Source organism: Anopheles moucheti, chromosome 3, assembly GCF_943734755.1.
Source record: "Anopheles moucheti chromosome 3, idAnoMoucSN_F20_07, whole genome shotgun sequence".
NCBI lineage: Eukaryota > Metazoa > Arthropoda > Insecta > Diptera > Culicidae > Anopheles > Anopheles moucheti.
This window is the reverse complement of record NC_069141.1, coordinates 7,069,627-7,351,421: the sequence shown is the minus strand read 5'-3', so window position 1 is coordinate 7,351,421 and position 281,795 is coordinate 7,069,627. Positions and strand designations below refer to the sequence as shown.

General features: G+C 45.5%; 25 protein-coding genes across 37 annotated transcripts in view; 11 read left to right on the top strand and 14 right to left on the bottom strand.

Annotated features, from left to right (window-relative positions):
* Nucleotides 1-6,224, top strand: part of LOC128305914 (extracellular matrix protein A-like) — an 8,624-nt gene extending 2,400 nt beyond the window's left edge. Inside the window, exons 5-11 of the mRNA XM_053043550.1 lie at nt 1-244; nt 460-987; nt 1,051-2,532; nt 2,908-3,156; nt 3,227-3,949; nt 4,012-4,968; nt 5,032-6,224. The exon at nt 1-244 is cut by the window's left edge and continues 665 nt beyond it. Coding sequence (XP_052899510.1) covers nt 1-244; nt 460-987; nt 1,051-2,532; nt 2,908-3,156; nt 3,227-3,949; nt 4,012-4,968; nt 5,032-6,224 — 5,376 coding nt within the window. The remainder of the gene's footprint in view (nt 245-459; nt 988-1,050; nt 2,533-2,907; nt 3,157-3,226; nt 3,950-4,011; nt 4,969-5,031) is intronic.
* Nucleotides 6,225-6,288: 64 nt separating this feature from the next.
* Nucleotides 6,289-26,123, bottom strand: LOC128301431 (serine/threonine-protein kinase grp). Of its 2 annotated transcripts, none has more exons than XM_053037906.1 (7): nt 25,884-26,123; nt 13,913-15,918; nt 13,594-13,817; nt 13,354-13,531; nt 13,058-13,200; nt 10,682-10,888; nt 6,289-8,506 (listed from the first exon to the last, which is right to left on the bottom strand). In XM_053037906.1, the coding sequence occupies exons 2-7, from the start codon at nt 14,008-14,010 to the stop codon at nt 7,824-7,826; spliced, it is 1,533 nt and encodes a 510-aa protein (XP_052893866.1). In that variant the 5' UTR covers nt 14,011-15,918; nt 25,884-26,123; the 3' UTR covers nt 6,289-7,823. The 2 variants fall into 2 exon arrangements, with proteins under 2 accessions (XP_052893866.1, XP_052893865.1); XM_053037905.1 differs by lacking the exon at nt 25,884-26,123 and adding an exon at nt 23,615-24,535.
* A 426-nt stretch (nt 26,124-26,549) lies between these two features.
* Nucleotides 26,550-27,924, top strand: LOC128301951 (U6 snRNA-associated Sm-like protein LSm7). The gene is made up of 2 exons (XM_053038636.1): nt 26,550-26,665; nt 26,738-27,924. The coding sequence occupies exons 1-2, from the start codon at nt 26,651-26,653 to the stop codon at nt 27,092-27,094; spliced, it is 372 nt and encodes a 123-aa protein (XP_052894596.1). The 5' UTR covers nt 26,550-26,650; the 3' UTR covers nt 27,095-27,924.
* Nucleotides 27,925-27,949: 25 nt separating this feature from the next.
* Nucleotides 27,950-34,220, bottom strand: LOC128301950 (chitin deacetylase 1). Its single transcript, XM_053038635.1, has 5 exons — nt 34,160-34,220; nt 29,907-29,979; nt 29,490-29,662; nt 28,305-29,299; nt 27,950-28,228 (listed from the first exon to the last, which is right to left on the bottom strand). Exons 1-5 carry the CDS (start codon nt 34,215-34,217, stop codon nt 27,950-27,952), a joined length of 1,578 nt encoding a protein of 525 aa, XP_052894595.1. The 5' UTR covers nt 34,218-34,220.
* A 2,126-nt stretch (nt 34,221-36,346) lies between these two features.
* LOC128301289 (chitinase domain-containing protein 1) lies at nt 36,347-39,160 on the top strand. The gene is made up of 4 exons (XM_053037687.1): nt 36,347-36,868; nt 36,958-37,138; nt 37,205-37,808; nt 37,886-39,160. Exons 1-4 carry the CDS (start codon nt 36,599-36,601, stop codon nt 38,025-38,027), a joined length of 1,197 nt encoding a protein of 398 aa, XP_052893647.1. The 5' UTR covers nt 36,347-36,598; the 3' UTR covers nt 38,028-39,160.
* LOC128301290 (short-chain dehydrogenase/reductase family 16C member 6) lies at nt 38,377-49,403 on the bottom strand. The gene is made up of 6 exons (XM_053037689.1): nt 49,376-49,403; nt 48,785-49,133; nt 42,837-42,954; nt 39,041-39,276; nt 38,794-38,955; nt 38,377-38,730 (listed from the first exon to the last, which is right to left on the bottom strand). Exons 2-6 carry the CDS (start codon nt 48,941-48,943, stop codon nt 38,428-38,430), a joined length of 978 nt encoding a protein of 325 aa, XP_052893649.1. The 5' UTR covers nt 48,944-49,133; nt 49,376-49,403; the 3' UTR covers nt 38,377-38,427.
* A 5,275-nt stretch (nt 49,404-54,678) lies between these two features.
* Nucleotides 54,679-76,325, bottom strand: LOC128300360 (receptor-type tyrosine-protein phosphatase-like N). The gene is made up of 6 exons (XM_053036388.1): nt 76,097-76,325; nt 70,450-70,743; nt 61,675-61,728; nt 59,985-61,314; nt 58,592-59,884; nt 54,679-58,489 (listed from the first exon to the last, which is right to left on the bottom strand). Exons 2-6 carry the CDS (start codon nt 70,586-70,588, stop codon nt 58,183-58,185), a joined length of 3,123 nt encoding a protein of 1,040 aa, XP_052892348.1. The 5' UTR covers nt 70,589-70,743; nt 76,097-76,325; the 3' UTR covers nt 54,679-58,182.
* A 7,438-nt stretch (nt 76,326-83,763) lies between these two features.
* On the bottom strand, nt 83,764-110,527 carry LOC128300945 (protein Star). Of its 2 annotated transcripts, none has more exons than XM_053037208.1 (5): nt 109,976-110,527; nt 94,851-95,275; nt 86,895-87,328; nt 86,635-86,808; nt 83,764-86,332 (listed from the first exon to the last, which is right to left on the bottom strand). In XM_053037208.1, exons 2-5 carry the CDS (start codon nt 95,266-95,268, stop codon nt 85,523-85,525), a joined length of 1,836 nt encoding a protein of 611 aa, XP_052893168.1. In that variant the 5' UTR covers nt 95,269-95,275; nt 109,976-110,527; the 3' UTR covers nt 83,764-85,522. The 2 variants fall into 2 exon arrangements, with proteins under 2 accessions (XP_052893168.1, XP_052893167.1); XM_053037207.1 differs by lacking the exon at nt 109,976-110,527 and adding an exon at nt 105,237-105,284.
* Nucleotides 110,528-111,141: 614 nt separating this feature from the next.
* Nucleotides 111,142-112,149, bottom strand: LOC128304478 (WD repeat domain-containing protein 83). The gene is made up of 2 exons (XM_053041673.1): nt 112,070-112,149; nt 111,142-112,009 (listed from the first exon to the last, which is right to left on the bottom strand). The coding sequence occupies exons 1-2, from the start codon at nt 112,134-112,136 to the stop codon at nt 111,165-111,167; spliced, it is 912 nt and encodes a 303-aa protein (XP_052897633.1). The 5' UTR covers nt 112,137-112,149; the 3' UTR covers nt 111,142-111,164.
* A 529-nt stretch (nt 112,150-112,678) lies between these two features.
* On the top strand, nt 112,679-120,967 carry LOC128301467 (menin). The gene is made up of 2 exons (XM_053037968.1): nt 112,679-114,247; nt 114,378-120,967. Exons 1-2 carry the CDS (start codon nt 113,166-113,168, stop codon nt 115,366-115,368), a joined length of 2,073 nt encoding a protein of 690 aa, XP_052893928.1. The 5' UTR covers nt 112,679-113,165; the 3' UTR covers nt 115,369-120,967.
* Nucleotides 120,968-121,026: 59 nt separating this feature from the next.
* LOC128300981 (UDP-N-acetylglucosamine--dolichyl-phosphate N-acetylglucosaminephosphotransferase) lies at nt 121,027-127,224 on the bottom strand. The gene is made up of 4 exons (XM_053037260.1): nt 126,918-127,224; nt 126,714-126,834; nt 126,207-126,655; nt 121,027-121,702 (listed from the first exon to the last, which is right to left on the bottom strand). The coding sequence occupies exons 1-4, from the start codon at nt 127,109-127,111 to the stop codon at nt 121,207-121,209; spliced, it is 1,260 nt and encodes a 419-aa protein (XP_052893220.1). The 5' UTR covers nt 127,112-127,224; the 3' UTR covers nt 121,027-121,206.
* Nucleotides 122,389-125,433, top strand: LOC128300980 (beta-1,4-mannosyl-glycoprotein 4-beta-N-acetylglucosaminyltransferase). The gene is made up of 2 exons (XM_053037259.1): nt 122,389-123,116; nt 123,735-125,433. The coding sequence occupies exons 1-2, from the start codon at nt 122,641-122,643 to the stop codon at nt 125,035-125,037; spliced, it is 1,779 nt and encodes a 592-aa protein (XP_052893219.1). The 5' UTR covers nt 122,389-122,640; the 3' UTR covers nt 125,038-125,433.
* A 12,489-nt stretch (nt 127,225-139,713) lies between the features above and the next one.
* On the top strand, nt 139,714-141,486 carry LOC128301945 (clavesin-2-like). Its single transcript, XM_053038630.1, has 2 exons — nt 139,714-140,457; nt 140,605-141,486. The coding sequence occupies exons 1-2, from the start codon at nt 139,858-139,860 to the stop codon at nt 141,145-141,147; spliced, it is 1,143 nt and encodes a 380-aa protein (XP_052894590.1). The 5' UTR covers nt 139,714-139,857; the 3' UTR covers nt 141,148-141,486.
* Nucleotides 141,487-152,286: 10,800 nt separating this feature from the next.
* On the top strand, nt 152,287-154,834 carry LOC128301691 (putative uncharacterized protein DDB_G0268364). The gene is made up of 3 exons (XM_053038283.1): nt 152,287-152,691; nt 152,754-154,367; nt 154,438-154,834. The coding sequence occupies exons 1-2, from the start codon at nt 152,369-152,371 to the stop codon at nt 154,348-154,350; spliced, it is 1,920 nt and encodes a 639-aa protein (XP_052894243.1). The 5' UTR covers nt 152,287-152,368; the 3' UTR covers nt 154,351-154,367; nt 154,438-154,834.
* On the bottom strand, nt 154,813-156,993 carry LOC128301693 (zinc finger protein 425-like). 2 transcript variants are annotated; one of them, XM_053038285.1, is made up of 2 exons: nt 156,878-156,993; nt 154,813-156,817 (listed from the first exon to the last, which is right to left on the bottom strand). In XM_053038285.1, the coding sequence occupies exon 2, from the start codon at nt 156,806-156,808 to the stop codon at nt 155,192-155,194; it is 1,617 nt and encodes a 538-aa protein (XP_052894245.1). In that variant the 5' UTR covers nt 156,809-156,817; nt 156,878-156,993; the 3' UTR covers nt 154,813-155,191. The 2 variants fall into 2 exon arrangements, with proteins under 2 accessions (XP_052894245.1, XP_052894244.1); XM_053038284.1 differs by having other exon boundaries at nt 154,813-156,820; nt 156,878-156,965.
* A 35-nt stretch (nt 156,994-157,028) lies between these two features.
* On the top strand, nt 157,029-159,425 carry LOC128302517 (peptidyl-prolyl cis-trans isomerase sig-7). Its single transcript, XM_053039355.1, has 2 exons — nt 157,029-157,157; nt 157,215-159,425. Exon 2 carries the CDS (start codon nt 157,228-157,230, stop codon nt 159,283-159,285), a length of 2,058 nt encoding a protein of 685 aa, XP_052895315.1. The 5' UTR covers nt 157,029-157,157; nt 157,215-157,227; the 3' UTR covers nt 159,286-159,425.
* A 282-nt stretch (nt 159,426-159,707) lies between these two features.
* On the top strand, nt 159,708-195,056 carry LOC128305351 (NPC intracellular cholesterol transporter 1). Of its 8 annotated transcripts, XM_053042746.1 has the most exons (12): nt 159,730-159,852; nt 160,325-160,654; nt 178,377-178,595; nt 180,362-180,871; nt 180,943-181,159; nt 183,462-183,602; nt 184,306-184,488; nt 184,564-186,411; nt 186,483-187,358; nt 188,667-188,749; nt 190,653-190,707; nt 192,140-195,056. In XM_053042746.1, exons 2-12 carry the CDS (start codon nt 160,532-160,534, stop codon nt 193,078-193,080), a joined length of 5,196 nt encoding a protein of 1,731 aa, XP_052898706.1. In that variant the 5' UTR covers nt 159,730-159,852; nt 160,325-160,531; the 3' UTR covers nt 193,081-195,056. The 8 variants fall into 8 exon arrangements, 7 of the variants coding, with proteins under 7 accessions (XP_052898704.1, XP_052898706.1, XP_052898701.1 ...); XM_053042744.1 differs by lacking the exon at nt 190,653-190,707 and having other exon boundaries at nt 159,708-159,730; nt 188,667-189,425; XR_008287458.1 differs by lacking the exon at nt 190,653-190,707 and having other exon boundaries at nt 188,667-189,549; nt 192,140-192,253.
* A 2,546-nt stretch (nt 195,057-197,602) lies between these two features.
* LOC128305912 (uncharacterized) lies at nt 197,603-199,308 on the bottom strand. Its single transcript, XM_053043549.1, has 3 exons — nt 199,258-199,308; nt 197,899-199,173; nt 197,603-197,806 (listed from the first exon to the last, which is right to left on the bottom strand). Exons 1-3 carry the CDS (start codon nt 199,306-199,308, stop codon nt 197,603-197,605), a joined length of 1,530 nt encoding a protein of 509 aa, XP_052899509.1.
* A 1,821-nt stretch (nt 199,309-201,129) lies between these two features.
* LOC128305038 (uncharacterized) lies at nt 201,130-202,801 on the bottom strand. The gene is made up of 3 exons (XM_053042316.1): nt 202,754-202,801; nt 201,419-202,681; nt 201,130-201,330 (listed from the first exon to the last, which is right to left on the bottom strand). The coding sequence occupies exons 1-3, from the start codon at nt 202,799-202,801 to the stop codon at nt 201,130-201,132; spliced, it is 1,512 nt and encodes a 503-aa protein (XP_052898276.1).
* Nucleotides 202,802-238,613: 35,812 nt separating this feature from the next.
* On the bottom strand, nt 238,614-240,274 carry LOC128304689 (uncharacterized). Its single transcript, XM_053041897.1, has 3 exons — nt 240,227-240,274; nt 238,924-240,153; nt 238,614-238,846 (listed from the first exon to the last, which is right to left on the bottom strand). Exons 1-3 carry the CDS (start codon nt 240,272-240,274, stop codon nt 238,643-238,645), a joined length of 1,482 nt encoding a protein of 493 aa, XP_052897857.1. The 3' UTR covers nt 238,614-238,642.
* Nucleotides 240,275-242,251: 1,977 nt separating this feature from the next.
* LOC128304564 (uncharacterized) lies at nt 242,252-244,033 on the bottom strand. Its single transcript, XM_053041762.1, has 3 exons — nt 243,981-244,033; nt 242,646-243,908; nt 242,252-242,568 (listed from the first exon to the last, which is right to left on the bottom strand). The coding sequence occupies exons 1-3, from the start codon at nt 244,023-244,025 to the stop codon at nt 242,368-242,370; spliced, it is 1,509 nt and encodes a 502-aa protein (XP_052897722.1). The 5' UTR covers nt 244,026-244,033; the 3' UTR covers nt 242,252-242,367.
* Nucleotides 244,034-246,704: 2,671 nt separating this feature from the next.
* LOC128302585 (argininosuccinate lyase) lies at nt 246,705-248,642 on the top strand. Its single transcript, XM_053039434.1, has 2 exons — nt 246,705-247,922; nt 248,021-248,642. The coding sequence occupies exons 1-2, from the start codon at nt 246,762-246,764 to the stop codon at nt 248,294-248,296; spliced, it is 1,437 nt and encodes a 478-aa protein (XP_052895394.1). The 5' UTR covers nt 246,705-246,761; the 3' UTR covers nt 248,297-248,642.
* A 2,840-nt stretch (nt 248,643-251,482) lies between these two features.
* LOC128301154 (serine-rich adhesin for platelets) lies at nt 251,483-278,204 on the bottom strand. Of its 2 annotated transcripts, XM_053037489.1 has the most exons (11): nt 278,034-278,204; nt 273,145-273,465; nt 272,052-272,281; nt 268,500-268,670; nt 265,914-267,568; nt 263,689-264,663; nt 263,304-263,432; nt 262,436-263,232; nt 262,041-262,257; nt 261,544-261,975; nt 261,114-261,469 (listed from the first exon to the last, which is right to left on the bottom strand). In XM_053037489.1, the coding sequence occupies exons 1-11, from the start codon at nt 278,202-278,204 to the stop codon at nt 261,114-261,116; spliced, it is 5,454 nt and encodes a 1,817-aa protein (XP_052893449.1). The 2 variants fall into 2 exon arrangements, with proteins under 2 accessions (XP_052893450.1, XP_052893449.1); XM_053037490.1 differs by lacking the exons at nt 268,500-268,670; nt 272,052-272,281; nt 273,145-273,465; nt 278,034-278,204 and adding exons at nt 251,483-252,962; nt 267,640-267,687 and having other exon boundaries at nt 261,310-261,469.
* Nucleotides 255,596-258,450, top strand: LOC128301155 (carotenoid isomerooxygenase). Of its 2 annotated transcripts, none has more exons than XM_053037493.1 (4): nt 255,596-256,092; nt 256,271-256,560; nt 256,635-256,781; nt 256,861-258,450. In XM_053037493.1, the coding sequence occupies exons 1-4, from the start codon at nt 255,670-255,672 to the stop codon at nt 258,212-258,214; spliced, it is 2,214 nt and encodes a 737-aa protein (XP_052893453.1). In that variant the 5' UTR covers nt 255,596-255,669; the 3' UTR covers nt 258,215-258,450. The 2 variants fall into 2 exon arrangements, with proteins under 2 accessions (XP_052893453.1, XP_052893451.1); XM_053037491.1 differs by having other exon boundaries at nt 256,232-256,560.
* Nucleotides 278,205-279,405: 1,201 nt separating the features above from the next.
* LOC128304922 (uncharacterized) lies at nt 279,406-280,919 on the bottom strand. The gene is made up of 2 exons (XM_053042165.1): nt 279,666-280,919; nt 279,406-279,600 (listed from the first exon to the last, which is right to left on the bottom strand). The coding sequence occupies exons 1-2, from the start codon at nt 280,917-280,919 to the stop codon at nt 279,406-279,408; spliced, it is 1,449 nt and encodes a 482-aa protein (XP_052898125.1).
* Nucleotides 280,920-281,795: the final 876 nt, after the last annotated feature.

The following is a 281,795-nucleotide window of genomic DNA, read 5'->3' as shown; positions in this document are numbered from 1 at the left end:
CGGGTGGAGATCGACTCCGAAGGTCATACAGTTCGGGGTTGTTTGGAAGACTTCCTGAAACCCTGTGCAGCGGGTAGTTGTCGGGAAACGCTATTGGCCGGATCGAATGGAGGCCTATTCCCGGCAAACCGTCGGCAATGTTTCCAGTGTGAGGGTGATGATTGCTGGATGGGACAGCAAGCCGAAGATGGGCAATACTGTCAGCTGTATCGTGGATCCGAGGATGGTTGTTACATCTACAATGGTAAGTAAGTACACCTGTTGCAGCCTACGTTCGACCTCGCGTGCCATCTTGTTCGAATGCGTGCCATTACGTTTGAATAGTGTGTCGCTACCATTGCCATCTCAATTGCACGCGATTCGAAGCCAGCAGCACGAGATTCGAACGTAGGTGGGAAGAGGAGTAAATGTTAAAGTATTCTTTAGATTTGATTAATGTGATTTTTTTACCTCTGACAGACGGCACTACTATTGTGCGCGGTTGTACCACCGATCTCGGTGCGAAATGTGTCACAGGAAGCGATGATCCGCACTGTGTAGTATCGTTCGAAGATCTTAAAAACGATATTGCTCAGCAACAGGCACCAATCACCTGTTATCAAGACTGTTCCGAGAATGTGTTGTCGTGTGTTCCGGTCACCTGTCCGGCGCCGAGCGATCGTTGCTTCTTGAGCGTATCCTACAGTGGGGTAGTCACGCGTGGCTGTACATCTTCCAATTGTCCGTCCGATTCCAAAGATTGTTTCACGTGCAAGGAACCGAATTGCAATGGCGTCTACAGTGTGTGTTCCAGCTGCGACACAATGGCTGATATCGAGTGTACCGTAGGCGAAGAGCATGGAGAGATTTGCGAACAGTCGATTGGTTGCTTTCAGTATCAGAGCGTCGATCGTGCATTGTATGGTTGTGCCGAAAAGGCACCAGAGTTTTGTCTAAACGAAGAGGAACATTGCAAGTTTTGCGATCAATCATTTTGTAACAGCAAAGGTAAGGATCCATAGGAGCATAGAGCAGTGGCCCTGTTGTAATACTTGCCTTTATCTCGCTTAGCTTTAAGCTTGTGCTACTCCTGCACAGACTGTCGGAACGTTTTGACACCCATCGCACAGAAGACGCAGCTGTGCGCTACTGAGAGCGATCATTGCATCACCGGCCTCGTCGGGGATCGAATCGATCGTGGCTGTCGATCCGATATGCCGCAACCGATCGAGGACTACATCGTAATTGAGGACTGTACCGATCCGACCTGCAATCGTGCGCCGATTACGGATTGGGCCAGCTGTTACGCATGTACCGACTGTGCCGAAGTAACGACCGAAACCGCAGTGCTCTGTCTAAATCCTGCAACAAACCAATGTTACACGCTGCGGTCTGCGAACGGTGTGATCAGTAGAGGATGCGCTACCGAGACGGCACTGTTCGACTGTGACGACGGGATAAACTGTGCCGTGTGTGATTATGACAACTGCAACAATCTTGTCGTGCCGCGTGAATTTAGCTGCGTGCAGTGTGGTCGCATTGAAAGCTGTGCCGATTACAACGTACTGAGCAATTGTCCAAACCAACTGGGATTGGTTGTCGATGCGTGCGTCACACACAAGGCGGATACGGGCATCATGAAGGGATGCATGAGCAGTATAGAGTTGTTTGTACTGTGTTACGGCACTACGAACAACGGCCGTTGCAACGTGACGCTGGAATCGCAAAGCAATGCACGACCTGTCCAGTGTGTCGACTGTAAGGCAGATGCCGAATGTGTTCGTGGAGATTTAAACGAGCTGCAAACCGCGACCTATTTCCATGGGTCTTGTGTGTCGTTTCTCGACGAGAGTGGTGATGTAGTGCGCGGGAATGTGGTGGAGTACCCCGAATGTCGAGATTCATCGCATTGTGTAGAGTGTTTCCACGATGGCTGCAATGTGGGTCTCTTCCCCCAGGATCGTCTGTTGTGTTACCAGTGCAGTGGCGTGGAGTGTGCTCAGCTAGCGAACTCTGCGCTAACGCCCGAACCATGTTTGCGGTACGATGCGGCTAATGCCAAGTGTTACACGTGGTACGGATCGGCTTCCAGTGCCCAACGTGGTTGCTTGCTGGATGATGATTCCATCTGCCAAATGGAAGGTGTATCGTGTCAGAGCTGTACCGAGAGTGGCTGTAACGATGTCCAGTACGATAGCTTCAGCGATACGAAGATGTGTGTAAAGTGTAGCACGAACCGGGTATGTGATGAAAATCCTACAGAAGAAAGTTGCTCCACTGGCGGTGGATGCTATACGTTTTACAGTGAGCTATTGGTTACCGCCAAAGGATGCGTGTCGGAACTCCGCGAGAGTATGGCATGGTACGATGAATGTACTGCCGGTACCGCAAGCGAACGGTGTGAACGGTGCTTTGGTGATTTGTGTAATCGCAACAAGTGTTATGTGTGTAACTCGAGGGATGGACCAGCGTCCAACTGTATCCAACCCAACCTGGAAAACACCGTCTCCTCTACTTGTATCGAAAGTGAGGAGTGTGTGGCGTTCATAGATGGTAAGGATAGCTTAAGTTAAAGATGTATTTTAAAGGTACGATAGACTTTCTAAATACCCTACTGTGCTTGCCAAACTCGCCAAACTGGGTGTCGGTGCGGACACTTTGCGATGCATTGGGTCATATCTCTTCTGTCACAGTTAGCGTCTTAGGTCCAAGTCGTGTCTGTCTAAAGAGTTCTTCAGCATGTCCGGAATTCCCCTCTCTCCCAGTGCGGGTCTTCTTCAATCCGTCCTAGATTCCTAGCTTTTCTGGCCCCTATTGTCGTTTAGTCTCCACATGGGGATCTGTTTGTCTTAAATTAGTAATTATGTATTTAATCTATGCTCGGACACTGTAAATAAAAAAAAATCCAACAAATGTATCCTTACCTAGATAATGGTCACACGGTACGGGGATGTAGTGACTCTTTCGAACAGGACCAGATTGCCAAATGTTCAGGATCGAGCGGTACGTGCCTGCGGTGTATGGGTGATCACTGTAACGGTGGCGCTTTGCCGAAGGATCGCATCAAATGTTATCAATGCTCTGGAACGATCGAATGCCTTAATCCGTCAAAGAACAGTGAACGGTATTGCGATGTCTACCTGGAAGGAGAAAACAGTTGTTACACATATTTCCAAGGTATTGGGCGAAGTTTATCTTACCAGGATGTGCATGATCGTACTCACGCTTTCTTTGCTATTGTCAACAGATGAGACGACTGTAGAACGTGGATGTACTCTGCAGCGTGCAGAACCATGTGATCAACACTGTCAGAAGTGCAACATAACTGGATGCAACGATCAGCCCGCTTTCGTCCAGAATTCCCTCACCTGTGCCCAATGTTTGGGTGATGATTGTCCAGCAATTGATGCTAGCGAAGCGGCTATTGCAAAACCATGTCCGGCAGAGATTTTGTTTGGTCGTACCGAACAATGCTATTCCTACTTCCATCCGAACGGAACACTCGAAAGAGGATGTCTTAGTGAGCTAACGAAAAATAGACCTCCTATTGCAGCGCAGTGTTTGGACGAGTCAGATGTCAGATGTAAATTCTGCTCAGACAGTGGTTGTAATGTGCGCAACGTTAAATGTTTCGTTTGCAATACGAACACGTACGCGGGTTGTGCCGATAACCTGGAGGAGGCGAAACATAATGCATTGCTTCAGACATGCGGCACAGGACAGTGCGTTTCTTTGGTGGAAGAAACAACGACACGGAAAGGTTGTGCTGAAGACTTCAAAGTGAAGTGTGATTCGGGCAATATCTGTCATACATTCGAGGGTCCCAAGTCAAACAGTGCCGTTTATCCAACAAGTAGACTACAGTGCTTTAAATGCCAAGGAAGCACCTGTGATGAGGTTCAAAGTTCTGCACGAACAGCCGCGTGCCAGCAGTACAATCTAAACGATGAGTGTTACACGTATGTTTCTGGTGAGTAGTGCGACTCTTCCCACTCTTTGAGCATATCTTATCTCTTCAAACGGATCTTTCAGACGGTGGGGAAACCTTCCGGGGATGCGTGTCGGACCCATTGGAGACTAACCCGTGTATTGTACACCCAGATCATTGCGTCCGATGCGATTCCAAATCTGGCTGCAATACGGAACCTAGTAGACGGTCCAATGGGCTCATATGCGCCCAATGTTCCCGTGCGATCGACTGTGAGCAGTCGACGCGGTTCGCACAATGCACCCAGCCACTACTGCTTGGGCGACAGGATTCCTGCTACGTGCATTCCTTTGCCGGTGAAATCCTTGCACGTGGGTGCCTTAGCGATGCTGCTGTGTCCTTACGTGACAAGTGTGCTAATGCTGGGAACAGTGAATGTTCACTCTGCCGTTGTGATCGTTGCAATGGACCACCGGTCCGGTGCGTTGCCTGCGAGGGTGAGACGGGATGTGGTGATACGCTTAAAACTTCCGAGAACGAACTCGTACCATGTCAGACAGCGAGCTGTGTGTCGTTTGTTGAACATTTCGCCAACGGTTCGTCACTTATCGTTAAAGGATGCTCGGAACTGTATGAGAGCGACACTTGTAGCAAGGGACATGCAACTGATGGAACCTATCAACTTTGTCATTCGTCCGGCTGTAACGATGTGCTGTTCCCAGTGTCACGTTTGAAGTGTTATCAATGTGAAGGAGAATCTTGTTCCGATCTATCGCTCGAGCCAACCATCTGTGAGCCTTACAGAGAGGGTGAGATGTGCTACAGCTATATGAATCGTCCAAAGAAGGGATGTGTTGGACAGTTGCGGGATGGTGACGAATGTGAGCAGGATGCAGGACGGTGTGGTGTTTGTGATTCTACCGATGGGTGTAATGTGGAACCTCGAGCCCTGGAGTGTATCTCCTGCTCCTCAAAGACTAATCCAAGCTGCGTAGATCCAATGACGAGAGTGCTCGACAAGAAGATATGCCCCATTGGTGGATGTGCTACAATAATCGACGGTAAGTCGTTAGAGTGATGCGAAGGGAGTATTATTTTTGTCTACATTTGACTTCGTTTCCCAGATGACGGTTATACCGTGAGAGACTGTGCGGCCGAGTTCGATGCTTCTTCAGAATTATGCAGCGGACCAGATGGTACCTGTGAGGTGTGCACCGAAGGGGATTCCTGCAACGGCGCTCTGTTCCCTTCCAATCGGTTGCAGTGTTATCAGTGTTCCGGTGCCAACTGTTTGGATGTGACGCAACAAACACCGTCTGTCTGTCAGCTATACAACAGTACGAACGATGCGTGCTATACGTACGCCGTCAGCCCAACTAATATTCGACGTGGATGTCTATCAGATGCCATTTCCGAATGTCCCGATAAGTGCGTTACGTGTGCCAGTGGAGACGGTTGTAATGATCTTCCACCGATCGTTGCAAACACACTCACCTGCCTTCATTGCGAAGGATCGGATTGTGCGAAGCTACAACACACAGACCAAGGCACTGTGTGTCCGGATATTCTGCTGGGACATATCGATGCTTGTTACACTTTTGTAGAGCAGTATACCGTCCGCAGAGGTTGCCTTTCGGAGGACACTGCCTGCAATCCAGCAGATGCCAACTGTCACGTCTGTGCCGATGAAAACGATTGCAATGTGGACGAATACGCCGTAACACTGCATGAATGTGTCCTTTGTGATGAGAGTGTTCTTGGTGAACGATGCAAATGGGGCTACGAACAATCCACTGCACAACGATGCCATCCATCGGATGCGTCTTTTGTTCAAGTTGGTTGCTACACTTGCTATGCCACGCTTGAGCAGACCATCGGTAACAATACGCTGCTTACATCCGTTTTCCATCGTGGTTGTGTCGGAGAAGAACGGCAAGTAGAATGCCAACCGGACACAGTCCAGGTGTGTCTTGGGGCCGGCTGTAATCAGCGAAATGAGCAGTTACAGATATGTGCTAAGTGTATGGAAAATGGCTGTGATGGCGATCAGTGGTCAGTGGAAGAGTGTCGTGGTATTGTACCGTACGATCGACGTGGTTGCTACGTCATGCGTGATGTGCGGAACCGCATTTACGCACGAGGCTGTTTGGCGGAATTGAGCGCAGACACTAGGAAACTTTGTTCCAGCGCGAAAGACGCGTCCTGTCGCACGTGCTTCGGAAACGAATGCAACCATGCTGCTGTTGGATTGGAAAGAGTGCCTTTCCTGTGGACACTACTGCTAGCGTTACTATTGGCCCTCTGTAGTACACGATAGTGGTTTGAAAAAGATAATTTCTCAAATGGATGAGGCTTATCAATAACGATAGCAGCTATTTACCATAACAATTTCCTTCTTTATTTAATAAACTGTAGTAGAAAAGATTCTTGCAGATAGAGATAGTAAGGTGCATAATTTCAATTAAGGTAAAATGGTAAATGTGAAGAAGCTAAATCGTACAAGTGTACTACTGCTCCTCTCTGTTTAGATGCTTTCACATATTCGGCAGCAGTCACGGATGAGCCTTCGAGGGGAGTAGATACACTAATATCGAAAAATAAAGATACTTCGTTATTTGTATATTGGAACAGAATAGCATTTAAGCATTGATTAATTAACAGTTAAACCATCAATATAGTATCCTTCATTTCCCAGGATTCCAAGACAGCACAATCAGTAACGTAGAAAGTAAAACAAAATTAAACACAAATAGAGCGCAAAACAAATGGATTAATAAAAGAAAATCCAGTGAATAGCTTGTACTAGTCAAACCAGTCCGTAAGGGGAAAAAACTTCTTTAACCCTGAATCTTGACCCCAATAGTAAGGTTCCACAGCACAATTAAAGGTTCAACTGTGTTGCGCACATCGACCCTGTGTCTTGCTGTTTAGTGATGAGGATGCACTATTCATCAAGTTCCTAATTCCCAACGTACTCCCTCCCTCTCCTCTCTCTTTTCCCTCTTCTATTTAGCACCTGTCTTTATCGAGAACACTCGTGTGGTTTTTTATGCATAAACCTTTCCTGTGTAACTATTTGTTTCGTCTTCATTTACTTTTCATAATTCTTGATTTGCTGTTTGCAAAATTTGTGCTCTGTAGCTTTGTTCCGTAATTTTGTGCCCGCCCGTCTAGCTGGGTGTACCTTAGTAAAGGTTTAGTGAATTGATGCCAACTTGTTTTTGCTACTTATTTCGTGTGTAAAAACTGGAAGGAAGCTCTAGGAGATATAAAAATTTACCAATTATTTTCAACACGATCAGGATGCGCAAGGAATGAAATTGATCTTCCCTGCTTTTTTCTGTGTTTGGAGTCGTGTAAAATAAGAAGTATAAAAAGGCGATACTTTTTGTATGCGTATATATGCACTACGATACACCGTGCCGCTGCTACTCTCTTTCGCTGTCATGTAACGTGAAATACTATTTAACATCTTAACGATCCGTAAGAGGGCCCATAATTTGATTAGTTGATGAGCCAAAATCTTACATTAGTAAGAGAGGCTATACACAACATGATGTTTTCCTCCCCCGCCGATCGGTTGTTTCATCTGGTCTCTCCTTACGTAAATAATATCCCACTTTCTTTCCAAATCTACGACGTTTGGCACAAACGCAGGAGGACGCTATATATTCGTGCGCTCACAGAGCGTATCTTTTAAAGTATTTTGAACACTTTTGTTCGAACGCGGCAATTCCACAAATTCTGTGCGAGATTCTTTCGCAAGTATAATACAACAATTAAAAACAACTTTCTTCAAGAAATTTTAACGATAAAGTACCATACCACGGCGTTGCTCGCCCCTTCTGCTAATTAATTTACATAACGCAAGCAAAATTCCAGCCACGAGGAGATTTCTTCAAAAAATACGTTCCTTTTAAGGCACAGAGTTGGTCGCGATCGCAATCGGCCAGGTGACCGGTCCCTTCATCACGATATCCGCCAAGCTTTGCTTTATCTTGATGAACCGTCGTTTGAACTCTAACCCGCAGCCCTTCGACAGCCGGAAATCGCACAAAATTTTGCCATCCATTTCCACGATGTTGGCTTTAAAGATGAGTTGCAGCTTCCGTCGATCAATCGTCGATATCGTGATGACGCCCTCGTCGTTAGACTTCCAGTTGTAGCCGAGCTTTTCCAACGCGGACGACAGACGCTTCAGTGTTTCATCACACCGCGTCGATACGAAAAAACGCGTCATACGCCGCACCAGCCGCTGGAAGGGATTTTGCTGTTGCTGCTGTGTGCCGACGCTCTGCGTTGGATTAAGCTGTGTGCACAGGATTAGGTCGTCCAGCATGGTCGGCTGCGAGAAGCAGAAACCGTTCCGGGCCTCAATTGCTTCCTCGACGCCATTTACCTCGGTATGTACGATGACCGGTACCGGTTGTGATTGGCACATGCGAGAGGTGGAATCATCGAGCGGGCTCGAAATGTCCTGATTCGAACAGAGCCGTTTCGCACGAGGTGATGGCCGTCCATCAATCACATCGCAACCTCCAGCACCGATACCACCACCGCCTAGACCACCGCCATTGTTCACTCCAATATCGGCAATGCCTGGAATGGGAAATAAAATTATACCACGATCAAGTACTGTCCGGTTGTGCATGGTGTATCATAAAATGTAAGTGAAAGTGTTGCATTGTAATTAATTGTAACTTTAATTAAAGTAGATCCACAAATTACCGATCCACAGTCGAATGATCCACAATCCGTATTTGGATGAACCCCGTATCTTATTACACTTAGAAATTATGTTTAATACAACGAAGTTGAAAAACTTATTATAAACACAGGTAAAATCAAACGATAGAAAACGAACTTATCATAACAATAGTGCTTGAGGGTGCTGTTTAATCGGCTAATATAAAATAATAAAATCATAACAAACTCAAAACGTACACACACATTAGGTTTTTGGTGATAAAGCTGTATGTGGTTAGATTGCATTCAAACATACAGCTAAATCACCAAAGTCCCAATAAGTGGCAACAAACGATAGCAGCAGGTGTGAGAAAAAAAAACAGAGCGGCGGCATGGCGAGATTAAAGGATTAATTTAAATAATGCAAAACAGAGGTGCTGAGAAGGAAGAGCGGCAGGCAAAATACGTTTAGAACAAAATAATATAACAAACAGAAGACAATATTAAAAAAAAAAAAACAGAATAATAAATTCACTGAATACATGCACAGAAAATATTGCAATTATTTAGTAATTGATTAGGAGAAATTTTTTTTTTGGCCTTATTTCTTGATTAATATTAAATATACTATTTTTATGTTTTATTTTGCATTTCAACGCGACACAAACATCGAACGATTACAACCGATACACACAATAATGTAGCAATGCCACATGTCGTCCATGCTTTGGTAATCTAGCTTTATGAAATAGCTTAAATTCTATCATACAGCTAAAGCGCCAAAGCGCAGAAAACAGGGCGCGAAAAATGTCGATTACTGCTTCGTATTGAATGATCTTCTCCGCTCACCGCCCAATACATACGACGACATAACACATAACACTACTTCACAGTACTTATAGTCATTAGTTAAGCAGGTAATGCACTTACAATAATCATCAAGTCTCTTCAAAAATCTTCCCCATTTCACTAGTTGACTCCCAGTTACCTTTTTGGATACTCTTTTTGTAGTCTGCCTGTTAAGTTAGTACTCCATTTTGGTTACTCTTCTTATAGTCTGTCTGTTACCTAATCTTGGGGACAATCTGATTCATGCTACCTATCATCAAGAGATTCTATCATCACACGCCCATACATAAGATGAATGGCGTACACACTGGGGTAGGCACTGAATGCTCCTCAGAATTTTTACACTACTGAGAGTCATCCAGTACCTGACCATGTGCAATGAACGCTGAATGTATGTTTACGTAGCTACGTTAAATCTATGTACCTTACCCTCAACCCCGTTCTTTTTGGTGCAATATAGGTTTAATTTATAAAAGCTCAAACTTTTCTTCTATTGCAGACACACCTACGTACGGATATAGCTAAATTAGGAAATAGACATTTCGCCAACCGAGAGCCTTTTTCTTGGACCACTGCCAAAAGCAAACAGAATTTTGCTGTGACTCGACGAAATGAGACAAAACACGACCCAAAACCCCAATTCTTGCTGAAAACCTAAGATAAATAGATATAGGTCTTTGCTTCCTTGTGATACGGTATTCTCGTATCATAGCGGCTAGTTTTGCGGTTAGGCAATGCGATAGGATTCCCCATTTTTAAACCCCCTTTAAATTCCCACCCAAAGCATGCTCCGTGCTTCACGATGTACGGTCTGGCTGTCTTTCCCCGCTAATAAAAAAAATAGTATGATCGTTTGAAATTCTTCTGCCTCACAAAACATTCCGAATGGCCATTTCAGGCTTAACATGAAATGTTATTTCAGTTACGGTAACACGATTGTTTGAACGGTAACACGGGTTTGAAATGACAATTTGAACGACGATTTCGTAGAAAATTATTTTTGAGATAAATGAAGGTACGAGGAGATGGAGGATTTTTCCTAAATATGTGTTTGCTTAAGCAGCACACAACGACCTGCTAATTATTTCGAATTTTATGTCACTATTCTTTTCATGATTCAACTTCGATAACATTTTCGCCCCGTATTTTTTATTTCTTCTAGAATATCCACTAAAAAATGCAACACCTAAAATGTTAGACCTATGAAAAACACGATCAACCACAAACAATTATACGTACCTTGAAGATGGAACTGGGTCTGACACCACTTGTGGTCTTGCAGCTTGTCCAGCGTTAACCTTTGGGCTGGATTTGCAACCAGAATCTTTCGTAACAGCGAAAGGGTGAGTGTATCCAGCTTGCACCAAGGCGTAGAGGTAGTGTATTTGTTCTCCTTCCAGCAGAGATACTCCGCACATCCGGACGACGGTTGATCCCAGGGCAGCTCTTTTAGTACAAGAAATTGACATTTTTCAACAGGAGAGCAAAAAGAGAGCAAGAAAACACATATATTATACATTTGCAACATGCTGTTAACCATGAATTGCCATATGACATAAGATTTTGTTTATTGATTTCATTTACTCGGCCTTTAATTCTAGCACCGTTTCAATTAGCTCAATCAAAGGCAGTAATAGTCATCAAAATCACACCGTTTAGAATGAACGAATATTAAATTGTGCATTAAAAAAAACCATTGCCACGTTAAATGTAATATTTGTTCCTTTTCTTATGAATCAAAATGGAGTATTGGTTTATGGTATAGCTGTTTGCTGTCGTGTGCATTTTGTGTATTCATCCTCGATGGGAAATATTCAATTGCAATAATAAACCGTGCAATACAACACAAATGGAATCACATTAATGCAGGATAGTGCAGCACACTAAATATAAATATACAACACTCGCGAATAAGTAGTGCCAAAACAAAGCCATACACAGAGAAATAGAGCGGGGGCAATGGATAAGAGACGTGCGAAGAAGAACGAAACAGGCATATCCAAAAGATCACTTTTCTTTATTTGATTTTCATATATACACTCTGGTTTACACACACGCACACTTGTCACACAGAAAGCTTAACGCGACATATCGGTAGCTGATAGCTGATACGCGGCAAATAAACACACGCGGATTCTTGATGGCGACGATATAATAGTGAAACATGAACATATCTTTATAGCATACCCACAAAACACAAGGTAATCAAACATTCACGCATATGTGTACTTTCTTTTTTATCGATGAAGCCTTTCATCACATTCGCAGCATTAATTATTAACAGAATGAATGATAAATATATAATGGAGCAATTAGGAATATAAGGATTCATAAAGAATTTCATCGGCATTATCATTTTATAGACGAAAACATTAATTGAATTAAAACAGACCAAATGCAATCTAATTACGAGAAGAGATTGTTGAAATTGATTGACGGAATAAAATTTGCAAGCATTTGCAATAAGGCTGAAGGGAGCAGCTCGCATTCATAGATAATGGATATTTTCTTTGATAACAGCAATGTTAAAGGAACATTTAATAAAGGCACACAAGATAACAAAAGAAAGTAGCGTGAGATAGAAACAAAATAACGAAACAAAAACAAGGATTTATGTAATATATACTTTCACATCAGCACACTGAGAAACATAAACGCACAACACGCACAACATCTTGGCCGCGGCCAGCAGCAATCGCAAATATAAATAGACAACTCCAGAAGAAACGGAAAATAACATTGTACCGAAATGATAACTTAAAAAATAAACACAACAGTGCAGTGCAGCAGCAAGCAATTCCCAGTTGGACCTCTGGTACTAAAGCTTTAGAGATATTACAATCAAAACAACAGTCTACAGCTAGAATACCAAAGATACAGCCGGAAATTAAAAAATGGGAATTAGAAAAAAAGACAGTTATACGTTTGATCATTATTGTTTTGAGGGTGGCTTGGTGGCGTATTCATTCGGGGAGGCATTTGTTTGGCGAACGAACGAAATGGAAAACTAAATCAATAAGGAAGTAGAATGGAAACCAACAGAAAAGAAAAAGGATAAAACACTCACACAACACAACACATGACCGATAAAACTGTTAAAATTATAAAGAATTCAATAAATGACAAACGGAAAGTGCTTATTGGTGGCTGAACTGAACATTTATATTTCGTAGGATTATGCTTGTCTAATTTTATATTGTAGTTATGCATTTCATGAAACTAACATAATCCAACATTTTAATACAGGGAAAACAATGTACATAGAAAACAAAACATCGAGCAATAATAGAATTATCACAATTAGGGCACACGGAAAATGCTTCAAACATATTCTCTGTTATAAACAGCAGTACAATGTGCACAATAATCTTAGACAATGAACAGAAAAAGAAAAAGACGTGAATGAGATGATGTTGTGTAAAGCGAATACTCGAATTGGTAGTAAAAGTGTCACTTTAGGTAAAGTGTTAGCTTCGAAGGAACACGCGGACACAATCACAGGTTATGTCACGGGAGCAAATTGCAAGAATAAATATTTTATATATGCATTCTTATTTGAGAGAAGCAGCAAAAGCATATTATTTTAGCACGAAATATACGTAAAGACAAACTTACCTCCGGCAAGCATTGTAACTAGGATGATCCCGCATGACCACAGATCGGCCGGTGTAGCACGGTATGGTTTTACCAACACTTCCGGAGCGACGTATGGAAGTGTTCCGCATTTTTTATCCAACAACCGTTCGCGGCCTTTCATTCTGCTCTTGACAATTACACCCAGAAAGGATAGATGGGACACAAATATGGAAATAAAGAAACATTTTTAGTAAATGGTCTTAACACCACTCTCAATAGCTTCAAAAACAAGGGTCCGAACCAATAAGTCCGGGGCATCGTTTTGTACCTAATACCTAAACATGGTGGCCATCCCGAAGTCCGATATTTTTACGTTGTCATGCTCGTCCAAGAGCAAGTTTTCTGGTTTCAGGTCACGGTGTGCTACACCCCGTGTGTGCAGATAATCGACACCGGCCAGCAGTTGATTGAAGTACCGCTGCGCTTCCGGCAGAGGCATCCCAACGTCGGGTTCTGCAAACAGAGACATGATTATCAATAGAGAGTATATGAGCATGGGCTCTCAATTATCTTACCTATCCGATCGAACAATTCACCGCCGGCAGCATACTCGAGGAATATGTACTCAATGTCACCCTGCGTTCGTTTACCGAAAAACTTAAGGATGTTTTGGTGCTGAAGAATTTTCTGTATACACACTTCCTTCTTGACCGAGCTCTCGGCATCCGGATGCTTCTTCAGGTCAACCATCTTCATCGCTACAGCCTCACCCGATTGCCGATTTATGAGCAATTTTACCCTTTTAGAATTCAAACACAATTGATAGAAAAAGCGTAATTAGTACTGGAGAGGTACTTAAAGAAAGAAAACAAACAAAATAATAGATAAACTTACTCTCCATAGGCTCCTTCTCCGAGCGTTTGTGCCAATGTCCATCCTTCGACAAACTCTCGCATCAATCCAGTCTGTGTTCCTGTCTGTGATGATGCCATTTTCGTCTTTTACTCGTCTCTGCTGCTACCACCACTACTACACTTCTACTATCCACCAATTTCCGGCGGTTGGACAGTTAAAGATCGATGCTGTACTTTCACACTTTCCCCAACCGTCACTTCTCCTTTCGTTGGCTTTTCCATACACCGTGTGGTTTTGTTGGTTGGTCTGCAATGGTTTTGTTCTGGCAACGATTCTTATATTATCGTCACCCAGCTGGCCAAAAATAAAACTGACGGTGTGGTGGTTCGGTTATACCACCCTTTCTTATCGTCTGTAGCCAAACGGATTCGATTTGCCAAAGCTGGCTGCTAATTTAGGACATCACCAATCAGCAGCTCCTGGGTTGAACTATCCACTACTGGAGAAAGCCAGCTTTTAATTGGGTTCCGATGTTCAATTCGCAGGGAATGTTTTTGATAGTCGTTTGGCATCGAGCCATGAATGATAATGGTGGTAAGAATCGTTTCACCAGATCCTGAATCAAATTTCATCGAATGCTGGACAACACTATCATACGATAATAAAAAAGACTCATTCTACACTTATGCACTTTTTTGTTTCTGGATAAATCCAATGTTCTATCGTTACCGTAGTATTTGTGCGTCATATCAAATGGGGAACCGGACAAGTATATCCCTTCTGCGCGGTTGATAGTGAATTTTAATATTAATTTTCGCTGTTTCCTGCGCCTACAACGCCCGCTTTGCGATGATAAATCACTTCATTTCACACGTACCATTTATTTTAGATTTTTCACGTGTTCTCGTGCCTTTCATGACAGGAGAGCGTCACACACAGACTCTTTGACCTTCGGTAGGCAAACTGATGCGATAGAACATTCAAATCCAGACTCTTTTAGTGCGGGTGCGCATATACCTCCTCGCACAGCCACAATCCTTTCCTTCGTCGATTTGCTAGAACAATCTGTTCGTGTCGGATTCGAATCGTAGCACTGTGGACACGCACGTTGAATGTGTCCTTTAACCAACTCTAAATAGCTACTCCGGGGATTAATTAAATTCAGACGACATACCTATGATAAGGAAGCCAATGGTGACTGTACAACCGCGTCTGGGGTTTTTGCAACCTTGCTACACAATCGAAACGCGATTCTTTTATCTCTCCGATTTCTGTCCACTCTCCTTCTCTCGCGATTTTAGTGGGCGTGTGAATAATTTGCTGTCAAACGCAGGATATCCCGCTGGGTCCTCGATGTTCGCAGAGAAGACTGGAAGCGTATCGAGGCACCAGAGAAGCTCGATCGCTCTCTCACTGACACAGCAGCGCCAGCCTATCTTGGGTTTAATGGACGGGAGATGGTGGTTCCGCTCGTAACCAGCATCTGCTTGTTCTCGACACACGCTTTTATGCTGATTTATGGTACATGCTTACGAAAAGTCAAATTTACTGCGAACAATTTCGCATCGACAGAAATCGTTGCCCTTACCAGCCAACACGACACTTTTCTCTCCTTATTTAGTTGTCCAGAAACAGATGTTGTTTGCCAGAAGCCAGCTAGTGTGCAGTAATATAGAATTGCCAATTCTCGCTCTCGCTCTCTACAATTTAACTCCCACGTACACGCGAATGTTTAGTCCAGCAGCTTTCTTGCGTACGAATTCTCTTCCAGATTACACGACGTTTGGTGAAAATTTCTCGACACAATGACACAAAGAGATGGTTGGGGGTTAGTTGCGACAGATGGGAGGTCCTCTTCCGCTATTTGGTATCCTCCTCCTCGTGCGTCGTTGAACAATTCTATCCGGGTTGGCAAGGGTAATGATCTGCAGAAAAATCGACCGATAAGGACACCGTCTTCCCTTCTCGTTACATTGACTAGCGGAGTAGGCAAGTCTCGTTTTCTTATCGTGCGTAATACATCATTTCAATGAGCTGATGATGTTCTGTAAAAAAAATACAAAAAAAAACTTTATTGCATCGTATATTTAATATAAAATTTCACTAGCCAAGGTCATAAGAAAACGTTTGATATTCTTTTCTTCACAATTGGAGACAAACACCATTTCACCTGATTTTCTGATTCCTGCTAATACGAATTCATACTGTTTTCTGTAACTTCGACAGTTGGATACCCATCTGTGATATGGAGTGGTAACCTAATCGTCGACTCTCCGGGTTTTGTGAAATTTGCTTCGACTGGCGCTTTTCTTCCGATCATAAATCAGCGAATAGTCCGGGAATGACACAACGGAGGGACGCGTGGCAAACAAAAAAACAGGAGCACACACATGTCACATACTAAAGTTTGCTTATATAGCATGTAATAAGATATGGAACACACCAAGAGTTTTACACAGCAATAGACCCCGAATGCATACATGAAGGCGGGAAGAATTGGGTTTGAAATTTTTTGCAACGTTCACGAAAAACATTCTTGATGGCTGGAGGTGTTTGAAGATTTGTGCCGCGAAGCATTTTTGCCCTATTCCCGGTAAGTCTACCTGGAATCAGGGTTAAGGCCAAGAGAGAGGGATAACACCATTTTTATAACACTTCTCGTTTTCTAAACGTTCTCACAACGTGACAAGAGGTGAGAAATAAAATCAGAAACATGCAATTTTTTATGACAAGAAAAGACCGTCCATGTTAAGGCAACCAAATCACTTAAACCCCTATTCACGGACAAAACGTCGTATCAATTTTCACACCTTCACCGGCACCGGTACACCCAAAACTACACCCGACAACACCAAACTGATATGTTTGTCCGGGGGGCCCTACACCAACTCCGGAACACATGGCCGACTGCGGTGAAAAGCAGTGTGTGTTTTGTCATGCGGATAAATTTGCTCACCAATGCGATGCAGATATTCCACACATAGCAGGCGTTTTTTTATCGCTAACATACGCACCTGAAGCTGAGGGTGTCTGTTCTTCTGCTTTCCGATTTTTTGGCTTCCCCGTTTCCGTATCACAAACAAGATCTTGCAGCATCCGCCATTACGTTTTTAGTAATCGCCTTCAATTTTTTCACATTCCCGCATTTGCATTGGTGTAGACGCAACTACTACGAAAAAATCCCATCAAAACCATCACAGGACACTCCATAGCAGGAATAAAACGGTGTACAAACGTCCAGATAACACACAGAACATGCAACTGGCGGTTTTCTCTCCCCTGCCAGACACGAATTTGCAGGCCATCAAATACAGAAAGGACGCAACACGAGGTATGCCAACACCATTACCATCACACGCAACACAGTGCAGCAGTTGTTGTCTAGTAATCATATCGAATCTTTTTTCCTATACCTAGCAACCCGCCATTTGTTGCCGGACAGTGTTGTTCAGCCATAAAAAAGCAAAGGCGCGCACACCACTGTGTTTGGTATGAAACGCGCGTGCACAACACGCAGTAGTAGTTGGACTTGCAAAAATGTGCGAACGCGTCATGGAAACAGCTCTTCTGCACAGACATACACACGCGCAAATGCGACAGGGAACGACATTTTCCCCTGTTCTAGACGATGAAAACAGCAGCCAAGCAAGTGAGTGCAACTGTTAGCTCAAAAAAGCTTGTTAATGTACGCTGCTGGCTGTTGTGGAATATCCTATGCATGTGAATCCTTTTGATACAGCGCGCACAAGCTTCATTCAACCATTACCAAGAGCGAGACACGGAAGTGCAATAATCAAGGTCTTGCTCTACCTATGAAATTGCGCCTATGTCTTTACATCATACGTCGCTTATCTTTGGATAGAGACAACTGGTTGTGTGTGTTTTGCTGAAAATTAAACAATGCATCAAAAATCAAGAAAAACCCTGCCAATTGTTATCTATTTCTTCCAGCAAGAATGAAAAACGAATACGGCAGTTGGTGTCCTATATACGTGCTTCCCGCAGCACATTCCTGAACCAGAGATTAGTATCGAAAGAACCGTCAGTATCGTTCTTCACACAAACACGCTTGGTGCATTCCTGGTTTATGAATCATTCTTCCGTGTATTTGTAATGATGCACTCGTTTTAAGTGTGATATTAATTCACATTTAACTAAGCGATTCCTTTTTAACGAACATACTTTGCAAGCTCAAGTTCAAGGCCTTGAAGTGCTCAACCGCTTATGTTACCCTTGCACATATCCCACCCGGATCAGATCACCAGTCAGTCAATCACCACCAGTTTTTTTATGATTTAAACAAAAACTGCATTTCAATATAAAATATCGTAGTCCAAAATTCTATACTAAGAATTCCTTACTTACAGTATTGGACAAAACATGTGCAACCATTCAATCCCTATCATGAAATACTACATTGAAGGTTGTTAATAAGTCGATTGTGAGAAACATGTTTGTTTAGTTTATAGAAACAGCACTTTTCGTGTTTATTATAACAAAAAACACATTATTCATACATAACAATTCATGAAAAAATAGTCAACGTTTTCCTTTTGGACAAAACAAGTGCACCTTCCTGTGTTGTTAACCAAATTTTATTCGGCTTTAATATTTTGTTGCAAATCCTTTGTTTTCAATTACGGTCTTGCATCTGCGAGGCATAGACTCGATCAGATAGTCAATCAAGTTTTGTGGAATCGCTGACACCTTCATGATCAATTCGCTGATTCACGATCTCCCATTGGTTTTCTATAGGGTTCAGATCCGGAGATTGGGGCAGCAAGTCCATCACCATTACTTCGTTTCCCTTAAACCACTGTTTGACCACTTTGGCGATGTGCTTGGGGTCGTAATCTTGTTAGAACATCCATTTTAATGGCATATTCCATTCTGCATAAGGCAGCATAACATATTTAAGGATGTTATTGTACATGAAACGGTCCATTATTCCATCGATTTGATGAATTGGACCAAGACCGTTCGCAGAAAAACATCCCCAGACCATATCATTGCCTCCGCCATGCTTGACCGTCTTCTGACAATAACGTGAATCTAAACGTTTTCCAGTCGGTCGCCGTACACGGCAAATACCATCGCTTCCGAAAATGTTGAACTTCGACTCATCACTGAGTAGAACCGTCCGCCATTTCTGCACATTCCAGCCAATATGAGATTGAGCAAACATTAGGCTTTTCTTTCGGTTCCTAAGTGAAATCAGAGGTTTCTTTGCAGGACGTCTCGAGAGCAACCCGGCTTCAACGGCACGTCGTCTGATTGTCCGGTCCGAAATAGATGAAAATAGATAGAAATAGAAATAGAAATTTTGAGCACAATCCCGAAACGGTCCATTTTTTCACTTGGTATTCATCACAAATCGTGTTTAGTGACATTCCACTCTGGTAATCATCGATAATTTTTTGTCGTAGTTCCAATCCAAGGCTGTCCGCAGCCATTTTAGTGTCTAGTAACATAATAATAAAGAAAACATCAGTACTGACCTTTCGCAATTTTTATCAATGAGTTTTTACCTTATTATGCGACAATAATGCAATTAAGAACACTTTTGTCAGCAAATTACCTCATTACTTTATTTACCTTATAACAAGCTTCTTAAACAATGTTTCTAAAGGTAACAGCGAGAAAAAGTAAGAAGTTGCACTTGTTTTGACCAGTACAAAATGGTTCTTGCCAACTAAACACTGGCGTTGATCTGTAATCTGACAGCTGACAGGTGCAATAAACATTTAGTAAACATCTAGACTCGTAAACTGTCAACTGCAGTAAGTGGTTCGATTTCGATTTAGAAAAATTGAAATTTGCTGATGTTTTTTTTATGATTGCTCTATTTGAGTTGCACATGTTTTGTCCAATACTGTATGTCTACATCGGGATTTTGACTAACTGCATTTATGTAATTAATACATTGTTTGAAAATCGCTCTTTTCTTGGTGGTATCAGGGAAAACTAGTTCTTCCCAGCTTTGAGTTTTTGTGAAAATGGATTGATTGGTTAATTTTAGAAAAAAATTTCATTTTTGTTTCATCATTTGACAGGTTGCGTACTTGTGTTATAGCGATTCTATTTCATTGCATTTTTCACATAATAAACATATCCCACCCATATCCCATAAAATGTATTACGCTATGGTGAGACTAAATGTTGGACGATATCCTTTTATCAAATAGCCGCATCACCACCGCTATATAGGAGATAAAGTGCAGGTCCAAGTACAGGTACAGAATAAAGTAATGATCCTCGAAATACACGGGACTAGATAAATGAGGATTAACGAGCCGATACGCGACTTTAACGCAGAAATTAGAGAAACGCGAACCGGAGTGTCAGTACTTCCAATTTTGAAGATGCCAAAGATGCCTGCCTTAGAGACGACCAAAACAACCATAACTTAACTCTCGCAACTATGTAATTAACACACACAACTATGAGATTAAGTGTATGTTGCGCTGTTTTCTTTTGAAGGATTTGCCAATTAAAATTCACACAACCACAACGATTCTCTCATCCGCGAGACGCTTTCTCTCTTAACTCATTTGCATTCAACCCAGTTTTGAGGAACGCGTATGACAATGCAAACTTTCTTTTCTGTGTGCGTACAGCCACATCATCCTCATCCAACTACCATTTCCGCAAGGATGGTGGACGACTTCATCACGAACGATGAAAACCCCGAACTATTGGATCATTTTCATCCTACAGAAGGTCCCCCTATCGTCTCACTCTTATGCTGCCCAAAACGACAGCAGCAGTTGGTTGGATTTTTCGTCCGCATGCGCCGTGACATCGTACCTAACCGTGGCAGCACAGGAGGACACACCACAACCGTATATCCTGTTAGGTCCGGTCGGGAGTCCACCATTCGGAATTCGGCTTACCCATCAGCTTTCGCAATTATTTCTGTCGTGTATGCATTACGACACAAGTATGTGCTGATCGCGTTCTTATGCGTTTTCCCCTCATCCATTATGAACGCGGACGCGCTTTTTTATCGGCACAGCAACCTCAAGAAACCCGAGACCTGTCATTTGTTCTTTTCTTTGAAAGTTAGATAGCCCGAAGTTAGATAGTCAGTCCTGCGAACGGGGATTTGGTCCGGATGGGATTTTGTAACAGTTCTGTCGTATGAAGAACGGCGCCGCTAGCAATACATACATTACCGGGACCGTCCAACTGTCGTAACGTTCTGTTTTAAATTGTGAAACCGTCATGTACGCCTACGTTCGAATAAGTAAATTCTAGGAATAATTATTCTAATTTATTCGTTTATTCAAATATGACCAATAGGAATAATTAGTTGATAATTCTTTGACAAAACTGCATCAAATTTGTGGTGTGTATAAAAATTCAAGGTTATTCAACCGGGGCCTCCTTCGATCGGTGCGTGAATGTAGAGTCATCTCTTTCGCTCGCTTGATCTCACCACCGCTCATCATCATCTTCATTGTTTCTTATTTTCAGTGCTATGTAATAAAACATTTTACTCGATTATTACAGCGGAAAATTCATGTCGAATATATTAAAACTTGATCATAGCTCATGGAAAACGTTGGCCCAACATAAATGATTTTCAATACTTGAAACAGAATCCCACCACAGCATCCAATCGTTCCCATTTGTGTACTCGTCGCCAAAGCTATTGTACATCCCTCCCCCCACTGTTGCTTCTATTCGTTCTCTCCATTCGTCGTTCTCGCTCTCTCGTATAAAGCATACACACAGAAACATTCACCAATTTCAAAACTTCTTTCGCCATCAGAGCACCCTCTTCTTACTTGGCGTTGAAAAAAGAAACCTGTTTCCGAGTTTTTCTTTCTGCCACTTTCTTCCAACACGTTCTTCAATTAATCTCCCCCACGAAATGGTGACCGAAGGGGATCGGTGCGTGGTTTCAGGAGGAGCTGGGAGGTTTGGTTTAACGCGTATGTTAAAAAAGGGTCACAAAATAATCGCTTGTTCGCTATGCCATCGCATTTCGCAGTCAACTTCATCATCTCCCACTAGCGAGCGCGACTTCACCAACAAGGGAGAGACATTTTCTGCATTCAGTGCAGGCACTAGAGCTTTAGCAACAAAATTGTTCATGTGAAACATGAATATGCTAACAATACATTTTTAAATTTTAAAATAAAATTTAATATATCACCCTACGGTAGGGAGCTATCGGTAGAACAATCCTTCTTCCTCTTTTTCGCCACCCACGGGGGCCATGTTTGGGTGGAAAGATCATGGGATGTTGCAAGCGAACCAAACTCGTTTTCGCGGATTCTAGCGTCAAAATCGCGTTTTGCGTTCATTGCTCCGTTTTGTTATGTTCCCTCGTTTTTTGCTTAGCGAACACGCGAGTGATGTCTATTGCCCTTGTTATTTCACTCTTTTTTCATAACAATGTTCGTACCAAAGCAAGGGGAGGAGGTACACATTTCTCAATATAGACGAACATTTATTGGACATTGCTTTCATGCAGAAGGAGAATAACGAGACACATTTAACGTTATTAACTATCGAAGAAATGCTTACAGTACCGGCGAAATGCAAAGCCAAAACAACAAATCAACTAATATACCAATAATGCGCTTATACTTCTAAAATTTAACTAAAGTTACCACTTAGCATAGGGTGTGGACACCATGTTTTGATCAGCTGATCATTTTCTTACAGTATACAAAAGAAATCAATAAATTTGCAGTATAAATATAAATTGAAGATGAAATGACCATACTCTGCGAACAACTCCTTTAGACAACCTCAAACCTTTCTCCTACGTTGTGATGCACCGAAGAACGCATTTGGAGACTCCCCTGACATGCAGAAGAAGTCTGTTGACGTTACTAACTAGAATGCATAACACCACCCAAGCCCAACAACATTTTCGTAACCTTAAAGTCCAAATGCGAAGTCTAACTCCATTGAAGAAAAGTCTGTCCAGAAGGGCAATTTAGAGATGAAAAAGAAAGGCCTTAACACTCCAAATCACATGATTTCTTCATGCGCTCCTGTATAGCTTTCGTTCGAAAATCTCGGATTGCTTTGCTTAGCAACACACACACACGCGGGGTTGAGTGTGAACGAAAAACTCCAAAATGGATTCACGCGGATGTGGAGGAAACCCCATTCTTCTCCATTACTGTGCGCTTAAATACACGGTTAGAAGAAAATGAGTGAAAGGGGGAAAAATAAGAACGTGCGAGTGTCCAGCGGAGATAGCGTGAGAGACAGAGAGCGAACGGATAACTGAGAATGAGCCAGGAAGCCTAAAAGAACAAGAGAACGGGGATGGTTCTCACACGCACTATTTCTGCCGGGATGGAGATGATGATGGCGAAATGATGGTGAACGACACACACATACACAGCTATACTGCTTTGTTCTGCAGAAGGATAATTAAAATTGCGATTTTAAAAACGAATGTGCTGTTGCGCAGAGCAAGAATGTCCAATATTCCTGGCGAAATATTCAAAGGTGCCTTCCAATATAGTGGACGATCTACAGTACAGTGTAATCGTTAACAAGGAAGAGGAGGGGTTTTGATGGGACTCACGCGATCTATGTTGCATTGAAAAGGACGAACACACGCCAAAAGCAGCTGACTTGCATTTCTTTTCATGTACTAACAAAATATTTGGAAAGATAACTTATAGAACATAACATCCAAAGATAGGATAGTTTCTCGATAATAGCTTGCAAAAACCTTTTGAAAATGATGCAGGCACGCAGAATACTCACCTGGAGAATTGAAGCCTCAAACATTCATGATGAAAATCTCATGGCAAACAAATTCGTCGCAGATTGATGGTGCAATCGCAACAGACGCCATTATTGAAAATTCTCGCAGTGGAGAGCATGTGAAACCCAGTATGAACTCCACACTGTTGCTCCTATATAGGCACGCGCTCCTTTCGTCGATGGATGAATTGCCCGGCGATTATCTAGATGAAAACTGCATCACAACCACAAAAGTCTCTTCAGAAATTCAAACGATTCCCCCAAAGTTTTTTGGAACTTGCAAACAACTCTATTCCCACTCACGCACGCATCTCATAATAAGATGGGAAAAGGTCCAAAGAATTCGCTAAAAATCATCAGCTGAAGAAACCTTTTCACGCGGTTGATGTGTGTTCTTGAGCGTACGACTCCATATTCCGTTTTTCCACACAACACGCTCTTAATACGCATTCACATTAGCAGGCTTTGAGATTTAAGCACTACCGGCTTCCATCATCACACCACTCTCGCACGCCATTATGTTTTTTTACTGGAGTTTCTTCTTCCTTGCCCAACCTGAGTCCGGCCTGCATGCGGGGCTTAGCAAGATTAATCGACCCATCAGAGAATTCTAATCAGAGGCAGATAGCTGACGAGAGTTAACTCTATTTAATGTCGGGAAGCATCCATTTTCCGTGGCAACAATGTCTTGCATAGAACCATCTGCAGCCACCATCACTGTGGACAACTACACACTCGCGATTTTTACACGCTGCCATCTTAGCGAAATAGTTCATCGGAAGTTTGCTAACGCACAGCTTCGATTTTGGAGGTGAAAAACTGTTCAGATGTTGCCTTATTTTTCTTTTTTACACAGAAGCACACCGAGAATCAAAGGGCGAGCAGACGCACGCGCGCGCTCACACTGGACCGTCGACTACACTGCACGGGAGAAGAATGAAAAGTAAACCGAGGCCAACGGGCGTTTTTTGACAAATGGCTGGTCCGATGAAATCAAGAGAGAACGCGCGTTTGTCATTATCTCCTGAAGTCTGAACCACAATGTTGCTAGGGAGTGTGCGTGCGTGCGTTTGAGAGAGATAACATCATCTTTCTTTCTCCACACACACACACACGCGGAAAATTTCAAAGAAAGCGATACGAACAAAAGAGTGCGCACACAGTTGAACAAACCAACAAGAGAGCAAAAAGAAGTTTTCGACCTTTCAATGTAGGGTGCGTGCACACATCCTTTTGTCTTACCGAAACGTTTGGTAGATAAAAGCCTTCTTCTTCAGAAAAGGAATAAGAACAAGACCCAAGCACACACACATACAACGATTATTTCGACCGGCCGTAACAACAATCTCACACTCTCTCATCACTCTCACAGCACGGAACAAATTGTTGCTCAGAAGGTTCGTTCCCTTTCGCTCTTCCAAGCGTGTTATCTCGCACTCACACCTTTAGTATGGCGCTGATTCTTCTTCGCCTTTTGCCGGTGTTTCTTGGATGCGTTTCGTTTTGCTACCGGTCATTTTTTTTGGGATCTGATTTTGCGTCGTCGACGAAAAACTGGATTGTCGTCGACGAGAGTGTGTGTGTTTCGCTAATGAGTGAACGAGATAGCTTCATGGATGAAAGAATTGTACTATGTGCGGGGGATATACGAGAATGCGCGCGCGCGCATTCGTGCCCGGCAAATAATATGTATGTGTGCGAACAATGGCTACTTCGGAGTTACCATGGCGCGCACACACAAGAAGGAAGCAACGAAAAGGCACAGCACACACATCAAGAAAATGCAGTACAACTGATTTCAACGATGCGAAACAATGATTGATTTTCTAGCGAGTTCTGCATCCAAATGCGGTTGAATTTAGGGAAATTTTTGAGGGAAATGTCTCCTTTGGGGCCCGTCCGTTCCGACCGCCCCCGCAGGCACGTGAGATTCTTCTGCTGGACACATGGAACAGAATCCCTAAATTGATGCTTTTCAGCCGTTCTTTTGTCGCTTTCCGTAAGGGCGAGGGAAAATTCCAGGAGCATTTTGTCCAATGTGCGCGCGCGCGCTCTTTTGGCTGCTCAGCAACAATGTCAACTAAAAAGGCTTGCTTTATCTCTATGCAACTGTGGGTTCCAGAAGGCCGAACTCTCCTACCCTATCTAGAGAATGACGACTTAATTCCTCCTCTAAATATATCCGGTTTCAACAAATCTCCAGGCGTCTGGGACTATACCGAGTCCCACACAAGAAGATCTAAATTCATGGTTAATTTATTTTGCTTACCTTTGTTCCACGACGTGAGTTTATGCTAACAAGCAGAAACGAAGTACAACTTCATCAAAGTACTTATCGTTCGGAGGTTCCGCTACGCCGCCGTTGTCTTCAACGTCATCTAGCACTTTGTTCAGAGCAGTAACAATAATAACAATGCACACAAAGGATATAACTTTGTCGCCAATTTGAACACTAATTATGCGCACGGTACATACACACCCGAGTTAGAAACGTTCCATGTGCCTAGACTCGACCTCCAGTTAGCTAAGTTTCTGTACAAAGCATAATACGAACAGATTCTCCGCGCGCAGACCGTGTGCGTCTTGTGCCGGTGAAAAATCAATTTTCTTCTTCTTGCGATACTCTTTTGAATTTGATCAATTCAGAACTGTCAAACGAAGCACCGCGCGTGACAGTTGTGTATTGACGGTTGTCGGGTTGTTTGTGCCTAGTGAGTGAGGGACAACGAAATTATTTTTATAGTAAAAGTTGTAGATACGGGGTATTATTTTGCTTAAATAATTTCGAAACTACTCCTAAGAATACTGTTCGATTTACTACTATAGAAATAGCAAACGGATAATACAACGATATAATCGTTACATCGCTAGGCACCCTTTTTAGGGACAATACTCTGACAGCTGCTGTCACCTAACCCCAACCGGGCAAACAATACAGAAACCGCTCATCGCGTACGCCTGTTGTAAACAAATTCAACGACTCGTTGCATCTTTAGTGCTTCTCGGCATCGCAGTGCTTTATTTTCCTTTGGAATCATGTCGGAAAAGAAGGTAAGCTAGATTCAACGTAGGCTTCAATGTACTTACATAAAGCTTCAATGTACTTACACTTTATCATTGTAGTCAGCGGCATCCGGCAACTCTGCCGGTGGCGGCGGTGGTGGTAGCGGTGGCGGTGATAATAAGGAAAAGCGACGAAAGGAATCCATTCTCGATCTTAGCAAATATTTGGAGAAAACGATACGCGTAAAGTTCTCCGGTGGACGGGAAGCGGCCGGTGTGCTAAAAGGATATGATCCGCTGCTAAACTTGGTGCTGGACAATACAATCGAATTTCTACGCGATCCGGATGATTATAAGCTGGCGGACGATACTCGGCATTTGGGGCTGGTCGTGTGCCGTGGTACATCGGTAGTCCTAATCTGCCCACAGGATGGCATGGAATCGATACAGAATCCTTTCGTCGCACAGGAAGGCTAGCGAGACAAGATCAGTTACTACACGGGGTGTTGTTTCGCTATACGGAGCGTTCTATCTGTCTGATAGAACTTCCGTTGTATGCCAAACGACACACTACTATTTTGTGATCGTATTAACTCTCTCCCGGTGGTAAAAATGAAGCATCATCGGAATTGTTTTCATCCATCAGTTTGCTTCAGTTTCCAAATTTTACGACCTTCTTTTTGTGTTTTGGTTCTATACGCTGTTTCCGGCTAATAATTCAATGCTTCATTCAATTCCAGCTTCATTCTTCTTAATTATTCCTTGTTTCGTTAAGTTTTTTTTCTTTTATTATCGTTCTCTTACCATTCATTCTCATGTTGTGTATCAACGTATATCGGTTAACCATAGCCACACACCCAGTGCTGGGAAGAACAGTCGTTGGAAATGTGGTAAAAAAGTGGAAAAGACAGGAACGAATCGAATTATATTTACGGAAGATCGGTAAATCGATCAATTTATTAACTGTTCTTAAGTAATCTACTTATACCAATTTTGCTAGAATCTGCCTGAACACACCTCTTTCTGTCATCTTTGATTCTGTTCCTGTTCTACACCGATAGCACAAATTCCACGGTGGCCTTTTCCACGCTGGGCTTACAAACAAATAGTTGTTAAATTGTAATGCAAATGAAATAGGACAGGTTAAGAGAGGCAGATATTCAACAAAACTTACAACAACCAAGACGTGTAGGAACAAACGTTGCGGACCGGCGTTGAGCTGGGCTCGTGATCGTAGCAAATCATTCGCGTCTACCTAAATTTTAGTCGGTGTTGAGTTAGTCTTGTAAATAAATTCCAACCATCTCAAAACGAAGCCCCCTCCAGTCCCGGTTAGTCCAATCCGAACTCGTTCCGTATCCAAGGGTACTGAGCCGGACACTCGTTGCAGGTGGAAAGATAGCGGTCCTGTTGTAGGACGCGACTGTGCAGCTTGCAGGTACGCGGGAGATTGCAGGCATGTTCCTGTGGATCGAGTTGTTTCGGCCGGCACTGCCATGGTTCGAAGTGACCGAGCTGATTCGAGGTGGTCGGATTGCGCATCCACTCGATTGCCTGATAGTTGGTGACGAAATATACATCCGGATACTTGGCCATGTCGTCGAGGAATCTCTGTACAAAGGGGAAACATACGTTAGTTTAATATCCTGCTAAAACCCAACCCGTTAACCGAGTGGGCGCTACTCACCAGGAAAGCATCCAGGTATTCCTGTTTGCGGAACCACGTGGAGTGAAAGTACAGCCCTAACGGTGCTCGGTTCGAGTGATAGTGGCGCTTAAAGTTGTGAACAAACATCCGATACACGTCCTCCCCGTTCATGTGCGGCGGGCAGGTGTCCACCATGCCGCACGTATACTCGCCCGCCTCTAGTTGATTCATCACCAGCTCCCAAATCCCCGGATAACTTCGAGATGGGCAGTACTGATTATTGCCGTTGCACGCGTGCGGCATCTTGTAGTCGAGCGTGTACGGCCAAAGTGGTGGGTTCGAGAATGGTGCCACCATCGACGAATCGTACACAAAGCCAAACTCCTTCATCATGAGAAACTGTCGATTCCAGCCGACGCGCAAAAATGGTACGCGCATCCCACGCAACTCCTCCATGCGCACGTTCGAGAAGCGATTGATAATGTTCGCCTGTCCGACCATCTCGTCGAACCAGTCCTCGATCGTGGCATTGCGCGACCACCACTCTTCTGGTCCACGGTGTGTGATCGAGTGTACCGCAATCTCGTGCCCATCGTTCCACATCCGTTGCACCTGGGCATAATTCGTGTACTGGTGCGATATGAAAAACGTCGCCCGAACCGGACATCCGTTCGGGTTTTTGCGAGCGGGGGTGAAAATTTTCTCCGTGTACAATTCCCAGTTTTCAAAGTTGATCGCATCGTCGAACGTGAGCAGTATCATCTGGGGTGTGTGGTAACGTTCCAACCGTCCTGGGATAATGGTGCCATCCTTCGAGCAGAAACAGTCCGGTAGCTCACACACCGACAGATCACACGGGTCGGCCGCGTTGGGGTCGTTCTCCACATCGCACCAACCCTCATCCGAACCGTCCTCACAGTCGACCGATCCGTCACAGAAATATTCGTTCGGCAGGCAGGTTCCGTCACCACATCCGAGCTGCGACCTTTCTTCACATTTTGCATTTTCCAGCAATGGTTTCGGGACACGAGCCTCTGAAAAAAAGGAACGACGCAGGTTAAGTACACGAAACTAACTACCATTGTGCAATTGGCTATGTTTACATCAAGTTACCAATCGAAGCAAGCTTTGAAAACGATTCTCCATTTGAAGTATTCGTCTACTGCTCCGCTATTATAAATTCCAAATCCTTACAACCAACTGTTGGATCAGAGAACAACATACCTGCGGTGACGTCACAGTTATCAACGTTTTGCTTAAAGTCGCATATCTGCCGGGAAACATCGAACAGCAGTCCAACGGAACATTTGAACTCGAACACTTCCCCGTCAAGGCAGAGATAGTATTTGGCACATTCCGCATTGGTCCACATTTTCTGCTCGGGTCGGTCGGGATTTCTGCGCATCAAACAGGGGGAAAAAATTCACGTAAAATTTAGAGCCCACGGTTACCTTTTTTACAAAATGCTATCAAGAAGCTATTTGCTGCACGCTGGCGTAGCCTCAAATGGACAACGCACGTTAAATCGTCCAAAAGATGGAGATAATCGCGTTTTGAAAGGCATCAAAGCCACTTGCCCAGCGAAACTTGCTGAAATTCGATATAAAGAGGAAAAGGGTCTGACTATGCACCGACACTGACCTGTAAAACCGTCCATCCTCAAAGCAGGGAACTGTGTTTTTGAGACTCCGTTTCACCAAATTGCCTCCGTACGCTGAAAGTAAAGAAGATGAGTTAAACCTCCGTAAATACCTCCAGTGCCAACAGACAATAGTAAACAAATATCAAAAACGTGCCACATAATTCGAAATCTTCATGCCGGAATAGAGACGCGAACCAAATACACCACACTGATGAGCCAGTCAGTCGTTGCCAAGCATTTGATAAGGAAATTCGTACAATAACCCAAACACGTACTTTATGGCGACGAAGCTCTTTTGCCAGCGCGTGTGGAAATGAACAATATACAATCAACAGCTTCTCAAAAAAACAGGTTAACGTGCTGCTGGTCTCGGAGGAAAATAAAGATTTTCCCTCCCGGGCGGGTTTGCACAACTCGCGATTAACGCGCTGAATAGTAATGAAGGAAAGGGTGAAAATGGCGTTTAACGAGCCATTTATGCTCGAAATCCTTCTGCTTTATTGAGGACCAATAAAGGGTAGCGCATTTGTTATCTTCACTATTGTTTTCGCAATTCGTTTACTGCTTTTCGTGTGTGTGTGTGCGCTTGCAAAAGAATACATTTCGTTCGGTTCACTTTCATTTTTATAAGCCACAACAAAACTCTCCGCGTCCGGCAATGCTAATTAGATGTACGGTAATAATCTCTTTTTCCGGCGATGTGGTTACAAGTGCAGGGTTTGTTGTTGCAGGTTTGTTTAAAAAAACGCATGCATGGTGGTAATTTAATCATTTCAACATCCCGCGCGTTTGCATGCGTGCGATGTGTGTCGTTAGTGGGGATGTTGCGTGAATCTTGCCAACCGTGAACTGTTGCCGTTAAAGCCGAGAAGGGAACCGTCCCATCGTGATGCACCAGCTGACTGACGTTCTGTGTCACATCCGGCCCAATATTCGTACATTTCCAGCCACGTTCCAACTGTGTAGGTTTGACAAGGGTGTTTTGTAACATTCTTTGTTATGAAACAATTCATTATAATAATAAAAACTACTATTCCAGGTACCTTATTCTAGGCAAGATGTACTGAACAAATGCATTCCCTTAGCTTTCCATCATCGAATGAGAATAAAGGTACCGTATTTAGTGATTAGTGAAATTGTGCATTGTACGGAGTCTTAATCTTCTCCCATTTACTATTCCAGCCTCACAACGCATCCAGGTGTTCGGGAGATGTTTGTATCATCGCGATTAGATAACCACATCCATAGATGGCGGTCAACGAGTCTTCAATCATCGGTGCGATGTTCAAGTATCTGTGCGGTGTAATTACGACAGGTCAGTAAGGTGTGTTCCCCCTCCGATATAGCCATCCAACACTTGTGCTCAAAACCTTTGTCTGTATATTATCCCCACCAAGGTAGCTACCAAGCAGTAATTTAACTATAAACATGGTAGTATTTAAACATCAATTTTCACATTTCATGTAACATTAGTAAACGTGCCTTGGAAATCCATTCAATTTCAGGTAGGTTGCAGTTATCACAGATTCCAGGGCATTGTTATTCCAATGTAGTAGCTTACAGCAATAATGTCCCGGTCACCAAAGCTACTCTTACGAGGAGGACTCTTCAAGCTGCCATCTTCAAACCCCAACCCGCATATGAAGTGGCTTGATCTTGGTGCATAAGCCCGTGGGAAAAAAAAGATTCATACGACTGGCTCTGGTTCGCGAACTTCAAGACGTGACGCGGCATACGAGGCTCTGGACCCTTCACCAAAACGGTGGATGATGTCGGGCTGCCAACAATCATACGGGAGGAAAATCGCAAAACATCAAACAACAAAACCGGTGGACCTTTACTATCACTTTGCTTGATCTTGTACCAACCACAAAACTGCATCCACTCCCGGAGACAAATGGAGAGTGAGCGTGCTGTTTTTGTTTCGCGCTGTATATGATTAAAACAGGAAATGGATAGTGTCACAGTAAGAGTTTCCGCCCACGGTTGGAAAATTGAACCTGACTTCTTTCCTTCCATACCAACATGCACCCTGCAACGACAGTGTAACAGTTGTTGGACTACGTACCCTCCAGGGGTTCACCATTGAGACACATTTTGTTGTCAAGGAACGACAATTTTTTCCAGATCCACTTTTAAAAAGCTAACAGTGAGGCTGAAAGATTATGACAGTGGGGTGACCGGGGGGCGGCAACCGGTCGTATTGGGGCAGGGAAATGCATTTGTAATTCAATTTTCCATGTCACCATTTGCTGGTTTCAGGTTCGTTTTCCTCTCTGCTTTACCGTCTCTTCTTCGTTACACCGGCTGAGTCGATTCGAACGCATCGGTTGGTTGGTTTGGAACCGTTGGAACCCGGTCATAAATACCGTTGATCGGGAAAAAGCACTGTGCTAGAGATGAAGAAAAACAAAGTGCGGAACGGGCGCTGGTTCCAGTCTGATTTACATTCATATTCCCTTCTCCTGCTTTCCCTGCCCGTGGTACCGTTTCCCTGGCTTATTTTCTCTTTTTCTCGCAAAATTGCGATACTCTTGGGCAAAATTTTCCTCACCAGTGTCATTTTCCAACTTCTTCTATATGTATGTGTGTGCGCTCTTTTTTGTTGTTTTACATTTCTCGTCTGCTTTTTTTCGTTGGAGCACGCTGCGCGATCGTTTACTTTAACGATTCATTAATTAATTATGGTCACGACCAGCAACGGTGGCCGGTTCTTGTGTTGTGCTATGCCTTCTCCGTCCCCGCTCCAGGCTGCTAAACCTATCACAGGGTTTAGCTGCCACCAATGATTTTCCAAGTTTGTTTTTCTCGTTCGTTTTAACACTTTAAGCGGTGGCACAAGCCGAACAGCAGCAACAGAAGGTTGTTTTTCCTTTTTGATGTATCAGCCAGTTTTTTCTTCATCAACCGGTGTGTAATATGACGAGTGGAGTGGATGTTTCATACGGCTACAAGGGCATGCAATGCTGCTGAAAGATGTAGAACTATCCATTTGGGGCGGTTTAAGGAATGAAATTGATCCATAAGGCAAAGAAAAGCACCTTCCCTATGCAATCCTCGTGTTTATTTGATGTGATAGAAATGCTTGTACCGAGGTTGATCCCACCAAGAACATAGAATTAATTAATAACAAATTAAAATAAAAGAACTTATGAAGACCTGGTTGATTTAGGCCTGATTTGTAATCCCGGCTCATCCCACAACAGTGCACAACGAATTATATTTATTATTGAACAATGAACTTTCGAAAACCTGGCCTATCTATTGTATAACTGACTCACATCAATTTTCAATTAAATTTAATTTTAATTTAATTTTCAATTAAAAGAAAACTTGCGACCTGATATGTGGCCTATTTAGTGTAAGCCTGAAGATGTGCTTGGCTGTTCCTCTCATTTCAACCAGTGCTTCCAAAAGCATGTTCTGCTTATACAATTGCGACGTGTATAAACAAATATCTAACCAGCTTCCTGTTGCTTGGGACCTGTTGTTTATCATCCCCATAATACGGAAATGTATAAACAAACCTATCCATGTGGCCTACAAAGTAAGTGCACTCGAGGAGTGTTGCCTACATTCACTCCTTTCCCTTTCTCCTCTAGTCAACACTTTTCCTATCGTCTACGTTCGACGTTTTTTTGTTGCTTTAAATGCAATGCATTGCATTACAGAAGACGCATTTTCTCACCCCAAGTTTCCTGGCTACAGTGCAGCAAAATGGGGAGGTTAAATTTCTCTTCCTGCAGCACCGGTACAGGTGTATTTATTTCTTTTCTGCTGCTCCGGTTCCCATCCAGTGCCGGTGCTGAAATCGAAATCCCACGATGCTTCTGTTCGGCGAGGGATCCGCAGCGAACTGCAGTCGTTGTCGTTGCACTTTTTACCCCGGTAACATTAACCAAGCGGGGGTTTCAGGGTGAGTTTTCTAAATTCCTTCCCCAACGCATAGAGCATCCAATCATCCCGGATGCGGGGGGACAAGTAGGTTTAAATGCTGTCCCGTGTGCACTGAATATTACGCGTACGAGGATGAAAAATGCAACCCCCACTCACTTCGAGTGTAGCAAATTGACACAGATTAACCTCTCGGTTCGGTTACGGTTCCAACATCATTACTTCGAAGTAATTTTTGACGGTTGATGCAGTTTTCTGCCGCATCGAATCTCTGCTACCTGTATACGGTTTATGCAAAGATAATCCGATGCAACCCAACCACCGCGCACTCCCTCCCCAGAGTCGTTTTCAGACGTACCGTTTCCAGTGAAAGTGACCGCGAGCGTCAGCAGCGTGTAGCATAAAAATAGACCCATTCCGGTTGACTTTTTTTCGTGTGTACGTTGTGTGTCTCGCGACGTCCGAACGGCTAACTTCCTTTGGGGTGTATCCAGGCACTGACTGTGTGATGGTTGAGGTGGTTTGCTTCAGGATGAATGCTGTAACCGCTAATAAATTATGTACGATTCAAACTGTAACCGTATCATGGCCACTTTGCTGGCGGCTATTCAGCACGTTTTGTGTGGGTTTCTTGTTTGAACTCCTACTCAGTTACATCGCGTGCGAAACCGTCGCAAAACCGTTCTGGAAGCTTTCAAAATTCACTTTTCATTTGCAATCCAGCACTTCTGGAATAAACCGCCTCGCAGATGCTAACCGGACGGATCTCTCGTAAACAACGGCTAAAACCGTAGGCACAAACACGCGTATCACTCACGCCGAATCAGTTTCGCAGTGCGCGACTTTTCCACTTTTACTTTCACCAGCCACACGCCAAGAAGAGCACGTTTCGGTGGTTCGATAGATATTGCGGGAGTGTGTGCACGGTTGTATCACTTCTGCTGAGCCTACCCTCTGCCAGGGCTTCGTGTAATCGCCTCGCTGCTACTAATCCTGCTGCCACTCCTTTCACTTAGCGTTTGACAGCGATGCACGCACCAGCCAAGAACTGGTTTCAAGTTTAAACTTATGTCCAGGACAGGACCTTCGACTTTCTTTTCTGTCTCCGCTAAGAATTGGTAACTCGCTGTAGCACTTAGTTTCATCGCACGTTCACTTCATGCGAATATTGTTTCCGTTCCGACTGTTACCTAAAACACAGCCCACAAAACCGCGCAAACACAAACCACAGCACGCGTATACTGAGACGATCGCGCACGATCGCGGAGCTCTGTGTAGCACGTGCGCACACTCCGATCTCTCGCCGGTAACTGGGGGAGCATTTCAATTAAACCGTTAGCTTTATAACATCATTCACCGTGACGCATGCTGGGACGCTCCGGGAGCATAAAGCGCGAAGAAAGTCGATCGATGCGATGCTGCGAGAGCGTAGAGTTGGCGAGCTACTACTTTCTTTCTATTGGAGCGCGCATTGGTTCCGGTGCCGCGTGTGTTCCGTACAGTAGTTGTGTGCGTGCGTGTTTTCTTTGTTGCTGTTTTTTGGGTTTTGTTGTGTAGCATTTTCTGGTTAGCATTACCTGTAAGAGTATGATAAATAAAACTGTTTCATAGATTTGAACAGAATCAATTTTAAACAAAAGTCAATACACTTCATACCTTGTTCACTTCACTCTTTCATCCCACGGCCCAATTTAAATTTATCTCTTTAGATTGCTTCTGATGCTCGCGAATGCATTGGTAGCTCTAATCCGCGGGAAAGAAACGCATTGCGGATTCGGGTTGTCGTAGGTCAGGAAATGACTTTGGTTGCGTCGTGACGCGTCAGAAAGTGGTTTAATTGCTTGATGCGTTTTCCTCCATGTTTCTGATCTCAACCGTATCATTTCACTTTTCATTTCGTTCCAAAAAAATAAACAGACCAGGTGGTGTGGGGATTTGTGGATGCTGTCTAGAGCACTTTGCCAGAGGTTTAGTTTTATACCTACGGTTTCAATCGAGTCTTACCTTTGAATAGAAGGGATTACTTTATTTGAACAGCATTCTCCAATGCTGATTTGTACTAGATCTTAAATGATGGATTTCTTCCCGGACTCGGATTGGTTTAATATCTTCTAGAACATCTGCTACAGTAGTTGCTTGAAAAACTAGGGCTGCAATTTCTAAGTTCTTGTCCAATGGTCCCGATGGAATTGGGATAGACGACATTTTGTGTTCATAAGATTGCAACTCCTTTTTAGAGCGATTCTTGGACCAGGAGATTTCCGTTATTGTAGGCAAATCAAATGACAGCTGGTGCTCAAATTCCGCCCTAATATTCAGCACAATAAAGATTTGTCAAATTGATATTTACAATATGTTGTGTCCACTATATGCTACTGCATTTGTCAACAGTTTATTCAGTATTTAGTATTTTCAGTATTCAGTATTTCAACACAAAAATGTCCCAGCGATTTTGTTTTGTCAAACGGAGGAACCACCGTGCAATAAACAGATGTCACTTTGACAGTTTATTTACAAACAAACAGTTGCCCAGGTCGCCCGGCACGTACAAAAATGGAAGGGAAATTAATAAAATCAATGCTCTGAATAAGTATTCTTCCGCAGTCAGTAAATCGCTGAAGATTTTTCTGCGTCGTTCTGCCAAAAGTGTGCTAATTATCAGCATTGTTTGTGGAAAATTACAACGTGTCTCTGTGCTTCATGCTGGTGTGGATTTGAGACAAAAACTGGGTAGAAAATTCCGTCCGAATCGTTCTGTTTGTTGCTATTTTTCTTATCAAATATTGGTGCATTAAACATGCTACTCCAAAAATCAGTGCAGTTCATTTTCATTATCGTGCTGATACACCGCGAGGCCTTCGGTACCCTTTCTCCGTCCGATAAGAACAAAAACAAGAAAGTAAAGGAACTGAAAGTAAAGGTTGGCCCACAACCGACAAATGTGTACGACAGAGACCTGGTACAGGGGGAACCGTCTGCAAAGGACATTATTGTGGAAAATGCGGCATACTTTCAGGATACTTCGCTGAAACTTTTCGAGGGCAAGGTGCTCGGGTTTGTTACGCCGGTATGTGAGCGAACGAGGCCCACCACGCGTTGCGACGCTCTTATCTAGAATGCTTTGTTCACTGACATCCGTTGTTTCTTTAATTGTAGTGGAACAACCATGGGTACGACGTGGCTAAAACTTGGGGACCAAAGTTTGATTACGTGTCTCCGGTGTGGCTTCAAATCTTACGGAAGGGCCCTAAAAAGTACGAAGTGGCCGGTGTGCACGATATCGACGATGGGTGGGTGAAGGATGTGAAGAAAGCGGGTTCATCCATCAACAACCGAGGTATGATAAAATTGCAACTGCCATCCAAATACAATAATTAATGTGTATCTTATCGCTTGTCACTAGTTGTGCCACGTGTCCTTTTTGACAAATTCACCGATCGGGATTTTTCTCAGCTGCTGACTTATCCGGAGGAGCGTACCATTGTCGCTAAGCTACTGTTAGCAACTGCCCGCAAACATAAGTTTGATGGCATCGTGCTCGAAGTCTGGTCACAGTTGTCCGCCCGTGTTGAGGATAACTATCTAATCGGACTGGTAGAAGAAATTTGTAACACACTGACTACCGCATCATATGACTGCATTCTTGTGATACCACCGGCACGCAAAGAAACGTATGATCTCTTCTCGCGCAAGCATTTTGAAACACTCGTTCCATCGGTAACGGCCTTCTCGCTGATGACGTACGACTATTCGAGCGTACAGCGACCGGGAGCGAATGCACCACTTTACTGGGTGCGAAATGCGGTCCAGCATATCTGTCCGGATGGTACGGATGGTATGAGGGAGAAGCGAGCCAAAATTCTGGTTGGTCTGAACATGTACGGTAGCGATTTTACACCGAACGGTGGTCAACCGATAGTGGCGCACGAGTATTTGGCCCTGTTGAAACACCTGAAGGGTCATTTGACGTACGATGAGCATGATGTGGAGAACTTTTTTGAAGTGAAGTAGGTTACAAAAGCGGGATTACATTTCCCCATTTTTTCAAGCAAATATGTTCTCATACTGTATTTTTCTATTTCAGGACCTCCAATGGGCGCCATATGGTATTCTATCCCACACTATTCTCCATTGACGAAAGGCTCAAGCTGGCCCGAGAGCTTGGGACCGGCATTTCCATATGGGAGCTTGGACAAGGATTGGATTATTTCTATGACCTTTTCTAAATACATACAGACACAATTTACAATTTAGCTAATTACAAATGCTTCATGCTGCCCCATCACTTGAAAACACGATGTGTGCCTCTGCATTTCGGATATTAATCAGCCTTAAAAAGCACACAGTCTCTGGTGAGCGGCTAGATTGGACGAAACAATTTCGTTATTCTCTCTTACCACTAGTAGTGTACGGCCTAAAGTAATGTTCGGTTCGTTTCTGTTTTTATGATACATTATTCAATCGATATCTTAAACGAAATAAGAAGAATAATGTCGAAAGACTTCGCCGGTTCTTATTTTGGTGTTCTTATGTGATACGCTTATTAAAAAAACAGATGACGATTAGAAATGAGGGAATTAGGTTAAAATGATGAAAAACACACCGACATTTGAAGCCCGTCGTACTCTATCCAGCCGTCGCCTTGCCCCGTCCACGGAAGCCCATCATCGTTTCCGGACCCTTCATCACGCGGTACATCAGCTCCCAGCATGTTTTCGCTGGCAGCAAACACTTGAGTGGCAGGAACATGCGCACGTGGTCCGGTAGCGTACAGTTTACTTCGTTCTTCAGTATCGACCGTACCATGCTGTCGGCGACGTGCTTCGGTTCAAGCATGGGCAACAGGCGTGGTTTGCATCCAGCAAACATGCCCGTGTTGATGTAGTACGGACACACCAGCGTCATATAGATGTTATCATAACCGTGCGTCTACAATGGGATAAAGGACAACATTTTAGAACTGTATATGTAGAGCGGTTTGTTATTACGTACCTTCAATTCCGTAAAGAGTGCCTCGTGAAAACCAACGCAAGCAAACTTCGTCGCACTATAATCGGTACAACCGTACGTACCGAGCAGACCGGCCACCGATCCAACCGTTACGATGTGGCCACTGTTCGCATTCATCATTTCTGGTAGAAAGGCGCGCGTAGTCTGAGAAGAATCAAGAACAATTAGTGGTTAAGTTCGGTAGTTTTTAAGTTACAAGCATCCTCAATATAGCTCCTCAAAAACATACCCAGTAGTGCGACAGAATGTTGACGGCGTACGTACTCTCGATAGCTTTATCGGTCAGATCCCACAGTGTTCGGCAGGCGACGATACCAGCGTTATTGATCAACACCTCCACATTGCCAACTTCCTGCTTCACCTTCTTTGCCGCTTCATACACCCGTTCACGCTCGGAGATGTCCACCAGGTAGGCCCGGCAGCGGTAGCCTTCCGCTTCCAGTGCGTCCACCGTGCCCTGCAGTGCTATTGGTGGTGAGAAAGATCCGGTTAAACATTGGCATCATTGAACAAACAGCCACGCAGTTTTTTTACGCTTGTCGCGTGATAAATGGATGATCCGCGGTGGCGATCAATCAACCGGTAGGGAATTTACGGGTGTAGGTATTTTGCACACATAAACGATCATGTTCCAATCACTGTTGGGAGGGGTAGGACATGAAAAATTATATCATCCGCATCGTTGAACATTTATGATGCGCTAGAGAAATAGCGCCCATTTAATGCTGAAGGTCACAGTGAGCAAAACCGATCTTGCGGGCACTCACTAAATGATCGATAAAGAGAGGTACATATTATGCTTTACTCCATGCTGTCTGCTTTTTTGCTATTTGGTTAACGAAGTCACCGGCAACCCCATCGACGTGAGGTTAACTGTCTCATTCGCCCCGATTCGCGCCGTACCTGGAATGGAGTCATCGGTCTAATGGAGCATTGTTGGCTGTAATTATTTGCCTCGCGTCATAACCAATATCCATTAAAGCCCGGCTTGATCTCTTCATCTACATCGGCCAAGCGTTGCCATTTCGAACTCTGCGGGGCGAGTGTATGCAAATTTTTATGCGTCCTCTCCCCTTTCCGAGACACGCAACGTGAGACACTAGACAAACAAAACCGCGCCTCGTGTCCCCGCGAGACGAGAGCATACATTTGGTGTGTGCGTTGTTTACCCAATCGACCCGAGTGTTCGGAGTGGTCTAGACTTTATTGCATCCTGCCTCTGGTGATGGTTGCCTTCCGCAAACCGTTGACCTGTTTGATTAGGTGAGAGCAATGGTTTTGCGCCCGCACATGTACACCCTTCTCTGCGGCCGCCCTTTCTTCGAGGGCACCGTCTCCGTTGCATCCGGGCCGTGATTGGCGTAACCGGCAGAACCGTTTTCGGTTCAGTAGGTCCCATGCATATTATCAGCGGCCGAGTTGCGAAGGCCTTATGGTTGGATTTTGTTTTAAATTGATTAATTTTACGATTTGTATTGATTTCGATTGCTATCGGGTTGCTAAATCGGATGTCTTTCCGACAACAACATGGGTTGTCCAAAGGAAGATTGAATGTTGTGCCTTTTACGTCATTGAAACGTTTCCAAATCAGCGTCTGGTTGATATTATTCAGATTCACGAATATGAAATTTGAATTTAAGGCATACCCTGAAACTTTATTATGAAAATTCATGACTTTCTGAAGAATCTCTTTAGACTCTTGAATCTTTGGAGATTCTATTTCTGAACAATAGCTAAACAATCAAAAATCTCTGGAGATTCAATTTCTGAAAAATCTCCAAAGATTCAAGGATCGCTGGAGATTCAATATCAGGAAAATTACTAAAGAGTAAAAGAGAAATGCATTATTCCTCATAGATTTACAAATTTTCATAAGCATACTAATGGAAGCATAAAAGATTCACGAACTTCCAATAATTCATGAATTTTCAAAATTAATGAATCTGGAAACATGATTGTAAGACTTTTTTTTTAAATGTTTATTCTTTTTACGTTGAAAATAGCATTCTTTATATAGATGAAAAAATGAATTCTCGCTAGTACTTGGAATGCTTCATGTGATGTGTGTGCTTTATAATTAAAGTTTTGTAAATTCATTATTCTTTTTAAGTACATGAATCTTTCCTGATAGTCGACTCATAGTTCGAATGATTCTTCACTAAAGTTTCATAGAAATCGCATCGATCAAACACACCAATGTTGAAAACAACCCGCACTAGGGAAAGAGTTTCATATCACTCCTCGTTCATTTCAACGTTGTTTAGCATCGTTAATTTAATAACAAATCGCATCATTCAACAGTCGCATCAAATGATCCATTGAGCGATCTTCTCTATTTTTTTATTTCAATTTCTAACCATTTCTATGCCCTCCCCTCATATAAATGGGTGGTAACGATCGTTAAAAACGTATTAAAAGTCACCTGTGGCTCCGTTTCGGTGATCAGATGGTGTAGTAGAATATTTATAGACCATCAGCTGACGGTCAATGTGAGCGGTGTAAGAGGTGCGAAAAAAAAGGACCCGTTTTGAACAAAAAAAGGCGAAGAAAACAGAAGAAATTGTCATTGATCTAGTAATAAAAGATTGGAGGCGAAAAAACACGCCGTTGAATGCGATGTTTTGCTATCGGTTTAGACAAGTTTGAGATCCTCACCCTGGTTTTTGTCCGTTTTTTGTGAATCTTTTCTGTTCATGCATTGCAAATGGCGTGTGAAAATCGGGCCTCATATCTGTTGCTGCGCGATAAGCCAATATGCGCTTCAAGCGTGTGCTTTTTACGTATATTCAAAGGACGTGGCAAGATACGCGATAGTTTAACGAAAGACGTAGGTGTATCACTCAGTATCTTTCATCTTGGAAAATATTAACAATGGGAATAGTAAATTACGATCTGCTCTTTAAAGATAAATGTGTAAGCTAGATTCCAAATATCGATGATCCAGTTGTGTATTTAATCTAACATTTCGCCGAGGCCATGAAGAATCTAATAATTTAAACCAATGGTCCTAATCTGACTGTTTTATACCACGGGGAGAGGTTGGTTTTTTGACACAGTTTCACAAAACTCACACGATCTGATTAGCATAAGTTTGTCGATTATATTATCCTTCCCCGGCGACTGGAGGCCACCCAACAAATCTTCCGTTTCCGTACATTTTTTGGATGCGTGTGCTTACCAAAACCAATTTCATCAAATAGAAAGCTTTGCAGCTTTTTGGTTTCTTTCTTTTTGTAACGCGTGAAACCTACCGCGCATTGGTATGACATGGGTTCGGTGCGCTATCATGGACCGGGTTTGCAACAGGTGTCCTGCCGAAACACGCAGTAAATGTTGCGTAAAGCAGTCGGTCACCATCAGACGAACATCTCCACTAGTACGACAGTTGCTGTAGGACGAATAGTTTTGCCGCGTTGAGGGTGACATTTTAGTTCGTTCGATGTTTTTGGCAGGCAATAAAGTGGTTGTATGTATTTGACTGTGCTGTCTGTGCCTTTTTTAACAATCAATAACATACGAGATAATGACAGTCATTCTTTTGAACATTTCTGCTATTTCGCTAATAGAACGGCCACCAGGAAGTGTCTGCTTCTCGATTGCTCGCTAAACAATAGCTTGCGGTGAGGGTTGTAAGATCCCAAGTCTATTATACCGATCATAAAATACTACCCTGTCGGTAAATGCTGCGGAACTTCCCAAATGCACGACGCCCATTATCGCAAAACTCGCTCTTCCGTGCAAATTATGCTTCGTGTTCCGTTTTGCCACCTTCACGCATGCCGTCACATTTGTCACCTTCTAGCGCTTTAATCGGAGGTATGATGATTACCATTAATCAACCCAAAACCCAACTGTCATAAGCTTCCGTCCATTGCAATCGATCAAAGAAGCGCGCGAAGGTACCAAAACAAAAAAAACGGCTCATCGAACGCACCCGACAGGTTGAATACAAGCTTATGCTCATCGATCCCCACAGCTATTTATGCGACACCGTTTTATGGACCCACATACACACATAGGCTTACCATCCTTATTAATGTCCCAGATGACTACACGGGCTCGTAGGCGCGCAAAGTTCAGTGCCAGCTGTCGTCCGACACCACCGCCACCGCCCGTAATCAACACCACCTGTCCGGAGACGTCCTGTCGAGTAAGAGAGAAAGAGAGAGAGAGAGAGAGAGAGAGAGAGAGAGAGAAAAAAAACCCATATTAACAAACGAACATAAATAATCATACATCAATAAGATGAGAAAGTGAACGAGAGGAGGGAACGGAAATCAATCAACGATCACCGAGTGATGGGATCGATCGATGCGATCGGCTTAGCTGTGTTTGTTGATCGGTTTTTGTGAGCTTGGAGTTTCCCATGTGTTATGTGGCTATGTGTTTTTCACTGCAGTAAGGGTGTGGTGATTCGGAGAGAAACTGTTGCCGAACACTGTACAACCCTTTTTATCTGTTATTTGTTTGTCTCCTTCAGCAAAGCGGACAATGTGCGAGGGGGCGGGGGCTTTAAAGTAAACGACCTTAAAAAGAATAACAAATAGACATGTGTCAACATAGCGCACTTCAGGAAAAAAGGGTGGATGGGCTTAGGGTGAATCTTCGGACAAAGATCTCCTGTGTTTCGGTTGACCTTTTTGCAACAGTATTGATTGAATCGGTGAAATCATTTGCTTAACATTATTTAATAGTCGTTTTTTCGTTCGTAAAACTATAGATAGCAATTTTTGCCACTAGCAATGAAGTTTGTAAGGTATAGTAAAGGAAAACCATTTAAAGAAGAGAAACTTTTGCTTTAATTTTAATTTCCTTCAGGTTGGCTGTGTTGTTGCTGCAGAATTAGAAAGGTTTTTGGACCTTATGAGTCTCTTTCGCCTCTCACCGTGTTGGTGCTTTACAAATATACTAAAATAGACTCTCTCTATCGATGACTTGCGACTATCTTTTGGCTGCATTTTAAGCAATGTAGTTTGCTCATGTGAAATCATGTCTTATGTGACATGAAATGGATTGATCAACCATTGAATGACCTTTTTGTTAGGTTCAAGTGTTTGGTAACGGAGTATATGAGTGATTTGAAAGTCTCTGAGCCGATGCTTATACGGAACGATCGTCATTGGGACTTCACCAGTAAGTCACCGTGTTTTGATAGAGTGCTCAAGATAAACCTTCTTTGGAAAAGAACCCTCAATTGTTCTATGAACGTGTCACTATCATCGTGCTCGGTGTACAATAGAGCTCATTACCACCGAACGCTAAAAGCGAGGAACCCTGTTCCACCTCAAGCTCTTTTATGACTTCTTTCCTTACCGCATCTTAATAGCCTGTCAAACAAACCCCTTTCGGTTGAAACGAACGACGGTGGTTCACGGTGCAGAAGTGACTAGCTTCTTTAGCGCCCATTCGTGGTCGGTGCGAGGATAAACATTGACACGTTGCGACAGGGCCCGAAGGATAAACAGAAATGGTAAAATAGTTGAGGGGCGCGTACTGGTACTGTTTGCGAATTTGTCAACCCTCTCTGTGTGTCCGTCCGTCAAGGGAGATGACGTGATGCGTGATGCGACACGAGTGGCTTCAGAGTGTCGTTTGTTTTGTTTGCATAGTGCAGCGGCTACGTATGTGGGCAGCCGTGGAACAGAGAAGAATCAATTGCACTGTACCGGTTGTCATTTGTTTTTGGCGAAGAGAAAATTTTGCCAAATTTACAACTTTGCTGCGAAAAAAAGTATCTCCCAGCGCATAGCCTTTGACTACGACGTAAGCAAAATACGAACGCAATAGATAATTCGATTTTAATGAGTGCCTCCCGGACTGGCCGGCTGCCGGTAAACTGTCAACGGCCACACGGCCCGGGATTGTATGTCGTGGCGTCGCGCGTAATTGCCTATTAGCGGTGGCACGGCAGGAGAAAGCAGCGTTACCTTGCATTTAAGCGCGGAACGGAAACTGTGCGACGTAATTTTAGAGGGTCCCCAGATCATTCACCGATCATTCGGTCGACGTGTTTCGCTGGTGGATTTTTCGGGTGGGTTCGTCGCTTGAAATCACCCATCCACTCGTTGAAGTCTTTCGTTCATTTGTGCGAGCGTATTTGGGCGGAACATAAGTAAAACGTTTTTTGGGGTTTTTTTGAGCACAAGTTGGATCAGCTCAAGATGTGGGTTACCTTCGTAAAGGCACTTTCTTGCACTGTTGAATACTTTCGCCTACCCGTGTGCAATTGACATTTGGTGGGCAAACAATAACCCGTGGCAATGGAGCAGCAAGTACAACCGGTTCCATTTACGGTGCGTTTCACCGGTTTCCTCCTGGTGATGTCATTCTGAGTGGAAGGAAAGGGAATTTGCCTGGAATTAAACCCTAGGGCGCTGAAGTAATTGTCTTCGGCAGGCGATCTTGTTGCGATCTTCAAGGTGATCGGTTGAAAAAAGCTGGAAGCAGCGAAACTACGAAACAACCGGAGCACCAGCATGTAAGCACCTGCGTATGGCTGAAATGGTTTTTTTGTTTTTGTTTGTGGGGTTTTCACACACTCTCGCCGATGATAGTATTGTTGATTCGGCATTCGGTGTCGCAGCATGTCTTCCAGGCATTTATGTAAGACATGGAAACGTTGTTGTAATGATGGAGCGTTTAATGCTGCCAAACTTTTCGAAAGGGGCTTTTAATCCTTGCTATGGTTCTCTTTTTGCTTTAGTTACCTACGATTGCATAAATTATACATTAGAGTGAGTTAAATTTGAATGAAAAACTTTTGCATGCTCCAACAACTCTATTAAAGCGTAGTACTTAAGCGTCACCATTTTGTTTACTGTTAAGTAACACACACCTTACAAGACAGCCAGCCAGGTATTTACTAAAAATATCATCCGCTCCATTTCCCGTCATCATGGCGCCATAACTGCTTTCCCGACCGTGTTATCACTCGAATCGCAAAGGATCTTGATCTAATCAACGCAAATCAACGATCACTTAATAATTGCTCACCGTTTAGTGTCGCCCATGCTGGAGTGTCACATAAGGCGAAAGGGTTGTTTTTTTTTTATAAGACCAAGCCCCCCGAAGTTGGCAAGAAAAGGAAAGCATTTCTCGCTCGATCTGTCAAACCGTCGATGGTGGCGGTACAAGTGTTTGCGATTTTTAAAACCTCGCAAGGTCCGATGAACTATGTTGACGTTTTATGCAACATCTAAAAATGGGAATCACATCGGCAGACCATGACGACAATGAAAATGTTAGTTAAACTCGCCCAAGCGCAAACGATGCGGTAATGGAACAAAACTTTTAAATTGCAAAACTATACCAGTCAGTAAGTTTATTTTAAATGCAGTTTTCTTACATTAAAACCAACTCCAACTTTCTCCGAACCGTTTGATGCTATTTCACCACCTGGCACAATGTCAAATGCGGGGAACGGCAAGTTAGTTTCACCAAAATATTCAATTTAAAACAACAAAGTTTGCATCATAACGACCATCAAAAACAAAAAGATGAGAGTTTTCTTTTTTGTAGCCCCAACCGGTTCGTTAGCGAATCAAAGATACAAAACAGTTAATTACGTGCAGTTAATGTGCTACTGCTAGACTATAACCTTCATGGTAATTATTTTATGATGGATGCGGATGTTGTTATTTAGCTCAACAAAAAGTTACAGAGTTCTTGCACTAAGTTTAGCAAAAACATTCATTTCTTCTTGCTGTTGCAATATTTCCGAGAAGAAAGGATCACATACATACAGCCGGTGCCATTAGTAATTATGGTGATGAGTTAGGCAAATGTGTGACGAATTCGCTAATTTGTTACCCCGTTTGTTCGTTGACCCTTGTCGCACTTGGTTCGGAGAAAATCTGGCCCGGTGCTGCCCCCCGGCATGCTGGGGGAGCAATGACACGACCCAAATTTGTTTTCGGCAAGTGAAAAGCAGAAACGTCAACAGTTGGGTGAAGTGCGATGTACTGTGGAAACGAGCAGTTCATTTTTGTTCACACCTTTCATCTTATTTCCTTTGCTTGACATCCATTAGTACATCAGGTTAGCAGCTGTTGTATAACAACTTTTTAATCATCCTCAAGCAAAGGGTGTGAACTACTGATGAGAATTTCGTTCCGAACCTGCTAGGTTCGTTCCGTTCCTGCTGTGGAACATACGATCCTTTTTGCACATTAACGTTTACTGTTGTTGCTCTTGCTCAAAACTCTTGTGGAATGTAAGTAACCCTCAAAGTAACGATGTTGTATTTCAGTGTTGTATTTCAATCTCATGGATGATAGGTGTCCGTGTGTCATGAAACGACGGAATAGATTATGTCACATGGGATTATTTTAAATTTTCTTGTGAAAGTTGGTTCAAAAGAGCCTGGTTCCGTTCCGAAAAACTGGAACTTTCCCATCACTAGTAACCCATAGGAAATGCATTACACGGTGAAATAAACTAAAAGCAAAGAGTTTTAATGCTCAATTGTTACAAAAAATTATAGCATAAATTATGCTGCACAGCCTTCGGTTTAGATACCACAATCCAAAATGCAAAATTTTAAAGATGAAGAAAAGCAGCTCCTTCACGCACGGATGAATTTTGGGAAAGGGAAGAGATTGAAACAAAAGGAAAAATCAGACCAAAAGGTGGGACAGTTTGTAACCGCAACGCAAGTCTTCCATTATTCATGCCGAACCGGTCCACGATGGTGGTGGTCGCGTAAAAAAAAAGATAACTAAACAAGAAAGACAGTCGTCGAAAGAAAAAAAAAACAGATACAGATCGATGAATGAAGACTTCGGAGGTGGGGGATAGGAAAGCATCTCTGGTATGGTTCCTAGGTGTGCCGATCACTCGACTGAAGTAAGAATACATTTTCACTTTCTACTGACCCGCATTCGGACCCGGTTCACTGTCATGCGCCACTGATGATGATGATTACAACCCTTCAGAATAATGATCGGTCAACGAATGACGTGGCAGCAAAATTCAGCCAGCTTTATGCGTGAACCCATTTATTTATTTCAAGGATGGTCGGTATGTTGTGTCGCTGTTTCTGTCCTTAATGTAATGCTAATGGTATCCAAAAGCATACCTCGACTTTAAGCTACTTATTAGCGCATTGCTGTGCAACAGCGAGATGCCAACGAAAATGCCTCAATAAAACGATCTTTTGGCTCCGAAAGCTCTCCACCATTTTCGACGATCGCATCGAATCGCAACGAGACTAAATTCACGACTGGAGAAAGCTGCAACTTGCGTTGCAACGTTGCATTTTCAATTGTGCAGCATAACACTCACTGAAAGGGATTGGTAATGGAGAATTATTTTATATCAAATCATAAAATATTTTACAGTGAAATTCATGATCGTTCGTAAGGCATGGCAATAAACTGACAGTATGTGCTTTGAATATGAAGGCCTACACCTCTCAATCGTCAAGTTATGAATGCAAATCTACACATTACAACGTTCGCTAAGGAATAAATTATCGCGTCTGGAGTGTGAAGCGTAAAATAATTGTTCTGGCGTGAGGTGTCTTGTAATCCTCTGGCAAGGTCGTTGAATTACGCACAAGTGTGAAAAGCCTTTTGAGTAATATATTTTCGAAAAGTTTATATTTTGGGGAGCTCTAACGAACTGACGGCAGCCTTACACGTCTCGATGCTTCCCAAAAGTACCTCTTAATGGACGGTTCCTTTCAAGTGCTGCATAAAAGCAACCTTAATTGCACATGGAACAGGCGGTACATGTTTATGTTTGAGATTCACACGAAATAAGCACACGTTCTTGAGCACAATGTTGTCCATACAGGAACGCACCGCCGTGTAGTTGATGCGCCCCCTCTTCGAACAAGGTCAGTCCAGTGATGCATGATTAATGATGCCCGTCGCTTCAATTGCACCCCCAACGAGGCTCGCACACATTTCTTTACACTTATTTCAAATCGAATTCGCGATACGCGATACGCGCGAGTGTGGAAGGCACCTACCTTTAGCTTCCGAAATTGGTACGGTGTGAGCGTAAGCACGATCGTTTCGAGCGTGTAGTAGATGGATTTCACGAAGAAGATCAGCAGATCGATCAGCAGCGAAAGAAAGTGATCGAGCGGATTCTCGTACAGCATGTCGCGCATTCGTAGCACCATCATGGATTGTTTTGGGAAAACTATTTTGCTTGAGAGATGAAAACTGCTCGGTGTTCAAGGCGGGTTTAGCAGTGCACTATTTGGATGCGTCGTAAATCATGCCCATTAAAGGCGTACGGGGAGCGTACATTCACTTCACTGTGTATGTTGTACACAAAGTGCGTTGCTTTCTTCTCACCACAATTCACTGTCACTAAACAAACGAAGAAGAAAAAATAAAACGTTGTTAAACTTTTGCTCGGAGAAGTACTTTAAGATATTCAAGTAACTAAAACTTGACACAACCCCCCTTAACAAAAGAGCCAGAAATCTTCGTTCCCGGTTCTTGCACGGTCTACTTCGAATCGGGTCAAACTCCCCGCGAGAAAGCACCAACAATGCCGGAGCTTTCTTTTTTTCCTTCCTTCACCGATTCCACTTTTGAAACACGTTTACCCGTGGTTGCCAATGCGGTGCGGTCCGAACCGATCCGAACGATCGCAAGTACCGAACGTGAATGCGCGGTTGAAGTGTTCGCGGACGCGGGTTAGGCTTGTTCCAACGCCAAGTCTCACGCTCGCACCGATCTGCTCATCTTCGGCGATTGTCTGGTGAAGATTATGTTTGCACCGGTGAGCAGTGAGATGGGTGAGATGAGATGCATAGAAACGAGGCATTTCACCGTGTGGAGGCTCAGTAACAATAACTTTTCTTCGCGATCGCGATGAATTGGGTTGCCTTATTGGGGAAGGCGATGAAAGATGTGCGTCGGAGAAAAGCCACTACCACACGCAACTTTACATGGCGTTTTGGTGTGCGTTGCTACGAAAGACCGTTACTCTGCATGCTATCAATGCAAGGTGATCGTGTGTTTTTGTTTTGTTTTGAAATGAATATTGATCGGTTTGTGAAGAGATGAGCATAGACATTCATTTGTTAAATTTAGAACAAATAATGTATTTTTTTTCTGTACCATGGAATTGTTCTGATCCAGATGATGTACGTATCAAATCGTTTTTACGTTCAGTGCCAACACACTCAAGGTTATTTCATACTTGAAAAGAAAAGAAAAACCGCTTCATAATTTACATTTTTTTAAACGCATACCATCACACTACAATGGAAGAAGCTTGGAAGTGTGAAGATGCTGTGCAGAAACTACAAACTGGCTCATTATGACAGCAAAAACACCGATGCCACCGATCACTACCAAACTGACGCGCTTTGTAACCCCAGCATGGTTCACCAACACGTTGGTTTTATGGCATTACACCAAAGACGGTAGCGAACGCCCCGATGGTGGAAGATGATTCCACCGTCAGGGCAAGGGGATGGGCACACATTTTTATTCCAATGGCGTCTCCCTTGAGATGTGGTCGGGATGGCGTTATGCAAGCTGCGATCAGGTCCGGTGGTGTCCTACGAATGGCTCTACCGCATTGTATTGCATACCGAAAACGGAATCTCGACCCATCCCGAAACCGCGTACCTAAAAGTGGACCGGTTTTATGCTGGTGGAAGCTATGCTAATGAAGACGCACTGTTGAAAGCTATATTACGACTACAACGTTACAAATATTAGATAGTATGTGATAACTAATGATGTACTTTTTGGTTTGGTTGATGAATGAGCTCCGTTTTCAAACCGTTTACCTTCTTTGCAACTGAGCTACAAATCATATTACAAGTCCGGTGCCACCCAGACATCGCACACATGCAGTTTGTTTGCGTTTCGTAATGTCTCATTGCGCCAACCCACAAAGGTTATGCAGCTGTGGGGCGCCATTGTGGTGTGAAAATCCTTCACATTTAGTTCCCGGCCAGATGACCACGCTAGTTCACGTAGGTCAGGCGCACCTAATGAAACGTAGGCAGCAAAGCAGCCGAAACATACAGACGACGAGATTCACATTAGACTATTAATTTATTATTAGTTGACTTGCACATCCTCTTAACACGTACCATTGTGGATTGTTGGAGGTGTTGTGGTTACGGTTTGCTGATAAAGTTGTCACGTAAGATTTTCAATTCCTACGATGGGTTAAGTGTTATTATTTGATTATTATTTCAAATTGGAAGTCGTCCGAAAAATTTGTATGACGTTGAGTGAATAGTTGGTAATGCTTAGAATAGTTTTAATAATGCATTACTATTTGTGTTAGAAGTTGAGTTAGACATTGCATGGACTATCCTAACAACATGCAGACCATGTTAAATCTCTCAAATTTCGATCATCTCCGGTCTTGTTCTCGTTAAAAATTATAATAAAAAATAACCCGACACCGTAATGCCGAAACTCTATTTTCCCGAAAGTGAATCATCATTATTATGACGATTGCGTACCTTCAGGCGTTGCAAGTTAAGGTGGTAGTTGTGAGTTGTAAAAATATTTGCATACATTAAGGTGTTTACAATTTTCACATTAAATATACTTACCCACGTAACATGTTCTTAAATATACTTTCTTTCTTTATTGCTTCGGAAAATTCTCGAATAAAGGAAAATTAAAATCAACCTCAAGTGTCCTCTATCGTTAGGAAAAAGAGAAACATAAGAACAAACAAATGTTTATATTTTGAATCTCATTCTGAGCTTAAGAGTGTTTGGGTACGGCAGTAAACAGAACGAGAAAGCTATAACACAATCCTTACATTATTTGACATTAGATTGGTATGTTGCATACCCTTTTGTGCGATGTTTTTTTAACAACATAAAATCTAGAAATTATCTATTTAAAGAGTGATTTTGCATTGCAACTATTCATTTAACATACCCTGTTATTTTTAATTAAATGGTCACACAAGAATTTAACTTCGCATTACATCGTACCGTTGATTGACTTTAGTTTCATCATTGCATTGCAACAATTGTTGTAATTTGTTGTAATGTTTACAGGAAAGAAAACATACACCACATACACGTAACACATTCATACAGCTAGCGCATTGATGTTTCACCAGTCAGCACGAAAGCATACGGCGCTTTGTAAAGATAGTTCAATAAGTTGCCCCTACTGTTATGCCTATTATTCCGGCAGTTCTTCACTTTTGCTTCACGTTGCCCACCAGAATTATGTTTCTCACCATAAGTTTCACCTGAAAGATCGTTAAACTTCCTGTCCATAGCTACATCTAGGCTGAAGTTGATATTTGATTCGTGAAATGTGAACTAACCTTAGCCGTAGATCGTAGAACGTGATTGTTTTGCATAAAATTTCCCATTTACATAATCAAAGTTGTTTTGTTTTTAAACAATTTCCCACCATACATGCAAGCGTTAACGTCCTTAATATGCAACAATAAACATAGACATACTCGGGGAAAATAACATGCAGTTTCCTTTACGTAAGTACAACCCAACAACACCGTTCCTTTCTGGTTTACTCATCAGACAAAACAAGACAAAACGACAGTAAATAGTTGACAGCGCTTTGGTTTTGATGCTCTTGCAAATAAACATACGTTATTTATTCTTCACTATGCAATTGATGGTGTGTATGAGTATGTGTTTGTGTTTGCATTATAAGTGTCTTTGTGTGAGCGTGTGTGTGTTTATTTTTATTTCAAAGTGTTTTCCATCGGTTCTGCTTTGCAATTTTTTGAAATGTACGTAATGGGGACTTTTGGACATTTAGTTGTTACATAAAGATAAATATGAATATGCATCTCTCGTCTGCGTTTGCTGCTGCTAAATTGTGTGCCATTTTTCCAGCCACCGTTTCGTCTCTTATCCTTTTTTGGAAAGATATCTTGCAGGATTGGTTTATCGCGTTTGTAGCCGTGCACGTGCACGCTATCCCTCGCTCGCTACATATAGTTTGACTGGAAACTTTGGTATCAAGTATGGTGGTAATAAATATATTTGTATGTATAACAATCAATTCAATACTAAGTTTAGCAGTTTTAAATGCTCCTGTTCTAGCTGCCAGCGCAGGTCACTCTTTTTTTTTTATTCAGGCCCGAATCATAATTGCCCTATATTCCAACGGTCCCATCCCGCCAAAAAGGAGAAGGAGGAGAAGCATGGTAAACAAACTTCTCGTTGTATCCTGGTTAACCTACATAATCGCTGTTGTTGTTCCATCCGGTTTAAAAATGTTTACATTTACACACCGTTATTAGCAACACACACAACCACACATAAAGTTTTCCTTAGCGTATGTTTGTATGCTAAACAGATATTGTTCATTTTGTATTGCGTTTTGCATACCTGCACTGCATTATGCCCACAAGGTATGCAATACGCACGACAAAAAGGTTGGTACTAAATTCTGCTCACCAAACACCGTATTCGCTCACCATGGTTACCCTGGTGAGAAAACGGCCACGAACCGCTGTACAAAGCGTTCTCACCACCGTACCGCTGTAACGGTTGCCTCAAAGTAGGTGCCGGTTTCAGTGTCCCGGTCCCGGTATCGGTTGCTGCTGTTTAACGTGCACGCCCGTAGTCGCTACACGGCAAGAAAACACGACAAGCCACAAAACTTTAAGTTTAATCGTGTGTCGAAGATTGCGTTTCTGTGGTGGGTGGCACATAGAAGGGTGTGCAGGCTGGTGATTATCATTAAGATTGTATATTAAACGTGTGGTTTTTATTCTTTGGGAAGAAGGAGGGATGCTATTGACATTTGTATATGTATATAATGTATATAATGCATGTATATATATCTATATAGTATATCTCTATAGTGGGATGCATCCTTAGCCGACGGTTTTCCATTGCATAATGTTATTCCCGCTTGATCCTTTCGCAAATCCCAGTTAAAAGTCGTGCGAGTCCTACACTGTTCATATGTGGTTTGTTTGTTTGGTTTTTCGCTTCTCGTGTGTCTAATTTGCCCCTTTTAAATGTATATGTCTATATAATTTATGTGAAATAGCTCAAAAAGTATCATATATATATATATTAATCCATTACAGATTTAGTTGTTGTGTGAGCTTCTCCTCTTTTGTGTATGTATGTATGTATGTGTTTTTTTCTTTATTTTATGTTTATATTCTCGTTTGTCCGTTTAATCGTTGGCCATTATCCTTGCGGTGTATTTGTCGGGTTCCGTTTTGTTCCGCTCGATTCGTTTAGTGTTTTACATAGATATAGGAAAAGTATTTGTTTGTGTGTGTGTGTGTGTGTGTGTGTGTGTGTGTGTGTGTGTGTGTGTGTGTGTGTGTGTGTGTGTGTGTGTGTGTGGGTGTCTGTGTACAAAATTATCAACTTTCTTGTTTTTATTCAAAAAGTAAGTTTCAAAAGCTAAAGGAAACAGCAAAAAAAATGGCTACCACCGATATTAAAAAACGTTTCGGTTAGAAACGTCGAAAGGTCGAGCGTTACTCAACTACTAGCAACTACGTGTGAAAAATATACTAAGAAACAAAGCGCTGCAAAGTTGGGTTTGAAGTAGAGTTTGTATGAAACATAATCCGGTTTATTATTCATCTTTACTTACTTAGATAAAGCGCGTGTTTCGCGTTTTGCTTCAACAAGGTTAGGTAACAGTATTCAAAATAAGTTCTCGAAACGTGCAGTTCCTTGTTCTGGGTAGTGTGTAATTGTAGTTTGTTTTGTTTTACTTTTGTTTTACTCAGTCTCTGATTAATTCGTTTTTGTTTTAAATCTCCCACGCCTTCCTCACATGCCCCGTTTTTTGCTTGTTGTTGCAAGTTTCTTGTTATGATTCATATATGTTATGTCCATTGTTTCCGATTTGCCCGTTTTCGTTCTTGTAAAGTGTAAACAAATCACCACCACCATCTTGCGCCCAATTAATTCGTAGAGTTTTGTTTTTTTTTCCTTGTTCTGTTGTCGCTTTTTAGTACATTGGGTTTGGGTTTTATTTATTGGTTAACATAGTTATATTTCTCGCTCTTAAAACGCAACATGGCGCCGCCACATCGTTGTCATAGGTTCGTTTTCCCGAGATGGCCCGTTTGGTGGTGCGGTGTAATATGTATTTGCTTTTCATTTTCCCCTCTAAATACATCTATATAAAGTGTGCGAGAAAAAGATGCTCGTGAACAGTGAAAGATTTAGCGTTTTGTTTGCTAAAGGAATTGACGCGCGCAGAGGAATATCGCTACACATCGAGTTTTACGATGCGTACGATTCTTCTGTTACACGTGTGTTCCCTTATCGAAAATTTTCACCCATCCAGTCCCAGTCAGTCAGTATCCGTATCAGTTAGCATTAGTTGATTAGAATTGTTCTTTGCCCTTTTGCCATTCATTTTGTATGTATGTTTTAGTTTCTTTTTTTGGCGATGTGGATTGGAAATTGAATGCCCCCAAAACCAAAAAGCAGCCGAAAGGTAGTGTGTACGGCCGAAATATAGCTTCATCTGTGTAGGTTTACTCATCTAAACACTCTCCATACCGATCCAAACGAAGTCAAACGAGCCCACCGAAAACGGTCACCCTTATCGAACGTGTGCGCCATGTTGGTTTTGTTGATCGGCTGGCTCCAAGGCGTCCCATGATGTCCTCACACAATTCGCCCCGAACAGCCGCAAAACCCTCAACAGGCTGGAGTTCAGGGTTTCAAGCTGTCCTGTGCACGATCTTGGATGGCAAAGGGTGTGTGCGTATGTGTGAGTGACGGGAAACGCTTGGCCGAGCCCTGGTTATCCTTCGCTGCGAGCACGAAAGATCGCTTGTTGTAGCGCTGTTGAGCTGTACGGTAAGGTTAACACTTAACCTGGTGCGGCTAAAGTACAATATCTGCTCATCTGCACGCCTGTCGAGGCGCGTAAGTGAACCACGCACACTCCCGGATAGTTGCCGCTTAAGATAGATTTGAGGGTGTGTGTCTGTTTATGATTTGTTTGTTTGTTTGTTTGGGTTAGCTTTAGTAACATGCATACGTTGAATCACACATTAAATCACTAATTTGGGTAAAATTGGAATAAGCAGTAACGGGTTTTGTTTCGTTTACTTTCATAAAGTACACATTTTCATCGAACAATTACAATCGCCCAGTTGCTTTCTCGCTTAGTTTTTTGGGGAAAGGAGTGATGGGATTTTAAACACTAAAATGCATTTTTTTTCACGTGTAGTGTAGGTGTTGTTTTCTTCCTCACTGTGTCAGGGTTTGCTGCTTTCTATATATGCGTGAGTATGTATACTAAATGGTTGACAGCGCGCACACACGCGTGTCTACTACTGTAAACGGAGACGCGCGCGACACTACACAATTGCTCCATCAACGAGAATAAGTGACATCTGTCAAACGTCACCAACGAACGTACCGCTGTAAACGTTTTCTTCGCGTACCGCTCTCTAACTGTCCCGGATTTGTTCGCAGACGCAACGCTTCTGACGGTTGCAGTAGTGGCACCGTGGGCGGTTGTTTCCTACAATAAGGAATCAAAAAATATATATTTTCTTTCCTTCCTTGTTGGCCTTTCCAAGTCACCCTTCTTGATTTACCCTTTTCCGATAGTATCCTTTGTTGTTTTTCCCCCTGTAAAATGCGGTTCATTCGCTTTGCGGTGAGTTACTTTCCCTCCGGAAATCTTCTCACTACTGTGAGATGTGTGGCTGTGGTGTGAATTTGTCTGTCCCTTTTCTATGCTGTCTGTAGATGATGGTTGTTCTGTCTGCTATCAATGCACATTAGATGTGCTGAGCCCGTATCTATCCTAGGTATTGATAAATTTACTCCTACCTAATAGCTGCACTGGTAAAGACTGCTTGCTGATCGCTGTGTGCCGTTCTGTATTTTTTTGTGCTATGAATTCCGCGTTGGGATATGTGGTGATGTTATATCGCCACCTTTGTACGAAACGAACTCCTCTATCCTCACTTCAACTAGCCACCTGCAGTAACTAGCCACCACACCAAAATATATACTTTTCAATTCGCTAATTTGGTTCACCCATATAATCATAATCATCATTATCAGCTCCAGTGGTTTAGAAGCTTAAAATAGTTACTGGGGAGATATCTCTTCGACTCTCCCACATATGCTCTCTATCTCTTGTTTTTGTTTTTAATATAATGTAATGTATATAATATATGTATATATTAATATATAATAATGTGTATGTATAGATATATGTATGACGTTTGTATCTCCATTTGTTTGTATGCGTTTTGTAATGGGGTAGAAGTGGTAGGATAAATATCCATTCTGGCCATGCCGTCAACGATACCCGTCCGCAGCTACGCGCAGACACGCTAAGCTTAGTAAGGAGGGGGAATGATTCAGTTTGGTTTTGCTGTACGTTTTTCCATGCTACTATAGGAGGTACATAGGTGATTTGTTTCTTGGGCCGTGGGGTTACGCATGGGGTCACCCCGCGCAGTAAGTAACATGATTGATGTGATTAGGTGAATGATAAGTATTCCATTTGCTTTCACAAGGTATTCCTAGAGGTTGCCCTGTTGTCTCCTTGCCGTTTTGTGCCGTTCCGCTCGCCGAGCGTTTTACCCGGGCAAGTGGAGCACTGCCATTGTGCAAGGACGATATTCAAAAGAAGGTGTTGATTTCGGTTTACTGCCGGTTTAGCGTTTTAAGTGCAACGGTACAGCGTGCGTTCCACCCTTCTCACTTCCGGATCGGTCCCCTTTGCAGGCTGGTGGGCAAAGTGGATCGATCGGGAAAACGGGACCGATTACTGTACGTGTCGTCTGATTGGGTATCCAAATTGACAGTACACCGTTACCCCGGTACAGGTGGTCGCAGAACGGGTTCGCTTGTTTTCCACTACCGTGCGTTTGTGTTGTGCCGGATTGTTGTGTTTGTGTGGTTTTTTTTTTCTTACATTAATCTTTTGTTTTGTAGAGTAGAGTTGCCTTGTTCGGTTCATTTTGTTGCCGTCTTCCGTTTGAGTGCGTGCATCCGGTATCGCTTCACGTAGGTTTAGTTAATCGAATCTTCCGTAAACGCCGATAGCTTGTTTCGTCGCCATATGATCAATGTTTCGCTTGTAGCTATCAATATTCCCTAACAGGGGAGAATTTCTAAGCTTGGAAACTGGTTATAAATTCGTCTATTAAAAACAAAAACACTCTTCATCAAAGTTGATTAGATAAAATACGACATCACAACGGAACCTGGATGATCTTGTCAATAGCTTTGGATCAGACAAAGATGTGCAAATAAAATTAAGTCCTGAGGCTGTCTCCAATCACTAGTCATCTTAAAACTTGATTTAAAATCAGATCTGAACTATAAGAAAGGGATCACTTTCACTGAAATGAATCTCTCCTGTCTCCAACTCCAACTTCAACTTGAATGAAACGTATCGTTCCTTTCCTCAACGAACAGATTTACTTGTCCACTGGCTTGTCGCCGGTCTTTGCCGATTCCGGTGCCGCTGCATTGCCATCCTTTTCCTGATCCTGCGAACCCTTGTTACTGCCGGTGGATTGTGGCAGCGCCTTCAGGATGGCGTGAACCTCTTCCGCAACGGCCATCAGCACGAACTCGAACTGTTGCCTGGTGGCGACCAGCCCGGCACGCTGATCGCGCAAATGTTCCAGCGTCGCCGCAATGTCGATCTCACGGGCGCCCTTGTTCATGCGACCCAGCACCAGATCGAGCAGGATGTACGCACCGGTACGGCCGGATCCATTGCTACAAATGGAGCGACAATAATAACATTAAAAATAACCATATAGCCAATTAACTCGAGAATGTATTGAACATTGCCTATATTTAGGCGCACTCTCCACTCACCTGCTGTGGACCACGATCGGGCACGATCGGCCGCGGTACGATTTGTTCACCTTGCGCCTAAAGTCAAGCAGCGCCTTGGCGGACGTCGGTACACCACCCTGCGGCCAGGACAGGAAGTGGAACTGCGTTACGGTGCGCGTTTCTCCGGTGCGCAGGTTCTTCAGGTAGAACGAACGCACGAGATAGTCATCGCACCAGATGTGTTCGCTCACCAGATGTACCTCATAAATGTGGTACACTTCGGCACCTTCCTCGGGCCAGTAGCGAGCACACGCCGGTTCACCGTTCTCCTGCAGTCGGCACAAGGCAACCAGCACGACCGCACCCTGTTCCCACACCATCTGCCAGAAGTGGGCCAATGTCGACTGCATCGGACCCTGGGCGGCCACATATGCGGGCGCACGTGGATCGTGGTCGGTGATGGTGGATGCGTTGATGTAGTCCATGCCCTCCGCGTTCGCCAGATGATTCAGCACGACACGCGAATGATCGTACGGTAAAGGTGCACCGGGGCGGTTCAGTGGTGCACACTGCGACTGCAGTGCCGCATCCCGTGCGCTAGGTTCCGCCTCGTACCGGCAGAGGGCTTCCCATTCGCGCTGCAAACGTCCCTTGTTGCGCAGATGGTCCTCCATGTACGACAGCACCATGTGTCCGGTTGAGATGTCCATGTTCGTTAGTGCCGGTTCTTCGCTCCAGGAAGAAGTACTCGACCGGGACGACGGGGGTCTAGCTTCGGCCTCCTTCGTCAGCGCTGTGATGCGCCCTCCAGGAGAATCGGAACCGGTCGGTCCGGTCTTTCCACCGGCCATACGCGCCCGACAAAGATCCTGATAGTCCTTGCTCGAACTATCGCCGCCACCAAGCCCCGACTGCAGTCCACCCAGTTTGTCCTTTTTCTTATCGTGCTTACGGATGAGGAACAGTGTCATCGCAACGACGATGACTGCTGCTGCGCCCGCCCCCGCAAACATATACGCCATCACGTGCGTTACATTCGGGCCGTCTTCGACACGCTTCAAACGCTGCGATGAAACGGCATCCATTTCCTTCGTCTTGTCACCAACACCGGCCTGAATGACGAGCACTCCCAACCGGCGGGACAGATTGTTCTTGAAGCGACTGTCATTAATCTGCTTGGCAACATCGGCGGCCGTTTTGCGGTCCGGGTTCGCCTCGACACGGAACGATACCTCGTGCCGGTCGACTCGTGGATGCGTGAAATAGCCCTGCATGTTAAGCAACTCCGCTAGAGCGGCCACGATACGCGATCCATCCTTCCAGTTGTCGATGCTATCGAAAATGAAATAGGTCAAGTTAAATGAAGAATTTCTACACGATACCCTTAAAGGTAGGCAATGCGAGTTAAAAAAAGACTATCAACAGCACTTACGGGTTCTTCAGGATAACGTGCGCGTACTCCGTGTCGACCGAGTGCGGTGCGTGATCATCGTCCGTGTGGGCAAACAATTCCTTTTTCGACTTTGGCCGCTTGTCTTCACCGCCTTCGGCAGCATGAGGCTTTTCCTCCGCCGGTGCCTTCTCCTTCGGTGGTTCATTCGGGCTCTGGCCAGATGGTGGTGGTGCTGCCGGAGGTCCCGGTTTCTTCACGTCTAGCCGTTCACGTCTCGTAAAGCCAAGAATGTTATCCAGCAGGGTGCGTGCTTCGTCCTTGCCCGGTCTACCACCCGACTTCGGTACATACACGAATCCTCCCTCGGTGTACAGACCGCCCGCTTCCGGACCCGGTGCATACGCGGCCACAGCCGACTCGCGGAAGTTTCCCGTCGCCGGTATCTCATTGCGGGCATGGGAGACCGCCTTGTGCGGGTGCGTATAGAACTTGTCCACGTTCGGGTCGTTCGCTTTAGCCGCTCCGGCTTCCTGCTGCAGTCGATTTACGTTCTCCGGTGCAAAATTGGAAATCTTCGGAATGTGATGCTCCTTCGCATACTCCCGGAAGGATGACGTCTTCGGATAGATGTACTCAAACTCCGGATCGACATCGGCCGGTGTTAAGCGCTCAACCAGCTCCTTGAGGGCACGCTCCTCATCGTTCCCGGTGTGCTGATCGCGAAAGATGCCCGATCCACGCTTGCTCGTACCGTACGCCCACTCACGCTCGCCTTCCGGTGCCTTGAACGGTAACAGCTGGCTGTCTTCAATCTCGTTCAGATCCACCCCCGTATCCAGATAGTCCGTCACGTCCGGCGGATGCTGCTGTTGGTCGGCATCGTACTGCTTCAGCATGCGTCCAAGCGCAATTCGTCGCTGCAGCTCCTGCAGACGCGCACGCTCGAAATCCATCGGTGGACCGCGTGGATCCAACGGAATCACTTCCGGCAGGATGTCCAACTCTACCGGGGACTCCAGCTGCTGTTTCGCGAATGCCTTCTTCGGCGGTGGATAGTACACCTCGTCGGCGTACTCCTCGTTCGGCGGTGTGAACCGTACGAAGGCAAGCGGACTCTGAGGGCCCAGGATCTCCGGGTCCGGTGCTAGATTAGCGCACAGCGTCTGCGGGATCTCCGAGTTGGTGCGGATGGCAAACAGTGCGCCCTGGATGCGGCACTGGGTGAACGGGTGCTCCCAGCCAAGGCCGGCCCCCTGGAGCTCCTCGAGCATACGCGCCAGGATGCGGCTCTGGTCCTCCTCCAGCGGCTTCCGGAAGAGTTCCTCCGGTTCCAGCCCATACTGCGGTAGACACTTTCCAAAGGCGAAGTCTGGGGGAAACGATTAAAGCGTGGATCAATTAAGGACATCGAAATGGGAGATCAATTACAGGACGGCTGAAGATCGTTAGGGGAGTAAAACTAATTAGAAAACTTATACTCGGTTGAATATCCTGTCGGAAGTAGTCATTTCGAAAAGGGAGAACGAAGCTTAATTGGATTCGCGTTATTCCGATCGACGACTGGCGATTTCCCCCCCCCCCCCCATTGAGGGTTTTGATTGATAGCAATCAAGAAACTGCGTTCGGAACGGAATGTACGAATGGTGCAAAAAAAACCTCCCCAACCGATGGATGAAATATTCATCCGTAATAAGAGCACTGGCGGAAGGTCTGGTGTTGTGATACTTACCATCGTAGCACCATTCCAGGTGTTCCAGGCAGAGTGTTTCCGCAAAGAGGCAACCTGAAAGTGAACAGAAAGAGCAAACACCGTTAATACGTTAGTGTGAGTGAGTGAGTGATTAGTCGAGAGCGTACTCCAACGTAATCAGGCATTCGGTTGAAGTATAACGTTCGCCCCCGTGAATAATTATCCTACGCCAAGTTGAGTTGCTCTACAAAGCCCTCGCACTTGCACTCAAACCGCTACAGAAACAGATAAATCATCGTGATAACTTTAATAGCGTATTGAAGGAAGAACTTTTCCGGTACAACGAGATCGGTTTGAAGTAGGCTCACCGGTGCTTATCCACCACTTTAAGATGCCTTTTATCCCTGGATCGGGACGGGTGTATTTCGCCTTTGCTGGGCGTAAAGAGCAACCCACTCGCACCGTCTTACGATCAGCACCATTTTGCCAATGTGAAAAACCGCAGGAGTATTATCAAAAGTATCTCTGTAACACGCTGTGGGAGTTATGTCTATCTCGGTATCTCTTCTAATCTTTGAAGCGCTTGACAGGGCTAAGACTTAGACATGAAGATGAAAGCCTTTGATGAATCTCACTGCGTTAATAAATAAAGTCAAGCGACAAAAGCAGCCAAGAAGCGTAGAAGAAACAGCTAGCTGATCTCTTTTCAATCGTGAAAATAGATTACCAAAGAGAATGGGAATGATAAGCGCGCTAAACACAATGACTGACTCAATCTTAATCATTTGCCAGTGTAAGAGATGGGTTAGAAGAGCGATGAGGATCCTGGGATATGGTCGATTCAAACACCCACGGCTGATGAGTGCGCTCTCGGGATTGCCATGGTACACAACAATTCCCATCGGTTGCATCACAGATGATGACTTCAAGGACATACGGAGGCTGAAAAACAGAACGAAAGATAACTCATCATGGGGCATCTTGGGAGATACGGACAATTTTTTTTTCTTCATTGCCCACAATACACAGCGAGCAGACATCAACAAGCAAACGTTGCCCATTGTGCCACCTACAATCCTCATGTGGTCTATCTTTACCCCGATATTGTGCCATGGAAGCATTATTTTCGCAGAATCTTGCAAACCGAATCGCGCCGGTGTGGTTATTTGCTGCAAGCTCATCTCCCCCTGTCCAACCTCATTAGCGAACCCGACGGAACATCCTTCGCATATCATTCCATTCGTCCTTCGCGTCTGTTCGGGACCAGGCCAACCGGCCTGGCGAAGGATGTGACAGGATTATCTGACATTTAGGTGAGTGGTTTATTTCTTTCGTTGGCGACATGAAAAGTGCTTCAGCGTAGTGGCGTTGGTTAGCACTCCTAGGCGGAGAGTTTCATTCGCTCTGTTCTGTTTTGTTGCTTTTGCGTGAAATATTGATTTGGCTGATGTGCTGTTCTACTAGAAAATACGTCCCAGACCCAGAGGGACGAATTGCGTAAAGGGTCCGAGGAAACATTCAATGATTAATGGTGATTATTTGGTGATTATGTTTAGCTTAGATCATGTCATCTGTCAGTTAAAAAAGTGGATTCCGGAAAAAATGAGACGGGAGCGTCCAGAGTATGGACCATAACGTAATGAAATTTATACCGAAAGTTATTTTCAAAGATGAATGATCAAATTTATTGAATTTGTTGGCTTTAAGGTTGTATAAACAATTACGGGTGTGTTTAGCATCGCCTAAAAGTATGCACTACGTAGCGACAAATTAGTGTGTAACACGTTTTGCATATCTTTAGGCGCACATTTTATTTTTCGAGCGCAGAGATGTCTATTTGAAACTTATACTTAGAGTGATAACGTATCACGGTACCGAAAGAAGCAACTTTCAAAATACTTTTCACGATAACAACCATTCATTTTCCCTTCCGAATTCCGAACAGTCGCACAGAAGTTCTAGCAAAACGATACTTACATACCAGATCGATATCGGTCCGTCGATTGACTCGTGACGTTTCAATTTGATTCAGAGCTTCAGGGTGTCTATAAATAGATTGACCGCTTGTTGACGGCTTACCACCGGCACTCGACCTACTCGGGAAGACCTTCCCCCGGGTTTTTGGTAAACATATGCTCCTCTTCCGGAAAGACTCAAAGAAGTGAAGGTTGGGTTGGTTGCGATGGAATACATTCCTGGTTCGCTTTCTAGAGGGTTCGTCAGGAAAAATGGTGGGGGGTAAACATACCATTCCTCTGACGCTAGATGTCCTGGGTTAGATACTCGGCCGTATGTGTCTTTGCTAGCGTCCCTCAATCGAACTGGTGTAAAACTGTCGCCATTGGTTGGCCTCTTCTGTGTTCCTTCCCAGCTGTGAATCTGTGCCTATACCGCGTACGTAAACCCTTGGAAGGGACGCATACTCGCACACACACACACCCATACACACACATGCCATTCCACATCCTCCTGCTGGGAGGAATATTAAACAACATTTCAATAAAATAAAAACCTGTTAACCAGCAGGCACCAGCAGATGGTACGGTGGTGGGTACTAAAAATAAACTTCGGAACCGTTTTCGGAATACCCGAGAGCGATGAAATTATACCGCACCGTTGCTCTGGCTTCTTCCACCAAGCGACCGTTTTCCGGCAAAACGGTTCGTCCTCCATCAGTGCAATTCATGTGCATCTCTCGTAGGACGGCTTTTTTATGTTATTACTTGCGTTCGAAGCTTCCGAACCGTCGCAAAAGCTCGCCTGTTACCATCCCACCATAAGAGAAGTACGGGTTATAAGGTGATAAGGGAGCAAAAAAAACCGTGTAAGAACATGTTGAACATCTTCTGGCGCGCATACTGTATAGCGTTCGCTACTGTTCGTGACACATGCTTACCGACGTTAGTGCAAGAATTTTGCCTCTTTGTCGCTTGTCTGGTTGGTTCGCAACGGTTTTTTATGCTCTCCTTCCTTTGCGTGGGAAAAAGTAATTAGGAGCACAACATTTTGACGCAAAATGACGTCAAACGAATGTTGGTTTTGTTTAACTTACATTTAATAGTGGACCATATATTGTATTAGAAAGAGCCGAAAATACCACGATGCCATTCGAGCGAAATTAAAGCAAAATCCATTTAATTGATGTCCGGAGGGTTCACGCTCATTCCAACACACTCGCCGTAGTTGTATGTGTGTCCGCCTGGTAAAATGGCGTATCATAGCCGGGTGGCTATTATTGGAACAGGAATCGTCTGGAAACGCCAACAGAACAATGTGCACCTGTCCGTTCTGTGATTTACATTGTTGAAATTTAATCCTGCATTCCAATAAAAGCTTTTGCATTCCCGCCATTTCCAACCCCTCACAGGGGGTAGGAGGGAGGGGAGGCGTGAGTTTTCTGGGTGGCCCTTGGAATGGCATCGTACTCCCACACAAGCTCAGTCGCTCGGTAGATAAGCATCATGCTGCTATGGAAGCAACACAATGAATTAGTAGCATAGCGAAACGCTGTTTCCGCCAGCGTTTTCCACCAAGCGCCATTTCATACCATTTCTTGTTTTGCGCATTTCGTTGGCGACGACTAACAAACAAACAAAAAAACACAACAACACTAACTAAATCGAGTGATAAGCTGTCAAATTGACGCAGTCAACCGATGATGGTGAGCACCGTTTTCAGCCGGATCGCTCAGTGTGAGTGAGAGCTTTTCCTTCACGCTTCACCACAGCACAAAAAAACGCGCGAGAGCAGAAAGGAGAAGTATAAACGCTCTCACATTTCTCACCGAAAAACCGCTAAAGGGCGAATGACGTCAAACCGACTGGAAAAGCGATGGTGAAGCGGAAGGGGCATTAGGGGTGAGGAAACTTTCTATAGAACCGGTGTTTCCACTGGCCCGCACCGTACCAGTACGATGGTATAATTTCCATCAAGTTTGTTTTGCTTTAGCACGACAATATTTTATGGCCAACAGTTTTTTTCTTCTTTTTCGTTACCCTCTTTCGGACCCATTTTCCTCGACCGGAGATAGAATCGTGCGTGGGTTGTTTTAGAGTTGCGGCACTGTTGTTTTTTTTTTTTGCTTTTATTCGACCCACATCGGTTTAACCTTTGCCATTCGAAAGAGGGCGAGAGGCATACGCACGCAACGGCACTGAATGTTGCCAAAGTTGCAACGTCAATGGTAGGCCGGTTTTAATGTGTGGTGCTTCCGGTTTTGACTTTATCTGTGTGTGTGTGTTTTGACATCCATTTTTCCAAACCCAATTCAATGGTGAGGGCTTCTTCGCGAATTCTGTTGAGCCTATTGTACTGTAAGCAGGTGTTGTAAGTACGCGAAATGATAAGCTTGAATTGAACTGTTACCACGGAATGAATGAATAAATGAATGGTTTATTTTTGTCATACCAATCGCATAAGTGCTACGCACCTGCGTACCGATTGATACGACTGAGGCGCAAAATTTAAATGTAGATCACGTGGTGTTATATACCAGGAAATCCTTGGCGGGTCAATTATCAACAAGCGCGAATAATCGAAGGTTGAATGTTACACTACTTATTTCCAAATTGAAGATATTTCGACAAGAAATCGCCTAAATGCACGATGAAAGCATCCCGTTACGCTTATTTTGTCGTCCGGATTGCATACTTTTGGGCGCCATTTTTAAATTTCTTAATGTGAAGTAAATGCATTCTAGGAAATTGGTTTTTCACATCTATGCCATCAATTCCAGTGTGAATTAAGGTGCCTTTCAAGCATTGAGATTAATAGCTAGCATTCCCCGTTGGTAACAAGCGCATAAACACGAAAGCGTCACGCTGTGTCGCTCCAACGCACAACAGGTAATTTTGGCCACATCTTGGCGGGTTTTATTTACAACCTTAATCACGTACGCTCCACTTTATCGCACCCGTGAGGGGTGATTATGGAGGCGAGTTATCTGGTACTTCAAATGTGCCGGAGCATAGGTTTGGAATAAATTATCATTTGCTACACCTGTACGGAGCATAATGTAACTACGAAGTGGCGGCTGTGGAGTCTCCTGGGTGTCACTCAGGTATGTCATGTCGGGCAAGATCTTAGCTGCAAAATTGAACCATTGAGCTAGAGGATATTTTGTATAACGTCATAATATTGTACAATAATGTATAAATATTCCATAGCTTGTATCAAAATAGTATACCACAAGTCAGAAGATAGTGAAACTGATTAAAAGTTTACATTAAGGCGAACTATACATGAAGAGGAATCTTACTTAAGCAGCTTACGTACGAATTACACTTGACCTTTTTCTGTGTACCCCGTGCAAAGCTGTAAATAATCGTGAGAGTTAGAAAATTCAACAAGTTTTCCGCCGTCATTGCTTGAGTTTTTATGCTCCCCAGGAACGAGCATTAAGTGGACGGTACTCAAGCACAAAATTGAACAGACCGTATGGTTTCCGGTACACGCTACTTTGAATTTTATCCTGATTGTAGTGTGATTGTTGTGTAACAAAAAAATCATTATCCTTGTCTTTTCTCGACGAAGATTCACAGCAAACGGTTTATAGACTGTCAATGTCATTCCGACATTTTCCAACATCCTGCTTTGGGATGGGTAAGTTGTCCAATGTTAGTGCTCCCTCTCCATAATCTCTGTCAAATACAAAATAAAGGATCACTAAATATGGTCAACTCATCCCCGGTAGATGGGTATCGATAGCCCCTTATCCACCTTTCAATAAACAGCTTCTCGTTACTGCATCAAAATCATTATGCTCGAACAAAAGCAACGATCCCGGAATCAACCCTCACTGCACCTGGTCCTCGTGAACCCAGGATTCGCCATTCGCATGCCCTTGCCTAGTATCATCTTCCCTTAACGATGGATAGAAAATGGATACCAACAAAAAAAAGATGGCGCTATCTTGCATCTTCTAGTTACCAAGCAAGGCGCTTGGTACCTTGATGGTGTGTAGATTATGTTACAAATTAATACTGCCTTCCATTTTGTGTACCGTTTAGGTAGGTAGATTCCGCCCGACTGGTCACACCTTGCTGCAGTGACGCAGCAGTGATGGAGGAAAATGTATATTTATCTCTGTCCACGCTCACAACAGGTGGAAAATACATTTATTTAATTATCACCATCGTCAGCCTTGCACACGGCGGAGGAAGGAATAGGTTACAAGGTCAAACAAGGACAGGTTCATCAATTATTCAGTGCTGCTTTTTTTTCTATTGTAGTCGTACGAAGGCCATCGGATGGTAGTCGTTGTGCAGCAAAAGGCCCATTAGTTGACATAATCGTCGAAGGATGCTTTATGCGAACGAATTGTCACCGATATCATAATGCGAAAGAATTAATCTCTATTTGGGAAATATTTAACGAAACTTCATCCGCTGGTCACCAACAAATCCTCTCACAGGCTCGACAATCCTGCCTGTAGTCAACGTAGTGCCGTGCTAAAGCGAAATGTGTACCAGTGAGGGTATTATTTCTAAAAATCCCTTCGCACTTAATCCGCTTTCCGAATGGGACGACCCGAGGTCCTTTTTTTCATTTTCCCTCAGTAGCATAATAACCCACCTGCAGCATTAATCCAATCTTCAACGCAACCGAGCACGAGACGGCCTTCCATCACGGCCCGAACGCTGATGGAAAGGGAAGAAAACGTTCGCTTCGTCCACATTGATTATGATTTTAATCCTGTCAAGCCACCGAGCCACAACCCTTTGCCTGTCGCAAACCGTCCATAACCGGATGGAGCTAGAAGACTCATTTTTCCACCTCATCAAGGCCAGTTTCTCCACCAACGATCCCCCAACATGCGATGGGATGTTGCGGTGCAGAAGCAATAAAAATGTTCATAGACATATTTATACAGCAAGCGCCGTCACTTGCGTTCATCCCGCTTCGGGGACAAAGATGCTGCCCGGCACGTTTTTCTCACTGCCCCGGGCGCAGGCACGATCAGACAGTCTGCCGACTGGAATGTGAATGCGAAATGAATGTAACCGGGGTGCAAAAGCGTGTCTGCTTCAGCTGACAGAGTCCGGTAACGAGAATGTTTGTGCCTGACTTGCCTGACTTGAAAAGCAACTTGTGTGCAGCAATGATGCAATGATGCAATTCCATTCGCCCATCCCATTCCGTCCGGGACCGGGTCCGTTTGTGTGCGTTGCAAAACGAAGCTAATGCACACCGGCGTTGCGCGTATCCTGCTCGGTGGAATATTATTGCATTGACCGAAATTGAATCATACTGCAAGAATGATCTCATTAGCAGGAACTATCTCGATCGTCGGTTGGCTTCCGCTACGCTTTCTTCATAAGTGTATGTGTGTGTGTGAAACGTATTAGCATAAACTGCTGCAAATATTAATAGAAACTTTTACCATGAGAGAAACCCAATCACGTGCTGCACACAAATGAACTTATTCCCTTCCGCAGTTACAGGACGAAAATGTGGGTAAGAAACAAAAAATCCAATTAACTCTTTAATTCCCGCAATCCGGAGTGCTCACCGAGCAGCAAAACTAGCCCCATTTGCTACGCAAATAAGCTACGGAGCGTCAAGGAATCCCGTGCATCCCGTGCCCGTTCCCGGTGGTCGGCAATTCAAGGTCATTCGGGAAAGCTGGGGCATCGTTGCACTTGCACGGCTGGCTAGGCTTGCCGTACGTGAGTGGGAGTATATTAATGCGCCGGCAGTTGCATTGCGCATCACCACGTACACCGGGCCAGGTGTTTGGCAAAAACCTCCCACACTCATCATACACACACACTTCACGTCGAGCAATCTCGGCGCAACACGTACATCAATAGTGCACAGAAAAGGGGAATCTTTATGCAACAGTCAGTAAATCATAGCACGAGGGGTGCGTTTTTTGTTCTGCATGTTCGTCTATCGACGTGACGTAATTTTGCATGTCTGATAAGGGTTGGTAGAAGGTTCCTTACTCGACCGAACCATGGTGGTAATGTTTTATGTTGTTCAAGGAAAATATATTGCCCGTCGTACGTCATGAGCAAAGTTTTTGAAGGAAGCAATGGTAATTTACTTTTCGATCTGTTTTAGCTTTTCTTCGAGCAAGCAAGTCATAAGGAACAACAGTGCCGGTCGAATATTCGTTAGAGTTAGTTTTCAAAAATGTTATGTTTGGCAAATTGCATACTTATTGAAATTACATAAATATCGCTTATTAGTAAATTTCATATATCAAATATGTCCATAAAAATACCATCTGTTCCCAAATTCTGACATGTGGGAATACAAATGTTTCATTAAATGAAATAATTAAAAAGTATAAAATAAACATCCGTCACATTGAATTACGTAAACAACTCAACCATTGGCTGATAAAAAACGTCCCCTCTGAAGCCTGGCATAGTTTCACACATCGTACGTGAGTATGTGTTTTTTTTCCATTATGCCAAGCACCGAAACGGGAACAGATAAGAAACGCACAAACATCTTACAAAACCCTCTCATTACAGCTTAATCGAGGCACAAGCACGCTTTCAACGGCGTATCGACGATGATACGCAACGGGACGTAAAAGGACATCTAAAATTCAGCTCACATTCCGGTACGGTTTCATCGCTTCCCTGGAAGCCGAACCAGATTGAGTGACATGAAAATGTACGAGGGGCCGAGATAAATGCCGAGCTTTGCAGAGCTTTATCGATCGAGAAAAACCTTTCTCTCTTTTATCCATTTCCTGCTTGTTTTGTTCATTTTTTATTGGGGGGAGTCAATGCGATGTTTAAAACCTTGACAGCCTCCGGAGAAGCGAAACGGAACCTTCAAAAACCAATCGCCACTTACCAATGTTGCCCTCGGCCGAGACGAGGATGTTAGTGCCACCGCCGGACAGTAGCAGCGCCAGCAGACCGGCGGCCAGCATCAAGTGTTGCCAAGTGTTTGTCCATGCTGCCACTGTCGTCGATGTGTCAGTATTTGACATATTTGCGCTCTAGATCATCACTTTAAAGTGTTCCGGTGATTGCGCGTATTCCCGGTTGTTGTTGATGTAGCCTTTTTCTAGTCTCCTTTGCAGCTGCTCGCCTATTTATCGTTCTGTTACACGTGCGTGTTCGGCCCGTGCGTGCAGCAGTATTTCTGTGGAGTAAATGTGACAAAACGAATTATTTGATTAGATCCGTCGAAGTCGATCGAATAATTTCACTCATTTAATTCGGCCGCCTCGGGCATACATCCTAACGCCAGACACGCCATCACAACTGCGGTCGGAAAACTAAGTGGAAAACGATAGGAAAATTAGCCCAGCGCATGTGCCCTACAGCTCGAGCCAGGTGTGGATATGAAACGGTCATCAGTTATTCCATCCATAGCACCATTTGGCCGATGGCAAGCCAAACCGTTGAAAGTGTGTAGGCTTTATTGGATCGGAAAAGTCGGCCGCCCTTAATAGTCCATCAAACAGCTCTCTGTACCGCTCTGCCAAGATCTCTGGGCGCTGCCGGTCGATTCCATTTCGCACACGAACAACATACAACAGGCTTCCGGGGGTTGATCGAACGTGACTTTCATTTCTGCTTCGTGCTCGGCGATGTCTTTCCAGCGGGTGATGTCTTTTTGCTCGATGATGTTCACTTGAACATGCGCTGCTCTCGTGTCGATAGAAACGTTCGTTTTAGCAACCTCCTGGTACCGTGCACCGTTCATCCTTTTCGATGGACTGTCTAATTCCCTAGCGATCTGTCAAACTCTTCCACAAGATGTCGTCCGGAGCAGCGCCACGTTTATGGCTGTAAAATGGCTTCCCCACATCTTCGGCATCTGTTTGAGTTTGGGACCGATACCATCCGCTGAAGATGAATACCCCGAAGTTAGCCCACACTCAAACAACCTTCGGGGCGTTTCGTGGGCGTACGGTCTGTATCTAATCTTCAATATTGCAACACGATAGTAGCATATCGGAAGGCCTCGAAAGATAATCTCAATACAAGGAAGTATATTGGAAAACTTTTCAAATGCCACTTTGTGCCTCGAGTGCGCCAAGATAAATGAACACTTTCCACCGTTGCCGTTGCGTAAATAGATAAAAATGTAATTAGGAACAACTGAAAACCGCGCTCTACACCGCGCACCAGGCGCCTCCATCGTCATCTCTGAACAAACGCAACGGTTTTTGTTCACAACGTTCTGGAACTGTTACGTTACGCGCCAGTCACTAATGAATGGTGCGTAGCGCTAAATTTTCACCGTGACAAATTTCGTTGAACCTTTCGCTTCAATGTGTCAGCTAGTGTCAGTTACGGTCTGGGCGCATAATGGCCTGCACATGTAAATAAGGCAGTTCAGAGCGACGTTCATTGCAACCCGCTTTTAACGCAAACTAATACAGCAAAACAGAACAATAAATAGGTACACAAACGTTTGGTGAAATAGTTGAAGGTCAAACTCGTTACCAGCTGTTAGTTCCGTTCCCAGGGCGACTCTCGCCGCGGAAAAACCAAGGAGGGATACAATACCAAGGAGGGACTTCATAATTGCTAGCCAATTCATCAAAGCGTAAGGATAATGGTACACTACGGGTTGCAGTACCACGCTACACCACCGTGGACATACCATTCCCAAAGGTTAAACTTGTCAACCATTAAAATAAAGTAAAAGTTTGTCTGTATTGGCAGTGTTACCTTTTTCCATTGTGTCGATATACCGTCCCACGAAACCTCCATTTAATGGGTACAATGATTGTGTTACTGTCAGCGTACCGAACCACACCGGATGCTTGCTAGTGTAAAGTTTCGCATGCTACAAAGTAGGTAAATTAACTTAAGCGCCAGTCCCGGGACTCTTCAGCACCAATCAAAGTTTTGACAAGCGTGCAGGCGTACATTGATTGCATTAACAATAATTTCAAGGAGGAAAACATTACTACGGTAGTGATTTAAGACTGATAATAATTGTTTTTGTAAGTGTCGCAAACTTTCAAATAATGAATATTAGCATTAGGGTAAATAACAACAACGAAGATTAGTATAATTTTTTTTGTATATTAAACATTTACATTCGTCGTATTTCAAGCACAAAGTCCTATTTACAAAGCTTAATTTTGTTGTTTAATTTTTTGTCCTAAAAATAAGCACCAAATTGCATAACTTTAGGCGTTTACGTTCAAGTATAATCCGAATAATTTGCCTAAAAGTGTGCAATTTGCAGCGCATATAATTAACAACGTATCTACCATAGCCCCTTAAAGGACACCTTAAAACGGAAAATTGTTTTACCACCCAGCATAAAGGACATTGAAGGTATTCATTTGCTGGGGGAATAAAAAATAAATAACAGCCGTGATTTTATCTTTGTGCTCCAATGGGGATGTTTAAATAAAAGCTTTTGTTTCGTTTTATGCTTGCCCTAACGATGTGCTGTGCGACCACACAAACCCCTGGCAAAACACACTGTCCACGTAAGGTCAACAAGCGCTTTCCTGTTGTTGACAATAAAGAAGCTCCCCTGGAGCATTGATGGAAAATGGAAACAAAACGCAAGTCGTTAAAACTGTTTTTTGTGTTTGTTTTAATTCACAGCACAGTTCATACTTTGCACTAACTATTGCAGTAAAATGAAAAGAAACTAAAAAGTAACTTTAAAAACTACCTACACTAAAGGGGTTTTGTTTGTTCAATCAAAAGACATCACTACCTATACCATTCCGACAATGGCGATTGTTTTGTTGCGTTCGTTTGCGCACTATGGCTGTTCCTCGTTACGTACTTGGAATGCCACGCAAAATAATCATCAAGCAACGTGTAACAACAAATCACCTGTATGATGCGACAGGAAGAGCACATAAACACAAAAAACCTCGTCCGAACCGCTACAGGAACTGCTCTGAATCGTTATGGAATATTTGCACGCACCGTTACGCTACATTTTCCATTTATACACACGCGAAAAGCTCCGTTGGCTTTGCGGTTGGATTTCGAACTGGCACCATTTACCGGATTGCCGCTTACGATAAGCCACCCGTCTCTTGGCCAGTTTAGGGCGACTCATAGCGCTTTTGCATATTTTCAGCAAGGCTTACAGAGGCAAGTCAACAGGTACCGGAGGATCGAGCGTGGCGAAGGGAAAACGGTTACGGGGAAAGGTTTTCTGTTTGGTGGTATTTGTGATAGCACATTCCGAAGCATAAATCTACCAACACGAAGCCTTACGAAGAAGAGAGTCAGCCGTGTTGGTGGGTATTTCTCCCTTGCCGTATTATTTGCTATCTGTTTAGTGAGTGTAGCAGGAGCTTCTTCCGCTTTTTTTAATCTTTTTGTTGCGATTCGTTAAGCTCACACAAAAAGCCGTTAGCAAATGGGTTCGACGTGAGTGCCACGAGGGTGCTCGAACAAGGATCTCTTTTTTGCAAAAAAAAACCCTTACACACAACAGCTCAATGTACGTGCTGCTTTCGACGGACACAACACCCACACAAACATACAAACACAAACGCTCGGTTCGATCTGGTGGTAGCATCGTTTATTTTGTGATGAGACACCAGGCGTCTCCACCTTTACGACGCTGTAAGTGCTTTTGGTAGTGCTAGGCAAGAAAAGCTTTTACACCCGCACGAACGCACGGAATGCTTGGATGTATCTTTATCTATGTAAATGTAGCAGTTTTTGGTGTGCTATCTATTTTCTTTTCGCTCTACTCCCTAATAGGTACGTTTGCAGTAGAAAAAAAACCAATAGAGATATTTCGCAACTATTACCAAATGAAATAATATTTCTCAATTGGTAGAAAATCAATTTTGTATGATTAAATAGTTCCTTTTTTAGGTAGTAGAACTGGTTTTTAAAATGAAATTTTGTAGAATCTTTAAATAAACCTTGTTTGCATATGAAAATGTTATTAATTTATTTAATTAAACTCCAATGTCGATCATTTACCTCTCTGTGTTGTCAATCTTCACAGGTATTGCTCTGTTTTCCTTAACAGTGATTCAATATGGAACCACCGCTGCAGCTTAGGAGAACTTTCCTCACCACAACGGGAAAATGGATCGCTCAGCGCACACAAAATATTACCAAACAAATGGTAGAGATAAAGGATGGCATTGAACTCACACAAATTAAACAGAACTAACAGAGTTTAACAACGCAACCAGATGAACACAACTCAGATCGAACGAAACGAAAAAAAAATGAAACTAAAAATACAGCAATCACTATCAGTTGGGTGGTTTTTTTTCGCTCCTGTCCGTTTGCTGGTGACTGCTACTGCGTGACCCGAAAACCGGGAACTGCTCGCAACAGCACACGAGCGCCCGTAGATACGATGGTTCTAAACGGTCCCGTCCACCACGGACACGACCTTCACGGCACGGGTCGTTACAAAACACACGAAAAATTCCACTGGATGCACCCCCCCACAGCGGTGGGGCCACTGCGGTTTAGGCTGCACTGCCCCGTAGCAAAGCACTAGAAACGCCTTGCACGCAGCAGTGCCTACTTGCCGAGCGCAAAACAAACGCAACCGTTCGCCAGGCGAACACACGGCACAATATGGTAGCGTATCGTGGCGACCGTTTGCCCGAGGGCAACCCCCGGCTACTGAGCGAATCGGGTGACCTGGGCCACTCCGTGGCACTCCGCACTCAAACGTTGCCAAAACACACACACACGCACACCCACAAAGTGCACTTCCTTACGCAGGCAGACTGGTTTTCGCCACCTGTTTTGTGTGGTTCTGGCCCGGGAACGTTACATTGATTGCGCGTGTGTGTGTGTGTGTGTGCGTGCTACGAAGCTTTCCGTGGCAAACGAACTCAAAAGCTTCGGCTCATCCGGAACACAGAAGGATGGTGGAGAAACGGAAAAATAAAACGAAGAGAGCGCAGTACGCTATCCGATAGTGAGTGCATTTCCTTTTTCATTATTGGAGATACATTTAATTTTCATTAACTAGTTATTGGTTGTTTGAAAGTCTCCAACTTCACGATAGCTTGAAGCGGAGTTTTTAATCCCAGATATGAATGACTCTTTGGTGGGTATCTTACATCCACATCAGCTGTCCATGTCGCAGAGTTAATTTGGTTTACGAGCAATTAATTCGACTGCCTATGAAGATGACGAACATAACAAAACATACCAACGAATATGGTTACAACCCGGTCAAAACTTCCGAAACTTTACCAACATAAATACCTAATGCCCATACGTGTAAAGCACATGAAATGTTTCTTGGCGAGCGTCCGCATTATTTGACGCCTAGTTCACGACAAACCTCCGCACCAGCCCAAATGTATGCACATCAGCTAAAAAAACACCGAAAGCGATTGGAACCCACAATATCAATCATAGTAATCGATGTACAAACATCATAATATTTAAATGTATCAAACCATCATATAGTGATTGGGGAGACCCAAAAAAACCCCACATCCACACACAAAGATACATGAAAGATACACGAGATACGGTTATCATTTTGTCCTTCGCATCAAACATACCATTAATCTTGTTGTTCCGTTTCTGTTGCCTTGTCTGCTTTTTTTCCTCGGCCCAGCTATCCCTGTGTGTTTTTTTTTCTTTTCCACCCAATCGCAGCAATCGTTCGTTTCCGCGTTGTCGTCACTCACTAGCGACAGGGGGGAGGGGTTGTTGTTTTTGGCTGCTGTTTTTCTTGCTCGCCTTGCTGATGATAGTATTTCTAGGCGCTTTGGAGCAAAACAAAGTTAAAGGAAAAAACCGCCCCCAAAATAGCTGTCACTTCTTTTCCACGGCACTACTGTTATCTGATATGACACTCGGCTTTGCTGCGTACAGGTTTCTCACGGCCCCCCACACCAGAAAAATGGGATTTTGTGGGTCCGTTTCGTAATGGTGCTGTTCTTATGTTTTCGAAAACACAAACACGCTAGGCACTTTATTTAGCACGATGTTGATAACAGTGTAAAATTCACCCAGTGTTGGCTGCATCGCTTTGGAAGCGGTATTGTTTATTTACCACAAAAGGGATGTGTGCGCCTGTGTGTTGGGAAGAAAACAAGTACCATTGACGAAGATTGGAATAAATCAATACATTTATCCAACGTTTTGCTGCCGTTTGTTAAACGCCTTCTTCCTTTTGGACGTTTTGTAGAAAGTTGCACCTTTATAGCCAAGCGCTCTGCAGAACCGTTTTCGGATCCCGGAGAGCAGCAGTGTCCTTTACTACGCGGCCCGTACCGTCCTTCGTCGGTGCGTATTTTGTTGGCAAATGACACTTTGCGACTGTCCGTTGAAGGCAAAGCTGACGGAACGCGCTCGACTCGGAGTGCCGAACCAGTGGTGGGTTCCGGATCGGTCGGTCACACACCAGCGTCACCACATGCTGGGAGCCAAACACACTGTTGCGCTTTTCGCACGTACGCGAGTGCTTCACAAACGCATACTCATAAACGTGCGCTTCATATGCGATCGATAGTGTGTAATGTGTTCGGTTTGGAAAAATTGCGCAAGGCGCAGACTCCGCCAACAAGATACGGCCTGCTGTGTTTCGTACCACACCGGTGTATGTGTGGGTGGGTGAGTGTATTGTTAATATTTTCTCTCTGTTTTCCTTTTTTCTTACCCCGCCTGCACACCATATTAACCATATTTCAAACTGTTGACGTAGATGCGCTCTTGGCGCTGCTCATTGATAAAATTCATACTTCACGCGCGAAAGGTGACCATTCCCACGCGTTGCTGACCATACTGCACAACCCCTGATGGTTGAGGGATCCAGATGGACGAAGATTTGTGATAAAAAGCATCATAGGCAAAGCGTTTATGTTTTGCCTTATTTCTTTAATCGTGCTTTGAAGTTTACATTAACTTGATTTGAACCACTCCGATGGTATCTTCTTAAAAGTGGAAGATTTCTCGTCCTTTGTAGAAATAGATTGACCTAATACTTTGAAGAACTAATGTTTAATGTTGCTTAAAGACCCACACATCCTTAGGGACGATACAAGGTTGTCAGGTGTAATTGTCCGGACATGCCTGAAGCATCGGAGTCAACCAGAGAGTGCTTATTTGGAAGTCAAACTGTAATTGTTTAAATTCTCTACCTATACCAAAACAAAACTCTTCTTCTTCTTCCTTATAAGGTACAACAACCTCTAGAGGTCTAGAAAGTCCTTCCATTTCTGGCGATCTTTAACTTTATTTACCCGTAGTAGCTAGATAGTCAGTCCTGCGTAGGGAGGATTAACCTGGATAGAATTTTCGACCGGTCCTGCCATGTGAAAACCGAAGCCACGGTTAGCAATATACCACGGTACCACTCAAAAAAGCTCTAATATTAACAAATTACTAACCGAGCATGCCCAGAATAAGGCCAAGACAAGGACGAATTTCTGATTATTTATAACTAAGTAAACTATAAGAAGAAGTTTCTAAAATAGTACACTATAAGAGCAGTCGCCTGAAGGGATTCAGTTAAAATATGTTATCCATGTTACACATGTAAGATCTCCCACAGCGCTATTTACACTACACATACACACACATTCACCTAGGAAATGGATTCCCGAAGGACGTTCGGTGATGCTGTAATCTCCATCCTCAATTTTGTTCACATTAACACGCTTCCGTCCTTGCTTCCTGACGCATTACTAAAAGAAAGCGTAAAAAAACCTTCCACGATGATAAAGCATCAAAGCATAGTGTGAACATCCTTGAAACAAGTGTTGCGCAGTATCAATCGGAAACTCATTCCAGTCAACCGTATATGGGGATTTCTGCCGATGGATTTGCTCTCCGTCCTGGTGTGCTGCCTGGGCCTGGGTATGGCCTTGATTGCATGCTTCGTCGGGTGCGTGTGTGCCCTTCATCCGTGCAATTCATTAGATGTAGTGCGTGAGAAAGCAAATTCCAAGAGCCGATGCCATTAACCCAACACATGTTGCGGGAGGGTATGTAATACGGAACGCAGGATGTAACTGCTAAACTAGCTGGATGTAAACTTAATGTAATAGTTTGATGTACAGTTAAATAACGATTCTAGATTGCGAATTACCGACAGTGGCGATCGTATTCATTATCTTCTTCTCGGTTGCTATTTTTGGGGTTGCCTATTAAGTCTAATGTAAGATCGATTTCAAAACATTCTCTTCATGATGTTTTCTCAACGTACTCTAAAATAAAGTATATCACAAAAAAGTAAAGTAAAAGAAATGTTTCGTTCGTCTTTATTACATTGTCCCGAGATTGTTCGTTTGCTTCCTATCAAGGCTCATCGCGAGCACCAACCTCAAATGGTCAGTAATAGTATAAGGTGTACCGCGGAGCGGCTCTGTTGTTCTGCGACTTTCTTACGCGCTAATTGCTTACCGATAGAGGGATCCCGGTTTAGTGTGGGAAATGCTAACGGGCTAAAACGGAGATGATATCGTTCCGCGGCTACGAATGTATAAAACTACATTACTTCTCATCTTTTGTCACACTCGTTTCATCTCGTGATCATTTCACCGTTGTGTTTCCGTTACAGTATGGTTGAGATACTACGCCGAACATTCGTTCAATTAAGATAGCTAAAGCACATATGTAAAATCCTTATCCACAGTCTTACCCCGTTGACTGGGGAGCCTTGTTCGAGACGATTTTGTTAGTAGAACGTTGTTGATATTAGAGTTTTGTTTTCGTACTGAGCAAAATGTGTTTTAAAATAGGAATCATCCAGCGTTCTGATATGGTAGATCACGTGTATTGAGCTTTGAATGACTTCCTACCGTAAGAAAGCCCGGAAAAGAAAGTTACGGAACATTAGTGTAATCTATCGTTACGGGAGAGATACACTCCTTCGTCTAACATCTAACAACGTGAGAGAAAAAAACTATTTAAGAGAGCATAGTCTTTAACGGTAGTAATGTATATAAATATATGTATAGATATATAAAGATAGACCGATCGCCGCGAATTACCCAACTTCATTTGTTATTCACCAATATTTAGCGTCGAAAGATTAACATACCGTCTCGCGAGATAAATTCTACTCTTTTCTCCAATAGTAACTATCTGTAAATACGCTTCAAACGAGTGCACAGGTAATAAATGTTGTAAAGGAATCGTTATTTCATTGGATGTGTTCATCATCCTTCTTTTGCCTCTCCAAACTTTCCAAACGAAAAAGAGATATTCAAATTGTAGCTAGGACGCATTGTAGAAAAGTGTTTAAAATTTTATAACGTATTTAACGCGTTTGCACCTACTACCTTACACTAAACGGTATCTCTATATTTTACGGTACTCGATTAAGTAGGACAGAAATGTATCGGTATTGCTTTCCTTTCACGATTCAAAGATGTTTTCCCCATATAAAAACTTTCCCATTCTTACACATCAAAATAGATTACTATCTCACTTCAATTTGCCGTTATTCTAATTTTACAGGAAATGGTAAATAATTAATTCGGGAAATGATTTAAAAAAATGCTTGAAATGATAAAAAATTCTTCAACAGCAATCCGGGACGACCGGAAAACGATTTCATTGTAAGTTAAATGCATGTTTTCATCCGTCCACTTTCCCCCTCTACCCCCGGCTACTGAGCGAATCGGGTGACCTGGGCCACTCCGTGGCACTCCGCACTCAAACGTTGCCAAAACACACACACACGCACACCCACAAAGTGCACTTCCTTACGCAGGCAGACTGGTTTTCGCCACCTGTTTTGTGTGGTTCTGGCCCGGGAACGTTACATTGATTGCGCGTGTGTGTGTGTGTGTGTGCGTGCTACGAAGCTTTCCGTGGCAAACGAACTCAAAAGCTTCGGCTCATCCGGAACACAGAAGGATGGTGGAGAAACGGAAAAATAAAACGAAGAGAGCGCAGTACGCTATCCGATAGTGAGTGCATTTCCTTTTTCATTATTGGAGATACATTTAATTTTCATTAACTAGTTATTGGTTGTTTGAAAGTCTCCAACTTCACGATAGCTTGAAGCGGAGTTTTTAATCCCAGATATGAATGACTCTTTGGTGGGTATCTTACATCCACATCAGCTGTCCATGTCGCAGAGTTAATTTGGTTTACGAGCAATTAATTCGACTGCCTATGAAGATGACGAACATAACAAAACATACCAACGAATATGGTTACAACCCGGTCAAAACTTCCGAAACTTTACCAACATAAATACCTAATGCCCATACGTGTAAAGCACATGAAATGTTTCTTGGCGAGCGTCCGCATTATTTGACGCCTAGTTCACGACAAACCTCCGCACCAGCCCAAATGTATGCACATCAGCTAAAAAAACACCGAAAGCGATTGGAACCCACAATATCAATCATAGTAATCGATGTACAAACATCATAATATTTAAATGTATCAAACCATCATATAGTGATTGGGGAGACCCAAAAAAACCCCACATCCACACACAAAGATACATGAAAGATACACGAGATACGGTTATCATTTTGTCCTTCGCATCAAACATACCATTAATCTTGTTGTTCCGTTTCTGTTGCCTTGTCTGCTTTTTTTCCTCGGCCCAGCTATCCCTGTGTGTTTTTTTTTCTTTTCCACCCAATCGCAGCAATCGTTCGTTTCCGCGTTGTCGTCACTCACTAGCGACAGGGGGGAGGGGTTGTTGTTTTTGGCTGCTGTTTTTCTTGCTCGCCTTGCTGATGATAGTATTTCTAGGCGCTTTGGAGCAAAACAAAGTTAAAGGAAAAAACCGCCCCCAAAATAGCTGTCACTTCTTTTCCACGGCACTACTGTTATCTGATATGACACTCGGCTTTGCTGCGTACAGGTTTCTCACGGCCCCCCACACCAGAAAAATGGGATTTTGTGGGTCCGTTTCGTAATGGTGCTGTTCTTATGTTTTCGAAAACACAAACACGCTAGGCACTTTATTTAGCACGATGTTGATAACAGTGTAAAATTCACCCAGTGTTGGCTGCATCGCTTTGGAAGCGGTATTGTTTATTTACCACAAAAGGGATGTGTGCGCCTGTGTGTTGGGAAGAAAACAAGTACCATTGACGAAGATTGGAATAAATCAATACATTTATCCAACGTTTTGCTGCCGTTTGTTAAACGCCTTCTTCCTTTTGGACGTTTTGTAGAAAGTTGCACCTTTATAGCCAAGCGCTCTGCAGAACCGTTTTCGGATCCCGGAGAGCAGCAGTGTCCTTTACTACGCGGCCCGTACCGTCCTTCGTCGGTGCGTATTTTGTTGGCAAATGACACTTTGCGACTGTCCGTTGAAGGCAAAGCTGACGGAACGCGCTCGACTCGGAGTGCCGAACCAGTGGTGGGTTCCGGATCGGTCGGTCACACACCAGCGTCACCACATGCTGGGAGCCAAACACACTGTTGCGCTTTTCGCACGTACGCGAGTGCTTCACAAACGCATACTCATAAACGTGCGCTTCATATGCGATCGATAGTGTGTAATGTGTTCGGTTTGGAAAAATTGCGCAAGGCGCAGACTCCGCCAACAAGATACGGCCTGCTGTGTTTCGTACCACACCGGTGTATGTGTGGGTGGGTGAGTGTATTGTTAATATTTTCTCTCTGTTTTCCTTTTTTCTTACCCCGCCTGCACACCATATTAACCATATTTCAAACTGTTGACGTAGATGCGCTCTTGGCGCTGCTCATTGATAAAATTCATACTTCACGCGCGAAAGGTGACCATTCCCACGCGTTGCTGACCATACTGCACAACCCCTGATGGTTGAGGGATCCAGATGGACGAAGATTTGTGATAAAAAGCATCATAGGCAAAGCGTTTATGTTTTGCCTTATTTCTTTAATCGTGCTTTGAAGTTTACATTAACTTGATTTGAACCACTCCGATGGTATCTTCTTAAAAGTGGAAGATTTCTCGTCCTTTGTAGAAATAGATTGACCTAATACTTTGAAGAACTAATGTTTAATGTTGCTTAAAGACCCACACATCCTTAGGGACGATACAAGGTTGTCAGGTGTAATTGTCCGGACATGCCTGAAGCATCGGAGTCAACCAGAGAGTGCTTATTTGGAAGTCAAACTGTAATTGTTTAAATTCTCTACCTATACCAAAACAAAACTCTTCTTCTTCTTCCTTATAAGGTACAACAACCTCTAGAGGTCTAGAAAGTCCTTCCATTTCTGGCGATCTTTAACTTTATTTACCCGTAGTAGCTAGATAGTCAGTCCTGCGTAGGGAGGATTAACCTGGATAGAATTTTCGACCGGTCCTGCCATGTGAAAACCGAAGCCACGGTTAGCAATATACCACGGTACCACTCAAAAAAGCTCTAATATTAACAAATTACTAACCGAGCATGCCCAGAATAAGGCCAAGACAAGGACGAATTTCTGATTATTTATAACTAAGTAAACTATAAGAAGAAGTTTCTAAAATAGTACACTATAAGAGCAGTCGCCTGAAGGGATTCAGTTAAAATATGTTATCCATGTTACACATGTAAGATCTCCCACAGCGCTATTTACACTACACATACACACACATTCACCTAGGAAATGGATTCCCGAAGGACGTTCGGTGATGCTGTAATCTCCATCCTCAATTTTGTTCACATTAACACGCTTCCGTCCTTGCTTCCTGACGCATTACTAAAAGAAAGCGTAAAAAAACCTTCCACGATGATAAAGCATCAAAGCATAGTGTGAACATCCTTGAAACAAGTGTTGCGCAGTATCAATCGGAAACTCATTCCAGTCAACCGTATATGGGGATTTCTGCCGATGGATTTGCTCTCCGTCCTGGTGTGCTGCCTGGGCCTGGGTATGGCCTTGATTGCATGCTTCGTCGGGTGCGTGTGTGCCCTTCATCCGTGCAATTCATTAGATGTAGTGCGTGAGAAAGCAAATTCCAAGAGCCGATGCCATTAACCCAACACATGTTGCGGGAGGGTATGTAATACGGAACGCAGGATGTAACTGCTAAACTAGCTGGATGTAAACTTAATGTAATAGTTTGATGTACAGTTAAATAACGATTCTAGATTGCGAATTACCGACAGTGGCGATCGTATTCATTATCTTCTTCTCGGTTGCTATTTTTGGGGTTGCCTATTAAGTCTAATGTAAGATCGATTTCAAAACATTCTCTTCATGATGTTTTCTCAACGTACTCTAAAATAAAGTATATCACAAAAAAGTAAAGTAAAAGAAATGTTTCGTTCGTCTTTATTACATTGTCCCGAGATTGTTCGTTTGCTTCCTATCAAGGCTCATCGCGAGCACCAACCTCAAATGGTCAGTAATAGTATAAGGTGTACCGCGGAGCGGCTCTGTTGTTCTGCGACTTTCTTACGCGCTAATTGCTTACCGATAGAGGGATCCCGGTTTAGTGTGGGAAATGCTAACGGGCTAAAACGGAGATGATATCGTTCCGCGGCTACGAATGTATAAAACTACATTACTTCTCATCTTTTGTCACACTCGTTTCATCTCGTGATCATTTCACCGTTGTGTTTCCGTTACAGTATGGTTGAGATACTACGCCGAACATTCGTTCAATTAAGATAGCTAAAGCACATATGTAAAATCCTTATCCACAGTCTTACCCCGTTGACTGGGGAGCCTTGTTCGAGACGATTTTGTTAGTAGAACGTTGTTGATATTAGAGTTTTGTTTTCGTACTGAGCAAAATGTGTTTTAAAATAGGAATCATCCAGCGTTCTGATATGGTAGATCACGTGTATTGAGCTTTGAATGACTTCCTACCGTAAGAAAGCCCGGAAAAGAAAGTTACGGAACATTAGTGTAATCTATCGTTACGGGAGAGATACACTCCTTCGTCTAACATCTAACAACGTGAGAGAAAAAAACTATTTAAGAGAGCATAGTCTTTAACGGTAGTAATGTATATAAATATATGTATAGATATATAAAGATAGACCGATCGCCGCGAATTACCCAACTTCATTTGTTATTCACCAATATTTAGCGTCGAAAGATTAACATACCGTCTCGCGAGATAAATTCTACTCTTTTCTCCAATAGTAACTATCTGTAAATACGCTTCAAACGAGTGCACAGGTAATAAATGTTGTAAAGGAATCGTTATTTCATTGGATGTGTTCATCATCCTTCTTTTGCCTCTCCAAACTTTCCAAACGAAAAAGAGATATTCAAATTGTAGCTAGGACGCATTGTAGAAAAGTGTTTAAAATTTTATAACGTATTTAACGCGTTTGCACCTACTACCTTACACTAAACGGTATCTCTATATTTTACGGTACTCGATTAAGTAGGACAGAAATGTATCGGTATTGCTTTCCTTTCACGATTCAAAGATGTTTTCCCCATATAAAAACTTTCCCATTCTTACACATCAAAATAGATTACTATCTCACTTCAATTTGCCGTTATTCTAATTTTACAGGAAATGGTAAATAATTAATTCGGGAAATGATTTAAAAAAATGCTTGAAATGATAAAAAATTCTTCAACAGCAATCCGGGACGACCGGAAAACGATTTCATTGTAAGTTAAATGCATGTTTTCATCCGTCCACTTTCCCCCTCTAGTTCACTGCCTTTGGAGTGTTGTATTGGTACTGTTTATGAAAGTTCCTTCTACCATCAACAGCCGGAACAATATGCGCACATATCGTACACATCCAGGGTACTGGTTAGGTGAAAACTACAAGTGGAGGAAAAATTGTAATGCTAGAACATATTAAGGCAATTTTTATCATATCACCGTCTGGATAATGGGCGATTGAAGTGTATGATGTACACAAAAAACGTACACACACATCATCACCATCATCGTCCAGGGCCATTTAGCCAGCTAAGGTGTAAACAATAAAAATGTGGAATGCTGGACTGGTAGCTTTAAGTTGATAAAATTCGTTTCAAGCGTACTGGCTCTCTCTCTCTCTCTCTTTCTCTCTATCTTTTGCTTGCTCTTGTCGAGCTCGTATCTCATATGTCCTTCTCTCATTTCAACGATGTTACCATCGGAGTGATTGATGAACCAGCGACAAGCACCGAACCATCTTCGATATCGGCCAGCGGTTGTGTCATTGCCGGTTGCTCCAAATCAACATCCAGTTCCTTGTCTTGAGGTTGTTGATCCTGCTCCTGTTGGGTTGCATCGTCACTATCGGAGGATTCGGTATCATCGAGTACACTCGAATCGGCTGAACTGACACTGAACTCTGCATTACCGGCATCGAATGTTTCGGAATCTCCACCGCGCAGCAACATTAGTTTGTCAAATCGTTCCGAGCTAAACGCCAAATTAACACCTCCGGTTGAGCCGATCGTGGACGATACTGGCGTCGTAGAGGTGGTAGTTGATGGTGCTGTAGTAGTTGATGTCGAGGATGGCAATGCTAGTGAGACGGGTACCTTTCCGTTGCTACCTCCATTATTACCGCTCACTTCCTGACCCTTGCGGAAGGCCATTGTAGCGTCGGGCTTTTCAACGGAGTTGATAGCATTGCCACGGGGTAATATGACGGGTTGTTGCTGCGACAGAAGCATATGATCGGCCACGGAAAACGATTGCTGCTGTTGCTGTTGACGTTGGCGTTGTTTCGCTGCCGAAAGCACCGACAGATGCTGATAGATAAAGTTGCGATCCATGCTACGTACCAGTTTGTACGATTTGCTCATCAGGAAGCGTCCGATGCTCTGCACGTACTCATCAACGTCGATAATCATTTCGTCCTCTTCGTAGTAATGTACCAGATGAATTGAGATCACTTTAATGTTTACACGGTCGAAGGGGATGGTTTGAAGAATCTAAAATAGGGTTTATAAGGCATTAATAAATGTAATTTATGATTTATCCTCGTTCTGGTAGTTCATAGAAATAAAAATGAAAAGTGACGACGCGTGACCGTCGTCATGGAAGCATATGAAGTTGTTTTGTTCGATCCTGTGTGTTCTAATTATTCCCCACAAGCCAAAAACTTTCCATTAAACTTTCCGTCAAAAGAATCAACAGAAAAACACCCATAGCTCACCGAACTATCGGAAAGGTAAGCGAACAAAGCGTGACAATGCTTCTTTCATCAATCCACGGCCGGCATGCTCTCACTCACCTGCAATTCCTGTCCGTGACAGCCAAGGCTGAGCAAATCGATCGATGTTCGATTGACGGCGAGCATTAGCGTGTACACCGGGAAGCACTTGACACGCGGGTGAAACCATTCCGTCTCTTCGTCCAGCACGCTGTTTATCTGCACCTCACTGTCGTCGTCGTGGTGCAGCGTCACCTACGGATCGATAAAATGACATCCGATTAGTATAGAACGGGGGATCAACATGAACAAAAACCGCCCCACCCCTCTCTAGCACCTACCTCCTTCGGGTACGTGTTCGGTGAAAGGCACGCATGAATGACTTGCACGTTCGAGCGGAAGGCGTTCTGTTTGCGCAGCGAAAAATATTTGCGCGGATCCGGTTCCACCAGGTAGCCGCCCCAGTTCATCGTCTCCGCTAGCCACGGGGCCGTCATCATCGCATCACTGTTACCGGTCAACGACTGGAAGAACGTCCCGAAACGCTTCCGGCCAAGCAGGTCCGATATCAGGTGTGCCATCTCCGGTGTCAGCTCGTGCCGGTTGGTAAAGTTCAAATGCTCCACCGGCGCGTTCGCGTTGCGCATGAACGTCATCGGGTACTTTTTCATGTGTATATCCCGTACGTACTTGACGAGTGCCGGATTGTCCTGCGGTACCCCCATCAGATCGTAGTCACGCGACATATTCAGCCGGAACTGTTGGTGGCGTATTTCTGTGGATGGGAAAAGAATACCAGAAGCCAGAAGAGAATTAAATTGTGAACATGAGTTTTCGACGCGTAAGGGGGTGCAAAAGATAAAACGAATGAAAGCTGCTAGCTCAACCAAAATCGGTGGCCTTAACGACTCGGTTTACGATCATAGCACGCGGTAAATTCTTACGGACCGGAATACCGTCTGCAATGAACGATATTATAACGAGCAACATGTGAACCACAAAAACCGCATCCGTAAAGTAGCTGTACGAACTCTGCGCCTGTATCTTTAGGAGGGATAACCAAATAAAAAAAAAAACACCACCCTATCGAATGCCGAACCGTGTCGAATGGCACAGAGATGCGAATGTTTGAAAGGATTAACGTTTGGGGCACTTTCGGCATGTTTGCTTTGTGTCTTAAAATCACTCACACAAACACATCAGCAGCAGGAGGACGGACTTGTGAATTTTGATACCGACCAAAGAGCCCCCGCGCGTCTAAATGAAGCCAACATAAAAGTATTTTCACATTCAAAACTCGGTGTCCCTCTCTCTCTCACTCTCTCGCTCTTTGCTGGGGTGAGGCACGTTACCAAAGAAAATCGTAACATTAAACTCTACCCCATTGAACGGGGTAAAGAGACACGAGAGTGCATGGCACAGGGATGAGCCACCCGAAACGGATTGTGGTGACGAGATACGATCGTGATATGTGGGAAGAAGGTTAAATTCTGTCAAGTAATCCTCCGCCGGTGAGCGTCACCACGGCCAACTAACCGGTGACGGCAACAAGTGCTTCCGTTGAGCCGGGGTGTGCCACCCTGCCCTGGTAACGATGATATGCGGTTGACAATGATATAAAAAAAGAAACCAGAGGGAACTTAATTGCATCTGCGTTTCAAAGGCTTCGGTAGGTGAATTCTGGAAGCTTTTGGGCGATTGAAAGCAATTGAAAGACCTGTGCAAAAAACCCCAAATACCTAAACGAAGAAGTCTTACTGAGTGCAACCATCCCATTTGTATCTTATTTCTGATTAGAACATTGGCGATCACTTCATGCCTTCTTGAGAAATGCTCGAGACTCCAGTTTTAGCGTAATATTTTACATCTTCTCCCATTGCACTGTTCGGAACTGTTCCCAGTTTTGCTTCTCGTTGGTCAGAGCTGCCTTTCGCTCCGGTGGAAAGTGAAGTCAAGTGAATTTCGTACCATGAGTCAGCGAGAATCATACCCTGATTGTTTAATGATAGACTATGTTCGATTTCCTACGCGTGCAACGGCCACGCGTTGTGTAAATCGAATCGAACTTTTACCATCGGCCTACCCGAATTGACCACTGATTAGCATCGCTTCGCCCGTAGCACGTGCTGCTTTCGGCCGAATTGAACGCCTTTCGACCGTAAATAATGCGCGTCTCGCACACTGGGGAGAACCCAATTTCCACCCCCGGTTGGGAGGGAACCAGCACGCGCCACAATTTGCGTACCCTTGGGGCCTTTAGCGAACCAAACGATTGGATTCACCTTTCACGCGTTTTTTTTTTATTTTGCTCCCGACTGTGGCTCACCCTTTCGTTCTGCACTGACTCGACAATCTGCGGCACCGATCGCCGCGAAGAGCAAGCGCATCCAGGTCGCTTTTCCTATTCCCTTTGCACGGTGTATCTTGCCTTTAAACGCTAATGTAGCCAAGAAAACTCAACGCGGGAATCGGACACACCGGGCGCAAACAGGCAGAGAATTCTCCTTTTACAATCTACACGGTATCTCCCAGCAGCGAGATAGTGGGGCTACAATTGCTGTGAAATTAAATGCATCAATCTGAGCAATTTGCTTCACTCCTTTCATTTGGGTTCTCGTGGTGCAAAAGGCAATTTTATCTTCGCTCACAATCGGTCTCATTAAAAGCGTTTAGCAGCAAATTGTTGTTTTTTTTCTAATTGAAATAGTAAAAGCACGGAGAGTTCGTATTTACCGGTGCTTTTAAAGGGATGTTTTATCCACTGCCCTGCCATAAGGTGGAATGCTCCGAATAGTCATTCAATCATTGCGGTGAATTCATCATGTTTGAAGAATTCATTCTTTTTCCTTTATTTTTTTTTTGGCTCATTCAACATCAATAACATTTCGTGCATCCAGCGACAAAAGGCATGTGAGTTGTGGTTCACTTTTTTGTATGAATTTTGCACCAAATTTCCGGTCTGTTAAGTGTCACTTCCGTCTCCGACGCCGATGTTGGACGGTTTTTTTTTTGTTGTTATTTCGGTACGAAACCATGCCTGCCTCCTATAGTGCAGTTTCGTTAGAAACTAGAGCACTGAGGCACCAAGTCACTGAGGCTCTACCAACTGCCGCTGTTTGTCCACAATGCATAGAAGGGGCAAAAAATGTTTGCATAAATCAGCAAAAACTGACAAAACCCCGAAATGCAGTAGCAGTAGGGCTTACACGCCAAAGCAATGGCGAAAAAGTGGGCGACCAGCCGGAAGTGATTGGCTGGACGTGTACATGCACCAAAACCTGAAGAAGCAAAAAAAAGGTGACGTTTTCTATGTCTGGGAACTTTGGTCAGGTAAAGAAGGATTGTATGTGAAAAAGTTTCACGTTGGAAGTTATGAACTCGCTTTTGGGGGAGGCATAGCATTGGTACTATCTGAGATGTTCTAGGGTATACGTCTATGCATGAAGCATATATATTTCCGATTCATCATCAGAAATTCATTTCATGACAATTTCTATTTTCAATCCTCAAAGCCATGAAGCCCTCAAAGTCATGGATCCTGATGGATTTTTGATTCATCATGCATATTTGAATCTTTAGAGAATTGACTTCTGATTTGAATGATTCCTTACTTAATACTCATATAAATGACGCTTACATTTTTCTTCAAAAGTTTCATTAAACACAACACTGATTACAATGAATATCTTCAATTTATAAAATGGACTTCGTGATCAATAGACAACAAGTCACTCTTTAAGAAGGTACATCGAGGTGGTAACATTGAAATATTATTAATATATTAACTTTAACCAATAAACCAATACACTCACTACACGGATAATCGTTAATTAGCGATCACCTTTGATCGTCGGCAAAGAGTCAAAAGCTATACGCTCGATCGATTTTGCATGATTCTCAAAAGCAAACAAAACAAATGAGTAAGCATAAATCTTCAACAAAGCTTAGAAACAGCTATCACCATCCACCAAACCATCATTGTGGCAGCATAATTCTTCGTCATTAGTAACACCCGTCATTATAACCCGGGACGGTCGAAGACGGCACGTCCGGGAGAGCAAACGAATAACGAAAACAGAGTGATAATCAAAGGGCAAAAGGGGCTGTTATTACTGAGGGATTCTTTTGGATGTGCATCTTCAAAATGGGACCCCAGCAGAGATCAAATTGAAGTCAAGCTATTATACTGGATAAACATTGTCCTTTAAAAAAATAGCGAAGTTATAAGACTCATTCAGTCAACACATTTTAATGAAATAATTGCAATGACACTAAAACACGCTTAATATTCCCGACGCGCCTTAACGGCAACGTGACACAAACAACTCATGCGAAGGGGGAAAGGAACAATTATTTGTCTCGGTGACAAATCCACACAAACATGGACTCGGTTTAATTAACGACTCGTATCAAGATTCGCCTCGCGCACCAGTCGGCCGTTTGTAACACTACACCGAACCAAAAGCGGAGCGCCATGTTTCGCTAATTGATTAGCAAGCCGATCGTCATTCGCGATGACGATGATGATCATCATTATCCGACGATTCTACTCTGTCAGCTGCTACGTGCGCTACGAAACAACCTAACGCTGCCGGTTTTGGACCGCTTTTCGCTATCCGCTACTGGGTATTTCCTTCACTGGGTGGGGATATATCTTGAGGGTCAGTGTTAATACCGCAGCAGTCCGATTATTATCCTGGTCCCAGTTTTGTGTTTTCAAGTTGGAGGTCTCTTCCTCTTTGCATTCTGCTCCAAATGCAACCAGACGGCGAACCACACTCCACACCCTATGTTGGGCTGTGCCGCAAACTGCCTATCTTTAAATCGACCTATCTCGGGTGGTTCAAACTGACAAATAAAAAACTGCACGGCTGCGTGTCGACAACACATAATTTCGCACCAACATATGATTGGCGTAGCTGTGTTTGCTGTGGTCACTATTCGTTCACCAACGGCACAAAAGGAGCTGGTGGAGGCAAAACCGTTCCTATTGGAGTTCGGTGCCGTCTCCACACAAACACACACACACTGCAATAATACCCAAACTGCCCTGCCAATGTGTGGTATTATGATGATAATAATATATTTCCCACCGAAAGGGCATTCGGTCTAAAAACAGCTGCAGGCAACACTGTTTAATATGGGGCTAAATTGAGCTAATTTGCCACAGCAGCGACTGTTAGAGCTGTAGATGCTGGTAAACGAGGAACTCCTTTTTCTCGAGTTTGAGCTTAAACTTAGCTTAAAGTAAGACATAAAATTAACATATGGCCGGAGCGGTACAATTCTTGCACAAACTCACATTGTACTGGTATGCGGAGGAATTCGAATCGTTTTGGAAGCATTATTGGGAGATAATTGTGAGAACTTTTGTCTCGATCATTATGCGAAAGGAAACAGTGCTTTCAAACGCCAACAAAGCGAAGGCATAGGATAGTAAATAACGTTTAAACAGTTTTAAAACGTTCAAGATGTTCCGGACGATGCATTACAAATTCTATTCATCGCCTCAACAGAGCGGCCACTTAAGCGGAACACTTCACCGCACAACAAAAGGCTCTGCAGCTAATCGGAATACTTCGTGCGTACCCGGTTACAAACGAGCACCGGATGAGGATATTATTTAAATAAATTTTCTCGCTCATCAGTAAATGAATCTGCCGCCGGTGCAATAATCTCGTTGCCCGACCCATAAAGCAGCGAACCGGGCGGGAATTTAACCGTCCGAACGGAACCGACCATCTAACAAGTTTCCACCGCGCGCGTACCCCAGAAGGAACCGAAAGCGACACCTGAAACCGATAAAAGAAGCAATAACGACTCACGGGATGCGTTTGCTTTATCTCGGCGGAACGTTAAATCGGCTTATAGGCTTCTTTTCTTCCTGTTCGTCGCCATCGTTACTCACTGCCGCCGACCAGCACCAGAGATGGAGATGTCCAGCGTGTGCGTACCACAAACACCACTCCATAAGCCACCACATTGCCTTGTCTGAGCGGTCCATAGGAGATTAGCCATTCAAAACTGAAGTGACCCAAACACGCTTCGGAATGTCGTTTAAGGTGCTCCTGCTACCTTTAACTAAAAGGGCCGGAAATCGATTTCATCTTCAACAATGGGCCGCCTTGGTTGTTAAATGTTTTTATCTTATACTTTCCATTTTGTTGTGTATTTATTGTGAAATACTTGATTTCAACAACAACGCTGAGCTGCTATGGAGGTTTACAAGTTTAGCTTGAACTCCCAATTAGTTTAAACTTTGGTTTAGATGATATGAATCCTAAAAATGTAACGTAAATCTATAGTAAAATTATAGTTATTGCTTTTTATTATTGTGTTTTGATCAAACAGATTCTAATTTTATACAAATGCTCATCACCGGCTGTTACATGTGAATGCGTAAAAGCTCAAATTCTTTTTGATAAAAACAAATTGACCATCATCTAAACCGATAGCATGACTTCACAATATTACGGTTCATGACACGATCCATGAACGATTCATGAACTTCAACAGAAATTTTTATGCTTTATAAAACAGTGATAGTCGTAACACCCCAGCGAATATTTTTATTCTTAATGAAAACTATTAAGTTTACCTGTACCTCCGCTTATTCCGCGTAGAACATCAATCTTTCCAAAACCCCACACCACATGAAGTATGGATCAGAAACTACGAAACCAAAAACACACTGATTGGAACACCCCAGCCCCAAAATGTCCAACCAGTCCAACCCAAAAGGGGGTCTCCGCATAGCGAACGGATAAAACCAAACAAACAACCGTTGGCCGGAAGTTGAGTGACCTTCTTTTGCGTGGTCCACCCAACTATCCCCAAAATCCAAAACCACCTCTCCATTCGCCTTCGCATGCTAACGTAAACGCACCACCAGCCGCCATTAAAATGTGAAGAATCTAACGTAGGAAAAGAAAGCACCATTTGTTTCGTCAACGTGCGCGAGCTTAGCATATAGAGAGAACGCACAGTCCGCGGTCGTCTAGTGACGGCTTGCGTACCATTAATGCCGAGAGCGGGTGCGCGCGCGCGCGCGAGCCTTAGCCTCTCCTAAACGAGCCGGGGGTCTTTCCGTTTGGTGTGCGTTTTATTGGATTCCGGTGGGGCTGTTTTTCGACGCGGGCTTCTAGCGACCGTTTATTCATTTATATATCTGAATCTTGCCACAAAAATTTGCCCACAGCGGCAGCACGGGACCAAGGCGTATGGGCGGTTTCGGTAAGCGGACAAAGGAGCAAGGTGAACATCTTTTTACGCAATCGCCTAACTATGCTGCGTTTCCTGCGTGAGCTTCTTCTATAATGACGCACTCTTGCGACAGAAAACCGCTTGAAGATTTATACGAAAGCACCTACTCGAGATGGCTTTTTGGGGGTACTCTACCCAACGATTCGAAATGTGGCGATCCAGGCTTCGTTCGGGATGCCTTAAAACACACCTAAATGACCAAACGAAACCAAGAGCAACCTGACCACCAGGTCCTCTTCCCATCGGAGAAACAAATTATTTTCCTTCGTGTTTGAGATGCCCGGGCCGTTTTGTGCGAACGGGTTAATGATTAAACTTTATAGCAAACACGTGCTTGCACACTCTCATGCAAATGACGCCTTTTTAACCCCCTGTTTTAGTTTGAACACTGTAAGAAGAAAAGGCAATCGCTTCGAAAGGAAACCACCGCCGAATGGGAAATCCGAAGCTAACCGCCCAGAAGATGGCAGTTTCGATTTTTAACCCTGCGCCGTTAATTAACATCGGCACAAGCTGGAAACGCAAAATGGTGTATAACAAAACAACAACCCCCCACCCTTATCGCTTCATCATAACGACGGCGCGCTTTTTAAACCCGGCCGGAAGCTACCGCCATTCAGTCGTGCGGAGTATGGAAAGAAATATTTCACTTCCTTTCGAATTCGTTACGTTTTCTACCCCCATTTGGGCCAGCAGCTACAATGCTGAAGGTTGCCGAAAAAACATATCGTTCGTTTTTGGCGGTGGTTAAGATATGCATGATTGCTTGGGTGACAAACTTGTTGCCCACCACGGATCCGATTATTGATTGATTGCGTGTCGCGAGGTCACACGACCGGGTTTATTACGGCTGGAAGGACCGCACCACCATAGTTGACCTAATAAAGCCAATCACTGCTAGAGAGAGCCAATGAATTATTTGGGTCTAATGCTACCCTAATTTTTCTGATCAGAGTACTGTTCGGAGTACTTCAGCACCTAAAAAGGACCAGGTTTATTATTCTTTTTCCTTCGCCAAACCCACCGCCACTTACCCGTGGTGTCCATGTAGATAATCAGTATGCTGAGCACGGTCGCAAACGATATGATGCAAAGCGTCACTGGGAGCAGCTGCCGGAAGGGGGACGGTCCGAGTGGTGAGCTTTTCGAGGGCAGTTTCGAAGCGCCGGTGCCACCGGTTAGGCTGGCCGGGTTTGAGCTGGTCATCGTGCTGAACTGATGCAGATGAGGTAGGATATGGGCGTAGCTGTGCAGATGATGCTGCTGCTGCAGGTGCTGATGGTGCTGATTGTGCTGTGATTGTGCCTGCTTCTGCGGGCCACCATCTAGGCCACCGATACCACCGATTAGGATCGTTCCGGCAATGTTGGGAATTTGGTTCTGCTGCTGGTGCTGCTGCTGCTGTTCATCCGATGACATTTTTCCTTTCTTCTCCTGGACTTTCGTCCTCATTCCATAACTGAAACGGTAACGGTAATGGAGAAAGAAAAATTAGAACAATTGCACAACTGGATCGGTTCTCTCGGTGTACCGTACGATGCAACGTAACATAAGAACCCATTCCAATACGAAAGGATGCACCCTTTACAATTCAAGTCCAGTTATGCAGCATTGTTATCCTTAAAACGGAACTATTCAATAGAATAACGTTTCTTTTTCTGTTACAAACTTCCCCGGCAACAGAACCTTATCACTTCTAGCAACATATTTACGTTGGTGCAACGAAATGAACCCTTTCGAAGAGCGTTTAACCCATCTCGCCCAACAGACCGGATGAAATCGATGGCTGAACAACACCCCCGGGCGAACTTCTTTCACGCATGATCAAATATCAACTAAGCAGACGGAGAACCTTTTTGCGGATCAATTTTTGTACCGAACAAGCACAAGCATTGACTATTTCGAGACGGTGTGCACCGAACCCAAGGAAATCGATTGTTATTACACTCAACGTTACATGGGTTACAGCGCAAGTAGTGATATGAACGCTGAAGAAGTGAACGGAACAAAAAAAAGTCTGGCACCGCACCCATCCGGTCTTGGGATATTCCCGCGCCTTCGATATCTATTCTTTTTCTGCTATTAACCCTCACAATTCAATAAGACTGATGGCAATACCTCGATGCCGTGACGTGTGTTGATGCAACCCAACCCTTTCCCTGCGTGTTGGGTTCGCAGGTGGATTCATGTTTCAAACAAAAACGTCTCTAACCAGGCCCTCCAGAACTGCCTAAGAGCCCGTATTTAATATTTTAAAACGTTTCATGGTAGACGGTTCATACATTGTGTGTTAAAATGATATCCCTGTAGCAGCAATTGCTTCAAATGTTTTCGTCCTTCACCTAGTCGTTACGTATACAGCTTTGCCTAAAATTTTTATTATTAACAGTAGAAATTCCGGAAGAATCATTTTCACGTTTGTAAATGTTTGTAAAGTGGCCGTATCAATGAAAAACGCTTGGTAGTTCTGGAGTGGATTAGGAAGAGCACGATCACCAAGAAAATATTATTCTACAATACATAAGTTCAGCTAAAAACCTTTTGTAAGTTCCTACAAACCTCTCCGATCGAATATCAATTCCCGGCATTATGGCGCGTCCTTGCAAATAAAAGCGGATCTCTCAAGTGAGTCACTTGAATGCGTATCGTTGCAGGTCTCACTATTCATTTCTATGCGGGTGTATAAACAAAAGCGAAACAATCTCTCCAGAGCACGTAGTACACGTGCAAGGATGCTTCTACTCTTCGAACAACTCCATCCATTGCATCCCATCTATCCCAAGACTCATTCAGCAGATTTATTATTATTTGCACTCCTGCAACTGCTGCGCATTCGCGTTTGTTGCGCAAAATTACACATAGGGGCAAACAAAATCCAGCAGCAACAACAACAGACGATCTCCACTCGAGCGAAGATCCATTCTTATTGGGACACAGCAGGAATAAAAGAAAATCCCCTAACCGTTCGTATGGGGCAGGCAGCAGTACGCGCGGTGCGTGATGAATGAGTGGATGCACTGGAACTGTCATTTGATGGACAAAGAGCAGCTCGGCGTGTATGTTTGCCGTGTGTGTGCTCTCTAAGTTGTATTTTAATGATTCGGTTGGTTTTTTTTCGTTTTTACGCAATCTTCCTCCTTTACAGCACACAGCGACAGCGTCGTTCACTGTCTGGTTACTCGGTGATCGGATCGGACACGAGCAATAGGTCCCCCCCGGCGCTCCTATCGTACCGTCTCAGACCAGTGTCCATGGTCCGAAGAGAAAGGTCGCAGCATATTTATGAGCACGGCGAGGTCATTCAACCGAATTATTGCCCTTTGTTACGATCATGCACATGTGTGGGTGTATGTGTGTGTGTTTGCGCGTGCATACGATGTCGTTCTTTGTTGTAATAATTTGCCCAAAGAGCGTGAGATGCAGAGAGAGACGGAAATCACGAATGCATTAGAATAAATTGAAGCGAGGATGGATTTTGTACAGCACCAACCTCGACTTAAATTAAGTCATCGAGCTTCACATTTGTCAATCTAAGTGACATAAATAATCCACATAAATCGTTTCCCATTCCCAGCGACAATACAATACACAGTTCAATTAACCCGATGATGAGGAAAGATCATGCATTCTTCTTTCTTATCCAGAGCAGTATCTAATACACAACCTTGGTTGGGTTAGGGATGTCGATCAAAATTGTTTGTCTCTTCTGCCCAAACTAACAATAACTGGATATCAGTAACTCGTGCTTTTCTGCCTAAATTTAACGAGTCAATTATAACACTACTGTTGCTGCTAATGGGAAAGATCCTGTCGAGATTTGAACCCAAATCGGGCCTGTTAGTGGATTATTCCTTACCAAAGACACTAAGCTGACCGACTCGCACTAATGAAGCATACGATCAGGAATAAAGACTCAATAGTATATTAGTTCTGATGATGATCATAGAGTAACTAATGTTTAGTCATTACCGACAATCAGCTATTATGAAAATTCATAGCATAAAATAATGAATAATTTATAATAAACTACTTTCCATCTTACCAATAATCACACCTGTTTCTTCATTTTCTCTCCATCCGTTTCGTCCACAGGATGTAGACCATCATCAAAGCTACAAATTCTATCGCGTATTCCGCTCATAAAACAACTAGGCCAAGGAATGGCCTGCGTCTATATCAACCAAACCACACTCAACCATCGATCCATCCCTCGCAGCAGTTGTAAAACGAGTATCAGAAATTTGTGGTGCTTTACTTTCGGCTCGTTCGTTATCCTTCGACACTTTTCAAACCGTTCTTAACGGGTGCTTGCTCTGTTTATATCCTCCCTTTTCCTCCATTCCTCGATGTCCACCGTGAGCCATATTTGTGTGTGTGTACGTATTTACGATATGAGGAAAAAAGGACGAACGCATAAAAGAACCTCCACGCCATGGTTAGCACATGGGCAAAGCAGAAAAAAGGATCGACAAAGAACCTTTCCTTTTGCTGCTGCTGCACATGCTGCGCTTCATTATCCTGATTCTACACCCGGTGCACATCTGTGAGGTACACAAGGGACACATTGCTGGAGGTCTTAACATATCCAAAAGCGAGAAGCTACGATACGTATTTCGACACGAAAAATACCAAACAACTGTTCCTCAGCTCAAAAGGAAAGAACGACATGTGAGGTGAAAGGCAAGCTTCACCAGGCTAGGATGAAATCGATATCGACCAACGCCAGACAAGAAGGACCATCGGAAAGAAAGTACACACAACATTTCTGACGCCTAGCCATTGCCGGTCTTGCTGATCGATAGATACATACGTTTGAAAAATGAAATAAAAATCACAAAGCCATATTTTTTATGAAAAAAAAAATCTACAGGAGAAAAAACCACTCTAAAGACACCACATTATTGTATAGAATAAGTCTCTTCACTGAAGTGTCTTTATATCTTCATATAGCGTATCTAATCGCGTCAAAGTATTCTACACAACAAACGTTTTCAAAGTCTAGAGTGTTACAAAAAGATGAACCTTTATCCGCATCTAGACCATTATAATAAATTATTAAATCTGACAGCAATGCACAGAAAAATTCACTGATAAGTGAGTGAAACGCATTGTTCATTCCCCCACTCTACGTTACATATGTTGGATGATCTTCGATGTGGCGATGTAACCATAAAACATCCAAGCCCCGACAAACGACGGTGCATGATAATGTGTCATGCTTTCGAACACAACATCTGCTTTGCTTAGGCTTTTAGTGAACAGCTGTTAGGTTGTGCGGTGCTTTGGAAAAATGCATTCCATTCCCACGGAAGAAGCCATTTTGTGACTGTTTTATGTCTTATCGAGTACTATGCATTAATGGATCGTTACTTTGGGCATGCATTTAAACACTGTTGAAGGGATATATATATCTTTGTAAACAGTTTTTGTGTTACAACTACAACATATGAATCAGCTAAACAATAAAAACTGTCAGTGGAAAAATAAACGCTGCAAATATGGAATGCAAATTTTAACACCCAACACCTAAACGCAACAATCTGTCTTTCTAACGCTTCTTCCACACTAGGAAGGTGAAGGGAAACACGGAAAGGAAACAAATTTTAAAGAATACATCAACAAAAGCAATTCCGGAAACGTAAAGCCAACGTGATGTCACGCGAGACCCGGCACTGAGGTTACGCAGCGGGAGCATGAGAAACCGGATACTGTAACGGCTGGTACCGGATCTGGCAACGCGAACCATTCGCATAAAGATGATACTTTCTGGTCGTACACAAGACCCAACGCGAGGGGCCGCAGCAGAACTTCATCATCGTGCCCGAGACTTTATGATGCATGGTTTGGGGAATGGAATAACACCACGTGCAGGCACGAGATTTACCCACTAATTGAGGGCAAACCCGACAACATCACGAGATAGAACCGCTGTAAGTTGGTGTTGTGGAAGAACTTTTACTGGCCAGGCTCCGGTTGGCTGCTCACGTCATGAGAATAACACCAGACGACTCAGACGACCCGTTAAATCATTTTAGGACGTCCATATGGACACAAGAGGTGTAGTAGACTCAATTTAAGGCGGAATGATGGTGTTGATGCGTCCGTCAAAAAGGCCGGGGGATTATGGTCTGGCTAACGACGGCGCTCGACCGGTTTAGAGGGGTTTAAACTAAACAATTTAGAGCAAACTCCTGCAACAGGCCAGGACCACGAAGCAATTGTTGCGCCTGATAAGTAGTCCTGAGGTTTAAACTGCTGTTCAGCATAGGAAAGCTAGCCATCTTATCCAAAAGCAGAGATAGGCCTTGCTCCAATTTTCTGTCCATGAACCACTTTACCTTCCCTGAAAGCCCTTGTCCCCGAGATGATAGCTTTCAGCGCAGTTTCGTAAATATTCGACCCCACTTAAAATATTATAATAAAGCAAAAAAAAAAATAACAATCCCATCCCATTACATCGTTTAAACACTGCTCATCATTCTGCTGCTGCTGCTTGCTCCGTACGGAACCGTTCCCACCCTGTTCGTTTAACGGGACGTGTGTACAATCAGACAGGAACTCTCCGATTATCATTTTATATCGCAGTGCAAAACAGGAGCCCGCACACCGACCATCCTTTTGTCCTTCCGTTGGCGTTCCTTCCGCCGGCAGCAATTAGCATAAATTTTGCCCACTTTTCCCAGAACATCGTGCCTCCGTGATATGCGCGGATAGTAATTTTGTTAGCACAGGACTCGCACCTTCGGGCGCTTTTTTTTGTTCGTTTGTGTGTTATCTTTAGGCTTTCATACAAACGCACGGACATTGATGAATGAATAGTTCGATATCGCTTACATCCGTATGTTAAATATCGTTAAATAACCATCTCCAAGTTTGCTGCTATTCATCGCAGTTTCGATTACGGGTCATCAGGACGACGGCAATCATGAAGGAAAACCGTTATAAATTATCCATCGTACATTTTCTCACTACTGAAATCAAATCAAGTCAATGAAATCGAGGAGTAACATGCGAAGGACAATGGAGACAATCGAGAAGGAGAGAGAGAGAGAGAGAACGACAGAAAAAAGGGTCGGGAAAAGGGTCTTTCGGGCAAGTGTTAGCGCAATGGACATATCCACCATTGCCCGGACCGCTACAAGGAATCCTCTCCGTGCCCGAGGACTGATTGCGCACTTCCGGCAACTCTGGGAAGACCCACTAGAGTGAAGAAAAAAAAACGATGTACATGATGCATGATGCACCTGGCACCTGGCCATTCAACGACGACTTGTTCTGGTTGATTACAGGTTGACTTTGGAATTGCTCACAGGTAGGGTTGGATACTCTACTTCTCCCCACCGTCACCATCGAGACAGGGCACACGTATCATGATAAGTTCGCCCGGTTCTGTTCGCATTACATTATCGCTTTCTGGTGGTTTCCGTTCGTTTCCTTCGCACCATCGGCTTCGCTGCTTCTGGAGTTTCGTCAAACTACCCTTCGGGCAAAACAAAATAAAACGCACGCACTTGATGAGGATGAAAATCTGTACTCCATTCACTGGGTGTTATACTCCGTGGACACACGGGTTCATTCTTAGGTTGGGCTCAAATTAGGAATCGTGCGATCGATCGGCGGAAGTCTGCCCTTCGGACCGGGAAAACGATTGCCCGGTCCCAAGAGCCACACGTGTCTTCTAGCCAATGGGCATAACCTTCCAGAACTTGTTCGGCAGATGATTGGGCAAGAAGATAATCGTTCGGATGTCGGTAATTATAGAACTTTCATCGCCCAGTTCCCAGAAACGTGAACAGTGTCAACTTTGTAGTCGAAATGCTTAGGTTTTAAAAACGGAATCAGCTCAAGTAGAGCATTTTGTACTTTGTCGTCTCTTTTTGTCTAGAGAACGTATTGATGAAAAAAAAAACCCAATAAGTTAACTTTTGGCGATGAATTGATGAAATGCTTGTTTAGATTGCAATCTCAAAACAACTCTCAAAGTTTCGACGATCGTGCTAGAAGTGCTTTCAATTTATCTATTTTGGCAATCGTCTACTTTAAACTACTGTCAACCTCCTTTAATTCTACAACTAATTTATATTTTTATTCTATATGAACCACCAATCTTCCGGAAGTATCAAATACCCGCTTGATGTGTATGCCCCTTTGCGCAACCCTTTTCACATGATTGAGCAAATTGCGAAATTTTCTCCTAACCTTCGAACATACTGCCAGGTGATCTCATTTCAGTCGAACAAATTACCTGCCGCGATAATAAATTGTTGAAAGCTTCTCAATTTCAATGCTCGTATCCCGCTATGTGTGCCGTTGGTTACACAGAGGAAGACAAAAATCTACCACAAAAGAGACCAGCAACACTTGATGACCAAACAAGAAGTCCAGCATCTAGCTAATGGTGGTGGGTTTGTCTACCTTTCTAAACTCGGACCGGAAGCGAGACACGCACTAGGGTTTCCGTACCGGCCGGGCAGATACCGGGTCGGGGAAATGGTTGTAGATACGGCATAGGAGACCAAGACATCCCCCACATTCTTCCCTGTGGAGCACGCACCTAATTACAGACAACTTGGTAACGATCACGCAGCCCGCTGGGCGTGGTAGCGCTTAGTATGGCGACACAACCTATCGCCATCGCAATGTCCGGTCTATTAAAAAACCCAGAGAATATCTTCTGTTGTGTGCTTGCGTCGCTGATACCTGGTACACTTTTTACAGGATACGCGATGCGGCCATCGAAAGATTTATTCGAAAACACCTTCTGAAGATCTTCTCACAAGTTGGTTGTTTGCTGCAAGATATTGTAAATATTATAAGAATTTTATCGTTCTAAAGAAGCCTCATAAAAACGAAAACTATAAACATAAAAAAAAGATGATTTTTTCTATCGAAGCTGGTAGCACACACAAAAAACACCCATTTTTCCAAAGAAAGATGCTGTAAAACCCGTTCGCTGATTAATGTAAACCAACGAAACTCATCGTCATTACGTCTTCCGGACACTTTTTGTCTTCTTCTTCCACCCATCCCCCAAAACTCCTCCTTCTCGTCATCTCTGTTTCCTTTTTTCCCCTATCGATTTAACCTCTTCCTCACGAGCATCCCGAGCCCTGCGTACACTGGCGACCGGAAATAAGTGCTTCCGGAAAATGCGTGTTTTTTTGTTGTTGTTGTTCATCCATTTTTTTCTTTCTTTTACGCTTTCTTTACCTTCTCGAAGTTACTTCCGTGCTTGACATTCGTTGGCCAAGACTCTTTGCAGTGCGTATTACAGCATCACACCAACTGTTCAGCTGCTGCTGCTCGGGGATTTGCCGTAATGATCTGTGGTCGTTGAATCGGTTTCCTTCCTTCCGTTCTTCCGGTTTTTAGTTTTTTTAGCTGTCTCTAACTTCCGCAATCGCTTCGTCTTAAAATTACTACCCACCCTGTCACTCTCTCTCTCTCTCTCTTTCTGTACTTCGCCCGATGCCAAACCACCAACCAACGGTTCAGTTTGATTTATTCAGTCATTTCGTCATTTGCCCACGCGTTAACGATCGGGTGGTGATCGGGCGAATTCGAAAGGAAACAAAAATCAGCCACATTCTTTACGGTTCTTCATTCTTTCGCCAGTTGGTGTGTGTCTGTTTTTTTATGCTTAATGTATTTTTGGTCGGACATCACCTTTCCGGTAGATTCTTCCGGATTTATAATGAAAAGCAAATTTGTTTTGTAGGTAGCAAATTAATACTACAATGTTATTCACATACAATTTCCCACGGTACTCGACAATATGAAAAAGAAAATCCACATACAGTCGACCATTTTACAACGAGTTGAAACCGGCCCAGTGTTTTAATTGTTATGGGGGAGGTTTTTTTTCTATCTAATTTGTATAAAAACACCAACGCAGTGTCATTCAAAGCGCATATTCAAAATTTATCACCCTGGGAAAACTAGAAAAGTAGTTACTGTTTATTCAAAATTGGCCACTGGATGGTCCGCATTATGTTCACTAACATATTAAGAAATAACCCATCCCTTATACTAATTCCGGAGCTCCGGATTTAACTCCGGATTTTTTCTGGAGTTGAATCCGGGTTTTTGATGTCGGAGTCGGAATGGATTAATATATCAACTCCGAAATTCCTACTACATAAATGCTTTAAAAATTAAAAGGACTAATAGCTTCTTCATCGTAATCAATGACGGCCAGCCCAAATACGTTCTCCACTATGCATTCAGAGCTCAAAAAACACTTTCGATCGGTGAGAAATGATGATGAAACATAACGCAAACAGATAGAATATAAACAACCAAACAAAACAAATCTCGTAAATGCCAAACACCTTTACATCGTTCCGCTACTGTGTGCGGGGCAATGGGTAACAAAAAGGCAACGGGCCCCCGGAGCAACCGGGGGGAAAAAGGAAGGAAAAACCCTTTGGCCCCAAAAATTTTCAACAATAAAAAAAACCCCTTGGTTTGGTTCATTAATTATGAATCCAGCCTCGGCACGGTGGTAGGCACGCGGAGCGGAAGCAATAGATTTCCATCGTCATCAATCGGCCAGGGCAGGAAAAGGCATGTTTGAAATAAATTAGACCAGAAGTTGCTACCCTTCTAAGCTGCCCGTCACGGGTTTTCACCAACCCCGACAGCTCTTTCACCAATCTGAGAGCGATGATTTCTTCAGCCCGGTTCGTCGATCGATCCCTCAGCGCGGGTCTCTCAGCATCCGATCGAACCTCGGATACGGATGTGTTTCCACAGTTTTCACCGATCGAGCAGCGTACCAGCAACCCCTAACCACCAGAATTTCTATGCGACAGGTGGCTTTCTTCAGCTTTGCCATCGTGTTTTGGTGCTTCCCGCCTAAACCTCACAATCCACTTTTGCTAACCAAACAAATAAATCACAAGTAAACATTCCGACCGACGGAAAGTGCTTTTCGTGGTGCGATGCGCCTAGGTTCTGTTTCGAAACTACTTTGTTTTAATTACAAGAAGAAGAAAAGGGGCACTATATTTTGACCACGCTAGTAATTGCCGTGTGTGTGCAGAGCGCGAGAGAGTGAGAAATGTTTTCAAAACATTTCCAAACATGGTCAGGCAATGATGCAACACACAGGGGTTGAAACAATACAGGCAGTTTTGTGCTTTCTTGTGCAGGAACCCTTAAAAGTTACGATCATGTTTAAATTTATGTTTATTGCATACAAGAACACACAAAGGGAAAAAGGAATGCATCACAATAAAGTGTTCCATTTATGAAGTTCCCCTCTGAAGGATGCTTTGAACACGATCGTGTTCCTTTAGTTGTGACATTAAAATGCAAATCTTTCGCCATCATAATGGTTTCACGTAAATCCGTAGCCGGAAGAAGCTGAAATTCTCAAACATTAACTTAACAATAACCTTAAGAATAGAGACACTTACGAGCTAAAGATCGTCATCGTTGCTCACTGCTTCGGGCGTATCAAACAGTGTGAATAAGATTTTTGCTGTACCGCTATAGGGCATCAACCAATGCTGTGCACACTTTGGACAAACGTTCGAGACGTTTCCTTGCGATTGTTGTACAAGCTTTCTTCCTTGATCGTTTCCTAACTGCCTTCACCGGGCCGCTAAACCAGGCGACCGCTTCTTCCACTATTGCGCTGATGTGATTTATGGCTTTCGTTCTTCTCGTATTACTTGTTGTATCTACCGCCACTAGCAAAGAACCACGAAGTTACCGGCCTTGGGGAACCGCGGCCAAGCAGTCAACACACGTCAGTCAGTGGCAGTCAGCAAATGCAGCTGAGCACATCCAACCGATCCTCGTATGCAGTTAGAATAGGTCAAAACAGCGCACGAATCACTCAAACTCTATGACGCACACTTTACACACTTCACGTACTAATATATCGGTTATTAAGAAGCTTTTAAAACACTTATTTTACAAAACATTCTAAAGAACCAACAGAAACAACGAGTTGTCGTTAATTTAATTTACCCATAAGACTTTGGATAATATTTCATCGGTATGGAATTCTTTAAGCTGCACAATAAATTTTATTCACTTCGATCAACACTGGATCGCGTCTCGTTGTCTTTCGCTTCCCTTAGCCTTTCAGCATGATCACGATGTGATGACATTCACGGCGATTGAAGAGAATACGATTTTAAGGTCGTTTCTTGTGTTATTTTTGTTGCTATCTAACATAAGGAACCTGCAAGCGGTTTGGTGGTGTATTGGTAGCAGCGCCGATCTTTACACGATTAGAATCCAGGCAAAATCTTATCCAGATCCCGGTAGCTTTAAAGCTGACTACATCCGGGCTAAAATAAGTCACGCTCGTTACGGTCTGGCCGTTCTTTCGAAGAGGATAAAAGAAACATCTTTATCAGCTCCATAGCTGATGCATTAAATTGAAATCTTTCTAGAAACACCACAAACATTGCAACAAATTACATCTTAGTGCACCTTCCGAACAAACTCATGGCATAATTGGTCCGGTAGAGTCGTTTGTTAGCTGAGATGAGTGCCACAAAAACGTATGCGTGGGAAAAATGCTTTTCAGAAGCAAGGGATTGGAATTTTACCGCATGGAGAAGAAACAACATTAAAAAAACAACCTCTCTCCCGCCATCTACATCAACCTAAACGTAAACCACCAGCATCACTATTAATTGGAACAACTGCTGCTGGTCAATTAATATCCTATGTTCCGGTAGTTTGCTAAGCGTAAACGGTTTTTACGGGCCCTGGCAGCACACGGGAAGCAAAGAGACAAACGAGACGGCGATCATCGACGATCGCGCACACAACTAATTGACAACACTCGATGACGACAATGGAGCGGCACGGCCTAGACCTGCAATCAGCAACAGCACTAACGGGTCGCATTTGATACATTGGCGCGATCGCACGAAGTCACACACCATACACATGGTAAGTAAGCGTACGCTGACGTAACGCATTCGGATTACTGCAGCGCTTATTCGCTTGGCTTTATGCACTTCTTGCGGCAAAGCAAACCTCACACAACACAACAGGCATCATGGTAAATGCCCACACAACGCTTTAAAAACTTTCTGCAAAAATAATACCACCATTCCCAAAAAATTCTTACACCACTAGACTGACCGCACCACGAACGAAAGACTCAGATAGGGCACAAGCGGGCGGCCCAGACACCGCAGGTTACACAACGCAACGACCGATCCTCACCGCAGCTCGAGCGTAAATGAGCGAACACGGTGCGGCGGCGTACAGCGAAGTTGCTAGCGCTTCCACAACACAACGACACAAACAGCGCGGGCCCGTACGGGGTGAAGCGAACTGGTTTTTAGCCAAGTGGTGCGCGCGTGCTGGGCAAAACGGGACGGCAACGCGGGCCGGTGGTGGTGGGATAAAAAAGGGCCGGCAAAAAAGAAGGTCCCGCACCAAGGCGCCCAGGGCCGGTTCGGTTTTGTTACCAGCCCGAGTGACATATGGCTCGGCTGCTCGGAAGCCGCACAACAGCGCAAGCCGGAGCATGAGTAGGGGGCCCTTTGCTTGGGGACACGAGTGCAAGAGCAAACGATGGATAGAACACACTGGTTGGTGGTATTTGTTGGCCGGTCGGTCGATGTTGGCTGCTGGTCAGCTGGTCAACTTAATCGTAACGGAATTGATTCGTATTGTACAAACTTATTAATGTATCGGCAGTACAAGATGTAGTGCATGCCTACAGATAGTACATTGACATAATTACATCTAACTGTTGTAATGATAAAATTAATATCAAACATGAATAAAACAATCATCTTTTCATATTTCCTGGAACAACCTATTTCATGATAATTTGTTTTTGAACTGGATAGCCATTCCTTAGTATATGGATATTGATTTGAAATGAAGAAGTCAGAATGAAATAGTTCAGAATCACATAAATAACAGTAGCCAGCTGTAATATTAATATTAACAGCCTTTCTATACTGAATTTAATCCTCTAACTTTGATCGAGTACATCCGGAATAAGGTGACATTTCAATGTTTGTAGAAGGAAATGTCTTCAAACGAATGTGAATTCTATATTAGATTAGACCACTAGTTATAACCGTTTCTCTCGAATAAAAAAAAATCCTAAGGCTACACAAATTTCATTTTGATTTACAACTGCAGCAATATACATCACATAATTACTGTACTTCTGACCATGAAAAAATTGATTTACAAACGAACGGTAACATCCCCGTCCGTAATGTTCTGCCATTAACCGAAATAACACTAACTTCATGCAGAACCGACATTACGATCGTACACAGAGATAAACAGATAAAGGCCCACCTCCCCGTAGTAGGGGTGTTTGTAATCTTAACTTACTCTGACTGCATTTTATGCCCATTTGCAATTGTAGAAGAAAAACCAAACCCCTATTGCCCACTTCTAAAACAATAATCGCCACTGGCACGCCATTCGAAACGTAGCAATTTTAAATTTCTCGCTATCACAAACGTAATACAACACACACACGTGTGTTCGCCAACAAAATGCGGTTGGATGGAGCAAACGGGGAGGTCGGTTAAAATACGTCTTCCGGTTTCGGCAGTACCGATGCCGTGCACGAGAAATGGCACGTGGCCAGCGAAACACACAATCCAAAGCAGCCTAAGGTGGGTTGCGACGATTTGCGATGGAATGTGGTGCTGATCGGTTGTGTTTTTTTTTTCTTTCTCTCTCGCTCTCTCTGTCTCGATCGGTGGTGTTGCAGTGAAAAACTGTGTGGGTGTGTAGCATTTTCCCAATGTTTACAACCCATGCTGCGAACGTCCGTATGATTGTCGATCAGAAAAAGCATGATGGGGGGAGCGTGTTGTACATCAACCATTCAAATGGGGAAGGTTGTTGGAGCATGTTGACATGTTATTTTCGATACTGAACCTAAAACAAAAAGGGAAATTTAATAATGAAACAGGAAGCCTGTTACAGTTACTAATTGATCTATTCCCTCTGTTGAAGAAGCAACAGTGAACACCGTTCAGAATGTTTGGCCATTTGACAAAGGTGAAGTCCTAAAACAGAAAACTACCCCAAAAGTGCACCTGACAGATAGCTGAAGCCAGTGAAGCATGTGTAAGCCACATAGGGGCTCATTTTACGATATAAACGGATAAACGCTTTGGTGCTGGTGTGAGCATTAACGCATAAAAAATAAATATGCCTAATGCCTAATTGTAAGTTGGAAGAGTTCGTTTTACTTGCAATGTTTCATGAAAGTAAAAAACGCTGATGGGTTAAAATGATGGATATTTTCAAGATTCTTTTCATAGACTAAGGCAACTTTGTACCAGAAATAAAATAGAAAAGCTTATTCTGCTATTTTATGGCTACAAAATTCTGGAATAACTGACTAACTAGTGCATGGTAACCCGCAGAAATTTAAATCAAAACCAGGAAGGTCGTATTCTTGTGACGGTGACCTCCGTGCGATCTTCCACATCAACATGTTCAGATCAGGCATGGTCATGCTTTCATGATTTCAATGATGGTGCCGGTGCCGTACAGGTCGTGTATGTTTGTACTTTGTGTAATATTATTTGTTCTGAGCATCGGCTGTAATGATTTGCGGTCCAAGCAGACCAGGAGAGATCATCAAAAAACGGGATAAAAATATGAAACGTACAAACACACAAAGAGTTTCAGAGATGCATGAATCATCGTTCATTGCTTTGTTCCTAATCTTGCCGCTTACTCATGGGGATTTTTCCATCATTTACCAGCTATCACCCAAATCCACCAGTATCGCGGCAACAAACAAAACAATCTCTTAATCTCGCAGCATCGCTACAGTTGTGCAATAGTAAAACTGATGCGTTGGGTTAATTAAAAATCTACTTTTTTCGTCTTAAACCACACAAAATATCGAAGATCGAATTAAAAACCTCCCCTCCTGGGGTCGCTCCATGCTTGCATTTGGCACGGGAGTACTCGATGCAGGGGTCGTCTTCGAAACTAAACCCAACCTGGATTCCCACGACAGGACGCGCCAAGAGATAAACGGATGCTGCGGCGGGTTTTATTTCTCATCTTCTGCCGTACGCTGGCCGCCGTAATGCCATAAGCGAAGGTTCGTTGTTCTACCATTTGTTCATGGTACACCTGCACGTACACAAGCGCAAACGGAGTGGTGAAGCGCACCTATACCTACCTGGAGAGAAGAATTTCAGCGTCGTCGACCGTATTCGAAGCAAGCCTCCTCCTACAGTCGCTGCTTTTCTTTTTCGGCCGTTTTCTGCACTGTTTCTTTTTGGGTTGATCTGCGCCCCGGAACTTTGAGAAACTCGTCTTCTTGTGCACGGATCACGACTACAGAGCACTGGGCACTGCAAGGCACTGAACTGGTTCTTTTTATGGTTAGCGAAAAGCGTACGGGTCTTAGCCTTGAGTCGGTTTAAATGACCTTTTTTAGTTGGTTGCGGGCTAATCCTCGCTTCTCGCGCACTTTTGTAAAAAAATAAAAAAACATTCAGGTCACCACCGAGCAGTTTATGCCGCGATCACCATTATGAAATATTTGACTTCAAATCACATCGATGCATCGATAATCATACACTATCGGCACGGTACGTTGGAAAATAGGAAAGTAAAGTATAGCCAAACGTTGGCCACGCAACACAGAAAACCAACCCAAATTTGGCACCTTTGAACACAATTTCACCGCGAAACTTCAGCACAAAATGCAGCTAACTTCAGGTGTAGCTGCTTTCTCAACACGAATGCATCTCACCCAGGGGCACGAGGAGTTCCTTTTTGGGAAGTGTCTTATTCAAGCCGAGGACAACTGGATATCAAACAGAGAGCAAGGATAACCGACAATGCTACACAATGCTGGACATTTCACGGTCCATATTGTGCTGGAAATTGACCCGGGAAGGGACTTAGAGATACGGATTTCGTACTCCGGAAAGTGAGGAAACAAAAAAGGTTAATGTAATGCACGCGTACGCTCCTCATGTGCGACGGTGTGCGTGTGCACGGCTTGGATGTGTAAACGGACAGTTTTTCGAACAAACAAACTCGTTTACAAGCCATGGTTCAGTTCAGCTGGGCAGTAAATTACGCCAGCACTCATTGGGGTTTTGATTAGTTTTCATTCAAAATTTTTCTTGTGGAGTATTTTCATGCTTCTTGTTATGTAATGCAATAGTATTTGCTTCATTTATTTATTCTTACCGACAAAGAAACGGTAAATTAGTCTCGCCAGCAGCATACACATTTGAAACCAACTTGAAATTTCGAAATTCGAATGTTTTTCTGCTCCTACTTTTCCACTAATCCATTAACGATCTCTGTTTTTTCATCGATATCGCCAACATAATATTTATTTTTAATTTATTCTAATCTACTATTTCAACATCATCATCATCCGGTTTGCCCCACACTTCTATGTGACGTTTACGAGCGAATAAAATATCGCTTCCTGTCGGATGTGGTGCCAACGAATGCACAACTTCGCTTCCTATTCTCAACCTCCGCACTTCTGCACCCTCCAGAAGATCCCAAATGATCGCTGCACCTTCTGCTGAACCGGAAATGATTTTTGTATCGGACGAAATAATCCCACATTCGATTGTGTAGTCGTCTACCCGATGTCCTTTGTACTCGGACAGAAGTTCACCGGAATCGTTATCGATCAGTCGAATCGTTCCATCGGAGCAAGCCGCCAACAGACACTGACCATCGCGCGTTTGCACCAGATAAGTTATCGGTACTCCGATTGTATCACAAACGAGCTCCCCGGCTCGTACATCGTACTGCCTGATTGATCCATCGAGGGAGCTGGAGATGATCTTGTGTTCGCTCACCACAAGCGCGGTAATGCAGTCCTTGGCTTCTCGCATTGTTTGTACAGCATCCAGCTTCCGGGTACGTATATCCCAACATGCCACCGTGTTATCTTTCGATCCCGAAACGGCAATCGATGACTCCTCGTTGAAACGTATGCAAGTAACGCCTCCAGCATGACCTCGCAATCGTCGCACTGGTAATCCCGTTGATACATCCCAGTAAATGACGCTTTTATCAAGAGAAGCAGATACGATGTAGCTACTTTCGCAACTACCTGCAGCGTCCATTACTTCGTCTGCATGACCACCGTATGTCTTCAGTAGTAATCCTGTCCGAGGGTTCCATAGTTTGATTTTTTTGTCTGAGCCACACGACAAGCAGTACGATCCATCAACTGAAAGGCGAACGGTGAAGAAGCTTTACTATAAACGAAACTGATAGCAAACACACTTACCATTATAACGCACAGCTCGCACTGCGCCCTGTTCACAATTAATGCTCCTTTTAGCCACTAAATCCATGACGATAGCACACTCGTGTTCCGTGTAGTGGATTTTTTATTCTAGCGCTGCGCAAGGTTGTTTGTAAACAAAGCACCCGTTTGCCGGTTGCCAAACTTATCGTTTTGCAGGGTTGATCTCGACCCTGCCGAAAACTGGCTCTCCGCTGCGTTTGACTGCACGTGTGTGTGTATGAGTGTGTATTGCATAAATTTTCGGAAAAAATACAGAAAACATTTTTTCGCTAGCTGTCGAGAACGCGCGCGTCACAGAGAAGCCCACTTTATACAGCTGAAAAAACATAGTGATAACCCAGAATTTGGTATGTTTGCACAGTTGCAAATCGTATCATAACGTTGTCGCAATACGATAGCCCGTTATCGAATAGTGTTACTTTGCGAATCTATGCTGTCGTGTCTGTTTTGCCAGCCTGTGGCTGTGGCGCATATCAGCACATTCCATCGATAGCGGTCCGTGTGTTGTTGTTGGTTCAGCAGCTGTCAGCACGCACTTTTCATCGGATTTGGTTTTTAGGGGAGATCTACGCTGTAACGAAAATGGAATTAATGCTGTACGTGTGTGACACGGTGACGGTACCGAGCGAGTTTTCGGACACAATCTGCTTGCGCGCGCTTTCACCCTGTAATCGCTAAGGACCTCCACTTCATTTCCACTCGGGTGGTGGTGGGTTGTGGAGGGAGGTGAAGCATTTTCCGCGGGAACAAGGAATGGAGCGTGATGCTCCCCGAGACGCCAAATGGCGAATGACGTCGCAGAGGGCTGAACAAAAAACGGAAAGTTCCAGTATAATTGTTATTGTCAACAGTCGTTGTAACAGTGTCATATAAACCTGTGGTGTATGTTATAATCGGAGCCGAAAAAAGGGGGGTTCCGTTTCTGGCCCAGAGAGACCGCACACGAATGAAGCTCCCTGTCTGGTGCTGCTAAAGTTGAGCTAAAAAGTAAACAAAGTAAAACAAGCAGCACACCGCCGCCTCCTGGGATATTTAATTCAATCAATTCGGTGGTGCCACAACAGATGAACGAACGATGACGGAGTTTTGTGACGACGTTATCAAGCTGTTTCCGCTGCGTGCGATTCCGGATGTGATAAAATTGTTCCGCCAACAGCTGAACAATCGCGAGGAAGAACCTGACCTAACGCTGCTGTCGATCGTGACCGGCTTGATTGAGCATTCGCTCACGACAAAGGTGCTGGAATCGAGCTCTTCGTCGGCGTCCTCGCACACCAACAATAACAACAACAATGTCGAGGGAGGAAAGAACGCCTCGTCCGACCCGGCAGGAAACTTTCCCATCATTCGGTACGACACCGTGGAAGGGTTGTACAAGCGCTTCAAATCCGTGCTGGCCCCGATCGAAAAGTTGCTGGTGAAAACGACGACCGATTCCAAGTTTGCCAGTCGGGAAATTATCAAGAAAGTGTCCGACATTATATGGAACTCTCTACTTCGCAGTTCGTACAAGGATCGGGCCCATTTGCAGAGCCTTTATAGCTATCTGTGCGGTAACAAGCTGGACTGCTTCGGTGTTGCATTTGCTGTTGTAGCCGGATGTCAGATGCTGGGCTACCGAGATGTTCATTTGGCCATCTCCGAGGACCACGTGTGGGTCGTGTTTGGCAAGACGGGTGACGAAACAATCGAGGTAACGTGGCACGGCAAGGGAGCGGAGGATAAACGCGGCCAGTCCGTTGCTCCGGGCATTGAATCGCAAACGTGGCTGTACGTGGCGGGCCATCCAGTCGTCTGCAATCGATACATGGAGGTGGCAGCGATTGTGTCCGCGATTAATCCCTCTTTGACGGCTACCAGCGCATGTTTGGAGGTGGCCGATTTGCAGCAACAGCTGCTCTGGTTGCTGCACGATATGGGGCATTTGAAGAAGTACCCGATGGCACTTGGCTGTCTAGGTGAGCTGGAAGAGGTCGAGCCAACATCGGGCAGGAAAAGCTGCGAGGAACTGTACAATGAGTCGGTGCGATCGGCACAAACGTTCTACCGGAACCATCATGTGTATCCGTACACGTACCAGGGAGGGTACTACTACCGGAAGAATATGTATCGAGAAGCGTTCGCTTCCTGGGCGGATAGTAGCGATGTTATTCGGCTGTAAGTATTCATCGTTTATCACAGCAATTAAGCTGCCTAGTTTAATTTATTTATTTTTAACCGGTCGTATTGTTGAGTTGCGCATTGTCGACGGGATAAAGAAAATTAATTATTAATTTATTATATACAGGTACAATTACTCGCGAGATGATGAAGAAATATATAAAGAATTCCTCGATATTGCCAACGAGCTGATCCCGCAGGTGATGAAGCTAGAAAGCTCTGGCCATTCGGCCAAAAGCATCCTTCGCGATTCATTCTGCTTTGCCAACCTGTTGCGTTTCTACGACGGCATATGCAAGTGGGAGGAAGGCAGCCAAACGCCTATCCTACACATCGGTTGGGCTAAACCGCTAGTGGCTACAATCGCAAAGTTCGATCACGACATACGATCGCAGGTGGTCATTAAATGTGCCGACCAGGAACCACAAGCACAAACCGGGCAACAGCATGGACAGGAGAATGGTGGTGGCAAAAACGGAGCAGACGATACGGTCCATCATCATCACAACAATAACAACATCGCGAAAGCTGACGCCAACGTCACGAATGGTGGTCGTACAAATGGTAGTTCCTCCGTAAAAGGTAGTTCGCTACCGAAATCACTTGAGGCACTCGTTGGCAAATGTGGCGAAAAGCTGCTGAATCCCGAATTTCTACTGCAAGGTGGCGGACAACCGTTCACGACGGAAGAAAGTGCTGAACCTTCGTCTGATGGGGAGGGTATTGCTACGACTGTAGACCCCGACACACTCACAAGCAACGGAAAGCGTGAAGAGGGTGTTATAAAGGGAGAGCTAGATGCGGAAGCTGAAAAATGTGCACAGATCGATAAGCGAAACACGAATGTGGATGACACGGAGCCGAAACGACCCATCATTGTGTTGTACAGTCAAAAGATGAAAGGTTTGAAGGATCTGTTGCTGACGGAGAAGTTGAACACAAATGCGATCTCGCTTCAAATTACGGCTCAGAGCCAAGTGCAGGTAGGTGGCAAGAAGCTGCGGGGATGTCAGATATCGCTCGGTGGCGGCGGTTCGATAGGGAACACTGGTGGAGCAATAACCATCAACGAGGGTATCGATGGCAATACCCGACCGAAACGGGCGCGCAGAGAATAGAAGCCTGTACGGCAACCGGGAAGATATACTTTGGAGAGGGAGATTTGTAGTGGCGTAAGTTTTAAGTCAATCTAATTTATTATCCTTTTTTTATCTGTAGGGCGCCAATCAAAATGGTTCACTTTACGCGTATTTTAATTAAATGAGCACTGCTTTCTTCCTACAGTCTCCAGTGTTTTGGGGAAAGGAGAAAATTCCTTATATTGTCGAGAAACTATACAGCCATTCCATTCACTCAAAACGATCGATTCTAGTCGGAACACGTTAGTTTTGATCTATTTATAAACCCTGTTTGTTTGGTTACTTTAATATTATCTGTTATCTGATTGGGAATGACACTTTTTATTTCTTTCCTTTTGATCGGTGCTAGAAGAATAATCAGCAGCACCGTTTTGCGTGCGCCACCTTTTTCTCCAATCGTTTCTTGTAGCATTAAATGCACATAAAAGGGTGTAAAAGCTTTTTACACTCAATAAGCGACTTCTTCATCTTATGTCCTGTACATGTAACGTGTTTATTTAAATTATTTAACCCTATTTGCACCTGATATGTATGTATAACGTCTGGCTAGTATTGCTTTTTTATGTGATTATTTCCAATCTGTTTGTTGTTAAAAATTATAATCTTTCTCCCGTTCGCTGGTGTCGTGATATAAGTGTATGATAGTGTCCGCCAGGCTCTATTCAATCGAAAATTTTATTTTAATAATACGTTTTTGCATTGTTGTGGTTGATGGATATGTTGCATAAGAGGGAACATTTTATGTTGTGTTTTTTGTGCCGCTAGTATGTAAATGATGGAAAATTTAGAAGCATGTCGTTTTCTGCCACGTTTTTAATTGCTCCGGGTTGGAATGCCTATGAGGCAATAGCACGAAAGCATAAGAAGATGGATCTTGTAAGGCGGGAGTTTGTAGTGTGTAAGAGATAGAGCATCAACAATCAAACAATTTTTGCCACTCGCTATGCAATAGTACGTAATCAAAATATGTTTTGTAAATATTTCGTATAGTTTATCTGAAGCTAGACAACGTAACTTATTATCCATCATATCGACTTGCATTCTTCCCGCGTAACATCCGTGCTTAACGAGGGGGATCGAAGCATTTAAGTTTTTAGCCGCGCCTGTTATACGTTTCGCTTTGTTTTGGGGCTTGTTAGTTGGAAAAATTTTATACAAAATCAGTCAAATGAAGAAAAAAGAAACGAAGAAGAAAGAAAGAAATTTTCACTTCCCTAGGAAGTTGACAAAACGTCCTGTTAGACGTTTTTCTTTTTGCTGTGTCGTTTGAATCCACCTCTAAATGGTGTGAGAGATAATATTGGCAAAGCCAATTAAGTAAAAAAAGAAACTTATGAAGTACGGTGCATTAACGAATGAAATTATGAGATCTATTATTTTTTCTTGGGATATGGATAAAGTTGCGGTGAGGTGGCTTAAATTCGCTGCATAAAGGATTATAGTTATGTTACAATATAAGATGAGCTAATGGGTCTTATTATAAGCGTAGGAGACGATATGAAAGTATGTAATAGTTTTAAATAGGCACAAGCTTACAAAATGATACACATAACTTGTGGTTATTTTTGTTGCTATCGATTATGCTTATCAACATGAATCGTGCTACGTGGCACGATGGGTGGCAGAAAGCTGAAAGAGCAATACCTTCGAGAAGATATAACACGTAGCTCAAAAGATTCCTTTGTCACGGAAAAGTAAACCAATCTTCTAAAGTTGTGTTTTTCTGGGATAAAAAGTCTGCTGGAAATTAGGAATGCCAGCGTCGTACAGAACTAAAATCGGTAATAGAAGGAAGATCTGTGAAACCGATAACAATTAAGGAGCGAAATTGAGAGGAAACACGGTTGATGCTGCTGCTAGCAACAAAACAAAAAATCGAAAATTGAAAGTACAAACATCACTATAACAACAACAAACACCCATATTAGAGAATAATACTGCGCTCACGCATTAATTCCCTTTTCCTAGCCGGTAGTTCGAATCAATACAACACACGATTGAAACAATTCCATTTATTGTTCCGTAAGTAACGTAACAAATCTTTAAAAGAGGAAACAAACAAATCAGTAGCAAAATTTTCTTCATTGATCATAGAAAACAAAACGCTCTCCAGTACCTTTTGCGATGTGGCGCGGGTATATTATAGGCAAAAAATTAATTTGATCTTTACTAAATTAAGACAACTATTGAAAAAAAACATACAAAATTAAACAAATCAGGAATCTAACCACAAAAGGTACAACAAAATTTCTATACCAAGCAGCGGCCATGTGTGTTGCTGCCCCACCTTTGGGATGCCTTTTCTTCGTTTTTCGATGGCTTAGGTTTTTTATAGGACTGCCAGTTTTGAGTGGTCAAACTGCATCACAGCGCAGCAGCGTACATGTATTCTCCTTATAAAGTCAAATAAGAATACCAAAAAAAAAATATTGTAACCTTACTATCATCATTACCCCTTTAATCGAAATCGATCGCACTGAACGAACGAGAGTGAGTGAGCAAAACAAAAAAAAAAAGGTGTTGTCAGAACGGACTGAGCTACATTGTTTTTGATAAGGTGTATTTATTACATTACCGTTACAAAAAAACGGACGAATGGTGAAGAAGCAAAATAGGGACGCGTGGATCTATCAAACATGACTGATGCGAACCTGAGCGTGATGGAAAGTGAACAGTTTGTGGTAGAAACGAGTAGGGCACGTTGGGCAAGGTATAATCATGTCTAGTGCGTGCTATTGTAGAACGCAAAACAGAAACCAATAGCTGCTAGTTTAACGATATCAAAATCCGATTCGTACGGGATCGGTCCCAAAACAGTAAAAAAGCGCCAATCTAATAGAGCGAACGGAAAATACTTTTAAATGAAGAGAGGCTTACCACTTCCTTCGGTGCTGTTGGGACACTCATAGTTGTTTGCGTTCATTTTCCTATCTAATCGTTGTTGATTGTTTTGTATTCATCGTAATCATGGCCAAATGGTACAATGTTGAAATAGCTAGACAAAAAAAATATTAATAAGAATTTCCATTGAAAAATGGCATTGGGAAGCTGAAAAATTCATAACATTATTATATGAACGCCATATTTTAGTTCCGAACGAGCATGTAGGTTCCTTAGCATGAGATGATCCATTATTGTCTTACGTATAAATGGTTGGTTATCAGAAGCATTACAAACGCTAATAGAAGGCAAGTACCGAACAAGACACGTAGTAAACAATATTGCATTAAACATCATATATTTTAGTTGCTGCAATCGTGTAAAAATAGAGTCCAGCGCAATTGAATACAATATTCCGTAAATGAATACAATGATACTAGCAAATGCATTAATCTTTACAATCCCCGGCACCATTATGGAATAGAATATCGTAGATGTACAACTTGCATGGAGCTAGTTTTGTATTAATTCCGTTTCCTGTTTACTTTTTACATTCCTTTGCACAAATACAATGCACTAACGGCAATACAACGGATAACACAAGAACGCACAGAATAGAAAATCGAGAGAGATGCAGAGAAGAACATTGCTAATTGCTAGATTGTTGCTGTGCCATTTGTTTATAATTATTCCCATTAGTATCGTTTTTTGTAAGATCAACTCTGGAACGTATACCGCAAACATAAAACTCAGTTAAACATTGTTTACCGGGCAATTAATATGTATCCTGTCACTCAAGTGGTAAATGGGTGCAGATCACACATAACTAAACTGCACTAGAAAAGCGTAATGTTTATCGGTAAAGTTGTCCTTTATTTGATGCTCTTACCCACGGGTTCAGAGCATAAATTCATTGTCAGATATAAATCACAATTCAATGTTGTTAGTTTTCTCGTTCCCGCGGTGGAATATAACCGCTGTATGTAATGCAGCCAGATCCTCAGCTTCAGCACACATATGGGTCCTTTTGATCGTGCATCACATACATGGGATTCGTGAATACACATCACATATAAATGAACGATCACGTAGCGTTACCATACTAAGTGCATGGTAAGACAGGATGTGGCTGTTCGAGACAGCCAAAACACAAGAAGAAAGAAGCAACAAAAGGACTCTCTAGGGTCTAGATGTGTGTGGCATAGGTGAAGATGTAACATTAGTAGGATAAATAGAGGCTCTAGTTCTTGATTGTTTCATGTTGTGTAGAGTGTACACTGATTAGCGAAGCATTACAATGTGCGTAGTGTGGAGAACATTAGTAACAGGGAAGGGGAGAGAAAAAAGCTTGTTTTTTAGGTTAAAATTTGGTTTTCATTGTGTTTTGATCTAAATTATTCTGTTGTTTCTCCAAAGCGAATGCGATTAAAATTATGCGGGAAAGTGGGTTTAGTCAACTTCGCCAGTTATGGTTATTGGTATTTGCACATTTCGTTAACGTGTTCCTTAAAAAAAAGGGTATATATGCCCAATTTATGTATGCTATCAACTGACGATTCATGCGTCCCTTATTATTGGTATCGAAACAAATGGGGAAGCTGAGAAAAAATGCTATTCGTATTCGCTTGTTAATATTGCAAAGATTGCAGTTTGCCGAAGCGTTTTAACGCTCGTTTTTTGCCTGTAGAAGGTCTGTGATTGGTGATGATAATGAAAAGCATTATATAGGAAGTAATCGGTGTTTCGCCACATCTGTGTGTGGAGTAGCGTTGTGCTGCTTGAAATTTACGATCGGAACTGATGTTGCAAACAGTGCAGTTCATTATAAAAGTCAAACCATTCTACACGATTGACACAATATGAAACTGAGGAGATGGAACAAAACAAAAGCAAAAACCCCACAATCGGCCACAGGAGTACATATTAAACACATTTTCAACCTATATGGTAAATTAATTCCAAAAAAAGGGAAACTTTAAACATAAGCAACAACAAAAGGTGTCATACAATGTAATTGGCATACAACACGGATAAACAATAATATGCAAAATCATGTATAAAACATTTATATATTTTTGAGAAAATATTCATATACTTATACATAAAGACATGGAAACGAAAAAGGAAAAAAGATAAAAAAGCATCTAAATCAGAACCATGAAACATAAGAAAAAGCGCGTTAATGCGAGGGACAAATTGAAGTTACATTGGCATAATTCAACCTTTTCAGCTTTTCCGTAAAACTTGTTCCCATACTTCTTCAATAAACAGATCAAATAATGGTATGAATGTTACAACACTTAAACGAGGTAAGGGGTATTTTTGTTTCTGTTGTGAGTATGCTACAAGCACCAAATGCAATGAAATAGTATGAATAATACCAACTACATTAGAAATACATTGTTACACACTGTGCTCCAGTTTCTTTTATCCAAACTAATGCAAAAGTATATAACAACCACACCGGCACTATCTTTGATTAATCAGCAAGCATATATAAGGCAGAAAAAACAGAAGAAAACATGCAAGAAAAACACAAAAATGAAACATTTGGTGTCGAGAAGTGAAAGTTCTCCATCCTTTATATTGTAGCTGTAGCTGAAACATGTAAAGAACACAACAAAATAGAGAACTGTGAAAGTGGAGAAAAAACACGTACACAATAAACCTATATATACCTTGTAAGCGAAGAGAAACACTCCGCAAACGAATCGTTGAACATCAGTTCTTTTATCAATGAAAGAAACCGGGTAGGAATTCGATAAGGAAATTAATGTTTTATTTTTCAAAATTGTTAACAAATATTAACCCTCAAGTCTTTAACTTTTTACACAATTGCACCGAAGTGTGAGTTTTTAATTCGTGTTTTTACTTAAAGAAACTTTGGTGTCCTTCTTTCGAGTTAATCGTATGGGGAGGAAGATTGGAAATCCATTTTCAGTTCGTATCGTAAAAGTAATGCGCCAGTGGATATCGTATCATGAACGCAAACACAGCACAGGTAAGCTGAAACACCACCAGCAACCGATTCAGTCGATCTTCCCGTATGGGTCCAGTCAGCAGGATACAGAAGTTGATGATGGTAAAGTTGTTACAGGTTACAGTTTTACCATCACGATCAATCTCACACTGAATAAGCCGTAGATGACGAAACACCTGGTAACAGAACCGGCCTAGTACGTTCAGCTCATCCACCCGAAACTGTGTGCGGCTTATGTGGAGCAGGTCCGTCTCAGGATCGTGCTTTGGCATCCGATGGCGCGGACAGGGAATAAACCGGAACAGTTGCGGCACGGAGTAGAGGAAGTTTAGCACCTGCGGTATAAAGAACAACAGCACGGTTTTGCTAAAGTGGCCCAAAATCCCGACAACGGCGAACGTCATGCCGGACAGATAGTTGAACGTATCGCCAACGAACACCTGCGACGGATATCTAAAACGACAGCAGAACGGAAGAAAACGAACAATTCAAAAAAACGTGTGAGTAAACATTGAGACAACAAATCTTTACACCAATACATGCGCAGTTTGGAGATCCCACGAATGACAGCTGATTGAAAAGGATAACAAGCCCTGTTGCCAACTTTGTTCGGTGTTTTATCATGCATTACAAAATATTTGTTTTAAGACAAAAATTATATAACTACACATTTAGCTTAGTTTTAACCGATGGTGCTAATATTTTGATTATCAATGTGAAAATATGACCCCACTATTGATGTAGAAATTATTCCATCACTTCTGGCAACACTTCTGTCAATTGTCTAGGCTCTCCCTGCTGCTCTACTCTCACCCCACACGCGCGTATGACTCATTTTTTGTTGCATTTTTGCGATGCAAAACGGGGTGGGTTGGTTGCTCGTTTGACCGATTGCTGCTTCCATTCACAAAACCGTACGCTCACGCACCGTATCGCAGACGCATTACGTTGTGCCCTGTCTCGACAATTATCAGTGATATATGAAAGTAGAACTCCCAAGTGTACATTATGAGTGCAAAGAGAACACAGATTGTACCGTCTTCGTTTTTCAGCTGTTGGAAAATGTGAATAGGCAACAGTAACAGCCTGTTTCGTGACGCAAGGACGTATTCCTGTGTACGCCCAGACAGATAGAAGAAAGGAAGCATTTGCTCTGCTCAAATCAAATGTGAAATCCAACGAAACGTAGCATCTGTGGCAAGGCACAGCCTACTAAATACGAAGTTTGTGGTTTCGCACTTGAGAAAACTTAAACCCATCTGTGTGTCCCAACTCGTCCGTCGGTCAACTCGAACGCCCACGCAGTACGGTTGTACCCTTCCGGGAACAACAATCGGATCACAACCGGGTGCACCCACCGGGTGGGGGCAGTGCGGGTACGGCAATCTCGAATGTCTCCCGGTGGTGCCAAACGGAAGCTCGACGTACGGCTCTTTCTATGGGGTTTGTTTCTACTGCAAATCTCACTGATCTGTCTGTTTCTGCTGTTCGGTTCACTGCTCGTGTCGACCGCAATCGATACGGAGGATGCTACCGATGGTCGCGCACAAACAGCTGAGTTGCGACAGCAGGAACAGCAGCAGCCTTTCGAAGGTAATGTACACCACCGAATCGCTACATCGTCGCTTGGCACCGTCTGGTCCCCGTTTGGTGTCCGGTTCATCGCTAATCGAACGGTGGGATTGGCAACGGATGGCCCACGCCATGCTGCCGGGGTCGCACTCACCAATGACGTTGTACTTGGTGCAGAAAACGATAGTGAAAATCAGCTGTTGAAGAACAAACTGCAACACCCGCGACATCCCAAATATCATCCATGGATTCAGCGCAACATACCAAAGGCGGAAAGTGCAGAGAAATATTTTAGGTATGTACTGTGGTGGTGATGAAGATTATTGTCCTCCTCTAAACTCAAGGATACTGCGAAGGAGAAAATTATGAGATGTGGGTTGGGTTTTTTGCAGTGACAGTTGAATGTTTTTTTAGTCCAACTCTATTCTAGCCCACAATTGTGAACGAACACCTACATTTATATCAATTTATCCAATATTCAACCCAACAGAGCATGAGATTCGCTGCTATGCTAAATCTCGGACACGGTGCAAATTGAATTGTTGTTGTCTCCTTCTTGTTAGAGCCGGTTACAGTTTGTTCGTCAAGGTTTAAAATCAATTCTTAAATTGGTGCAATTTAATGTGTAGCTGCACACCCGGCACACTCGGTTCCCCCAGTTGTCCTTAATCAGCACAAGATTAGTGCACGTCGCATCAGGTCAATGGCCAGACACTAATTGGCTTAGAATTGGGAATGACCCAGTGCCATGATAAGTGTGCTCAAAAATTACACAACTTCCGGAAAGTAGTAAGCATCCAATTGTGAAATGATTTGGATATCGATATAAAGGACAATTTATAAAATTATGTCCGTGTTAAATTTTCAACTGAATTTTTATGTTTCAACTCCTACTTCTTTTCTTTCCTTGCAGAACGATTTCCTACACCGACTGGCAGGGGATCCGAAAACGACGGTTGTGCTTCGTTGAAGGTACGCAAAGGAAGGCGTTGGTGACTTCTAAGGCTACTAGCAAGGCCGGCAACAATGAGACTGAACAGATAGATACAGGAATAAGAAGGCCGGAGTCAATGGCGAGTGGCACCGGTGCAGTAACCAAAGCACATGAGCTTAGCAAAAACAGCCCACCGGCAACGGATGATGTTTTGTCCGTCGATGATGATGATGGCAGCGCAGTAACGGTAGGAGACGACGGTACGGGGCGGTGTCGCTGCAATCCTCAATGGCACGGTACGGACTGTGGCCAGCCAGAGGTGATTTGGCGAGCATTTATCACGTCCAAAATTCCACCCCGTGATCAGATGGCAATACCACGCCGATACGCCCGAAATCTTTTCTACATCGTACAGAGTACCTTCATCAGTGTGGAGGTACTCGAAATTCAGCTGATGGAGCTAGCCGATCAAGTGGCACTCTTCGTGCTGTGTGATCGACCGACGGGTGTGCCGGGTTCGGCATCGTACGGTGCTTCCATCGCGCACCATGCTGATGGAACGGATTTCTTGCGTACGATACGGAACCGATTGCTGATTGTGTCGGATACGACATGCAGTGGGAGAAATATGTTCCGAAAACTGCTTAAATACACCACGAAAGATGCAATCCATGCAGATGATATTGTGCTGTTTAGTGGCACCGATGAAATTCTGAATCGGAAAGCAGTGACATACCTCCGCTGGTACGATAATTGGCCACAGCCGGTGCGGTTCCGTCTGAAGCACAATGTGTACGGATTCTTTTGGCAGCATCCCGGGAACAGTACCGTGATCGGGAGTGCGGCCGTGCAGGTGAGCACACTGCGTGAGGTGTACGGTTCCGATCCTGAACGGTTGCTCGCAATCGAAATGCCGACCATGCTGATTGGTGATCTTAATCACTTTGGTGGTTGGTACTGCCGGCGATGCTACCAACCGGGCTCGATCGTACAGTACTACGAGCATCGGGCTGCATCTACAGGCGGATCCACGAAGGATGCCCTATACCTACCGGACCCAAAGCGAACAACGGTCCTGAACGAGGAATACGTTCAGCAGCTAATAGCGACGGGTAAAGACCTAGAGGACGGTGAACGCTCCCTCGAGCGGCTTAGTCGCCGAACAGACAAGTACTACCAACCAGAGTATGTGCGCGAAAACAGCTGGAAGTTTGATAACATTGTACTGAATCTCTTTGCCCGCTGGGACGATAACCTTGCGGACGATGATTACTTTAGCTAGGTTACACAAGCTAGATCGATATTTGATCTGTTTCCTTCGTCTGTGCGGGAAGGAGATCGTACCTGAGAGAGAGAGAGAGAAAGAGAGCAAGGGTCCGTGTAATGCGCACGAGACGGTGAATAACACGAATTCTTCCATCCCCATTTGAAGGCCAATCACAAAACATCACACATAATCATAATATTCAACACGTGTATGCACTAAGGCAACATTGCATCATCAATCGCAACTAGTCAAAATATTCGCACCGCTTCAAACAAACCGCTCATAACTATAATAGGAAACATTTAAACACGGAAAGCCATCACGTCATGTGGGTTTCGGAAGCCGCCGGTATACGAAACGATACAACACTCCAATAGAAGCATTAATCAGTACGGCATCATCACTGAATCCTACACATGAATTAGCCACACAAGAAAATGGAGGAACCTAAACATGGTATAATCATACCATTACAACGTGCTGATATTATCAATATTTATATACACTCTAGAACGCAATTACTACGTCTTCTGTACTGTACTGTTCATGTTTGGATGGTGGAATCGAAACAAAAAAACGGGAACTAAGATATGGCATGGCTAGAAGAAGGAAACATTCGACTGCAATATGCACACCATACGAGCAATTGCCGTACTGATTATCATGGAAGGAAAAGGAGCTGTTCACAGACCTTTAGCTAGACACCAATTACGTAATAACGTTTTGATACTGTAACTTCAGAGTCTTGGGAAGATAGCGGGGGAAAAGGCAGTTCGCATTACAGTACCTATCCACACGAATAATTGGAATGAATAGGATGGAAATGCAAATCTGGAGGCGATGGAAGCCGTGCGTGAAAGAAAAATGTGATCGACTGAAATGAAAACCAGTTAGTAGTTCTTAGGAAAGATAGAGATAACGCAATTGGGGGGGAGGGTTCTAGTTGTACAAAACCCGTAAGGAGCAGCAAGCGACTTTGCAAACGGCGAAGTCCTGCAAAAAGGCATGTGTACTGAAGATAGACATAGACTGGAAGATGGACCCTAAACGAAGTGGACCGGGCACGCTCGAGTGATGATGTAATACGAATGCTAGTTATTTGTTTTGTAATTTAGGTAAAATTTGCTACAATAAACTAACTTCAAATTAACAGTCACCCGGTATTACCTACACCTAGCGCTTACCTGTTGTAACGCCACAATGCAAATGTAGCACCAATGTAAGGCAGCATAATGTAGAGTGAAAATTCGTGCGTATCGCTATGGTGTCCGCTCAGTATTTCCACCACATTAAACACCACGATCGAGCTGGCGATGATTAGCGATTGGCACACTTCGAGTCCATTAATCCCGGCAAGGATGTTGATAGCGTTCGTGCAGAATACGGCCAGCATACCCATGAAGAGGTAATATAGCATACCGATATCTAACGAATGGCCCAGTAACGGTCGGACAATCTTCGGTAGGATAACGGTGGTTGAATTGAAGTTAGTGTAGTACACCATCAGCAGTGGCAGTGAGGCAATCGTCGGTAGATACAGCTTATCACGCCACCGTAGATTAAGCACGTCGTCAGCGAACCCGAGCAGAATCATACAGCAGATGGACAACATTGCAGCGATAAACTCTACAAACTAAACGTGAAGTGTTTTTTAAATTTCAAACTCCAATAGCGAATCATCATTCGCTTACCTTATCGTGCGGAAAGTCTCCCTTGATGGTGGCAGAAAAATTCCTAAGAAAAGGCACCGGAATGAAAAGGAACAGTGACACTAAAAATATACATCCCGTGACTACGCCGAATGCTTCTGGGCTGCAAAAAAAAAGAAAATCAATTTTGAATAATCTAGATGAAAAAAAATGGTTTACCCGAGTTGAAATGAAACAAATACCTACATCTTTGGTTTCGACGCTTTGTTCATATCAATCCCGTACAGATTCGCATTGATAAACATCGGTTTCATTTTCGGTATCAGACTACGGCCGGCAAAGAACGCCCCGACGGATATCGCCACATTAACGATCAATGGCACTGGAAGGGACACCGGTTGTCCCAACAAATCAAACTCGAAACAGTGAAAGAAGGACATTGTACACGTTTAACTAATCGAAACTAATTACACACTCCAAAAACGATGAAATTTGCGGGCTTTAAAAGAAACTTTGCATGAACAAACTAAAGCAAAACAACGATCATGATTGAATTGTTATTATTTGCCATCGCCAAACAAATGCATTGTGCAATTTTGACGCGGCGTCGAACTGTCAAACCTGTCATCTGTTGCTTAGGTAGTGGTCTTTGCATGCTATTGTTTATTTTTACAATTTGTTTTTGTATTAAATTTATCAAACATTCTATTCACAAAAAAAGTTTTTATCTTCTCGACGTGGAAAAATTATTTTGGAAATCATCGTCAAAGTTTTGTGTAATCAAAAAATTCGACGAAATCTCAAACCACGTTGACACCTCTCTTTGGAGAGTCGTTTGACCCATCGCGAGAGAGACTCCAACGCGAGACCGGTCTCGCGGTTGGTTGCGGTAGCAAAGGGCTATGTGCCCACCTTTATTTTCTTTAGTGTCCGAGAAACATCCAAGCCGAATGGTAACGTGGGCTTGCACGTGTGTCTAGTGTTGCCTTCGGTCGAGCCAAAAAACCCATCTCCAAAGCGCATCGAAGCGTCGGTGGTGTGTTGCGTATACATCGACGTCGTACACGTACAGTCTGTTGACGTGAAGTTCGATTAGCGTTTGTGCAACCATCTTCCACTAATAAACGTACACGGGGTGGTAAAACATGTACGATCCCCGCGACATATGTGAGAAGTTTATGCTTTTGTGTGGATAAAAATATGAGTTAGAATTGTTATTGTAAGTTGTTGTAACCGGAAAGGTGTACCAAAAATGGAATAGAAGAGTGTTTTAATAATTGATATGTAAAAGGCATATGTGTTCTGATTACTTACGCACAGAGTCATTGTATTGCGTATTTTGTTTGCCGTTGTGTTGTGCCAACATCAGTATTGAATAAATAACGAATGGAAGATACAGTGAAAAACAACATTATAGAACCGGCATCTCGTTTCTATTGCGTTTACACCATACACTAATTGCTCAAATAGACGAAAAGCATTGAAAGCTTTCACGGTTAAATCCTGTAATAAATGTGACATTATTCTTCCAAGCTCGATTCTGCGAAGCACTACGGTAAATTGTTTTTTTTTTCGCCAGAGCAGCAGGTTATGAAAACAACGGCTGCTAGTGTGCACGTGTCTAGTGCTTAATGTAGTGGTTGGCGGGAAAAATATAGTGTGCGTTTCGCTTCCGTCCGTTGAAATCATCACTAAGCATCAGCAATCCGACTGTGCTGTGGCACGTTGCGCTTGCATGTGTTGCAGCGCTGGAAAGAAAAGCCAAACATCGGGGCTGGAAAAACGATTGCATAAACGTAACACCCTGCAGTCGACCGCCGCCTGCCAGGTAATTAGACAGCTTACAAATATTATCAACGATGTGTGCATGTTTTACAAGCGTAAAAATTGTCGTCCGCCCCCGTGGTGACTATATACGGGGAAAATGAAAAACTCGTCGCCGAGAAAACAATTCGTTGTTGGACGTTAGTAAAAGTTGCGTCGAGGCTTTATCTGTAAATTACTCACCACGAAATTTTATAACGCAAAAACAAACACAGCCCACAAGCGATGTGAATTTGAAGCTTTCGAAATAAAAAAAATGGAACATGCGGTTTAGTTCGCCGACAAATGACCGTGTGTGACATTTTTGAGTCAATTTCATGGTTGAACAAGCAGGTGAAAACAGACGAGAGGATTTATTTATTTTTTGGTTTGTCCACAACAGTATGTCGCATACAAGTACGTTGAGGTCATGAAAAAGTTTGCGCGATAAAGTATAAGTTTTTCGTATTATTTTTACTATTTTGTGTAGTAGTTGTGTTGACAGAAAATTTAGTAAATTAATATTATTGTTTCCTCCATGCATCATTTATAATGTGAGCTGCAGATGGTTTAGCGATGTATTTTAAATCTGGCATCTGATGTCAACGCACGATCGAAGAACGAAAAAGAATATCATAAAAAATTATAACATTGCTACAGTAACTTAAACATTTTATCTTGCATTAAAAAGAGTCACAAAACAGAGGAAAACTCTGACTTAACTTTGCACATTCACGGGATGAATGAAGTGAATGCACACGACGACCTCGACCTTCCCAGGGATATTGAAGAAGCAAAGTAAGACGACAATAAAGCCAAACAAGCAACGACACGATCAAACACGTCGCGATCGTTACAAACGCTTACATCGCTTGCGTCTGTCTTGCCGGTTCGTTCAATCCGTCCGCCCCGGGGGATGCTGCGGAGCCATTTTGACGGCACGGTCTTTGTGTTCCGGTGTGTGCGTGCATGACAATAATAAGCTTTCAGCTGTAGGAGAAGTCAAACAAACAAAAAATGGTGCGCATTGTGTTCGATCGTTTCACGCAACCGCACCACTACACGGGCAAGGCGTCGGCAGAACTCGTTTTCGGGGCTCGATTTCTAATTGGGAGGCAAGCTCAAATAATTGCGCCGGTATAAGGGAAGAAGTGGTTCTGGAAGGTGGTAAGAACGGCGAAGGCACGAAAACTTGAGGAAACTTCCACCCTTCGCACTCAACTTCAGACATCCGCCAACTTGCGATCGTTCCGATAGCGATTGAACATTGGCGAACCGATTGAGAACGCGATCACGCGTCTCCTTGGTGCTCTGGAACACCATTCGCATACCTGGACAGGACCTGCCCAGGGGTTTTTGTCATGGGACGAAGACGAAAAAAAATTGGAACCACCCCAAAAGCATTCTGGACAGCTTGCTGCTGCATTCTTCGCGCTTCGCTTCCAGCGTGTGTGCTTTCAATTTCACATTCGCGAATCTTCATGAATCCGATGTCCGGCCATTGCTGGTTGGTGTTGTTGTCCATTCTTGAAGTTCTCGAAGAATTTGGAAGGAACAGGTTTTCCCCCGGTACAGTAAGTTTTGGTGCCGCGATAAGCGATGTTAAAGTGTGCCGCCTTAACGAAGAATCACTATTTGTCCTATCGTGTGAGACAATTTATTAGCAACACCCATAACGAACTGCTCTGTTAATGTATCGAAAAATTAATGGACAGTTCGTTGGCCGTTCTAAAGTAAATTAAGAAATTAAACGATGTTGGAAACCACCCAAATAAAGCCTCAAATGTTGTACAATAGAACCAAACATGAATTCCTCTTGAGAAGCTTTAAAGGTTGCTCCGAGTGCCAACGAAACAACTCTTGAAACTGTTCCAAAAACAAAGGCCATACGACATTGATGTACTGGGACACAAATCGATCGGAAGCTGGCATACATCGGTAAGATTGTTGGCGCCCACGACTTGCTGCTTGGCTATGACCAGATATAGAGCACAGCAATATACATAACATACACCGGAATAGCTCATGATTTCTCCTACAAAAAAGCATTCAAACGCAGGGTTTTAGCCTGCATTCAGACGCCCACACGTGGCAGAGCATTCTTTTTTTCCTTCCGAATTCCATTTCCCCAAATGCTTACGAAGAAGTTGATGAACGCGTGCACATAAATTCTCGCTCAAATAATTTCTCCCCGGGTCGGAACCTGGACATGACATGCCCCCTTATTTCTTGTGTTTCTACCCGGTTAACATTATTTATAATATCACGCAGTTGCCGCATAAGATTGTCCTCCTTTGCTGCCCCTTTTCTACCCTACATACGTTGAATTGGGGGCATCAGGATGTTGAAAAAAGGAGATAGCAAAAGGCACGGCGCTCCCCAGGAGCATGAAACATTACATTGTCCCACCTTAAGTTGTCGATAACGAGAGAAATCTGCATATTTACCCTGCCGGGAGGGTCGTTGAAACTGGTAGGGTTTGCACAACAAGGGTATGCTTTAGTTAAAAAAGGGATAGACTTTAATTAGGACCAGCCACGCTGTGGTCATAATGAAAGGTGTCGAGTGTTTGTAATCTGGAGCAGCCATAATAAAACTCAACCCCCTTCCGGGATACCGGAGCATCTGGAGTAATGAGAATAATTAAGGGATGTACGTACGAGGTGGTAAAGGTTTACTTCCATGCTGTATAGTCTTTTCCATTGGACAACAAAACTCAAAGAATACTGTTTAAAAACAGCAATATGTACCTCGCGAAACATAATTTAAGACATCTTAATCTGGCAAGATTTCATCTTTGGAGTTTCTGCCAACAAAAAAATACAACACTCGTAATTACCTTTATTTAATCCACCAAGGTTATCTTTACCCTTGAGAGGTTTTTGGTCTAAGCTTCCGTGAGGTGTGGTACTGTTTTAATGCTCCCGTGTCTCCGCATTGTCCCTGGTAACGTAAAACCTTCCAACCTAGAGACTTTAAGAAAGAGGCGAATGTTTGTCAATAGGTTTGCCTCTATGAAACGAATAAAACAAATCTAGAGACCTTGACCGTCGCCTGCATAATGGCAAATTCCCACCAGTCGGGTCGTCGTCAGTCCGTAGCTTTGTTTATCTCTTCCCAGACCCAGAGCTTGACCCGAATGTCACACCACCGAATGGCTTCCGTTTGGTCACCATTTTGGTGGTTTAAAAATAATAGTTTTCCTCGCTTTGCATGGTATTGGATTGCGAACTTCACGATGAATGCTTCCATGATTTCATCGCTAAGAGTAAGATTTGTGAGGTTTCTATTTTGATCGTCGCAATTAATATCGCATCCATACGCGTTGGGTAAGCACTTGTGCAACATGCTCTACTGACCGGCTCAATCAACCGATGAAAACCGGTGGCAGTAACGTGTTACGCAATGTGCAATCTGATAAACAGCATGCTCCATTCCCCGTAAATAGATGATCGTTATTTCTATGCTTTGTACAGACGCACACAAACGGTGTTTGTTCATCTTGAGCAAATAAACGGTATGCAGTCGAGCTGTTGGTGGAATTCCGAAATACTAATCTCATCCAGCATTGAAATAATTGTGCTCACTTCAAGGTAATTCCACTGCAAAGCTGCGAATGCGCTAGAAATAAACCGCAAACCAGTATCTACCCATCCATGCATGACTCAAACGGGTGAATTAATCCAGAATTAAACTCCCAAGAAGCCAAAGAACTTCAATTGCACTGGCGTATTGAACCGAGCAGTTTGCGTACCAATGCGCTGGAGCTTCATTTGATACTCGTGTGAGAACCAGAATTCGGCCCACTGCCCACGAGAAGGCTCTTACGTAGCGATCATGCTGACTTGCGCCTTTCAGACATCATGCGATCGCACACTGTGGAGGTTTTGTTTGAAGAGTTTCGGCCGGTCCGAAACTGGAGAATTGAACGACGATCGATCGACGTGGAACTGATAAAGCTCGGCGCAATCGAATCGATTTGATCTGTTGCTTGTTCCGCATCGTGGGCCGTGAATCTCACGTTAGGTGTGTAATTACTTTCAGACTCTTGCAGCGTTCTTGCTGAGTGGTGGCCGTAGCGAGCTCGTTATCGTGTTACACCCAACTCCAAACCATCGGTTGAGGATCAATTAAGTTCATCTCGCAATTCCAGACAATGTTTCAAAAACACAACACGTACTGCTTCGTTTCTGAGTACTGTGCGAGGTATAGCGTGCTTTAGCTCAACAAAACTCCCCAACTCCAGATCTCAAACCGGGATTGTCTTCTTCCGTGTAACGACCTTGATCACGGTGAGGTTGCATTGGGTTCAGTTCATGGTACGCTCGGTACGCAAAGCGCTGAACCGTTCGTTGGCGTAGCAATATCCCTTCCCCTTCTGTGCTCATTAACTTGCCATTGCATTTGACATCTTGTTGGCAATCACAACAGCGACCACACACAGGACTAAAAAGCGCTGCCGTGAGTTGTAAGGTTTCATAGCGTAAACCACCGGCGACAAAGTAAACAACGCAACAGTGAACGATCAACCCGCCACAGTTGTGGTTGTCTAGAATTCTATCATGAAGAACCGCGTTGGATAGATGTCTAAATGCTTTCAAGCGTGTGTCACCTTGACGGTGCTTTAAGTTGGTGTACGGTACGGTTTCAGATGTTGATCGATTCAGAATTCTTCACCGCACCAGACACGATCTTTGCACTTGCACGAGTAAGCGAGGTCTCTGGGTTCTACTTTGTCATGGCCCACCGGATGCTCTTTGTTCCCGCCCTCGGGCGGGTAGCTCTCGGCATAAAGACCTTGGATGGGGAGGTGTCGAGTGTGTATGTGTCTGTGTGTTGTATCATTTTCCCAGGCGATCTAATTGACCCCATACACTACAGAAGCACAGTCCGTTGAGATGAATCATCATCATTACGTTCTCATGGCGTTCTGCCTCACCGCAATACCAGCCCGACCTTGGTTGGGTGATTCTCGGGTCGGGTAACGTGGGTCCGCTAATACTCGCAAACTTTAATTGGCATTGGAAGTGGTAAGTACTGAAACGAAACAATACTGGATCGGGTATAAGATGTTTCGCAATAAAATAACTGCCTCCGATCCGCGACATTGCTCAAAATATAGCCACCTTTATGATGCTGCAGTTGTAGCTAAATCCATTTATGGAGAGAAAAACAAGATTAGTACAAGATCCCACGATACTGCTACACCGATTGGTGAGCTGTACGCGTACTATCATTTTGCTGCAGCAATGTGAAAATTGAACCGTACTTGCTGTTAGGGGCTCGTTGTGTCCATGACCTGCATAAGTAGGTGTTTGATCGCTGCTTCCAGTGTTACCTTCTGGAGGTAATGCCGATCAGGAGAATGGCCTTTACAACCTATCACACTCGGCTCACAAATAGCCAGACTAGAGAGGATGCATCCTACGCAGTGGATCGATGTTGGAACCAACTAATGTACAGTTCCTGCAAGCATGCCATTCCGACCACGCGTATGTGTAGGCTTCTCGACCGGCCTAGCTTCAGATATCGTGCCAGCAACTCCGTAAAGCCAGTTTCTTGCTCCTTTCAATATTAACACCAGACATACGATGGGGCGATTTATAACGTGTCTGCCCGCGCGAACCGGCTCCAGACGGTGGCGCTCTGCTTTGCATATTGATTCGGTTCACTATCGAAATTCTTCGATCGTTGTAATTCACGCACTACAACTGGCACAAAGACGCAGAGCATCGTTCGAGTTCTATCGGTGTTGAGGCACAGTCTTTCACCAAGAAGTTCGCTACGCGATCGGTAGTTGCTGCTCCGTACGAGCAGAACGGGGTAGAATTCTAGCGTAACGATCTTGATTAGAACCAGGTGCAGGTGCACAAACAGGGTGACAAAGCCTTGTTACGCGACACCGTTTGGTTTTTTTTTTGCTCAATAATCGCCACGCACCGGAAAGCCGTTACAACCGTTTCGTGGTAGAACTTTACGAAACCGGTTACACCTTGTTGACAGGGTGGCACTTGGTGTGGTGATCACCAAAGGGGTGGCTAATCAGTGAGTGATAATTGATTGGCAGCCGGTTCAGCAGAGCAGTAGTAACATTACACTTCAAGGACGACATTTTTGCGCCGTCACACCGACGCCAACGACCAACGTTCGATGTTTATGAATATTCGCCCTAAAACAATGTTGAATATGAAAATTCCTCACATCTTTAAGCTCTTGTTCAATTATTTAACTGTTCTTTACTTTGCGGATTGTATACAGCAAGGCGGAAAATAACAAACTCGCCTGAAAGTATGCAATTTGCTTCACAAAAGATGCTTCACATGAAGATATTTTGCAATTTAGCCCTTCTAAAATAAGCAACATAGACGATTCTTTTATCATATACTGCAAAAGTTAAATCTATGTTAGCGTTTAGCTTACACCTTCCGGATAAATTCGTTATCACTCCAATCGGTACCCAGTACGGAGGTTGCTTAAAAGTTGGGTACAACTATTTCCCCCTACCAAACACTTGCCGATGACGATAACACAACAAAGTTCGTCTAAAAAATCACCGATATCTTCCAGGTGCAGCGTTACAGAGGAAAGATAAACATACAAATAGCCCTAGAGTTCACTTCCACCCCAGCGAACGGAACCTAATCTTATCAGTGTTGAGTTAGAAAGAAAAAAAATTACTCACTACAGGGAAAAAAGGGAAGAAAGTGCATGAAAACAGATCGGAAATAGATTTTGCAATCGATCGCACCCCGCAGAGAGTTAATGGATTGCTTTGCAAAGGCGGAGTTTACGATAACGCAAATGTTTTTTTATGTTGCACAATTGCACTATTTAATTGCGAAACATAAAACATTCCGCTCGACGGAAATGAAAGGCGAATAAATGTTTTTTTTTCTCGCTCTCTTTGACATATTGTACTGTTGTAGGTTTGTCCTAGCTGCGTGGTAAAACAAAAACAGGAATTAAGCGAAGGTGTAATGCAATTCAAAGAGAGAGAGAAAGAGAGAAAGAGAGAGTAACCTTGCATAACGTGCCTGCATTAAATGCACTTCCGCTTAAACGTTGGTGTGATTCTGTGTTGTGTTTTCTTTTTAAGGCGCAAACTAAACTTTCAAACAGATGGCACAAAACGTGCCCATTTTGCTTCCCAGTGTTTGTCTGATTGCTTCTCTCTTTTCTCTCGCCAGAAGTACTGTCCAGCCTAATGGCACGTAAAGCGATCGTGCGGGCTACACGGTTTCGCTACCATTAGGCAACAATTAATCGTCTGCTTTGTCCCAACCGTGTGTCTACCACGCATTGTGCTGTAGGCTAATGAGTTTCGTCACGGTGTCGCACTTTTGTAATGTCTTTGGAACGCGAAGAATTAAACGAAGGGACACTAACTTTGGGGCTAATCTTCTGAAACCGACCCATGCTTAAGCTTGATTTTTTTTATTGAGGTTTTTCGGTCACTCTGTTGTAGAAGGATAGGAACGATCGTTTGGATTTAAATTGGGAAACGTAATCGACCGTAACTATTAGCGCTGGTGATCGTTGGACATTCAACGGTGGGGGGATCCGGTTCGGTTCGTTACAGAATACAAAAGGGGGAGGGGGGGGGGGGCGGGGTCGAAAATGGTTAAATGACCCAATTTACCTTGCATAGAAAAGTGAAATTTGTTACCGTGGACGGGCAAGTTCCAAATAGAGGGCGTAGAATTGATGTTTATTTCCTGCTGCATCGAAGAAATCCATTTAGTGCTGCGTGTCACTAGTGTGATGCGAATGGTGGTGTGCCCAGTTGCTGTCAAATTTATCGTTCCCCAGTGCACATCATGCGGAACAGGTTGGGCTATGTGCCAAACCAGTGCTCGCACACACTCTCGAACCAGTGATAATCGACGAGTGCACCGAGTTTGTGATTTGTTTGAAGAAGAATTTATTGAGCCCGTTTTTTTATCTCAAACAAACAAACCATGTCCATTAGACCAATCGATGGAAGCTCTGGAACAAACTCTTCAAATCAACTCAAAGACCATTATAACTCTGACTTCTTCCTTTAAATCTTCAAAAGCCGGCAAATAATGACAGTAATTACGATGCATCGAATGCAGAAATAAAAATCCTCGCCTTTGGAAGTTACAGAAACATTCATGGGCCAATTATGGCCACCCAGCGGATTAGCGTTGACTGACTTTGAAACTGGAATGGGATGGACATACATCAAGAAAGGGCAGAATACACGTACGCACGTACTCCAGTGAATAGTAAAGTTTCACTGTTGTTCGCTTTTTGGATGGGAGACCACAAGGAAAAAAAAACGTCTCCCTACTCCATCCTAGACCTACACTCCGTACTCGGTTGCACTTGCGCTTTGGTGCTGGTGACAGAAGCGACGTTGGCTTTGGGTTGTTGTTTTCGCAGTGATTCATCCCACATCCAACCATGTCAACGAAGGCCAAAGTAAAAGCGTACGGCTAGACGAAATCGAAGCCACGAATGAGTCATACGGCATGATGCGCTTTCTTCTAGCCCGTGCCGTTACATTAATATGCAACTTAACAACTCCACGCGTAGAAACACCCCAATTTCCGCCCCATTCCGTCTCATTAAAAAACCATCCAAATGCAAAGCGATCTTCGTCGGCAGACGCAGGGGTGATAAAGATTGAATTGCAAAAGGCACAAGCACCCGTTGCATTATGAATCGGTCGAATGGAGCATATTTGGAAGGTTCATTTTCTCTGTCAAAACCTGACACGCTAAATGGCACCGCATTGGTGTGAAGGAAAACAGGCGTACCTCGCATCGCGGGGGAAATAATTTTATCTTCGCATTAGTACCGACACATGCTTGCCTGCCAGCCGCCGCGTATGCTGATGATCTCATTTGCCAGCCCGGCCCAATGCCAGGTTGTACAATGAGCGCATTCAGACGTGAGAAAAATAAAACGGATCGAAGGCATAAAAACACGGTGTGGCAAAAGAAAACCCGGCCTAATATGAATATGCCAAAGGTGTGTGTAAAATGATGGTGTAGGAGAAGAGATGTTTTAGTTTCCGTCAGTCTCCTACGCGCACGCTGATTGCGACGAGGGTGATATACGGATGCTTTTACTGGAAGTGCGATTTTACTGTCCCATAACGTTGGATGAAGCCTTTGAACGGCTTATAAATTGGTTGATTTATGTATAAGTGGATCTTTTGTATATGTGCATTCTAATACCATTGATTGTACGTGGGTTTGACTTGGATCTTACATATGTTTCATGCATTTCATTAAACACACTGTTGCAGTAAATAATGGAACCTTTTTTAATACTTTTCCCTCTTTGTGTATACAGTATGTACACGATACACGATTAATGCGTTCCAGAAAAAAGTTATTTCCACTCTGCGAAGGACATTCAAATTTGATACTTTTACATGTATTACGAGGATTGCAGTAGAATTTTGTTAAAAGTAATTGTTACAATAAACTATTGGGTTTTTAAGATTATTGAAAATATGTAAATACGTAATTTACAATTCAACAACCAATTCCAAAAAGTTTGACAATGGCACATTCCAACCGTATTGCAGCTGCTTTATAAGATCATCTGCACCAGCTTTACTTTTCGTGTTCGTACCCTTCCACGACTTTAAACTTGTTTCCCTCTATCGATCAAACTTTGTCTTCCGACTTGGTTGCATTTGTCAAGTAGACGCGACCTTCTGCAACTGTTTTTGCACTAACTGTTTGCGTTATCATTCAGCGCTACTGCTGTGCTTCTTGATGCACAAAATTAAAATAGATTACAGATGGTGCCGGCGTTCTCGTTTCTCCTACCAGTGCTGCATCCCACCTCCGCAGTGGCACCTTTAATCGGTGGAAGGAAAATCTTCGAATCAATTTAAACTTTTTTGACGGCTAGTTTTGTTTTATTTATATCTCTCTCGGGCTGTACCGTTCAGCGAACAATTTACACTGATTACGGTGGATGGAATTGATTTTTGCCGGCAACGCAAATCGTAATTCGTTTTATGCGCTTTTACGCCCGTGGGGATTGGATTCATTTGCACAACTGCCTCGCACCCGGCAAATGAACTTCAATTTGTTCGAGTTGGGTTTTTTTAATTCATTAATGTTTGATATATTTTTAATGCACTAGCACTACTGCTAGCAGGTGCTGAGAGAGTAGATATATTTTTCAACTCGATTTCACTCCATTTACCAGCCCGTTGCAATGCTTTGCTACCGGTGACCGGCGAGGGTCACAGTAAAGGAGCGCAAAACATGCCTACGTGGTTCGTACTTGTGGTGTGCTGTCATACAACGGTCGTGTCTGAGGGATGTTAAGTAAACAGGTAAAAACACAAACCACCGCTCTGCATTACATTATGTCATCGTGTGCAGTGCAATCTCGTCCAACGTGGAATGCGACAATCTTAGCGAAGGAAAATTTAAATTCACCTCAACCGGCATTATGTGTTTGAGGGTATTGTTTTATTTTCCATCCTGCTATGTGTGGTGCCCGTGCTAATGTACGTATTGATGAAGAAACAGCAATCATTCTGTTAATGGGTGGAACAAGCGAAAGTAACCGGCACTAGATTGCCCACGAGAAATAGCCTGTAATAGCCTCCACAGCACTGTTTCGTGTTACCCGCAGCAGCGTTTCGAACAAAGACATTACTTACGGATGACTAACATTGGTGGCCTTACATTACAGCATCCCTGCTTGTGTTGTGGCAATGTGTGGCTTCCTAACTCGGAATTAGTGGCGCTGACTTTATGATTCACTCCTCCAAGCATTTTCAGCTCCATGAGATTTAGATTGGCCACAATGTTATTCAAACTCATTAAATATTGTAGAATTATTGGAACAATGTTGGAAATTACTTTGCATTTAAAAGTTCCATAATTCCATAAAGTGGAACCAAATACTGTTGAAATTGTAGCAAACTTCCAGTAATCAATCATTTTATCGTATTAAGCTCTTCCCGATAACGTAGATAACGAATCCCAATTTGGCGCCGTCGCTTGGGCGTTCGCATGAAATTAATGTTCTCTCTATTTTTGTTCCATTTTCCAGAAATCCTTAAGCAGCGACTCACGATGGATTTGCACAAGCATTAGACTGGATTATTTGCTAATGTTGGCCATACAAGTAAACAAATAAAACAACGAATAAGACAACAAAAATGAGATAAACAACCCGGCAAGGTACGAAGGTGTTAATCTGATTCTGAAATCCCTGCCAATCTCCAAGAACCAAAACACCAGCCAGGGGGAGTGGTCTCGAGAACCCGGTTTGCACCAGTTATTCGGTACCCAAGGTCGGTATTTCCGTAAGCCGCGAGGTCGAGACCAAAAGCAAACAGTTCGTACCCGGCAGACAACGCGCTAAACCAAACCACACAATGTCGGACATTTGTGATTTCGAGTGGTCCAACAATCGGTACCGTCACAATCTGACCATATCGGAGCTTAAGCTGGGCTTCAACCGGAACGAACCGACCGATCGCAGTCGGGCGTTGATCGCGCTGAAGGAACTAATCGGTGCCAGCCGAGATTATGCGTTGAAGGATAAGTCCTGCTTTCAGGACGATGAGTTCCTGTTTCGGTTTCTGTACGCACGCAAATTCAACGTCAACGAAGCGTTCCAGCTGATCATAAACTATCACGCGTACCGGCAGCGAAACGCGGCCATCCTGCAGCGTTTGTCGGTGCTGGACGAGACGATACAGATTGCGCTACGGGATGGATTTCCCGGTGTGCTAACGAACCGGGATCGGCGCGGTCGTAAGGTGCTGGTGTTCTTTACCGCCAACTGGGACTATGCGTCCTACTCCCTAGTCACTGTGTACCGGGCAATGCTGCTCACGATCGAGAAGCTGCTGGAGGATAAGCAGAACCAGGCGAACGGATTCATCGCAATCGTCGACTGGACCAACTTCACGTTCCGTCAGTCTTCGAACTTGAACCCGAAGGTGTTGAAGCTGATGATCGAGGGACTACAGGTAGATTGATGAACCAACTTTGACTTTCAACACTAGCCACTACGCTAGTACGTTAATATGACATTTCATCGGTGACGCCCTCTGACGAAAAATCAATATCTCTTTACTATTATTCTTTTCCAAAACTCCTTTTCTCCTCGGTTCTAGGACTGCTTCCCGGTACGATTTAAGGCGATCCACTTTATCGGCCAACCGTGGTACGTCGAAGCGGCACTGGCCGTGATTCGACCGTTCCTGAAAGAGAAGACCCGCGATAGGATAAAACTGCACGGTAGTAATCTGTCCACCCTGCATGACTGCGTCGCCCGTGACATCCTTCCAACCGAGCTCGGCGGTGAAGGGCCCACGTTTAATCCGCTCAACTGGTACCACGAGCTGCTCGAATCGAGCCAAACCGTCACGAAACCGGCACCTTCGTACTGTCTCAGCCAGACGCAGATCTACACCAAAACGCCGGCCCAGTTCGTACCAACGGTCGGCGGCCATCGGAAAGGGGCCGACCTGTCACCGACGCAATCGCCCTCGCCATCACCACCCTCCTCGCTATCGTCCACGAACGGGGCCGAATTTCTGAAGGCGGCCACCAAGGCAGCCGCCGTCAAGATCGGTGTCCTGACGGCCAAAGCGAACGATCCGGCCACCAACACGCTGCTCGGTGTGACGACCGGTGCCGGCGGTGGTGATTTGTGACGCACGACACCTTGCAACGTGGTAACACTGGATGTGCATCCCGCTAAAGACTGGATCGTTTCGGTGGCCGATGGTGGCCAGCACTGCACTATGATGATCTCATACCAGGTACAGAAACGTTCGTGGTGGTAACGACTGCCGAACGGCGGGCTAGCGTTAAGGCAGGTGATAATGGGTCGGCAGATGTACTGACAGATGTTGTGGCTAGGAAGCGGCAAAGAGAACTCCTACAAATTATCTCTTCCATGTGGAAAAAATGCCGTTCACAGCAAGCTGATACATCCTCAAACAAAGAGAAAGAAACACATAACATCAAAAGTTGTCTATAATTCCAACAGATGGCGCCTTACACATAAGTATGATATCTACACTAGAACTAACAAGCTTTTTGATTGGAAGTGACTTGAATTATTTCCATATCACTATTCAATATTACAAAATTTTCCATTTTGAGCAACGACGGTCTCTCTATCGGTTACTCTCGCTCAGTGATAAATTTAGATCAGGTAGCTTCCGGCATATTTCTATGCTCGATCTAATTACGCCTGGTTGATTATTGAAAATGTAGAACCTGAATATATTCCATTCATGTTTTTAGTATCCCTTTTTACAATGATCTATAAGGAAGTACAGTCTTCAACCCTTGAAGAGTTTAAACTCAGTAAACGGGATCGCCAATACACGGTCATTCACAGGGTGAATTCAAATATCTTCAGTACTAGTATGCAGAAGAGACCTACATTATAATGTGAGCATATTAAAACAGGTCTAAAGCCTACTATCAACAAGCTCCGTTTGAATCGTGGTTACTCTAGCACCGTCGGAATAGCCATTCCTGCACGTATCTAATGCCATCCTCACGTGACGTAAAGACGTGAATGCCCTGCAAAGCATCTGTATTAACTAACACTTGATGTTGTACGCCTGGTTTCAGTTCATGATGCTATTGTCCAGCTCGGCTTTAGCAACGATGACTCACAAACAGTTGCCCATTCGGATGCGACCTTTTGCTCCACCTTCCTTCCAGCGTAAGGCCCACGTTTGGAACAACGATTTTTTTTTGTTCGAACCGTCTTGTGCTTCCGATGGTCAAGGTTATGCCATTGCTACCAATGCGCAAGGTGTGTACGTCGTATCTCTGCACCTTCAACACCTCGTACCTCGTTGGCCTTGCACGGGTGGACAGTGGTGGTCCAGCTAACCATTTGCAAACTATGAACCCCTTTTTTGGGAAGTGTACCTCTTTTACTCGACGTCCTTCCATCAAACCAAGCGAAACAGTCAACCAGGGGAGAGTTGAGGATAATTTCCGCTGTTGTACTTTATTCCTCCCTACTCGACGCTTGTCGAAGTCGCGGGCCGCACGATCGCAACCTGAACAGTGCTACAAAGCGTCCCGGTAGTCATGGCAAACGTATCGCATGGTCAAACAAAATGCGGTCAGTAATGTGAGACACTGTGACCGTACTGGGCTCGATGTCGGTTGAATCGCGCCTATGTTTAGGGGAGAAAGGTTTCTCGTCTTTCCTGGAGACATCAAGGGGAAGAGACAGTTTTACGCGTACGGTACACGTAGGACACCACGCGTGACTTACTTACCAGCGACTCTTTCAAGACGGTCCTAATGAGGGCGTACGGTGAAAAGCAAAACCTTAATTGAGTGAAGGAAAAATATCTTTTCTAACCCTGTAACGGGTATACGCTTTTACTCTTACCCCTCGGTGAGTTTAGCGATGAAATTGACGCTTTAGAACGTGCAGAAAATGGGTTTAAAATTTTGTTTCCACAACGAACTCTCAGGTGTAATGTGAGCCGTTCATGACCATATGGCCTTGTAGAATATTTTCCCAGTACCGCTTTACGGGCGCGTTCATTAAATGCACAACGTGCCGACCATCTTCCCTCTTCTCCACACGGTACATGCATATTTTAATGCTCAGCCACGCTTTACGGCTTGTCCCAACGCAGCAATCAACCGTTTGCGTGCCTTTTTGGTATCGTTCGATCCGCCCCTCCAATGTACTTGATGGCGCCATACGCAATGGCTCCACCGGTGGAAGCACTTTCGACGCGATATGCAGGTATCGATTGTCCTTTACGGCAAAGGAAAAAATAATTTGTCCCATCAAGCGTGTGCGGTGCATTTCGTTGCGCTTATCGATAGACTTATTGCAAAAAAACTAGTGCTAAACTTATGCTAAAATCGTTGCAAGACCTCCAGCTTTTTTCCATGTATGTGTGTTCGTCTTTCTCTGGAAGATAAAACTTTTATCGCAGCTTCTTGAAGATGCGCACTGAATGCACTTAATTGCATTCGCCGCGGAACGATAATGACGCCCATCCGCCGTGGGTTTGTGAAACGAACGGGACATTTTGCTGCGGTTCGGGTTGACACTTTTCCAATGGCGAGCTGAACTGTACTAGAACGAACGAGAAGGGACTGAAAGAGAGTGAACGAGAGCAAAAGATAAGAAAATATCCGTCGCAGTAATTAACTACATTGTATGGTTTATGCAGCGTAAAGGAAAGCTGTGAGAAGAAACAAACATTACAACAATTGTGTTTGAAAGTCATATAATTTAGTTTTTACCTGTTCAATAATTGTTTCCATACATTAAAACTATCTTCGGCAATGATGAGGTTGTACAGTGATTGCATTACACAACGCATTATCGATCGAGCTTGCAGAGCTTTTATGCTCTGCGCTATATTATCCGCCAAGTACAAGGCAGGTGTTTCTGTACGTTTGAAGTTTCATTCATCGCTCATCGGCAGCGTCGACGCGAGTCGGGTGGAAAAGGCACACTCGCACAAAACAGGTTTCCCTTTTATTTATGCTTATCCACTTAACTGTGGCGCATAAAGGTGGCAGCTAAACTACTCGAAACTATGCCAGTCGAATGAACTGAACGTGGACGCACAAGAACGTTTGGAAGTAAGAATGCGCGAACGGTGGATGCGCTGTCCTTAAAGTGTGATGAAGATGAGGATGTGGAAGAGAAGAAAGTAAAACTTGGAAAAAATACATAAATGGTGGCCTTACATGCTTAGGGCAACAAAATTGAGCTTCTATCAAAAGGAAAGCAACCTTAACCGCACTCGGTTGGTAAGTGAAATAAAGATTTCTAATAGTAAACTTTAGGACGGTAGCTTATAGGGTTAAGATGTATGATAATGATATTCATTAGTCCGTCCGTGAAGAATTAGTCACAAAGGGGAAGTGGATGTGCGTTTCCATCGTTAATCGCTTCATGCTACGGTCATCGAATTATTACTATGCAGCTCTAGCTTAGTACGCGTTCAATTCTAAACCCTTTTTGCATGTTACTACTTTACTTACCGATCGTGGGCGAATAAGTTATTGAGCTATCGGTAAGGTTAGCATTTTCCAATTATTCAATGTTAATATTTAAGGTTCGATTCCTACTGCGTGAAACAGCGGCATGTGGATGAGCGTTAAGGCAAGCGTAAATGGTATAAAAGGTTGTTCTAGATTTAAGAGAGTGGCAGAGTAGCTGCGTTTGGAGAAAAAAAAACACAAAACAATTATACTAAAATCTTTCCTTTTCTACGAGGAAAAAGTATTTCGAGCGTTAAAAGTGCATTTGTAAAATAATTATGTATTCAAAGAAGAAAACAAATATATACATTTCGACAGCTTCCGTTACGAGGACTTTACACAAGATGGAAATAATATTTGTGAATTGTGTCTGTGTTTAGTTTGTTAAATGGCATTAATTAAACGAACAAAACAAATCCGAACAACAATCTTCAATGGCGACCAATAAATGGTAAACTACTAGCAGGACGGTCAATTAAAGTCATGGTGATTCATCACCGTTCGCGTATACGATTACAATCTCGCGAAGATACATACGCCGGCCAACGCACTGCCAAACGCGGTAGGCGTTGGAACATTTTCCGCCCGCGTTCGTTGTGAGCCTTTTAATGGGACACATCCCCGGAGGTGATCTCGACGATCGATCGTTTCTGGAGTGCGCTTGCTTGCAATCCTTCCTAGTTGCAATATTTACAGACGAATGCACACATTGGTGTGCAAAACACAGAGGCATCTCCCACCTCTAAATGAATCACTGGTGGTGCTTCAGGGGCAATGTCCACCGCAATGTTCCGCCCAACGGTGCCACAAATGGGGTTTGAATGTTGGTACAGGTTTTTTTCCTTTCCCTCCCCCTGTGTAGCCGTGGGTTAATACCGTTGCAAATTTACGATCCACCAGTGGACTAAGCGCTAGTATCGGGTGGCCTCTTGCTTTCTTTGCATTTAATGTAGGAAGGAAGAATACAACCCGGCAACGGGTAAAGAAAGTGGTACCAGCAGCAGTAGTGTTTTCCACCTGCGTGAATCACAATTCAAAATGGTCGATCGCTAACGAGCCGTGAGGGTGAGTTTGTTTTATCATGGATTCTGCACGTCGGATGGTGAAATGAAATGAAAATTCAATAGACGCATTATTGACTCACTTTAAAGCAATTAATATGCATCAAAGTGGTGGGGGCTGAAATGGAGGGGAGGATTTGACGGAGCGGGGAAGGGGAGAGAGGGAAGATATGATAATTTTCAACGTGTGTGTGTGTGTGTGTGTGTTTATAGAAGAAAAACAACAGAAAGAAATACAAATCACATCAATTTCTAACCGGTGACTTCAACGCTGAAACAAAAGACTTCACCCCGCAGCAAGCGACGAACCTTGGGTTCGAATGAAACTGGATCACTGTTGATCTTTGACAGCGATTTTTTTTGCTGAATGTTAGCAACCAATAACGAACACACAAGCGTCATTCTAGCATTCTGTTCGCAAAATTTTCATCTCGTTCACCACCCGATCGTGAAGCTTTGTCCGACCTTCAAGATCACAACCCTGGTCCGATTAGCGGGGCTTTGCTATTCCTTTCACTTTATACCATTACCACTACCGCACTTTGGGTACTGTTTGCTGCTGATTCTGTCCAAATAAAGCAAAAAAATGTCGTGCCGTCCAGGGGGAGGGGAGGTGGGCCACTAAGAAGAGCAAGAATCTCTGAAACCTGATTCAGGGCTGGATCGAGATATAAGTCGCGAGAACCCAGACAACTGAACGCTTCATCGCGTCATGAAAGTACCGTGTTGACCTGTTTTTTTTTTGTCTCTCCTCAACCTTTCTTTGCCATTTTCCAACCTATACCAAATGGTTTTCCTTTTAGTTTTCTTCCGCCTCTTTTATCGCTCGCTTCCGTTCAGCACCGGGTTGGGTTGGGTTGTCTCAAATGAAGCGATCGACGCCACGTTCTTGGGCGTTCTTTTGCGCTACGTCCATTCCGTTTACCTCGATCTGACGGCGCGACCTCTTTAGGCCGATTTTATACATTTATGTTGCTGTTGTCTTTCCGTTTCGGTTCCCCGGTTATACACGGTACCATCTGTCGGCGGTGGTTCGGAGCGCGAGAAACCGCCAACCAGATCGAGCAAAAACAAAAAGCCCGATCGGCATCAAACATAATCAACAAGCTGCAAACGAAAGCCTGCCCGGGGAACAATAAGCGAAGAAAACAACTCACCACACCACTCGGTTGAGGAACAAAACGGTTCGGCACATACGATCGGTGCGGTTAAACTTTTCGCCCCACAAAAAAAGACGTGATGCCCGCTTATGAGGCCTAACTGAGGCGTATGAAATGCGCGAACTACGTAATGATATTACTACCAAGGCAGGGGATGCTTTTTTTGGTTTATTGTTTTGGAACAGTTTCAGAGTGGAACGCGTTTTTTGTGGATGGTATTTTTATGCTACCGCCGCCCTTTTTTTAAGTTTATCCTCACTTCGGCCCCCCCCCCTGGTCCAGCTTTATGACCCAACTGTACCTTATGATCGTCGTCGTTACGCGCACAATGTACGTGTAAAACATCAACAACGGACGTTAACGTCATCCGGGCGGTATTGCCGTGCGTCTTTTCAATCTGCTGCGGTGGCCCTGCGAGCAGTGGCCAGACCGAATTCTCTTATTTCGAGCGCTAAATAATGGGTAAGCGTAGTTATTACATTAATAGCAGCACACGCTTGAGATTGGCCAGACAAAGCAAGTCGTCCGCACATGATATGCAGCTATTTTTCGTTGTTTGGTTGTTGCTAAAAATAAAGATTCAGTGTCAATCCAGCGCACTGTACCAGTGCGGCCATAAACATCACAAATGATCTGCACGGGTTGAAATGGCAAATTACAGGGTTTCTCATTGGAGATGTGAAGAAGTAAAATTACTATCAACTCAACCATCTTTGGGGCTTGAAAGTTGACCGGTTACTTTACAGACAAGGTCCAGTGAGAGAAGAAACATGGAATGGGCAGAATAATTCCCGTGCGTCCCTAAAACTGCCGTGCTGCGGAAATTGTTTTTCATTCGATGGACACACGTGCGTTTAAGCGAGTACGAGACGGAGAGATGGTGGATTCGCGTAAAAAGAGAGTGGAAAAAAATCATACATATACGCTAATTGATGCTAATTAACACTCGACAACGAACGTCACGCTGCACCCGCGACCGGGTGGTTGGTTTGATGACAAACGTCAACGGAACCTGGCGGGGTTCCAATCTGTCTCGTTGCTGATGTGTTGCTAACGGGAGAAGCTGGCCAGCCTGCTCTGAACTATTTCGAAGTTATTTTAAGTTTTTTCAATGTAATTTTAAAAATTATTTTTCTACAATTAAAGATGGACCTTATTGTACTGCTCTAAACTTGGTCATTAATTTTAACGATGGCTTATTTAGTGTGGAATAGCTAGTACACTACCACCTTTCATCAGAACCCGCGTTTTGTATGCCGCGAGCATTCACCGGATGCTCCCCATATGGCACCAGTGGGACATTGTGTGTTTTTCATCCAACCGGAAGTGTTGGCTTGCCTGAAGCAATGAAATGAAGAGAAAAAGGAAGCGACAACACCATTCGAACTGTCGAAAAGCAAAAACCAGAACTAAGGGAAGAAAGCTGTATCTAAACATTGAAATTAATTCCAATGCTCTAATGTGGTACTCTGGTTCACCGGTACCGGTCTAATCATCTAATAATGCGCATGCCACGTAGGTTCACGGTCACACACTAGTGATGCGACATCAACCAACGGGTCAATAGACACACCGTAACGTAGCAATCCGACGACCGGACGACCCGGTGAACGAAGCTCATCTGCATGCGCGACACACTCATACACAGGGCTACACACATTCGGATCATTTCCGTCCGTGGCAGTGTGTTAAGTTCCGGTGGAGCGTTTGGAAGATGGTTAATTGTTTTGTGACTGATCGGCTAGCACGCGCATCCCGATGACTTCCACAATGCCCAATTAGCATGAGAATGGAGACCGGCAGATGATTTGCTTTCGGAACTCGCCGAACTTATATTTCCTTCAAGTGAACAGGCGGGTCAATGTGTTCCCGGGCTGATATTTCTAAAGTTTTGTTTAAAAATTTGAACAAAAAAGATAATGGTTCATTAACTACATTTGTTGTAACAGTAGTTTGTAGGGACTTCAATGCTACGCAATGAGAAGAACCATGACAAACATGATCCTGTGAGAACACGACACCAGTAAGTTCAATTGTTATACTCCTTTATCAACATTGCAACCTCAAGGGGTCTAAACCTGCCTTTTCTGACCAAAGAAATAATAAACAATAAAAAAAATCCTCTGGATCTGTCATCTGGAGGATCGAATAGGATATCCTATATAGCCTCTGAAAGAGAGTATCTTGATGACTTCATATTGGCATCACATTGAGCGGAAAGGATTCTCGTATCAGAGGGTCTTAGGGTTTTTTTTATAGATATCATTGTTATCCAAAGGTGTCTAACATAAAAGTACGCTTTTTTCCTTGTGTTATTTATCGCAAGAAGTTCATTGTACGGAACCACTAAGCACACACCCGAGCGCACTATTACAGTGGACAGTGAAAAGCCCATAATGCACGCTAACGGAACGGTTGGGGCAAAAGTTTTTCTTTCCTCCTACCGCTTCGGAAAAAAACACTCGCCGATCTCAGCCAACAGCTGCCGGTGCTGTTGTTATACCCAGCGAACCATTACGGGGCGGCACGGCTCCAGAGCCGTTCTTACCGTGTTCTTGCCCTCCTGCAGGCTACGGATGGCCGCCCGTTGGTCATTAGCAATTCGTGCTTTACTGCGCGCGATCGCGTACTGTACGCGGCCACACCGTGCTGAATAACTTCCAAACGAAATTGATAATAACTTCCGAAATGGGCAGAAGTACAACCGCCGTGCTGGCTCGGTGGATATCTGCTTGGGGTGGAGCAGAAGTGCAGAAGGTGGATTTCATTCTTTTATAAGGGGTTGTGTATATTTCTGCTTCCGGTCTGCGGCGGTTGCGTTTGCCGTGTTGTGCCGGTACCACGCACGCCCGATTGAAGTAGAAGAAATGCAAGACACCCCTACGGTATACGCGGTTGTGCGATACGGCGTGTGCCGTAGACACACAGGTAAACGTAACGTGAGCAACGTACGTAATGTACGTTGGCAAACCTTTCTGGAGTCGTAGTGGAAGCACCAAGCCGAAACATTACGGAACGTTCAGCTTGGTGGGTAACGCAAAAAGGGAACCTGGACACTTCGTTGTGCTTTGTTTGTCTTCACCATTCGGTGATGAGTTGCCTTTGAGCCAATGTGTTAAAACAAAGCTTTAAAATCGTTTTGTTATATCTACTAACTTAAGTGGTTGTTATTAATTGTGGTTGTTGAAGATTAATGTTCAAAGATGCCTAAATTGCCAAGATTCAAATTTCGAAATTATTTTTTCTCTAACATTCAGAAGCCAAAGGAAGAAACTCTTATAATCATGTCTTCGGAGAGATTTTTAAATCTTTTAGGATTCATGCATACTTGAGAAATCATGAATCTTTGATAATTCATTCATCTTTGAGGATTTATGAATCCTTGAGCATTCATTCATTTTCATTTTGACTCCTCACTAAAGACTTCTATCAATGGCTTGTCTCAAAAGATTCTTTAAGTACAACACTAGTTGTTATCGTCGATCGAGAACACGCTTAAAACAATCCCTAAACCATGCACAACAGCAAAAGAAAAGAAAGAAATACTTATATCTCGTTTCGTTCAAATACACTTACGCATTGGAAGTCTTTTTTAGCGCTCAGTGCATCAATATCGTTTCCTACCCACAGTTCATATTCAAACAATTTACGATATTAATTCAAACGACATTATTACTAGCATTCAAATGTAACGTGATTGATTCAATTTACAAAATTTCCGAATAATATTACCATACAGCAGCAATGTGGATGGTTCCCAGATTCATAATTTTGCTTTTTTCCTTCGCTATGTTTCCAAAATATATCCGAACGGGCATGATGAAGCGTAGTAATTAGCTGTACACATATTTTGGGAATCCTTTTCAACATCGTTGTTCAACGAATCCCTTTTTGCGCAGCTTATTTAACGTACACGCTAATCAATTGTTCGGCATAATTTATTGCTTAAAAATATTGCCCAGGCGGAAAAAACAGGATCCGATCGACTACGTAATAAGGTTCAATATTCGACTCCATCTTTCGCGTGCTGGCCTCATCGCATTTTTCCGACGGTCCGTAGCTCGTGATCGTTTTGATTGAATTGAGAAAACTTGAACGGTACCATCAAAGCGGGTTCGTCTGCTGCGTAATGATTGCTAGTTGATGGGACCGCCGTCGTCCGTTGTCGTTATTGGGAGTTGAATGATGTATTTCGAACAACGCAAATAATTACTGGTTTCGCGTTGTGTGCGTTGTTGCTTGAGGACTTTTAGCTGCTGTGGGCGAAGACCGTTCCATCACGAGCAGGAGCATGACTTCAACACGCTTGAGAAAATCTTGGTGAAATAATTGCTGGTAGGGGAACCAATTTTTGAACAGATGTCCTACGTAAAAGGAGTTACATTTTACCCGGTGTAATTCCAATGTTTGACACAGTTTATGTTTTGTTTAGGATTTGGTTGCACTTCACAGTGAACGCCAAATTTGGAGTGAACGATTCATAACTCCTAACTGCTCTTAGTGACCTTCAGCCCGGGAGAGTGAGTTTCCATTTTTGTACGGTGCCACAAAACACTCCTGTTGCAAAACGGCGCCAGTACGCGACACGACACATGGCTTGAAACCACAGAAGCTGCGAAAAAAATGTGCAAGATGCTCAACGCACTCTTCAGAAAACACACTGAACGAACCTGTTTCTTACTCATCGCACTTTGCCGGACATGTTTAGTCAGCGCGTTTTGGATCTCGATGACCATGATGGGGACATGATCGTAAACGATCGAACGAACCTGTTCGTTTGCATCGTCGCTTACACGGATGCGGATGGAAAGTGGCCCGGAGAAAAGGAAGATATTTGCTCGCCGGAGCAAATTGTCGCATTTCTAGTGCGAATGACCATGTTTCTAATGCAGCTTAATGCATATGCAAACTCATTACAGGACCATGAACGGAGTACTTAGCCTTCATCCGCCTGAATCGTCATTTAATTTCTTTCACCTTCTATCCAATGAATCGATACGGTTTCGATGTTTGGGTTTTAAAATTTACTAAAAGCGTTACTAAAGTTAAGCAACTTGCACCATCTTTTGTGCAACATATTGTACACGCAATAGAAAATTGGTGATAAAACCGATGTCTTTGTTGTTCGAAATAAAACTCGCACCTTCTCGACTGCTCGAAAGATAAAATTATTACTCTCAATCAAGCGAAGCATTTTAATTGTGGCTTAACTCTCTATTTAATAAACCATCCGGGTAATTTAAGCCATCCGGGAAAAAAAAATTAGTTTGGAAAAAAATAAAAGGAAAATATTACTAGTTGTTTAAACTACATGAAGATCGCCCGCTGTGCGAACGGCGTGTTCCATTGAGTACATACTATTTTTCACCGGGCTTTTGTTTACATCGTCAAACGTCAAACAGCATGTTTGGTGAACTACAAAATTACAAAATAAGTTTTTTATTCAATCTATTATACAGCAATTATTTATTGTAGTACCAAAGTTCTCGATGAAATTGTTTTACTGGGCTGCCCAGTTCCGAAACTCGCGTGTCGCTGAATAATCACATAACCCTGTGTGTAAGATTCATCCGAAACACATCGATAAAGTGACTAGTTTTGTGCGGATCGGGCAGGAGAGGGTTTCTTGGTGAAAGTGGCAATTTTTGTACCACAGCAGGATGGCATCGAATGAAACCGTTCGTTCTGCGGTTGAAATTGAACAGGACTATCAGGAGTCGGATAAAACGAGAGCCTCAAATCCGGAAGATTTTCCAAACTTTCGCGACTTTCAAATTGTTAAGATGGTACAACACTTCCGCGTCGTAACGGATGGTTCGCAAGAGCAGCTACGGCTCGGTTTCAAGTGCAAAACTTGCGGGGTAACATTTAATAAAACGATGCAACTGCTCGGCCACATACGGTTGCACTTCGAGGATGAACACACGTGTCGGGAATGTGGAAAGTACTTTTTCGACCCGAGCAAGCTGCAGATACACATCAAGTAAGTTGCTATCGATGTACGCTTTTGTGGTTTATTATCTTACTCCCGAGATCACTTTACAGGGCCAAACATACGATAAACTTGTTGAATTGTCAGTTCGGGTGTCCCAACTATACATCGCCCAGCTTCAAATGCCTTCAGCTACATTACGAGCGGTTCCATTTCGTTAAAATTCGCATGCGAGAGCTACGTAAAATGGACGAAGCTATAAAGAACGGTGGTACGGTAATGACGGAGATAATATCCAAAAAGCAACGCCGTAAACAGGTTCACGCAACCGATTTGTTGCGATCTGCATCGAGTGGTGAAGATTCGCAAGGTGCCGAAGGACCGTTACGGGAAGAGGCGGAAGAGCAACAGCAACAGGAAGAGCAACCAGTGCAGCAGGAACAGCGGCAACAAGAGGAACAAGAGCAACCTATACAACAACCTATGCAGCACACACTGCCGCAACAAATTCAGCTGCAGCAAATACAGATACAGGCACCACAGCTGATACAGCATCATCACCAGCTGGCTCAGTTGCCGCAGCACCAGCCGTACGTAATTCAAACGGTCGAAGCAGTCGAGGAGGAAGACGACGGTTTCGACGATGATGATGATGGTAGCGAAAAGGTAAGGTCCGAACCGGCGGAAGAGAATGCAATCTATGATGACCAAATGCAGTGCTGCGTGTGTGGTGCGATATTCGAGGATGAGCAGCAGTTGGAGATGCATGAAAATTCACACACCGCACCGTTAGAGTGTAGCTTCTGCAGCATGAACTTCATGCAGCTATCGGACATACGGCAGCATTATCAAAGCAGACATCAGGCAGTAAGCAGACCGTCTCCATACGTTATTGCGCACCCGAGCGGGCCTCTGGTACAGCAGCAAGGTTTACATCAAATCGTACATAATCCGCACCAGTTGCAGCAGCAAGAGCAACAGCAACCGCAACAGTTGCAGCAAACTACCCAGTTCATTCCGAGCGCATCGAATGGAGCGATGACGACGGTGTTGGTAATGCAAAACGGAATAGTCATACCGGTGCATGCAATCGATAGTGCACAGTTGACCGCAGTCAATCCTTACCAGCACCAAACGTCACCAACGGCTACACTCGCACCGATCGCACAAGGGTCCCAAATTGCATGGCCAATCACGGCAACACCGATAGCGGCCACCCATCAGCACCATCACCAGCAGCAAATCCTTCCACCGGTGCATAATCAGATCGAAATTATTCCTCTCCATACCAGCCCGACAGCTGGCGGATCGGCACCCCACCACAGCATCATCACGTCGATCGCACCGCAACAGATACAAGGGCAAGCGCCACAAACACTTACTCCAATACAGCTCAGCATTAAGGATGCGAGCGGGAATGTGATTGGTGGTTGTGGTGGAACAACAAACGGGTCAGGCGGATATGTTATTAATCAGATTGCATCGATTGATCCGAGCTATTTGAAGCAAATAGATCCAGTGTTACATCAGCAGCAGCAACAACAACAGCAACAGCAGCAACAGCAACAGCAGCAGCAGCAGCAGCAGCAGCAGTCACCGCAGCAGCAACAACAGCAACAACAACAGCAGCAGTCACCGCAGCAGCAGCAGCAACAACAACCACAGCAAATACATCAACAGTGGCACAGTGTTCAGCAGTTTAACTCGTAGTAATAGGAGGAAGCACGGTAAATACTAATTCTTTTATCGTTTTTAATGCCTCGTTGCATTAACTTCCAAATGTTTCCTTCCTTACAGGGTTTTGGGTGGAGTACACCTTTACATGGTGTTCAACTAGGCTAGCTAAAGAACTCTTTCGTTTATCCCTCTCTTACGCTGGATACATTCAACACAAAACAACCCTTTATGATGCAAATTTGGTAGGAAAACTTGAGATCGGCAAAAGTGGTGCAACAGGATCAAGATATGTGTACATTATATCAACCTTAATGCAAGTTTCCCGCAACAAAGGAGGTGTTTTCCAATAAACCGGGTATTTCATATATAAGTTTCATCCGCTTCACTTCGTACCACGCTATCAAGGTATCTCGCCTTTTGTATTTTTTAGTTAAATATTAGAACTCTATGTTAGGTATGAAATAAATGAGTCAGGTAAATTTTGTTGTCTCTTAAAATTCAGTATTTTGAGAGATTTTTACGCGATAAACTCGAACCCTCGTTCGAGTCTACCCTGCTTTGATTTTTATTTAAGAAGAACGACCAGGACGTATTGCTATCAACGTCCTTTATCATTAATTACATCATTGAAAATTAACGAGGGTGATCAAGAAATATCTTTCATGAGAATCTTCACTAGCTGATCATTTTCCTAAATGGATCTAGTGTGCACTGAAGTTTTCGTTACATTAGATCGAACTACTCCTCTACCTTACACTGGGTGTTTGTTTATAGATTATCCAATAAATTATTTACTTTATAATCAATTTTTTTTCCCGATTTCTTGATACTCCACAAACTTAGCAATTAACGCATCAATTCCTCAATAGTTTGATCAGGTTTCATGGGTTGATGAAGCAGGCCGATGTTGAAGTAACAGCTGCCGTAACAGCTTTGTCCGCTCGTGTTCCGGTTTTTCCGCTCGTATCCGGTACAATACTTCCGGGAATTGAGGATGAGCTATCTCGATGTGGTACGCATACTTCTGCACGTTCGGTAGTGTCTCTTCGCAGGAGAAACACTTTAGTGGCTCGTGCGAATGGGAAGACAAATGGCCGTTCAGTGCTGTTGCGCGGGTGAACGTTTTATAGCACACAATACACATAAATGGACGATTGCTTACGTGTACGCGCAGATGAATCAAAAGTGAGTTCTCTTTGGCGAACCGTTTCCTACACTCGGGACATTTGAACGGTTTGGTATCGGAGTGCATGATGCGCATATGCTGTCGAAGGCCAAATTTTTCGCCAAACGATTTACCGCACAGACCACAGGTCGTCGATGTGGCCGAATTGAAGCTGGGAAGCGATGCTGTTGGTAATGGTAGAGTTTCCGAATCGTCCGGGGCCATTTCTTCCAGCTCCGGTGTCCGTGTTTGCAGTTCCATTTGGGCGAGATTTTCGAGAAATTGTTGATCTACGGTAGCTACCGAACTGATGACGAATCCAACTCCTGCGGAGGTATTTTTGATCATGCTATCAGGTAGGTCAGATGGCACATCCCCTTGAGGCAGTTCGTTTGTCTCCATTTTTGCTTCGTCATGCTCCTGCAATTCCTCTTTAAGACATTTTTGTACAACACTCTCGGGCGTATCATCAGGCTGGGATGGATCTTGGTGATCTACTTCGATTGTGGTAACAGAGAGTGGAGGTTCTGGTGATTCCTTCATTAGCAGTCCCGATAGGATGGGATTTGATTCGATCTGTTTTTTAAAGTTAGAGCACGGATCTTGCTTGTTAATCGGCACCAGATCCACCTCCGATGTCACCTTTATAGAAGACGTTTGACAAGATTCCTGGTGTAACTGTAATGTTGAAACTTTAGGAAATGTTTCGCCGCAATGACTGCATTTGTGTGGTGGTTTTTGTGAGAAAATATTTTTCTCCTGTAGATGCTGCTTCATGTGCCGGTAAAGCGTGTCCTTCGGTAGTGTCTGCTCACACTCAATGCAACGGAATGTGGCTGGTTTCACAATACTTGGATTTTGATCCACATTTCCCACAATGCTGGTAGACGACACAGGTGGCGACACTGGAACACTCTTCGTAATTCTTGTCACCGTCAATCCTGGGTGCAATTTTTTGATGCAGTGCGTTTTCAGATGCAACTTAAGCCGCGTTGAGTTTGCGAACGATCGTTGGCAAAGGCTACATAAATACGGATTTTCACCCGTATGCACCACGATGTGCGCTATCAAGTGGCCCGTGTTGGGAAGAATTTTATCGCACTCGTTACACCGATACTGTGGGGTGTCGGAAGAGACCGGCTGCACGACGGCGTACATGTCCGACATGGATTCGGCGACCACATCGTTTAGGTAGTCGGACGTAATGTGTGTTCCGTTGGAATCGTACAGCTCCTCTTCCGCTTCTTCATCGCCATTCTTGGAAGGTTGCAGGTAGTAATAGGCTGGTAGTTTCCTTTTCGCATCGCTAGTTGTGTCCGACTCCATTATTGAGAACTGCTGTGAAATGAAACGGAGTTAAGGCAAGATATACGTGTACTTAACGTGTAAAAATACCTTTTACGTCGCTTGTAGCAGTGTTAAATTGTAGGAAAATCGATAAATTATGTACTGCTGTTGGTGATTTGGGGTTCCTTTTTTCTGCGCTGGAGAGCTTTGTTTTATTTACATTTTTTGACATTTCTGATTTTGACGTACAAAAGGGACGCCCGTCAATTTAGGCCGACAGAAGGTTTTTCTGTGTAATCGCGCGTTTTCTGCACTAATTATTAGTGATTGTAAACAAATGAGGTGGTAAAAAGTGGCTGATTAGGTTATTTCTACTCCAGCGAACACGGTAAGACGATTTGCAGCGTGCGTAGTGTAGATTAAAGACATTTCGCGCTTGTTTTAGGCCGGCTGCAGCGATGTCGGTTGTCATCGAAACTACGATAGGCGACATCACGGTGGATCTGTTCCTGAAGGAACGTCCCCTTGCCGCACTAAATTTTCTGAAGCTGTGCAAGCTGAAGTACTACAATTTCAACCTGTTCCACACGATCCAGTCGGATTTTATTGCACAAACCGGTGATCCGTCCGGTGTCGGCGATGGTGGCATGTCTATTTGGGGCATCTTGGAGGGAGAACACAAGCGCTACTTTGAGGGCGAAACTGTGCCAAAGATAAAACATTCCGATCCCGGACTGCTGTCGATGGTAAACGCAGGCGAGCATTTGATTGGGTCGCAGTTTTTCTTCACCCTCGGAGCTGATTTGACCTCGCTTGATGGTCGCCATACCGTGATTGGCGAAGTAACGGAGGGCCACGAAGTGCTGAGGAAGTTGAACGAAGTCATTTGCGATGAGCGACACCGACCGTACAAGGATGTGCGTATTACGCACACCGTTGTGCTGGACGATCCGTTCGACGATCCACGTGATTTCCGCGAGCCGAGCCGTTCTCCTTCCCCATCAACGGAACGTTTGCAAGGAGGCCGCATCGCGGCGGACGAAGAAATCGATGATTTGGGAGGAAAAACGGAGCAAGAGATCGCGGAAATGATTGCTGAGCGGGAGGCGAAAGCAAGGGCCACGATTCTAGAGATTGTGGGTGACATACCGGATGCGGACATTGCACCACCGGAGAATGTGCTGTTTGTGTGCAAGTTGAATCCGGTCACGACGGACGACGATTTGCAGATCATTTTTAGTCGGTTCGGAATGATCAAGGGATGTGAGGTGATCCGCGACAAGCTGACCGGAGACTCACTGCAGTACGCGTTCATCGAGTTCGAGAATCAAAAGTCTTGCGAGGATGCGTATTTTAAAATGGACAATGTGCTAATTGACGATCGACGCATTCACGTTGATTTTTCGCAGTCCGTCTCGAAGGTAAAGTGGCGCGGAAAGGGACGCGGCATAGAGTTTCAAGATGGAGCCGATAAGCGATCATTTAAAGATTTCGACCGGAAGAAGCAGCAATCAAATCGCAACGGAGGCTCTAGAATGGAGCGGCAGAATGTTTCACCGAGAAGAGTGCGCGAACAAGAAAAGCAAAGGAATCGCTCGGAATCTAGATCTCGCTCGAGATCCGCTTCTCGGTCCAGGCCCATCAAAACGGACCGTAGTCGACAACGCAGCCGTTCGCGCGATCGTGTGCAAAACCGAGATCGCGATAGAAACCGTCCTCCAGGGCGCAAAGTACAAGAGAGTGGTAATCGCGCACGAAAGCCTAAATTGACTGAACGTAACTCAGCCTATCTGGAGCAGCGAAATGGACGGGACATTCGCATTAATCAGGGCAAGGTGGATTATAAGAATCGTCCCTATCCCAACAGTTTCGTTCAACGGAAAGGTCCTCGCGAAAAAAGTTCAAAACGTGGTGGCAATTCGGGTTCCCGAGGCTCCAGTGGGAAGCGTCTCGAGCCACCACGACGTCGATCTAGATCTCGTTCGCGAGATCGTCGTATGAGACATTCACGTAGTGGATCCCGTTCGAGGGATCGCCGCCACAGTTCCGATCGCTATAGAAGTTACCGATCAAATTCACGGGATGCAAAAGCACGTCGACAAAATGATGCAGAGCGAGTTGTAAATCGTCAATCACCTAGCCAGCAGCGTACAAGTACCGATTTGCGCAGAACGACCGGTACCGGTACAAAATCTGTCACTCTCTCGTCCGATCGAGATCAGCAACGTGAACCGAAATCGTCCAAGCGGCGGTCGTCAAGCTCCGGTTCATCGAGTCCCCCACCCAGGGAGAAAAGGAAGAGAAGTTCTTCTCGTTCGTCCCGATCGGATAGTTCGTCCTCGTCAAGCTCGCACAGGGAGTCCGATGAACGATCGAAAAAGCGGAAGAAGAAATCTTCGAAAAAGAAATCGAAAAGCAGCAGCAAGTCGGAGCGGAAGCGGAAGGATTCCGTTTCCTCTGAAGATGGGAAGCATCGAAAGAAGTCAAAGGGAAAGAAAAAGAAACGGAAGCATTAGAATTGTAGCAGAAATGCAAAAGATGCGTTATAATTTACTATAAGCGGGAAGGGAAGTACCAATGAATGTAATATGAACTGGAAGACATTGCATGCAGAGCTAATTTTAAAATTGAATCATTAGAAGGAAAATGATTTTGATGTAATAAAGGCTAGGATGATAAAAATATAATGGTTATGCAAATAGCTTGGAATTCTTTTTAAAAAGTTGCATTTTAGGTATTGAAAGATTTCGACAACTGTTTTCCATTTTAGTTCCTTTTGTAAACCAATGGACCAAAATCATTTGTAATTGGTCAAAAATTGTCGGAACATCTACCACGGTGGGCAAGGATTGTTCTGATAACTCGTCAAAACAAGCTATGGGACACACAAACGAACAAAACGTCAATGTGGAACGTCAAACGAGCAGCGAGCAAACAGAAAAAAAGTTGTGCTCGTGCGAGGTGGGTGTGCGCGTACTTCGTTCACGGGCTTTTTGCAAAACAATTTTCACAATTCTGCTAGATCTTTGCACTGCCGTAGCTAAACGCTGTAGTAGAAAACGAAACTCCAGCCGGGAGAAAAGGTGAAAAATAATTTCCTAAGGTGTGGCGTATCTACTGTTCATTCCCATTCGGATGGTCGCCTGCAAATGGCGGAGCTACCGTACGACTGGTGTACCTTTGTGTAGAGCTAAGAAAATCTAGCGTCGAGATAAAAGTGGTGTGCTGCCACGGTGAAAACGTGAGAGATTGCTATTTTTTCCGCAGCGAAATCAATCGACAGTTTTGGGGTGTAAATTAATAGAGGGTAAAAGGGCTTAACAACCGCGGCCGGGCGCCTAACGCTCGATATCGATTGAGAAATCAATGTCGCTTTCGTTATCGTCGCCGTCACGGTAAAAAAAAAAACAGAAGAGTAGTGCAACCTCGATAAAGAAAAAATAACCTTTCCCCCTTCTGGAAACCGTAAACGGGAAAGCGCATCATATATTTGGAGAATTCCGTAAAGTGATTGTATGTCCTTCCTATCTTTTACTATCTCAATTTGTTTTACAGCGTATCTGTGTGTATGTGCGTAGTGTACCTATTTGTGTGTAGAGCAGTGTGAAGAGAAACAAAGAGAAGTAAAAGGGCACGGTAGCGCGGCGGTGCGTGGCACAGTCCTCACCGGGTGGAGAAGTGGAGAAAAAAATATCAGTGGCCACGATCACCACGTCGTATCTTCGATAGAAAGTGGCAATAGATGCAATCGTGCGGAAAGAAATGAAAATGAATAGCGACAGTACGCGAGCAGGAGGAGCGACAGCGGTCTCCAGCCGAAGGCGATCCGTCGCATTTTGGTTCTTTGTTCCTCTTTTTGTCCTTGGGTGCTTGTTGATTGATCAGGTGAGTTGAATCATTTGCGTAGAGAATAACATTATTCTTGAAATATTTTTAGGACTACTAGGTATAAGGAAAGGTTCAAACAACAGATCAAATTCTGAACGATACATTACTGATAGCAAAACGCATCAAAAGAGTTCAGTTCATGAATCTGCGTAATGTAGGACTCAACAATACGCCCGGTCTGCGGTTAAAAAGCTTAGGAAGGTTTATTCCTTTTCTACTACTCTCCCACTAATGGTCTAAATCTCATAATTGATGTTGCAAAAGTGCATGAATGCATCCCGCCTATCGTGATGATGTGATTGTTTGTAAACACCACTATTCCCTCTACTGTGTCTGGAGGGTTTGTGATACTGTTTTTTTTTTCACTTTTTATGCTGCACTCTGCCCGTATTCGCATGAGTAATGATGCAGTGTGCCAGTGTTGGTAGCAGATACGAAGCACACACCTGTAGTGAGTGGTTTACGAACACAATCATCATGCAAAACTATGCAACCATGGCTCCATGGTCCTCTGCACGTTTGACGTCACGATTTATAGCGCTTGGGGCGCGATGGATTGTTAGTTGCGAATTCAACATATTTGTTTGGTTTTGTTTCTTCTCGTGGTGCAATTTCCTTCTTTTATTTTCACGCTAGATAAAAATTGGCAGAGATGGATGAGCAGGTTGAGGTGCGCTCTTTGCGACACTAATTGGATTCCTCACGTCTCTTTAATCCCCCTTGTCGCTGTCCTCATCAACAGAGGGCATACTCTAACGACCAATGCTCAAGAGGGCAGCACATCGTACGATCGATGGTGCCTGCCGTTGGTAGTGGTGCATACGGACACGCACACGTACACAAATGCATCTGAAAAATGTTGGCCATAGCACCGCAGTGGGTGGTGGTGGACGCGGTGGTTTCTTTTTCGATAGCTGGCTTGGAATGCCAGCTGGGAAAACTGTATGTGGTGTGTGTTGTGAAGTTGTTGGCCCCCGGACCGGGTGAAAACAAACATACTTGAACCTCTTCCTTTTGCTTTGGGTAACGAAGCCATTTAATTTTGTGTCACTAAGGCACCTAAAGCTATACTCACACGGTCTATGCGTAAGGAAATTTAAAGTTAAACAAACATGTAAATTAACAAAATCATAAGGCTACTTTATTATAGTGGAAAAACACAATAATAAAAAGCGATTTTTATTCTGTCGACCTTCAGCTCTGCCAGACGTATATTGCCGCTTGTTGGAGGCTTGTCTCTTGGTGGAGTGAAGCACCATTAAAACTTGTAGAACTATCTGATTGCTCTGCTGTAATGCACTAAAAGAAGTGGAAGCGTAAAGTCCCTCGATGTAACTACGACATTAAACCCGTTCGTCACTTGACACGGATGAATAATCGACGCAAATTGGTGTAGAAATTTGCTAAAATCCTTCAAAAGTGTAGCACTTCCATCAGAGAGGCTCTAACCATACTTTGACCAAACCTCAATTTCACAATTCAATCGAGAGGGGAAGAAAATTGTGATTTTTACCGGTTGGGGTAGTGCAATAATTGTTATGGCAAACACGATTTTTCATCCCTCCCGGGACCGGTGTTAATGGGGCGAACCGTATCGTATATTGCTCGTTCGTAATGGAACGATAAACTCTAAGGTACACAAACAAAACCACTTGAGATCAGATGCGATATTGAAATACAAGGACACAATATATATAAGGACTTTTTGTCTATATATGTCTATATATGTCTAGCTGCGTAGCCTATTGTGTATGCATTGCTATCATCGATTGGGAAATGGAATTGTTTTGATAAGAGCATCCGGATATGATTTGCCACCGTTGAACAATGGTAATCGCAATGACAGGAATTGAACCTGCTTCCTGGCTGACTAACTCTTGAATAGCTCATCCAGTACCGCTAAAAAGGTAATTGAAAAATACTGATTCATTGCGAAAAAAGAGAACGAGTTTCTAAGTATACGCGTTATCAGAGTTTATATCAGAGTTTTATATCATCCTTGAACATTCTTATCAATGGTTGCGTACAGTAACGATGCATCACCGCGAAATGGTGTGCGGGAGTGATTTTGTGCGGAAGAAGATATTCAATGTAATAGAATTTTTGAAGGTCGTTTGGGGTTTTGGAGACCTAGACGGGAGAATGAATTGGCCCGTAACTTAAGTACTGCAAATCTCATGCCTTCAAAGCCTGCGTCAAAGATTGTTCAAATACTCTCAGCAACTTGTCAAGTTGCTCAAGCAAGTATAAAGCGAAATGTTTAGAACATACATCAAACAATTGCTATCATTTCATAAACAAAACTTCTCCAGACCTTGTCCCGTATTCAGGACAATTATTCTAAGCGAGGTTGTTTACATGGGATCGGTTGCCATCCTCCGGGACCATAGACGAAGGACTCATGGTTAGTTTGTGTGTTTCGCACCGGACCAGGCAATTGAAACCGGTGATGACATACTATCGACTTGGAATCAATGTAGGTCAGGGTAAAGCTTAAATGTCCTTAAGCCAACACCTACTCGAGGGTGTTTCTTTGTGGCTTGGCTTTTATCGGAACTATAAAGCACAGCTTGCGTGTATAACGCGGCCGGCCGGCCAAGTTTGCACCCATTTCGCGATGAGCAATGGAAAGATGTTTGTCGGATATCAATAACATATATTGGTTTAATATTAGCACACTGTCCACTTCTTTTGTTGCTATTTCTTGAGCAAACAAACAAAAATTTGAAAAAAAAAATGGGCAAATTAATGTTAAGTTTTAGCAGTTCGTTCCAAGCAAGTGTATAATACTAATTGTTTTAGGTTTTAATTTGATAAACGGACGGTGTAAGCATTCGATTCGATGATTAGCGAACCCAGCATTAGTGCTCAGAATTTGTAACGATCAAGCTCCGTCCAACAGCTAATCGTGATTAGCAGTTAGAACGTTCCCATGCTTTGAAATTCACTGTCCGTTTTTTAACACCATGCAATTTAAGCTGTCTGGTCGTAGGAGATCACGTGATCGGTTCCACAGACCGCAATATATGTCTGACTTCCTTTCGTCCTATAAGAGTTCGCTTTGCAACGGTAGTCAGACGAAGTTAATTTGCTAAAAATGGTTTCGTTTCGACGTCAGGAATGTTGAACGAACAAAAAAAACCACTAATTCAATTATTACCAATTTTCTTCCCCGTGTTGATGGTGGGATCGTTGGTTTGTGGTTTGCAAATTAGGTTTCAGCGTTAGGTGTAGTAGTTGTGAATCGGGAAATATGTTTTTCATTTAACTTTGATATATGTTCAATATATGTAGAATATGTTCAACTTGTGTATCAATTTAATGTCATTCTGTTCAATTAAAATCATCTGTTTTTCATAGGTAAATAATGAATGGAGCTCTGCATGTGAATATCTGTCGCAGGCACAGAATAATAGGAAGTGAAGTCGGTCGGGCTGTGATATATGTGAACACAGGTTAACGTGGAATGACAGGCGGCATGGTGCGCAGAACTGACGCAAGTAACACTCCACACGCCGTAGCTTTTCCGCATTTGGTCGCGCGACGGCATCAAGGGAAATGCCAATTGAAAAGGGTCAATTAGTATGGTCGCCTGGATGTACCTTATCGTGATTTTGCTACTTCTCGCACGCTCTGTCTAATAAGAAGGGCGGGCCATTGGGTAACTGGGTTGTTTGTTACGCTATACTAGTGATAATAGTGCGAAGGGAAATTGTTTCCTACTCTGGATGTTCATATAAATGTAACAACGTTATATTTCTTCTTCTCCTTTATCGGCCCAATAACCTGAAGAGTGGTCAGGGCCTGTAATTTCTGGCATTCTTTGACTATATTTACCTGTAGCACGAATAGTTAGTCAGTCTGGAGGATTGATGCGGATGGGATTTTGGACCGGTCCTGCCGTGTGAAGACCGGCGCCGCTACCATCACCGATCTGCCCCCAACGTTATATTTAGAACGTAGATAAACCGAACGAATTCTAGCGATGATAAGATAGTCTAGGCGAGTTGCTATCTTTAGATTTGTTTAAAAAAACCCAATACGAACGATAAAATTCATGTGTTATCAACATTTTGCAAACCTTCTTTTTTGTTTTCAAAAGCTGAATGCGTTGTCTAATCTATTCCAAGCTAAGCATAAATAATGCCGCACGGAATGTTTTAACGTCGCGTTTGTTTTGAATGGATTTTCTGACATTCAGGCTTGAAACAGTAGCTTCTCCGCAGGGTGCTGACATTGTGCTAGGTCCGATTGGATGACTCAAAGCTTAAATTCAATTCCCACCGAGATTTGGCTTACAAACAGCGGTAAAGAAGCCCTCGAAAAAATAAGTGATGATTCATTAGCTTGGGCAGTTTAGTGTTTATTCAGGTGCATGGGTAAGAAAAAGTGGTACACGTTCCCGGGTTAGGCCGATAATGTAATTATCGAAAAGTCGATAAGGTTATGTATCATTTATGCTCGTATGATGATGTTACATAACGTACTTGGACAGTTCGCCAATATGACTAGAGTGGAGCGCACATTTCAATTTACGGTTTATTCCATTTGTGTCTCTGTTCAAAATATTTCATCGCTTGAAGTAAATGGGTTCTTTACTGTAGTTGAAGATCAACTTATATTGGAATAATTTAAGATTAACTCGCATTGCTTTGTGTAATATAATTGTTTGTTAAATAATGATTCCATCTGCAAAATTTGGCGAGAGTCCTAATTAGAAAAAGCATTGTTGTATTCTTTATTAGGCAGGAAAAAGGAAAGCAACAGTAAAGTTATTATTCGACTCCAAAGCTTATCCCAAATAGAGAGCCTCACCAGTTAGGGGGGGATTTGTCTGACCCCCAACAGCAAAAGTGTGTTTGTGTGTTGGCCAACACTGGCTTAAGCTGATTTTGCAACACGAACATATTAGAAGCAAACAAGGCCCCACTCTGTACAGGCTTGTCGGTCACATGTTGCATTTTTTCATGGCTGCATGTCACAGTTAGTGGGCACGTGTTGACTGTGGTACTTACTTGCCTTTGTCGTATGGAGGACAAAATAGTAACAAACTACTCAGACAGTGAGAGTCAATGGGTGTAATAGCCGGACGAAAAAAATATATTTTCTATTGATCGGAACAGTCACGGTAGTTAACATGTGTAAGAGACATGGTTTTGAAGACGTCCGTAGGCTTTGCAACACCAGACACTGGTGTAATTGGATTTTGTACAGGGCAACGATTGAGATGTGCTGCGTGATGTCCCAAAAGCTATATTGAATTAGTAGGAAACGTGTCAAAAATTTGGTGACACTAAAATGACATTTTTAAGAGGCAGCTTTAACGACATCCTCTTAAGTGTAGAAAGTATTAGAGAAATTTTGGTTCTCTGTTCCACGTGGTGAAAATGACACCGGACAATCCATCGTCTTGAAGTGGCGTAGTATTAAACACCTTCAAGTGCATTAACTTAACCCTTGACGACAGAGTGTTTGACATTTTTCTGCTTTCCAGCGTCTAAGACACAATTTATTATGCCAACCATGAAGCGAACTCAACACCGACGGTGTCCCAAGGGGATGCCCTGACACGCTGATGGCAACCGACGATGGATGATTTCAACATCGTGTGCACGCTTTTTACAGCACCTCCTTGCTTACAGTAGAGGAGTATTCGATCATTCCCTGACCTCACATGTTGGTGGGACGTGATCGTTCTGCAACTGAGCTAAATGTTGGTCAGATTTCTTGGTGTTGGCTTTGTTTTTTTATATGATCTCATTGCCCGTTGTCCTAATACGCTTTGCGATGGTCTAATACAATATTTGAAGGTTACCTGGAGCGATACAACGAAAAGATGTTGAGTCACACTCGTTCGGCGGACATTGAAGAAAAGGAAGTGGAAGTCACCAAGAATCAAACAATTGATCGATTTCAACTATGGTTTGGTGGCCGCCATCGCCCTGGGTCGATAGCAATCGTGAATTCATTATGCGTTGTACCGAAGGTGCATAACCTTCGCCTCTCTCATGGCCGGGCGAGCAAATTAGCCGGTAGAAACCTCTGGAAAACCCAGCACGAAACTGTGCGGGAAACTTGCGTTGCGATCAAGCGTACACAACAGTACACGCACCACGTTCGGTGTGTTGTTGGGTGTTTGTACCAATTTCTTTCTTTCGCTATTTCTTTGGCAAAATCGATCGCGAAAAACAAACTGTAACGTTCCCTCTGTTTCGGCCTACTCGTTGTGATGCTGGCTACTTGGCGTTTCTTGCTTTAATGGTGGTGTGTTGCACTGTTGGGTGGTGGTTGAAATAGAAACTTCCCGCCAGGTTTAAACAGTGAAAGAAAACACAACAGAAGGTACGTTGTTTAGAAAGTGTTCGAGCACTTTCGAATAAATCGAACGATTTTTACTTCTACTTGCATACTTCTGATCGCCTAGTGTGTGTGTGTGTGTGTGTGTATTCATTTCAGTTGCATTCAGTCGAATAGAAGCGACTCCACACTGGAAGCACGTACTTCATCAAATGTACGTGTTGTCTGGCGAACTAGCGATCTGCTCAATCGAGCCCTTCAATTGGGAAAAATAATAGTCATTGAAATTATATCTTTTATTGTTCGGTAATAAATCATTAGCAGCATTTCAATATGGACTAAATGATGAAACAGTAGAAGTGGTTTAAAACTAGAGCGAATTCTTCAGTTTGTTGTTCGTTTGTTGTTTAGTTAGCAGAGTTTCATACCACCACGTTATGCATATCTTCATTGAGCTGAAACAAACATTTATGGCAAGGCTTTGCTGTGGATGAATCAACTGCTGCTCCTCCGTCAACGTTCTGATAATGAGCACGAAAATATCTCGTCTTTGTTCTTTGCAGCACTTGCGCGCAGAGTTAAGATAGTTTAGAATCATAGCAGTGGACGGTGCTATCTGTTCAGTGAATAGCTGCTAGAATTATAACGTTGCATTTTGAGTCGCTCTGTAAGCTGCTGCTGAAACACAATCAAAGAAAGGGATTTTTTCATCCAAATCGTACATGATTCATGTTTAATATTCAAATGTAATAATGAAATATAAAATGGGGCGGACCGGTGGTGTATTGGTAGTGACGCCGGTCTTTACACAACAGGACCGGTATACAATCCCATCCGGACCAATCCTCCGTATGCAGGATTGACTAACCGGGTGCGGGTAAATAAGGTGAAAGAGAGCCATAAAAGGCAGGTGTCGGGCAGGTGTACATGCACTAGAGATGAGATAGAGATTGCCACTTTGAGCTCAAACTCAAAGGTAATTTAACTAATTTGTGAGATATTTTAAGTTTTTTTTTTGGAAGCCTTATGAACAATATTTAAGTCCATTAAGATTTCTTGCATCAAAGTCTGTAATTTCAACTCAGTGAACCATAAACAGAATCTAAAAACCTATAGAAATGAGGTGGATATCTCTTGGCCTTTTGCATGGTTTCTACTCACGTGGATTATCCTAAACGATGGGGTAGTAACATTGACATTTAATTGTTTCCAACCGGATAAGGAGCACGTTGCATTGCCACAAGACCAAATTTTTGAAACGCATGTTTTAGTCGTAGGAGAATAAATCACATTTTTCCAGGTCCCTAGTGAAGTGAAGTGTCCCCTGCTTTATGCCGTCTGTTACGAACGCCTGTATGTGCCGGTCGTCTGCTAGTATTGCTGTGCAGTCATCAGCTGTTTAACGGTAGTGTGCGTGAGTTCACCCTCCTCGCCCCGGGTGGAAATGACCTGCCAGCGCACAACACTGGAAGCAAAACACCCCGGCCGTCCATTAAAATTTCCACAGGCTGAGGCACAACAACAACAAAAAACACGCACACATTATTCCGACTTCCAATGGCGTCTGCGCAGTTATCGCAGTCGAGCCGAAATGGTACTACGTTTCGGCTTTTTATCATATCCCTGCAACATGCCAGTCTTCCCGGTTTCAAGGATACGGAAAATATGCGCTTCAGCGGTTTTGTCCCATTTTTTGTTTTGCTGTTCATTGCAACTGGTGGCCACCATTGGGTATGGTGGTGTCCCGTACGTAAAGGACACAGGGGACTACACGTCCGGTTATCGATTTTACAAACCATGTTTCTATATATATATGATCCTGGAGGAGTGGTTTGACACTATCGGGATAATGTAAGCTTCCTTGTGTGCGAGATAGTACTTGTATACGCAAACAGCCCATCCCTGGAATGTCCTTCGTGAGGTCAATAGACATGGCTCGTCGATGACGTCATCGTTTTCCGTGGGTTTCCAATGGCTGAGTGAATTGTTCTTCTCTTTGTTTTACTGTTGATGGCGTGTTGGCGTTGCAGTTCCAGTGCAAAATGTTCTGACTCATCCGCGATTCTGGCGATACACACGGAAAAAGGCTTGCGAGAGATGTGCGCTAGTCATTGCCATTTCTGCAGAAAAGTTGTGCAAGTCGAGTATGGCGACACCTGCCAATCCGTTTGAATAGGAGTCTGTCATCGTTGTAGACAAAGTAAATAGGGGCTCTGGTAGGAAATGAGTCGGTTTGTTGTCCTACTTTCAATTTGGGTTCACATATATGTGCTCTTAGCGTGCGTAATTGGGATGATGATTATCTGTTTCTAATGCCACAGCACAATAGAAAGAAGTTACCATCTTATACAGTGATTGTGTTATAATTCTTTCACTATCTAGATGAGCTAGGTATTATTTATTGCATTTCCTGCGTTGCACTTGACCTTTGAATCGCACTGAAGGGAAGCCCCTCGATTTGGTGAACCAAAACACAACACAGCAATAGAAAACATCATGAATAGCACCGCAATTCTCTATCGCCGTCACCATATTTAGGCGCACGGAAATGCCTAAAAGTCCAGCCTTGCTCTTTATTCATTCATCATTTGCTGCTACTCCGTTGATGGGCGAAGCGCAGTGTTTTGAAGAGCGCAGCGAGCGCGATCGTGCATAAAAGAAAGCGCAATTGATGATTTATTTTTGGCACCGTTATGCAAAACATCGAGTAAAAACAAACATAAACCACGCAAGAAATGCCAATCACGCACCGACGCACCACAGTGTGAGAGAGCGACAGGGCTGGGACAACGTGGGTTTATGTTGGGTCAAGTTTTCGATTTGTTTTTTGGAGTTTTTTTTATTTGCTTAACAGTAGTTCGTGTTCTCTTGCATTCGAAGGTAAACTTAATCAACTTAACCTTCATATTTCTTGCAAATTGTTCGTTTTCCTTTTCGTTTGCTCTGTTACGTAGACAAATTACACGAAAAACAACGCAAAGCTTGCTAAATATTGGTGCACACATTGGTTGGTGAAAGTTTGTATCATTTAATATGAAGTTGACGAATAAAACAGGAGGTGCGAGGTGGGGTACACGAAACCGTTTTTGTTCGGTGAGAAAAAAAGAATTTTAATCGTAGAGATAAAGCGTCATCTTTGGCGTCAAAACGTTGTGTGAAATGTGACATAAATTATCTTGTATTTGTATAGCGATTTTGTAAGGAATCGTTTGCTTTCACGGTGCAAATATGGATATTAAAATTGCGCTGAGAACCGCACCATGCTTTGTGCGCTATTTGCAGGTTGAAGCTGTTCTGAATAAAGTGCGACACCTCAGACAAACGGTAATTATCATAAACGTGCGCACAAAATTAAGTCACCATTTTAGCATTGCTCCGTAAACTGAAGACATGATCGTTGGACTTAAGCACCTTAAAACGGGGAAAGATTTTGCAAACGTCATCGTACCACCCACCTCCATTGCTGGACGTTATCTTGCGGGTGTTACTGATGAGTGATGAGTACACGTTGAATTACATGCTTTACCTTGTGGTACAGTGTAAAGAGTGCGTCACAAGTTCGTGTACGGCACTCGGGTAACATCCAAAAGCAACGCCGTTTGGAACAAAGAAACTCAACCGGGCAAGACGGAATGGAAGTGTTGCTGAGCTGTCGTCTACCCATCGGTCATTTGCTGTCAGTGAAAAGCAAAGCGTGTCCCAATGCGGTGTGTACACGTGAGCAACGGCAGGTTGATAAGAATGGGCTGTTGGAAGAAACGATTTCTTATTTGTACATAACCAACGCAGGGAGCTGAAGATGTTTTGATATCGTATGGTAATTAAATTGTACCATGTTTTAAATGTGTTTAAATTTGTCGATCAAAAGCGAAGAAGTGATAAAGAAATGCAACACACGTTGCTGCACTATGGAAGGTTAAAAACTTCAGTAAACAGAGAATGTCCGATCAAAACATTGAAAACCCGTTGGGCATGAAAATAAGAGTGGTCCAAACCGGTTTCACGCAACTCAATTCCGAATGTAGCTGCATTCCTTTGGTCCCGGCCAATCCGTGAAAAAAAAAACGAATTGATCGGAATGCGCTGTTTGTTGTGAGGAATTCTAACGCACCGCTACTAATTCTTTGCAACTACGCGGTTACTGATTACTGTCTTCTAAGCGATGGAAGATGCGTCGCATGATTTCCGTTTCGCATTTGAAATCACGCATAGTAAGAAGGTGGTCATTGGCATTTCGATTGCAATCGTGTGATGTGCCGTAACTACAACAGCCTGATGAGTCAGCTTTCTCAACAGTGAAGCATGACGATGCTGTGCTGTTGTTGTAGTATTGCACTGATAAGAGTCTATGCCGGTGGCTGACGGTGGTTTTTATTACCGTCGTATAGCATTCCACTGATGAAGCATTTTTCTTCCTCGAATCTGATGTAGTGTTTACTGCGTATACTACAATTCCAGTCATTTGATAATCGATTGCTGTTAGTGATTAAAAAAAAGTTGTTCCATGTTATGTAAAACAAAAGATCATTTCAACGTGTAGAATGAAGCTCTTAAAAGTGTCCTCAATATATCATCAATTTGGATGGCAGGAATTTAATGAATTTGCTCACCGTAGAATTCAAAATATTCTTCAATCATAAATTATTACAGCGAGCATCAAAACGAGCTCCATAAGTTGAACACATTCACTGTACACAGTAATGCACCTTTATCGTGCCATATCACGATAGAAGTCATGTGTACCAGCCCAATGTCAGCTTCTTGGAGGCATTCGATCACGTGAGGCAATTTGCATGCACAATGCTTCAGTGTCCCGCAACTCGTCCGTACGCCCAAAGGCCTCGAAATCCAAAGGTCAACCGTCAGTGCTAGAGTTTGGTGAGGCTCTGGTTGGCTTTTTGAATAATACAAGAACTTGCCCAGTGGAACTTTTCAATGCCATAACGTGGTTCGTGTGTCGTCCTGGCTGGGTGGAAAGTTTGTTTCTTGCGTATACCAGAACACTGCCGGGGTGCTTTGGAAGGTGAAAAAGAAGTTGGTTTATTAGCGTATCTAATTTTCTGATGCACGCACTGGGAGTCGAGCGGTCGCGGCTGGACCATAAACTAGTTGCGCATGCACAGTGCTACGTTGTGGACTTTTGATCGTTGTGTATGGTTTACGTTTTTCAATGATTATAGTTGACCTTCAGCTTTTTATCACTAGCTCTCCTTGTCCGGTGACCGTTGTGAGAGTGGGCGATATTGGTTTCGGTTGTAAAAAAATAAATGCTTAAAGCAGAGGTGTTTCGGGAACGGTGATAAGAAGATGCAGGTGTGTGGTTTAGTTGTACAGGGTGAGTGTGTTCAAATTAGAAGATAATGATTTATGAAACAACTCAGTCGCGCGCGTAGGTGTTTTAACACCTGTTGAAGATAGTCAAAGAATGATACGCAGTAAGTGTGATTAAAAAAAACCATACAATTATATTTGAAAATGCTCAAAGTTTCAGAGACATCTATTTGTTAAACCAGGACAAAGCATGAAATTACAGTTCCGGGGAGTTGAGAGTATTATTTTGCTGATTTTTTCCAAAGACTTGAGTCCACCGAAAAATTCCCATCGAAAAGATTTGAATTTAGTCATCCTTGTACTATTTTTTGGGGGGAAGCTGTGATTTATATGCTGACCGACTTTAAACCGGAGCGAATCGTCGACCGAAACGACAATAGCTACAAATTTTAGGTTGAAATTTAATGTTGTTTTTCTCATTTTCTGTGATATTATTGTCCTCGACCCAGTTTATCCCTAGTAGAAGCGAATCACAATTGCTGGACCCACAGTTAAGCGGAACAGGAGCAGCTAGTCGTGAACTATGCGTGCCCTCCGTTTAATATTCTTCCATGAACGTGACCACGGCGGTGTGTGCTGAGGTGGGTTCTGAACCACTAGCCATCCCGCTGGATAGGTGCCAGCAGCCAGGAAGAGTGCAAAACTAGATCAAGGATCGGTTCGGTCGTTCCCGGGTAATTTAATTTTCAAGTATGGAAAATTATTTCACTTGCAACGCCATGACTCTGAGTGGAGTGACTTTTCCAGCGTGGTGTTTCCTCTGTGGCGCCCAGAACGCGAGCAACGTTCGCTGCCCATACGGATACGCGTTTACATTTTATGTAAATTGAGCATTAACCTAGTTTATGGTGTGATTTGCTTAACAAAAAAAAAATGCTTTCATCGTTAGAACTGACTCCATAGTCCACTGTCACCCGGACGGAGGCGTCTCTTGATGGTGCATAGTGCATATTTTCGTATGTATGGAAGGCACGCACATGCAAATCGCCACTGTCACGGTGCACTTCGTGGTGGGCTTTCCACATGCAATCGGGTCGCACTGTTGTCCGCCCTCCGTCGTATGGGCGCATGCCGCCCGGAAGGCGACAGGGCTTATGCAGGCAAGGGTTTTAAATCACTAAACATAGCGCACTATTGGACATTGACGGGCACTTTTAACGGTTTGCAGTAACGACCGAATAATGAATAATAATTCACATCGTTCATCTTCGGTGAGGTTGTGGTGGGTTCCACATCTTTAGAAACAAACTAAAGCACTACAATATTCCAATGTGGATTATGTTCGAAGCGAATCGTCCTTAATGCGGTGCAACAGGCTCTTACTTTTGTAGCTTCTTTTAAAAAGTCATAATTTTTATTTCTCGACAGAATTACTTCGCTTCCATGCATGTTTTGTTGTGGTACACGGTGGCAATGGCAGCAGCAGCATTTAACCATCCTTCCAGTTGTCCCTGAAGGTCGTATCGGTGAACCACCGAAGTTCTTCCAAAGTAATCTCCCAGCGGGGATTGGCTCAGCATGAATGTTTTCAATAATTTATGACGGAAACACTTAATGGGAAAGAAAGGGATCATCATAATATGAAAGCGTAGGAATGCTTCATGTTACCTTCGTTAGCGATTCCAAGATTCCGTTGTCGTCATGTCTGGAAGGGATTACTGCATACAGAAGCTTGTTCATAAGATGCTAATACGTTCTTCTTCAAAAGGAATGGACGATTCTTGGAAAAGGGGTCCCTTGTGATGCGTATTCCAAAATATTTGCTTCTGATAATAGCAACCCGAAGAGAGCATCTTAGAAATTCTCATTTTTGAAGAGTTTATAGTTTTATTTATAGAACATTTGTGGGATACCTTTTTCGAATACTTATGGGACATAATCAAGGTGTGTAAAAGCACACCGAAAAGACAAAGAAAGAAATCCGAATGAATGTACCTTACCTAAGTCAGTCTACGAATTCAATTCGATTAAGTGAGCAACCAGAAGCAAACTTCAACAACGTCTTTGAAAAGGCGACGCTAATGTAACGCTACTCCTACCTGATTTAAGATGCATCAACTGATCTGGAACGGAGCTACGGCTCTTTGGAAATAGCTGAAATTGCTCTGCATCGTTATGCTCCAAATCTTGCACCTTAATACTCGATCTTTGCAGGGTTTTCTTGAAGCGTAGAATGAATGCAATTTTAATCATGTACACATCAAATCGAGTACGAATTTTTCGGATTGTACTTTTACTTAAAATTTCGTTCGAGATAAAATATCTTCCTTTTTTATCTCCAATCATCTAATCGTTTTCCTCGTGATATGATGATCTTTCAACCTCCAGTGATTAGTTGTCGGTTCGCATTACGCACTGCGGCATCAAGGTTGTCTAGGTAGTTGATTCGCGAACGTGACGGAATCGTATCTCTTGTTCGAGTTCGTATCGAGTAAAAACAGCTCCGGGGAGAGCAAGGTGAGCCCGCTGGAAAAGGTCTTGCTACTAGTGCGTGCTACAACAGCAGCATTGCGCAATAGTAAAGGTATACAACCTTCCATAAATTAGCAAACGGTGGAAGTTGCAGTTTTCACTCATAGGCCATGTTAGCAGTATGCAGGAAACGTTTAGCGTACATCTTGCCATCGTCATTGTCTCGATGCAAATCGAGAAGAATCTGTCGTTCAAGGTCACCAAATCGGAATGGAAATGGTGTTCTATTAACTCTGCAATATTTGCATCTAGTATCGTTTTACTGTATTTCAGTAACATGAAATGGATGCGAACATAGTCTTGTGTTCAGTTGACACTCTTTGGAGGGACAGGCTGTAATAATACTTGTGTGTGACCTTACATGGAGCTTGCGTGGTATGGTTCGGTCGTGTACGCAACCGGTCAGCTTCGGCATGAGTAAGGCTCTCGTCAAGCTAATCTGCTACACCCCACTGAATGGGGTAAACACAAAGTTATGCCAGTGAAATAAAAAATAAAATAAAACCGGTGTGAACTTATCGCAGGTTAAGCAAAGCCACACGGTATCGATGACTTAACGCTTTGCGGAACGCGTAATAGCGTCATGCTCGTCGTACGATCGTTCCACGGTGCGAGGTTTGTTGTGAGTTGTCAATGAGAAAGTCACACAGGGGAGAAGAATTTTGTAACCATCTCCGTGTTGCAATATCTGATTTTGAAAAAGCCTTAAAAATATAAGTTATTCTAATGAAAGATTACGCTTGGGTCGGAACGCCTAAAAGTATGTACATTTTATATTAGGCTCTCTTTTAGGAGCCAACAGATGGATTATTGTTTGCGGTTCGGAAGTCGTAAAATTTATCTAAATTGTTTAAATAGTAATAATATTAAAAAGTCATTGTGTTCTGTCGCGCGTGCTGGCAAACGATAAGATTCCGTTCCTAGTATGTCTTCCATTTGACTTTGAAGAGTGATGCTACGCGCTCCGTGTGTAATTCCTAACCAATGATTATCATTTACGCATGTGCGAATCGTAAAGCACAAATAGCTGTAATAAAACGACACACCTGGCGTCATGAGGCGTAATCAAAGTGCATTTGTTTATCGTTTTCTGCCCCTATAAAGCGGCTATCATTCGTGAACAAAACACGACAATGCACGGCGGAAAATGAATCTGGCTTGAAATGAAGCTTCGTTTTGTCAGCGTCTGTAACACGTGCCCAATCAAACCGGCTGCAGCGTTTCAAAGCTACACAAACTGGTTCCTTTCGATACTTTGTTTTCGCCGCCGTGTAACGTACCTGTGTACTTTAAGATGATGTGTTTACAGCCGTTGAGTGATGTGCTCTTCTGTAGCACGATGGAAAACGATGAACACCCAAAATAGTTGCTACTGATTCGAATAATAAATGCACTGAGCGCGAGAGGAGTGTTCAACTCGGTCTCGAATTACTCAATGTAACCTTTCATTGTGCCACGAGTCACAAAAAGTAACGCATCATTTTACATCTGGCAAAACGTCGTCTCCTTTTGGGAGGAGCGTCCAGTTGAAAATGAAAAGAAGGGTCAGCGCCAACCGTACAGGCGAGTCACAACAGACTGGTGTATTTTTACCACCTCACCCAAACAATCAACGCTACGAGGGGGTTTTTTTTTCGACAGGTTAAAAATAATCTTCAAGAAGCACGCGAGTATGTGCGAATGTGAGGATCGGATGTGTGGTGTACGATCAGAACAATGGAAAACATGCACATCTTAACGAGGATCGGAATAAAATTTAATACAGTTATTACTTTGATCTTTTTTCCTGATAAGTGGTGCGTTGGAGTTGAGAATAAATCTTACTGAGGTCAAATGTATATAGAACTTTGAAAATGAGTAAATCTTGTCACAGTTCACCGACAGAGATTCTATTGGAAGTTGGATTACTTATAAGTAATAATTGTATAGCGAGCTACCCGCATAATATGCATCACTGCACGTCTCTCACCATCGTTTTCTGTCGGTCTCATGATCTAATAAACATGTTCCTGCAGACAAGGAAGAGATTGCATTGTAAAGCAACATCCGACATTTGTCCTGTCCCAGAGGGTGTGAGAACTCCCGAACGCATTTGATTCGGTAAAGTCTTGACCAATTGACTTTCACGACGTTGACGTTGATTCAATTAGGCGGCATGATCCGATCTCTGCTGTGAGCTTCTCATGGCCACGGGAATTTGCCCTCATTTTTTCCATATACCCGCATCACTCGAATCGCGGTTTGCTGAGAACCTTTCCGATTATGTCAGTCTCGTCGATGCAACTCTGGTGCAAGTGGGAACTGTAGCTGAGTAAAGGTGCAGGTATTTGAGCATCTCATTGATAGTATTCCAAACATTTGACAATCCCAATATAATTCTCCGCTTTGAGGTTAACTAGAATTCGTTCTAGAACGGCATTTCGAACCATTTCTGGATGTGTTTTTTAGTGGAATTTTGAACAACTCGGAACTCGGCTCCAGCCACTCCGCGTTACTACGGAGCGTTAATTGAGTTTGATGCTAATCATCCAGGCGGGTCGGTTGCTATACACTGACCGTAACTCTAAGGCCGGCGGGTCGTGTTTGTATGATGGGTGGTGGGTAAAGTATCGCTGAAAATCATGACATGAGTCATCAGTTTCCTCGTGGCCGGTCGGGGATGTGATTGAATTATGAATTGTGCGAAGCGGTAGATACAGTTTATTAGGTACTGCGCGGTTGCGAGAGGCAAGAACCTGAACCTGTTATAGGAAGTTTCCATTCCTTCGGACACGCGATGCATACCGCTACTAAGTTGGCAAGCAACTTATAGCACTATTGGGGGATTAGATTGTAGATTGAGCAACAGGACAAAGATATAAAAGCAATTGGCATTTCGTTGTGTTCATTCGCTATTTATTACATTGGACAAACATTGAACTTGTCGCAATGTAGTTGAGTATTGCTACTTATTAGATGTGAGCTGAACAGACCATTACTAGCATAATAGTCATCAATATTAGCAATAAAGTTTATGCGAAACAGTAAATATTGCAAAACTGCATTCTTACGTAATGATTTGCGTAATAAACCTCCTAACAACCTTCTGCCGTATGCGATCGAAATCTGGCAATTGCCATGGCCGGTGACGCGGTTCCATTCCGTGTTGATTATTTTTGGCAATATTCGTAACAACATTGGCAAAAAGGGCATACGAAGACTGGCTGAGAGGTGTTTTGTCGACGTGCAGCAGAAAAATGTCCGCCTGATTTTAGCAAACCGCGCCACGTCCTTGCAGCAGAAAGGGAAACAAATGTCTTACCTGGCGCTGTGTGTGAAGTGTTCTCAACCATGTCTAGTGTCTGGGTACAGGCGGATGACACGAAGTGCAACGAGTTGAAGGCAACCGAAAGGAAGGAAAAAAGCATCATTAAAACGCGTTTCGGTTTGTTTGAGCTGAGCTTGAACTTGATCGTTTATCTTGCGAAACGTCATCGAATGTGCTCACTATGCGCGGAATATGTACCACACAACAAATTTCAGTTACAACTTTAGTCGTATATTTCACAACTGCATGTTCCTTTGTATGATGTTATTTATAAACGAAAACTTATTTTTTATTTTATTTCATTCTCTACAGACTCAGTCTCAAGCGGTTGGTGGAGATGAAGGCGGCAATCAGTGTGTGTGGTATGGTATCTGCAATGTCGATTCACTTAATCGCGCCCAGTACTGTCCGTACAACGGGACGGCCAAACCGATCGACACGAAGGCAAGAGATCTGATCAAGATGTGGTGTAAACATCTGCTAGTCGAAGATGCCACGGGCAACATAAACACGTGCTGTGATGCGGCACAGGTAAGTATCTAGAACATGGTTTCACGATCAGGAACGCGCTTAAAGGTCTTACACACGCCAAATATAGTTTGGTACAGTGAATCTCCCTATTTCCATAACTCGTCCAATGTAATGGGAACCATAGAAAAAGCTGTTTAACTGTCACAAACTTAGCGCAGATTCTACGTCGTACTTCTCTCTCTCTCTCTCTCTCTGTGTGGAAACAGCTTTGTGATCTCATCCGCTAGCTGTGAAGTTGGAGGTAGCGTAGCAGCTGGCACGGTACGCTAGTGGCCGGTTGACCTTGACAGTGACGAAACGAGTAGCATCACCTTCCACAGTTAGAATTGCGTATTTCCGCATCTCCCACCTACCCGAGCGTGTCGATTTTCGTTGATGCGTAGCATAATGTTGGTCGCTTGCGCCTCTGTCTGTCGCTCGACGACATTGGCTCATTAGTAAACGAAATTCTACGCATTCCTCAGCCTTTTGACTCCACTCGGATGTCTTTACGGTTGTTTAAGCTCGTCGGGTCTATGGGAATTGAGCACATTCAAGATCCTAAGCACGTTGCAAATTATTTTAGTGATGCGTATGATGTGGCGATCGTATCGGCTAGTGCGCACCATTGTTTCAGTGAGCGAGAAGTGCATCGTACTATCTAAAAGTAGCGCAACTCGTGTAACGAGTTTGAAAATCTTGAAGCAATCGACCTAGGGCGACACCATGGGTAAAGATATAGGCGTTCTACTTGTTTCCGTTGGTATTAGGTTTAAAGGCCAACCGGGGACGATGCACCCATCGGACACGATAGCAAAACAGAGAACATAATATTTGCAGGTTTTAGTGTGGAGGAGGGCACCGACACGCGTCAAGGTTGTGGCGTTGCCAGTTGCCTAAAGCACATCCTAGCATAGCTCCTAGCATAGCGGTTGACCCAGAGAGTTACCGCAGAACCGGTCTGCAGTAGATAATGGTAGTAGCTCATCGGTGTATTTTGCATTTTGTGCGAATGGAGGTCATAGCTTGATGCGCAGGAAGTGTCAAGAAATATATTGTGATATCGATCGTACTAGAATCTCCGGGGCGAATGTCGGTCAGAGTTTGGGGGATTCTGTATACGTTTGTCGATGTAAAATAAATGTTAACATTTGTACTTACGCGCCTATCAACCGGCGGCGCGTTTTTGTTTAGAAGGGTGTGTGCTTGGTCGGGTCTTTCCTTTTGGAAGCTCTTTCCCTAGCGCTTGGTTTTCGGGAATAAACTATTTTTACCGACATCCATTACGCAGCTAGCGTGCGCCGTGTCTATCTTATATTGCGCTGACGCACTGATGGATGGACGCTCTTCAATTATATTTCTTTTCCCCATCGAATCAGTTTACTGGAAGTGTAAAACCATCGATTGATGATTTAACGCACACATTGCCTGGTGCGCAAATGTACACAAAATGAACTATATTGTTATTATTTTACCGTCAGTACTGCTTCTGGAAGTTTCCGGGGTCTGTTTCGAATGGGAAACTGTTTTTTTTTGTTGCCAGTGAAAAATGGCCGTTTTGAAAGTCAGTATGTCCTTGATAGACGTCAAGCGCTCAAAAGTCGATTATCTATCTTGAAAAATCAGTTTGTGTCCTCGAAATTAATTTAATTCTCTTATTTATTATTTTTTCTCTCTCTAATTATTAGTCCATTATTTGGATTCGACGTAAAATTTGTGCTATAAAATTAACTAGACATAATATCTTAACTAGATTGATGATTATTCTCTTTCTTTGTTTTCCGTAGATGCAAGTGCTAAACAAAAATGTGGCACTAGCGGCCAATTTTCTTGCTCGTTGCCCATCCTGCATGGCCAATCTGGTGCGACACATGTGTGATTTCACCTGCAGTCCACAGCAGTCCAGCTTCATGAAGGTGGTATCGACGGAGGAGGTCGAACCCAAGGAAGAGAATGAAAAGTCCGACCAACCGGGCACCACGGTGGCTCCCACACCCAAAGAGTATATCACCAAAATCGATATCCACATTACGCAGGAGTACCTGAACGGTACGTTCCAATCGTGCAACCAGGTTTCGGTTCCATCGACCGGGCAGCTCGCGCTAGATCTGATGTGCGGTGACTGGGGTGCATCCCGATGCAGTGCCAAGAAGTGGTTCCACTACATGGGCGACTCCGAGAACAATCTGTACGTTCCGTTCCAAATCGATTACGTTGCGCACAGTTCGCCCAATGAAACCATCGACGGCTATATACCGTGGAATCCTCGCATCGTTCCATGCAATGAAAAGCTGGATGTAAGTCATTCACGCTCACGCATGTAATTCGTCTCGATTTGCTAATAATTTAATCTTTTTTCTTCTTCCAGGCAAACACACCGGCATGCTCGTGTGTCGATTGTGAAGCATCCTGTCCAAAGCCACCGCCGCCTCCCAGTCCACCCCAACCTTTCGTTATTTATGGTATGGATGGATACGCGGTCGTCATGTTCGTGGTGTTTGTCGTGTGTAGCGGCCTATTTTTGATTGGTGCCTGTTTTTGTCATTCGAGCACCGGTACCGGCGGTGGAGGCAGCAGTGGAGCAAGTGAGTTTTCTGTCAATGGATTTCTATATTCATTTTTCTATAACACTAGTTTAATTTTTTTAAAAGAAAATGTAACTGGAAAACTGATCACCGAATGTGGAACTGGGCACCGAGTGTTTTTGTGATATTTTCTTCTGGCTGAGCAGATCACTTTCTATGCAAGCTTCTTGTCAGGATATTTTTTTTGTATTGACGGAATTGATCATCTGTTGAATGCAGTGCAAGTGAAATAATATGGTCTTGTTCTGTTTTGTAAACTACATTATGCACTGAAATACTGTTTTTTTAAAGTTACATACGATTTGCATATTTGCGCATTTTCATTTAGAGATTCTGGCATGATTTGCTTGTTCTAGTAGGGTTAGGCGATATATATTTTGATTGCTTATAAACTGAATACCATAAGTTACCAGAATGGCTAGTAGAGATGCTTGTATGAATTATGCAATTCAGTACAAATCAAGGTACAGGATACAGTTACACTCATATGTATGTGAATTGATTATCAACGTATTTGTTCAGTAATTTTAAAGAAACGACCCAAAGGTTTGTACGTTTACATTATTGCATTGCAAAACAGATGCAAGGATGAAAGGATGGTAACGGTTAGAAATGAATCGAAAGGGATATTCCTTCAACCGCCTACGTGTCCTGTGCTGAAATTTTCGATGGTTGAATTTGATAGTCTGCCTGTGAATTCACTTACATATGGTAACATTTTGCAACGGCATCACACATATATTTACGCTCCCACTGCTCAATATTTAAATTGATTTAACAAGGAGTTCAAGAGCGACGGTTAAACCAAATCTGTCTACCATCGTATGTTTAACACTTATGAATGAAACATTCGCGAAGTGGAATCGTACGGAAACACTGTACGATTGTTCTTACTCTTTTGTGGCAACGAAACCAATGTTCTGTTTTTTGGCTTCACAACGAGCAAGGGATTGATTATTATCATCTTCGGGAGGTGACATTGGTTGACCTCGATCGATTGTGTCGCATGACTGATTACGCGGATGAGACTCAAATTTGTCTCGTTTAATTCCGCTGGTATGAAACGTTTTTGTGTGATACGCTTGGTTTGGATCGATTAAAAGGGGATAGGAGCGTTTAATCAAGAATATTCTAGCAATAGTATGTTCTAGAGAAGGAAACGAATTACCAAGGTATATGCTTATTCCCTACGATTAGTTCAAATAATAAAAACGAATATGTTATAGTGGCTGTTTCCTCATTCACCATTACCACCTTTAACGAATGAGTATCGTTTAGCAGGTTGCGTGTCTACTATTCAAATAGCAGTAATTTGGTTCTATTGCGACAAAAAGGATGCGCCAGTGAATATTTTTCCCCCTATCCTTTCTTCCATTTAATTTTTTTTACAATTGCTAACACCGGCAAACAACACCTAAAACATTGCAAAGAAAATAGCCGCAGACGAATAAAATGTGGATAACGATTAGTTTGAATCACCCAGTTTTCGCTCTAGTGCCGGCATCAAAACGGAATTAAGTTTTGTTTCCTCACAATTGCCAGACAAACTTGGCGAACAAACGGGCGGATAATTATGAGGGTTATTTTTATCACTATTTTGATCGAGTTTTCGGTTGCGTTTGCCTCCATGAAAGGAGTGGAAGAACGATTCTTGCATGGAATTATCCGCGGCTCATTAACGTTGATCTAATGAAGTCGTGGATATTGTATCTAAATGGAGCTCATTTAAAGCATGGTGATAAAGGCAGATGAAGAAAAAAGGACACCTTACAGTGTGTATGTGTGTGTGTCTAGCATTTCCTTAACAATTTAGGAAGTTTGAATATTTTATACCGGTTCGAGAGAAGGTTCTAACACTATTTTAAATTGTAACTAACAGGCATAAGATGTATCGATCATTGTTCAGGTTTCGGTTTCGGATTAAACCCATTTTCTTCTGGTTTTCCACGTACGAGCCATAAAACAAAGACTGGAGATTGGATAACAAAAGAAAAGAATTAACAAGCTGACTGATCGCACCGTGTTTTCGTTTTCTTTTTTCTTCCTTTTTCCTTCGGTTATGCTATAACATAAACAAAACACATGTAACGCGGAATGGCAATCAACAAAACCAATACTCAAATATCAAACTCATCATCTCTTCATCAACGTATCGGATTATCATGCTAAAATTTTTCATTTTATATGAACCCTTGGAACAACGCAATACTCCTCTGCCACGTACTGAACTGAACCGAACAAACAACAACAACACACATACAAACAAACACTGCTGCTGGTGGGGTTCGCATACTACCCTTAGAACTGTTGGTAAATAGTGGTGACGCGCAGCCATCGGACCTGCGGTCCTCGGTGGGCCGTAGGTTGGCCGGTGGTCTCTCTTCTAACAGTGGCGATCTGGGCACGGACCGGGAAGACTCACCCCTACAGTCGAAGCGATCGAGTAGGTTTTCGTTCTGGTTTGTTGGAATCAATTTTCGTTGCCATTGTTTTATCATTTAACCGTGTTTTCATCCATCCTCATCTCACACATGTGTGCACCCCTTTAAAAAAATACTTGTTTATCTAATGCTTCAATAATGTTGAATGTTTTAAATTGGAACATGAACCATATTTCATAATCACCATAATATCATCATCTTGAAACACACCGAACACCTCATGCTCATTATGCGAGACTATTCATTCAGTCCTTTTAAAACTTTTACCATATAACAGAGGGGTCGGCAAAGCTAAGGAATATGCTTTATGTGTTATTTTTTCGTTACGGCATTATCTTTGAAATTTCGTAGACAACCTTTAATCTTCTCAACCATTGTTAGTCAATCACGCTTACACAAACTGTTTCACTTTCTGTGATTTTAATAAATTGTAAAAGCTGCAACGCGACATTATGTGTGTATGTTCTTTATACATCAGCTCTCAATTTAGGAAAAAAATATTGCAACATAAGTTCAAAAACACATAGCGAAACATACATTTGTCCTGTTGATGCTGTTTGTCTATTTCTCTGCACCTTTACCATCTTCTAACTGTAATTCAACGTGTCACTATGTGTGCAAAATGTACGAGCATGTATATATCACGCCATCTAACAATTAAAAACTTCTAACTGATCGAATTCGTATGATTCCAATTTTATTTAGGTGCCACTTGGGACGGTGAACAGGAACTTCGTCCTCACCCGTCCGGTGTGGGAGCCGAGGAAGATGACGATGAGTCCGGTTATTTCGAACGACTCGGAGCTAAGACGGAAACCGCCTTGGAACACTTCTTCACTGCGTGGGGAACAACCTGTGCTAAACATCCTTGGCTTGTGCTGCTTGGAGGTAATATAAATGTTTTTTCACTAGTTACTCTTCGGGTCTAACTAAAAACACCATCCGTTCTTTATGTATTTGCAGGACTTATCTTCATTGTTGCAATGGGTATGGGCATTAATTTCCTCCGTGTCACGACAAACCCAGTTGAACTGTGGGCTTCCCCACATTCACGTTCCCGTGTTGAACGAGAGTATTTCGATTCCAACTTTGAGCCATTCTACCGTATCGAGCAGATTATCATCAAGGCAGAAAATCTTACCAACGTGATGCACAACACCTCCAACGGCGTGATTGAATTCGGGCCGGTATTTAACCGACAATTTCTGCTCGACGTGTTCAAACTGCAGGAGAAAATAAAGAAGATTAAGGCCGTGCGTAACGATGGCAGCAATCAGACGGTTGGATTGAAAGACATTTGCTTTGCACCGCTTAGCACGAATAATGGGGAGACGCGTACGGAAGAATGTGTGGTCCAATCGTTGTGGGGCTATTTCTCGGACGACATGGATGACTTTAATGACGAAGAAGAGGACGCACAGGGCTTTGTGATCAATTACCTGGACAAGCTGATACAGTGCTTTGGAAATTATTACAATCCATCATGCCTGGCGCCCTACGGTGGGCCCATCGATCCGGCCATCGCACTCGGTGGTATACCGCAACCAAAGTCACCGGAAGAGAAGCCCAGTTACAGTGAAGCGAACGCTGTCATCTTGACGTTCTTGGTGCGAAACTACCATGACAAGAACAAACTCCAATCGGCACTGGCTTGGGAAACGGAGTACGTAGCATTCATGAAGAACTGGACACGGGAAAACATGAGCATCGCCTTTACGTCCGAGCGTTCAATCGAAGATGAATTGGCACGCGAATCACAGTCAGATGTGTCTACGATTTTGGTGTCATACATCATCATGTTCGCCTACATCGCCATTTCACTGGGGCACGTAAACCAGCTGAAACGGGCCTTGATTGATTCAAAGGTGACGCTTGGCTTGGGAGGTGTTGCGATCGTACTGGCTTCGGTCGTTGCATCGGTCGGTATTTTCGGATATATTGGCGTTCCTGCTACATTGATAATTGTGGAGGTAATACCATTTTTGGTGTTAGCGGTCGGTGTCGACAATATCTTCATTCTGGTTCAGACGCATCAGCGCGATACGAAAAAACCGACGGAAACGCATGCTGAACACATCGGACGCATTCTAGGACGCGTTGGACCATCAATCCTATTGACCTCTGTCAGTGAAAGCTGTTGCTTTTTCCTCGGCGGGTTGTCCGACATGCCGGCCGTGCGCGCATTCGCTCTGTATGCCGGTATGGCGCTGTTAATCGATTTTTTCCTACAAATCACTTGCTTCGTTAGTCTGCTGGCGCTCGATACCATCCGCCAGACGGACAATCGGTTGGACGTGCTATGTTTCTTGCGCGGCTCCAAAAAGGATATGCCAGGCAGCATCGGTGAGGGATTGTTGTACAAATTCTTCAAAAGTATCTACGTACCATTCGTGATGCGCAAACCGGTCCGTGTGGCGGTGATGATCGTATTCTTCGGATGGCTCTGCTCGAGCATTGCTGTCGCACCGCACATTGATATTGGACTTGACCAGGAGCTCTCAATGCCCGGCGATAGCTTCGTGCTGAAATATTTCCGCTATTTGCAGCAGTACTTGAGCATCGGCCCGCCGGTATACTTTGTGGTGAAGAACGGATTGAACTATTCAACCATGCATGATCAGAATTTGATATGCGGTGGACAGTACTGTAATCTCGACAGCCTTTCGACGCAGGTTTATATCGCAAGCAAGCAGCCACAGTCATCTTATTTGGCACGACCGGCGTCTTCGTGGTTGGATGATTACATCGATTGGTCGACTGCACCAGGCTGCTGCAAGCAATGGACCAATGGAAGCTTTTGTCCTCATCAAAGTAAGTAAATAAAACAATGAGGATTCAATTAAATCGCATGAAATTCATTTCTTTTATTTGACTTTCGACAGAGAGTGCCTGTGGAGCGTGTAACATTTCACTGACACCTCAAAAGCGACCCGTGGAGGACAGTTTCCGGCAATATGTTTCCTTCTTCTTGGAAGATAACCCAGATGAGGCTTGTGCCAAAGCGGGTCACGCGGCATACGGTAGCGGCGTAAAGTATCAACCGGATGCATTGTCCCCACAGTACAGCGATGTGGGAGCGACCTACTTCATGGCGTATCACACGATTCTTAAATCGTCCTCCGACTACTACGAAGCGTTGCGTTCGGCACGTAAAATTTCGGCAAACATTACCAGTACGATACAAGCGAATCTTCGCCTCCAGGGTCGCAGCGAAGCAGATATCCAACAAATCGAGGTGTTCCCCTACTCGGTGTTTTACGTGTTCTACGAACAGTACCTTACGATGTGGCCTGATACGCTCAAGAGCATGGGTATATCAGTGCTAGCCATCTTTATCGTAACGTTCCTACTGATGGGCTTCGATATTCATTCATCGCTGGTAGTAGTGATCACGATTACCATGATCGTGATCAACATAGGTGGACTGATGTATCATTGGAACATCTCACTCAATGCCGTGTCGCTCGTGAATCTCGTAATGGCGGTCGGCATCAGCGTAGAGTTTTGTTCGCATTTGGTACACAGTTTCTCCATGTCGGTGGAAGAAACGCGCGAAAAGCGGGCAGCGGATGCGCTCACCAAAATGGGCAGCTCTGTGTTCTCCGGTATTACGCTGACAAAGTTCGGCGGTATATTGGTGCTCGGTTTCGCCCACAGTCAAATCTTCCAGGTTTTCTACTTCCGTATGTACCTGGGCATTGTGCTGTACGGTGCGGCTCACGGACTCGTGTTCCTGCCGGTGCTTCTAAGCTATATCGGTGAGTATCGGTAATATAGAGGATATCGAAATGAGAACCTGTTACCTATGGAAGAGGGGACGCGTGGGTGGTATTTGTGTGATAGTTTCGATTTTGATTCTCGTTTTTTGTACTTTTTATGCATTTTTAGTTGCATCAGACTAAATCAGTCATTAGTAATGTGAGCAATTGTGAGCGCTTTAATGCATTGCTTATCTAGCATTCAGCAGGATGTTAATCAATTTTGGTCTATTCCTCTGTATTCGCTGACAAAATCCATACACATTAAGCTCTACTTTATCTTCTTATTTCTTGACAATTTCCTCTCACTGACAGTAGCTAACGGCAATGCTTTAACAATTTTTTTTCACATGCGGTTTTGTACAGACGATAGTCAGTATCAATAACGGTATGAACCCAGGCTGTCGTTACAAAACCACACGTTTTTGTATGTTTCATACGTGTTGTGCATGTTTTTCTCTTTTTCGTGCAAGAGCTTGTATTTTGTATATTGCAAATATTATTGTACGAAACTTTTCGAAGTATTGTGTCGTGCTTCATTACTTCATATCTAGCTTTCCATTGCTTGTTTCCACTCAACAGATCATTTCAATTGTTCACTAAACAACTACACCGATTTTCAGTTTTATATTTTTTTGTAATTTCATGCATAGGATATATGCGATTCGATTCGGGGTTGAGATTAGTTACAGAGCATTTCAGTAAGAATTAGTGTCCTGTTTCGCAGTCCTCCTCATCTCCATGTGTAGATTATATTGTTTAAGTTATAACTGCTAACACACTATTACTATAGTGATACTGTAGTATCAAGCGTGTTGAAACGTAGTGCATGGATCTAAGCTAGATTGTGTTGTTGTTGCGTCTTGTACAGACGCCTCATAATCTGTAGTTAATAAATAAAAACACTCAAGAAACATAGACATTTGATCCTAAAATACCGCCCTCAAAAACCCACCACTATCTGTATAACCGTCATATGCATCAGCACGTTTAGAAGCAAAATTTATTAATCCTGAAACGTATTTTTTCTCTTCGTTTTTCTTCTCTTCCCATCAAATCGCATAACAATACTCGTTTACTTTCAACTGGGCCATAACACGCACTCGCCACTACATGTGTCCGGTGTGTGTGTGTATGAATTTGTCTTGCGTCCCATCCATCCGTTGTATCGTTGCGCTGTAATATGGCCTCATGTTTCGCAAACTATGCAAACACGTGTGGGGTTTATCATGCGGGAAATCGAAATGCAACCTCTCTCGTGTCGGAAAATCATTCACAAAACGAAAAAAATACATGATACAAATACAGGCGCCCCTATCAACAAAGTTAAACTGGCCAATCACCGGCGGCAAGCGATGCAGGAAACCCAGGAAACGTCCCTCTCTACAACCGTAAGCAAACCTAATCCAACCAGTGTTGCTCACCATCATCAACAGTCTAGCGCCCGTCTGGCGGACGGCTCTTGCTGCCGTGTGGATAGTAGTAGTGGTCGTCGCGATGGTTGTGGTTGTCGTTGTTGTTGTGTAGTGCCACCTGCATCGTTCAACGCATCCTCATCTAGCATCACCAATCCACCGCCATCATCACCACCGACACCAACCTCACCCATTCCAACGTCGCCCTTGCACTGCTTTCGCACAATATTTAGTATAAGCACTGGGAGAAGGCATTCGGCATCATGCCACTATGCGCGGGATTGCTGCTGCTCACAGCACACGGCATGGTGTAAATCAAGAAGCTTTAAGCTGGTCGCCTCTCCCCCGGGTATCGGGGCGGCAGGTGGAGCAGCAGCAGTCGGAGCGCCGCATGCATCTTCGTCATTCGCCACTAATGTGTCGTCCTCAGATCGGGAAACTAATCGGTCGACGACGTTCAACAGCACTTCTGCTAGTACGGAGCGGGCAGCGTTTTGTGGTTGCATTCAACATCGGTGGCAACGTTGGCGTAAGAAGCATCGGACAAACAAACAGTCGAAGCCAACCGGGGAAAATACGTACTATTCTAATGCAGATTACTGTCTCAACGTAACGTTACCGATGAACGATGTTACCACGAATGCTACCCATTGTACGGTCAAGCATGATGTTGTTTGTAAAAAGATGTAGTTGCCTTAAGTTACCACATTCCCCATAACACTGCCGATTGCGTTTACGGGTTAATTCTGCAAGTGCTTCTTCATTTTGTATGTAAAGTATGTATAATTTCTTATGCATTTTTGCATGTGACAACATACTTTTTTTCGTACGTATGCATACTGACGATTGTTTTCATTCAATGTTGTTGACTGAAATTTTGTTGTATTTCGTTATTACGAGATTGTGAGCATGCATATGTACGATCACAATTTATGTTTGTTTTGTTTTATTTTCATGATTTGTCTTTTTAAACGTTTTAATCATTTCTAGATGGTGTGGTTACCCTTAGTATCGTTTTTTTTTATGTTTCTTTTGTTGTTTGCTTTTGTTAAACGTTTGATAATGATGTGTTTGAGTATTCTATCTTTTTTTTTGTTTCGTTAGAACGGACCTGGGGCCGTATCGACTTATTTTACCACGTAGCCGTATAGTCAGTCCTTGCTACGGGGGATTGGTCCGGATGGGATTTTGGTCCGTGTCGTTCGTGTGAAGACCGGCTCCGCTACCATCATGCCACCGGGCCGCCCCTTATTCTATCTTTTATATATATATACATATATTGTTGGCACCTGGCATCATCACACACTAAATGAAGTTACAAAGTCATAAAGAAGTTATTGAAGAAATTTCAACCCTTCAACTGAGCCACAAAATTTACTCGGTTTCCGACAGAATCATTCTGACAGCTGGCTAATTTCATCGGCATACGGCAGCGTGCTATCTGCAAACAGTTGTTTTATATGTTAACATGTTATATGTTAGAATGAAATTGTTGGGAGTAGAAGTACATTTTGGCGGCTGCTACTGAGATTGTAAACGAGTGTTGTTAGACAGAAGTGTTACGATTGTACAGTATCGCTGTTGTCCATTGCATTACCTGCACTGACTGTGTGATGTTGCTGTGTAGGTAGTTAATTTACTTCTACGTGGCCTCATTTTGTTGCGCCTTTCTACAGCACTACCTTTGCACTACCATAGCGTGATATGCACTACCGTGTTGTAATTGAATAACTAATCTCTTTTTCCCTACCGTTTGCCATTTCGTTTCGTTTTTTCTCCTTTCTATCTTTGTTCTGGATTTCTTTGCCACGTTCTTCTCCTGCCGTTCCTTCTGCCGTACCCCAACGTGCGTGCGGACGTGCGGGCGCGTGTGCCACAGCTGCACCGGGATGAAAGAATATTTATGTTTGAGCGAATCGAGGCCGATATACACGGTTACTAAGTATTCCTTTTTATCGGTTGTGTTTCTTTCGGTTTCGGTTTATTCACATTTTTTGTTCTCTTGTGTGTACTAATAGAGTGCCCCAATTCTTCATGTTGCATTCATGTTTAGTTTTAATTTTTTTGAGAAGCTTTTTCCTTCGGTGTGGAATGGTAAAGTATACGCTTGCCGTAATGGGGAGTCACTTCCATTCCATGCAAAAAAAACTCTAAATGTACCTTTTTGTTCGATTACGTTTGTTGTCGAATGTATACCATTTGTTTTGCTAACGTTTCTTTTTATATCAATGTTTAGGTTGCACAATAAAACTGCAATACATTCACGATTACAGACTAAATGATTCTTCATTGTTTTCCTCATGTTTTATGTTTTGTTATATTTTTTATCTTTTCGTTATGCCCCTTCGTTGTATGGAAGGATAACGCTTAGCGTCTTTAGCTGCCATGGGATACATTTCTACCGCTCGAGCCACATTTTTCTTTGGTTGTTATACTTGAAACACGTTCTATCTGTTTACCTATCTGAAACCTAACGAACGATTATTGGACTATCGGGGGCGCCATTGTGCCTTTTAGATTAAGTCGCAAAAGTGTTTGAGTGTGAGTGAAAAGGTTTGTACCTTTCAAGTATTGCTACTCTACTGGAATAGTAACGATAGAGTAGTTTCACTAGTTTTACATGCTACGCTTAAATGAGTTTTCTTGTAGCGAAAACCACCCAAAAGAGCCACCACTGCTAGAGAACCGTCCAATGCACTGATCGTCACTTGACATACAGTGACGCCACAACTGCAAACTAATGTGTAAATATGAACATCATACAGCAAACTAGCAGGAAAACAAAACCATGCACCAAAAGCAACTGATTATTCAACTGATTGCCGATGGTGTCGAAGTACAACTAAAGAACTGTACAAAACACTTCAACCATACGATGGTGACAGTTCGCATCATAGTATAAAGCTTATGCCTGGCGCTATTTTAGAGTAGAAGTATTGTTTCTCATTTATGTTATGTAATAATGAGTTATACAAATGGGAAAAGAAGTACTGATTATTGCAGAATGCCTTTTAGCTTGCCTTGGCACAGAAATATAACATTTTGTGTTTATACATTCGAACTTCCATTTCAATCTTTCGCTTATTAATGTTTGTTTGGGCTAGATTTAGGTCTGTTTCAATTGCTATATGTAATTATTTTTTCCTTGCTCTTCTAATTTACTGTATCCCTTTTCTTGTAGATCGACCTCATCGTAGAGCGCTTTACTTAGTTTTAAGTTGTGTATAGTGATCTTTGTGGCGTGATCTTTTCCTTCCTACACTATGTACTTCATACATTTTTTAATTGAGATTTAGTTCCTATCACGTATTTACAATTTGTTTTCGCTTCCTCCTTTTCTCACCATTTCTCTCTACATCAACTTAGGCGTGATGCACCGCCGAAGACGCTCCCACAACGATGTTTCCAACGGCACACACCACCCCAGTGCTAATGAGATCGATGAGGAGCCGAATATGGAACAGGATGCAGCGTACTATGACGACCGACAATCTCCCGACTACAACAGCTACCACCACAACGACGATGACGACCAGGCAAATATTCAGCGAACGGAGCAATCGAATTATCCTGCGCTTCGCCAGGAAGAAGAAACCCAAAGAGGAAGAGGATACCGGGCAACAGGAGCATCTGGCGCACCCGGGTACTCCGGAGCACGGCAACAATCACGACACGAGATGCAATCCCAGCAACAGCAGCAACCAACCAATCAGCACCGAACCACCCTTGAGGTCCACGCCCAGCACGATATTCCTCCGGGTGAGGATACGGAGGAGCTTACCGAACCTCTTCTGCAACAAGCATCCCCCGGCATGCAGTGCGCCCCGCACGGATCTCTAAAAGAGGACGCGAAGCATCATGCGGGAACAGTGCCGGCAGTAGTAGCAGTGGAAGAACACATTTCAGCGAAACCATCAATCAACACATCCGCGGCACCAGCATCGAAGCTGTCCCCATCGTCATCCATTTCATCCTCCTCGTTGTCGTCGAAAACTTCCAAAACATCCAAAACGTCCAACAGGCACCGATTGCGCAAGAGCAGATCCAAGGACGCGCAAACGGAGATAGAGCACCCGAAGGCACCACTAGTCGTGGCTGAAGATTCAGAAGATTTAGATGGGGAGGAGGAAGAGGAAGAGGTTGAGTATGGTGGGCGAGAGAGGGTGATAGAAACGTCAAATAATAGCAACCACAACAATGATGCCATCTTTGATAATGAGGTCGATACGTACCGGGGGGAAGATCGAAGGACGCTTAAGTCCTCTACGTCATCGTCCCGTTCAACGATTGTTCCACGTGGACGATAAGGAAGCGAGGAACGTTTGTGATTATTCCAAGCGATATGGGTTTAATGCGATGACAAATCATTGCAGAAGGAAGTGGAAAGGAAGGATTACGAAGATGGGAAAAGCAATCTTTTCTTTATCACACTTGTGCTTGTGGGGTTTTCAAGATTTGGAGTATGTTAGGAAGAGATGTACTATAACAGTAAGCCTATCGCAAAGCAAAAGATCAGATAGGAGGATAAAGTAGATATTATGCACATAAATACGCCCATACATGATGGTTGAAAAGATTTTCTACCTATTCGTATCTCGCGCTGTACGAAGTGTCGGATGATTGAAAGTTAAATGAGGAGTAATATCCTAGAGGTATTATGCGCGCGCATGACCTTATGCTTTGTCCCTACCCAACTCTGTGAGATCTGGGGGATTGGATAACACGAAGCATGCAATTACGAGGAAAAGAATTATATTGCAGACCAAAAGTTTCCCTCGGCAGAAAGGTCATTCTGAATGAAGTCAAATTCATTTCCCAGGTTACAAAACAAAACATAAAAATGTTGGTGCTCTGCCATTCGTGACGTTTCTAATAGTAACTATACAACAATAGATATTTTTCTACATTTGTGCAATAATTAACAACGAAACTGGACATGCATCAGTGAAACAAAGGCAGACACTAATCACCGAATCGAAAGGAAAAGGGAATGAAACGACATCAACACAGTTTGTATACATTTGTGTGATGACCCAGATGGATATTCCTATTGCAAACTCTGATATATCTTCTTGTCCTAGGATACAGACGCGTAAAAGTTAATTACAGTTCGTTGATGGAAGGAACAAGGGACGCAGTTTCCGAGGCACAGTAAATGGAATCTACTCTCCACTTATAGATGGCTATAGTGTGCGCGAGACGTGCAGTGGTGCGAAGTTTTAATGTTGTTCGTACTGCCGAAAGGTATATGTAAAAGTGTCGAAAAACGATAAGAATAGCAAAATGGCAGAAGATGGATACATTGGTTGCATAATTGTTGGTTGTTATCGAACTGCAAGGTGCGGCTAATATTTTAGTGCTGTTGGTTGTTTGCATGCTTGGTGGATATGCTGGATGAAAAAAGAAGAAATGCTAGCAAATGAAGAACGTTGATTGAGTTCAGCGCTTAAGAGGAAGAAATGAATGAGTTGTACAGTAAGAGAAGACGATAGATAACTTATGTTTAGGAATGTTGGAAATTGTTGCTGATGCAACTACCGAATGGGATTGTGGAAAATTATTATTAGCAAAAAACGGAAGTAGTCTTGGTCAACTGGAGCGAACACACACGTTATCATTCATAGGGCTCGACAAAGAAACTATACAAAAATAGGAAATTGATGTCTAAAAACGGATCGTTCCCAGAGGCGGAAAAAACTTAACCTTCATGGAGAGAAGCATGTACAAACAGGCAGGTGACTAAGTAACGAATATTCGCAATGTATTATAGCAGTCTGGAGGAATCGTCGATGCAGAAGAGTGGGTCGTGTGTTGGGGTAAGATTACGTACGGTTAGTCAAAACATATGAAAAACACAGTTTATAAGGGCTCATTTGGCAACCGAAGTAGTTTTGTGCAGTTGTTTTTAGCGTTTTTAGGTTGCAAGTCAAGTTGAGATTTAGAGCAATCCATCCCTTTGTGGGTGAATGTTGATAGCCGTGGAAAAAAATTACCATGAAACGACTGCAAGTGTGATTAATTTCCCCGTTACTATTTCGAATAATTTGGCGCCTTCGGTACTACATCGCCGATGTTTCAAATTGTTTCGCTTATTTTTATCCGTACCATTACCTGTATTGGCGGAGAAGAGAATGCTCCATACGTAACGCAGGTTAGGTTAACAGTGCAGTCCGTTGATACGTTATCCGTTCCTACTACCAAATCATACTAAGCACGATGTTATTGAGCTAGACATCGCTTTGTTGTAATTCAAGTATAAACAACTCATTTCCGGTGCCTTGCATTCGATGAACTATGGGTAAATTTGTGAAGGGGGAAACAAACTATGATTGTACGACGGTGAAATGCCAATGAAAGAAAAGTTTTCCTTTCAACCTAATTATAAACAAAAAAACACACACACATACGCAAATCGTTTAGTTAGGCATTCTGTTCTGTTCTCGAGCCCCTTAAGAGCTTCTTGTGATTCCATATTTTACTGAAAAGTATTCTCTTATAAGGCAGGAGTTAGCACAGCAGCTGGCAGCACTGACGCATCAAAGGCTTATGCTTCTCCTTCTAATCGTTGTTTAAGATTACGGTCCATCCTTACTATTTTATTGTTACATGAAAAGTTACTGAATATCCGTTCACACAAACACCCATTGTGTGCCGGCTAACGCCGAGCATAGCGCTCTAGTTGATGGATTAAGGATTGAAAAGGAAGTACATTTCAGTACACGTGGCGCACGATAGATTTAGTTTGATTCGCTCATTCCGTTACTGAATTCTGTACAGCATATGGTCGCTTAGAAGAAAACGAGCTCGCAGAGCTGGTTCAAGCAAGGGCTCTCCAAGTTTGTCTCAGATGATTATCAATATTAGTGTAATTTAAGTTACTGCCCCTTCCCTTATTGGTAAACACAGCATTCACTGTGACCATGCGTCCGACTAGCAGTCATACACGCCCCTTGTTCCTGTTCAATTGATGTATTTTAGTGTTCTCTATCTTTCAAGCATGTTTTTTGACGCTCGTCAACACTCTGTTGTTAGTTAGATTTATGCAGTATAAGAATGATAGTATGACAGTGTGGAGAAAGTGGAGAAAAGCTGGAATATTGCAAAGGGAATATGTTGTATAGGAGCAACGTCGAGGTGTGCAGTCTGTAATGGATGCAAATGTACTATAGTTAGACACGCATTGAAGGAATGTAAAGGATGATGGATGCAAAACATTACGCAAATATTCATACGGTCTATGATTTATACACAGTGATTATGTACACTAATCCGGCCATAAGTGAATAAGCTTACACGATTAGTGAATTTCTGTTCGGAAAGTCTTGTGGATACTAAATTACATCTGTACTCGTCATTACATGCAACACTTTAAGCCAACATTAGGTGCATAGGTGCGGGGTAAACCAAAGCTTTCCTTAAGTTTCCTTAAGTTGTTTGAAGACAGTAAAAAAGGCAAACAAATATGTTCGATTTAGTAAAATATATTGCATCTGGCATTTCTTAGATGGATTGATTTTATTGTCTTGTTGCACATTTTGCCTGAAATTGTGAGCAACATACCTAAACATTCTAAATAAAACAGGGGATAACAGTGTGTGAAAATGTGAAATGAGGGAAACAAAATGACGAATGTAATTAAGGAGTATAAACAAATAAAGGTAACAGACAAAAAACATGTGAGAGGCGCGTGCTACGCATTTGGTTTCTTGCTGCTAACAGTCCGAACTTTGTGAATTGATAAATTTTATTCAATCTGTGACCCAATCGATAAATTGAGTGCCAAACCCCTGAGTCAAGGTTCGCGGTTGTGCGCGGCAATTGCGCGGTGGTTTTTTGCAGTTGACCATTTGATTTTGTCACTTCACAAATTTGTTAGCATTTTGTCAACTCTCGTGGCCCTGCACCTATTAATGTGAATTTCTATAGTTCGCTTGATTTTCGCGTATCAAGTTTGATGCTCCAATTTCAGGTCGGTTGTCCGTGCGTTAAGAAATCCAAGAATTTCTGGACTAATTTTTATTAAACAAACTGAGTTTTCAATGCAAAAAAAGAGACCACTTTCGGCACGCACGATAATGCCAACAATGTTTTAGCAAGACTTCTATGATAGGTTCTTCACTGAATACATCGTTTTTATATCAATGCATATTTGATTTCTTCAAGTATCTTTTCATGTTCTTGTTTTAGTTTAGATCAACGATTTCGCGGTAAGGATATCATTAAATCGTATGGAATTTAGAACAATTTCAGTCTAACAACGTCCGGGATTACAACAATGCAGTTTGAAATGATATTCCAAGAACCATGAGGTTGTAATATCAAACAGAAGAGAGAGTTCTAATGATTATGATATAATTTTATGATTTAAAAAAAGCCAGAAAGGGTTGGATTCAACATCCTATAAATTAACTCTGCTGTTAAATTTCCAAAACCCGCACAATCGGCACAAATTTTTTAATCCCCCCCAACCACCCCCCCCCCCCCTCTCCCCCCAACACGTTGAGGCCCTAGGCGACCGCCTACTCCGGCTACCGTTTGATTCGCCGCTGCGTGGAATGTGACTACGCATTCGGTTTGGTACGGCCAATGGATGGAGGCGCCAGGTGGCTGACAGAAAACCATGTGATGTGAATAGGTGTAAAGGATGGAACTATTATTTTTTCATCTAACACAGTTTTATATTTTTCATCGTGAAGGCAAAACATGTAAAACACGCGCAAAGAAATATTTAAAAGATAAGTACTGAGACTGAGTGCGAAAATTGTTATTTCTGCTGTTTGTTTTTTGTGGGTGTGTGGGTGGCTATGTTTCAGATCGCTTTATTAGCCTTTAAGGGGCTACCGCTCCGGTCTGGATACAGGAGTTCAGGTTAGAAACGATGGCGGCCACCGAAATAATAATCGTATACTTCGAGGTAGTGACACATGCACCCAGTCGCTGCAGGCTAAATTTGGTTTCCGCTTGGATGAAGTTGACTATGTAGTCTTGCTTTTCATCCACGGTGGTTGCAAGCTTTTCGTAGTGCGGACCGATCTGTGGCAAAAGCGAGTGGAATAGAAAAAAAGGAAAACAAAAACAGATTAATCGGATCATAGCGCACAACAAAAGTCGTCGTTCGTCCTTACCAGTGTTAGGCAGGGTGCACCATCGGTGAGTAGTGCACAGGTGCTGATGGCATCACCAAGATCCTCCACATCGTAGATAATCATATTGACAACCTGTGCCATCAGGTCCTGCAGCTTATACAAACGGAATGTCTCGAAGTCGTAGCACTCGGACACGGTGTAAAATGCCAACGCGTACTGGTTGAAGAGCCGGGGCGAAAATTTGCTGAAACAAAAGTTTGAATTGGGCGAGTCGGCTACGAGCGCATCGATGACTTTGCGCAGCCCGTCGCAGGTTTCGGCAATGAAGAACTGTCCCACCGATGTTGCGCTTGCGATCGAACCGTCCATATCGCTATTGTACGTATCGAAGGCCGCTCCAATAGCGTTGGTTACGGTGGTAATGCCATCCGTATTGAGCAAAAGCGCCAAGCTGTCTAGTGCCGGCTTCAGATCGTCGGTGTACGTACTTAATGCTTGCAGTGTGCTCTGCACATTGCCGATCGCTTGCAGCTGATCACTGTACACCGGCGTTACACGGTCGTTAAACGGTGCAACGATGTTCATGCTGATGGTGTTCACATCACTCTGCAGCATGTCCTTCGTATTTTTCGCATCGGATATGGCCGTATTCGCTTCGGTGCTTATCTCACCGAGAAAAACGTCCGCCATGCTTAGCCTCCCCTGCGTGCCAGACACGACGAACTCAACGAGCGGTATGTCACCGTAGAGGCGGGCCAGCGCTTCCTGCAAATCGAACGTCATTTTCGATGTCACGTAGCGGTTCAGGTTGGCGGTCGAGATGCCGTTCGGTGGGTTACCGGGTGCATCGCGGGCCGCTATAACGCCCGCCTTCAATCGATCCAGCGCACCGCTAATCAGCGTTAACCGATCGAGTATGGACTTGAACGCGTCCAGCAGCTGCTTGGTGATGAAGGTGCCCTGCTTCTCCAGTGCGGTAAGCTGCGCCGTAAAGCCACTCTGCAGCAACGTGCGCAACGTGGTGATGGCGTTGTACACTGGGGCAAACGCTGCATTCACATCGTTCGACTTATCAGCGGCCAGCGTGTTGAGTGCCGTTGTAAAAGCCATACCGTTCGTTGTTACCTTGCTGCCAATGTAGATGACGGCAGCTTTCATGTTCTCGAGCAGCTTATAACCATTCGTTAGCGGTAGATCCACATTATCGACGATATCGAACGTTGAGCTAGCCTTGTTAGATTGCTTGACCACATTCGCCGTGCCCGCAATGGTTGCCTTAATGCCGAAATCCGGACGAGGCTCGGCTTCGATGCGCTAGTGATGATCACCACAAAAAAATCTGGTAAGTCCATGCCAAAACGAGCAAACTGTTGCAATAATTGTACTGGTTTCTCTCACCTGCAGCGCACCTAGAAGCAGCAAGACCGGGAATACCGATTTTAGCAGCATGGCTGCAATGAATCAATCATGCAATGGAAGCAAAAACACGCACTGTTCGATGATGATTAGTCGATTAGTTTCGTCAGCAACTCCTTCAAGCGTCCGTCACACTTATTCGGGTATGTAGCGAAAGGTACTGCGCTGCCAAACCAACTGGAGTGTTAACCGCGTACCCACAAGTGTGTTCAATTTGTCAGACACTTGCCATCCGTGCCAGAGGGGAAGAAGCGAAACGTTGCTGTTTTTTTTCTTCTTACTGCTGGAAGACCTGTGTTGTTTTCCTTCTGCTGATTTGCACAGTTAGCCAATTGCAGCTGCCCAAACAGAAGGAAAACTCTATTGCAGGGCCAGATTCCTGTCCTGCCTGGCGCGAGCTGCAGATTTTTCCAGTGTCATTTAAAAACAGCACAATACCGTCTGTAGTGGAGGCGAAAAGATTAACGATGGTAATGTCCAAATTACGTAGCAGCCCTGAGCTAGATTGAATTCAAAGCTGAATTTCCCAACATCCGGGTATTGGATCCAGTGGAACTATGCGAGTTAAGCTGTGTACATGTTAATGTCACTCAACACCGAGAACTCATAACATCCGAACATAACAGACGAACAATGCAACGTGATGATAAGAATGAAGATCATCTGTTTGAAGTAGTTTACCTACGATGGAGGCAATGATGGGGTATCGAAGTCATTTAATTTAGATATACACTGTATAGCTTTAGCAACTCCATCAATGCAATGTCCAGGGCGTACAATAACATATACGAGCAAAGAAACATTCACAAATTAGTGTTTGGAAACTAAGAACTACTGAAGATTCTTGAATCTTTAGAGATTCACGTTTCAAATATGGTTTAGAAATCTTTTGAAATGCTATGGACATCTTTAGAGTTTCATGAAATATTTAAAGATTGAATTAGTGTTGAGTTAATCGGATTCAGATTCATGAATCTGAATCGCTTTTGCAAAGATTCATGCAAGATTTTTGACTTATCCAAGGAGCTTCTCCATCACCTACACTCTTCCCCCAGTCAACATTCGCCGAAAAGGGGCAAAGCTAGGGGCTACAACCGCCACTGCTCTGTAGATTCATGAATCTTTTGAGAGTCGACTCCTCATTAAAGATTCATATGAATGACTTTTCTAAATAGATGCATTAAGCACAACACTTCTGAATAGATTCATTAAGTTTGATTCGTGATTCAAATGACTTCACTCAAGAGATTCATTACGCGCAATACTACCATGATACTTTTTAATAATGTGTGTGTGTGTGTGTCATTACGCATGTTTCACTGTAACAGCTTGTTTGAATGTAGTAGTATTACTGTAAGACATATGAACCTTCAAACCAGAAAACGAAAAAATTATACTAACCTCCAGACAAAATGATACGACGTGGTGCAGAGTGGAAGCTGGTAGACTAGCAGCTGTTCAAATTCGTGCTTTCGTGCAATATTTCTTGGAAATTTCTTGTTGCTGGAACGCAGAACGATGTTTTACATTGTTATCAACATTGTTTTTTTGCTAGAGCACTTTCATTGTCAAACAGACCTGTAGGAAACCTGTAGGTAAATATGTTTCATCTGTGGTAGGTTATGGCGAGACATTTGTCCACTAACAGACCTTCCAAGTTATTCGGTCGCTTGTCTTTTTTATCTCATGGTTATATCGTACCTATCCAACATGTTCCACAACGCATGAAATGCAAATGCTCAATGTTATTCTCGCCGCTCTCTGTACAGGTGTTAGCATGTTAGCAATAAGGCTCGAGGCAGATCATTTAACTTATATACTTTATTCAGTTATGAATGGACGCGATTGCGTCGTTCAAGCCTTCGGTCCCTTATCCTCACACAGCTTGATGTCCTTCGCGTAGCTCTCGGTGGACGCAATGAAGCCACACTTTCCAGCGGCAATACAGGCCGCTGCACGGTTGGCGCTGGCTTTCGTCTGCACGGTCAGCAGCTGCAGCACATCATCTACCTTCAGTTTCAGATTAGCCACCAGTTCGGAATAGTAAGGTCCAATCTAGAAATGACATTGACTCGAGTGAGTAACGAACGATACGGACCCCCCCCCCCCCCCCCTCGAGCCCATTCTTTTCTCTTTCACCTACCGTGGCGATACAGTTCGCTCCATCTTCAAAGCGGTTAAAGCAATCCACCAGATGCGTGGCCAAATCTTCGATGTCGTACACTATCTGCACGATAAACCGATCGACGAGATCAGCGAGTCCAGACAATCGATCCGCCTCGATCTGGTAGCACATCAGGAAACGGTCGGTATTCATCGTCACCAAACCTAGCAGGCGTGGCGAATACTTGCTAAAACAATAGTCCGCCCACGGTCCCGACGCGATCAAAACCTGCAGTATAGCTTTAGTCGGGGTGCAAAGCTTCTCGTTGTAGAATTGATCTAGATGATCGTCCAGTGATACCACACTCTTGAGGTACACATTGTAGATCAGTTCCACCTTGGCCGGTATCGTCTGACGGTTTGTCGCACCCAGCAATGCTTCGTACGCATCCAGGACGGGTTTGAGGAAATCAGTGTACGTATCCATCTTGACGAGATCGTCCTTAATGTAGGCAAAGTTTCTCAGCTGCTTTTCGTAGCTAAGTTCCAACGGTGATACAATCGCATCCGATATCAGATACGTACTGTCTATCACCTCCTGCTTCAGGGTGTCGTAATACATGAGCATATCAAACACCTTCACGTCAACATTTTCCATAAAATCGAGCAGAAAGGCGTCGGCCGTACTGAGATGCCCAAGCGTCAGCTCTATGATGAACGTCACGAGCGGTAGGTCGGTTTTCAGATCTTGGAGAATGCGCAACAGTTCGTAGACCATCTTTGGGGACACGTACCGGCGCAGGTACGGATCCGGTATTGTGGTCGATCCGTATGCAGTTACCGCATCGCTCACGCCTTTCTGTACCAGTGCGATCTGGGCGGACAAGCTATCGAGGGTTGCCAGCAACTGGCGGGATGCATCGGTCAGCATGTCGGTAATGTACGTGCCAACCATCTGCTGTATCGCTGTCGTTTGTGGGGCCAGGCCCGTTTTGAGCAGCACACTCAGCGATCCAATCGCATTGTTGACATCGTCGTACACTTGCGGCAGACTGCGGATGCTAGGGGCGAGCGTTTCCAGCTTACCGGTCAACCGTTGGCCCGTGGTGGCAATGACGGTACCGATACCCATCACGGCTTGCTTTAGGTTTTTCAGCACAACGTACTGTGATTTCAGCGTAATTGTCTTAAAATCGATCTGATCAAAGGATACGCCCGCTTCGGTCGCTACCGTTTTCGCTTGTGCACTGCCAGCGATCGTCCCATCGATGCCAAAGTCTGGCCTTGGCACGCCGAAGACATCCTGCAAATACAGACATGCGGATCAGAGAGAGGTGGGGTTCACCGAACGACGCAATAGACAGGAGTCACTTACCCGGACACCGAGAGTAGCCAGGACGAACCAACAGGCAAATAGTTTCATCGTTTATTCTGTAACAGCGCGCGTACAGCACTGAACCTGGATCATTCATTTTGGGGGCGCCATACACGCGACGGTTGCTAGAAACACACGTTTGTCTGAGCATACAGATTTTACCCGGCGACAACTGAGCAAATAGGCGTATCAGCTCTCGATTGGGGTAATGTTCGTTACAACGCGAATGCACTACACTCGAAGTTGCCGTTTCGTAGATTCGTTAGCGAAACCCGGTAAATGTCATCATGCTTTCAAGAACTACATGTTATCGCCAACCCAATTACGCTGCATTTGAATATGATGCTATTGGGAGTGTTTGCGAAGCATTTATTTATTTATATACACTTGCTGGCATGATCTCAGCCGCTGGTCAATTTTAGCCACGGCGTTAAGCGTCGTGTGTTGGCTGTAAGACACGCACGCATCGAACCTGACGGAGCTGGAAGCAAATTCTTCTGAAAATAATGCAACCGCATCGCGCACCATCGAGTCGAACAGGTCCCGTACCGCTGTGTACAGCAAACCATACTGGAAATGGACAGGGAAAAGCGAACCATCGTTACCATAAAAGAAGAACCTGGTTCAAACTGTTGGCACACCTACCTGTTCGGCACAAGACCTGCGATCGTCCGTAATTCTCACACAGACCGACACATTGTCGGCAAGATCTTCGACATCGTACAGCAGAACATCCACACCATTCTGCAGGAACTGGACCACCGTGGTTAGGCGCTCGAGTTCCGCCTCGTAACATCGGCTGACCAGGTTGTGATGCAGCTCGTACAGACCGTACACGAGCGAGGAGTACCGGTTGAAACAGTAATCGTTTTGTGGTCCGAAGGCAATTAACGTCAGCACCATTTTGCGGAGCAACTGGCATGTAGCGGACCGTACGAACGGTTCCATGGTGTATGAGACGCCCAGTAAGCGGACGGCGTACTCGGTCAGCTGAGTTTGGAATATATCCTTCGCAATGGACAGCGAATCGGGCGTTAGCCGTGAGAGAAGATCTTCCAGCGGTGGTTCCAGCGTGGATGAATAATTAGTGACCGCACTGAGCGCTGACCTGAACGGCTGAAGGGTCGCAGTCTGTTCCGTAAGATTACAGCCGAACGAGCGTGTGACGTACTCCAGGGTATTTTGCAGCACCCCACTGATGCCGGGGCCAAATTCGAACAGCGTAGCGGTTAACGCATTGCTAAAACCGTTCACCTGTTTGACTATATCCAGCAGGAACAGGTCCGCATCCTCCAGGTAAAACAGGGTGCTCCGGACCATGTACCGCACCGTGTCGACCTTCAAGCGCAGCGCGATGAGTGCTCGCGTAACGTCACTCTGCGTTTTGGAGCGCACATTGTTGCGTACGACCGTGTCCGAGATTGAAGGCGCATTGCCGGCCACTGTCCGTGCCTTTCGTACTTCTGCCTCCAGTGCTTGCAGTTTGGTTTTCAGCTCGTCGAGCACCCGGCGCAGATCGGCAAACACTTCGTTGAACTTTTGCGTTACGAACGATTGGACCACTTGCGCAATGCTCGTCATCTCGGCAGTTAATCCGTTTAGTGTAAGATTTTGCAACGATGCGATTGCATCGTACACCGGATTAAAGACGCCCGAAATCGATGGTCCATTGTCCGTGGCGAGTGTGCGCGTTAGCTGCATCAGGGCAAGACCGCTAGTTTGTAGTTTGGTACCAATGGAATTGATAGCCGTCTGCATTTGGGTAAACATCTGCACGCCAGAGCTGAGCGTTATGCTCACATTGGCGATGGCATTGAAATGGTCGACTATTTTGGCTGTTTCGGTTAGTACATCTGCACGTGCTGGACTAATGTGAGCATTCGCGCCAAAATCTGGATTCGGCAGCGCACCGGTGCTCTGTGTGAGTGTGTGTTGTAAAATAAAACCCGTTTGATCAATGCAACTGCATCTGCGTTCGGGGGGCACCATTTACCTGTATCAAACCCAGCAGTAACCAAGGGGCCAGCACCACTAAACCGTGCAGTAAATGCATTTTCGTTACCAGTCTTCGAACACTATAAAACAGAAGGGTACGGCCAGACAACGCATCCAACTATCCTCCACCGGATTGTGACGGCAGGGTTCGCATTTATATATCGGGTGCATCTTGGTAGCAGATCGTGATTGCGTCACGGTCTGCTCAGTTAAACTGTATCAATATTGCCTGGTCTGTGGTGCACTATTGTACAACTATCGCCGGAGAGTTCTTTCGTTTCGAAAGAGCACATAAAAGACACACATTTTTCGACAGACGCTGGTGCATTCAGGTATAGGTTGCACAACAAATTGTGTTTTAGTGAACAACCGTACCGTTATAACGCATACAGAGGGTATACTGGCATAGATTCTGGTCTAGATGTGTCGCTTTCACATTCAATCACAACTATTCCCCCCCAAAATCGGGCTTAATCATCCTTAAAGTAATTGAACTCCACGCCTACATTGTGTCCCGCTTAGTACATTGGCAAACTAAATTAACACAGTTAGCTAAATCTTATGGGTTGTTCGTTTGGAAACATACTGTCATGCAGAATTGTCACGCTTGGTAATAACTATCGGTTGATAGCGTTGAAAATGTTGGTGATATTACTTCATACTCTTCTCTTCTTGTTATTATTATTCTTGGCTCATTCTTGATCACACAGACATTTATCACAACAATCCGTATCGATCTCTATTCCATCTCCGACCGCATCCAATCCCGAACAGACCACTGGAACGATCTTCCAGAGATCCTCTATGCCGAATGGGTCGTTGACGAGCACCTTCCCGATAGGGCATCGTACCAAGGTAGCAGAACTCCTCTACTACCAGTAGATCATCTGCTTTCCAGATAGGCTGCAGGTCCGAGCCTCCATCAAGCAGATCTTAGTTGCATCGATACTCAATCCAATCCTTCACGTCTCACGTTGCAGACGGGTGTGCGTTTTGCCACAGATGTCCATCCGATGATGTCGACGTTATTCGCGAAATCAAGGAATTCAAATGATCGGGATGAAAATCATGCTCGTGGAGTTACAATAGGGCAATAATGACCGGAATTAACATTTGACTTGGAAGATTTTCTATACGAGACTCCTATCCCTATCCCATCCGAACCAATGATCCGTACGTAGGACTGGCTATTCGGCTACGGGGTGAAGTGAAAGAAAGCCAGAAATGGTAGGCAGAGGCCAAGACCTGTTGAGGTTATTGTGCCATTTACGAAAGAAGGAAGCTATTCTACTGCGTACAGACAGTTATATATCCATATTAATCCGAAGAATAATAGTAAACTACCGAAGAATCTAAAGATAAAGTTCGAGAACCAGGACATCTGTTCGTTTTTTTTTATGTTCAAATAAACGATTTACATCAGTAAGAGAGAATTACTTAAGAGTTACAAACAGCGGCGGATCAAACAATAGGCGGAGTATGCGGTCGCGTAGGGCCTCGCCGTGTTGGGGGCCCCAAAAAATTTGTGCCGACTGTGCGTGTTTTGGAAATTTAATAGCAGAGTTAATTTATAGTACAAAATCTAATTAAAAAGGTAAATAATTAATCGAAAATATCCGTGGTATAACGAAAATATCCTTGGATTTCATATATCCTTGGTTATATAAAACATTTGTTTCTATTTGATTAGCTATACCGGCCCGCTAACACGGCTACGCAAGAGAAGTATGCAGTGTTCTCAAACTCCTTCTTCTCTATCGGCACGACATCTTCAGGATGTTTAAGCCTACCATTTCTATTTTTTTTACTTTATTTACCCGTAGCATAGTCAGTGCTGCGTACGGAGGTTTGGTGGTCCAAATGAAATTTTTCCGTGGTCCTGTCTTGTGCAGACCGACTGCGCTACCAATACACCATCTGGCCGCCCCGTGAACCCTTATATGCCCTTTTACTTCAACCTATTCATGTATTCTATTTCTTGAACGGGATTTTTTCATCTGTTCGTAAATGATCCTACCGTTAGATGCTAGAATAGAAACCATGCTTATTTTCACTTCCGCAATATTCGCAAGCTATTGCCATTGCATACTCGTGGTGTGGTATTGTTTTCTCTCCGCGATTGAACCGTGAAAATGTCCAGCCTACGTGTTTCGAAACATTATTGTGGTGGAGTATTGTGTTTAGTATTACGATTGTCACAATTTCTGCAAGTTTGCAAGCCGGTAATGATATATTTCTTTTTTATTCAGGAACGGCCAGGCCGTATTGCTACCGGTAATGATGTTATAACCGACACAATCTGTCAGTGTACTACGAAATAGCTAGCATTGTTATAGAATATGAATAAAATCATATTGCAATCATTAGAACTCTCTTTTCCGTTTGATATTTCATACCTCATGGTTCTTGGAATACCATTTCTGTCTTTCTTGATTATTACTTAATCGAAGCTGGATTGTAGGTCCAGCTTATGTCCACCCATCCCAACTGTCCAAACACATCATCATATCCCCTTGTAGAATACTGTTCAAACTACATTGTTGTAATCTCGGTAACATTTGCATCGTTGTTAGACTGGAATTGCTCTAAAATTCCAATCCATACGATTTAAGATCATCACCGCGAAATCGTTGATCTAAATTAAAAAAAGAACACGAAAAAAGATACTTGAAGAAATCAAGTATGCATTGATACAGAAACAATGTATTCAGTGAAGAACCTGTAGCGACAAGACTTGTTTAGTTAGGACACGAAACGCGACACCTAAGGAAAATTGGATGAACTAATAATATGATAGTTGGGAAGTTTGTCAGGTCAACGTGAGAATAATAAGATCCTTGTTTGTAGGAGAATCACCAAGCTAGAACAAAGGGATATGAATAGCAGAATACGTATTTCGTGGAAAAAGGACACACATATCAACACATGAGAGGTAACAGATGGTACGTGAAACGATATAGAAACGGTAGCGTGTCCACACGATAGTTAGTTATCGTTCTACACTCCGACGGGGAGTTTCCATCCAATCTTCGTTCGAAAGTCCATGTCGTATAAGGAAGGGTCAATAAAAGTAGGGTCGAACTTCGGTTCGAGAGAAACATATTCCTAAAAACCTATCATAGTAGTCTTGCTAAAACATTGTCGTGCGTGCTGAAAGCGGTCTCGATTTTTTGCATTGAAAACTCAGTTTGTTTGAGAAAAATTAGTGAGTGCTTTGTGGTGTTGTATCCCTATAATTTGCTACTGACTATCAAATTGTGCCTGAGGAGCACATAGTGTGTTTCATACTGATGTAAATGTGCAAGTGTAAATGTGACGAAATGATCGCAAGTGTCTTCACAATGAGCGAAGAGATCGGCCCAGAAATTCTTGGATTTCTTGACGCACGGACAACCGACCTAAAATTGGAGCATCAAACTTAATACGCGAAAATCAAGCGAACGATCGAAATTCACATTAATATGTGCAGGGCCACGAGAGTTGACAAATTTGTCCAATGACCAAATAAACTGGGCAACTGTGAAAACCACTATACCGTTGCCGCGCACACAATTGTTTTCAGATTTCCGATACCAGGAGAGCATGTTTTTCCAGAGGTGACATCTGCAGCTTGGGACAAATTTGCCTATCACTATTGCTATTGCATACTATCAAACACGTGAGAACGATCGCTAATGTAAGGAAGATCAATAAAACGGAAAGCATTCTTCATCTCGCTCAAACTTTCCGTCGGCTGGTACGAAATTCCATTCTTAACCAGCTGTTTTCCGATTTCCGATACCAGGAAAGCATCCACGGAAGAGAACACCTTGTACAGCAATTTTGGTCGAAAAGCGCCGAAAGGTATGCAATATTTAAACACTAGCTTTCCCGTTGGTCGAGTAAAATTAGGCAGCAATTTTGTTCAAAAACCGCCGAAAGTTATGCTACCAGTTTTCGAATGCATAGTACCAGGAGAGCATGCACGAAAGAGGTAGCTCCTGATACTGCGCCAGAAGGTATGCAATGTTTATACACTAACTTTGCAACCAATTTTCCGCCGTAAGGTATGCAATGTTTATACCGTAACTTTTCATACAAACCAGCTGTTTTCAGATTTCCGATACCAGGAGAGCATGTACTTCAGGAGGTGACATCTTCCATCCCCCTCCCCCCTTCCCCTCAAGGTCACGACCAAGATGGCGGACAAGATGGCGACCAAGATGGCGGACAAGATGGCGACCAAGATGGCGGACAAGATGGCGACCAAGATGGCGACCAAGATGGCGGACAAGATGGCGGCCAAGATGGCGGACCAAGATGGTGGACAAGATGGCGGCCAAGATGGCGGCCAAGATGGCGGACCAAGATGGCGGCCAAAATGGCGGACAAGATGGCGGCCAAAATGGCGGACAAGATGGCGGACAAAGATGGCGGACAAGATGGCGGACAAGATGGCGGCCAAGATGGCGGCCAAGATGGCGGATCAAGATGGCGGACCAAGATGGCGGACAAGATGGCGGACCAAGATGGCGGACCAAGATGGCGGCCAAAATGGCGAACAAGATGGCGGCCAAAATGGCGGACAAGATGGCGGCCAAAATGGCGAACAAGATGGCGGCCAAAATGGCGGACAAGATGGCGGCCAAAATGGCGGACAAGATGGCGGCCAAAATGGCGGACAAGATGGCGGCCAAAATGGCGGACAAGATGGCGGACAAAGATGGCGGACAAGATGGCGGCCAAGATGGCGACCAAGATGGCGGACAAGATGGCGACCAAGATGGCGGACAAGATGGCGGCCCAGATGGCGGCCAAGATGGCGGACAAGATGGCGGACAAAGATGGCGGACAAGATGGCGGCCAAGATGGCGACCAAGATGGCGGACAAGATGGCGACCAAGATGGCGGACAAGATGGCGGCCCAGATGGCGGCCAAGATGGCGGACCAAGATGGCGGACAAGATGGCGGATCAAGATGGCGGACAAGATGGCGGACAAGATGGCGGCCAAGATGGCGACCAAGATGGCGGACAAGATGGCGGACCAAGATGGCGGACCAAGATGGCGGCCAAAATGGCGGACAAGATGGCGGCCAAAATGGCGGACAAGATGGCGGCCAAAATGGCGGACAAGATGGCGGCCAAAATGGCGGACAAAATGGCGGCCAAAATGGCGGACAAGATGGCGGCCAAAATGGCGGACAAGATGGCGGCCAAAATTGCGACCAAGATGGCAGACAAGATGGCGACCAAGATGGCGGACAAGATGGCGGACAAGATGGCGGCAAAGATGGCGGCCAAGATGGCGGATCAAGATGGCGGACAAGATGGCGGACAAGATGGCGGACCAAGATGGCGGACAAGATGGCGGACAAGATGGCGGACCAAGATGGCGGACAAGATGGCGGACCAAGATGGCGGACCAAGATGGCGGCCAAAATGGCGAACAAGATGGCGGCCAAAATGGCGGACAAGATGGCGGCCAAAATGGCGAACAAGATGGCGGCCAAAATGGCGGACAAGATGGCGACCAAAATGGCGGACAAGATGGCGGCCAAAATGGCGGACAAGATGGCGGCCAAAATGGCGGACAAGATGGCGGACAAAGATGGCGGACAAGATGGCGGCCAAGATGGCGACCAAGATGGCGGACCAAGATGGCGACCAAGATGGCGGACAAGATGGCGGCCCAGATGGCGGCCAAGATGGCGGACCAAGATGGCGGACAAGATGGCGGATCAAGATGGCGGACCAAGATGGCGGCCAAAATGGCGAACAAGATGGCGGCCAAAATGGCGGACAAGATGGCGGCCAAAATGGCGGCCAAAATGGCGGCCAAAATGGCGGACAAGATGGCGGCCAAAATGGCGGACAAGATGGCGGCCAAAATGGCGGACAAGATGGCGGCCAAAATGGCGGACAAGATGGCGGACAAAGATGGCGGACAAAATGGCGGACAAGATGGCGGCCAAAATGGCGGACAAGATGGCGGCCAAAATGGCGGACAAGATGGCGGACAAGATGGCGGCCAAGATGGCGACCAAGATGGCGGACAAGATGGCGACCAAGATGGCGGACAAGATGGCGGCCCAGATGGCGGCCAAGATGGCGGATCAAGATGGCGGACAAGATGGCGGACAAGATGGCGGACCAAGATGGCGGACAAGATGGCGGACAAGATGGCGGACAAGATGGCGGACAAGATGGCGGACCAAGATGGCGGACAAGATGGCGGCCAAAATGGCGGACAAGATGGCGGCCAAAATGGCGGACAAGATGGCGGCCAAAATGGCGGACAAGATGGCGGCCAAAATGGCGGACAAGATGGCGGACAAAGATGGCGGACAAGATGGCGGACAAGATGGCGGACAAGATGGCGGCCAAAATGGCGACCAAGATGGCAGACAAGATGGCGACCAAGATGGCGGACAAGATGGCGGACAAAGATGGCGGACAAGATGGCGGCCAAGATGGCGGACAAGATGGCGGCCAAAATGGCGGACAAGATGGCGGACAAGATGGCGACCAAGATGGCGGACCAAGATGGCGGCCAAAATGGCGGACAAGATGGCGGCCAAAATGGCGGACAAGATGGCGGACAAGATGGCAGACAAGATGGCGACCAAGATGGCGGACAAGATGGCGGACAAGATGGCGGCCAAAATGGCGGATCAAGATGGCGGACAAGATGGCGGACAAGATGGCGGACCAAGATGGCGGACAAGATGGCGGACAAGATGGCGGACCAAGATGGCGAACCAAGATGGCGGCCAAAATGGCGGACAAGATGGCGGCCAAAATGGCGGCCAAAATGGCGGACAAGATGGCGGCCAAAATGGCGGACAAGATGGCGGCCAAGATGGCGGACAAGATGGCGGACAAAGATGGCGGACAAAGATGGCGGACAAGATGGCGGCCAAGATGGCGGACAAGATGGCGGCCAAAATGGCGGACAAGATGGCGGACAAGATGGCGGACCAAGATGGCGGACCAAGATGGCGGCCAAAATGGCGGACAAGATGGCGGCCAAAATGGCGGACAAGATGGCGGACCAAGATGGCGGACAAGATGGCGGACAAAGATGGCGGACAAGATGGCGGACAAGATGGCGGCCAAAATGGCGGACAAGATGGCGGACCAAGATGGCGGACAAGATGGCGACCAAGATGGCGACCAAGATGGCGGACAAGATGGCGGACAAGATGGCGGACAAGATGGCGACCAATATGGCGACCTAGATGGCGGACAAGATGGCGGACAAGATGGCGAACCAAGATGGCGGCCAAGATGGCGGCCAAAATGGCGGACAAGATGGCGTACAAAATGGCGGACAAGATGGCGGACAAAGATGGCGGATAAGATGGCGGACAACATGGCGGACAAGATGGCGGACCAAGATGGCGGACAAGATAGCGGACCAAGATGGCGGACCAAGATGGCGGCCAAAATGGCGGACAAGATGGCGGCCAAAATGGCGGACAAGATGGCGGACAAAGATGGCGGCCAAGATGGCGGACAAGATGGCGGACAAGATGGCGGACCAAGATGGCGGCCAAAATGGCGGACAAGATGGCGGCCAAAATGGCGGACAAGATGGCGGACAAAGATGGCGGACAAGATGGCAGCCAAGATGGCGGACCGAGATGGCGGACAAGATGGCGGATAAGATGGCGACCAAGATGGCGGACAAGTAGCGGACAAGATGGCGGACAAGATGGCGGACAAGATGGCGACCAAGATGGCGGACAAGATGGCGGACAAGATGGCGGACCAAGATGGCGGCCAAAATGGCGGACGAGATGGCGGACAAAATGGCGGACAAGATGGCTGACCAAGATGGCGAACAAGATGGCGGACAAAGATGGCGGCCAAGATGGCGGACAAGATGGCGGACCAAGATGGCGGACCAAGATGGCGGCCAAAGTGGCGGACAAGATGGCGGCCAAAATGGCGGACAAGATGGCGGACAAAGATGGCGGACAAGATGGCGGACAAGATGGCGGCCAAGATGGTGGATTAAGATGGCGGACAAGATGGCGGACAAGATGGCGGACCGAGATGGCGGCCAAAATGGCGGACAAGATGGCGGCCAAAATGGCGGACAAGATGGCGGCCAAAATGGCGGACAAGATGGCGGACAAAGATGGCGGACAAGATGGCGGACAAGATGGCGGACAAGATGGCGGCCAAGATGGCGGACAAAGATAGCGGACAAGATGGCGGCCAAGATGGCGGCCAAGATGGCGGACAAGATGGCGGACAAGATGGCGGACAAGATGGCGGACCAAGATGGCGGCAAAAATGGCGGACAAGATGGCGGCCAAGATGGCGGACAAGATGGCGGACAAGATGGCGGACAAGATGGCGGACCAAGATGGCAGACCAAGATGGCGGACAAGATGGCGGCCAAAATGGCAAACAAGATGGCGGACCAAGATGGCGGACAAGATGGCGGACAAGATGGCGGACCAAGATGGCGGACAAGATGGTGACCAAGATGGCGGACAAGATGATGGACAAGATGGCGGACAAGATGGCGGACAAGATGGCGGACAAGATGGCAACCAAGATGGCGACCAAGATGGCGGACCAAGATGGCGGCCAAAATGGCGGACAAGATGGCGGCCGAAATGGCGGACAAGATGGCGGACAAAGATGGCGGACAAGATGGCGGCTAAGATGGCGGACAAGATGGCGGACCAAGATGGCGGACAAGATGGCGGACAAGATAGCGGCCAAGATGGCGGACAAGATGGCGGACAAGATGGCGGACCAAGATGGCGGACCAAGATGGCGGCCAAAATGGCGGACAAGATGGCGGACCAAGATGGCGGACCAAGATGGCGGACCAAGATGGCGGTCAAGATGGCGGACAAGATGGCAGACAAAATAGCGGCCAAGATGGCGGACAAGATGGCGGACAAGATAGCGGACAAGATGGCAGCCAAGATGGCGGACAAAGATCGCGGACCAAGATTGCGGACAAGATGGCGGACAAGATGGCGGACAAGATGGCGGACAAGATGGCAGACAAGATGGCGGACAAGATGGCGGCCAAGATGGCGGACAAGATGGCGGACCAAGATGGCGGCCAAAATGGCGGACAAGATGGCGGACCAAGATGGCGAACAAGATAGTGGACAAGATGGCGGACCAAGATAGCGGCCAAGATGGCAGACCAAGATGGCAGACCAAGATGGCGGACCAAGATGGCGGACAAGATGGCGGACAAGATGGCGGACAAGATGGCGGCCAAGATGGCGGACAAGTTGGCGGACCAAGATGGCGGCCAAAATGGCGGACAAGATGGCGGCCAAAATGGCGACCAAGATGGCGGACAAAGATGGTGGACAAGATGGCGGACAAGATGGCGGACAAGATGGCGGACAAGATGGCGGACAAGATGGCGGACAAGATGGCGGACCAAGATGGCGGACAAAATGGCGGACAAGATGGCGGACAAAGATGGTGGACAAGATGGCGGACAAGATGGCGGACCAAGATGGCGGACCAAGATGGCGGCCAAAATGGCGGACAAGATGGCATCCAAAATGGCGGACAAGATGGCGGACAAAGATGGCGGACAAAGATGGCGGATAAGATGGCGGACCAAGATGGCGGCCAAGATGGCGGACAAGATGGCGGACAAGATGGCAACCAAGATGGCGACCAAGATGGCGGACCAAGATGGCGGCCAAGATGGCGGACAAGATGGCGGACCAAGATTGCGGACCAAGATTGCGGAAAAGATGGCGGACAAGATGGCGGCTAATATGGCGGACCACGATGGCGGCCAAGATGGCGGCATAGATGGCGGACCAAGATGGCGGCCAAGATGGCGGACAAGATGGCGGCCAAAATGGCGGACAAGATGGCGGACAAGATGGCACAAGATAGCGGACAAGATGGCGGACCAAGATGGCGGAAAAAGATGGCGGACCAAGATTGCGGACAAGATGGCGGACAAGATGGCGGACAAGATGACGGACAAGATGGCGGACAAGATGGCAGCCAAGATGGCGGACAAGATGGCGGTCCAAGATGGCGGACAAGATGGCGGGCAAGATGGCAGACAAGATGGCGGACAAGATGGCGGACAAGATGGTGGACAAGATGGCGGCCAAAATGGCGGACCAGATGGCGAACCAAGATGGCGGCCAAGATGGCGGACAAGATGGCGGACCAAGATGGCGGAAAAGATGGCGGACAAGATGGCGGCCAAGATGGCGGCCAAGATGACGGCCAAGATGGCGGCCAAGATGGCGGACACGATGGCGCACCAAGTTGGCGGACAAGATGGCGGACCAAGATGGCGGCCAAGATGGCGGACAAGATGGCGGCCAAAATGGCGGACAAGATGGCGGCCAAAATGGCGGACAAGATGGCGGACAAGATGGCGGTCAAGATGGCAGACAAGATGACGGCCAAGATGGCGGACCAGATGGCGGAACAAGATGGTGGCCAAGATGGCGGACAAGATGGCACAAAAGATGGCGGACAAAGATGGCGGACAAGATGGCGGCCAAGATGGCGGACAAGATGGCGGAAGAGATGGCGGACCAGATGGCGAACCAAGATGGCGGCCAAGAAGGCGGACAAGATGGCGGACCAAGATGGTGGCCAAGATGGCGGACAAAGATGGCGGACAAGATGGCAGACAAGATGGCGGACCAAGATGGCGGCCAAGATGGCGGACCAAGATGGTGGCCAAGATGGCGGACAAAAGGACGGATAAGATGGCGGACCAGATGGCGTACCAAGATAGCGGCCAAATTGGCGGACCAAGATGGCGGCCAAGATGGCGGACAAGATGGCGCACATGATGGCGGACAAGATGGTTGACCAAGATGGTGGACAAGATGGCGGCCCAAGATGGCGGACAAGATGGCGGCCAAGATGGCGGACAAGATGGCGGCCAAGATAGCGGACCAAGATGGCGGACAAGATGGCGGACAAGATGGCGGCCAAGATGGCGGATAAGATGGCGGCCAAGATGGCGGACAAGATGATGGCCAAGATGGCGGACAAAAGGACGGATAAGATGGCGGACCAGATGGCGTACCAAGATGGCGGCCAAATTGGCCGTCCAAGATGGCGGCCAAGATGGCGGACAAGATGGCGCACATGATGGCGGACCAAGATGGCGGACAAGATGGCGGACAAGATGGCGACCAAGATGGCGACCAAGAAGGCGGACAAGATGGCGGACAAGATGGCGGACCAAGATGGCGCACAAGATGGCGGCCAAGATGGCGGACAAGATGGCGGACAAGATGGCGGACAAGATAGTGGACAAGATGGCGGACCAAGATGGCGGCCAAGATGGCGGACCAAGATGGCATACAAAAATGGCAGACAAAGATGGCGGACGAGATGGCACCATCCTGTCCGCCATCTTGGCCGCCATCTTGGCCGCCATCTTGGCCGCCATCTTGGCCACCATCTTGGCCGCCATCTTGTCCGCCATTTTGGTTTGCCATCTTGTCCGCCATCTTGGTCCGCCATCTTGTCCACCATCTTGTCCGCCAGCTTGGTCCGCCATCTTGTCCGCCATCTTGTCCGCCATCTTTATCCGCCATTTTAGCCGCCATCTTGTCCGCCATCTTGGCCGCCATCTTGTCCGCCATCTTTGTCCGCCATCTTGTCCGCCATTTTGGCCGCCATCTTGTCCGCCATCTTGTCCGCCATCTTGTCCGCCATCTTGGCCGCCATCTTTGTCCGCCATCTTGTCCGCCATCTTTGTCCGCCATCTTGTCCGCCATTTTGGCCGCCATCTTGTCCGCCATTTTGGCCGCCATCTTGGTCCGCCATCTTGGTCCGTCATCTTGTCCGCCATCTTGTCCGCCATCTTGTCCGCCATCTTGGTCGCCATCTTGTCCGCCATCTTGGCCGCCATCTTTGTCCGCCATCTTGTCCGCCATCTTTGTCCGCCATCTTGTCCGCCATTTTGGCCGCCATCTTTGTCCGCCATTTTGGCCGCCATCTTGGTCCGTCATCTTGTCCGCCATCTTGTCCGCCATCTTGGTCCGCCATTTTGGCCGCCATCTTTGTCCGCCATCTTGTCCGCCATCTTGGTCCCCCATCTTGTCCGCCATCTTGTCCGCCATATTGTCCGCCATCTTGATCCGCCATCTTGGCCGCCATCTTGTCCGCCATCTTGTCCGCCATCTTGTCCGCCATCTTGGCCGCCATCTTTGTCCGCCATCTTGTCCGCCATCTTTGTCCGCCATCTTGTCCGCCATTTTGGCCGCCATCTTGTCCGCCATTTTGGCCGCCATCTTGGTCCGCCATCTTGGTCCGTCATCTTGTCCGCCATCTTGTCCGCCATCTTGTCCGCCATCTTGGTCGCCATCTTGGTCGCCATCTTGTCCGCCATCTTGGTCCGCCATCTTGGTCCGCCATCTTATCCGCCATCTTTGTCCGCCATCTTGTCCGCCATTTTGGCCGCCATCTTGTCCGCCATTTTGGCCGCCATCTTGGTCCGCCATCTTGGTCCGTCATCTTGTCCGCCATCTTGTCCGCCATCTTGGTCCGCCATTTTGGCCGCCATCTTTGTCCGCCATCTTGTCCGCCATCTTGGTCCCCCATCTTGTCCGCCATCTTGTCCGCCATATTGTCCGCCATCTTGATCCGCCATCTTGGCCGCCATCTTGTCCGCCATCTTGTCCGCCATCTTGTCCGCCATCTTGGCCGCCATCTTGTCCGCCATCTTGTCCGCCATCTTTGTCCGCCATCTTGTCCGCCATTTTGGCCGCCATCTTGTCCGCCATTTTGGCCGCCATCTTGGTCCGCCATCTTGGTCCGTCATCTTGTCCGCCATCTTGTCCGCCATCTTGTCCGCCATCTTGGTCGCCATCTTGGTCGCCATCTTGTCCGCCATCTTGGTCCGCCATCTTGGGCGCCATCTTATCCGCCATCTTTGTCCGCCATCTTGTCCGCCATTTTGGCCGCCATCTTGTCCGCCATTTTGGCCGCCATCTTGGTCCGCCATCTTGGTCCGTCATCTTGTCCGCCATCTTGTCCGCCATCTTGTCCGCCATCTTGGTCGCCATCTTGGTCGCCATCTTGTCCGCCATCTTGGTCCGCCATCTTGGCCGCCATCTTGTCCGCCATCTTGGTCCGTCATCTTGCCCGCCATCTTGTCCGCCATCTTGGTCCGCCATCTTGTCCGCCATCTTGGCCGCCATCTTGTCCGCCATCTTTGTCCGCCATCTTGTCCGCCATTTTGGCCGCCATCTTGTCCGCCATCTTGGTCGCCATCTTGGTCGCCATCTTGTCCGCCATCTTGTCCGCCATCTTGGTCGCCATCTTGGCCGCCATCTTGTCCGCCATTTTGGCCGCCATCTTGGCCGCCATCTTGTCCGCCATCTTTGTCCGCCATCGTGTCCGCCATCTTGTCCGCCATCTTGGTCCGCCATCTTGTCCGCCATCTTGGCCGCCATCTTGGTCCGTCATCTTGTCCGCCATCTTGTCCGCCATCTTGTCCGCCATCTTGGTCGCCATCTTGGCCGCCATCTTGTCCGTCATCTTTGTCCGCCATCTTTGTCCGCCATCTTGTCCGCCATCTTGGTCCGCCATCTTGTCCGCCATCTTGGCCGCCATCTTGGTCGCCATCTTGTCCGCCATCTTGGCCGCCATCTTTGTCCGCTATCTTGTCCGCCATCTTTGTCCGCCATCTTGTCCGCCATTTTGGCCGCCATCTTGTCCGCCATTTTGGCCGCCATCTTGGTCCGCCATCTTGGTCCGTCATCTTGTCCGCCATCTTGTCCGCCATCTTGTCCGCCATCTTGGTCGCCATCTTGGTCGCCATCTTGTCCGCCATCTTGGTCCGCCATCTTGGCCGCCATCTTGTCCGCCATCTTGGTCCGTCATCTTGCCCGCCATCTTGTCCGCCATCTTGGTCCGCCATCTTGTCCGCCATCTTGGCCGCCATCTTGTCCGCCATCTTTGTCCGCCATCTTGTCCGCCATTTTGGCCGCCATCTTGTCCGCCATTTTGGCCGCCATATTGGTCCGCCATCTTGGTCCGTCATCTTGTCCGCCATCTTGTCCGCCATCTTGGTCCGCCATTTTGGCCGCCATCTTGTCCGCCATTTTGGCGCCATCTTGTCCGCCATTTTGGCCGCCATCTTGGTCCGTCATCTTGTCCGCCATCTTGTCCGCCATCTTGTCCGCCATCTTGGTCGCCATCTTGTCCGCCATCTTGTCCGCAATATTGTCCGCCATCTTGATCCGCCATCTTGGCCGCCATCTTGTCCGCCATCTTGTCCGCCATCTTGTCCGCCATCTTGGCCGCCATCTTTGTCCGCCATCTTGTCCGCCATCTTTGTCCGCCATCTTGTCCGCCATTTTGGCCGCCATCTTGTCCGCCATTTTGGCCGCCATCTTGGTCCGCCATCTTGGTCCGTCATCTTGTCCGCCATCTTGTCCGCCATCTTGTCCGCCATCTTGGTCGCCATCTTGTCCGCCATCTTGTCCGCCATCTTGGCCGCCATCTTTGTCCGCCATCTTGTCCGCCATCTTTGTCCGCCATCTTGTCCGCCATTTTGGCCGCCATCTTTGTCCGCCATTTTGGCCGCCATCTTGGTCCGTCATCTTGTCCGCCATCTTGTCCGCCATCTTGGTCCGCCATTTTGGCCGCCATCTTTGTCCGCCATCTTGTCCGCCATCTTGGTCCCCCATCTTGTCCGCCATCTTGTCCGCCATATTGTCCGCCATCTTGATCTGCCATCTTGGCCGCCATCTTGTCCGCCATCTTGTCCGCCATCTTGTCCGCCATCTTGGCCGCCATCTTTGTCCGCCATCTTGTCCGCCATCTTTGTCCGCCATCTTGTCCGCCATTTTGGCCGCCATCTTGTCCGCCATTTTGGCCGCCATCTTGGTCCGCCATCTTGGTCCGTCATCTTGTCCGCCATCTTGTCCGCCATCTTGTCCGCCATCTTGGTCGCCATCTTGGTCGCCATCTTGTCCGCCATCTTGGTCCGCCATCTTGGTCCGCCATCTTATCCGCCATCTTTGTCCGCCATCTTGTCCGCCATTTTGGCCGCCATCTTGTCCGCCATTTTGGCCGCCATCTTGGTCCGCCATCTTGGTCCGTCATCTTGTCCGCCATCTTGGCCGCCATCTTGGTCCGCCATTTTGGCCGCCATCTTTGTCCGCCATCTTGTCCGCCATCTTGGTCCCCCATCTTGTCCGCCATCTTGTCCGCCATATTGTCCGCCATCTTGATCCGCCATCTTGGCCGCCATCTTGTCCGCCATTTTGGCCGCCATCTTGGCCGCCATCTTGTCCGCCATCTTTGTCCGCCATCGTGTCCGCCATCTTGTCCGCCATCTTGGTCCGCCATCTTGTCCGCCATCTTGGCCGCCATCTTGGTCCGTCATCTTGTCCGCCATCTTGTCCGCCATCTTGTCCGCCATCTTGGTCGCCATCTTGGCCGCCATCTTGTCCGTCATCTTTGTCCGCCATCTTTGTCCGCCATCTTGTCCGCCATCTTGGTCCGCCATCTTGTCCGCCATCTTGGCCGCCATCTTGGTCGCCATCTTGTCCGCCATCTTGGCCGCCATCTTTGTCCGCTATCTTGTCCGCCATCTTTGTCCGCCATCTTGTCCGCCATTTTGGCCGCCATCTTGTCCGCCATTTTGGCCGCCATCTTGGTCCGCCATCTTGGTCCGTCATCTTGTCCGCCATCTTGTCCGCCATCTTGTCCGCCATCTTGGTCGCCATCTTGGTCGCCATCTTGTCCGCCATCTTGGTCCGCCATCTTGGCCGCCATCTTGTCCGCCATCTTGGTCCGTCATCTTGCCCGCCATCTTGTCCGCCATCTTGGTCCGCCATCTTGTCCGCCATCTTGGCCGCCATCTTGTCCGCCATCTTTGTCCGCCATCTTGTCCGCCATTTTGGCCGCCATCTTGTCCGCCATTTTGGCCGCCATATTGGTCCGCCATCTTGGTCCGTCATCTTGTCCGCCATCTTGTCCGCCATCTTGGTCCGCCATTTTGGCCGCCATCTTGTCCGCCATTTTGGCGCCATCTTGTCCGCCATTTTGGCCGCCATCTTGGTCCGTCATCTTGTCCGCCATCTTGTCCGCCATCTTGTCCGCCATCTTGGTCGCCATCTTGGTCGCCATCTTGTCCGCCATCTTGTCCGCTATATTGTCCGCCATCTTGATCCGCCATCTTGGCCGCCATCTTGTCCGCCATCTTGTCCGCCATCTTGTCCGCCATCTTGGCCGCCATCTTTGTCCGCCATCTTGTCCGCCATCTTTGTCCGCCATCTTGTCCGCCATTTTGGCCGCCATCTTGTCCGCCATTTTGGCCGCCATCTTGGTCCGCCATCTTGGTCCGTCATCTTGTCCGCCATCTTGTCCGCCATCTTGTCCGCCATCTTGGTCGCCATCTTGTCCGCCATCTTGTCCGCCATCTTGGCCGCCATCTTTGTCCGCCATCTTGTCCGCCATCTTTGTCCGCCATCTTGTCCGCCATTTTGGCCGCCATCTTTGTCCGCCATTTTGGCCGCCATCTTGGTCCGTCATCTTGTCCGCCATCTTGGCCGCCATCTTGGTCCGCCATTTTGGCCGCCATCTTTGTCCGCCATCTTGTCCGCCATCTTGGTCCCCCATCTTGTCCGCCATCTTGTCCGCCATATTGTCCGCCATCTTGATCCGCCATCTTGGCCGCCATCTTGTCCGCCATTTTGGCCGCCATCTTGGCCGCCATCTTGTCCGCCATCTTTGTCCGCCATCGTGTCCGCCATCTTGTCCGCCATCTTGGTCCGCCATCTTGTCCGCCATCTTGGCCGCCATCTTGGTCCGTCATCTTGTCCGCCATCTTGTCCGCCATCTTGTCCGCCATCTTGGTCGCCATCTTGGCCGCCATCTTGTCCGTCATCTTTGTCCGCCATCTTTGTCCGCCATCTTGTCCGCCATCTTGGTCCGCCATCTTGTCCGCCATCTTGGCCGCCATCTTGGTCGCCATCTTGTCCGCCATCTTGGCCGCCATCTTTGTCCGCTATCTTGTCCGCCATCTTTGTCCGCCATCTTGTCCGCCATTTTGGCCGCCATCTTGTCCGCCATTTTGGCCGCCATCTTGGTCCGCCATCTTGGTCCGTCATCTTGTCCGCCATCTTGTCCGCCATCTTGTCCGCCATCTTGGTCGCCATCTTGGTCGCCATCTTGTCCGCCATCTTGGTCCGCCATCTTGGCCGCCATCTTGTCCGCCATCTTGGTCCGTCATCTTGCCCGCCATCTTGTCCGCCATCTTGGTCCGCCATCTTGTCCGCCATCTTGGCCGCCATCTTGTCCGCCATCTTTGTCCGCCATCTTGTCCGCCATTTTGGCCGCCATCTTGTCCGCCATTTTGGCCGCCATATTGGTCCGCCATCTTGGTCCGTCATCTTGTCCGCCATCTTGTCCGCCATCTTGGTCCGCCATTTTGGCCGCCATCTTGTCCGCCATTTTGGCGCCATCTTGTCCGCCATTTTGGCCGCCATCTTGGTCCGTCATCTTGTCCGCCATCTTGTCCGCCATCTTGTCCGCCATCTTGGTCGCCATCTTGGTCGCCATCTTGTCCGCCATCTTGTCCGCTATATTGTCCGCCATCTTGATCCGCCATCTTGGCCGCCATCTTGTCCGCCATCTTGTCCGCCATCTTGTCCGCCATCTTGGCCGCCATCTTTGTCCGCCATCTTGTCCGCCATCTTTGTCCGCCATCTTGTCCGCCATTTTGGCCGCCATCTTGTCCGCCATTTTGGCCGCCATCTTGGTCCGCCATCTTGGTCCGTCATCTTGTCCGCCATCTTGTCCGCCATCTTGTCCGCCATCTTGGTCGCCATCTTGTCCGCCATCTTGTCCGCCATCTTGGCCGCCATCTTTGTCCGCCATCTTGTCCGCCATCTTTGTCCGCCATCTTGTCCGCCATTTTGGCCGCCATCTTTGTCCGCCATTTTGGCCGCCATCTTGGTCCGTCATCTTGTCCGCCATCTTGTCCGCCATCTTGGTCCGCCATTTTGGCCGCCATCTTTGTCCGCCATCTTGTCCGCCATCTTGGTCCCCCATCTTGTCCGCCATCTTGTCCGCCATATTGTCCGCCATCTTGATCCGCCATCTTGGCCGCCATCTTGTCCGCCATCTTGTCCGCCATCTTGTCCGCCATCTTGGCCGCCATCTTTGTCCGCCATCTTGTCCGCCATCTTTGTCCGCCATCTTGTCCGCCATTTTGGCCGCCATCTTGTCCGCCATTTTGGCCGCCATCTTGGTCCGCCATCTTGGTCCGTCATCTTGTCCGCCATCTTGTCCGCCATCTTGTCCGCCATTTTGGCGCCATCTTGTCCGCCATTTTGGCCGCCATCTTGGTCCGCCATCTTGTCCGCCATCTTGTCCGCCATCTTGTCCGCCATCTTGGCCGCCATCTTTGTCCGCCATCTTGTCCGCCATCTTTGTCCGCCATATTGTCCGCCATCTTGATCCGCCATCTTGGCCGCCATCTTGTCCGCCATCTTGTCCGCCATCTTGTCCGCCATCTTGGCCGCCATCTTTGTCCGCCATCTTGTCCGCCATCTTTGTCCGCCATCTTGTCCGCCATTTTGGCCGCCATCTTGTCCGCCATTTTGGCCGCCATCTTGGTCCGCCATCTTGTCCGCCATCTTGGTCCGCCATTTTGGCCGCCATCTTGTCCGCCATTTTGGCGCCATCTTGTCCGCCATTTTGGCCGCCATCTTGGTCCGTCATCTTGTCCGCCATCTTGTCCGCCATTTTGGCCCCCATCTTGGTCCGCCATCTTGGTCGCCATCTTGTCCGCCATCTTGTCCGCTATATTGTCCGCCATCTTGATCCGCCATCTTGGCCGCCATCTTGTCCGCCATCTTGTCCGCCATCTTGTCCGCCATCTTGGCCGCCATCTTTGTCCGCCATCTTGTCCGCCATCTTTGTCCGCCATCTTGTCCGCCATTTTGGCCGCCATCTTGTCCGCCATTTTGGCCGCCATCTTGGTCCGCCATCTTGGTCCGTCATCTTGTCCGCCATCTTGTCCGCCATCTTGTCCGCCATCTTGGTCGCCATCTTGTCCGCCATCTTGTCCGCCATCTTGGCCGCCATCTTTGTCCGCCATCTTGTCCGCCATCTTTGTCCGCCATCTTGTCCGCCATTTTGGCCGCCATCTTTGTCCGCCATTTTGGCCGCCATCTTGGTCCGTCATCTTGTCCGCCATCTTGTCCGCCATCTTGGTCCGCCATTTTGGCCGCCATCTTTGTCCGCCATCTTGTCCGCCATCTTGGTCCCCCATCTTGTCCGCCATCTTGTCCGCCATATTGTCCGCCATCTTGATCCGCCATCTTGGCCGCCATCTTGTCCGCCATCTTGTCCGCCATCTTGTCCGCCATCTTGGCCGCCATCTTTGTCCGCCATCTTGTCCGCCATCTTTGTCCGCCATCTTGTCCGCCATTTTGGCCGCCATCTTGTCCGCCATTTTGGCCGCCATCTTGGTCCGCCATCTTGGTCCGTCATCTTGTCCGCCATCTTGTCCGCCATCTTGTCCGCCATCTTGGTCGCCATCTTGGTCGCCATCTTGTCCGCCATCTTGGTCCGCCATCTTGGTCCGCCATCTTATCCGCCATCTTTGTCCGCCATCTTGTCCGCCATTTTGGCCGCCATCTTGTCCGCCATTTTGGCCGCCATCTTGGTCCGCCATCTTGGTCCGTCATCTTGTCCGCCATCTTGTCCGCCATCTTGGTCCGCCATTTTGGCCGCCATCTTTGTCCGCCATCTTGTCCGCCATCTTGGTCCCCCATCTTGTCCGCCATCTTGTCCGCCATATTGTCCGCCATCTTGATCCGCCATCTTGGCCGCCATCTTGTCCGCCATCTTGTCCGCCATCTTGGCCGCCATCTTGTCCGCCATCTTTGTCCGCCATCGTGTCCGCCATCTTGTCCGCCATCTTGGTCCGCCATCTTGTCCGCCATCTTGGCCGCCATCTTGGTCCGTCATCTTGTCCGCCATCTTGTCCGCCATCTTGTCCGCCATCTTGGTCGCCATCTTGGCCGCCATCTTGTCCGTCATCTTTGTCCGCCATCTTTGTCCGCCATCTTGTCCGCCATCTTGGTCCGCCATCTTGTCCGCCATCTTGGCCGCCATCTTGGTCGCCATCTTGTCCGCCATCTTGGCCGCCATCTTTGTCCGCTATCTTGTCCGCCATCTTTGTCCGCCATCTTGTCCGCCATTTTGGCCGCCATCTTGTCCGCCATTTTGGCCGCCATCTTGGTCCGCCATCTTGGTCCGTCATCTTGTCCGCCATCTTGGTCCGCCATCTTGTCCGCCATCTTGGTCGCCATCTTGGTCGCCATCTTGTCCGCCATCTTGTCCGCCATCTTGGTCCGCCATCTTGTCCGCCATCTTGTCCGCCATCTTTGTCCGCCATCTTGTCCGCCATTTTGGCCGCCATATTGGTCCGCCATCTTGGTCCGTCATCTTGTCCGCCATCTTGTCCGCCATCTTGGTCCGCCATTTTGGCCGCCATCTTGGCCGCCATCTTGTCCGCCATTTTGGCGCCATCTTGTCCGCCATTTTGGCCGCCATCTTGGTCCGTCATCTTGTCCGCCATCTTGTCCGCCATCTTGTCCGCCATCTTGGTCGCCATCTTGGTCGCCATCTTGTCCGCCATCTTGTCCGCTATATTGTCCGCCATCTTGATCCGCCATCTTGGCCGCCATCTTGTCCGCCATCTTGTCCGCCATCTTGTCCGCCATCTTGGCCGCCATCTTTGTCCGCCATCTTGTCCGCCATCTTTGTCCGCCATCTTGTCCGCCATTTTGGCCGCCATCTTGTCCGCCATTTTGGCCGCCATCTTGGTCCGCCATCTTGGTCCGTCATCTTGTCCGCCATCTTGTCCGCCATCTTGTCCGCCATCTTGTCCGCCATCTTGGTCGCCATCTTGTCCGCCATCTTGTCCGCCATCTTGGCCGCCATCTTTGTCCGCCATCTTGTCCGCCATCTTTGTCCGCCATCTTGTCCGCCATTTTGGCCGCCATCTTTGTCCGCCATTTTGGCCGCCATCTTGGTCCGTCATCTTGTCCGCCATCTTGTCCGCCATCTTGGTCCGCCATTTTGGCCGCCATCTTTGTCCGCCATCTTGTCCGCCATCTTGGTCCCCCATCTTGTCCGCCATCTTGTCCGCCATATTGTCCGCCATCTTGATCCGCCATCTTGGCCGCCATCTTGTCCGCCATCTTGTCCGCCATCTTGTCCGCCATCTTGGCCGCCATCTTTGTCCGCCATCTTGTCCGCCATCTTTGTCCGCCATCTTGTCCGCCATTTTGGCCGCCATCTTGTCCGCCATTTTGGCCGCCATCTTGGTCCGCCATCTTGGTCCGTCATCTTGTCCGCCATCTTGTCCGCCATCTTGGTCGCCATTTTGGCGCCATCTTGTCCGCCATTTTGGCCGCCATCTTGGTCCGCCATCTTGTCCGCCATCTTGTCCGCCATCTTGTCCGCCATCTTGGCCGCCATCTTTGTCCGCCATCTTGTCCGCCATCTTTGTCCGCCATATTGTCCGCCATCTTGATCCGCCATCTTGGCCGCCATCTTGTCCGCCATCTTGTCCGCCATCTTGTCCGCCATCTTGTCCGCCATTTTGGCCGCCATCTTGGTCCGCCATCTTGGTCCGTCATCTTGTCCGCCATCTTGTCCGCCATCTTGGTCGCCATCTTTGTCCGCCATCTTGTCCGCCATCTTTGTCCGCCATCTTGGCCGCCATATTGTCCGCCATCTTGTCCGCCATCTTGGTCCCCCATCTTGTCCGCCATCTTGTCCGCCATATTGTCCGCCATCTTGATCCGCCATCTTGGCCGCCATCTTGTCCGCCATCTTGTCCGCCATCTTGTCCGCCATCTTGGCCGCCATCTTTGTCCGCCATCTTGTCCGCCATCTTTGTCCGCCATCTTGTCCGCCATTTTGGCCGCCATCTTGTCCGCCATTTTGGCCGCCATCTTGGTCCGCCATCTTGGTCCGTCATCTTGTCCGCCATCTTGTCCGCCATCTTGGTCGCCATTTTGGCGCCATCTTGTCCGCCATTTTGGCCGCCATCTTGGTCCGTCATCTTGTCCGCCATCTTGTCCGCCATCTTGTCCGCCATCTTGGTCGCCATCTTGGTCGCCATCTTGTCCGCCATCTTGTCCGCTATATTGTCCGCCATCTTGATCCGCCATCTTGGCCGCCATCTTGTCCGCCATCTTGTCCGCCATCTTGTCCGCCATCTTGTCCGCCATCTTGTCCGCCATCTTGTCCGCCATCTTTGTCCGCCATCTTGGCCGCCATATTGTCCGCCATCTTGTCCGCCATCTTGTCCCCCATCTTGTCCGCCATCTTGTCCGCCATATTGTCCGCCATCTTGATCCGCCATCTTGGCCGCCATCTTGTCCGCCATCTTGTCCGCCATCTTGTCCGCCATCTTGGCCGCCATCTTTGTCCGCCATCTTGTCCGCCATCTTTGTCCGCCATCTTGTCCGCCATTTTGGCCGCCATCTTGTCCGCCATTTTGGCCGCCATCTTGGTCCGCCATCTTGGTCCGTCATCTTGTCCGCCATCTTGTCCGCCATCTTGGTCGCCATCTTGTCCGCCATCTTGGTCCGCCATCTTGGCCGCTTTCTTATCCGCCATCTTTGTCCGCCATCTTGTCCGCCATTTTGGCCGCCATCTTGTCCGCCATTTTGGCCGCCATCTTGGTCCGCCATCTTGGTCCGCCATCTTGGTCCGCCATCTTGTCCGCCATCTTGTCCGCCATCTTGGTCCGCCATCTTGTCCGCCATCTTGTCCGCCATCTTTGTCCGCCATCTTGTCCGCCATCTTTGTCCGCCATCTTGTCCGCCATTTTGGCCGCCATCTTGTCCGCCATTTTGGCCGCCATCTTGTTCGCCATTTTGTCCACCATCTTGTCCGCCATCTTGGTCGCCATCTTGGTCGCCATCTTGTCCGCCATCTTGTCCGCCATCTTGGTCGCCATCTTGGCCGCCATCTTGTCCGCCATTTTGGCCGCCATCTTGGCCGAAATTTTGTCCGCCATCTTTGTCCGCCATCTTTGTCCGCCATCTTGTCCGCCATCTTGGTCCGCCATCTTGTCCGCCATCTTGGCCGCCATCTTGGTCCGTCATCTTGTCCGCCATCTTGTCCGCCATCTTGTCCGCCATCTTGGTCGCCATCTTGGTCGCCATCTTGTCCGCCATCTTGTCCGTCATTTTGGCCGCCATCTTGTCCGCCATTTTGGCCGCCATCTTGGTCCGCCATCTTGTCCGCCATCTTGTCCGCCATCTTGGCCGCCATCTTGGTCCGCCATCTTGGCCGCCATCTTGGCCGCCATCTTGTCCGCCATCTTGTCTGCCATCTTTGTCCGCCATCTTGTCCGCCATTTTGGCCGCCATCTTGTCCGCCATCTTGGCCGCCATCTTGTCCGCCATCTTTGTCCGCCATCTTGTCCGCCATTTTGGCCGCCATCTTGTCCGCCATCTTGGCCGCCATCTTGGCCGCCATCTTGTTCGCCATCTTTGTCCGCCATCTTGTCCGCTATTTTGGCCGCCATCTTGTCCGCCATTTTGTCCGCCATCTTGGTCCGCCATCTTGTCCGCCATCTTGTCCGCCATCTTGGTCCGCCATCTTGTCCGCCGTCTTGTCCGCCATCTTGGCCGCCATCTTGGTCTGCCATCTTGTCCGCCATCTTGTCCGCCATTTTGTCCGCCATCTTGGCCACCATCTTGGTCCGCCATCTTGGTCCGCCATCTTGGCCGCCGTCTTGGTCCGCCATCTTGTCCGCCATCTTGTCCGCCATTTTGGCCGCCATCTTGTCCGCCATCTTGTCCGCCATTTTGGCCGCCATCTTGGTCCGCCATCTTGTCCGCCATCTTGGCCGCCATCTTGTCCGCCATCTTTGTCCGCCATCTTGTCCGCCATTTTGGCCGCCATCTTGTCCGCCATTTTGGCCGCCATCTTGTCCGCCATTTTGGCCGCCATCTTGGTCCGCCATCTTGCCCGCCATCTTGTCCGCCATCTTGGTCCGCCATCTTGTCCGCCATCTTGGCCGCCATCTTGTCCGCCATCTTGGTCCGCCATCTTGTCCGCCATTTTGGCCGCCATCTTGTCCGCCATTTTGGCCGCCATCTTGGTCCGCCATCTTGGTCCGTCATCTTGTCCGCCATCTTGTCCGCCATCTTGGTCCGCCATTTTGGCCGCCATCTTTGTCCGCCATCTTGTCCGCCATCTTGGTCCCCCATCTTGTCCGCCATATTGTCCGCCATCTTGATCCGCCATCTTGGCCGCCATCTTGTCCGCCATCTTGGCCGCCATCTTGTCCGCCATCTTGGCCGCCATCTTTGTCCGCCATCTTGTCCGCCATCTTTGTCCGCCATCTTGTCCGCCATTTTGGCCGCCATCTTGTCCGCCATTTTGGCCGCCATCTTGGTCCGCCATCTTGGTCCGTCATCTTGTCCGCCATCTTGTCCGCCATCTTGTCCGCCATCTTGGTCGCCATCTTGGTCGCCATCTTGTCCGCCATCTTGGTCCGCCATCTTGGCCGCCATCTTATCCGCCATCTTTGTCCGCCATCTTGTCCGCCATTTTGGCCGCCATCTTGTCCGCCATTTTGGCCGCCATCTTGGTCCGCCATCTTGGTCCGCCATCTTGGTCCGCCATCTTGTCCGCCATCTTGTCCGCCATCTTGTCCGCCATCTTGTCCGCCATCTTGGTCCCCCATCTTGTCCGCCATCTTGTCCGCCATCTTGTCCGCCATTTTGGTCGCCATCTTGGTCGCCATCTTGTCCGCCATTTTGGTCCGCCATCTTGGCCGCCATTTTGGCCGCCATCTTGGTCCGCCATCTTGTCCGCCATCTTGGTCCGCCATCTTGTCCGCCATTTTGGCCGCCATCTTGTCCGCCATTTTGGCCGCCATCTTGGCCGCCATCTTGTCCGCCATCTTGTCCGCCATCTTTGTCCGCCATCTTTGTCCGCCATCTTGTCCGCCATCTTGGTCCGCCATCTTGTCCGCCATCTTGGCCGCCATCTTGGTCCGTCATCTTGTCCGCCATCTTGTCCGCCATCTTGGTCGCCATCTTGGTCGCCATCTTGTCCGCCATCTTGTCCGTCATTTTGGCCGCCATCTTGTCCGCCATTTTGGCCGCCATCTTGGCCGCCATCTTGTCCGCCATCTTGGCCGCCATCTTGGTCCGCCATCTTGGCCGCCATCTTGGCCGCCATCTTGTCCGCCATCTTGTCTGCCATCTTTGTCCGCCATCTTGTCCGCCATTTTGGCCGCCATCTTGTCCGCCATCTTGGCCGCCATCTTGTCCGCCATCTTGTCCGCCATTTTGGACGCCATCTTGTCCGCCATCTTGGCCGCCATCTTGGCCGCCATCTTGTTCGCCATCTTGTCCGCCATCTTGTCCGCCATCTTGGTCCGCCATCTTGTCCGCCGTCTTGTCCGCCATCTTGGCCGCCATCTTGGTCTGCCATCTTGGTCGCCATCTTGTCCGCCATTTTGTCCGCCATCTTGGCCACCATCTTGGTCCGCCATCTTGGTCCGCCATCTTGTCCGCCATCTTGGCCGCCATCTTGGTCCGCCATCGTTGTCCGCCATCTTGTCCGCCATTTTGGTCCGCCATCTTGGTCCGCCATCTTGTCCGCCATCTTGGCCGCCATCTTGGTCCGCCATCGTTGTCCGCCATCTTGTCCGCCATTTTGGCCGCCATCTTGTCCGCCATCTTGTCCGCCATTTTGGCCGCCATCTTGGTCCGCCATCTTGTCCGCCATCTTGGCCGCCATCTTGTCCGCCATCTTTGTCCGCCATCTTGTCCGCCATTTTGGCCGCCATCTTGTCCGCCATTTTGGCCGCCATCTTGTCCGCCATTTTGGCCGCCATCTTGGTCCGCCATCTTGCCCGCCATCTTGTCCGCCATCTTGGTCCGCCATCTTGTCCGCCATCTTGGCCGCCATCTTGTCCGCCATCTTTGTCCGCCATCTTGTCCGTCATTTTGGCCGCCATCTTGTCCGCCATTTTGGCCGCCATCTTGGTCCGCCATCTTGGTCCGTCATCTTGTCCGCCATCTTGTCCGCCATCTTGGTCCGCCATTTTGGCCGCCATCTTTGTCCGCCATCTTGTCCGCCATCTTGGTCCCCCATCTTGGCCGCCATCTTGTCCGCCATTTTGGCCGCCATCTTGGCCGCCATCTTGTCCGCCATCTTTGTCCGCCATCGTGTCCGCCATCTTGTCCGCCATCTTGGTCCGCCATCTTGTCCGCCATCTTGGCCGCCATCTTGGTCCGTCATCTTGTCCGCCATCTTGTCCGCCATCTTGTCCGCCATCTTGGTCGCCATCTTGTCCGCCATCTTGTCCGCCATCTTGGTCCGCCATCTTGGCCGCCATCTTATCCGCCATCTTTGTCCGCCATCTTGTCCGCCATCTTGTCCGCCATTTTGGCCGCCATCTTGGTCCGCCATCTTGGTCCGCCATCTTGGTCCGCCATCTTGTCCGCCATCTTGGTCCGCCATCTTGTCCGCCATCTTGTCCGCCATCTTTGTCCGCCATCTTGTCCGCCATCTTTGTCCGCCATCTTGTCCGCCATTTTGGCCGCCATCTTGTCCGCCATTTTGGCCGCCATCTTGTTCGCCATTTTGGCCGCCATCTTGTCCGCCATCTTGGTCGCCATCTTGGTCGCCATCTTGTCCGCCATCTTGTCCGCCATCTTGGTCGCCATCTTGGTCGCCATCTTGTCCGCCATTTTGGTCCGCCATCTTGGCCGCCATCTTAGCCGCCATCTTTGTCCGCCATCTTGTCCGCCATTTTGGCCGCCATCTTGTCCGCCATTTTGGCCGCCATCTTGGTCCGCCATCTTGGTCCGCCATCTTGGTCCGCCATCTTGTCCGCCATCTTGTCCGCCATCTTGTCCGCCATCTTGGTCCGCCATCTTGGCCGCCATCTTGGCCGCCATCTTGGCCGCCATCTTGTCCGCCATATTGTCCGCCATCTTGATCCGCCATCTTGGCCGCCATCTTGTCCGCCATCTTGTCCGCCATCTTGTCCGCCATCTTGGCCGCCATCTTTGTCCGCCATTTTGGCCGCCATCTTTGTCCGCCATCTTGTCCGTCATTTTGGCCGCCATCTTGGTCGCCATCTTGGTCGCCATCTTGTCCGCCATCTTGGTCCGCCATCTTGGCCTCCATCTTATCCGCCATCTTTGTCCGCCATCTTGTCCGCCATTTTGGCCGCCATCTTGTCCGCCATTTTGGCCGCCATCTTGGTCCGCCATCTTGGTCCGCCATCTTGGTCCGTCATCTTGTCCGCCATCTTGTCCGCCATCTTGTCCGCCATCTTGTCCGCCATCTTGGTCGCCATCTTGTCCGCCATCTTGGTCCGCCATCTTATCCGCCATCTTTGTCCGCCATCTTGTCCGCCATTTTGGCCGCCATCTTGTCCGCCTTTTTGGCCGCCATCTTGGTCCGCCATCTTGGTCCGTCATCTTGTCCGCCATCTTGTCCGCCATCTTGGTCCGCCATCTTATCCGCCATCTTTGTCCGCCATCTTGTCCGCCATTTTGGCCGCCATCTTGTCCGCCTTTTTGGCCGCCATCTTGTCCGCCATATTGTCCGCCATCTTGATCCGCCATCTTGGCCGCCATCTTGTCCGCCATCTTGTCCGCCATCTTGTCCGCCATCTTGGCCGCCATCTTTGTCCGCCATCTTGTCCGCCATCTTTGTCCGCCATCTTGTCCGCCATTTTGGCCGCCATCTTGTCCGCCATTTTGGCCGCCATCTTGGTCCGCCATCTTGGTCCGTCATCTTGTCCGCCATCTTGTCCGCCATCTTGTCCGCCATCTTGGTCGCCATCTTGGTCGCCATCTTGTCCGCCATCTTGGTCCGCCATCTTGGCCGCCATCTTATCCGCCATCTTTGTCCGCCATCTTGTCCGCCATTTTGGCCGCCATCTTGTCCGCCATTTTGGCCGCCATCTTGGTCCGCCATCTTGGTCCGCCATCTTGGTCCGTCATCTTGTCCGCCATCTTGTCCGCCATCTTGTCCGCCATCTTGGTCGCCATCTTGGTCGCCATCTTGTCCGCCATCTTGGTTTGCCATCTTGGCCGCCATCTTATCCGCCATCTTTGTCCGCCATCTTGTCCGCCATTTTGGCCGCCATCTTGTTCGCCATTTTGGCCGCCATCTTGTCCGCCATCTTGGTCGCCATCTTGTCCGCCATCTTGTCCGCCATCTTGTCCGCCATCTTGGTCGCCATCTTGGTCGCCATCTTGTCCGCCATTTTGGTCCGCCATCTTGGCCGCCATTTTGGCCGCCATCTTGGTCCGCCATCTTGTCCGCCATCTTTGTCCGCCATCTTGTCCGCCATTTTGGCCGCCATCTTGTCCGCCATTTTGGCCGCCATCTTGGCCGCCATCTTGTCCGCCATCTTTGTCCGCCATCTTTGTCCGCCATCTTGTCCGCCATCTTGGTCCGCCATCTTGTCCGCCATCTTGGTCCGTCATCTTGTCCGCCATCTTGTCCGCCATCTTGGTCGCCATCTTGGTCGCCATCTTGTCCGCCATCTTGTCCGTCATTTTGGCCGCCATCTTGTCCGCCATTTTGGCCGCCATCTTGGTCCGCCATCTTGTCCGCCATCTTGTCCGCCATCTTGGCCGCCATCTTTGTCCGCCATCTTGTCCGCCATCTTTGTCCGCCATCTTGTCCGCCATTTTGGCCGCCATCCTGTCCGCCATTTTGGCCGCCATCTTGGTCCGCCATCTTGGTCCGTCATCTTGTCCGCCATCTTGTCCGCCATCTTGTCCGCCATCTTGGTCGCCATCTTGGTCGCCATCTTGTCCGCCATCTTGGTCCGCCATCTTGGCCGCCATCTTATCCGCCATCTTTGTCCGCCATCTTGTCCGCCATTTTGGCCGCCATCTTGTCCGCCATTTTGGCCGCCATCTTGGTCCGCCATCTTGGTCCGCCATCTTGTCCGCCATCTTGTCCGCCATCTTGGTCCGCCATCTTGTCCGCCATCTTGTCCGCCATCTTTGTCCGCCATCTTGTTCGCCATCTTTGTCCGCCATCTTGTCCGCCATTTTGGCCGCCATCTTGTTCGCCATTTTGGCCGCCATCTTGTCCGCCATTTTGGCCGCCATCTTGTCCGCCATCTTGGTCGCCATCTTGGTCGCCATCTTATCCGCCATCTTGTCCGCCATCTTGGTCGCCATCTTGTCCGCCATTTTGGTCCGCCATCTTGGCCGCCATCTTATCCGCCATCTTTGTCCGCCATCTTGTCCGCCATTTTGGCCGCCATCTTGTCCGCCATCTTGGTCGCCATCTTGGTCGCCATCTTGTCCGCCATCTTGTCCGCCATCTTGGTCGCCATCTTGGTCGCCATCTTGTCCGCCATTTTGGTCCGCCATCTTGGCCGCCATCTTATCCGCCATCTTTGTCCGCCATCTTGTCCGCCATCTTGGCCGCCATCTTGGCCGCCATCTTGTCCGCCATCTTGTCCGCCATCTTGGCCGCCATCTTTGTCCGCCATCTTGTCCGCCATCTTTGTCCGCCATCTTGTCCGCCATTTTGGCCGCCATCTTGTCCGCCATTTTGGCCGCCATCTTGGTCCGCCATCTTGGTCCGTCATCTTGTCCGCCATCTTGTCCGCCATCTTGTCCGCCATCTTGGTCGCCATCTTGGTCGCCATCTTGTCCGCCATCTTGGTCCGCCATCTTGGCCGCCATCTTATCCGCCATCTTTGTCCGCCATCTTGTCCGCCATTTTGGCCGCCATCTTGTCCGCCATTTTGGCCGCCATCTTGGTCCGCCATCTTGGTCCGCCATCTTGGTCCGCCATCTTGTCCGCCATCTTGTCCGCCATCTTGGTCCGCCATCTTGTCCGCCATCTTGTCCGCCATCTTTGTCCGCCATCTTGTCCGCCATCTTTGTCCGCCATTTTGGCCGCCATCTTGTCCGCCATTTTGGCCGCCATCTTGTTCGCCATTTTGGCCGCCATCTTGTCCGCCATCTTGGTCGCCATCTTGGTCGCCATCTTGTCCGCCATCTTGTCCGCCATCTTGGTCGCCATCTTGTCCGCCATTTTGGTCCGCCATCTTGGCCGCCATCTTATCCGCCATCTTTGTCCGCCATCTTGTCCGCCATTTTGGCCGCCATCTTGTCCGCCATTTTGGCCGCCATCTTGGTCCGCCATCTTGGTCCGCCATCTTGGTCCGCCATCTTGGTCCGCCATCTTGGTCCGCCATCTTGTCCGCCATCTTGGTCCGCCATCTTGTCCGCCATCTTGGCCGCCATCTTGGTCCGCCATCTTGTCCGCCATCTTGTCCGCCATCTTGGTCCGTCATCTTGTCCGCCATCTTGTCCGCCATCTTGTCCGCCATTTTGGCCGCCATCTTGGGCCACCATCTTGGACCGCCATCTTGTCCGCCATCTTGTCCGCCATCTTTGTCCGCCATCTTGGTCCGCCATCTTGGCCGCCATCTTGGCCGCCATCTTGTCCGCCATCTTGGTCGCCATCTTGGTCGCCATCTTGTCCGCCATCTTGGTCGCCATCTTGTCCGCCATCTTGGTCGTGACCTTGAGGGGAAGGGGGGAGGGGGATGGAAGATGTCACCTCCTGAAGTACATGCTCTCCTGGTATCGGAAATCTGAAAACAGCTGGTTTGTATGAAAAGTTACGGTATAAACATTGCATACCTTACGGCGGAAAATTGGTTGCAAGGTTAGTGTATAAACATTGCATACCTTACGGCGGAAAATTGGTTGCAAAGTTAGTGTATAAACATTGCATACCTTCTGGCGCAGTATCAGGAGCTACCTCTTTCGTGCATGCTCTCCTGGTACTATGCATTCGAAAACTGGTAGTTTTCGAAGAAATTTTTCTCGACCAACGGTAAAGTTAGTGTTAAAACATTGCATAACTTTCGGCGGTTTTTGAACAAAATTGCTGCCTAATTTTACTCGACCAACGGGAAAGCTAGTGTTTAAATATTGCATACCTTTCGGCGCTTTTCGACCAAAATTGCTGTACAAGGTGTTCTCTTCCGTGGATGCTTTCCTGGTATCGGAAATCGGAAAACAGCTGGTTAAGAATGGAATTTCGTACCAGCCGACGGAAAGTTTGAGCGAGATGAAGAATGCTTTCCGTTTTATTGATCTTCCTTACATTAGCGATCGTTCTCACGTGTTTGATAGTATGCAATAGCAATAGTGATAGGCAAATTTGTCCCAAGCTGCAGATGTCACCTCTGGAAAAACATGCTCTCCTGGTATCGGAAATCTGAAAACAATTGTGTGCGCGGCAACGGTATAGTGGTTTTCACAGTTGCCCAGTTTATTTGGTCATTGGACAAATTTGTCAACTCTCGTGGCCCTGCACATATTAATGTGAATTTCGATCGTTCGCTTGATTTTCGCGTATTAAGTTTGATGCTCCAATTTTAGGTCGGTTGTCCGTGCGTCAAGAAATCCAAGAATTTCTGGGCCGATCTCTTCGCTCATTGTGAAGACACTTGCGATCATTTCGTCACATTTACACTTGCACATTTACATCAGTATGAAACACACTATGTGCTCCTCAGGCACAATTTGATAGTCAGTAGCAAATTATAGGGATACAACACCACAAAGCACTCACTAATTTTTCTCAAACAAACTGAGTTTTCAATGCAAAAAATCGAGACCGCTTTCAGCACGCACGACAATGTTTTAGCAAGACTACTATGATAGGTTTTTAGGAATATGTTTCTCTCGAACCGAAGTTCGACCCTACTTTTATTGACCCTTCCTGGTTGTTGGCTGGAGTGCAAACGTTTTTCACCAACTTATACGACATGGACTTTCGAACGAAGATTGGATGGAAACTCCCCGTCGGAGTGTAGAACGATAACTAACTATCGTGTGGACACGCTACCGTTTCTATATCGTTTCACGTACCATCTGTTACCTCTCATGTGTTGATATGTGTGTCCTTTTTCCACGAAATACGTATTCTGCTATTCATATCCCTTTGTTCTAGCTTGGTGATTCTCCTACAAACAAGGATCTTATTATTCTCACGTTGACCTGACAAACTTCCCAACTATCATATTATTAGTTCATCCAATTTTCCTTAGGTGTCGCGTTTCGTGTCCTAACTAAACAAGTCTTGTCGCTACAGGTTCTTCACTGAATACATTGTTTCTGTATCAATGCATACTTGATTTCTTCAAGTATCTTTTTTCGTGTTCTTTTTTTAATTTAGATCAACGATTTCGCGGTGATGATCTTAAATCGTATGGATTGGAATTTTAGAACAATTCCAGTCTAACAACGATGCAAATGTTACCGAGATTACAACAATGTAGTTTGAACAGTATTCTACAAGGGGATATGATGAAGTGTTTGGACAGTTGGGATGGGTGGACATAAGCTGGACCTACAATCCAGCTTCGATTAAGTAATAATCAAGAAAGACAGAAATGGTATTCCAAGAACCATGAGGTATGAAATATCAAACGGAAAAGAGAGTTCTAATGATTGCAATATGATTTTATTCATATTCTATAACAATGCTAGCTATTTCGTAGTACACTGACAGATTGTGTCGGTTATAACATCATTACCGGTAGCAATACGGCCTGGCCGTTCCTGAATAAAAAAGAAATATATCATTACCGGCTTGCAAACTTGCAGAAATTGTGACAATCGTAATACTAAACACAATACTCCACCACAATAATGTTTCGAAACACGTAGGCTGGACATTTTCACGGTTCAATCGCGGAGAGAAAACAATACCACACCACGAGTATGCAATGGCAATAGCTTGCGAATATTGCGGAAGTGAAAATAAGCATGGTTTCTATTCTAGCATCTAACGGTAGGATCATTTACGAACAGATGAAAAAATCCCGTTCAAGAAATAGAATACATGAATAGGTTGAAGTAAAAGGGCATATAAGGGTTCACGGGGCGGCCAGATGGTGTATTGGTAGCGCAGTCGGTCTGCACAAGACAGGACCACGGAAAAATTTCATTTGGACCACCAAACCTCCGTACGCAGCACTGACTATGCTACGGGTAAATAAAGTAAAAAAAATAGAAATGGTAGGCTTAAACATCCTGAAGATGTCGTGCCGATAGAGAAGAATGAGTTTGAGAACACTGCATACTTCTCTTGCGTAGCCGTGTTAGCGGGCCGGTATTGCTAATCAAATAGAAACAAATGTTTTATATAACCAAGGACATATGAAATCCAAGGATATTTTCGTTATACCACGGATATTTTCGATTAATTATTTACCTTTTTAATTAGATTTTGTGCTATAAATTAACTCTGCTGTTAAATTTCCAAAAATCGCACAATCGGCACAAATTGTTTGGGGCCCCCAACACGGCGAGGCCCTAGGCGACCGCCTACTCCGCCTACCGTTTGATCCGCCGCTGTAGCTGTCTGATAAGTAATCGTATAAATCAGTGCATTGCTTTAACTTGTCACCATAAACCGGAAAAGACATGCCAGACACACCGAACGTGTTCAGTGTACACATTAGCACGGTTCCAAGAGTATCATTTGAATTCCCGTCTATTTTGAAGAAAGACTCAGCAAAAAGCTAACAAAGCTGCATCTAAACACCTGAATCAATAGTTCGGTGGCTGTCTCGGGTGGGTGGAAGTTTTCGGAAGAGTTTAGATTTTTCGCGCCGGATTGGTACACGTCGTCAACGATGTAACGAATGTACTTTTGTTGCAAAACAGCGAAATCGTTTCTGAGAATGAATACGTTCATAGAGTTTTTGTTAATTTATTGATTGGATTGTACAATGTTGCCCGTTAGTAGCGCTGTACACTGCATGCCCTGGAATTGAAAGGGAGGCACGTCGAAGTGCAATGCAGTTGCTGTGGATTCAACTATAATAATTATTTACTTTTTCTTATGCCAGTGGTCCATCTTTTGCGCAGTTGTTGATTTCAGTCACCTGGCTGTTGATGGCAACCAGTAGCAAATACTTCGACGTGCCAAAGCAGGCACTAACACGCTTCAGTCCGGCAACAGTTTCAGCGGTGACATAGTTCTTCATCGAATCCTGGTGCGACTTTGCGGCAGTATGTACCGCGTGGAATGCAGCCTCAATGTCCTGTAAGCAGCGAACGAATGTCGTAAGCAATGGTGGTGGCAATTGGAAGATCATGATCAGCATGTAACACTACTTACGCGTTGGTTACATAGTTGGGGTATTTTTGCGCAGCTCGTGACTTGGGCCAGCATATCCTCGATGTTGAACAGCAGCATCTGAGCGATGGAAAGCAGTATCTGTTGCAACTTCAGTAGGCGTGTGATTTCTAGATCCGCACATCGGCCGACTTCGCGTGCTTGCTGGTCGAACAGTGCGAACGTGCGCGGGCTATACTTGTTGTAGCAGTACTCAGCATACTTTCCGTTCGAGATTAACACTTTTACCAACTGCTTCATATGATTGCATGCACTGCTACTGTAGAACGCAGTAAGTCCATCCGATACGAGCGGTACCGCTTGCTTGTAGGTAGCATAGGCAGTCTTAATATCGCTGATGGTACTGTCCAGATCCGTCGTGTACGTTGATTTGAACTCGTTAATTTCGCTAGAAATCAGCGGAATGCCGGACAGATCAACACCGGTCATATCAAAGTTGGCCTGATACACTGGTTTGATGACGGCCGTAATTTGGCTAGTGTCATCACTGTACTGCTGCACTTCCGATTCAAGCGCTTCCAGGCCCTTGTTGACGCCGTCCAGCGCTGCGGTAGCGACATCACCCGCTGCGAAGATGTAATTATCGGCTTCCTTAACATTTTCGAGCGAGTCTGCAACGATGTACGTCACCAGCGGAATGTTGGCCTTCAGCGCCGTGACAGTTTTTGCGACGTTGGCCGTCAAGGTCGTTGACACATACTTGCGCAGGATGACTTTCGTTGGAGGGCTGGAGCCAGCTGCAGTCACCGCGGACTGTAACTGACCTTTCAGCGTGCCCAGGTAGCCAGCGAGTTGTGTCAACTGTGTCTTCACATCATCGAACGCATCCGTCAGCATGGTGGTGATGGAGTTGTCTAGGTTTGTGTTAAGCGCCGTGAAGTAGGAAGCAAGTCCAGTGTTCATCAGTGTGATCAGATTGTCGCTGGCCGTTGTTAAGGCGCCAAAGGCATCATTCAATGGACCGGTACTAACAGCCAGTGTATCTATCGCACCAGACACTAGCAGGCCCTTGGTGGTGAAATCGTTGGCAATACCGACAAGCTGGGTCTTGATGGTGGTAAGCAACGGATATCCCGATTCCAGTTTAATGTCCAGATTATCATTCACTTTATCAATCAATGTTCCACTATCCTTCGCAGTTGAGGAAACATCTGCACTACCGTAAACGCCCGTATTGATACCAAAGTCGGGCCGTGGGATGGCCCAGGATATCTGGAATAGTGGACGAATTGAAACACACTTTTGACAGCCTGTGGAGCGTGATTGTGTTTCTCTGTGTACTAACCTGAATGGTGCAAAGCACCAGTGCGAGTGTAACAACATGCGCTTTCATCGCTACCCGTTCGCCCAAGGCCTTTCGAACTGCGAATGTGGTGCGGCCGCGACACGTTCTTCGTTTATATCGAACTCGATCACTCATCTGCTGAAATCATTCGCTGATGCCATTTCGAGAGCGAGCAAAGGAAATTTTTATCGTTGTGTTCTGTGTGTGCCGTACAGTAACGCAGTTAATGTTATCTTGCGCCTTTACGCCATCTATGTAAACATACATCTGAGCCACCATCGTTACGGTCGCTCAAAACAGCTTAACGGAGTAGAGATTTTCGCAAAGCCAAAATTGAACTCACAGGAAAGTGAAAAGATACATATCGCATAGTAGTTTGGCTAACGAATCTTTTGAGAATAATCATTCATCATTCATTGGAATCTTGAGTGACTGTTCACTGATGAATCTCTAAAAATATTTGAATTGCCAAAAATTCACAATTTTACGCATTAAAAAGTCATTCATTGGCTTACAAGATTCATTCAGAACAATCAATCTATCGATCGCCTTAGAGGGAAACCAAAGGATTCTAATCCAAGGTAGGCATGAAAGCGAAGGACACAGGTGGAAAGCGGCTGAAGGGCGAAGATCTACGGGTGCTGGAGAATTTTCCTGCGTTTACACCGCTGTAACAAAATCTCAGCCCAATACCGTTAAGCTCGCGTTTACTGCGGGGGCACATTCGATCATTTTTATCAGGCGATTATGAATGATAATGCGGTAGATGTAAGCGTATAACAACTTGCTGAACAAAACAAATCCATATATTACGCAATGCTCTGCGTCTAGGACATGGGTTGTTATATTTGTTAAATAGGCATCTGGCAGAGGCATGTATCCCATACCGCAACGATGGCGATCTCGGGATCATTCCAACAAAATGGACAAGCCATCAGAAACGTTCGATTTGTAAATTTGTCTTGCTTTATGTCACTAAATCCTTACCTCTAAGGTTACACCACTTTGGGTTTACATTGAACGGGATAAATTGTCGAGATAAGATTGGGGGCTGGTCTACGCATCAAGGCCATCACTCACCCCTGAGTAGATTTGTTAACAGAATCACTGGTGGTGCCACTATCATTTTAGTTTTTGCCTCGTGCAACCCAACTCGAAATTTGCTCGATCTTCTGATACCGGATATCGCGATCTGCAACTTAGAAGAGCCCTAAATACATGATTGATTCCATTGGATTTATTTATAGAAGATGGTGCCCGATGGCCCTCTCTAGTTCTAAGTTTATGACCCTGTTCACTTAACATTCCTGGTGACCAGAGTTTCCCAAGCAGGTCATTGCGTCGTAAAGTTTTACCCTTGTTACATTCTATCAAGAATTCTATTTGATAGTACCCAACTATTCTCTGGGATAGATAGATAATCGATCTTCGATTACAGACATAGATATACAACTGCAAGTGATAACATTTGCATTCAGCAATACTTTTGCGCCATCAAAAACAAGATATGTTTGTTAGATCTAGACAGGGATGGCTTGATATCATTGGCTAGAAAGATCGATGGTAGTAACAATGAACAGAAAATGTCGCTGTACAGTTTAGTGGAGGATTTTTAGGATTGGGATTCTAATCGTGACAGAGCTACGTGTGCTACCCTGAAAGAAGCGTAGAATACCATGAAACGGACGAACTCAAGCATGAAGATTTTAAGCATGTGTTTCACTCTATTCTCCACGTATTGATGATAATGTGGTGTAAATTTTGCACCGTTAGGTTCATTAGCAAGCTGCACAAATACGGTACCGTGTGTAGATTTGTTTTGTTGCTGAAGTTCCACGAATTGTTTGCCGGCTGTTATACCAATTGTGTCAACAGTTTGCATGCTTTGGTTGGTTGTCGCATGTAACATGTCGACGATCTGCCTGTTCGAACGATTCGCTGGTGGACGGAGATGTCAAACGATATGTACGTTTTGGGTCGCTAATGTGTGACGCAAAATGCATTTGCTCCAATTTATTGATCTATAATAACACGCGCTCACGACGCATTGAAACGATACAGGTTTGGGTGCACGTCATCTTTCAACTATATTTTCATTGATTGAACCATCGCTTGTAATGTTTGGCAAAAAGATAGGAGTTCTACGGAACAGGACCAGTCGACATGCATGAAACGGTATTCGACTTAATACCGGCACAGACCAGAGCAGTCGTCGAGATCGCTGTGTTCAGACAGGCACCGAGGCGTTTTTGGCTGGCTGTCACTTCTGCTGCAACCAGATTGCTAAGCGACGTAAGAAGGGAGTCGGCCTTCGTAGCAATGGCGGTGTAGTACGGAGCGAGCTGTAACAAATAGGTAGCATTTAAAGGTGATCGATTAATGGGAGAAATCAAACATCGCCCACTGATGAGTAACTTACCGCCGTGAAGCAGGCACCTTTGGTGTCAGTGGTGGGCAGTGCCAGACAGGCACTCAGGTTGTCCAGAAGGTCGGCAGTGTTGTAGGAAATCTGTACGGCAATATTTTGGACGGACGATTCAAAGTTGATCAGGCGATTCACCTCCACCTCGTAGCACACATCAAATGCATCGATGGTCAGCGCTACCTGGGCGAACACTTGTGGCGAGTACTTGCTGAAGCAGAAGTCGGAGTAACCACCGTTGGCAATCTGCGCATCCGTTACGGATCTGATCGCACCGAGGAGGCTTGTACCGAGGGTTGTTGCCAGATCTGAGAAGATGGCCGGTACAGCAGTGGAGTAGCTGGTGAAGAACCCAGTTATGGCAGTGGCTTTATTCGATACTGTAGTCAGAACAGCAGTAGCCAGATTGCCAATTGGTGTAGCCAGATCGGAAGTGTATTTGGCGTTTGCATCCAAGTCCGTCTTGATGGTTGAAATAATCGATGAGACGGGACTTCCGACACCGCTACTTAATTTCGAGTTAATGTTTGTCGCTTCAGTGTCGAGGTTCGCCTGGAAGGCTTGGTATGAAGTCTTGTATCTGCCCGTCACAGTATTGGAGATCTCTGTGTTTAACTCCTTAATGAACGAGTCTACCAGCCGAAGGTTGTCCAGCGAGCTCTCGATGACGTACTGGATGAGCGGCATATTTGATTTCAGGTTGCGGATTGCCGTTATCACGTCGTTGACAGATTTTGCTGGCACCTTCGCCCGGATGATGGCGGCTGACACTGCTCCCGAACCGGCGGCAGTTTTCGCAGCTTCGACGTTCGACTTGAGCGTAGCAAGTGCCGATTTGAGGGCAGACAGTGAGGATTTCGTGGCAGTGAACGCATCTTGGAACTGTTTCGGAATGTCCGGTCCAGTATTGGTAGTCAACGTAGCCAAATTACCAGAAATTGGCGAATTCAGTAATGCGGTGAAGGCATCGATTTTGGTATTAACCGTACCGAACACAGTCGCGGTTTGACCGGAAGCATCGCCGGCTAGATCGTTCAATGCCGTCGCAACCGCAGTACCGGCGGCGACAACAGCATCACCAACGGCTTGCAGGGCGTTACTGACCGTCGTAAGCTTCGTATAACCGGAAGTTAATGTGAATGTGGCGGTACCTGTGGCGGTGGCAGCCTGGCCCAGTTCAGTCGAAGTTGACTTAACTGTAGCCGAACCCGACACTGCTCCATTAATGGCGAAGTCTGGTCTCGGGTACGCCAGAATACTCTGAAAGTAAAAATTATAAGAAGCGAAGCGTCACCAGGGAGTTAGTGTTGCGTACTTATCCGAACATCCTACCTGGACGACACAGAGAATCGTTAAAGTGAAGCAGAACGCCTTCATGTTGCAGATTTGCTGCTACTTTTGGTCGGTCTCAATCATTGCGTGCTCCATTTATAGTCGTGGCGAGGTAACCGCGTACCGATCCTGGCCGCCTGCACTTTACGTACCGGTGTATGGGTGCCGGCATGTATTCCGAGCAGTATTTTACGTCTCCAGCCAATGGGCGGCCAGGTTGTGGTAGTGTGGATGAAGGTGACGGGGCTGCGTGTGACAGTTTTTCCGAATCCATCACCTGATCAAACAATGTTCCGACGCTGAAAGTGTGTGCAGATTTGTCTGTTTTTGCTGGTGCTGTTGCTGCTACTGCTGCTATTGCCATGTTGCTTGGGTTGGCGAGGTTAGACTGAGGTCTTTTCCGTCACACACAAACACACATTCGGTCGACTAAAGTTCTTAGAAATAGCGAACGATCATTTATGAAAAGCGCTCGGAGATGTCGATGTGACTAGTCCGAGACTAGATCAAATGAAACCTTTTGCAACATCTTCAGAAGAGCTTACGAGCATCAGAATACCTTGGTACGATAATATGATACGATTTATCGGAGAGAGAACCTTTAAGATGTCCTTTTTTCCCTACATTTGCATATTAGCAGTGTCTTTGAAAAAGGTTTATGAGACGACGTCAGAATACGATGCCATTGAACCACCGTGATAGAATAGAGATGCACCTTGGCAGTTCATTTCACAAGTAGGGCAATTCTTCGGTTAGTTAACGTCGCAGCTATTCCTTGTTCTCTGACAGAAGATCTGTTCAGATTCTAGGACATGATCTTAATGGCGTCGCCATACGCCATACGTCAGTAAATGTAATAGTTGAAAGTAAGTTTAAACATACGTTGTTTTCTTCTAAATGTACATATAGATGACGCATTATAAGAACACTTACTAATGAAGGATACTTAATATTGAAGGTTGTAACAAAATATCATCTGAACATGTACTATCCCATGCCATTTAGATAGTGGGATCAACCATTATTACAGTAGTATTATATCGACCATAAATCATTTCACAAAGGCAACGCTTTCAATCGTTTTCGTACTGTTCTACAGACAACGAGACTCTACGCCGTTCCCGACACAGACAGCACTCGCAAACAGGGTTGCACTTGTGCAAATTTAATCCAAAAAATGTGGTGTAATATGGTGTCGGATCTGGTGTGGAGTATATTATTTCGGTGCGTTACCCATTCGCAGAACGGTCCGGTATCCAAACACTGCCTGTGTGCTGAATATTCGAGCCACCGATATGTAGTACGCGGTGGTGGTTGCTTACGAGAAGAAGTGAACGTGGCAGTCCATTTCTTCTTTTCGCAATAAAGTGTATGCATGACGGTATGACGTTATCTTGGAAGCCCTCATAATTCCTGCGCTGAGTGTAATGCCGTCGAAATGTTTATCTTTTAAAGTTGCAGTAAAGCGAATGAGTTTACTGCATGTGCTGAAAGTACTATTCACCAACTTAGACTACTAGGGTATGCCACGGGGAAGCCTTCATCATGTATTGAACAGATGACAGAAGCAAATTTCGGATGCAAAACAAGAGTCCGGAACCGGATCCTTCTGCATCCGCCAGAATCCGGATGCAAAACAAGTGTCCGTATTCAAAAACAGATCCGGAAGGAGTCATGGAGATATTAATTCATTCTCTTTTCTCTTCTTTAGGATGTATATAAATATATTCTACAATTTTATATATAAATTTCCATTTCTATTTTTTTCTATCCCAAAAGGGATCCGGTTTCGAATTCGGAGGATCGATCTCTAGGCTGATCCGGATCGGTCGGATCGAATCCCACATGGGAGCGATTCTTGCTCATCATGAATTCCAACTGCGCATTACTTTTGCAACAGCCTACTTATATCTCTGCCAACCTAACATACGTATTACGACATCATTCCACTACAGACACATGCACATTATATTCCAGCCTGCTTTTCTAATTACGAAACGAAGTTATCGCGTACACAATCCCCACGTTGATTAAAGCCATACCGTGTACAATTATTATGGTGGCGAGGGCACTGTGGTAGCAATGTATTATTTCTGGATTTGGATGCTGAAAATGGTATGGCCCCGGCATCTTAGCGAGGTCTATTTCTGCGACGTGACCCCTGTAGAGGGTTGGTGATAAGGAACTGTTCGTTCCTGGGATGGGGAGGACGAAAATAGCTTTTGCACCAAGTTAAGCTAAAAGTTGGCGATCAAACGTGTGGCGATGGGTGTTATTAACTCTTTCCGAAAACAAATCGTCAACAACGAACTGTTTTACGATCGCAAAGAAATAACAACGCAATAAGCCAAAAGGTGAATCAACTTTCCAGTCCAGTTTTAAAGTGTCGCCCGGCATAGTCCAAGTAATCGTTGGTGGTAGAACCACGCGTCATCCACCGGTCGTCCGTTTCCGGTTCGTTCAAGTTCAAAGTCGTCGGCTCTTGGAAGCCGGTTCGGGATGGTTCGGATGGAACGCCGTACCCCAACCAGCCGCCTCTGCCGGATCACACGAACTCGCGAAGCGATCTGATAACCTTCCTACCCGGATGACCTGCAGCGCACCGTCAAACGCTTATCGCGCTGGGCGGATGGGTATTTAAGTGCGCTCCCAAGCTACCAAGCGTTTTAGAAGCTCTGTGTCTCCAGCTGTCCCGTGGCCGTTGAAGTGCAGCGAATAGTAAGCGCCTGGTGTATAAACGTTCTAGTGGCGCAGTGAAATTTAGTGTGTTTGGGCAGCAGGATGAGCAGTCGTAACAATCGCATCGTGTCCGCCACCGAGCAGGTGCAGACCCCGTTCAAGCTGTGGGGTGGCCGTTACACCAAAGCCACCGATCACGTCTTGTCGAAGGTGAACAATTCGCTCACGGTGGACAAGCGACTCTACTCGGAAGACATCGATGGGAGTATCGCGTACGCGAAGAGCCTGGCCGAGGCGGGCCTGCTCACGCAGAGCGAGTTTAAGGTGATCGTGTACGGGCTGGACGCGATACGGGATGAGTGGAGCAAGGGTACGATCAAGCTGTTGCCGCGCGACGAAGACGTCCACACGGTGAACGAGCGCCGGTTGTTCGAGATTATTGGACCACAGATCGCGGGCAAGCTACACACAGGGCGCAGCCGCAACGAGCAGGTCGTCGTGGACATGAAACTGTGGATGCGAAATGCCATTGCCGATCTGCAGCGGCTGCTGCTGGAGCTGGTGCGCGCCATCAACGATGTAGCCGAGCGTCACATTGAGGTGCTGATGCCGGGCTACACACACATGCAGCGGGCCCAACCGGTCCGTTTCAGCCACTGGTTGCTGAGCTACGCGTTCTACTTCAAGGAAGATTTCGACCGATTCGAAGAGTTTGGCCGGCGCATGAACGTGTTACCGTTGGGCAGCGGTGCACTGGCGGGCAATCCGTTCAACATCAACCGCCACAAGCTGGCGGTCGATCTCGGGTTCGATGGTGTGTCACACAACAGCATGAACGTGGTGAGCGATCGGGACTTTGTGGTGGAGTTCAACTTCCTGTGCACGCTGGTGGCAGTGCATATGAGCCGGATGGCGGAGGACCTGATCCTCTACTCGACCAAGGAGTACAACTTTATCGAGCTGTCGGAGGAGTACACGACGGGCAGCAGCCTGATGCCGCAGAAGCGCAACCCGGACAGCTTGGAGCTGATACGCGGCATTACGGGACCGGTGTTCGGCCAGCACTGTGCCATCCTGATGACGCTGAAGGGCTTACCGTCGACGTACAACAAGGATCTGCAGTGTGACAAGAGCGGGATGTTCGGGGTGTACGATCAGATGCAGATGTGTCTGTTGCTGATCGGTGGTATCATCCAAACGATGCGCGTCGATGAGGATCGGTGTCTCAGCTCGCTCGGCTACGAGATGCTCGCCACGGACATGGTAAGGCGGCTGGACTTGGTTTGGTTTTGTTTGTGTAACGCTGTGCTGTTTGAAACATACGCTAACTGTGCTATCTTACACGCTTACCTTTCGTGCAGGCTTACTACCTCGTGCGCCGTGGCATTCCATTCCGGGAGGCCCATCACATCTCCGGCGAAGTCGTCGCCCACTCGGAAAAGGTAAAGATCCCGATCAACAAGCTAACGCTGGAGGATCTGCAGGAGATCAGTCCACACTTTGACGAAACGATCAGCCGGATCTGGAACTACGAGAACAGTGTGGAGCAGTACACGGTGGTCGGTGGGACATCGCGCCTATCAGTGCAGGAACAGATCCGTGTGTTGCGTGCATTCGTCGATGGGCATGTACAGTAGCGGTACCGTTTTGTGTGGTCATTTTTTTAGTGTGTCCGTGTCTGAAGCGGTAATGTTTTACTGTACGGAATGGAACTCGTGAAACGCTCCTATGGTGCTTTATTCACCCTTTTATCCTTAGTGAACGATGTAGTGAATAGGTCGTCGATAATAGCTATACATTTTTATATATACATACATAACGAAAGTAGGCTACTTACTATTAGTGAATGTTCACAGTGCATTTGATGAGTGAACGCAGTTTTGTACACGGTGGAGCACCCACGCGTCACGGGTGGTGAGCTAGCTAGCGGCTCCAAGATAACAGCTCAGTTATCTATTAAATACAAATAAAGCTGTGTACTTACATGAATATAATATGTGTTTTTATTCATTCTGTATTGCTATTTTTAACACTTATAACATGCATCTCCACTTACTAGTCGCTTACAAGAACTTATTTTTCTTCATTATCGGTACGCACGCACAAGGGGATTGCTCCGGATGGGACTTGGGGACGGATCCGGTCGTGTAAAGATCGACGCTGCCACCAACATACCAACGGATCGCCCCAATGGAGCTTGTGTTGTGTTTGACAGTCATTGGAGGATCAATCGCCTTGGAGGCCCAGGGAAGAATCCTAGATTAATGTTGTTTTAGGATTTTTTATCCGTCGTCCATATTATCTTTTTGCCGGTCCCTATTTTTACCTAGACTCAATACGTTGCCAGACCTGACGGTTTCTTAAGGATTGCATTTACCTGTACGCAGTTGTATTGCATTTACCTGTACGCTACGGCGTGCGGGCCTAGCACGCATATGTTATTTTTGTTCCTCGGTTGTCCGTACGAAGGATGCTGTTTTGATGCTTGCATTGGTTTATGCGTGTCGAGACCATTTTTGCCTGGCGGTCCCTAGTTTTGGATTGCATTTTGGATATGCTGTATCGCGCTTATTGCTTGGTACTACCCTGTTACAATGTTTACGCAGCTGCATGTTTGTAGATTTGAACCTAAATTTTGCCTAGACTGACGTCGATTTTAAGATGTGATTTTATGTCGCTCTTAAATGAACGTATCGTAGTTTGTAAAATGCATTTAAGATAAGATCAGAACGATTGATCGTGCGATTGGAATTAGCTCAATCGTGTGCAATTCTTCGTTTTGTTGTTCTTCTAGCGGGATGTTGATATAATTTTGCGGGCTTGCTTCGTTGGCTGCTTGCTGTCTTTTCTGCTACGAGTACATCGAAGGTAAATCCTTGTAGATTCGGATGTTCACCGTTGATCATCTTATGTAGTACTGATGACGCTATTCTTTTATCTCCTTGTTCGTACACCATATTTTTCATTCTTTGTAGGCTTTCGCAGTCGTAGACGCCGCTCTCCATTAAATTCGGCAATGGTGTGTATGTCCAGCTTGTTACGATATCGGTTGTTAGTTGTTGTGGTGCTGTTGCTTCACGCAATCGTTCTTCGATTGTATACCATCTTCCACCAATGGTAAATTTTGCTGGCAACAGCGGAGTGCAGTCCATTTGCGTGCCTCTTAGTTGTAACATACGGGTTACTGGAGCCATAGACATTGAGCGGTTATTGTATTTTACCGGAATTTCCTGATAGCAGTCTTCTTTGCATTCGTAAGTAACATAGACTGGTTTACATTCGAGGATGTATAGTACTTCAGCTGCTACGACCGTTGTATATCCGGAACGTTTTACCAGGGTTGTGACAAACTCGGTAGGGTTTAGTCGTGCTAGAGTTAGCTTGGTTTCCAAAAGTGGCTTATCGATTTTGCACAATTCGGTCATTACTGTGACATATATCGTTTAGTTTCTGGTCGAGATAGTTTTCTACCAGAGTGATTGTTGAATTGAAATACGTGAATAAATCGAGGTTCCTTCCATCGACCGCTTTTCGTTTGAATGGCGACTAATAACCACTTAGCTCAAGGATGAATATTTTTGGATAGTCGGTGATGTAGCTACTAAAGCCGCATATTTGTGTAGCGCCTCGAGCTCTTATTGAAAACATATGCTCTTTCAAGATTAAGGTGTATACTGTGTTCGCTGCAGTTATTCTTGCATTATCGATGGTTTTGTTCACAGTACTTTTAGCATTAGCATTAGCATTTGAGCTAATTTACACTCCTGTGGTGTACATTCTTTAACGATATATTCACAGCTTCGTTCATAATCTGATACGTGCGAAAATAATTACTTTGCCTTGATAAACGTGGATAATAGTTTTTGAGCTTGTTTGCAATACTTGAATACGCATTTCTCCAGTTGAAACGTTTTTGGATGGCGGAACGCAGGATGCTACGTCCATAAGGGAATAGCTAATGATATTTATATCGTTGTTAACGCAGTCATACGCTATTAAACCCCTTGTTGATTCCCCAATTGCTTGGGCTGAAAGAAACAAAAGTATTAGTATTGCCGTGATAAAGGTATTTAATTTAGTGATTTTGGATTGTGTGTGCAGTCTTTATTTCTACTGCCTCCGCCCCTCGTTTAAGAGCCGACTACACACGTGACGATTTTTGACGATTTTTTTTCGATTTCCCAAGGTTCTAGTTTCCTAGCATAACCTTTTTCTACATAGCTTTTGAAAGTTGTTAATGCCCATTCCTTTAGTTCTGGATCCTTTTGCAATATTTTCTCTAAGCTTATGAGTCTTGACATTGCATTGTCAAGGCTAGCGGGAAATTTATAATTTATAATTGTATTATTAGCCGACTTCGTAGCGTCCTTCTTGAAATTTCAAAGTGCTTGCTAGGATTTGTTTTGCTCTTTTTGCTTCTTGCGATTCCGGAAGTTGTTTTATTGCTTTTACACCCAAATCTTCCACGGAAAAATAGTTAGATATCATTTTTTTGGATATCATGCTGTTCTTGGATAACCATTGAGAAATTCATATTCTCACTATCCGAATTTCTCCCGTAAACGAGCCAGTCTAATTTAGTTTTCATTGCAATAGGATCTCCTTGTTTACCATATCGATGCTTTAGCCCCATTAATAATTGATTATGTTTTATACCGATTACGATTGTTGGCTGTACGTTATCAAATTCAATTATTGGTAAGTTTTTCAAATAAGGATGCTTAAGACACAATTCTTTATAATTTAATGTTTTTATTGGCAACATTAAGTTTTTGATTGTCCTAACGTTAGGTTGAAAGTCTTTTTTGATGCGCCCCTAATTTTTAAATTTACGCTTTGACTTCCTTCTTGGTTTGCTTTCGTACCTTGAGTCCTAAACCGTTGAAGTGGAATTTCTTCTCCCGTTAAGGAGAGTTTCCTGGCGATTTTTGCATCTAATAGGGTTAGAGATAAACCCGGATCTAAAAAGGCGTATGTCTTAACGGACTTATCCTTGCTCATCAATGTTACTGGTAAACCCTTGATAATGTGTCGAAGACGGCGTCTGCATTTCGTGATGGTTATTAACGGCTTCTTGTTCAACTACTGGAGTTGTTCCCATAGGATGAAGCATTTTGTGATGTTTTGCTGTACATCCATTAATACCACACTTTTGTGCGCTTCTACAAGCTTCTATGGCAGTCGTTTTTAAAATTAGAGGCCCCAACTGTAATTCCGCCCTGAGCCTCCAAGGGGATTGATTCTCGACTGCTAGACCGGACGACCCAACAGTCATCGGCTAAAGCTTTTTTCCACAAACGATAAGATACAAACAAATTTCATATAAGTACAGAGTTTTATTTTCATTTTTAACGAATATACACACAGAACACACACAGAAAACAGAGCGAAAATGTTATCCTGCGCCAGCTTGCGATGGATGCCAGTGCTAGGGCTTATTACATAGTGATCACAGGAATACCCCTGAGCTGGGGCGATCCTCTAGCATTTCATTCGCTCTACCATATTGCGCATCAATATATCTTGTTTTTTTTTTAGTTAAAAGGAAAGCATAATTGTGTTAATGTTAGTGTGAGAACCTTATTCGATTCCTCTCAAGGAATGGAGCAGGAATCTTTCGTTTTTTCATAATTAAAGTCATAATACACATAATACAAACTCGTTGTCGGGTTTCTTCCTCGTCCCGTCGTTTGTTCATTTCGTCTACCCACTAAAAGGGCGCATGTGCGTGTGATTTTGTGTTAATCTTTTTCATGTTGCGTTAATCTGTATCATTTCTTTTTGTTTTTTGTGCTTGTAGCATTTCAGGCCACAATCGCAAAATCGGCGCGCTGTTGCCAGCGTCCTGTCGATCCTCGCTGCGTCATGTGTATGGAGCTTGTTATGGGCGCAATCGTTTAACCACTACCAGTAAAAAAGACATCAGCCGGTCGCGTCATCGGACACCAAACTTGCCACCGCTGGCTTATCACCGTTAAGCACCGTGCCTTCCCTAGGGGGGTCAACTTTTGGGAATTTTCGTGTATGTGCGAGTGTGTTTTTTTCCCTATCGCCATTACTAATCAAACATTCGAGACGTGCCTCATTTTTCTCAACGCACACACAGCGATCGTGACAAACATTCAGTTGTTGTTTTGGCACTGTTCCAACGTTTGTCCGCTTTTAGGAATGTACTAACTCGCCGTCGCTGTGCGATCAACTACTGGCAGAACGTCAACCGTGGCCAGACAGGCAGCATCACCGCGGAAAGATGGAGCCAGACAGGAGCAGCTGTAGCATTATCGGTGATGTTTTTTTGACGACCTGTTAAAGAAATACAAGAATGGGGGTAAGATTCGTGCCAGAATATCACGCGATCGGTTCCTGGGGATGTGGGGCACAAATTCTCGTCAGAGCTCGTGCGATATGTACGAAATGGCAGCGTGTAAAAAAGTAGCACACCAAGAGTTGCATTGGGAGGTAATTGTTAGCGTCGAATGATTAGCTGGCTGAATGATTAGTTTACTTCTGAATGCACCGTAATTCCGGGCTCGTACCCCGGCTAGAGGCGGATTTATTGGCTTATCGTTATCGTAAGAATCGTCACCGACAAAACCAAGCATCCCGTCTGACATGACAAACTCACTCATCATGAAGGGACATCAACAAACCTGCGTACAACAGAGTACCTGCTAAAATCCGGATGTGAGCAGTTTCGACCAGCTTCGGTAGAGTTCCTTCAATGGTTCGTGCGCAAGTCGATTGCGATCGATCGTAATCACTTTACAACAAACTATTGATCGCGCGGGAAGACAAAACGACCCATAGCGCATCACCTACCGTCGAAATGCTGGTCGAGTGAAAGTCGTTTCGGTGCGCAATGGCAATGAGATGGGCGATAATGATGAGATGTTTAGATCCGGAGGATTAATGATTGCGCACAAATGCTAGCGTAATAGAAGGTGTTTTAAAAAAATCAGTAATCAACAACATCTGTGGATGTGTAGAATTCCTAGAAAGCGAACTAATTAACCAACTATCGAATCTGGTGTTAATGAAAATCCACCACTAACAAAATATTTCATTTTTCAATATTTGCTTCCGAGGTGACACAAGTCACAGGAGTCCCTCACAATACCCTTTTCATGAACTTCAATCGACAAAGAGTGATATTATTGTCGAAATCAAGTGAAGATGACTGTGTCGGAACTAGAAAGCGAACGGATTGGTGTCCGCGACCGTTCCCAGATCAGCGTTCCCATTTACAAAGTACAAAAATTCAACAGATTACCTAAAGCTGTTTGCGTGCATTAAATGCACGTCCATTCCATCCATCGTTCTTTTCTCTCTCTTCAAAAAGTGCATCAAAAAGGGATGATCATGAAGGTAACAATGTTCTAATCTTCATTCTGACACAGCACTCTGTATCACTGTACAACTGAACTCCTCCATCATCTCTCCAGACATATTTGAGTTCCAAAATTCCTTCTATGCGTCTTGCTTACCAATGTAGAACTGAGAATTTTGTAAACTTTCGAATATTACAGAACGTGTGATGGCAGGTTGGTACCTTTGCTCAAAAATTAACCTACAACGAAGCTTAAGGTTTTCATTAAAGATCACAGAGAGGTAAACATTTACAAGGCTTCGATTCTGATCACCTGTTTGCGAAGAACTCGTACTTATGGCATGATAAACTTTGGTCTGGATCTCATCCTGAGACGGAATTTGCTAAAAGATATTCTTTTGTCACTTTGTCTTTATATTATTATTATATTATATTATATTATTCCACTAACTTCTTGCTAACATGCTCTGTGAAGATATCTTTTTTATCAAATTCCCTATTGATTTACAATCATGCTCTAAACATCTAGAGTACCCCATACACCTTCATCTGGCATGCAATGGAGTATAGGATAAAGGCGTTATTGATGTCGTTATCAATACTGAACTGCGTATTTTCGTAGTCTACGATCAAAGCTAAAATTACTTATCGACATGGTATAATATTGTGACAATGTTTCATATGAGTCGGAAGAAAATAGTCAATGATTTGTACGATCTGGACAAGTTCTAGTGTGAGGTGCTGCCACTCTCTTCACTCCCACAGCACCAAGGGCAATTACTGGGGTGACTTGGCATACAGACTGTAACTGTAAAGCACATGAAAGTCACGTGAAGAGATTTACAAATCACATATCCAATGTTTGCGTAACTTGATACCGGAACTACACCGTCACTAACCTTTTCCCACGTGGTACACTACACTGCCGAAGCAAACCATCGTGCAAGGTCAAGTGCACCTTGCTACGTATTGTGACCATGCCCTTATGACAGTACAAACAATGATTGGCAATAAACAATGATTGGCGCGAATTAACATCTCCGCACGGTTTATCCCGAACGGCTGTATAGATCGTGAGCGCAGTAGAAACTCCGCGCGGAAACAAATCGTGTGTGGCCAACGACCGGACAACAGAGTGTGGAAGGTTCCCCGATTACAGTTGGTGCTTCGGCCAGTGTTCGGTAAGTTCAGTGTAAAACCAAACGCACTATTTGCCTTGGTAGGAACGTGTCTTCCGCAGGGAATTTCTTCACGATATCGACAGGTGACGCAATCCGAGTGATGAATGGCATACAGTTGATTAATTTAATTGCACCAGTTTGGCTAGTGGGTACGGAAGAAGGAAGAAGAACGTTCAACATTCATTAGGGAAGCCAAACAAACAAGTTGGCCGAAAACGTACGGCGCATGTCGGTCACGTCACAATGGGCGAAGAAGTCGGGGTGCATCCCAATGGCCTCCCGTGGGACCGGACACAGGTAATATTGTAGTCCCGGTAGGATAGTCCACCAGGCAGCACACTCCGCGCGCATACTCGCACGCTTCGCTTCCGGCAGTATAAAAATCATCCACTGAGCAACCCGATACCGTCAGTGGTTGAACAGAATTTGTAGCGTGTCGAGCAGCGTCGTATCGTTACCGTTAAAAGTCGTCCTCTTTCCCGCTGCCAAGCAAACACGCACCATGGACGTTACTGTGGAAGACTTTTGCGAAGAAACAAACTTTCCCGAATCGCCTTGTCCGAGCCCTTTCGATCCGGCCAAGCTGCTCAACATTGGGTTTCTGCAGATTAATGGCCGCTTTACGCCCCATTCCGGACCATCGTCCGTATGCTCGACTAGAAGCTGCAGTCTTGCGACCACACCCGTACCACCGGATCCTCACGAGCCGGAGCAAGGGGAAGGAGAACGGTATGATGATGATGAGGTGACGAGCACGAACCCACCGAATCCACGCAAATGGTCCCTGCCGCATCTGCCTACCGAAGCGACCAAGTTTGAAATAAGTGGCCGGGCGACGCCCGTTTTCACCTGGAATCCGATACCCACCTCCAGCAATGTGATCTACGCACTGAGTGACAAAAATCAGCAGATCGTCTTTTCACAGGTGGGCCACCCGTCTGTTTCCCGCGTGTTTCTAGCTGGGTTTAAAGAGTTACGTTACGGATAAGAGTGATTGGGTTGAGGAGAGTTCTCCCGCTATCCGATTATGATTCATTTTCCCACTTTGTTTTGGTCCAAAACAGCTTGAACAAGAAGCCGGAACCGAAACGAGCGTATCGGAGGTGTCGAGTGTTGGATCAGGCTCTGAAGCAGAACTGGAAGAGGACGAACCACTGGCAGCTAAACAACCGGCGCCGAAAGATACGCAGAAGAACGATATGTACCCGAATTGTGATGTGAACGTGTGGTTACGATCGTGTGAGCAGGAAATCGTTGAACCAATCGAGGGTAAAGTACAGGGTACGATACCGGACTGGTTGAATGGTAGTCTGTTGCGCAACGGGCCGGGCAGCTTGAAGGTGGGCGACATGATGTTCAATCACCTCTTTGACAGCTCGGCACTGCTACACAGGTAGAGATCCAAATGCTGCGAACAAGCCTGCACAAAGACTCAGTTGGAGGTTTAACATGCGCGGATCATTTCAGGTTTAACATCGACTGCGGGAAAATAACGTATCAGTGTCGGTTCCTCAAGTCGGACGCGTACAAGAAGAACAGTGCGGCGAGACGTATCGTTGTGACTGAGTTTGGTACCAGTGCGGTTCCTGATCCCTGCCAAACCATCTTCCATAAGTAAGCTCACACAAGCGTACACAAGGCCCTATATATATATATAGCTACTAATATTGGAGATCTTCCTTTTCTGCCGTAGAATTGCTGCCGTGTTCAACAAGCCGGGCGTGAACAATTCCGACAACGCGATGATCTCGATCTATCCGTTCGGGGATGAGTTTTTCGCATTTACCGAAAGCCCGATCATCCATCGGATCGATCCGGAAACGCTGGACACCGAGGCGAAATTGAACGTGTCCGACTACGTCGGCATCGTCAACCACACGTCCCATCCGCACGTCATGTCCGACGGTACGGTGTACAATCTGGGCTGCTCGGTCACCAAAACCGGACCGGCCTACACGATCATATGCTTCCCGAACGGACCGGGCATGTTTGAGAATGCGCGCATCGTTGCATCCGTTCCGGCACGCTGGAAGTTCCACCCGGGGTACATGCACACGTTCGGCATTACGGAGAACTACTTCGTGGTCGTGGAGCAACCGCTGAGCGTCTCCGTGCCGACGATGGTGGTCAGCCAGATACGCAACCGTCCGATGGCGGCCGCCCTCAAGTGGTTCGAAAGTCAGCAGACGTACATCTATCTGCTGGACCGGGATACGGGCGAACTGCGCCACACGTTCCACACGGAACCATTCTTCTATCTGCACATCATCAACCAGTACGAGCGCGAGGGTCACGTCGTGTTGGATATCTGCTGCTACAAAGATCCTGCCATGCTAAACTGCATGTACGTCGACACGATGCGCAACATGCAGAACAATCCAGACTACGCGAAGATGTTCCGTGGACGTCCGTTGCGCTTTGTGCTACCGCTCCACTACGGTGCGGAACGTGCGAAGGGCAATCTTCACCGGGGTACATCCGCCGATTCCGCCACATCGTGGGCAGACATGTGGCAAAACCTTAGCGCATTCGCTACCGGTGATAATTTGCACGCGAAGGATGCCGGGTTGGTGTTGCAGAATTTGGTCCGGATTGAGGATTCGAAGGCGACGGCCTACATTATGCCGAACCGTACCATCTTCTGCAAACCGGAGCTGCTGTGTGATTTGGGTTGCGAAACACCGCGCATCTACTACGAGCGGCATCTCGGTCGTCCGTACCGGTACTTCTACGCGATCAGCTCCGACGTAGATGCGAGCAATCCGGGCACGCTGATCAAGGTGGACGTGGTGACGAAGGGTCGGCTGACCTGGTGCGAGGAGAATGTTTACCCAAGCGAACCGATCTTTGTGCCGGCCCCGGATCCCCAGTCGGAGGACGATGGTGTTGTGCTGGCGGCAATGGTTTGGGGCCGTGAGGAGGAAAACCGGGCCGGGCTGTTGGTGCTGGATGCGAAGTCGTTTACCGAGCTCGGGCGCTGCGAGTTCATTACACCCGGGCCCGTGCCGAAATGTCTGCACGGTTGGTTCCAGCCGTCCGCCAGGTAAAGTGTTATGAAAGTGAGCATAAGTAAGTTATTTGCTTTGAACCTCAAGCAATACGATCGAGCAGCGATCAGGTTATGGCAAGGAAGTAAAGGATGAATGCTAATAGTATAAAAGCCGTTAAAATGGCGGAAGTAATGGACTCCGAATGTTTGTCCACTAACGAAGGACGCCCCCGCAGTGGAGTGTTTTAGCGCTGTGCTACCTGTTACTGTTATTGAGTTGTTATCACACATTACAACCCATAAATATAATCAAATAGATGTGTTGAAAGGAAAACAATAATAAAATCCAAGCACTTTTGCTTAATTTGTAACACCACGCTTCCCGCTTCATGCTTCAAGTTCTGGGCGTTAGGAGTTACGAGTGGCACAGAATTAAATCCAAATTGTAGGTCGCCTGGCACTAGATCGATGTACGCGCTCTAACATTAGACGCATGACAATGCAGCGCCGTTGCCTGATAAGCGACCAGAGCGTTGCGATGATAGCGTCCTTCTAGAACTAACCGTCCGGCGATGCTGGAGTTACCCCGAGCGTCAAGCGGTCAAGTGAGTGCGTTGGATGACCGCGAAACCTTTGGAATGGTTCGATCACTGCAACAGCACGTGCTTAATACGAATGATCGTTCCGATCACTGGCCGGTACACGGTGCTGACACACGTTCCCCCAGTGCGTGTATACGATGCGTTCCGTTCCGCACAATTGACCTCGAGCGTACGCGAGAGCATGAACCGGAGCGGATCGATACGCAGAACACATCACACAGCAAGGATGCGATTGATGCGAAAGCAATTTGTAAACTTTCCAGCATTGCGAGAAGTGAAGGTGTTAGAGTGAAGGCGGATCACTGTGTATCGTCCGGGCTTACAGGCACGGCTGATAACCCTACCCACCGGGTTGTTACGTGTTACGCATCATGTTCACAGATTCACTTTCTCAGAACCCCGACAGCCGGTGGAACGGCTGTGCATAATGTGCATCTCTCGTACAGCAAGATAGTGAAGCAGAGAAAAGTGCATCCCCTGATAAGTTCGTACATGATGGCTGGTATGAAGCACAGCATAGGTAGTTTAGTTATCATCAACCATCTGTGATCTTGATCACGGATGTTCCCCTCGCTCTCTCTTTCTCTCTCTTTCTCACAGTTGGGTGGGTGTTAAAGTTGAAACTCGTGCACCAGTTTGCGCAATCTAAACGGCACAACACACGTCAGCGCAGGGGAGTAATTTTGATGACCGGTGCAGAACACCAGGCATAAACATTGATCAACGAGCGACTGATTAAAGTGCAAGTGGACACAATGTAAGCAATCGAGGTACTAGCGCCCAAACAAATCGGTGCTCTATGATTCAACTATGATGATTAGCAGTTAATTATTAGAGCACCGAATTGTGACGCACAAAATACAGGGATATTACGGTGTTGAATACCGCCTACAAAACATGCTTCGATATACACGATCGATCTAGTCTTTTGTTACCACCAAGGGTCTGCACCAAGGAAAAGAGCTAGATGCTCTACTCTTCAACCTAGCGCTAGAAAGGACCCTCCACGACTCGGAAGTATAAAATTCGGAGATCATCTTCTGAAAATCACGGATGTTACATAGCGGATGTTTATCAAAGCATTACTCAGACGGTGGAAATCCTGGATTGAATTTGAGATTTTTGAAATTTGAGATTAATGAGGCATAAACCAAGTTGGTGGTGGCACCACCAGCGGTCCTACTAACGATAAGACGTGATCGCGAAAGGTACAGATAGGTGATCGCACCTTCGTAGTCGTCTACAATTTCCCCTATTTATACTATTGATTTTGATATACGCCCTAGGGAGTTCGAGGATACTTCTCTACTCTGAACACCTGTCGCGACGAACAAAGCAGAGAACTTATATAGTTCCAGTACTCACATATACCTTTGAGACATGGAATTTGTCCAATATGAACCCTTTTGTTCGCGTTCGACAAGAAGAAGCTCAGAAGGATTTTTTGTCCCATGTGTTATGGCTGGACTATGAAGGACTCTTTAACAGTGAAAAACTTTATGAGTTGTATAGCGAATTCACTGTCGTAGAGTGGATTAGACTCACCAGCCACCGATGGGCTGATCACGTCATGAGAATGGACTACCCAGCCCGTAAAGGAGGAGGTGTGGTAGACCCAAATTGAGATGGAGTGATGGCATTGATACGTCCGCCTGGAAGGCGGGGATAATGGATTAGCTGACCACATCGCTCGAGCGTGACCGGTTTACAGGGCTTCTGCAGCAGGGCAAGACCGCGAAGCGGTTGCGCCAGATAAGTAAGTAAGTAATTGCGACGTTACCAAAAAGTCAGAACTGATGCCATTCTTATTAGCCTCTGTTAGTTCTTGGTGGGTTACTTATTCGGTTTTAACCTTCGGTAGTGATGTTCGAATACAATTTTGAATTAAAGCAATTAATTAGTACAGTTTATCGGTTTGATTTCAGTAGCTGCTGGAAGATATTAATGTCCGCAACCGGGAAGGAGATCAAGACAGGGTAAAACTAGTAATACAAAATGATAAATTTGCAAAATTCACCTATCGCGGAGTATTGACCCTCGATGTTATGCACACACATACACACACTATCCCACATGCACACAACATAGACAGCGGTCAAATGAAAGAAGCTAGGCCCGGCGGTCCCGACCGTAATGTATGTAACCCCCGCATAAGCTCGCAGTAAGTACAGTGCCAAGGCACACGGGCAGCAAATTCGGCGAATAGTAATGCGGCACTGGATAGCCCACACAACACGATGCGAAGCGTTCGGGTGGGGCGGTGCTGTGTTTTGCGGGGATGGTAAAGGATAAAAGCAGCCAACAAATGGCAAAACGCACAACCGGCACGTGACGCGTGTGTGTTTTTGTTTTCTTTTAGGAACAAATGCATTGCTCTAGCCGGCGGCGTTGTCGTTTGCGCACCGGATGGAGCTTTTGCTCCCGCGAATGGCGTGATATCCGCGACGAATGTCGTCGCACAACCTTGGCCACCTTCGTTGGGTGCTGCTGGAGCTGCTGGCGTCGTTTGCGCCGGGGCGGCGGTACCAGCATGAACGATTGCAATACGTACGTTGTGGTGGCGGATGCCAGTTGCGGATGGTGCCCGTTAACACTCGGCTGCTTGACGGTGCGGGACGACGGACACGATGCGGTATGGAGCGCATGATGATGGTGAACGCTCCCGGTACTTACGGCCATCTGGGTGTGTCCGTTCGAAGCAGCACTATGACCTAAAACGAGATCGTAAAAAGAACCGTGGAATTAAACAGTGAACACCCGCAATGATCTGGTGCTGAAAACATACCCAGCCTGGAACTGGTTGTTCTAACCGATCCGCCTGATCGCTCGCTGCGATGTGATCGCGAAGACGATCCTGTGGTACGTTGTTCCGTTCTGGTGCTATGACCGTTGCTGGTAGCATTTGGCTGCATGTCCTTCGAATCCTTCGACTGGTAGCGCGTTCGGCGCGGTCTACGTGGCGGTTCAACGACGCCACTGTTTGGAAGATCCTCCGACGAGCTAGCATTCGACTGCAGCTTCTCCTTGCTGCACATTCGTACGAGGCGACGGGTTTCAGTCGTCATCGGAGCACGACTTCGTCGGCTTGATCCGGAGCGACTCGACACACTCTCTCCGGTAGTTACTGTTCCACTCGATGGACCCCGCAGTGAAACGCTGCGCGTAAAGTTGCCCTCAGGTCGGTGGCCAATACTTTCATTCGATGAAGCGGAAGAAACTGTAAGCCGGAAATTGATAAATTGTCATTGCAATCCTTGGGATTCCTGGAATACTGAAACTCACGTCTTGATTGACGCTGTGCGTGGCGTTTGAGACTGTCGTCAATGTTCTTGGACACTTGTACGCCGCGCGACTTCATTATCTTGTTCGTAGTCGAACACTCGCGAATGGTTCCGAGTGTGCATCCACCGTTCGAAAGTCTTCGACGGTGCCCTTCGCCATCGTTCAGCTCGTTTAAGATGCTCTCCATGCTCTCCCCGTTAGACATGTTGTTAACAACCTGATGGCAGCAAATTAAAAACATTATCAATTGCAAGAGATCACCAGTTAGGTTGTGCTTAATGGCAGTTGGGGCCCTTTTTGTGGGAGGGTTGGTTGGGACATAACGGAAAATTTTCATTGAGGTCATAAATTTGGTAAGATTCAACACAAATTACAACAATATCCCGCATACTCACGTTCATGATTTCATCCGCGGCTCGTGTTAGCTCCTCCAGAATACGTTCATCCCTTTCCAAGTCCTTCTTTCGATCGTATGCAGGAGTTACAGCGATCGTCCTGTCACCCGCTTGTACAGGTTCAACTCCGGCTGGTGAAGAACCCACCGAACGCTGCGCTGCCTTCGGTTTCACGACGAAGTTCGATAAATTTTCGTAATGTGGACTACCACCATCGGCGGACGAAAGTGTGGAGGTCGTCACACTGCTACTGCTGCTTGTCACGCTCACACTTTTGCTGATTGCACCAGCTGAAAATACACCTGCTGCTGCACGGGCAACTGCTGGACGGGGAGCAGGCACTGCTTGCACTTTCGTTGGAGAGGGTTCTAGTTGACTGTGACGCAGCAGGTCCGGTTTATCGTTCGTTAGCTGCCAGATGGACGCTTTGGAAGCGGTACCCTCACCGGTGCTGGACGTTCCGGTGCGTCTTATAAAGGAAGACGTTAAAGTGGCCGATCGTTGAAACGGTGAGCTAGGGGCTGTCGTCGAACTCGACGACGTTGGCGGTTTGCCGGATGGGGCCGCCGTACCGGACGGCTGCTGCTTGTTCGAGTTGACGCCGAAAAATGACAGTTCATTCTCGCGCAACTGCCGCGCACCGGATGACAACCGGAGCGAGGCTCGTCCTTCGTTACGCACGGCACCGGGTGTGGTGGCCGTGGTCGGTATATATCTCCGGAATTTTGGAGACTGCTGCTGGCTATCTGCCATCGATTCGTCATTCACTGTCGCAGTTAGTTTTATAGTGGATGTGTCTGAAACAAATGAGATACCCGGAAAAATTCACAAATGTCTAAGGGATTCTCAGCGGAGCTCCTTTACTAACCTGGACTAGAGGTGTGAGAGGGTGGTAGTTTTTTGACGGGCGTTGGGCTCTTCAATTCAATCGACATCACAGCGGAAGGTTTGCTTGGCTGTCGGCTAACCAGGGCCGAGGGTTTTACAATATCAAACTCTGTAACATATTGAAGAGAATAAAACATCATCAACCACAGGTTGTTGTCACCACCTTCGTTATCACCTGATCTTGCTGTTGATTAGTATCTGATGGTCAGGACACGAAAGTATGCCTGATGAAGGGGAGAAGTGTTTAGGAGTGCAACAAACAAAACGTATAGACAACTTCGGAAGCATCCACACGTGCTGATAAGTGCTGTGTGAAGGTGGTGGGCGGGGAGAAAGATAGTGAGTGGACCCGGGCTTTCACTTACCTGCAGACGAGTTCACCGAAAAGGACGCATCCTTGATCTCAACGCATTTCGCAGCCGTTAGGCTGGTGCTGTTGAATTTCTGAATGTTTCGCTTAGCCTTGATGCGACTCCAGCTGCCGGACAGCTCGGTGGCCTGCCCAAAGGACGACGTCGACGAGGAGGTATCGGCCAGATTGCCTAGGTACAGCTTTACCTCTTCGTCAGCCTTGGCACTGTCGCTGTCACTGTCGTACAGTTCGGCAGCATCGTACAACCTACGCAGCTGGGACAACTGTTGACTAAGTACGGTTGAGCCAAGCTTCTTTAATCTCGGTGCCGCTATCGGTTTGCTGCACAGCCGATCAACATCATCCGCCGTGCTCGAACGGCGCACGGCCGTGTTTTTGCTAATGTATGCCTCGAAATCGGACAGGCGCGATTCGCTCGCGAGGATGCGTTTCGCCGCCGTCGTCGACGGCATGATGGACGAGTAGCGAGACACACCGTAGCCGGAAGAGGTGTCACGCTCCAGCGAATCTCCGTCAAGCGAAGACGCGTACTTGGTCGCCTTCAGCTTCGGATAGTCCGCGTAGATGCTGCTTGCGCTGCTTGACTTTGCGATCGAGGTACTGCTGATCGTGCTGCCACTGCTGTTGCTACCAGTCACGCTTCCGTTCAGCTGACAAAATGCCGAATGTCTGCGCGCTTTCGGACTGGACACATCGAGACTGCGTTGATACAGTGGTGATGTACCGTTCTCTCCGAGCGAATCCCTCCGTAAAGCCTGTAGACTCTTCAGCGCTTCATCTAGCTTCGTTGCAGCGCGCATCGTACGCATGATCAACGAGGTCGACTTGAGCTCATCCCCGGTGTTGGATGTCGGTCCCGGTGCTGCTTCGTCACTCGTAGCGGTCATGTCGATCAGTATCTTTGTGGTCGATTTCGATGCAGCGGACTCGGTGCTGGTGGCCGCACCGTGATGGTTCGCTTTGTCCACTACTCATCCATGCCCCAGGTCGGAGGGATGTGATCGCGGTGCATTAATGATGGTGTAAGGGATGTGCATCGTAAGGTGGTTAGGAAAGTGGAGAACGGGGGGCGATGTTGGGCGTGTTCGTGTGTTTGATAATGTACAGTGTACAGCGTGGAGAAAGGTGAGAGCATTACACGCAACAGAGTAGCGCCATGAGAGGGAAGAAAGAAGAAAACGGAAGGTAGGGCTAATATAGAGCTAATACAAATCAAGTACAGTATAGCTTCACCGATCGTCTACATTAGGCGCTTTTAGTCGACTTTACGCGCTCGCGATTTTATGCTGCAACTGCACAGTCCATCAGTGTGCTAGCAAAAAGGTCAGAATTAATTTTTAAAATGTTACATTGCAATTTTAAACCGTACAAAAAAAACTTAGTTAGAGGATGTTTGCAACGCAGTTGTGAAACATTGTAATCAACTGTCTCAATTTCTTACAAACCTTTCGTTAACTTTAGATATTAAAAAAAAACACGCAACAAATGGAGTAATTAGTTTCAAAACTAGTTAAATTATCTTTTCATTGTTCTATTTGAATAAACACCAAAGGATTGTTCATAGTTTTCACAAATTGACACTTCGCAGGTTCGTTAAACTTTGCACATAGGTCCACAGCTTCGTTGCGAACATTCTCTGCCTTTATGTAAGATTCCACTACAAGATTTCCACAATGTGATTACAATATTCCAATAGCGGTTTGTAACATTCTACCAAGTGATTGGACAGAACCATGAATCATGGATGTCTATAGAAACCCTGTTATGTAGTATAAACATCGAACCATTGACCATCATGACCATTAACCATCATGATCCTTTCCAGTAGTGCAACTGGGGTCAAATTAAAAAGAATAAAATCGAAATAAAAGAGCGTGAAATCGCCTAAAAGCGCCTAATGTAGACGATCGGTAACGAATTAACCGATAGATTGTGAGTACAACTGTGCAGTTTAGGCAAGCGTACATGTACAACATTGCGTAGCGTAAAGCAAATTTTACAATTTTGTTGAATATTTAATAGAGCTTGCGTCAAGAATTGCACAACCTTAGGTTCACATTCCTGCCTGCAATGATGTTTAGAAGCTGTACAAAATCCGTCCCGGCAGTGTCCGAGAATTTCTTCCCATCGTATTGTTAGGATGAATTATACATCGGGTTAAAGGGTAAGCTTTCCCAATGCCACTCAAAATCGTGGTGAAAGTGTACCAAACCTTACCTGAGGTATTGCTGCTATTCCAGGAACTTGCACCGCCTTGTGGGTGCTGCGTCAAATTGATCTTCGTTGAATAGCTTCCGGTGGCGATGGGTGATGCACTTTTCGCTTCGTGTCCCATCTCCACGCTCAACCTGGCGCCCTGCTCCACCGTCGATGCGGTCGTCCCGACCGGTCTCAGCTTCACACCCCACAGCGCTTCATTGCTGTCCAGATTCTCACCTAGCACGTATGGTTTCGGTTTGATCGGTTTGTTTTTCAGAATGCTGCGAAGCGATATCTCATCCGTGGAATGGCCATCACTTTCATCCGACACGGTCACACCGCCGGTGCCGGCCGTAATGGACGATGGTACGTACTTTCTTGGTGTCGGTTCCGGTGCAGTACGGCCGATACCGATCGTGGTTGTAACCACCGGAGGAAAGTCCTGTTCCGATTCAACTCCCTCTGACGCAGGTGCCAGCTTCGATTCATCCGTAGCGTTAACCGTTTCCGGCTCCCCTTCGAGATTCGTCACCAAGTACGACGCACTTCCGGGCGACGCACCTCCAGAGGATCGTCGACGACGTCGGAAGTTGTTCGTTGGCGGTGGTTTCTCGTCCGTTTCGACGATGTTTACCCGGCCCGAGTCAGCCGTGAAGTGTACCTCCGTCTTGCAAAACTCCACACGCTTCTTGTTACGGCTTAGGTCGTCGATGAAGGTGTGACTGAAACCGTTGACGTTTACGGACGACTTGCGCTCAAACATGCTGCGCAAACTATCCCGCACGTAACTTGTTTCGTCGACCGCGATGGAGTGACGTTTTGGCTCCTCTTCCGGTTCCGTCGAAGGTACGAACGTGTCGATTGCACTTGTCGATGGTTTACTGGTGATTTTGATGACCATCGCTGGGTTCGTGGATTGTTTCTCCTTCATCAGGGATCTTTCGCCCAATGTTACAATCGTTGATCGCTGATGATAGGTGCTTGCACCATTAGCTAGATTGTTTCCTCCCTGACTACTCTCAGTAGCCGCGCTCGACCAGCTAGAACTCAAGTCTGACGAGCGGCCTATCCCGCTGTCCGTCGACGAATCCATCTTGGCCATTGCAAACCCGCTGCCGAGCGGTTGTTGACTCATCCGCTCGAATCCGTACGACTTGCGACGGGAATGCCAATCGTCTGGCGCTAGTACGGTAGTATCCGGTGCGGGCTTCTTGTTCGACTGTAAGCTACTGCTCCGATAGTTTGAATCTGACGAACTACTAGTTTCCAGCTGCCCTAGCCGTGTCTCTACCTCAGTAATAGTAACGCCACCCTCATCACCGCCTCGATGGTCCTGCTGCCCCGAAGCATCATCGGCCGGGCTCATGTCGTCACGATAGAGCGACTCGTTGCTCAACCGTCGCAGTCGGCCACGAATTTCACGCAACGTATCCGCCGTTAAGAATGACGCTTTCGGCGGGGACTTTGCGGACGATTCCGTCGGTTTGACAGGTTGTGTGGCCGCAGTTGTGCACGGTTGATCGGTCACTCCTTTAAGAATGTTGTCCAACGCGACAAAGTCGATATGATTGTTGCGCATGGCCGTGTTAAGCCGGCGGCCGTTCTCCAGCTCCTGACAGATGCGGGACACACTGACGGAGTTCTCGGGCAGATCGATCGGTCGTGTGTTGGTTCTACAATGAAAGGTGAAAGACAACACGTTAAGCTTAACGAAGAAGAACACGAGTTTGCACGTTAACTTAACCTCATCTTGCTCGAAATTCGTGACACTTGTTTATTCTTAAGCTTTAATATTAATGCCAGCAAAGAAAATACACGACATTGCACAAACTGTGTGTAGTATTGACTCGTGTTCGAATGTGAACTGGACCATCCTACGCAGTTTTGAATTTACCTACTGGCGTACGGTCGGACCCGTGCCTATAACCTGCCTCATTTAATGATGTGCAAATGTTGCCAGCACTTGCGTTGTTGTCATTATTGCTTTTGCATCACCAACACGAGGCAAGCCACTTCGGCTTCGGGCGACGTGCACCGATTGAATCATACATCATGCCGGTTCCAGGGACGTCCGGTCCACCGCCAGATGTCGGTCGTCGGTACGTACCGCACGGTTCCGTTCTGGCTGATTTGAATTTCAAGTGGATAAATCCGCGTCATCGTGCGGTGTGTGTGTGCGCGTTTTATTTTTAGTACTGCACCGCCCCATGGAATTGGAAGTTGGTGGCACAGCAAGAAACCACCGAATCAAACCGGAAGCGAATCCTGTGCAGACGTAACTGCAGTCAACTCGTTTGGGATTGATTCGATCGGGTAATTCCAAGCAGTTGATGGTAGCAATGGAATTAAAAGAAGAAAAGTAACGATCGATGAAATCACCCGTCAGGTGAGTCAAAATTCTGTAACATGACATGTCTATTAGGTCCGGTTGGGAAGAAGTGAACAAAAAAAAACCCCACCGTAATTGGGGCTAGTCTTGCCAAAAAATAAGCTGTGCACCATTTTTAATAAGAGCAATTCCCAAGACACGCGCGACACAATACTAGAAATGATCATCCACCACCTTCCCGTGCTCCAGAGTGGAGGAACACACATTCCACTTACCTCGGGGTAGTTTTCCTTGGGAACTGTAATGATCGCCGTATTTTGCTCACTCGCTTCCACTGCGTAGGTTCGACGTCGTCATCGAAGTTGTTCTCGTCACGCTCGGTCGAAAGGTCCTCGATCGAGATGCTTTTGCCGCGGGCCAGCGGGCCAACGTTGCCACCGTTGATGCTGTTCCGATGCAACCGGAAACGCGAAACCATGGTAGAGAAAAGGACAGGAGAGGTGATTAAACGTTGTTCAAGTGAAACCCCTGGCAAGAGCACCCCCAAACTGCAGTTGCGATTGAGAAACAACGACCGCACCGGGGGCGGTGTAGGTGAATTTTAATTGTCTTTCTTTCTTGTCACCCGATCCTAATCGAACTTCCACCGTAAACATCATCCCTTCATGCCGGCGGGCGTCACATTGGTACGCGTGAATATTTGTGTGGGTGAATGCTGTCATTCACTGTGCCGTGTGTGTTTACCGATGTGCAATTGCAAACCACTCCCGTACCGCACGCCAAACACTGTTCGCCCACCCACCCACACACACACTCTGTCGGAACTGCAAACCACTGACGCACAACAATTTATGATAATTCAATTTTACGATCATTTAATATCCGATCGCTGTCAAAAAAAAGTAAACGAACATTCCTACCTTTACGTTTGACCGCCTTCTCGTAATACGCGCCGTACGTTTGGGAACTATTGCACAAATCTTGGCCCGGACACTGCGCACTTAAAACATTCACTGTTTAACATCAATCCAGGCAGATTACCCGATCTGCCGGATGAGTTTTGCATGTGTGTTGGCGAGGAACGCTGTAACTGGACGTGGAATTGCAACTCAAACACCGCTCGACAACCACACCGATGGTTCGATCGCGTCACCGGAGACGCTGTTGATCCAACGATCGACGTTTGTAGAATGACGTGCGCAGAGGATCCGGACGCTTTGGGGTCTCGCCTGTGCTCGGGCCCGGCCTACCGAAAACCCACGTACCGAAAAACCTCGCGCCACGTCTGGCTGGGTGCTGACGCGAACGCGAAGAACGGTCGTCATCATCAACGGGATCGGTGAATCATACAGAATAGGAGGAGATATTTATGCAAGTTTCGGGGGCGAAGTTTACCAACACCGATCAATTGCTGTTCAAATATGTTGGAAGATCTTTTTAAGCTGATCAAGAATCTGCATTCATGTAAACTGCTCTTGATAAGAACCCTCATCCGGTTGGGCTGTGAATTCTCGATAGTGTTGAGCTTAATGAATCTTTTAAAAAGATTCATTCATGAGAATTGTTAGTGAGAAGTCATTCAAATCAAGAATTCGATTTTCAAAGGATTCATGGTTCCTTAGAGTAATGGCGGAGCAGAGATAATCTTGGATGATTCATTAATCTTTGCAGTACAGAATCAGTTCAAAGAATCATTCTGATTCATGAATCTGAATCAGATTTACCCAACAGTAATGTTTGAGTAATTCTAGTTCGTATTAACCTCATTATCGATAGTAATAAACATGTTCATTCTGTGAGCAACATATCTCACAAAATCTTTCACTAGAAACCGTTTGACCAAGGTTGACACTATTCAAGCACGCCACTGTGTCTGCTACTTATACAGCTCAGTGCCAAACATGTTCGAAAAACACCGTACAGTCGTAGGAGGCCTCATAAACTTAGGGATTCCCGTCCCGCAACACTGTCACATTCAGCCGAACAACACGTATAGCGCTCTTTATAGTAAAACACCAATCATTAACCGAAATCGGTAGCAATATACCGCACAACAGCACCGGAATCGGACGCTCCGATTGTCTGTGCCAGTACCGACACCACAAGCAAACGAAACTGTCAATTCGGTCCGCTTTGAACACTTTGCCGCACAAACGTTTATTGTATTTTAATGAAGTGTAGTACCCCGATTTCGATGGCTCACGCTTTCCTCCACGCTCACGGCCAGTTGGTTTTGCCGAAATTTTGTGAACCAATCGTATTTCAATGGACATCCGTGCAATACCTCTTTCTTTAATTCTCTTGTTCTGCTTTTTAGAGGACTACGGGCTTTGCATTAACATTTGGGCAGCTGAGTGCGAGTGTGTGTGTTTTTTTTATTCCTTTGGTAATGTCCCTTCTTTCTTCTTCTACGCCCGGTACCGGTAATTGCACGCAAACCGTTGTGCATGAAAGCTCGTGTTTAGAAGCGCGTGGAGTTTTATAGGTCCTACACGCGATCGTGTCCAGGCCGGAGCACAAAACGGGCGAAGAAATTCCGTAGGCGTACCCCGATGACATAACGAACTGTATCAACCCGATCAGGCGGTTTGGACCCGGGAACCGGGTGTTGCTAGGGACGAAACCGGAGATCTCCTGCTGGAGACGTGGAAACAGCGCGATGATGGCATTTCTACTGAAATGGTAAAAGCAGTATCCCTCTATGCGCCTACATTCTTGAAGCCGTTTGGTCCATGAAGCTGGAACGGCATGGTGACGGCTGCGGGAGATATCTCCCTGCCGGAGGTATCTCCGCCCGGGAGCTGGAGGCTAATTCTCCAAACTCAAAAGAACCAACGGTCGATAAACTGTCAAGCGGTGCCGTTCACTTTTGTGTGGTACCTGATTTATGGAGTGAAGTTGTTACAACTAGATTCCTGTCCCCGTTGCTCACGTCACCCGTTTATTTATTACCCCGCCTGCCGTCCAAGGATGGCGATGAACAACAGAGCTTTTACTATAGTTCCGATCGAATGCAAATGCTACGATTCATGAAAAAACAATACTCTATCAGTCTACTAAACAACGTCGTTTGTTTTTCTGCACTCATAAATTGCCTTGAACCATTCGAAAGTTCGAAAGTTCGATATCTCGCGTGAATGTATGTGTGTATAAGTGTTGGGTAAAATCCAAATTTGCTCGGAGATATTCCAAAGTTACTCCGGCGGAGTAGATTCTGAAATCTACTTTCGATCAACTCCGGGACATTTAGGGGGGACTTACAGTATCAACGAATATTGTCTTTAGAACAAGAACTCCGTAATACTTCGAACGTCACCCCGCAGTCCGGACTCCGGAGTCACTGGAACACTGGAGTCTATTCCGGTGTAATTCCGGAGTAATCTGGAGTCCAATCTGAAGTTAATTACGGAGTAATTCGAAGAAACCCGCAATCGACTTCGAATTTTTGTTCGGATCGGAGCTGAATCTAATTTTTCGTCTTCGGAGTCATGAATGGATTCATAAATCTATTCCGGAGTTCCCATCACTAGTGTGTATCACGCAAAAAAGGAATGACTATCATTGGCCAAAACAAAAAACCCAAGCTCACTCCTTCACCAACAACGGACTAACATTCCACAGACACAGGTTTTGGTGGAATTTGGCAAAGCACACAAACGCGCGCGCGCGCCAACACTGCTCGATCGTAAACCAATAAACGCGATCATTATATCCACTCGAACTTTCCTCCCGCTGCGAATGGTTTGTGAAAATAGAAATCTTAAAACCTACACACGCATATACATCACTTCATCGTCATCATCGTCAGCAGGTCGATGAGATCTCACCTTTCCTGCTCGCCGACAACGGTGTGCGCTGGATGGTAGTAGGAGGAACGATCGTCATGCGCTTCCGTACCGACTGCATACACCCTGCCATATCGGAGCGGTCCGCCGGAGGTGCTGGTGAAACTGGACGTGGGGCTGGAAAATTGAGGAAACGGCTTCATCGAGCTCACGTACGCCGAACCGGATAGTGGTGTCGTCTGAGATGCATCGGATCTACTCGATCCTGCAGCCTGGGGAGTAAAGCAGTGGAGAGATCATCAGTGGTGAACACGCCATTCTTCGGGGGTCCTCAAGGACAACGGGTAACAATTCATTTAGTTACTCGCTACACGATCCAATTTCCTTATTTCTTACTTCTGATGCGACACAATACAGCGCGGAGGCCTGTCCAAGGGTCGGGACAATTGGACTGCAGTGAAAATTGTTTACCGATCGTATTGCGATACGTGGGTGTACTTAGGAACCGTGGCCAAATATTTGACATTCGCAGACAGGTTCTGGCGTGGACATGCAAACGCTAGTTTCGCTAGTCTGTCCATCTTTGGGGCAAATGTCAATGTCACAGGCATTTTTATTTCGGTCACTATTTTTGATCCCGTGTGGGCTTTCAACCCCGATGGTAATAAATAACAATGGTAACCCATCAAGCGGGGTTGTTTGATGTGCGGCACAGATAAATGTCAGTCTCTGACCGATGCTAACGATTAATCGTCCGTGTCGTACTGTTTGAAAATGTGCTAAGGTTTTAAACACCCTTTTCCGGAGTATCTCCCCAGATGTCACATAGTCTGAGTGTGTGTATCAAATATAAATTATTTCTTGGGATGTTACCGAAAGGTCTATAGTGCAACACAAACACTTCCTGCTTCTTGTAGCCACACTCGTGTATCATCGGAATTTATAGGCACACACGCTGGGCGTCATGCAGCTCTTGGCTCAAAGAAAATTATTTACCCATTCCCAAGCACTACGGCCCCCTCTCAGTGATCACGCGATCGCGCATGAATGAATGTTCAACAAGGAGCACTTGATTTCTCGTCTGAGGACAAACGCAACCCTTAAACGAAGGCGGCTGCTCGAACCGTTTCCTTACCAATAGTCTACTGCTGCTAGTGGAACCAGAGGACAGTGGCCGGTGGAAGGAGGACAGCAGATGATGGCTAGAGAAGCCATTGGTTGTGTGTTGCAGGGAGGCGGGGGCCATGATGCTGCCGGCGGTGATGGCGCCAACACCGTTCGACGAATGTTCCGTCGAATGCAACATCGATGAGGACCAGCGGGACGAGGTCGTTTGGACGGTTTGTGCCCGAACGACTTGAAGCGAACCGGCGGACGTGCGAGCCTGCAGTATCTCCATTTGCTTCCGCTGCGTGTGCTGCGTACCGTCCGGTGTGGACAGGTTCTGTGACACCATCTGGAAGGCAAGAAGAACACAAATCAGAATTCTAAAGCTATGCTACAGCGGGGAGGGAAACAACCCAACAGAGGGGAAGAAGAACGACAGTTTTTACTGAACCACATCCTCGGTCGCCCGGTTTATTCTTTACACCGCTTCGAAGGTTATCAGGCGCAACACTGCCGGAGCGCATTGCCTTTATGGTGAAACTTGACATCACCACACTTGACATCTAGATGGCAGCACCGTACAGTGCGCTTGCAATCGCCGATTGATCGCAATCACCAAATCGCGCAGCTGTCTCGTGCGTCCGTCTTGCGCGGCAACACACGGGCATTTTTGGTTTTGCAATTCAACGAGAAAAAACAAATTGACAGTTAATTGACGGAATTCCGCTCCATTCCGGCAAGCCGGTAGTACACGCGGGCACGGCCGGAGGTGCAAATTTGGAAACGTTTGCAATCTCACTGCCCTGGTTGGTTAGTAACGAATCAACCGGTGGAGCTTACAAAATGGGTCTAATTTTTCGGGTCACGCTTAAGAGACACGGTTGGTACCGGAGTACGGAATTTGCCGTGTCTCGCACGATTAAGGGTTGCAATGTAATTGGCACCGATGAAAATTAGAGCACATAACCAGCGGACACACAAGTGCCGCAAAGTGTTGTCACCTGCGCCTTGGCGACACGCTGGTGCGTAAATTGGTGTGGCTTCGTGCCAGGGGGGGAACCAGACATCCAGTGCGCTTTTCCCAGATTAGTTTCATGTTAAATTAGTGCGCATGTGGGCATAAAGACACCTCAGCTGTGAATGAAGAAAGGAGAGCTGTCACCCACCGGTGCGAACCGATCCGGTGATAGTGTCGAAGAAAATAAGCTAGCACATATCGCCTGCCTATCGGTTTTAATCGATGGATTCAAGTGGTTTACCGTAATTGGTAGTAGCCCAACACGCACTCCGGGGGTGGTGGCAGTTTTAATCAATTACAACTCGTGTGCGTTGCTTTTCGTGTGCGCTATTACCGAGCCCACCGCGCGTAATTCCTGCACGTTCGGAACGTAAATAAACGGCCACATCTCGTTAGGCGACTTGACACGGGGAAGTGTTTAGGGTGTCTACTGTCCAGAGTGCACACAAACACACACCTCCGGTACTCAATTATATATTCATTACGTGCTAGTGGGCAGGTGATGCTTAAAATAGATTCCTTCCAGCGTTGTCCTTCGACAACTGCAGCCTTCCCTTAATCACTGTCGATCTTGAAGAGATATATGGCAAGGTCCTCTCTTGCGCTCGGCTTGCATCGCACGACAATGTCGCTCGTTCGTGATAAGCGCTGTTAAAACGACCTCTTCGATGAAAGCAATTGCCCACCCGCTGCGTAACCTCATCAAATCCCTTTCGATCGACGGGGGAATGAGAATTCGAGCGCGATACAAAGCATGCGCGCATCGTGCGGTGTGTTGCGTGCGTAGCACGGTGCAAACATTGCAGACAAGTCAGGTAGCTGCGAACAACAATCGTAACAACGCTTGTTGCTAGCCGATGTGAGCTCCAGACGTCAACGAAACCGGCGATGATTACTTCCTCGTGGGATATTAACCGCAACCGTACAGGGCGAAGTTTTGTTTTGTAGACGCTTCCTTGCTTGCGGGTCTACGCGGGGAATGTATGTAATGCAGTTACGACGCGGGTTGCAGAACATAACCGCTCATTATGAGGGTATCTGCTACGAGCATGACTACACTTCCGGGGAGTGTGAGTGCAGAGCCTTTTTTGTGGTGGAAACAATTGATTATGTGAACCAGTTAGTTCATGCTGTAGCTTCACGAAATAGTTTACAACGCTATGGGGCTATTCTCGAGTTCCCGAAGTTGGGGTTTGGATTAAGAGTTCCCAAGGTCTTTGCATTTGGGTTCTTAAAGTTAGACTTCAACGTTGGAGTTTCTTAAGTTACACTTTGAAGTTGGAGTTCCTAAAGTTAGGATATGAAGTTGGAGTTCCTTAAGTTAGGCCTTAGTTAAATCTAGTAATGCTCAAGTACTCTTCTTCTTCTGGATGTTTTCTTCTACTTTTTGAGACTTTGAAGTTGGACTTCTCAATTGAAGACTTTAGTTATTTCTAATCATGCTGAAGTACTCTTCTTCTTCGTGACTTAACGACCTACTAGGACATGCCTACCATTTCTGGCCTATTAAACTAACGGGAGCACAGTTTAACTATTTTAACGGGTTTTTAAAGTGATTTTTCAAGATATAAACGACAGTAGAAAAATGAGTTTGATTATGTATTTCAGTTTTTTTAGCGAGTTGAAATTTTAAATCAAAATCCAGCTTTAACTCGCACTTTCAAAATACCAAGGAAAGTCATACAAACGTATCCGAAACATTTTTATTGTGCATATTCTTGAGAATGATCACGGTCTGACTGTTTCTGTTGGTGAAAAATTCATCAAGAAAAACCGGCAAACCGAGATTCATAACCTCTCTCTCGTGCAAGTGGATTAAATGAGATGCAATATATAAGCTTCTAAACAGTTTCGAAGAAATAAAGTGATACTTCCTCTTTCAGCAGACAAAGAAATTACCGTATGAAAAAAAAAACAGCGCCATAACCACAAAAAGGGAAGTGTGCTGTACGATGCGCGAAGCCCAGTATGAATTCACTCGACACACAACACTTCAAGGTAGCGTACGGTCGCTTGTTCGCATCAGCGTAATCTTCTCTACCAGTCCGGAGACAGGAAACACACATGACTTCTTACAATGTATAATTGTACCTTTCATACCCTCACTCACTTCACCGCAAGGCTGGTGTGCGCGACAAGTCTCGCGAACTGCCCTCGCCCAGACGACCTTAATGGTTCATTTGCCGTTGTCCGTCCGTCGGTACCGCGGTCGTGTATCCCGGGGTAAGTGTCCCATCATAAATTCCCAGATGTCTTGCAGCCGTGTTGCCAGTCCCCGCATCAACAGCGTTGATTCACTTTCGATACCGATACCGTCTCCCTTATTCGGTTTCGGTTGTGGTTTGCAGCGCTGCGTGGCCCGAGTCTATTGTAACCATGATGAACGTTGCGCTTCGTTCTTGAGACACTCCATCTGTGGTCTCGTAAAATCTATCGCTATCTTCCACCCCGTCCGAAACCGAGGGTAGGCGCATTCGAACAATCGATAACGATGCTTCTGTCCATGACACGACACGCTGACTGCACCGTTTTGCAATTGTAGGCAAATGAGCCATTCCATTCCGATCGATGTCTTAGCCGATAGGCCGTTTTTGGGAACCGGCATCACCCGGCCGCGCACGCAGACAATGGCCAGGAGCGCAAGAGAGAGGAGGGGGATGGAGGCGGCCGTAATATCTGTATCAAGATCAGCCCCAAAAGGAAGACGATAATTCCACCGCCGACTCGCGGGATGGGGAAGCGCAGCAGCGGTTAATGCATGGAAAACACACTCCCAACTACAAGCCCATTGTTCTGGTGAAAAAGGGCAAGTTCATTACAAATCCTTCCGCGGGTCGCAGATTTCGGGGCCGGGGCGGTGTGGGCCAAGGTGTCAGGAAACGTTGAGCCGGCCATATCTGTACACTGCGCCACCGCAAAAAAAAACCATGATGCCTTCCTCAACAGTCCACTTAGCTCGCTTACTCGTTTGCGCGAAAAAAAAAAGAGAACATCATGTTAGCGGCTTAACAACATTTTACAACCGATCCGTAACCTCCCCGAGGAGAGGATTGCACTTTTGGAACCATTTTGCTCGCAGCACAACACCGTGGAAGACTTTCTCTTTCGCGCGGGTATGCAATAAAAAAAAGCTAATAAAAAGAAATATCATGGTGGCCAATTGTTCCAGCGCACCGTGGCGTTGAAATAAACGTTAGCACCATAATTTGGCGCGGAATGGCTTTACTTCCCTCCGGGGTCAATCCGTTTGCTTTACCACTATTTTGCAAACCTTTTTTTTAGCACACCTTCAACACTGTCAACAATGTGAAGCAATTGGAGCTGGTAGTTACTGTATTGGTAGTTATTGGTTATAATAATTGCATCAGCATTTTAAACTTTTAAAAAGTATTTCAAATATTGCTTAAAGATGGGTTCATAAACTCATATGTGAGCATAGGATTGAAGTTTCGCTATATCCACATGATTATCATACGATATCCACATGATATGAAGTGGTTCATCATTGATTGATGAGATCATTGGTTGGGTCAGATCAAACGTTACATGCAATATTTAAAAAAAAAGTAATTTGAATTCCCACATTGATTGTTCGCCTTCTGCACACTGTTAAAAGATGTACTTTTCTCGACTAGCTCTCCACGTATCCGTTCGCTTGTACTCATTCCCACCTTGGAGAACCACAAACCAAAAACTGGAACAATCCATCAACACCGCCAACGGTCAGGGTGACAAACCGACAGGCCCCGGACCGAAGGGGTGTCGTACCGGAATGTTGAAAACATGTTGTGGCTTTTCCGATTTTCTCTCATTACTACTACTGCACCATTACCCGCGTGAAAGAGCCGTTAGGTCGAAAAGATGCTACCGAAAGGATGGAGAGAAAAAAAAACCCTTACCTTGCCGTAGCTGTTGAGTGGTCCATTTACCCAGCGGTCCGCTTCGAGCCGTCCCGTCAGCAGGGCGCCCGTATTTGGATCGACATGTTGCCATTCGCGCACCTCGCGCTGGAATGGTGCCCGTGTCGCCGCCGTCGTACCGGTCCCCGTCGCCATCGCGGCCACTTCCATCCCTGTGGCTGGTGTGTGCAAGACTTTTTACCGACCGGTTTCGTCGGAACGGTCGTGTTCCAATTTACACGGGATGCGTTTCACGTGCAAGGGATGGATCGATACTGCTTCCTTCCGCAGATGGGCCGGCGGTGCCTGTAAAAGGTAAAGAGACAACCCCAAGAACGGTGGTGGTGAATTTATACAGTATGTTTGTGTGTCTGTTTTGTCCGTAGCTGATACAACCCGAGGAAAACAAATATGAGAAACGCCTGCAATAAATAAGCACGCCCCGACAATGGTAAGTGTAAATCAGAACAGTCACTAAATGGGGCCAAACAGAACGATGCACCGTCTGCCCGGACAGAATGTGCGGGCTCCTACCGGACCGGGCGTTTTTGTTTTTTGTTATCGACGATCAACACAGGCAAACGAACTCCGATGGGCAACGAACTTAGGTTGCGCCAACGTCGCCCATAAAAGGGACGCGCACGGAACCGTTCACACACGGCCCCCGTAAACGGGTTCGTCGCTTGATCACAAGATGTCTTTCGTTCGTGCGCAAAACCCATAAGGAACATGCATCGGCAGCACGGTGGGCACTTGACACGGCAAGTTCAATGCCGCCGTAAAACCGTCACCGGTGATGGGGTTTGCCGAGCAGTGTTTATGATTGCAGTTCCAAAGTTACACCCGGCTATAGCATCATGGAAGATGATACATTACTTCTCCTGCTCTATGGTGCATTATATTTGAGCGAAAAACCTTAATTGAGCCCCTTTTTTATTCGGTTAACGTTTTTGATTGTTCAATCAGCTGACCGAAACACAGTCCATCTGAACATCTTTCTTTCAAAATAAAACAAAAATTCACATGGTTTTTTTTACAACTTTAAACCTCTGAATATCATTAACGCTTAAAAAACACTTCCACATTGTTACCAGTCAGTTTTTCACTCCGTAATCAGTAACATAATTCAAATTTCGATCTCCTCCTCGTGACGAAAACAATCTTCAATGAATGTTTGTTTTCGACTTTGCCCATCTCAAAATTTCTTCCATTTAAAACTCAATCGTATCTTATCTAAGCTCTTCCCTGAGAAGATATAATTATTTCCCTGAAGTAAGTATTCTCCACTAGACAAGAAGAAATTTCCCACTCGCACAATACGCAAGGTAGATACAGCGCTATATAATTATCTTTTATTCATTCCATTCATTTTCTATCTGCCGGTTAGGAAACAGTTTCTAAACTTTTGGTTCGTCGTCTCCACGTGATGCTCAATGTCCGCCCGGATTGCTCGCGTACAAGCGTCATACCGCTCGGCTAGGGCCACCAATTCTTCGCCCAGGTACGTCGCAAACGCATTAAAACGGGCTTGATTCTGTTTGCTAGCGCCTTCCAGTTGTTGTATGTACTGAAGGGATGGAGGAAAACAAAGTATTAGTATTCGTTCCAACAGCCATACCCACTCGGCCTTACCTCCGCAGTGCAATTGGTAGACCCCTGAACACACACGGATTGCGCCTGAGTTCCGTAGACAGCGGTATTGCGTAGCTGCTCCAGAAAGGCATTATTGGCCGACGAGAAGTAAACGATCGTGCGTGAATCTACCTGATAGCAGTACGTTAGACGAGTCGGTGTAAACAATGCTTGCCGGAAATCACCAATATAGCGCTGCAAGCACCGATCCGCATAGATATTGTCGCTGACGGTTGCCTCATCGATGAGGGACGCTGTGGCAGCGAACACCCGATTCCCGATCTCATCACCAGCGGTTTGAATTATTCGCTTGTAATTGGTGGCAAGATCACGCAAGAGTTCACCGACGCGTTTGTTGTGTTCCAGCCCTTGGGCATCCAGTTTGTCGAGAAAGCTTTTCACTTTTTTGGATTCGGATTCGTCACTAAGCCGGTTAAGCAGCTGCGACGAGTATCCATCGCGCACTTGACGTGCGCTTCCGTTGGACTGGAGTTCCATCTGACGCGCAGTGTCAATGATCGTCCGATTGACAAGCGTCACACTACCCGAGAGATCCTGTAGCGCGTTTTGGATGCTCGTGTTGGTGGCCGTTTCGTACCCGATGGCCGTGATGCGATCCTTGGCAACTGCACCGTACACGTTAGCAATATCCCCGAGGGCCGAGTTGATCAGCAATATCGGTGAGGTTAACGATTGTACCATGCTGGTAGTGATGAGAGTGGAAATATTTTTACTGTTGTAGGTAGAATCGGACGAACTGGCCGTTTTAAGCGCCTCAGCAAATGGTGGCCAATTGCGAGCGAGTGTTCCAATCTCTGTTATTATCGTGCTCACATTAGCGGTAAGAGTCTCCAATACGTTCGGTCGTACCACTCCTTCCAGGTTGTGGATTGTGCTAGAAGCTTTCTCGAGTGCGGAAGTTGTTGGCAATACTGTGGCTTGCAGTTCATCCATCAAAGCCTGCAAAGTATCGGTACCATTCGCTCCAAACGTAGCTGCCACGTGGCCCAACAGTTTGTTGAGCGGTGAGGTTAGGTTATTGGCCACATCGAACAATACCGCCGTCACACCACTCCGATCGAGGTTCGCTTCGTACTTGAGCAAACTCGCGTTAGCCTTCACGATGGACACCACTCCCGACCCAATGCCACTGCGGAAGTTTGCATCGAATCCGGGCACACTGTACGGCAGTCCAAAATCACCCGCACAAAGGCAACCTCCAACGACCAACAGCAAATATATCCAGCGTGTCATTTCCATCCCTGATCGTAACTTTCTGTCTTTCACGCACCGAAAATCTCACCACACTGATTGAGCAACGGCGGTCAAAACTTCTTACAAGCCCACAAGAAGACGTTTTCCTGCTGTAGCATCTTTATCTCTGCCTTGCTCTCTATTTTCTCGTTCTCGCCTGCAGCACCTCTTCGGATCAAACGGTATTTTTACAACACTGGCCAGCGCATGTCAACGCGCTTGACTTGGCCGACTTTCTCCACGTTTTGCTTCCCGAACGGACTGGTTAGGTCCGATCTTCATGATGATCTTCGACACACGCTCCAGGAAGAGCTCCAAAAGCGAAACGGCGAAGCGAGCTACAGAACGAATAAGACATCACACAACAACCAACACTCGAAATTGGGAAAACAAATCTACCGCTAGAACACGGTCCATTACCGGCTAGTGACCCATTTCGATTATTGATGCGTTTGATTATACAGCAGTACGAGCAACCTGAGGTACAGGTCCACTGTCCCGGTGGCAGAGGGACTAAGATCCAATAATTTAAAACGTGCGAAACAGGAAACGACACAGGAAACGAGCGCTATTTGATGCGCTGGACCCAAAAAAACGAACTTCCATATTTTGAAATGTTCACCCAAGCGGGATGAAACGAGTTCGAACTTCGATATACACACTCGCAACAAGATGCCAGCGGATCCCGCTGCGTTTTGACCAAAACGAAATAATAATTCCCCTCTTCCAACCACAATCCGAGCTGATGTTAGAGACCTGAGAACGTTCCCCCTGGTTGGCTGTGGTTCTGATGTCATCCAGAAGAAACGCCGCCACCTTTACTGCTCGCATTAGAATTCTTCCAGTGCGTCATTTGTTTGGATAAAATATTGTAAC

What these genes read in the sequence shown, in the direction of transcription:
- LOC128300981 (XM_053037260.1), bottom strand. Translation starts at nt 127,111, where the DNA reads ATGTCCTTCTTTCACTGTTTCGAGTTTGATTTGTTGGGACAACCGGTG. An exon ending in AAAGCGTCGAAACCAAAGAT is followed by an intron (nt 126,835 to 126,917) that starts GTAGGTATTTGT and finishes TTTTTTTTGCAG; the next exon opens with CCCAGAAGCATTCGGCGTAG. An exon ending in GAGACTTTCCGCACGATAAG is followed by an intron (nt 126,656 to 126,713) that starts GTAAGCGAATGA and finishes CTTCACGTTTAG; the next exon opens with TTTGTAGAGTTTATCGCTGC.
- LOC128305351 (XM_053042744.1), top strand. Translation starts at nt 160,532, where the DNA reads ATGAAAATGAATAGCGACAGTACGCGAGCAGGAGGAGCGACAGCGGTC. An exon ending in CATGCAATGAAAAGCTGGAT is followed by an intron (nt 180,872 to 180,942) that starts GTAAGTCATTCA and finishes TTCTTCTTCCAG; the next exon opens with GCAAACACACCGGCATGCTC. An exon ending in TGGAGGCAGCAGTGGAGCAA is followed by an intron (nt 181,160 to 183,461) that starts GTGAGTTTTCTG and finishes TACTACCCTTAG; the next exon opens with AACTGTTGGTAAATAGTGGT.
- LOC128301431 (XM_053037906.1), bottom strand. Translation starts at nt 14,010, where the DNA reads ATGGCATCATCACAGACAGGAACACAGACTGGATTGATGCGAGAGTTT. An exon ending in TGAATTGTTCGATCGGATAG is followed by an intron (nt 13,532 to 13,593) that starts GTAAGATAATTG and finishes CTCTGTTTGCAG; the next exon opens with AACCCGACGTTGGGATGCCT. An exon ending in AGTTACAATGCTTGCCGGAG is followed by an intron (nt 10,889 to 13,057) that starts GTAAGTTTGTCT and finishes TTGTACTAAAAG; the next exon opens with AGCTGCCCTGGGATCAACCG.
- LOC128304478 (XM_053041673.1), bottom strand. Translation starts at nt 112,136, where the DNA reads ATGGATTTAGTGGCTAAAAGGAGCATTAATTGTGAACAGGGCGCAGTG. An exon ending in GCGAGCTGTGCGTTATAATG is followed by an intron (nt 112,010 to 112,069) that starts GTAAGTGTGTTT and finishes TTCGCCTTTCAG; the next exon opens with TTGATGGATCGTACTGCTTG.
- LOC128301945 (XM_053038630.1), top strand. Translation starts at nt 139,858, where the DNA reads ATGTCGGACATTTGTGATTTCGAGTGGTCCAACAATCGGTACCGTCAC. An exon ending in TGATGATCGAGGGACTACAG is followed by an intron (nt 140,458 to 140,604) that starts GTAGATTGATGA and finishes CCTCGGTTCTAG; the next exon opens with GACTGCTTCCCGGTACGATT.
- LOC128300980 (XM_053037259.1), top strand. Translation starts at nt 122,641, where the DNA reads ATGTCTCCCGGTGGTGCCAAACGGAAGCTCGACGTACGGCTCTTTCTA. An exon ending in AGTGCAGAGAAATATTTTAG is followed by an intron (nt 123,117 to 123,734) that starts GTATGTACTGTG and finishes CTTTCCTTGCAG; the next exon opens with AACGATTTCCTACACCGACT.
- LOC128301693 (XM_053038285.1), bottom strand. Translation starts at nt 156,808, where the DNA reads ATGGAGTCGGACACAACTAGCGATGCGAAAAGGAAACTACCAGCCTAT.
- LOC128304922 (XM_053042165.1), bottom strand. Translation starts at nt 280,919, where the DNA reads ATGACACGCTGGATATATTTGCTGTTGGTCGTTGGAGGTTGCCTTTGT. An exon ending in CTACCAATTGCACTGCGGAG is followed by an intron (nt 279,601 to 279,665) that starts GTAAGGCCGAGT and finishes CCATCCCTTCAG; the next exon opens with TACATACAACAACTGGAAGG.
- LOC128302517 (XM_053039355.1), top strand. Translation starts at nt 157,228, where the DNA reads ATGTCGGTTGTCATCGAAACTACGATAGGCGACATCACGGTGGATCTG.
- LOC128304689 (XM_053041897.1), bottom strand. Translation starts at nt 240,274, where the DNA reads ATGAAAGCGCATGTTGTTACACTCGCACTGGTGCTTTGCACCATTCAG. An exon ending in TGGTGCTTTGCACCATTCAG is followed by an intron (nt 240,154 to 240,226) that starts GTTAGTACACAG and finishes CCACTATTCCAG; the next exon opens with ATATCCTGGGCCATCCCACG. An exon ending in CCCAACTATGTAACCAACGC is followed by an intron (nt 238,847 to 238,923) that starts GTAAGTAGTGTT and finishes CGCTGCTTACAG; the next exon opens with GACATTGAGGCTGCATTCCA.
- LOC128305912 (XM_053043549.1), bottom strand. Translation starts at nt 199,308, where the DNA reads ATGCTGCTAAAATCGGTATTCCCGGTCTTGCTGCTTCTAGGTGCGCTG. An exon ending in TGCTTCTAGGTGCGCTGCAG is followed by an intron (nt 199,174 to 199,257) that starts GTGAGAGAAACC and finishes GATCATCACTAG; the next exon opens with CGCATCGAAGCCGAGCCTCG. An exon ending in GTGCACCCTGCCTAACACTG is followed by an intron (nt 197,807 to 197,898) that starts GTAAGGACGAAC and finishes CTTTTGCCACAG; the next exon opens with ATCGGTCCGCACTACGAAAA.
- LOC128302585 (XM_053039434.1), top strand. Translation starts at nt 246,762, where the DNA reads ATGAGCAGTCGTAACAATCGCATCGTGTCCGCCACCGAGCAGGTGCAG. An exon ending in AGATGCTCGCCACGGACATG is followed by an intron (nt 247,923 to 248,020) that starts GTAAGGCGGCTG and finishes CCTTTCGTGCAG; the next exon opens with GCTTACTACCTCGTGCGCCG.
- LOC128301289 (XM_053037687.1), top strand. Translation starts at nt 36,599, where the DNA reads ATGCTACTCCAAAAATCAGTGCAGTTCATTTTCATTATCGTGCTGATA. An exon ending in TGCTCGGGTTTGTTACGCCG is followed by an intron (nt 36,869 to 36,957) that starts GTATGTGAGCGA and finishes CTTTAATTGTAG; the next exon opens with TGGAACAACCATGGGTACGA. An exon ending in TTCATCCATCAACAACCGAG is followed by an intron (nt 37,139 to 37,204) that starts GTATGATAAAAT and finishes GCTTGTCACTAG; the next exon opens with TTGTGCCACGTGTCCTTTTT.
- LOC128301155 (XM_053037491.1), top strand. Translation starts at nt 255,670, where the DNA reads ATGGACGTTACTGTGGAAGACTTTTGCGAAGAAACAAACTTTCCCGAA. An exon ending in AGCAGATCGTCTTTTCACAG is followed by an intron (nt 256,093 to 256,231) that starts GTGGGCCACCCG and finishes GGTCCAAAACAG; the next exon opens with CTTGAACAAGAAGCCGGAAC. An exon ending in AGCTCGGCACTGCTACACAG is followed by an intron (nt 256,561 to 256,634) that starts GTAGAGATCCAA and finishes GGATCATTTCAG; the next exon opens with GTTTAACATCGACTGCGGGA.
- LOC128300945 (XM_053037207.1), bottom strand. An exon ending in CGAACACGTACCCGAAGGAG is followed by an intron (nt 86,809 to 86,894) that starts GTAGGTGCTAGA and finishes ATCGATCCGTAG; the next exon opens with GTGACGCTGCACCACGACGA. An exon ending in GTCACGGACAGGAATTGCAG is followed by an intron (nt 86,333 to 86,634) that starts GTGAGTGAGAGC and finishes ACCCTATTTTAG; the next exon opens with ATTCTTCAAACCATCCCCTT.
- LOC128301290 (XM_053037689.1), bottom strand. Translation starts at nt 48,943, where the DNA reads ATGATGGTGCTACGAATGCGCGACATGCTGTACGAGAATCCGCTCGAT. An exon ending in ACCAATTTCGGAAGCTAAAG is followed by an intron (nt 42,955 to 48,784) that starts GTAGGTGCCTTC and finishes CTTACTCGACAG; the next exon opens with GACGTCTCCGGACAGGTGGT. An exon ending in CTGGGACATTAATAAGGATG is followed by an intron (nt 39,277 to 42,836) that starts GTAAGCCTATGT and finishes CACCACCAATAG; the next exon opens with CACTGCAGGGCACGGTGGAC.
- LOC128305038 (XM_053042316.1), bottom strand. Translation starts at nt 202,801, where the DNA reads ATGAAACTATTTGCCTGTTGGTTCGTCCTGGCTACTCTCGGTGTCCGG. An exon ending in TGGCTACTCTCGGTGTCCGG is followed by an intron (nt 202,682 to 202,753) that starts GTAAGTGACTCC and finishes CTGTATTTGCAG; the next exon opens with GATGTCTTCGGCGTGCCAAG. An exon ending in GAGCGAACTGTATCGCCACG is followed by an intron (nt 201,331 to 201,418) that starts GTAGGTGAAAGA and finishes TGTCATTTCTAG; the next exon opens with ATTGGACCTTACTATTCCGA.
- LOC128301950 (XM_053038635.1), bottom strand. Translation starts at nt 34,217, where the DNA reads ATGGGTCTATTTTTATGCTACACGCTGCTGACGCTCGCGGTCACTTTC. An exon ending in GAGGATGGACGGTTTTACAG is followed by an intron (nt 29,663 to 29,906) that starts GTCAGTGTCGGT and finishes TTTGATGCGCAG; the next exon opens with AAATCCCGACCGACCCGAGC. An exon ending in TAACTGTGACGTCACCGCAG is followed by an intron (nt 29,300 to 29,489) that starts GTATGTTGTTCT and finishes CCTTTTTTTCAG; the next exon opens with AGGCTCGTGTCCCGAAACCA.
- LOC128301691 (XM_053038283.1), top strand. Translation starts at nt 152,369, where the DNA reads ATGGCATCGAATGAAACCGTTCGTTCTGCGGTTGAAATTGAACAGGAC. An exon ending in AAGCTGCAGATACACATCAA is followed by an intron (nt 152,692 to 152,753) that starts GTAAGTTGCTAT and finishes ATCACTTTACAG; the next exon opens with GGCCAAACATACGATAAACT.
- LOC128301154 (XM_053037489.1), bottom strand. Translation starts at nt 278,204, where the DNA reads ATGGAAGTGGCCGCGATGGCGACGGGGACCGGTACGACGGCGGCGACA. An exon ending in GTTGTCGGCGAGCAGGAAAG is followed by an intron (nt 268,671 to 272,051) that starts GTGAGATCTCAT and finishes GCATCGGAACAG; the next exon opens with CATCAACGGTGGCAACGTTG. An exon ending in GAATAGCAGCAATACCTCAG is followed by an intron (nt 264,664 to 265,913) that starts GTAAGGTTTGGT and finishes ATGGATGAGTAG; the next exon opens with TGGACAAAGCGAACCATCAC.
- LOC128304564 (XM_053041762.1), bottom strand. Translation starts at nt 244,025, where the DNA reads ATGAAGGCGTTCTGCTTCACTTTAACGATTCTCTGTGTCGTCCAG. An exon ending in CGATTCTCTGTGTCGTCCAG is followed by an intron (nt 243,909 to 243,980) that starts GTAGGATGTTCG and finishes TTTTACTTTCAG; the next exon opens with AGTATTCTGGCGTACCCGAG. An exon ending in AAGGTGCCTGCTTCACGGCG is followed by an intron (nt 242,569 to 242,645) that starts GTAAGTTACTCA and finishes TATTTGTTACAG; the next exon opens with CTCGCTCCGTACTACACCGC.
- LOC128301467 (XM_053037968.1), top strand. Translation starts at nt 113,166, where the DNA reads ATGACGGAGTTTTGTGACGACGTTATCAAGCTGTTTCCGCTGCGTGCG. An exon ending in AGTAGCGATGTTATTCGGCT is followed by an intron (nt 114,248 to 114,377) that starts GTAAGTATTCAT and finishes TATTATATACAG; the next exon opens with GTACAATTACTCGCGAGATG.
- LOC128300360 (XM_053036388.1), bottom strand. Translation starts at nt 70,588, where the DNA reads ATGTCAAATACTGACACATCGACGACAGTGGCAGCATGGACAAACACT. An exon ending in CTCGGCCGAGGGCAACATTG is followed by an intron (nt 61,729 to 70,449) that starts GTAAGTGGCGAT and finishes GTTCACTTTCAG; the next exon opens with GTTGCCTCTTTGCGGAAACA. An exon ending in CACGTTATCCTGAAGAACCC is followed by an intron (nt 59,885 to 59,984) that starts GTAAGTGCTGTT and finishes CATTTTCGATAG; the next exon opens with CATCGACAACTGGAAGGATG.